General features: G+C 40.9%; 1 protein-coding gene, 3 long non-coding RNA genes and 1 other non-coding gene across 8 annotated transcripts; 2 read left to right on the top strand and 3 right to left on the bottom strand.

The window, feature by feature from the left end:
• Positions 1–43,574: 43,574 nt before the first annotated feature.
• SCN11A (sodium voltage-gated channel alpha subunit 11) lies at positions 43,575–159,608 on the bottom strand. Its single transcript, XM_003894659.5, has 26 exons — positions 159,329–159,608; positions 156,049–156,167; positions 154,673–154,774; positions 142,882–143,010; positions 141,484–141,578; positions 136,965–137,144; positions 135,847–135,913; positions 125,747–125,888; positions 124,640–124,837; positions 123,589–123,762; positions 120,862–120,991; positions 119,510–119,748; positions 115,483–115,653; positions 112,080–112,460; positions 109,769–110,200; positions 91,568–91,681; positions 90,748–90,862; positions 88,691–88,845; positions 85,442–85,615; positions 78,094–78,195; positions 77,347–77,610; positions 76,601–76,654; positions 73,166–73,303; positions 68,752–68,856; positions 53,328–53,598; positions 43,575–50,295 (listed from the first exon to the last, which is right to left on the bottom strand). Exons 1-26 carry the CDS (start codon positions 159,593–159,595, stop codon positions 49,247–49,249), a joined length of 5,367 nt encoding a protein of 1,788 aa, XP_003894708.2. The 5' UTR covers positions 159,596–159,608; the 3' UTR covers positions 43,575–49,246.
• LOC103882127 lies at positions 76,551–91,512 on the top strand. 2 transcript variants are annotated; one of them, XR_643836.3, is made up of 5 exons: positions 76,551–77,364; positions 77,505–77,579; positions 78,087–78,291; positions 86,386–86,494; positions 90,647–91,512. It is a non-coding gene; the product is annotated as an uncharacterized LOC103882127 (long non-coding RNA). The 2 variants fall into 2 exon arrangements; XR_643835.3 differs by having other exon boundaries at positions 76,552–77,364; positions 90,781–91,512.
• A 24,042-nt stretch (positions 159,609–183,650) lies between the features above and the next one.
• Positions 183,651–203,648, bottom strand: LOC103882126. 3 transcript variants are annotated; one of them, XR_002520447.2, is made up of 6 exons: positions 201,609–203,646; positions 199,131–199,496; positions 197,954–198,126; positions 191,971–192,110; positions 187,792–188,397; positions 183,651–185,973 (listed from the first exon to the last, which is right to left on the bottom strand). It is a non-coding gene; the product is annotated as an uncharacterized LOC103882126 (long non-coding RNA). The 3 variants fall into 3 exon arrangements; XR_002520446.2 differs by having other exon boundaries at positions 197,954–199,496; positions 201,609–201,793; positions 202,901–202,919; XR_002520445.2 differs by having other exon boundaries at positions 197,954–199,496; positions 201,609–203,648.
• A 33,673-nt stretch (positions 203,649–237,321) lies between these two features.
• On the bottom strand, positions 237,322–244,561 carry LOC110742599. The gene is made up of 3 exons (XR_002520444.1): positions 244,124–244,561; positions 240,203–240,362; positions 237,322–238,182 (listed from the first exon to the last, which is right to left on the bottom strand). It is a non-coding gene; the product is annotated as an uncharacterized LOC110742599 (long non-coding RNA).
• LOC116273927 lies at positions 237,644–237,747 on the top strand. The gene has a single exon (XR_004182430.1). It is a non-coding gene; the product is annotated as a U6 spliceosomal RNA (small nuclear RNA).
• Positions 244,562–248,613: the final 4,052 nt, after the last annotated feature.

The raw sequence follows: 248,613 nt of genomic DNA, 5'->3' as shown, positions 1-248,613 counted from the left end.
AAATACTGTCTCTCTTTGGCTACCATGACACTCTCTTGGTTTTCCTAACTTTCTGTCTTCTTCTCAGTCTCTCCTTTCTCAGCTTCTCCCATACATGATTGTGAATATTGGCACTCTATCTTTTGTTTTCAGAATAATAACAACAGTAACAACTTCAACAGCACTAGCATTTACTGAGACTCCACTGTAGTTCAGACTCTGGATTAAGCAATTTTCATGCATTATTACATTAACTATCACTGTACCTGTGAAGTATTATATCTAATATATAAATAAGATACCAGAGCATCAAAGTTAAATTTTCCAAGATCACATTACTAATGAGTGGTAGAATGGTACTTAAACTCACGTATGTTTGCCACAATCTCTTGGGAACATCTCATCATTCCCATGTCTTCACTTCTCATTTATATGCAGATGACTGAGTCTTAATCTGTAGCTCTCAGAAGTCCATGGGGCTCAGATCTTCATTTGACCTCTCCACTTGAGTGTCTCCTGAGCACCTCAAACTCAGCATGCCCCAAACTACTCATTGTTATCTCCTCACTTCTTTTGAATACATGCCTCTCCTCCATGTCTTTTTGCTGCCATTAGCCCCAGATAACCTGTTTCTGTGTCTGCCCACAACCTGGGTACCATAATTATGCCCTTTCTATTTCATTCCCACATACAATCAGACATCTAGTGCTGTTGCTTCTGCGTCCTTAGTATCTTCTCTTCATGTCTCTCTAACCTCTCCATCATACTGTTGGTCCAATCACTGCCATCCCAATGGCCTCATAGGTGTCATTTTGATTACCCTTTAGTCCTTTCTAACCTATTCACCAACAGTGGCCAAATGATATTTCCAAAATGCAAATCTGGTTATATGATATCTTTATTTAAAATCATTCTAAAGCTCTCCATAGCACTCAAGATAACCCAAACTGTGTGCTGACCTCTCCAGCATGGTAGTTCCCAGCCACACTACTTTTATAAGTTTCTCCTTGAATTTGATGCTTTCTTTTTTATGTTAAGGCTTTTCCATATTCCACTTACTTTGCCTAAAATTATCTTTCCACTTTGTTTTGCCTGGTTAGTCCTCTCTCATTCTTGTACTCTTGGCTTTGAGACAATTTCTTCCATTTCTGATCTATATGAAGTCTATGTTAGGATTCCTGTTTCATGTTTCCATAACTCTCTGCTCTTTCTCTATAAACCTCTGATTTGTAATTTTTGTTTGCCTTTCTATTGTTTCCACCAAATTATAAGCTCAGTGAGGGCTGGACTCACATCTATTTTGTTCAGCATAGATTTTCCAGAACCTAGTATAGTGTCTGGTACTTAGTAGATACAGAATAGATAGTTGTTGCATGAATAGAGGTAATGACAAAGCATAATAGCTGAAAAACTAAAGAACATTTTGTTCAGAAAAATACAGCAAAAATCACAGATCCAATAATAGGAATATAAGGAACCAAAGAGATGATTGAGTCTATTGACATTTTAAAGCTCACACACCCCAAAGTCAAGCAGATGGTGGCAGAGGCACTGCTTAAATCAAATACCCCTATGATGGCTATCCTGCTTGCTCCCACCATACCTACAGGTGTCTCTTGAATCCAACACCCGTGTGATACAGACACTACTTATTGTCACCAGCCCTAGAGGCAGCTCTGGTACCCAATACCCATATGTGGGAGGCTCCGTTGGTTGTCACCAGTCCTTCCATGCATTGAAATCCTGGGAGGAGCTCTCACTGCTCTGACACCATTCCTCTTCCTTAATGTCCTCCATTACTTTCTTCTGAGAACTTTCCCTCACCCCCTTCCTCTCCTCCTGCCTATTTGTAGTTGATCTGTCTCTTAGGCAACTTTTCAAAGTCAACCTACATTACATAATTGAACATCTGTCTTCTATTTTCTTCTAACCTAGAAATTCTGTGCATTGTGTTCCCAAATTCTGATTAACATGGTGTATTTATGCAATGACCATTCAAACACTGTTGACTTCAGTGTCTTTAATTCTTCCCTTCTGAGAAACAAGGATTAAGTTAACTTTCTCTTCCTCATCTAGGGGAGAAGAGATACTTATAGTTTGGAACCAAATTTGAATCACAGGACTCAGTTGTTTAGTAACAATGCAGGAGTTCTCTCAGTAACACTGGAATGCAATGTTGAGGATTGAGAACAGGACTAAGCCATAATTCCAGGTCCTGGAGCTGGGGCTTGAGGTCAAAGCAGACGCAGTCATGAGACTGACTTGATGCCACATGTCCGTAGTTCTTCTGGGCTACCATAAATCCCTCTGACTAAGGATAAAGTTGTTTTCAACATTGGGGTGGGAATTTGTAGTGATGTGATGTGGGTATGAGGGACCAGTCCTTCTTTTAAGACTTTCCCATTAGAGGTGATAGCTCTGGACCTGGGATCTCTTGATTGAAGTGGTTCTCTATATTCCCATCTATTACCCAGTGTCTTTACATGACATCCTGAGAAAAATATTGGAGTGCAAGTAGTTTATCTGAGAGCTATTTCTAGGAATGTCATAGAAGAGTGGAAAAGTAAGATAAGAAGAAGAAAGCAGAATTTTTATGAGCCATTTACTCTTATGGGCAAACTGGGCTCAGAATGGTTTCACTTAGGGGTAAGGATACTAGGGTTTTATCTACCGGTCCTGTCCCTTACTGGTTGAGGGTCGCCCTGGGATCTTAACTCTACAGAACTTACTTCAGTGGCCAGAGAAAGTCCTGGGCAGAGAGAGGCAGGAAGTCACATGTAGGAAGTGTCTGCTGATGACCTCTGGGCTAGATCCATGGGAAATGAGCAAGATGCAGATAGTGACTGCTACAGTCCTTGCAACCTTAATTGGGAATCTCTATTTTAGGGTCCAGTTGAATGCAGTGGGGAAGGCACATCCTTTGTGAGGTAGCAATATCAAATGTATGTGTTATAGAGTTAGTCTGGGCCCGATAATTCACTTCTTGAATTGGTAGTTGAGGAGGGGACAATCCAAGAAATCAAGAAATATCTATTCTAGTTTGGCTCCAAGCTCAGCCCTAGCTTTCAAATAGTCCGCATAAGTTTTTGCAGTTATATTCCCCTAAGTTTAATAGCTGTTCCTGCTAAGCGAGCCTCTCTATTTGGTGGGCATTCAGCTCTCCCAAGATGAACCAACAGTGATATTTGGTTCCCCTTGCCTCCTTTTTTTTTTTTTTTTTTTTTGAGACAAGGTCTCACTCTGTTGTCCAGGCTGGAGTGCAGTGGCACAATCATAGCTCACTGCAGCCTTGACTTCCCAGGTTTGAGTGATCCTTCCACCTCAGCCTCCCAAGTAGCTGGGACTCCAGGTATGTGCCACCATGCCTGGCTACTTTTTGTATTTTTGACAGAGTTTTTCCATGTTGCCCAGGCTGGTCTCGAACTCCTGGGCTCAAGCAATCTTCCCACCTCAGCCTCCCAAAGTGCTAGGATTACAGGCATGAGCCACTGTACCCAGCCCCTTTTGCCTTCTTAATATCAGGTGGGAGAGGTTCTTTCTCTATGGCCCTTCTCTAAAGCTCCATGTCTCCCGGAACCCGTAGGATCTCCGGGGGAAGGTTGAGTTTCCTGACACTAACCTGAGTGATGGCAGAACAGATTAGGTATAGGGCCAATACTTTCCTTTATGCAGTGGTGACCCTCTCTGCCCCAGATCCTGAGGGCCAGATCCAGGCCTACAGAAATTCCTTTCACAGGCAGTCCCCCATTACTCACATCGACTAATCAATTATAAGGGTATTGACTCAGAGCCTTCAGAGAGGACTGTCTAACCTTGCATTTTCCCCAATGTGTTCTGCAGAATTTGTAAATAAGAGTCCTATAGGGAAAACAATGTGGGTAAAATTTTCCCCTTTATAATGCATTTGTTGAAAAGTATAGAAGACACTAACATGTTTTATTGTTCTTTTTATTATGTAATGGTATGCTTTTAAGAAGTGACAGCCAATCTCGAACGTGGCAGGGATATAGAGGAGAAGGCCCAGCTCCTTGAATACATGGATGTACTTGCTAATTGAGAATGTGCTTCTGCCTGACACTCTCCAGTTTGGCAGCATAATTGCAGTTTTTTATTCTTAATAAAACAAATTATTTAATTTCCCTAATTGGTTACTTTTCCTTCTCATATAAAGTTTTTCTTTAAAAAAATCATTTGATTAAGGTTTTGATAATTTCTTCAGGTGATTTATTCATGAAACCATGTTTGCTGTGTTATTTTACTTCAAGTATATCTTGCATCTCCTGAGGGCCAACTGATGACTTAACAGTGCATGATGATTTTAAAGTTGTTCGCTGGTCCTATAAGCTTGTGAAATCTTGTCCTAAGGTATGTTCTCTAATGCTTCCAGAAAGGGTCTCTGGGATCCCTGGTCCATCATGGTCCAGGCAGTTCACTGACTTTCTAAATTCTTTATGCATTACAATATTCTCAGAAAGCTCATCAGCCCTAGGGCTAGTCTGGAGGTAAACAGGATGGTTTGCCATCACAGATGGGTAAAGCAGTATCTATGTGGAATTTTTTGTTGCTTGCTTTAGGGAAGCTAGAACCAAAGCTCCTACAACAGGCATTGATCGTCTTAGTTCTCTGCAGTAACCACTAGTGTTGTGGAAAACAGCTCTTCCACCTTCTCTAGTACAGTGAACTTCACATGCCAGTCCGCAGTCTGGTGCTGAGCTAGCTGTATCCCCATCACAGCGGAGAAGTGGGCTAAGATGCAGATTCCTGGACTCCACCTGCAAAGATTCTCATTCAGTAAGTCTGAGGTGAGGCCCAGGGAGCCCAATTTTTAACAGACTCATAACTGAAGCTGCCAAAGGTGTTGTCGCTTTGAGAAGCACTGAAGTTCTTTGCAACTGTGAGATGAAACAGGACAAGGTTATAGAATCTGATGAAGCCACGATCTACTCCCACAGTCTTAGGGCCTGGATGAAAATCTTTCTGGATTTTGGAGGTAGGTCAGAAGCCAGTATTAGAGAGTTTTGGAAAAAGAGACCTGGCACCAAGTGGCAGGCATTCCTATTCGTTCTAGGAAACTCTGACTCCCCAGAGGTTTTGTTGGGGCAGTCCTCAGGACTTCCTTCTGTTGTCAGAATCAGGGCAACTCCTGGCCAGGAACTTCAGGAAACTTACACCCAGGGAATGAGAACAGAGTGGAATTTGGTTATTTCTGAGGATCAAGTTTATATAGATATTTACCCTGTTTTGGGGATTTCTGGGATACAAGAGGACCCACTGGGTCTCTTCTTCATGGGCCATAGTAGCATCTTGACTTGCATTTCTGAGATCTGATGAATGAGCAGTTTCTAAGAAGGAGACTAAATGTGACTGAACAGATAACAGGTGTTTCACATTTGCCATTTCGATGGTGATTAAAATAGCTGTGGTTGGTCTTTGATTAAGACCTATGGTTTGGGAGAGCTAGCTGACTCAGAGCTTCTTGGCAGAGGCTGGTGCGAATAAGGGTGACAATGAGGGTCTCCCTGAGATTACAGTGGGCAGGGAAGGAGAGAAGGTTCTTCCGACCAGATTTTGTAGATCTTATCAGGATGTTTCTCTGATTACACAGCAATCATAAATTCTCTATCTCCTGAGTGTTTACTAATTGAGTCTGATCACAGAAATGACTAAGCCTCATGAGGTGAACTACTCAAATCCTTGATCCACAGCAATATCAACAGCACCTCATTTATGTACAGTGAGTTTACAAAGTGCTTCTGCATAATTATCCCTTTTCGTTTCCAGAGAAATCCTGTAGAGTAGGTCAAAGGTATTTTCTTAAGAGAAAACTAAGAACCAATGAGGGTCTGTGCTTACTGTGATATAAAGATGTTAATTGGACTGAACAAGCTTATCTCTGAGTCTTTTGATTCCAGACTCAGAGCTTTACCATCTCTGGGGCAGGTCTGGAATCCTACTGATTGGGGCACCATTGGAGAGTTCTGGGACTTGAGAGAGGCAGCAACTGATCTGAATGTGTTCAGATTTGGTGAGATTTCAAGGGGCCTCTGAGAACAGCCTTTTTTTCCTGTAACTCACTGAGGTCTTAAGAACCCAGTAGAGGACTTTCTCTACTAATGTAACATATGACTCTGTATAGCAGATATGATATGGATAAACAGGTAATTATAGTTTTTCCAGAACTTAATTAGTAAGCAAAATTGTAAGATTTTACCTGTGTAGGATTGTACCTTCTCATACTTCCCATGGTTGCTCTCATCTACTTATATACAACTACAGTTAACATTTTCATGTAGGTGACTCCAAACTCTTGACCTTTTCTTCTGAGTTCCAGTCACGCTAACCCACTGCCTTTGGACATATCCCCTTTAATGCTCCATAAACACCTCAAAATCATTGTCTTCCATGATCTCATCATCTTCCTCCACCAAAATCAAGCTTCTCTCCCCTCTGTGTTCCCTATCTCAATAAACTGCATAGCCATTTTTCCAAGATGGAAACTTAGGAGTCTTCCTTTATGCTTCCTCAAATCTTCCTCCCTTATGCCAGACACTTTTTTACATTCTGGGGATACAGCAGTACACAAACTATAGGTCCATAACCTTTGGGAGCTTAAATGTAGCTCTGGGCCTCAGTCAACTAATCTGGCCAGCTTCCCAGACCCTTACTGTTCAAAGGAGAAAAAGGCTGAAGTTATGATGACAACTTAAGTAGTCCGTGGCCACATTTGAAACATTAAATTTATATCTCTAGCCCAAGTCTTTCACTTACATTCCAAATCCTTGTATTCAGCCATCTATTCATCACCACCCACCCAGATGTCTGACAGAAGTATAAAGTGAAATTATAATATTTTACTCCCAATATACTGTTTCCTTAGCCTTCCCCCATTTTAACACATTGTAACTTCATTATTCTGGTAACTTAGGTCCAAAGCCTTAAAACTTTTTTAATTACCCATTATTTCTCTCTCTCAAATCTCATATCCGGTCTCAGAAAACTCTGATTCTGAAGTACAGCTGTCTAATTCTCATCACAGCCACTGCTAACCATGTAGTCCAAGCTACTATCACCCACTTCCATTGCTGCTGCCACAGTCCAATCCTCCATCAGCTCTTGATTGGACTGCGATTATATCTTCTTAACTTTTCTCACTGCTAGCATTCACCCAACCACTTGAAGACTATACTTTCTGTAGCAATCAGAATGGCACTTTTGAAATATACCCTATAGTGTGTTCACATAAACTTCATCTCTGAACTCACTTCATATCATTCTCCTGCTTGTTCATTGGAACTGAGTCCCACAGACTTCCTGGCTGTTTCTTGAACACACCAAGCACAATATTGCCTGTGTTTTTCAACTTGCCCTTCTCTCTGCCCATATTCTCTTCATGTTTATAATTACATACCTCATTCAACTATTACCTTACTAAAGAAGACTCCCCGACCATCCTTTCCCAAACAGCAGCCTCTGGCCACTTTGTACTCCTTTAGCTCTCTCTTCATTTTTCTTCATAACACTTTTTTCCACCAATAGTTTACATTCTTTTTCGTTATTTATCTCCTTCAGCTAGAATGTTTGCCCCATGAAAGTATAGATTTTGTCTATTTGCTTAACTGTTGAACCCCAAACACTGAGGATAATGTTTAGTACATTGTAGGTAATCAACAAATATTTGTTGAATAAATAAATAAATAAATAAATATTCAAGAGATCTGGATGGGCATGTATCAGATATTTATAAAAAGAGCCTTTCACCTGACACCAAAATTGAGTTTAGGGAACACAGGGAAGAGGAAGCACCTGTAGCTGAACTGCGAGTCCAGTGTGGATAGAAACTGACCATATTCCATGTTACTGAAAAGACAAGTATCTTATGTTCAATAACGACTAACTAAAATCCATCAAGATCTGGATAAAAGTTATTCTCCAAAATGAGAGAGGAACAATAAAGGCTGAAACCAGGAGGGTTGTGGGGGCGGAATGGCATTGAATATTACAAAGATGCGGTAGCCAAAAATGAAAGAGAAGAAAAAGGATATGTCAGTGTCATAAAAACAGCAGGAAGAAAAGTTTCAAGAACTGCTGAGTCTTGTTCTAGTTGTGGGAATGATTTTAGTCATGAAGACTCAGAGGCAGTGTGAATAAGTACCGTGGAGTGGAGAGGATGTGACTAGATTTCTCGAGTTGCTGGAAGAGGGTGTTTGAGATATTGGTGTGACTGCAAACATGACTAAGCTAATTATAAGAGATACCAAAAGAGCAGGCCATGATAATGAACTGTTTCAGGTTCATTATCTGCCCGGTATGACTTAGCTGCTTGGTGGAATAAGGAGTGTGCTGTAAGAATGTTATTAGGACTGAGAATGTGGTTGGACCTTTCATAGCACTGGGTGAAAGTGTGACTGAGCTGGTGCTAAGAAATACTAACTGAACTATTGTTGTGTCTGAGTGAAACTGTGTTATGCACGGTGCTGAGAGTGATTAGGTTCTCTAATACATGGAACAAATAACCACACTAGCTTTAGCACTGAAGATATTGCTGGGCTCTCCATGGCAACGCGAGCATGAGATTAAATGTCCCTGGTTTTGCAGATGTGGCCAGACTGGTCAATACTTTAAAAAGATTGTCTCCAAGATGTAAGCATTTCATATAGCCAGTGACACTGATATGTGCCAAGCTAAGCAGTCCACTGCCTCGAAAAATTTTAATCTTTAGACATCTGATGGGAGCAACAGGACACTGAACATACGAGTAAGCTGTCCAGGAAAGAGATAGGATTTGAAATAGATAAGCCACTGAGAAGGTGTAATAAGCTGTTTGTGGTGACGAAAGTAAGACCACACTCTACGTGATCCTGCCCAGTCGTTCGAGACCGAGTCTCAATAATCTGTGACACTGGAAAAATAGCACTTAGCTGTCTTTGAAGTTGAATAATCCTAAGTTGCCTCTGATATCAAAAAATGGGGTTAGGGAAATCCTTACTTAACTGAATCACCTCTGAATGATCTCAGAGATAATAGCTAGGTAACCTGTTGTTGGAGCAGGACCAAAGTAATTTGCAGGGCGGAGAAAAGTGCGTGCGCTATCCATGGTCCTGAAATAGCTAGTGGGTGCCTAGTCTGGATTTGAGCTGACCGTGGTACTGAACAAGAGAGGAAGGAATGGGTGAGAGCTGGAAGGGACTGGCTTTTTGTGGGGCTTGATAAATGACTGATATGGTGGTATTGCTGAATGAGTGTGTCAGGCTGAAGTGCTGAGAATAGGTGCATTTATATGGGTGCTAAAGGGGAAGAAGAGCATAATTCAAAAAAGAAAGCTGGAGTTTAGAGAAGAAACTGCCTAATAAGCCACTTTAAACAGATCTGCCCACCAGAATGGAGATCCAAACGAAGTTGAAGAGGAGAAATGTTAACTTCTCATGAGTCTTTACCTCTGTATCATCTCTTCCAACCCATTGAGAATGGGATCAGAAAGAAGAAAGAGATTTTTGTGTCTAAGGAAGAAAAGAAGTTCCTCATCACGTGATCTGAAAGTGTTGTGAACCAAAAAACTCAGGACGGTGGATTCAGTCAGCTATAGAAACCTTGAGTTATAATCATTCAAAAAAAAAAACCCAGAGAGATAGTGTGGTTTTGTTGAACTAGCCATTGGACTCAAAGACAGGAAGCATGAGTTCTGACATTGACTGGGTCTTTTGAATTATTTGACCCTCATTTCTGTGATTTGTAAACTGGAGATGATTGCCTCTGCCCTACTCATCTGACACTGTTGCTGGGAAAATCAAATAACATATATGAAAGCACTGTGTAAGATAAATTATAGACAAATGCATAATATAGACCTTAATGTTTCCATTACGTATGTGATTTAATAGCCAATAGCCACTTAGCTTATTTCAATTCCACACCACTAGCTCTCAGTGTATAAACAAAACAAACATGTGGGATCATTTGCAATTATATTAAATATAAAGAATTTACAATGTTCCACTTTATTTCTCCGTATCCCACCTTTAGTTTGCAAATGCTTTTGAATATGGCTCAGCTGACCGAAAAAAAAGTTTTCTCATTTGTACAATGAGGGAAGTGGTCTAGGTGTATAATGAGACTCCTCTATCTTGACAAGAAGCCGTGTTCCTTTCTCCTATTTCTAATTCCCCCTCTCCCCCAAATTTTCATCCTATGATATCCTTAACAGATATCATAGGATTCCTTCATAATTCTTGGAGGAGGAGGCCTGGAAAATAGTGTGAGTTCTTACAATTTTTAAAACTGTGGCTTAACATTACCAGTTACATTTAAGTAAGCCAAAGATTTTGTAAGGATGAAGTATAGGCTTAATTCAAGAAGAATATTAAAATCACTAATGTAGATAATTATTTGCCATTTATAAAGTTTTGGTGGACAGTAGAATTTGTGTAATCAATTTTTTCTAGGGATGCTGAGGTCACAGGTTTAATTAAGTGATATAATATCACAAAGCTCATACATGAAAAGTACATCAATGCGTGCTTTTGCACCTCAAAGCACTACAATATGTCTCTCCCAGCTTCCTTTACCAAAGCTTTTGCTAAGATGCAAATGGCCTCCAGGATGACAATTCCAGATAAACTTTTATACTTCTACTGACTTGATTTCCCAGCAGAATTTGACATGACTGACCACTCTATTTTTCTTGAAATCCTCTCTCTGTTCCATATGAGGCTTCACTGAAGTCTTCTGCATACTGGAGGTCATTAAATATCAGAGCTTCTTGGCATTCTGTCCTAGTCCTCTTTTATATCCCCTTGCATCAAAATCTAATCTCCTCTCATGGTTTTAACTCCCACTCAAACCTCTTTTCTGTTCCAGACCTGACTATCCACCTGTTCTTTTTTGATATCTCCCCCCTATAAATTGGTTGCTTCTTTCATATTCACTATTTGGTTAAACAGCACTATAAAGCACCCAGTTTCTCACATCATAAGCACGTAGACTCTCCTCTCACCACTTCTTCACGTGTGACCCAACCACTAAGTCATAACCATCTCTTATCTGGTCTGTTACCAGAGACTTGCTTATTAACTGGTCTCTCCCCATATTCTTTTTTGCCTACTTTCATAGCAACCAACATAATCTTTTAAAACTGCATATCTGATCATATCACTTCTCTGATGATACTTTTCAAAGACTTCTCAACCTCTTTGGGTTTAGACATTCACATTCAACCCTTGTGAATGTCTGAATTCATTCACATGGCACTTAAGGCCTGGCATGATCTGGTCCCTGCCCATCACCTGCTTGTACATCACCTTTTTCCTTGTTTTTCCCCTGGTAGTTACCCTGGTCTTCTTTCACTTACTAAATTTCACCAGCTTGCTTTCTGCTGGTGAAATTTATCTTTTCACACATACTTTTCTCTCTTTCTCGGCAACGTTTTTGTTCTTCTTTCCCCAAGGCGACCTCTTTCTTCTTTCAATTTAGTTAAGAGTCACTTTTTCAGAACAACCATTCTTGACTCTGAACTAGACACGTTTTCTTTGTTATTCAGTTGCATAGCAGTCAGTATTTCCTGGTGGCCATTTATTTTGATGATTATCTGTTCAATGTCTCTGTTCCTATGTTAGAAAGTAAGCTTCCTGAGCCACAGACAATGTTCATATCTTCCTCTGCTGTATCCTCAGCATCTGAGACAATGTGACACATGTAAGTGTTTGAGAAATATTTGTGAAGTGAAAGAACAAATGAATGAACGACGATGGCTTTCTCAGAGAGACTATTTTAGAGAATCATCATGAATGTGCCCTGTGACTGTTAAGTTTAGAATTTCTGCTGTCAGTGTGCCTAGTTTGACCTTAGAATTAAAGACATTGTTCCTATGTCCCAAAGATGCTAAGCACGGCTGACCTTGTCTTGTGAAGAAAGAGGAGCTTGAAGCTGAAATATCAAGGCAAGAAAACTAAAATGGGGACAATGACTGAAGGGGAGCTCAGTGACATTTTTTAAGAAGGAGTCATTGGAACGCAGTGAAAAGAACTGTGATTCAGAAATGAGGGGTTCTGGGGTTAGGTAGCCCTGGACCTTCTGCTGACTTGCTTTCTGATGTTGGACATGTTTTTGTTGTTGTTGCTTTTGTCTTTGAGAGGCAGTTACTACACAGGAAGATGAAGAAGTGCTCTGAGGTGACCTCTGCAAACTCTGGTGCTTTAGGGACCTGGAAGTAATGTTATGGCTCTGATTCATTCTGATTATGATCTTGTGAGGAAACTAAGGCTTTGTCATATTAGAAGCCAGGCAGGTTCCATGCAGACAGGTTGACTTTGCAGTAGCAAACAACAGAACTGGGTTTGATCACACACCTGGCAGAAGTATTTCTCCCAAATGTGATTGGTTTGTTTAGTTGCTTTCTGAATGCAACTTTTGGAAGAATTAGAAGACTGCTCTTCATAGACACTTTGTTCTTTACTTCCTAGAAAATGAGAAACAACAGATCTGTGTGTTCCTGACTTCAATCAAATGTGGACATGGCCTTGAGTTTTTAAGGTTCAGGGGCTTATCTCTTGAAACTGTCAGAGCCTGAAAGTGCCAGCTGAGCTGCTGGAGGTTATGGGGTGAGCCAGCAAGACAGCTCTTTCTCATTCTGTTGAATATTTTAAAATGCTTTCATTATCAGTAGTAGCACAATTAGGTGCTGTGGAAGATGATGTGGTGTAGTGGGAAAAGCAATGGGCTAGCGGTTAGGAGTCTTGAGTCCCAGCAGGTCTGTAATAAACCATGTTCAGTCTTTGGGCATCTTCTCTCTCTGGATCTGTTTTCTCATTTGTACAATGAGAGGATTGGTCTAGGTGTATAATGAGGCCCTTCTATCTTGACAAGAAGCCGTGTTCCTTATTTTCGAGGCCTCTGAGTCTACTCAGGGAGAAAAGAAGCCTTTATAACGAGGAAATCACAAGAAAAACAAATAAGGGCTATATTATATGGTTCTGACCATGGAATTTTAAGTAATAAAGATAAGTGACTCAAGGTACTAAAGAAGGGATGGATCAATATAGATGAGAGAAGCTGGTGAAGGCTTCCTAGGAAGCTGTTGGTAGAGTGCTTTTATGACTGTGTTTGTCACAATGTGAATGCCACATACACAATGCCACATACACTCTGGGCTTTCGTACACTGAAAAATACACAAATACATGCCCAGACTGAAGCCCCCACTGGGCACTTTCTCTCTGTGCATGGCCTTGGTTGAACACCTGCCAAAAGCATGAGCCCCTGCTCGTTAAGCAACTCCGTGGTTGTTAATCTTCTTAAACATTATTTCAAAGCCAAAGTGTTTCTCATGAACAACAATCCCCCTTTTTCTCTTCTAAGTTTCTAAAGAAAAAATATGCAAATTCTAATAAAAATTGACAGGTAGAAATGGGTTTTGGGCAAGGTTCTAAGACAAAAACACTGTGAACATTATGTAAATGCCAACCAGTATAATGCAGCCCTTCAGTTTATTCCAGGAAAGCAAAGGATACGCAGGAAATCCAGTGTTGCTGTGCAATTCTGACACTGAAGGAATCTGTCTTTTGTTCACAAGTCGCATTTTGATTTGGTTCTCAAATTCTGCTTATAAATGGCAAACTCGGACAAAAATAGTGTATCTCCTTTTAGGCTAAAGCTTAAATGTCACTTCCTCACGGAGGCCTTCCTTGGTCTTGGCTGTCTAAATTAGGTGGCCCCGAGATCTCCCAAAGAATCTAGTTTATTTCTTTCCTGGCACTTACCACACTTAAAAATTATATTTATTTGGGTATTTGTATAATATCTGTCTGCCCCACTAGACTGTAAGTTCTATGAGAGCAGACATAAAAATCATTCTGTCCACAGCTCTGTGCCCCTGGTGCCTGGCAGCAAACAGCACATTAGCACATACCCCAAGTAGGTTTGTTGAATGTTTGCATGAAATAGTCTCATTAGGTAAAAATGAGATCTCAGTGAAATAGTCGCATTTTGCAAACATTGTAGCATATGCTTACTGTTTCAGATTTTTCAAAATGCATTTGATTGCATCTAAAGTTTGAATCCTCTCAACTTTTTTCTACACATTTTTTACACTTGTCATATTTTTTCTTCAACAGAGCAACAACGTATTTTCCCTTGGTTAAGAAACTAATGTTTCAAGAGGATAGGGTAATGATTATAATCTTGGATACCGGAGCCTTACTTTCCCGGCTTAAATCCCCACTCTACAATTACCAGTTGTGGGACTATTAGAAGATTACTTAACTTCTGTGTGCCTTAGTTTTCTCATCTACAAAATAATCATAATAATAGAACTACAGGCCAGGCACGGTGGTTCACGCCTGTAATCCCAGCACTTTGGGAGGCTGAGGCAGCTGGCTCACTTGAGGTCAGAAGTTCAAGACCAGCCTAGCCAACATGGTGAAACCCCATTTCTAATAAAAATACAAAAACTAGCCAGGAGTGGTGGCATGCACCTGTAATTCCAGCTACTCAGGAGGCTGAAGTAGGAGAATTGCTTAATGAGAGGTGAAGGTTGCAGTGAGCCGACATTGTGCCACTGCACTCCAGCCTGGGCAGCAGAGTGAGACTCTGTCTCACAAAAAAAAAAAAAAAAAAAAAAAAAATTGAACTATGAAGTAGTCATGAAAATTAAATTAAATGAGTGTAAAAAAGATATGTACTGCTCAGGAACTAAGGAAGCAATATATTAATCTTGCTATTAATACTATTATCTCCCAAGGTAATATAATTAAGTAGTTGACTCAGAAGTGCTACCCACTTTGTCTGATTTTACATCAAAACATACAGTCTTCCTAACGTGCAACTCTTCCAACCAACAGTTGCAGAATCTGAGACTAGGTAGTGGATCTTGTCTGAGACTCCAGCTAATAAGAGGCAGAGCTGGACAACAACCCAGATTTTCCAGGACTTTCTACTGTCCAGGGCCAAGGCTACCAATTTCCCCAGGATTCCCTTTTTCCTCGTCTCATACTGATTTCTCACAAAGCTAGAACTGGAATATATTGGAGCAGGGGAAACAGTGAGGTGTCTGACCAGCCTCTGGCCAGCCACTGAACCAGCAGGCCAACCAGGATGTCCTGAACCGCCTGCCCCTCACTTGGTTTATGGTGGAGCAATGAGCCAGGCAACCAATCAATACTTCCTGAGCACCTTGATCCATGGTGACTGCCAGCAAGCTCTAGGGCAGCTGGCAGCCTGAGTGCCACTGACCCATGCTTGGCCTATGATCATCTACCAAGGCAGCCAGTGTTTTTAAAAGTGTGACCACAGCTTTATGTGTTTAAAAATTGAACAAAAAAGACGATTGTCTTACTAACAAATGTGTCTTCTTATTTGCTTTCTAAATTTTGGGCATAGTGCTAAGTATTTTATGAATACTCATTTGATCCTCACACAATCATAGGAGAATATCCTATAATTAACCCATTTCTGCAGAAAAGCCACTAAAGCCTTGAGGTTAACTTAGTGAAGGTCATAGCCTATCGGAGATGGGCAATGATCTTATCTCTTCTGCTCAGTAGGTAATGAATACAAATATTAACACATTCTTGGGGAGTGGTAGTACTGGTGATTTTTTTTTTTAATTGAGGAGTATACATACACAAAGTACACCAAGTTCATTCATCTTAAGTTTACAGTTTGATGCTTTTAAAAAAACATATGCAAACATCTGTGTAACTACCCCCAAGACCAAGATGTAGAAAATGAGAAGACTCTCCTGCGCCCCTTCCCAGTGGCTACCCCTCTTCTGCCTGGAGGGAACTACCGTTCCTCTTCTGTTGTCAGAGTCAGCACTTGCTAGATGTTTCTGGTTCTCTTCCTGTCACTGCACTCTGGGCACAGACATCTCCCCTCTCTTCCATTTATCTAAAGTCTACCCATGGCTGGGCATGGTAACTCACACCTATAATCCCATCACTTTGGGAGGCTTCAGCAGGAGGATGACTTGAGCCTAGGAGTTCGAGACCAGTCTGGGCAACATGGCGAGACCCTGTCTCTATCAAAACCATAAAAATTTTCCAAGTGTGGTAGAGGCCACTCAGAAGATGAGGTAGGGGGATCACCTGAGCCCTGGAGATCAAGGCCACAGTGAGTTGAGATTGTACCACTGCACTCCAGCCTGGGTGTTGGAGTGAGACCCTGTCTCAAATAAATAAATAAGTAAATAAATAAATAAATAAGTCTACCTGTTATTCACAACCCCCCTCAATTCCCCTTTTTCTGAAGCATCCTCTGATTTGTGCTGCTGGTCAGCTCTGTGAGTACCTCAAAATAATCACAACAATAAATACCATTCCACCTTATCTCCCAAAGGACTGTGCCTAATGCAAGTCAAGCTCATACCTGCTGATGAATTCATGCGGGGCTTTGAGTGCCTTGGCTCCTGCCTACAGTGTATGAACAAAGTGTGAACAAAGTGTCTCCAACAGGACTCCCCTCTTGTCACCTCACATTGCAGGCAGGGGAGTGGGGTTCCTGTTCCTTGTGCCAGTAACCAGCTACATGGCCTTGAATAAGTCACTAAAACTGAAACTGAGTCTCAGTTTCTTTATCTATAAAATGAGTGTATCAGACTAAATGATAATAGGAATAGGAGATAATAGACTAGGCTAACCTTTTTGTGCATCCCCTGTTTAATATTTACAGTCATCTTGTGACATACGTATTATTATGGCCATGTCACAATTGACGAAACGGACCCTAACCAAGGTCTAGCTGAGTTCACAAGGCCTATGCTCTTAGCCACTGTACTCTATAACTGGCCATGGGCACTCTGACCCCTTCCTACCCTCATGAACTAGTTCATAAAACATGGCTCTAGATATCTTTGGAGAACAGAGAAAAGCGCAATATATAAATACCAAGGTAAGAAGAGTGACCATGGGATCTGATGAGCAAGACGGACCAAAGTGACATTCTAAGGACAAATATTAGTAGTTCTAAGCCTCTCAGAATTGATGCTGGCAGGCAAGGGACAGAACATATTTGCTTGAGTGAGGAGGGTGAGAGAAGGTGCTGTCACATTTGAATCTTATTCCTCTATGATCCAGGACACCAGGCCATGATTTTTATTCAGTAAGCACTTACTGGGCTGCTAATATGTGCAAAGTTTTGATGGGGTATAGAAATCGAGGAGAGGGAGACCCTCATAAACTCACACTCTGGTGGGGAGAGAGACACATACAAGCATCACTCTAAAATGAGACATGCACCATGTAAATAAATGCAAATTAAGAGGTGAGGTGGGAGCAGAGGAAGAGAGAGAAGGCACTATACCTTGTGGGAGAATGAGGTCTATTCAGGAGTTGGAAAGGCAGGTAAGATTTGGGCAGAAAGTGATTGTGCAGAAAGGGAGAGCCCGGCGGATGCTCTCATTCAATTGCCGAATGAGAAAGAATACGGCAATTGAAAAGGGGGCAGGGACAGTGTTTCACTCATGGGCTCAGGAGTTGTGGACCCTAAACTCACAGTATCACTTTGTATCTGGGGACCATAGGGCTGGTCTGTATTCTGAGAGTGGGGGAGCTAAGGGGAATCTTGGGGCTAACACTCACAAAAAAAGCTCAAAATCTTAAGAGTCTTCTTGACTTGATTGGGTGCTGACAGAAGGGAATACATGACTGCACATGCCCAGAGTCAGTAATTAGTGGGTTTCTCCTCCTGGAATAACATTTTCTTGGAAATATTTAGTTGTAAAAGACCCTTTACCACCATTTACCATTACAGACCATTCTCAGGTTTCTTTTTCATTTCCTTCTGATGATTATTATCTCAAAATCATCATTGCAGGTATATGCTCTTTCATATGCTTGGGGCAAAAACATGCTGATGTTTCAATTTATATGCTTGTTTATTATTAATATTATTACTACCATTACTTGACTGAGTGGACAGGGAACTAGGAAATTACTTTTTAAGGCCACTCTAAAACCTTCCTAATGTTTCAAACCAACTTCATGCCATTTCAAACCAAAAATTTCCACCAGTTTAAAAGCAATTCATTTATCTGTGTCATTTCAAACTTCCTCCCACAACATGTGGCTAGAAAGTCCAACCTTTGGCTTCTGTTACTTAAAACATATACATGTGGTTTTTTCTCTCTGCTTTATTTTACAAGTCCAGTAAAGCTGATTCAAACTATGTTTTAAAATCATAGCAAATATTTCTCTTTTCTGGCACAAATCTAATCAGGTAATCTCGAAGAGCAAAATCATGATCAAGAATCAAATTTACACTAAGTGTGCTAGAGGTATGGGGAAAAAAAACCAAACAAAGCCAGAACCACAGAAACTTCTGAATGAGGCATTCTGGATTACAGATTTGGGGTGACAAACAAAGATTAGGTGACTTTGGTCGTGCCTGTTGTCACCTCTCTGAACACGTATAAATGCTACACTGAAGGTTGAATAATACCCTTGGCTACCTGGTCTTGTCTTTTTTCATCACAATATTTGAAAACAAAAGTTCCTCAGTCTTGTTGTCCATCTGAATTTTCTGGAGAGTATTGAAAAAATACAGATTTCTGACTCTCACCCCCTAGACATTCAGAGCCAATAGGCCTGGAGTGGGGTCCAAGAGTCTGTGTTTCTAAAAAGTTCTCCACTTTATTCTGATGTGTACTAAGAATGAAAACCACTGCTCTGACCCTGATTCTTACTTCTCTAACAAGATAACTTGTTGCCTTGAGTTTGAGGCAAAACTTCTTGCTGAAGCTGTGTATCACCACTGACCCGGAGACCATGCATTCTCTGTTTCTGTGCCCCTTTTTGTTTAGTTTTAACAACTTCATCAATACTACCAGGACATTTGAGCTCTGTGATCACAGTTTTTGTTAAATGTCTGAAATCACATCTGCTGATAAACCGTCTTTTTATATCAACACAACTCTTTGAAGAGTATAAACTTGACATTGATGTAGTGTGTAGAAATTGATAGCTTTTGGATTTAGCTATATTTTCACTCTTATCCTTCGGAGGAAGAGATGCAGTGGGAGTCTTTTAGGCATATAGATTAATAGTATTTTTCCAAGAAAATACTATTTGAGGAAGGTCATTTATTAAAACATCCCACCAAACATGTTTTGTTTTTGGTTTATGAATAAAATATGTAATCCCCCTCAAAATACCCCAGGCAAATATCTTTACACTGTTAGCCACAGACTAACAAAGTCGCACAGCCAAACCTTTGCTGCTCAATCTTGCTTGTCTTCTACGTAAGAAATATCTTCCCTTCTATCCCAGATTGCCTCTACTGGAGACCACGAGCTCCTGGAACATACATTCAGCTTAACATCCAGGCATAGCAAGAAGAAGAAACTCCATCTGATGTGTGTTCTCTAGCCAAGAGGCTAGTGTGTGAAGCAAGGTAGGAGAAGCAAGTCTGAAATGCCAAGCTTTGCAAAGACTTGCACTTGTTTGTCCTCCTCAGTGACAGTGGCTCAGCTTGTCTGATGGGAGCCTTGCTGTCATTCACGAAACTACAGGAATCATGCTTTCTTGGGTGTCATTCCCATTTCCCGTCACGAGTTCCACCCTGGTTGCTGGTGCTCCAGAAAGTGCACTCTTTGGATGGAAACAGGGCGGGGGGAGTGTGGGGAGAGGCTTATGTGTGATTAGATGGTAAAATAGCAAATGTGGTTTTAAATGATCTCAGGGGAAATGCTGAAACCTGAGGAAGCAAAGAGGCTGCACTTAGATAACAATGCCTCCAGCATCCACAATAGACTCATAGCCTGCGCAAGGCTGCCTTGACTGTGGGACAGGCTGTTTCCTACCATTGACCCAAGAGAGCACAGGTGCACCCATTCACATGGTACCCTCCTTGTCTCTATATTCCCATTCCAGAATAAACACTCTCATTTATTAAAATGTTTTTGCTCCCCTTCTTCCATTGAAATTTTAAAGTTTCACTTTTTGCATCTTGAAAATTTCATTTAAAAAAGTTCTGGAGTAATTTTCATATTCTGCATGCATACTAAGTAATAGGCCAGGTCTTATAAAATAATAGTTTGAAATGAAATTACAAAAAAAAAAAAAAGATCTGAAGCCTCCAATGAGATTAAACAAAACAAAGAGCAGGAGAAAATAACCTGTCCACAGGGCCACAGGACCAAAAGGAAGGGGGAGGTAGAGGAGGTGCTGCAGCGGGGTCCCAGGCCAAGCCAGCTCCCCTGCAGCTGCTTGATTCATCTTGTCTCTCAGTGCCAGTTAATAGAGGAGGAAACTGGCTCAGTGCTTTATTACATTACAACTCTGTTTACTCAAAACCTCTTAAGTCAAGCAAAAAACAGTTTCTTTGGGCCAGGGTTCCTTTCTTGTGAAGCCTTGGCCTTTTCCTGAAGGGACTGCAATTTGTAAGGGGACCAGCCAAGGACAGCCACATCCCTGCTCCAAGGCACAGATCTACAGAAAGGGTAGAGGTCAGAGGGTATGGGCATCAGAGAGCTCCATGGAGGGTAGAGACGAGGAGGAAGAGGAGGAGGAGGGTGCTTCCTCAACCCCAGCAAGCTTTTTAAGGTGCTTCTGCTGTCGGTCTATCCAGGCAATGAAAACTGAACTGCCTCGAAAGATGGTGGTTCTGAAATATTTATGGGTGGAATGACTTGAGGTCTGGAATTTGCTGCAAAATAATTTATTGACTCTGAGTAGATAATTGTAGAATTGGAGTCGGTAATAATTTTATTATGTTATGTTTTTCTACTTTGGTATATTCTTGAAAATTTCTGTAACAAAATGTTTGTAAATTGTGATGCTCATGCAAAGGCATTAACACTAGGCTGTTACATGAAAACTGAATTGTGACACTGTTGATTCTAACTTTATGAAAACAAAATTCTAGCTATATACAGAGAATACTGTCTGGAACGAAAGACACTCAAAGTTTGAGTGTTTGTATGTGTGTAGTAGAATTATGGGTAATTTTTTTTTCTTCTTCTCCTTTTTTTTAAACTTCTCTCCATATTAAACTTGCTAATTTCAGAAAAATTAAAGAGCATGGTGAGGGCTCTGTCAGGATTTCTGCCCCCCTTTATCTGGTGAGTAAGAAGGAGCAACTGCTGGGAGTGTTGACTGGGAGAAGGGAATCCTTCCTTCAGAGGGTATCCCCTGAGTGCCCCTGGACATACATTAAGCCCTGTCGTCTTCCCTCAAATGAATCTGCACGGCTAGAAAAGGGCTTCTCTTCGGTTTTTGGAACCACCCTTTCCACTTGCTCTCTCTCTCCCTCCCATCCTAGAACCAGGGCTTCCGGGTTCTCAGAAGGGGCATTGTTAGGGGAAATAGCTGTGGAGTTTGTCATGGAGGGTCAGTGCTGCCACTGGTAAGTTTTGTGTCTTAATTTCTCTGGATTTCATTTTCTCCACCTGCAAAATAAACACATTTTTCAAGGAGAACTCTTAGCTGCCTTCTGGTTTTGCAGTTGGGTTTGAACTTAGAAATGTCATAAAAACCATTAACCATCTCTTTCCTCGCAGATGTTCAGAAGTCTTACCACACTATTGGTATGATGTGATCTTTCCCCTCCTGTAACTAATTACCACAATCAGGGTTCATCTCAATATACTTGCAGATTGATGGTTCAGGAGAAGCTGCCAATTTTGTTGTTGGTGTTTTTTGTTTTATTGCTTGTTTGTTTGTTTGTTGTTTTGTTGTTGCTGTTGTTGTTGTTTTGCTCTGTCTCCCAGGCTGGAGTGCAGTGGCATTATCATAGCTCACTGAAGCCTCAAATCCCTGGGCTCAAGCGATACCCCTTCTCAGTCTCCTAAGCAGCTGGGACTACAGGTGTGCACCAACATGCCCAGCTAATTTCTCAAGGTTTTTTTTTTTTTTTTTTTTTTTTTTTTTTTTTGTGTGTGTGTAGAGATAGGGGTCTAGATTTGTTGCCCGGGCTGGACTTGAACTCCTGACTTCGAGTGATCCTCTCACCTCAGTCTCCCAAAGTGTTGGAATTACAAGGGTGAGCCACTGCAATATGGCTGTTTTTATGGTGGTTCCCTTTGGATGGAAATACTTTTGCTCTTTGGTATGCAAGGTCTACGCCAAATGCCTTCACCATTTGAGGCAGAGTGGAAGCTGAGGGCACAGAGAGGGAAGGCCCGTGGGGAAAGTCGCCTACTGGAACTTCATTTCAACCGCCACAACTCCCCTCCTTATTCTTGGACCACTTATGGATGCTGGTCATAGTTGTGTGGGTGCAGCTGAGAGAGTAAAAAGAGCCATTCCAGGGAACTTTAGATGTCTCATTGGAGGTCCTCAGCACTGCGCTGGATACCCATTCAAAAATATGTTGATGGAATATTGTTCAGCCATAAAAAGAAATAATGTACTGGCCGGGGGCCATGGCTCATGCCTGTAATCCTAGCACTTTGGGAGGCTGAGGCAGGTGGATTGCCTGAGGTCGGGAGTTCAAGATCAGCCTGGGCAACATGGTGAAACCCCATCTCTGCTAAAATACAAAAAAATTAGCCGGGCATGGTGCTGTGCCCCTGTAGTCCCAGCTACTCGGGAGGCTGAGGCAGGAGGATTGTTTGAACACTGGAGGTGGAGGCTGCAGTGAGCCGAGATTGGGCCTCTGCACTCCAGCCTGGGCAACAGAGCAAGACTTTGCCTCAAAAAACAAACAAACAAAAAAAAAAAAAACAAAAAAAAACCAAAAAAGAAAAAGAAAAAGAAAAATGAAAAAAGAAATAAAGAAAAAGAAAGAAAGTACTGATAAGTGCTACAACCTGGACAAAGCTTAAAAATAATATGTTAAGTAAGGCACATGTATACATATGTAATAAACCTGCATGTTGTGCACATGTACCCTAGAACTTAAAGAATAATACAAATAAATAAATAAATAAAATTTAAAAAGTAGTATGTTAAGTAAAATAAATCAAACACAAAGGTCACATATTTTATGATTCCATTTATATGAAATGTCCATTCATAGACAGAAAATAGACTAGTGGTTGCCAAGGAAGAGAAGGAAAAGAAGTGAGTGCTAATGAGTATGGGGTTTCTTTTTAGAGTGATAAAAATGTCTGGAATTAGATAGTGGTGATGGTTGCACTACTTTGTGAATATATTAAAAACCACTGAACTGTGCACCTTAAAATGGTAAATTTTGTGGTGTGGGAATTACATCTTAATTACAAAAAAAAACTGTGTTAAAATTATATGGAACTCTAGAACCCCCAAAATAAGAATAAGACTAATAAGAAGAAAGTACATGTAAAAGCTGGTGCACTCCAAATAAAGCTTATACCTGAGTTAAAAATATTGTAGTCACATCAATTTCCTGGTTTATACAATGTACTATGATTATAGAAGATATTATAATTGGGGAAAGTTGGATAAAAGAGTACATGGAAACAATACTATTTTTGCAACCTTTTGAGAGTCTTTCAAGTCTTTCAAGCTATTTCAAAATAAAATGTTATATATTTTTTATATGTATTTATTTAGAGATGGAGTCTCACTCTGTCGCCCAGGCTGGAGTGCAGTGGTGCGATCTCGGCTCACTGCAACCTCCGCCTCCCAGGTTCAAGCGATTCTTGTGCCTCAGCCTCCCGAGTAGTTGGGATTACAGGCACACACCGCCATGCCTGGCTAATTTTTGTATTTTTAGTAGAGATAGGATTTTGCCATGTTGGCCAGGCTGGTCTCAAATTCCTGACCTCAGGTGATCTGCCTGCCTCGGCCTCCCAAAGTGCTGGGATTATAGGCATGAACCACTGTCCCCAGCCTAAAATGTTATATATTTTTTAAAATATTAAAGTAAGCCTGATAGCGGATGGAAGAGTGGTGGCATACACGGAGGGTAGGGAAGCTCTGTATTCATCGAGCACCCATGCAAGTGGCCTAATTCCTTTAGTGCCAGTTATTCATGGTGATATCTAGCGTTCTGTCATAGGTTCCAAGGCTGTATCTGTAAAATGCCATAGGCAGCCCCAATTAAACCTGCTTTCCCAAAGACCTACTGCTGGATAGGAGGCCAAATCTTAAATGATGAATCTCTTTAAGCTATCCAGAAGCGATTCGTTTAAGGTACAAAAGAGCAAAGGAGGTGGGTTTTTAACATTCTGATGATATCTGGGCTGGGGTGTATTTGGTCCACTCTAGTGAGCCTGTCGGAGGTGGAAGGAGTCCCATTTCTGAAAGGCCCAGCTTCCTATTTCAGGAAACAACAGGAAGTGTCTATAGCAGTGATGATGTACGATGGTGAAAATTATTCCAAGGGACCTCTTAGTGCCACAAGCTACTTACTCCTCTCACCCCCTCCAAACTCCAGTTATAGGGGGAAATAGGCTGACTCTTGAATTCCTATCCAGAGAGAGCAAGCTGGAAGAAGGAGAGAAATGGGTATATCCAAGGAAGCAAGAAGCTTTCATGGGGGACCAAGATGAGAGCCCCCCGGAATCCTGGGGGATTTCCATTTTTTATCTGTAGACTTATGAATCTTTTCAGTTGGTCCTTATCATGGGTGTTCAGCATAATTGGCCACATTCACCTTGCAGAAGCAATCCCTTCCCTTGGCTTTTATTGGCAGAGGATCCTCTTCTGCCTCCATAGCTGGTTCTCCATCCTCTAACTATTGAACCATGACATTGCTTAAGGTATTGTCCTAGGCCCTCCTTTTGGTGATTTCATTCTCTCGTATAACTTCAATTACCTCACACCTAAATGGCATCTAAGCCCTTATCTCCAATACAAATCTTTTCCCTACATTCTGGACCCATATATCCGTGAATGTAGCAAAGTCTCAAATCTCCATTTATGAGTATCTCATAAGCATCTCCGGTTGAGTATGTTTAAAACTAAGCTAGATATTTCTGTTCTCATGCCCCACTCCAAAATGGTTCTCCTTCAGAGCTCCTCCTCAGTCACCGTCTACCTGGACACTCAAGCCAGAAGTCTAGAGGTTATGCAGGAATCCCTCCTATTCCTCACCCCTACCTCCATTCCCTACCAAGTCCTTTAACTTGAACTCCTAGAAACTCCCTGATTCTACCTCCCTGGCCACCAACATGATACATCACTATCTTCTCTCCTAGATGACATTGGTGAGCTCCCAGCAGGTTTCCCCACTATCATTTCACTACTCTGCAGCACATTCTCCAGAGATGTTCTTTATGAAAATGAATATCTTGTCAGAAGACACCTCTACTGAGAACCTTTAAGTGCCTGCCCACTGCTGTTACAATGAAGTCCCCAATCCCAGAAGTAGTTTATGAGTTCTCCATGATCTCTCTTTAACAATGCCCCACCCTACCCTCTCTTTCATACCGCAGTGATACTGGGCTGCTCTCAGATGCTTGAACACACTACACTCTTCCAATTCAGAGTCTTTGTAAATGTTCTTGCTTGTTTTCTCACATCCCATTTGTTCCCTTCCCTTCACTTACCAACTTTGAGTCATCCTTCTCTCCTCAAACTAAACATTCCCTGACCCTCCAAACCAAGGTGGAATACTCATGTTCTACTCTCCTATGAATTCACTTATTCATTAATTCAATACATATTTATTGAGTACTGCCCACGTGTGAGGAGCTCACAGTCTAGTGGGGAAACAAAGACAGAACAACTAATTCTGAAAATGACCACGTTAATGTGTCTTGTGGTGACATTTCCTAGAATAACACAAACTCACACAGTCAGCAGTTGGCAATTAGCTCTCATCCTTGGTGGTTGGCACAGCCTAGTCACTCCACGGACCTCATGACAATGCAACACACATTCTCTGCAAATGAACTTTTTGGCCCCCACATAGGGCATCATGGCAGGATTTTACCGTGCTACCAACTGCAATAGGAGTTTTGCAGGAAAAATAAAAGAGAAGTGCTTATGTCACTGTGGATAGAAAGCACTTCCTCAAGCAGCTTGTTGAATGCCTATTGTCCCTACTATGTAATTATTTAAGTAGTGCTTAATGAAAATCTGCTTAATGAAAATCTATGCTCAGGGCTACAGATACCAAAATGAAAATATGAAGTTCTGCACTCATGGAGCTTACATTCTGGAGGGAGGGAGAGACAAAATGTGCAATTAAATGAATTAACAAACGCATATTAAAAGACAATAATTATTCCTCAGAGGGCAACATATTTTGCAAAAATTTTTTCTTCCCTTGCCAACCAGAGAATTTTATAATGCAGACTAGTGTTTGCCCCTTTGACTCAATCTCCTCTTTCCACACTATATCCCAGGAACCTTCCTGTATCTACTGGAGACATGCATTAGAGCTTTCTTCCCAAATAAGTTAATTTCATAATAAGTCTGTTTCACAGGTGTATGTCTTGTGTTCATCTCCCTGAAAAGTTTTATTTGTGCTCCTTAAGAAGGCGGGCGTCTGTAGTCCCAGCTACTCGGGAGGCTGAGGCCGGAGAATGGCGTGAACCCGGGAGGCGGAGCTTGCAGTGAGCTGAGATCCGGCCACTGCACTCTAGCCTGGGCTACAGAGCGAGACTCCGTCTCAAAAAAAAAAAAAAAAAAAAAAAGAAAAGTGTGACCATGTCTATTCTGGCATGCTTCACAGTGCTAGGCACCCAGTAGGTCAACAAACAACACTTCTGTGAGGCCAGGAGTTCCTCCAGAGCAGGGCTCATGGCTTGTTTCTAGATCTCCAGCCCTTAGCACCAGGCCTAGCTAGGTAGAAAGGTTTTGAGCTAAGACTTAGGAGAGAAGTCAAGGAATTGATCCTTTTAATATTTCATCAGCTTTTGTCACATGTGCATTGATCGAATTCTTTTGAATACAAGTTATGTTTTAACCTGGATAGTAACAACCCCTTATACATACAGTCTTTATAGCTTACAATTTATCTTTGAGTAAAAAACCCGATGACAATCTGGTGGATAAAATGGTCCTTATTTTATATGTGGAGAAACTGGGCTTAGAGAGGTTGAGAGGCTTCACCATTGACACCAGGCTATGAAATATCAGAATGAGGTCAGAACAAGATTTCCTGGTCCAAGGTTCCTGACACCAAAATTTCCCAAATGTGACTCTGGACTTCTTTGGTTACTACCCCTCGGGTGAGTCAACTCCTTTCAGGTGGTAACCTGCACCGGGAACTGTGGCAGTGGCCAGATGAGGTGGAAGGGAGAGAATCATGGCCACTTTCTCGGTTCCTCTGTTTTCCCGGCACCTCTCAGCCTCTTGATCCATCTCTGTGTTCATGATGTGCCCTGGACACTGGCTGAGAGGTTGAGGAGGAGTCCAGGAATAAGGATGCGTTGGTGGAGCCTGGCCTCCTTGTCAGAATTCCAGACACCAGGGAGAGATGAGCAGCTTGGTTTCCATGGCAACCTGCCCACCCAGATCCCTGCAGCTGCAGCACCTGTGGGCCCCTGAGGTGGGGGCTGTGGGTGCCCTACTGGGCCCTGGGGCCGCAGTAGGCAGGAAGGAGTGCAGGCCTGAGGCAGGCTGCTCACTCGGATTCGGAGCTTCGCCTGACATGGTTCCTATGGGGACGGCTGTGGGCACATGCTGCCTGTGATCAGATACCCGAATTAAAACTGCTCTGTAATTCTGGTAGCTCCTCTTCGGCTCAGGGCCTTTGGAAGAAAGACTGAGTTTTGGGTGCACTAGCCTCTCAAACCTTCCCCACCCCAACCAAAGGTAGATTTGAGAACTTGGGACTATGGGGCTTTCTATTTCACGAACGGAGCATTCTCTCTGTGCCAGAACCTACAGACACCAAGATGACTGAAGTGCAGTCAGCATCCTTAGGGAGAGGCGAGAAAGACAGGCCATAGAGCTGAAAATTACAACACAGTATGGCCTGGCAACAGTGGAACTCAGGGCAAGAAACAGAGGAGGGATCCTTCAGCTCTGGGAAAGTTCCAGAGTAGGAGGAAGCTTCGCTCCACGCAGAGGAAGGGGCTTCTGCAAACACTGGATGAAAGAACATCCTCTGTGAAGTCACAGAGTATGAGGTGAAGTGGAAAGGGGGGAAGGGGGATGCACGGTTGGGGGATGGGTAGGAGATCCAAACTGCGGAAATTGTGAAGCTGGGGTTCTATCCATAGGGAAAGAGGGGTTCATTCTATGAAGGGAAGGGAGCAGTGGGGCTGGATTCATGATTTAGAAAGGTCTTTGTGGATGCTATCAGAGCATCCACTGATTTAAGGGGGAAGAGGCGTAGTTGCGAACGGACACTCACTGGAGGCACAGTTGCAAAGGGTCCTGAGACCCTTCAGGATCTTGAATCACCATTGTTCTGGAAGAAAGTGTAATACGATATTTGTTTGGAAGGACTAGGGTTCTGTAGGCATGAGATTCATTGAACCACCTCCCACCCCAAACTCCTGAGACAGGAAAGTTTCTAGAATGAAAGAGGGACACTCTGTATATGGGTCATGAAGTCGTTTGGGAGGAAAGAGTTTAACAGAGTAATAACACAGCAAATTGATACCTTGACCCCTGGGGTTCCAAATTACCATCACACGGATGGACCAAGTTCAGCGAATCATCAAGATTTGTGAACTTTGTAGAGCAGGTGGCTCTGGGGAAGAGTGACACCCTTGCAGTGAACAGAACAGAGCTTGAAATTATACTGATCTGAATACTAAAAGATGTGATTTTGTTTTATACCCCAGGCTCCTAGTTCTAATAGGATTGGATGGGGGTGGTGCTGGTGTGAGAGAGGCACTGTTGCTCACATTATCTTCCAAATGGATTCACATTCATTAAAATGACAATTGTTTCACAGTCATAATTGATACTTGTTTTCATAATTTCAAAGTAAGAAAAAAATAGGTAAAAGAACAGACGCTTAAATCAGCAATGGCAGTGAAATCTGTAGGCACCGTTCTTAGACAATAGCATTTCATTTACAGAGAGATGTTCAAAGTAAAATGCCTTGCCTGACGTAGATCAGCGCAAGCTGAACGGAAAGGTTTTTAGAAGAAGAGAAAACATTTGAGATCGCAAACCTCTTAGCCCTCAGCTGGAGGAAAAACTGAGAGATGGGTTGAAAGAAGTGGGGTGTGTTCTAAGAGCTATGCCATGCCCAAGAGAATCAGGAGCTCGGAATTAATCTAAATGGACAGAGGAAATACGGAATGGATGTTAATGGATATTTCAATTCAAGATGAAATACGAGTCCAAGGAGCATTTCAATACAATATATATTTAATTGAAATGAACTACATATCTTAAATCAAAAATGATGTTAGCATTTCCACACAGGGTGAGAATTGCTCTGCGACCTGTATTTTCTCCCTCTCTAATGCTTATTTGGGTAGAGAACGGTTAGCTCAAATATTTGCTGGATGAATGATTCAATGAATGAATGAAGTTGAAATTGGCAGAGGAGGGTTTCAAAAATGTACTTTTAATAATGCAGTTAATTTCCTGTACTTTCCAGGTTTTCTACAGTGAAATATATTACTTTGATAAGTAGAATAAGATGAAAAACTGGGAGGGGGGACTGGTTAGGAGTCTTTTCTCTTGGAGGAGAGTTTCCTGAGGGGAGCCCTGAGGTGCCTATTCCCCTAGGCCAGAGATGGTACTCTCCTGACCCACGAATCAACCACCGGAGAGATGAAGGCAGGTGCTGGCAACAAGGCTAGGGCAGTGAACCGGCTGGGAATGTGTTTCTCCGTATCAGAAGTTGTATGTGGAACTGGCATTCCAGGGGAGGGCAGTCAGATGGCCTCCCTCTCAAATAACTCACAGTTTGGCTGGGAAGGCTCATGCACTTGACACCTGTAACTCCAGAACAATCTGTCTGTGACAGTGGCCAATAAAGGACAGAGTGCTGGAGGGAAGATGGCAGCTATGTGGAAAGGTGTCTTTTGAGAAACCACTGTGGTGGCATGGAAGTGTGCACCTGCCCATGACCCCTGTCACTGTCAGAGATGACTGCACGCAGCAAACATCTCTGCTCTCCCTGGGTGCACTTTCTGGCACTCAGAGCAGAACATCCATCCAGGGATCTTCCTGAAGGAGATCAGGGTGGGCTGGAACTTTCCTGGAAGGGGCAGAGTTGTGTCTGGACTCCTTGGGGTATGGAGGGTGGGGAAGGGAGATAGTGAGACCTAGAAATGAGTGCCTGTCAAACTTCAGAAATTGCCTGGGGTGGTCCTAAAATGCATATTCCAGAGCCCCATTCCTAAGATCTTATTTTTTTTCTTTTTTCTTTTTTGGTAAGTTTGAAGTTGATTCCAAGTTGATTCTATATTTTTTACAAGTACTCTGGGTAATTCTGATAAAGAGGATCGAGCATTGCAGTTTGGGTACTGCCCAAACGAAATACCACAGAGTGTGTAGAAGAGAGATCTCTCTTCCTCTTCTAAGGTAACCAATCCTATCAGGTTAGGACCTCAACCTTAAGACCTCATTTAACCTTACCTACCTCCTGAAGGCCTCATTTCCAAGTCCTGTTACATTGGGGTTTAGGCTTCCATCTGTAAATTTTGACAGGGCACAATTCAGTCCTTAGTGGTACCACTCCTTTAGGGAAGTGGGGCCTGTACAACTGGCTGAAGGTTGTAGGGGATGTTCAGTGACAGGGACCAAAACCCTGGTGAAGGATCTTGTGCAAGGAGATGATTGGATACCATGCTGCCAGCCTACCTCAGATCATCTGAAGATCTGTGTATAGAAAGTAGGGATTTTACTTCACCACAATGCTCTGGTGCTAGAAATGCTACATTACTTTATTTTTATAAAATTAAACTAAATGTTTCTCTGAGCCCTCATTCCTCCAGGGGATGAGAACATCTCAGTCATCCCTGGAGTTCTTCCTCTCTCCACCTCCTCTCAGAAGCAAATGAAGCTTTCCAGGCCGGCCTTACTAGTTCTGAAATACCTGGGGAAGGTGCTCTGGTATCCCAGTCACAGTGGCCATGTCCATTGCCCAAGCCTGCATGGTTTCTTGAAATACTGTTTCAAGGTTACTGCTTGGCACTCTGCTTGGCAAGACATCTTTTTTTTCTGGGCTGGGATACTTGGGACCTGCAACCCAGCTTCCCTTTTATATCAAGAGGCCATGTTGCTCTGGTTCTGCAATTTTCCTTGAACTTTCCCACTACTCCTAGCTCAGAATTTCTCCCCAGCCAAATTTAACAGGATGCACAAAATATTGAGGTCTCTGCCAATCAAGAAGGTCCCCTTTCTTGTTCCAGGCAATGTCCACTTTATCCTTGATCCAAGAAAGTCCAACCTGGCCCACTCCACACCTTCCTGCTCTGGGAGTATCCACACAGTCTGTGTCCAGTAGGCCTGTAATAGAACAACATTGTCCCTCCCTGGGGGTGGGCTTGGGGAAGAACAGAGTATGAAAGCTGGGTGTTTTGATGCCTACTGAAGTTTCAGAACCACTACCCTGTGGAATTTAATGGTTTACCCTTATGAAATTCCTTGCAGTGTTTTGGCCTTAGGGACTCAGTGTGTGATATGTGGCATCACTCAGCCCTGGAAGGCAGGAAAGAGCTACTGAGCATATTTCTTAACCGTCTGCAAAGTAGCACGGCCAAAAGAGATCTAGAGTGTCTCCACAGGGTGAGTAGATCAAAGAATGTCAGCACTCGGCGAGACCACAGAGCTCTTCTCATTGGCTTCCATGTTTCACAGATGAGAATCAGAGGGTCAGAAAGGGGAAAAGACTTGCCTAAGGTCACACAGTAAGTCCATGCCAGGGCAGGAGCAGACTCTGAGACCCAGGCCTCCCATTCTGGCGCTGCTCCTCTCATTCTCATCTGGGGTGGTCTGGTTCCTCTGCTTTAACCAAATCTTGTAATTTATTTGGTTTTGCTAACCTTAAAAATTATCAGATATCAGAAAACTAACATGACATCTGGAACATCTAGAAACCCTAGGAAAACCACACACACACACACACACACACACCACACACAGCCCACTACCACCACCACTCCAAGGTAACTGCTGCTAACATTGTGGGGCATATTCTTCCAGGACATGGAGGGAAAAAAACTCAATTCGGAGCTCTGGCATGCATCTTGGGGAAGCAGCTTTCTCACCTCCCAGCCTAAGCATTCTCCCACCGAGCTTGGAATGGTAATGGGTGTCCACAAAGGGAATGCTGGCAGACCACAGAGTGAAGGGAGAAGATCCAGAGACTACGTCAGAAGCACTAAACCTACTATGCTCTGGGGAGAGTCTATGAACCATTAGAAAAGGCACTTAGTGCATTTCTCTGAGACACGGGAGCTGTGCATCCTGACCTGGGCATGCCGCAGCACAGGCAGAGAGGGCAGGGCATCTGGATGTGGCGCTGGGTTCCTTCATCAGCAATGACCTTCTGCAGTAAGCTGTTCTGGGCTATGGAGGAAGGGTGAGGCCACAAAGGATGGTGAGAGCCAGGGAGAATCACACTAATGGTAAGAATGATGCCAGCTGACACTGGTTCTTGCCAAGGGTAAAGAGCCTTACAGGATCATCTTATTAATTCCCAGAATGAGGATGGCTGGGCTGGGGGTGCACAGGAGGGGCTCAATGTGTGGCATGTTGGGAGCTGGGATTGACAGTGTTTACCCATAGATCAATGGATGGCGCAGGGGGAGGGAGGGGCAATGGTGGCTCCCAGGTTCCTCTGATAAAATTTTCTAAATGAGTTCCAGGCCTTCCCCTGAACCTATCTGTGAACACTTAGGCCATCAGCTGGGAGCCAGTCGGTTTGGTAAAAAGCAAGTATGTCTGTGTCCTCTGGGCCTCAGTTCTGAAGTGAGACGAGAAGGAGAGTGTGAAGGAGTCTGTTGTCAGGACCCCTTTCCTGCCTGACTCTGGCCCCTAAGCCACATTCTCCCCTCCCCACCTTCCTGATCCGGGCTGGTGGCAGAGGGGCAGCTGCCAGGAGTTGAGGGTAGATGAGTCAGCTCTCAAAAGAGAGAGGGGAAGAAAGGTTCATTTCCTCCAGTTCTTTCTCTGAGGCAAGTCCTGGGCTGAGCACCGACAGGCCTCAAACAGGCAGACCTCGGAGGCAGCTGCTGCCCTCCCTGCCTTGCAGAGTCCTGACTAATTTATTTGGATAAGTGGAGGTTTGCTGTAATTATCCATGGGACTCCTCCTCCTCCCACAACTCCACACCCAGCACAAGGAAGGATATTCCAGTTCCACATGAGCAGTCCTCTGCAAAGCAGCACATGGGGCTGGCAGCTGAACTCCTCAGCATAGAGGTGTAGAGAAGGGATCTGAATGAGGATGGGACAGTCACAGACCTGATGGCTGCCAGCACACCTGACCCCTTGACCTGCAAGCCCTCACTGAGTTCTCCCTGAAGCCCTGGGAGATAAGTGGCTTTATCTTTATATTTTAATGCTGAGAAAATTGAGTTAGGGACATACTTTTCAAGAGAAAGATCAAGCAGGATGCTGAGGCAGCCAGTTCTCTGCACACTGTTGAGTGTCCTGGAGAAATCCATTTCGAACTTACTCCTGGTAGAATGTCCGCCTACAGCCTTGCAGAGGCTGAGTCCTAGGATACAACCTCATCTTCGGGATTGTTTCTTTGGTAGCATTTAAACGTCTTCCTGACAAAGGCATGGAACAACTCTCTTCAAGGAATGAAATTGGAAGGTCCTTGAGGGAATAGGGCTACTCTTTTGTCATCTTTGTGTCCCCATCTTGGCTCTTCAAAATTTAGTAAATATACGTACAATAAATATTTAAGTAATAGTAATTAATGCTAATTGAGATGTGTCCCATTTAAGGATCACAGCAACCCTAAGAAGTAAGCATTTTAATTACAGTCTCCTCTTTTTTTTTTTTTTTTGAAATGAGTCTTACTCTGTCACCAGGCTGGAGTACAGTGGCGCAATCTCGGCTCACTGCAACCTCCACCTCCTAGGTTCAAGCAACTCTCCTGCCTCAGCCTCCCGAGTAGTTGGGATTACAGACGTCTACCATTGTGTCCTGCTAATGTTTTATATTTTTAGTAGAGACGGGGTTTCACCATGTTGGCCAGGATGGTCTCAATCTCCTGACTTTGTGATCCGCCTGCCTCGGCCTCCCAAAGTGCTGGGATTACAGGTGTGAGCCACTGAGCCTGACCTCTCCATTTTTTTAGATAACTAGAGCCTCAGAGGGATTGACAACTGGGTCCACGGACACCCTGCTGCTATTTGGTAGAATGGATGTGAGAGCCAAGCAGCCTCTGTCTGCCACAGTTTGCACACAAAGGGGGCAACAAAGAGTCCTTGCAATGAGGATGCTGTAGGCCTGGAAGCAGGCTGCACACACCCACCCATAGACACAGTGGCACTCTCTCTAGCTCATTCCACACAAATTTGTCCACTTTGGGTCATTTTAAATCCAATTTCAATTCCATTATTTCATTCTGGGAATGGAATACATAAATATATTGTTGCACCACTTTTCAGGATTGATGACAGAATCAGAAATTCCCCACAACTGTTTCAAACAGAGACCTCACAGAAGAGTGGCTTAAAGAATATGTGGGTCTCTTTTACTGTAACATAATATGATATGCAGAATTAGTTGGTTCAGGGATAATGCAGAAGATCCATGATTCCATCTGTACTCATGTTGTTTCCATCTTTTGACTCTGCCATCTTTAAGATATAGCTTCTGTTCTTCGGAGTGCCTCATAGACACAAGATGGCTATTGGAGCCCCAACTTCACATCTGCATTCCAGGCAGCAAAAAGGAAGAGATACTGAAGGATAAAAAGGCATGTACGAACTGATTTTTTCTTCTGCTTTTAAGGATCTTTTTGGAAGCCTCATCCAGCAGTGTCTACTTATAATTCATAATTCATTGGCCAGAACTTAGTGAAAGTCTATTCCTAGCTTCAAGGGAGAATAGAAATGGCAGTTTTTAAAAGCTGGGTACTTTGATGCCTCCAGTAAAATCAGATTTCTTTTAATAAGAAAAAGGGGGGAATGTATATTAAGCACACTCACCCCCATCTTTGCTATAGCTCCACTTTACCTTGCTCTAGCTTTGGTCTCTGTAGCTAAAGACAACCCTGGGAAGCATTTCCACAGAAACTAAGCTGTAAGTAACTTCCACCATCAGAAATCTTAAAGTTTGTCACTATTCTAAACTTTTTTCTCTTTTCAACAGCAGCCTTAACAGCACAACTCCTCTCTGGGCTGACCTCAGGTAGGAAACCAGCTAGGTATGGGGGAAATAAATACCTTTGGCTTGGCTGTGCCCCATGGCAGCTGTGAACCTCAGGGAAGTGAATGCATGTAACAGCCAGTCATAAACTATTGATGCTTCCTGATGTCACCAAGTCAATGCTCTTACTGTCTATCTTAATCTGTTTTGTGCTGCTATAACAGAATACCCAAGAATGGGTAATTTATAAAGAACAAATTTATTTCACCACAGCTCTGGAGGCTGGGAAATCCAAGATTAAAATACTGTCATCCGGTGAGGGCTTTCTGTGACATCACATGGTGAGAAGGCAAAGAGAGAGAAAAGCGAAAGGGTGCTGAATTCACCCTTTTGTAAGGGCATTAATCCCACCTATGAGGGAAGATCCCTCAGGGCCTAACCACCTCTCAAAGGTATGCCTTTTAAAACTGTTACAATAGTAACTAAATTTCAACACAAGCTTTGGAGGGGACAAACATTCAAACCATAGCACTGCCATTGTCCGGGACCTTATTACTCAAGTGAGATCCATGTATCAACAGCATTGGCACCACCTGAGAGCTGTGACAAAATTAAGATTCTGGACTCACCACAGATCTACTGAATCAGACTCTGTGTTTTTACAATATCCTGGGTAATTCATGTGCACATTAAAGTTTGAGAAGCACTTCCCTAAATAGCTGGGGGTCTGTATCATAAGTGAGGTGACAGGAGGTAGGTGAGCCTACCTGAAACACTTCCTCCAGCCTGATTTAAGTATCATGAGAAAGCCACTCTCCTGCTCTTGGCTCAGTCTTCCCACCTGTAACATGAGGGGTCTGACTCAGATTCCTGCTCCATAAATTATGGTGTTGGACCAGCAGCATCAGCATCACCTTGTTAGAAATGCACTCAGGCCCCACCCAGAGTGACTGAGTAAGAGTCTGCATTTTTGCAGGCTCCCTGGTGATGCATCTATACATTAAAACTTGAAAAGCCCTGCATTCAATGCTCTGTGTGCCCTGGAGTGAGAGAAATCAAAGTAACTTAGGCGACTGGTTCCAAGTTCCCAGACTATGATGTGGGTGATAGGAAATGACTGATTCTTGCAGCTTCGTGACATGGGTTGAGTGGAGATAAACTCTCTGTAAAGGCACAGTGCCTGGCCGACCACAGGGTCAGGGAGCAGCAAGTGTGGTGAGCCACACCGCTGGTACTGCCCATGCCTGGGCTTGGTCTGGAGAGGGGATCAGGTTTGGGAGATTCCTCCTCTGGCACTTTTCTGGAGCTAGACGGGTACCTGAAGACAGAAGCAGGAGCTGCAGGCAGGGCCCTGGGAATGGCTCTCGATCGTGCCTTCCATCTTCCCTTCTCTCTCTCCAGGGTAGGTGGGCACACCTGAGGTGTATCCGTGAGCGGTGGGCACACCTGCATTTTCAGCAGCAGAAGGAAGTGGAGCCTGCTTCTCCAGTCTACTTGCCACTGAACACTTGGTTGTTAAAAAAGAATCCTTTAAAACCGTTTGATGTTTTGGACTAAATAAAGCTATGCTCCCACTCCAATTGAGCTTATAATGGAGTCTAATTTTATAAAGAAGCCAATTAATGGCTTTGTAAATATAAATGAAAGGATCCCTGCCTTTTCTCTTGACCAAAAGGCCACAGAAGTAAGTCCTGTAAAAATGTCAAATGTTGCTCTAAAGAATGGCAGGACTTCTTCGATGAGAATAACAGGAAATGACTCACAGAGGGCACCCTGAGGCCACACAGCCATACAAAGGGGCCCCCTGCGCAGTAATGCCTGGCTGCTGGCGCCGGCCAACTGCAGAGAGGAAAGTGCCCCGCCTACGATGGAGGATGCTGCCCATCTCCTCCAGGCAGGGGCTTTTCGGTGGGGCCTCAGGGACTGCTGGCATGCTGGCTTGTAGAGATGAACAACACCGTGAGGCTGAGAGCTGAGGAGAGTCAGGATTTGGTGCTTCAAGGAAAACTCATCTAGAAATAATGCTAAATACCCACACAGAACTATCAGTCTGTACTGGACTCTGTCTAGCTCTCATCTCCATTCCACGGGACGAGTTAGGTAGGGTTTATTGCAGAGCAGGTGGAGTTCTGGAAGATGCCTCTCCTAATTTCTTGTGGACTAACTCAGGCCTGAATCTTTTATTCTGCCATCTAGCTCCCTATCTGCCTCTCTTTTACTTCCCTTCTTCCTTTTCTCCTCTAACCCTTTTTTCCTATTCCCTCCTCAACCCCTGGGCTCTGTCCCATCCAAGACTCTCATTGAGCTTGGGGGCTCCACCCTGGACTTCCCTGATCGTCAAGTGATGGGTCAGAAGATATTCAGAGGGAACATACCAGTGCAACCATAGCATTGTTAAAATATAGAACTTTTTCTGTAGTACTGGTTAAGTGGCAGCCACGGTGAGCCTTAGTATTAATCAAAAAGCAGAATCTGTCTCAGATGGTTCAGGAAACTTTAGTCAAGTGAATACTTCCAGAAGTACAGATGGAGTTACATTAATTGTCTACGCTATGTAACAAATCACCCCCAATACATTGCAGCTTAAAGCAACCAATATTTGTTATCTCTTACAGTTTCCAAGAAGTGAGAATTTGAGAGTGACTTAGCTGGGTGGTTCTGACACAGGGTCTCTCACAAGGTTGTCGTCAACTTGTCTGCAGGGGCTACAGTCATCTCACGTCATCTCAAGACTTGCCCAGGGGCTGCAGGAGCTGTTTCCAAGTTCATTTAGGGAATTATTGACAAATTGCAGTTCCTTGCTGGCTATTAGTTAGAATTCTTTTTTTTTTTTTTTTTTGCCATGGGGGCCTCTCCATAGGGCTACTCACAACCTGGTGGCCTGCCTTCCCCACAGTGAATGATCCAAGAGAAAGCAAGTCATAGGGTAGTCAAGACAGAAGTCTCAGTCTGACACCCCCATCACTACTGCTGTCTGCCTCAAACCAAGTCATACAAAACAAACCAGGGACGATGTGGGAAGAGACTATTCAAAGGGATGAATAGCAGGAGGCAAAGACCAGTAGGGGCCATCCCAAAGGCTGGCCACCCAGGAGTTAAGGATGTTAGGCACTCAGAGACTAGCAATAGCAGGAAACCATTTCCATCCTGAGACTGGAAGGGGAAAAGGGAAGACAGCATTGCTGGAGCCCAGGAAAGCTGGAACAATGGAAAAGGAGTGCAGGACAGGATTTGTAGTGTTGGAGGAATATAGCCACTGTTAGAAACACAGCCTGGAGCAGGGAGGAAGCAGGAAAGAAAAACCCTGACTTCTTCTCTTCCTTCCCTCTGTCTCTCGCTGGTGCCTCCCATTGACTTAGCCCAACTGGAAGTCAGTCAGCAAGGGAGTCCAACTGATGCAGCCTGAAAGGATCTGTCTCTCTGGACACAGGTCAAGGAAGAGAAAAACAGATAATGGATCTGAGGTGGGAGTGTAGGTAAATGGATTCTAACCAGCACCCCTAAGTGTTCCCTGGCTGCTGGAGCTGCCCTGGCTCCTCTCCTAATGCCCCCACCCCCAATATGTCCTGGGATCCAACCTCTAAAGGGCCACACCCAGCCACATCTCTAATCCAGCCACCACTGCCTTCCTTTTGGCCAGTCTCAAGGACCCTCTCCAGCACTCAGTGACATTCCATTCTGTTTCGTCAGTGCCCAAGCCTCACCAGAGATTAAGTATTTTTAAATATCACCTCTGGCTAGAACAGACAGCAAAGGAAATAATTTTAACTAAAGCAGAGAAGGATGGCCTAACGAGAGTCAAATGAGGGAGTTCGGTCTTGAAACAGGGAGAACCCATGTTTCACACACTAAAGCACACTAAAGCAGCCTGAACCAGGGCAGAAACAGGCTCTATGTCCCATAGGGAAAGGTTCCCCTGGCTAAAAAGAGCTGCCATTTTGGATTAGGAACAAATCTCTCAGCACCACCAGCATTTTATCTGTGGTTTGGCATGCTTTGTTGGGTCCCAGTGGTGGGGTGGGGGGCAGGGGACAGATTAGCACATGAAGCCCATATTCCCAGACAGAACATCCTCCACACCTTTGTCTGAAAGCTGTTCTCTGCATAGCAAAAAGCTATGGAGAACTTGAGGGATGACAAGAGTGGTACTCAGTCAGCTTGGAATGAAGTTAGGCAGAGAGGCTTCCCCAGATTGAGTCCAGAGCTGCACTGGGATTCAATGAGAAGGAAACAAGAAGCAGAGGACATTCCAGTGGAGGGGATTATTGTGAGGAGGATGTGGAGGCAGGAATCACAGGGATTATGCAAAGAACAGCCTGGGGGCTGGCAGAGCCTGAATGGGAAGTAATGAGTTTGGTGGATTAGAGGGAAAATGTCCATCATGGCCTGCAAAAGAAGACACAAGTGGCCTCTTTCTTTCTCTCCCTGGAGGCTGCCTGAGCCATTTATTCTATGCCCAAGGCCAGCTGTGGCACATCTGGGCCAGCTGATGAAAAGTCCATGATGGCATGTGGAGTTGGATGCCATACAGGAAAGGTGGCCAGATCACTAAACCTGTCCTGTACTTTTGCATAATTATTTGCACATTGATTGTAACATGTTTACTGCCTAAATGAGCATAAACACATCAGGTATTTCTCCATCTTTTCCAATACCTCTGGTTTTTGGCATTTCTGCCCTTAGCCATTCCTTTACAGACCTCCAACCTGGTGCATGTCCCCTCTTCTTGCTCTGCTCACCCAGAGGTACGGGCTCTTGAGGAGGAACAAGCAAAGCACACACCTCAGAGAGCATTTGAGTCAGTCCTTCTGTTTTATTAATTCAAAATCGGGCCCAAAGAGGGGATGGGTCTTGATCAAGGTCACATAGCAAGTTGGTGGGAAAGCACGGACTGTGAGGAAGGCAGGGAGGTTTTCTCAGCATCGAAGGGAGGGAGTAGGAAAGTAGCTTCAGGCCCCAGTGGCTCTGAGAAGAGGCTGCTCTTAGGCTTATCGCAGCATTCTTAAGTGTAATTGACGTTTAGGCATTAAACTTTTACCAGAATGAGCTCACACAAGGTCTGTAGGGAGAGGGAAAGTGCCTGGTGTTTCCTGCCTCGTGGGGCAGTGTCTGTATGGAAAGCCCCTCCTCCTGGCTACAGGATGTGGCCCTCTCCTGGGAGGGAGAAGAGGGGTGAGGTCCCAGGAGATGGTGCAGGCTAGGAAGCAGAGTGTTCAGTGCCCACCTTGTCCTCACCAACACCAGGCGGAAAGAGGACAGGGGTTTAGACCACCCACCCAACAGCCATCAAGCAGTCATGCTCTGTGCAGTGAGAGACTACTGCAGGGGTAGGGAAGAGGAGACAGAGAACTCAGTCCCTGCTCATAGGACATAGCCCTCTCCTCTCCTGACCAATCTCACTCACTGGTTTATCCCTAAATCTGTCCTGCCATCAATCATGAACCTTGCTTCAATCACTACCAATCTCTGGACATCAGTGTTCTCATCTGTGTAATGAGCTGAGCCAGATGATGTCTTGAAGTTTTCTGAGTGTTGCTATTCCCTAATGAGGGCATTATCTTCATTCTTAGGTGGGCAGGTGCCAAGATGCAGCAGCCATCCCTGGAACAGCTGCAGCTCCTCAGTTTGACTTCAGAGCTAAAATGAGGGATGCTGAGGTTTACTGAGACTTCCATTTAAACCCCCCAAACCTCAAGGGCAGGCTTTTTGTTACAAGTTTGTTGAAGCTGACATACTGAGAACTGCACACATTTAAAGAATACAACTTGATAAATTGTGACCTATATTATTCACTTCAGAAACCATTACCATGATCAAGATAGCAAACATATCAACATCCTCAAAAGCTTCTTCCTGCATCTCTATCTTTCTTTCTTATCAATCCAATTCTCATCCCCCAGCTTACCACGGATTTACTTGTCACTACTGTTTAGTTTACATTGTTTAGAATTTTAGATAAATGCAGTTATTCAGTACATAATTGTTTTTGTCTAGTTTCTTTCACTCAGCATCATTCTTTTGAGAATCATTCCTGTCATTGCTATCAACTATCAATAGTCCATTCCTTCATGTTTACTAGGTAGTATAGTATTGGATGGATATATCACCATTTATTTATCCATTCACCTGTTAATGGATATTTGGGTTGTTTGCAGTTTGGGTCATTAAAAACAAAGCTACCGTTGGTGTTTGTGCACAAGTATTTGTGTAGGCATGTTTCATTTCTATTGGGTAAATACTTGGGAGTGGAATGACTGAGTTGTATGGTTGGTAGGTGTACGTTTTACTTCACAAGAAATAAGGAAACTGTTTCCCAAAGTGACTGAACTATTTTATGATTCTACCAGCAATATATGACAGTTCTAGTTACTCAACATCCTTAACAAAACTTGATAGTGTCAAATTTTTTCCTTTCTTTTCACTAAAGTCCACTTTATTGTTTTTCCTCTTCAAAAATTAGTACTTCATATGTTGGACTTAAGAAATCTTTGCCAACCCAAGATCATTCTCCTGTGTTTTCTAATAGAAATTTTTAGTTTAGCTCACATTTATGTCTGTGATCTATTTTGGTTAATTTTTATATATGGCATGCAGTAAGAATCAATGTACTTTTTTGTTGTTGTTGTTTTTGTATATGAGTACCCAGTTATTCTGGAATCATTTTTTGGAAATGGTTTCCTCATTGAACCTCCTTGACATCTTTGTTACATATCAATTGAACATATATGTGTGGTTCTATTTCTTTTCTGGATTCTGTTCTGTTCTCTTCCTTTGAGCTATTTGTCTATATTTATGCCACTAATACACTATCTTGATTACTATAGCTATATAATATTTCTTGAAATCAGGTAGTGTTGACCTCTCCAACTTTTTTCTTCTTTTTCTAAGTTATTTTTGCTATTCTAGGTCTTTTGTATTTTCATATAAATTTTAGAATCAGCTTATTCATTTCTACAAAAAACTTGCAGGGACTTTAGGATTGCTTTGGGGAAAAGTTATGTCTTAACAAATATTGAGTCTTCTGATCCATGACCATAGTATTATTTCCTTTAATTATTTAGATCCGTTTAAATTTCTCACAACAATGTTTTGTAGTTTTCAGTACACAGGTCTTGCATCTTAGTTGTCAAATTTATTTCTAAGTATTTCATATTTCCCCATGCTGTTGTAAATAGTATTTTAAGTTTTAACTTACAGTTGTTCCTTGCTAGCATATAGAAATACAATTGATTTTAAAATAATGATTTTGTATCCTGCTGCCTCCCTAACCTCACCTTTTTTGTAGATTCCATAGGAATGTCTACATAGTCAATTATGTCATTTGCCAACAAAGACAGTCCTACTTATTTTTCAATGTATCTGGATGCCTTTTACTTTTTCTTGCCTTATTTTCCTGGTTAGAATTTTCTATACAATGTTGAGTAGAAGCTTCATGAGCCGCCTTCCTTGCCTTGTTTCAGATCTTCGGGAGAAAGTACATCATTACATAGTTAGCTCTCCTTTATTTTATGCTCTTCGTCAGATTGAGGAAATTCTCTTTTATGCCTAATTTGCTGGAATCTGAGAGCATTTTTTAAAAAAATCAGGAATGAATGTTAAATTTTGATAAATGAGTTTTTTTCATCTTTGAGATAGTCATATGGTTTTTCTTTGTTAGTTTATCAGTATGATGCATTACACTGATTGATTTTCAACATCAGACCATTCATATATTTCTGAGATAAATCCTATTTGTTGTAATGTATTTTTAAAAACATATTTCTGGATTTGATTTGCTAAATTTTGTAAAAGATCTTTGGATCTATGTTCATGAAGCTTATTGGCTTGTAGTTTTCTTTTCTTGATACATCTTTGTCTGGTTTTTATATCAGGGCCTCATAGGGTGAATTGGAAATATTTCTACTTCTTCAATTTTTTGGAAGAGTTTGTGTAGAAATGGAATTACTTTTTGCTTTCTTGGAGTTTTCTTTGTGGAAAGAATTTTAACTAAAAATTCAATTTTTAACCTAGATATAGTACTATTCAAGTTATTTCTTCTTGAATGAGGCTAGTTTATGTCTTTTGTGGAAGTTATTCACTTCATCTAAGTTGTTCAGTTTATCAGAATAAAATTCTTTGTGATAATCCCTTACCGTGTTATTGTCTGTAGAATTTACTGTCTATAGAATCAGTGGGTGATTCTATAGACAATAACACAATAATGAGGGATTCATTCTATTCTCATTCCTGGTATTGGTCATTTATATCTCTTCCCTTTTTAGCTAGAAATTTTTCAGTTTTATTGATCAGCCCAAAGAGCCAGCTTTTGGTTTTATTGACTCTCTCTCTGATTTTTCTGCATTCCATTTCATTAATTTCTCTCTTTATTATTCAATATCTTCTATTTAGGAGCATGTTTTTAGTTTCCAGTTTTCGGGATTTTTCAGGTATCTTTCTGTTATAGATTTATAATTCAATTCCATTGTAATCTGACAGCATATTTTTATGATTTGAATATTTTAAATTTATTGAGACATTTGATGGTCCTATCTTGGTAAATATTCTATAAGTACTTAAAAATAATGTGTATTTTTTATTCTTACTGAGTTCTATAAAAATCAATTAGAGCAAGTTGGCTGATAGTTTTGTTCAAGTCTCCTGTACCTTTTTATATTTTCACCCAGTCCTAGAGTGGTCACTCTCAACTCCAGGCCCGGCATTTCCCTCACTTGATGTCTCCCATGATTGGTGGTCCATCCCTTGAGGCTCTGCTGCCCTCCAATGGAATAGTAGAAACCTCTCTTTTCAAACTTCAATGTGAAAATGGATGATCCAGAACCTTACTGAGACCTTCATTTAGATCCAAAGCAATGTTTTTCAAGTATTGCTCTTTAAAACACTAATTTAGGAGAAAAACTCTTTAGAAGTCTAACTAGGACTCATGAATCAATAGAATATGAGCCATCGGTGTGATTTGGCTCCAGGTGTATTTCCTGTAGTCCTATAGCTCCAATATACCTCCTATACTTAAAATATAGGAAGAACTTAGAGTACGGAAATGGGGCAGGGGAACTTGAAGCTGCATTGGCACCACTGACACAGTGTTTTTACTTAGCCTGTATGCTCATTCAGAGTGTCTTAAGTTGGGGGATTGGTGTGGATTAACGGAAGCTAAATTAGTACCCCCGGGATACCTCTTGGTAGAACTACAGTCTGACTAGTATAATTGTAGTCTATATTAATAGAAGTCTATTGGCCAAAAGGAAAAGATGTTCCATTGCCCCCTGGGCACCCGGTTTTAGAAGAGATAGATTAACCATAGTTTGCCTGGAGAAGAAGGAGAGAATGGAAAAAGGATGGAAGCTCTGTCAAAATATTAGGGGACCAAATACATCGACAGAACTGAGTATATTAAATTTGGAGAGGGAGCACAGCATCTCCCCAGTGTGAGTTTCCACATTGTAAAGATAACTTTAAAAACATGCATTATCTTGAGAGAAAAAGAAATAAATGCAAAATGTTCACAGACACTACCAAGAAAACTCCGTACCTTCTGTTTAACATCAAGCACGTTGTCTCTTTTTGTCTGAGAGGCAGTGCAGTATAGCATTGATAGCTTGAGACCTAGAGCCAGAATGCTTGGGTTTGAATCCTGAAAAAACCTCCTACTGGCTCTCAAAGAAGCCTCTTATTTCCTCTACATGCCTCAGTTTCTTCGTCTATATAATGAAGATTACAAATAGTTTCTACCTAATAGAGATGTGAAGAAGTAATGCTGGTAAAGTGACTACCTGGCCCAGAGTAAGCACTCAATAAATGTTAGCTCTTGTTTTCTCAGTGCCACTTTGATTACTCCTTGTGTATCAAGGGACAAGATTGCCCATTCAACGACCCTGGAGGTTCTATCTGGGTTGCCAGGCAACAAGCAATCTGGGATCAGTGGCTTCCCCTCCTTGAGTAGGAGGAGCTATACAGAATTTCAGTTCCCCAAGGGCATTGGGTGTTAGTAACTGACATTCCAAGACTGCTCCCTGGAATAGCTGGCTCCCTGGCCCAGTTGTTTATAAGGCAAGCTCTCATCTTCGCCCTACAAAAAGGTAGAGCAATAAGTGGTGGGATTGTTTCCTGGATCCTGCATGCTGTTTGGTAGAAGGGATGAAAAGGTGGGACTGTGTATCTCACCTTGTTGACTGAATTTCTCCAATGAAGCCTGCTCTCTTCCCCCAATACAAGTCACGGTATTTACTGTCACCTGCTATCCCACATTCTTCTCTGGACTGTCTCACTCCTCTTCACCGTCATTCCCTGAAAACATACCCTCAGGGCAAGTACCCTGCCTGCTTCTAGAGCTGGGTATACTCTCTCTCCCATGATGTCATCTGCTCCTGGGGTTTCAGACATCACCTTTGCACCGAAGACTCTTGTCCACACCTTGTCCTCAAGTTCAAGTCTTGGCTGGGCATTGTCAGTTAGACCTGAGATCTTAAACTTTCAAAATATTTAAAATTGAATTACGTTTTAGATTTTCTTCCTCATTAGCCATTAAAACAAACAAACAAAAAAACTCAAACCCTTGTTCCTCCTATGCTATTAACTTCGTATCCTTTACTGCCATCTATCTTGTCCTCCCTGATGGTCAGGCAGTGGGCACAAGCATCTTGGAATCACATCACATTGCCCTTACCTCCTTCCTGGCTCAGTGCCTCTCCCCCACGAGGATCAGATCTTGTTTTCCTCCATTCCACCTTGCACATTCTATCCAGTTATTTTTCTTCCCTGCTAAAATACCTTTAATGCCTTCTTATTTTCTAAATACGCTAGAATTCCTCACTCTGGCATTTGAGGCTCTCCACAAATGTCTGTGTCTAAGATTCAGTAGCTGCTGCTTCACTCCCTATACTCCATGTCCAGTCAACTGGGTAATTCATACTTCCTCACACTTCCTAATTGCCATCAAGCTGCCTGTGCTGTCTCCCCAACTTTAAATGCCCTCCAAACCCAGGTTTGCCTTTCAAAATCCTACACCCCAGTTAAGTGCATCCATCTCAGATGCTCCTCTCTCAGGAAGACTTTCTGTGAGCTTGCTTCATTCACGTCCTCAGAGCAGAGGCATGTTTCTTGTTTATGGCACTTGTTATGTTGTATTGCATTATTATTGCATGGACACTCATCTAATTCTCCTGCCAAACAGCAAATATGCTCTTGAGATTATAATCCTATAGTCTATTTGGTTAGAAGCAGTTTACACAAAACACTGCATTCATCCTTGGAACATGTCTGCCCATTGAATTGCAGGGGGCTGATCTACCTGGAGAAAAGAAAACTCAGAGAGTAAGGGGACTGGATTTGTGTGCCTGGAGGGCTGCTTGCAGTGGAAAATCAGTATGTCCCAGGGAAACAGAGCTCACACCAACATCTCTGCCTCCTGAGGGTGTCCTGGATCCTCTCACAGTGAGCAATATTTCTAGGGATATTACTATGAGCTTTCTATCACCGTTTAGATAATTCACTATTATCTAAGGTCTATCTAAGGGCTCTTCTCCCTTCAACCCTGTGGCTTTCTAAGTGCCAGGCCTGCGTACAGATGATGTGCAGCCCTCTCTGAAAAGATCATGTTGGACATTTGCTGCCATCTAGTGAAGGTAGAGTGGTCCAACCTCTTGATAAAGCTAAGCAGATCTTGTTCTCTCCCTAGGAGGTGGCTCCAAGAAACCAGCCCTGGTTAAACAGAAGCATGTCAGGGTATACAGGTGTGTATGAAAGGGAGGAGGGTGAAGCTTGTTTTATTATTGTTTTTACTTTGTTCCACATGTTCTGAGGGTGAGGCTTATATACAAAACAGATCACATTCAAGCTCCTGCATGGTAGCCTGGAATGGGCAAGACCATATCCTTCCAGATCCTCTCCCTACCTCTACCCAAAAGGTACCCTTCTTGAAATGATGACCAGCCATCTTTTTTTTTTTTTTTGAAAACTTGATAGGGAATCTATAAAACACCTAAAGTTCATAATCAGAGCTTTTTAAAAAGGACCCATAGGTTATTCCCAGTACCTTAAGGAGAATGTAGCCATGACTTTGTAACTAGTGATTTCCATGAGGCCCTCCCAGTCCTGCACAGGAGCCCTGGTAGCCCATCTCAAACCTTCCCTGGTCCTGAGCCCACCCACTTCCCCTTCCCAGCGTGGCACACAGGCTCAGGCTCCACCAGGTGCATGATTGTATGCAGGTCACTCAACCTCTCTGAGTCTCAGTTTTCTCCTTGTTAAATGGGGTATGTCTTCCTCATTGAGTTGGTATGAGGTACAAATGAGATCATTCATGGCAAATGCTTAGCCAGTGCCTGATGCACAGCAACCACTAAATAAATATTAGATAATGATATTATCACTATTTTTACCAATGCTTCAGAGCACAAGGCTGCCTACAAAACTCAGATCCTTGAAATGAATACATCAAGTCATGGTAAGATCTTACACACTGAAAATAATCACCTCTCAGCCCACCACAGGATCCAGTGCTGCCCTTCCCTTTGCTGGGCAATGTGGGGCAGGTCAGAGGCCCCGACCTCAGACTGCAGGCTGCTGACAGACACATCAGTTCTTCTCACCTGTCTGAGATACAGGATCCCAGGGCTATTTCTATGAGGTTTTCCTCCACTCCTCAATGATCACAATGTAGGTTCTTTGTCCCTCGCCCAGTCTTTTGGGGGACTGAAAGCCTAATGCCTGTTTGACCTCTTGGTATCTCCAGTTTTTAGGGAACTCCCGGGCTCCTCCTGCTCCCAAGCCCTTTTGATAGGTCTGGGTGTTTCTTTGAAACAGACATTCAGCCAAAACTGTATGTAGGGCTCATCAAATGGCTAAGATCACTGGTTAAGCAGAATGTCTATGGATCTCTCACCCTGTGCCCCAGGTGTTGCTAAGAGGGTACTCTCTCTCCCCCAGGTGCCCACTGCAAATATTTTAACCCGTCAAGTGGGGGGCTCTTATCAGTTTCAGCAAGTGATGTGCTGCAGTCAGCTTGAGCCAGCTCTCAAGAACTTATTACGAGCATCTCTTCTCAACTCCACGTCCAGTAACATTATGTTGATAGCTCGAAATCAGTCATAATGGGAGTACTCACACCACAGAGATTAGTGAATGCTACAAAGCATGGCTTTCTTTTTTCCTGAAGAGCCAGTTGTTAAAACACTTGTCGGATACACCACTGGCTCTAGTCTTTAATTGCAAGCAAAGCACCACATTTAAACCACTACTCACACAACCACTGAACAAAAGGGGAATATTAGTGTACTATCTGAAAGAAACACAAACAGAAAATTATATTGAAAAAAATATATATATGTATGACAGTAACTTGTGAAAGGGTAGTAATTGACAAGTCAAGATTGTGCCTCTAGGTCTTAAACAAACCCAAAATAATTAATGTTGGTAAAAAATATCTGCAATAAGCTATTCATTTATTGGCAAGTTTTGAATTTTCATTTAGCATGCAAAAGAGCTACAGGTGATAAACCACATACTTGCATCAGGAAAATATCAAACAAAAATGATGTACCTAGAAACATAGAAAATACAACTTAAAATTTTAATGTGTTTTTTGTGTCTTATTCTTTTTTGTTTAGATATAATTTGAACCATGTTTCAACCATGTTTCTTTTTTTCCCCTTTTTTTTGTTTTTCTTTTGAGACAGAGTCTCACTCTGTCACCAGGCTGGAGTGCAGCAGCACGATCTTGACTCACTGCAACCTCCATCTCCCAGGTCTAAGCGATTCTCCTGCCTCAGCCTCCCGAGTAGCTGGGAGTACAGGTGCACGCCACCATGTCCAGCTAATTTTTGTATTTTTTGGAAGAGATGGGGTTTCATCATGTTGGCCAGGATGGTCTCAATCTCTTGGCCTCATGATCTGCTCGCTTCAGCGTCTCAAAGTGCTGGGATTACAGGTATGAGACACTGCACCCGGCCTGAACTATTCCAATCCTAACATTGGTATGTCCTTTTACAGTCCTTCCTGGTGTCTTCTTCCTTATTAAAATAGTACCAGTGGTTGTCAGGCAGCTTTATCTTATATCTCTGTATCATTTAAAATGAAATTGAAATATCACTTCTTTTAGCCAGAAAAGAAAATGGAATGGCTAATTTGGTGAATCCACTACCTGTTCATACACTAAGTTGCCGACCCCTGGAGCTCAGAGGCTGGAGGCAAGGCTGTGAAGCTGTGAGGTAAGCGTGGAGGTGAGGGCTCAGTCATAGTGGACCTTGCCCTTGACCACCCCAAAGCTAGGTAAGTCTCCATTGCAAAGAGTCTGGAGTGGTGAATGAGGCCTGTTTTCCAAGTCACTTTGGTCACCTTGGTCACCCTTGGTCACCTTCATCATGTACTTTCGAAAGGCCTTTTGAATAACTGCAGCACATCTTTCCTCTTCCTTTCTCTTGGTGGTGGTGACTATGGGTTCATACAACTTCTTGAGAGGATTGGTTTCCATGAACTTCTCTTCCATCATTGCTTTCATGCTATCCAGGCCATCAGACCCACCAAGTACCCTAGCGGTGAAGGCGAAAAGAATATCCATGCAGTGGAGGCGATCTCCACTCACCATGGGCAAGTCCATTACTAGAAATTGATATTTATTTGGCTTTGCCACACGCAAAGGCTCAGGCAAGGCATCAGCAAAGTCAGAAAGGGCAGAATATTCGATAAATTGTGTTGCTTCTGGGTCAAACTTTTCCCACACTTCATAAAATATGTCAAAGTCATCTTCGCCCAAAGGGTCCTCACTTTCTTCAGTGGCTGTATTGAAGTTCTCTAAAATCACAGCAATGTACATGTTGACAACAATGAGAAAGGAGATGATAATGTAACTGACAAAGTAGGATGTGGCTATGCCAGGGAGGTGGCAGTTTTCTGAGGAGGAGTTACATGATTCTTTTGATCGCAGCATGGGGCTGAGCAGGGAATCCCAACCTGCTGATGTGCTTATCTGGAAGAGACACAGCATGCTTCCGGCAAAAGTCTCGAAGTTGAATATATCATCAATTCCAGACTCTGGATTCACTTTGGAAAACCAGTTCATACCCAAAATGGCATAGATAAACATAATCAGAAAGAGTAGAAGACCAATGTTGAACAGAGAAGGGAGCGACATCATCAGAGCAAAGAGGAGAGTCCTGATTCCTCGTGCAGCCCGGACAAGCCTCAGGATTCGGCCAATCCGAGCCAAGCGGACAATTCTGAAGAGCGTCGGAGGGAAAGGAATGTACTCCTGACTTTCCAAGGTAGAAATCATTGTACCTCAGAAGAAGGAGAAAAGTCAATAAGTTTCCAGAAGGCACACTGGTTTCAGCTCCAACCTGTCTCCTGCCTCAGAATCCTACGGGGGCCAACTTTTTATCAACACTTTGTAGCTCATGTACAAAACTAAGAATTTCTTTTACCACTATCAGGGAAAATACTTATCTGTGTCTTAATTCAGAAAATAGTTTCCAAGGGCCATACAATTTTAGATGGGATCAGATGTCTAAAATATTAGAGACAACTAAGGAAAGGAATGCAGTTTATGAAAGCCTATTTTGTGAGTTATGTACTTGAAGTGTATTATCTATGTTGGGTTTTTAAAGCCACTCAGGAAGAATAAATACAACAGGTTTCCATATGTATTGAATATATAGAATATAGAATGTAAAACAGATAAACTACAGCTTGAGTCTTTTAGACTAGAGTGCAAGGAGAGATTTCTGCTACAGAAGGTTGCCTTGAGCCTGAGCTGCCAGTGGAAATTGTAGAATCCCCAATCCCAAAGTTCCTTAAAAGGGACAGGTCCTTATTTGTGTAGAAGAATTTAAATACAGCCCTACTACAGGTGAGGACAGTTTATCTGCTGAAAGAGCCACAGTGTATATAGGGCTCGAGGGAAATGGTAGCATTGGAATGCCCAACTTTAGGCTGAAGCTGCCTATGGATTGTTCTTATTTGTCATCCTCATTCCAAGGACTTCTGAGACCCAAACTCAAAAAGCTCAAGGGAACACAATTTGGAGATACTTTCTCTGTTGCTGCAAACCCCATAAATGTCATTTCAAAGGTTTGATCAAACAGCTGAATATGTGACCTAAAATGTTGCCCTGTTCTTCCATTGTCTGCTCTGCAGGCAAGTGATGCAAGGATTTAAGACAACTCACATTTTGGCCTAAACATTATAGAATGGTTGGAACATACTTGCCTTGTGTAGACATGGCCTCGTTCTTGCTTTGAGAGTCTTCTAGGGTCGTTAGGGGTCATGGGCAGTCTTTGAGTGCCGATGACCCTAATGACCTTGAGTGTCCTCTAAGGTCACTAGGGGTCTATTAGGGGTTATGGGCAGCAGAACGCTCTGCTGTCACCTAATGACTAAAGAGAGCTAGCTGATGATATACTTCACTGACTCCTCAATTGTGCCAAGGAAGTTTAATTCATACCTTAATTGGGAAGTCAACCCGGAAAGATGTAAAATTTATCAAGTGCCAATTCAACAACAACTGGAGGAGGCCTATCATTTAAGATTTACCTCCTCTATGAATATTTCTTGGGCTGATCAAGCTCATAGTAATCTGTTCTTTCTCTGAGCTCATTTCTGCTTTGCACCATGTGATTTGGTGTTCAATTAATTTCCCTATCTTTTTTTGGCACTTTAAGATAAGTAAGCCGCAATACCTCAACTACACTGTTAACTCCTAGAGAGAGATTCATTTCAACTCACATTCATTTTGCATTTCTCCAAAAACTTAGGAAAGAGCTTGGAAAAGTATTGAGGCTAAGCGTTGGACAGCAGAAACATTGGCAAAGGCATATAAAACTCTGTCCACATTAGTGAGTAAGATTAATATATGGATTAATCCTATTGCTGAGTATTATCTGGCTTAATATGTGGATTTTCTCATCCACTGGAGCAAATGCCAGACAGCATGTATAACTGCAATTGCTTAGCAGTTGTTCAAAGGACAAAAGTCAGAAACATTTTAACAAACTGCATGATGCTTGGCATTGCATGGAAGGAACTTTGGAATGAATGAGCTGCTCTTTATTCATCAGAGGAAGGGCTCTCTGAGTTCTTAGAGGGCCTGCCCCAGACATCCGACCACTTTTTTTTTTTTTTTGCTGCTGTCAGTTTCACCAGGACTTGTGATTGGAACTGACTAATAAAAATTAAAGGTCTACTTAACTGTAAACTCATGGAATAATCTATTGCTACGCTTTATCTATATTAACATCATGGCTTAAAAACCAGAAAACACTACGAACTGTAGCATATTTGTTGTTGTTCTCTGAAACATCTGCATTGCTGCAGTAGCATTAGGAACCAAAATATCGTAATCCAATATATCTGTTTGATGCATTCTTTCTGAGATCGCACAAAAGCGTCCACTTGCAAAATCAGTTTTCTTTGTCTTCATTGCGTTTTGAACTATGAGAAGGCCTCCTGGACAGTTTTACATAATTATAAAAAGTTAACAATTTAATTAAAACCAAACTTCAAACACCCAGAGTAAGCACTTATGGTTTAGCCATGAATAATTTAATTTTAAAGATGATGTGTGTATGTGTGTGTTTTATAAGAAGGTGTATGGCAATAACCTTCTTTCTTTTGTATTCTTTTATAAACCTTTTAGTTAACCCTGTCTGTGATTAGGAAAAATATACTGATTAGAGAATGAGGCTGGTTAGTAAATGGGATCAAAGAATCTGAGACAAGCATAGTTCACACTATGGTTTAAGTTAACACGGGATATAGAATAGAAAAAAAAGCTTTGATTGTCTGAATGATATACTCTTGGAAGCCCAATCTAGAGTGGGCCATGGGGCCTTGAATAGGGGTTGAAAGGGGGCACAGCAGTGCCACAGGGGCACAATAATTGTGATCTGGCATCCATGTGGATTTTAAACAAAGGAAAAACATGGGCAGTAAATCCTTAAAACTATAAAATGCTCACAGGGCTTATAGTTGCACAGGAAAGGTGGAACTTTGACTCAATTATCTGAATAAATTAGGTTACCACCCCAAAAACTTCTGAGTCATTTTAATTTTGTCTATTTCCATTGAATACATTATCTGCATAATTATTTAACTCTATCTCAGTTGTGTAGCGAGTTAAGGGAATGGAAATTACTCTCTATCTTCTAGCAACTTCCTAGTAGAGAATGGCATTAGTAACCCTGTCTATTCTTTCAGAAACTACACTAGGCCCAGTTTTCTGCTTTGTGGATAGTTTGAACAAACTTCAAAACATAGTAAGATTTACAAACTTACTTCTGGTTCTTAAAGCCCCTCTGACTGCTGATTTTACTTACTAACAATAGAAATAAGCACGACCACAGAGTCAAATAAATTCCAGCCATTGGTGAAGTAGTATTGCCTCAAAGCGAAGATTTTGATGAGACATTCTAATGTAAAGATGACCACAAAGACCCAGTTGAGATGGTCAAGGGTGGATTTCATGGCTTTGGATTGGTCGTATGATTCAGCCATCATGCTAATCATGTTTAGGATAATGAGACTTATGATGATGATGTCAAAGATCTGGCTTGTGACTACGTCGAACACAAGACCTTGACATTTGTTCTGAGAAAAAAAAGAAATTATAAATAATTTTGAATGCAAGAATAAAATTATGTACAATAAAAAACAACATAGATACAACAGAATTTGTTTTTCCTTACAATTAAAGCACTTCCTTGAAAAATATACAGACCCTTTTCAAAGGGCAAGAAATTCCTATATATCCCCAGTGTTGCCTTATATATTTTCATTCAAATGTAATTAGTAACTGGTTTTAAGTGCTTAGGCTTATAGCTTTAAAACAAAAATATTAAAACATTTAATATTAAAATATTTTTTAAAACAAAAAAATATTAAAAAGTTTTAGTAACAAAATAACTGATGTGATTGATGATGTGCTTTGCTGAAATAAAACAGTGCATGTTGGATTTAATAATAAAAAGATGAATCTTGGTCTATATTTTATCTCTTTCTGTATTCTTACTTCAACAATATTAGTGCACAGAATACCTGCTCACATAAGTATGTTGGAAAAAATGGAATTAATATCTTCAATGCTCCTTTTACCAATTCACAATAACCAGAACTTAACCAAAATTCTGTATTCAAATAATTCTTCAATGCCAATTTAAAAATTCTTGTTCACTTGAAGATAAAGCTAATAGATGAGATTAGAATCCAATAATTACTAAAACTGAAAACAGAAAAAATTATTAATTTATATTACAACGGAGGGTGTATTTACATGTGGTTTGTATATAGATGGCTATACTGCCCAAAAAGTGTGTATATGGTGATTGGTCTGGCACAGGTTCTAACTCAAGTTTGCATGCCAAGTCTACCATATGTGGTGAAATTACTCAATTATTCCATGATTTTCTTTAATACAACTGCTGTGAAGCACTACTTAGTTCTTCACTTAGTGGAAAACTATTCCTAACTACAAACTCAGAAATTGAAATTTTACAGCATTCTTGACTATACGTTGGTACACATACAATCTGTGTACATATTATTTTATATTATATTATCATTTAATCAAAGTGGCTACACTATTATCTTTAGAGAACTCATATACCCCTAAGAATACATCTTTAGACACCCTAGGGATCTGTTATGTAACCCAGGCAAAGATGATGTTGGCTTGTGGTGGTGACAGCAGATAAAAGCATGTATGTTTAAGAGCTAATGTGAGGTAGAAGCAAGAACTGTCAGAGAATTCAAATGTAGTGGGGCTTTGGGAAAGTTAAGATTGAGAATATAGTTTCTGGTTGATGAAACCATTTAACCAGCCAGAGAGCAGAGGATGAGGAATATTAAAAGGAGATGGTGAGATCTGACCTGAGCATGTTGAGTTGAGGTGCCAGTGGGGGATCCAAGGGCAGTGGGCAGGTAGAAGTATGAGTTTGGAAGCTAGAATACAGATGGCATTAATACTGATATGAATTAAAACCACAGGAGTGAATTATATATCACTTTGGGAGAGCAAGGGCAATGAGAGGAAGGAGGGTAGGGACAACACTGGAAGACATTACATTTCCATTGTGACTTTCAAGCCATGTGCTGGGAGCCCCAAAGCTTTTATCAAAGAGCCAGAAGACACTAGAAAGTCAAGTGCCTTTCCTATTTGAGCATGAATTTGGAAGTCAGAAAGGAGCTGGAGAAAAGACACTTTCAAGGATGCACTCCAGGGAAGTGGAATGAAGGCCAAAAAGAAATATGAGGGAGGGTAAGTATTGGTTTTATAGTTAACTCTAACATCAAGACAAATAGAGAAGATTAAGAGCATAAATTACCTAAAGTGTTGGACTACCTAAAGTGTTGGATGATCAAAAAAGCATTCTACATCACTTCAGAATGTATAGTGACTCCTATACCTCAGTATGAATTTTTAACCAAGAAATAAAGTCACCCTGTGAAGATGTTTCAAGAGAAATCAGAAGTGATTCCAAACCCCTTGTTCTATTACTGGAAATGAAATGCATCAATGCTCAGGCTGAAACAGCTATGTTTTCCTTCTATGCAATTGCTATTCATTTGTTTTAAGGGTCAAAAGCTAATATTTGGATTTTAGAGATGGAAAAAAAAAATCTCTGGGCAGATAAAGTTGTGAGTCAATGGCTAACTGTTGAAGTCTAAGCCCAGACTCAGGGACTTCTGGTGATATGATGTTGGATTTATCTCATGCGGCACTACTCTCTGGAACGTAAAAGTCAAGATAAACATGCAGTGTTAAGTGGTGAGATTGTGTTTTATTACCAGAATCATTCATTGAAGGCTTGATTTGTGAGTTGCAGCTACACAGGGAGAGCTGTGACTTTGCACCTACTCCCAGATAAGCCATGTGATAAACATGCTATAAAAGATGGTTAAAGAATGGAGGTGACAGCTTTCCTATGCTAACGTAGTCTGTACCCACTTTCAGTTCATCTTTTGCAGCCTAGCATACTCTGTGCAGTGCATCTATGTTGTTACAACTCCTGTTTGGCTGTGTGCTGTGTTGCTTGAAATAAACTGATAAATATGTGGGAACATATTGTGTCTTGTGACTCTTTTAGTTAATGCCAGACCCAAGACCAACTGGTAATCAGTGGTTGTATAGCATGCATACGTGAACAAAAATTCTCTTTTCTTGTTGTTGGCTCATTAGTACTAGAAAGTGAGATTGGTATTTAAAAACTAGATTCAATTTAGGTAAACTGAAGTCCCATAAACCGTTGGTGGTATTTAAAAACTAGATTCAATTTAGGTAAACTGAAGTCCCATACACCGTTGGCAGGTTAAACCTCCCAAATAAAATTTTATCATTAACCCTGTGGTCAAAAATCTCTCACTACATAAAAGATAAATTCTAAATTCTTGGCCCTGACATTCATTGACATTTTTAGTGCATCACAAATACTTCATTTTAGTGTGATGGACTCTGTTTGTGCCTTAAAGCATATTTTTTATTCAATAAATAATTACTGAGAACACATTTTATGCCAAGTTCTATTCTGAGTGCCGAGAATAACAGTAGGTGAACTGCATTCATTATTTGGGATCTCATGTTCAAATGGGAATCTCCAAATTATCTACATGCTTCAGATTGCAAGCCCCTCTTTCATACTGCTTTCCCTGACTTTTCAGCCTCCACTGACCTGCTCAGGTTTGGAGCTTTCAAATTTACTTGTCAGAGCTACCAACTCTGTTGTGCCTGTTGTACTACTTTATAATCCAATGCTCTCAAGTATGTATACAACATCTCAGCTCCTCAATTAGACTGTAAGCACAGAGCTGCCCTGGATGCTGCTTCTATCTTGTCCCATAGTACCTGACAAAGCAGGATTCATAGAGAGCAGGAATCAGCAAACCACGGCCTATAGGACAAATCCAGTGACCTATGTGTTATTGTACAGCCCATGAGCTCAGAATGGGTTTTACATTTTTAAATGTTTGGTGAAACAAAAATCAAAAGAAGAATAAAATTTTGCGACATATGATAATTATATAAAATCCAAATTTCCATGTACCTACATAAAGTTGTGTTGGAATACTGGCATGTTCATTTCTTCTGTATTGTTTATGGCGGCTTCTGTGCCACAGTGGCAGAGTTGAGTACTATGACAGAGACAAATAGCCAGCAAAGACTAAAATATTTACTATCTGGGTCTTTAAGGAAAAGTCTGTCAATCCCTGATATACAAAGTTTGTCATAAATACTTGTAAAGTGGAAGTAAGTATACATGACCTTAACCTCACACTAACAAAAACTAGTAAAAAGTGTTATAAGAATGATGGTTTCCAGCTGCATCCATGTCCCTACAAAGGACACAAACTCATCCTTTTTTATGGCTGCATAGTATTCCATGGTGTATATGTGCCACATTTTCTTAATCCAGTCTGTCACTGATGGACATTTGGGTTGATTCCAAGTCTTTGCTATTGTGAATAGTGCCGCAATAAACATACGTGTGCATGTGTCTTTATAGCAGCATGATTTATAATCCTTTGGGTATATACCCAGTAATGAGATGGCTGGGTCATATGGTACATCTAGTTCTAGATCCTTGAGGAATCGCCATACTGTTTTCCATAATGGTTGAACTACTTTACAATCCCACCAACAGTGTAAAAGTGTTCCTATTTCTCCACATCCTCTCCAGCACCTGTTGTTTCCTGACTTTTTAATGATTGCCATTCTAACTGGTGTGAGATGATATCTCATTGTGGTTTTGATTTGCATTTCTCTGATGGCCAGTGATGCAAACTATCACAAGAACAGAAAACCAAACACCGCATGTTCTCACTCATAGGTGGGAACTGAACAATGAGATCACTTGGACTTGGGAAGGGGAATATCACACACCGGGGCCTATCATGGGGAGGGGGGAGGGGGGAGTGGGGAGGGATTGCATTGGGAGTTATACCTGATGTAAATGACGAGTTGATGGGTGCTGACGAGTTGATGGGTGCAGCACACCAACATGGCACAGGTGTACATATGTAACAAACCTGCACGTTATGCACATGTACCCTAGAACTTAAAGTATAATAATAATAATAAATAAATTTTTAAAAAAAGTTTATAAGTACATTTTAAACTGGTCAAAATTGAAAAAAGCAAAAACGGGAAGACGGGCAGATAGGCGGCAAGGCTAACGTGCATCTCCCACCTGGATAGACAGAACAGTGTGTGGAGACTCACACTGTGGACTTTTGCTTCAAGAACCACCGCAGGAACGTAACAAGAAAACCAGAAGAATTCACAGATCCTTTGAAAGAAGTGACATGAGACTGCAGACTGCACAAGACAGGTGAAAAGCAGTGAGTTCCCGAAGTGTGAGTGAGAGGGGGGGAAACCTGCCTCTGAACACACATCCCCACTGGGGAATCTGAAAATCCAGATCACGAGAGAAGGATGTAACCTTACCTAGAGCTGAAATGAATTCAGGGAGCTGCATGGAGTGCAAAAGTAGAAGCAGCAGCAGGAACCTTGAAGGGGCTCCCAGTCTCCAGCTTGAGCCCTGGAATGCCATTCCTGACTGTATCTCACAGAGGCCTTCTGAGAAGGCAGACAGACAAATAAAGGAGGGACCATAGGGTGAAAGAAACTTCCAATTAGATTTTGTGATAATTTCGACTGGGCACAAACTTCCTTGAGCAGAATCCGGGGGGCTAACGGGAATTGCTCCAGATACAAGTGCAGCAGCTGCCGACATCGTGGGCAGACAGGGAGGGATGTGGCCTGAAAGCCATGCTTGCTTTGTAAGCAGGGAAACTTATGGCCTGGGGCAGGTCTGAGATCCCTGCATAGGCTGCCTGGATCTAAATTTCATGCAGTTAGTAGGGCACTGCAGGAGCAAGACCAGCCTCACCAACTGTGTGGGAGCTGGGCAAGGCCTTTCACTACTCACTATCCCCCACTTCCCTGGTGAACTATACTGCACAGCAGAGGTAGCCATAATCCCCTCTGGAACATAACCCCATTGACCTGAGGACCACCTCCTCATCCTCCACAGTGGTTATGGCAAGCCCCACTCAAGGACAGTCTGCACTTGGATCTGCCTAACCCTGCCCCCACCTGACGGTTTTTCTCTACCTGTCCTGGTAGCTGCACACAAAAAACATAAACCCTTACGGCTCTGCCCATCACCTGAAAAGTCAGAATACTTCCCCTGGCCAACTTAGGGCAAGCATATATCCCACTGCTAATAGTATGGCTGGTGCTCTCTTGAAAGCACCACCTCCTGGCTGGAGGTCAACCAACTCAGGACGTGACTGCAATTCATGACAGAATAGCCCTGATCCCAGGAAGGAGAAGACGACAGCTAATTCTACCGCCTGCAACATCCTGGCTAACCAGAGGTCCTGAGTCTGTCCATGTGACAACTTCACTGCTAGTATAATCAGCATTCCAGAAAGCCAGCATACTAAATGTATCTACAACCAAGGACTCTCAGAGTCTACTTCACTCTCCTGCCACTTCCACCAGAGCAGGTGCTGGTATCCACAGCTGGGAGACCTGAAAACAGATCATATCACAGGACTCTTTGCAAACACTCCCCAGCACCACCCCAGAGCCTGGTAGCCCTGCCAGGTGGCTAGACCCAAAAGAGCAGGAACAATCACTGCAGTCTGGCTTTCAGGAAGCCCCATCTCTAGGGAAGGGGGAGTGCACCACATCAGGGGATTACCCTGTGGGACAAAAGAATCTGAAGAGCAGGCCTTGAGTTCCAGATATTTCTGCTGGTGAGTAGTTTCTCACAGCAGAAACACAATTGCAGTGCTGGCACAGTAGGGAAAGTCTGCACCCCTACCCCAGTGGGCAGGTATCCTCTGTGATTGTGAAGGGCCTTGGAGAAGAGGTCCTTGTTTTCCCCTGGCACTCCACTGCAGACACAGCTGGGGCTTCCCCCACAGGAACACAGTATGGAGGCATCAATAGACAGCCTGTCTGGAACAATCCAGGGTGAGTGTGGCCCCACAGAAGCAGCGCACTCCAGATTCAGGTCTGTGTGAGAGGCAGAGTCACAATTCCTCCCTATTTGGAACATCAACATTCCTACAGATGAAAAGAGGTGGCTGTCTGATCTGAAGAGCCAAAACACTGGGACAGGAGTGAGGCTATAAGGTGAATAGCTTTCTGGCTGACCTGGCAGAGGAGCTGAGGTAGCTTCTCCTCTTCACCCTGATAAAACAGCACATCTGAGAGCTCTCACAGCCACCTTCATCATGGCTGGGACCTCAGCCCACTGTTGGATACTACATTTACCCACCTGCCTTAGCATAGCCAGTGCCTACCTAGGAATACCTTCCCTATTGGCTTGAATCCTGAATCAACTCAGTAAATAAGACACTGGGAGAAAATTACATAAATAAATAAAAATGTACACCATGAGAGAACCAGATAAGCTGCAAGAGATCCCTGCCATTCCAACCCCATAGGAGACAGTGAACTTGCCAGCACACTAAGACTATTACTACTACAACCAGCATCAGGGAAAGCCAGTGCACAATTGTGTCCGGAATTGGTGGGTTCTTGGTCTCACCGACTTCAAGAATGAAGCTGCAGACCCTCGCGGTGAGTGTTACAGTTCTTAAAGATGGTGTGTCTGGAGTTTGTTCCTTCTGATGTTCGGACATGTTTGGAGTTTCTTCCTTCTGGTGTGTTTGTGGTCTCGCTGGCTTCAGGAGTGAAGCAGCAGACCTTAGTGGTGAGTGTTACAGCTCTTAAGGTGGCATGTCAGGAGTTGTTCATTCCTCCCAGTGGGTTCGTGGTCTCGCTGGCCTTAGGAGTGAAGCTGCAGACCTTCACGATGAGTGTTACAGCTCAAAAAAGCAGTGTGGACCCAAAGAGTGAGCAGCAACAAGATTTACTGCAAAGAGCAAAAGAACAAAGCTTCCACAGCCTGGAAGGGGACCCCAGCAGGTTTCTGCTATTGGCTCAGGCAGCCTGCTTTTATTCCCTTATCTGGCCCCACCCATATCCTGCTGATTGGTCCATTTTACAGAGAGCTGATTGGTCCGTTTTGACAGGGTGTTGATTGGTGCATTTACAATCCCTGAGCTAGACACAGAGTGCTGATTGGTGCATTTACAATACTCTAGCTAGACACAAAAGTTAGCCAAGTCCTCACCAGATTAACTAGACACAGAGCACTGACTGGTGCATTTACAAACTTTGAGCTAGACACAGAGTGCTGATTGGTGCATTTACAATCTTCTAGCTAGACATAAAAGTTCTCCAAGTCCTCACCAAATTAACTAAACACAGAGTATTGATTGGTGTGTTCACAAACCTTGAGCTAGACACAGGGTGCTGACTGGTGTGTTTACAAACCTTGAGCTAGACACAGAGTGCTGACTGGTGCATTTACAATCCTTTAGCCAGACATAAAGGTTCTCCAAGTCCCCACTAGATTAGCTAGATACAGAATACTGATTGGTGTATTTACAAACCTTGAGCTAGACACAGGGTGCTGATTGGTGTGTTTACAATCCCAGAGCTAGACACACAGTGCTGATTGGTGCGTTTACAAACCTTTAGCTAGACACAGTGCTGGACAGAAAAGTTCTCCAAGTCCCCACTAGATTAGCTAGATACAGAGCACTGACTGGTGCATTTGCAAACCTTGAGCTAGACACAGGGTGCTGATTGGTGTGTTTACAAACCTTGAGCTAGACACAGAGTGCTGATTGGTGTATTTACACTCCCTTAGCTAGACATAAAGGTTCTCCAAGTCCCCACTAGACCTAGGAGCCCAGTCAGCTTCACCTAGTGGATCCTGCACCAGGGCCACAGGTGGAGCTGCCTGCTAGTCCTGCGCCATGTGCCCACACTCCTCAGCCCTTGGGCTGTTGATGGGACCTGGCACCATGGAACAGGGGGCGGTGCTCATAGGGGAGGCTCGGGCCACACAGGAGCCCACGGTGGCGGGGAGGCTTGGGCATGGTGGGCTGTGGGTCCTGAGCCCTGCCCCATGGGGAGGCAGCTAAGGCCCGGCGAGAATTCCAGCGCAGTACCAGCGGGCCAGCACTACTTGGGGACCCAGCACACCCTCTGCAGCTGCTGGCCGGGGTGCTAAGCCCCTCACTGCCTGGGGCCGGCAGCGCCAGCCGGCCACTCCAAGTGTGGGGCCCACCAAGCCCATGCCTACCTGGAACTCGCACTGGCCCATAAGCACCTTGCGCAGCCTCGGTTCCCACCCGCACCTCTCCCTCCACACCTCCCTGCAAGCAGAGGGAACTGGCTCCAGCCTTGGCCAGCCCAGAGAGGGGCTCCCACAGTGCAGCAGCAGGCTGAAGGGCTCCTCAAGTGTGACCAGAGTGGGCGCCAAGGCTGAGGAGGTGCCAAGAGCGAGCAAGGGCTGCCAGCACACTGTCACCTCTCACAATGACACTCTATAACTAAGGATCTCATATACAGTCTTTACTCCTACAAGTACCAATAATCAAATTAGGCTAAAATACACACTGATGTTAAAGAGGGAAATATTTTAAATTTAAAAAAAATTTTTTTTAAAGTTCAATTAAAATTAAATTCAAGAACAATTTTAAGTAATAAAATAAGTAACAATTTTTCACCCAAGTGAAAAGGAACCAGAAAAGTAATTCTGGTAATATGACAAGACACGGTTCTATAACACCTCCAAAAGATCATACTAGCTTCCCAGCAATGGATCCAAACCAAGAAGAAATCTCTGAATTTCCAGATAAAGAATTCAGAAGATTGATTATTAAGCTAATCAAGGAGATACCAAAGAAAGGTGAAAACCCACTTAAAGAAATTTAAAAAACAATACAAGAGATGGATAAAAAATTTTTCCAGAGAAATAGATATCATAAAGAAAAAAATAGTCACAACTTCTGGAAGTGAAAGACACACCCAGGGAAATGCAAAATGCCATGCTAAGTTTCAACAATAGACTAGGACAAGTAGAAGAACTTTAGAGCTCAAAGACAAGGCTTTTGAATTAAAAACCAATCAGACAAAGACAAAGAAAAAGTTTAAAAAAAAATGAAGCCTCCAAGACATTTGGGATTATGTTAAATGGCTAAACCTAAGAATAACTGGTCTTCCTGATGAAGAAGAGATATCTAAAGTTCAGAAAACTTACTTGAAGAAATAATTGAGGAAAACTTTCCTGGCCTCATTAGAAATCTAGACAACCAAATAGGAAGCTCAAAAAACTTCTGGGAAGTTCATCAGAAAAAGATTATCACCTAGGAACATAGTCATCAAGTTATCCAAAGTCAAGATGAAGGAAAGAATCAAGAGCTGTGAGACAAAAGAATTAGATAACCTATAAAGGAAAACCTATCAGATTAACAGTTAACTTCTCAGCAGAAACTTTACCAGCTGGAAGGAACTGGGGTCCTATCTTTAGCCTCCATAAACAACATAATTGTCAGCCAAGAATTTTGTATCCAGTGAAACTAAGCTTCATAAATGAGGGAGAGATAAAGTCTTTTTCAGACAAATAAATGCTGAGAGAATTCATCACCACCAAACCAACACTACAAGAAATGCAAAAAGGAATTCTAAATTATGAAATAAAACCTTGAAATACACCAAAACCAAACAAACAAAGCCTCCTTAAAGCATGGGGCCTATAAAACAGCAACATAATTTTTAAAAACTCAACAAAGTATTTAGGCAACAACTAACATGATGAATAGAACAGTAACTCACATCTCAATACTAATGTAGAATGTAAATGGCCTAAATGCTCCCTTTAAAAGATACAGAATTGTAGAATGGATACAAATCCACAAACCAAGCATCTACTGTCTTCAAGAGACTCACCTAACACATAAGGACTCATATACTTAAGGTAAAGGGTGAAAAAAGATACTCCATGCAAATGGAAATGAAAAGTGAGCAAGAGTAGCTATTCTTGTATCAGACAAAACAGACTTTAAAGCAACAACAGTTAAAAAAGACAAAGAGGGACATTATATAATGATAAAATGATTAGTCCAACAGGAAAACATCACAGTCCTAAATATATATGCACCTAACACTGGAGCTCCCAAATTCATAAAACAATCACTATTAGACCTAAGTAATGAGGCAACAGAATAATAGTGGGAGACTTCAGTATTCCACTGACAGCACTAGACAGATAATCAAGACAGAAATTAAACAAAGAAACAATGGACTTAAACTATACCCTAGAACAAACGAAATTAACAGATATTTACAGAATATTCTACCCAACAACTGAAGAATATACTTTCTATTCATCAGCACACGGAGCATTCTCCAAGACACACCATATGATAGATCACAAAACAAGTCATAATAAATTTAAGAAAATCTAAATCATATCAAGTATCTTCCCAGACCACAGTGCAATAAAACTGGAAATTAAATCCAAAAGGAACCTTCAAAACTATACAAATACATGGAAATTAAATAATCTCCTCTTGAATGATCTTTAGGTTAACAATGAAATCAAGATGGAAATTTAAAAATTATTTGAACTGAATGATAATAGTGACACAACTTATGAAAACCACTGAGATACAGCGAAAGTGGTGCTAAGAGGAAAGTGTATAGCATTAAATGTCTACATCACAATGTCTAAAAAAGCACTCACAGACAATCTAAGGTCAGATCTCAAGGAACCAGAGAAAGAAAAACAAGCCAAAGGCAAATCCAAACCCAGCAGAAGAAAATAAATAACAAAGATCAAGCAGAACTAAATGAAACTGAAACAAACAAAAAAATACAAAAGATAAATTAAACAAAAAGCTGGTTATTTGAAAAGACAAAAATGATAGACCTTTAGTGAGATTAACCAAGAAAAGAAGAAAGATCAAAATAAGCTCAATTAAAAATGATACAGGAGATATTACAACTGATACCACAGAAGTACAAAAGATCATTCAAGGCTACTACAAACACATACATGCACAAATTAGAAAATCCAGAGGAAATGGATAAATTCCTGGAAATACACAACCACCCTAGATTAAATCAGGAAGAAGTAGAAACTCTAAACAGACCAATAAAAAGTAGCAAGATTGAAACAGTAATAAAAAAGTTACCAACCTAAAAAAGTCCAGGACCAGATGGATCAACAGCTGAAATCTATCAGACATTTAAAGAAGAATTGGTACCAATCCTACTTATGGAACTGCATTTGCAAAATTATAACTGAGGAAATTATGATAGTGAAAGAGATCACACCTAACGGACTCCATCTGCTTCTAACCTTTAAGCTGTCCTTGTTCATTCCTGGGTATAGGCTGAACTAACTTTGGGAAGGAATTCAATTCATGGCTTGACTTTAAAACAAAATTGATAATAGATATTTCCCAAAAAGACCCCATCCTCTTGCCTGGGGACCAGGCTGCCTTTGCAGGACTAACAAATTAGCTACAAGATTAGAAATTAGGGTTTAGGGGTCGTGCAGCCTCTGGGCTCCAAGAGTCTGAACCTCCTCAAATTGCTCCTGGAGATAACATCAGTATTGTAAAACCTAAGATCAGTGCTTGAGATATTTTGCAGACCCTGCACTGGATGGATCAGCTGACACCACCTAGACCCATAATCTGGCTCAACTGGTTCTGGCATTCCACCCAGGAACAGAAGACAGCAAGAAAACCTCACTTTGACCCCCTATGATTCCATATCAAACCTGACCAATTAGCACTCCCCATTTCCCTAGCCCCTACCCACCAAATTATCTTTAAAAACTCTGATCCCTGAATGCTTGGGGAGACTGATGTGAGTAATAATAAAACTCCCATCTCTCACACAGCCAGCTCTGTGTGAATTACTCTTTCTCCATTGCAATTCCCCCATCTTGATAAACTGGCTCTGACTAGGCAGAGGGCAAGGGTGGTTACACTGACACTAAAAGACAGAGAAAGAGGAACTCCTCCCTAAATCATTCTATGAAGCCAGTATCACCCTAATACCAAAACCAGGAAAGGACACAACAAAAAAGAAAACTACAGACCAATATCCCCGATGACAATAGGTGCAAAATACTCAAAAAATACTAGCTAACTAAATCCAACAGCATATCAAACAGAAAATCCACCATGATCAAGTGGGCTTTATACCAGGAATGCAGGGATGGTTTAACATACGCAAGCCAATAAGTGTGATACATCACATAAACAGAATTAAAAACAAAAATTATACGATCATCTCAATAGACACAGAAAAAACATTTGACAAAATCAGCATCTCTTTATGATAAAAAACCCTCAGCAAAATTGGCATAGAGGGAACACAGCACAAGGTAGTAAAAGCCATCTGTGACAAACCCACAGCCAACATCATACTGAACAGATAATGGTTGAAAGCATTCCCCATGACAACTGGGACAAGATAAGGATGCCCACTTTCACTACTCCTATTCAATATAGCACTGGAAGTCCTAGTCAGAGCAATCAGATAAGAGAAAGAAATAAAGAGCATTCAAATTGGAAAAGAGGAAGTCAAACTATTGCTGTTTGCCAAGGATATGACTGTATATTTAGAACACCCTAAAGACTCATCCAAAAAACTCCTAGATCTGATAAATGAATTCAGTAAAGTTTCAGGATACAAATTCAATGTACATAAATCAATAGCACTGCTATACACCAACAACAACCAAGCTGAGAAACAAATCAAGAATTCAATGTATTTTACAACAGCTGTAGAAAAATATAAAATACTTAGAAATATACCCAACCAAGGAGATGAAATATACCCAACCAAGGAGATGAAAGATCTCTTCAGGGAAAACTACAAAACACTGCTGAAAAAAATCATTAATGACACAAACAAATGGAAACACATTCCCCTGCTCATGGATAGGTAGAATTAACATTGTGAAAATGACCATACTGTTAAAAGCAATCTACAGACTCAATGCAATTCCCAACAAAATACCACCATCATCCTTCACAGGACTAGAAAAAAATTCTTGAAATTCATATGGAACCAAAAAAGAGCCTGCATAGCCAAAGCAAGACAAAGCAAAAACAACAAATATGGAGGAATCACATTACCGGACTTTAAACTATACTATAAGGCCATAGTTACTGAAACAGCATGGTACTGGTATAAAAACAAGCATGTAGACCAGTGGAACAGAATAGAGAACCCCCCAAAAAAGCCAAATAGTTACAGCCAATTGATCTTTGGCAAAGCAAACAAACATAAATTGGGGAAAGGGCACCCTATTCCACAAATTGTGTTGGGATAATTGGCAATTCACATTAGAAGAATTAAGCTAGATCCTCATCTCTCACCTGGTACAAAAACTAACTCAAGATGGATCAGACTTAACTCTAAGACCTGAAACCATACAAATTCTAGAATATAACATCAAGAAAACTCTTCCAGATATTGGCTTAGGCAAATAATTCATGACCGAGAACCCAAATGCAAATGCAACAAAAACAAAAATAAATAAATGAGACCTAATTAAACTAAAAATCTTCTGCACGGCAAAAGAAATAATCAGCAGAGTAAAGAGAAAACTCACCAAGTGGGAGAAAATATTCACACGCTTTGCATCTGACAAAAGACTAATTTTCAGGATCTACAAGGAACTCAAACGAATTATCAAGACAAAAACAATTCTATCCAAAAGTAGGCAAAGGACGTAATCAGACAATTCTCAAAAAAAGATTTACAAATGGCCAGGAAAACATAGAAAAAAAATGCTCAACATCACTAATTCTTAGGCAAATGCAAATTAAAACCACAATGGGATGCCACCTTACTCCTGCAAGAATGATCATAATTTAAAAATAAAAAAAAAATAATAGATGTTGGCATGTATGTGGTGAAAAGGAAACACTTTTACACTGTTGGTGGCAATGTAGACTAGTATAACCATCATAAAAACCAGTATGGAAATTCCTTAAAGATCCAAAAGGAGAACTACTATTCGATTAAGCAATCTCACTACTACGTACTTACCCAAAGGAAAATAAGTTATTATATGAAAAAGACACTTACACACACCACGTTTGTAGCTTCACAATTCTCAATGGCAAAAATGTGAAACCAAGCTAAATGCCTGCCAACCAAAGAATAAATAGAGAAAATGTGGTATATCTACACCATGGAATACTAGTCAGCCATAAAAAGGAATGAAATAATGGCATTTGCAGAAACCTGGATGGAATTGGAGACCATTATTCTAAGTGAAGTAACTCAGGAACTGAAAATCAAGTATTGTATTTTCTAACTTATAAGTGGGACCTAAGCTGTGAGGACATAAAGGCATGAGAATGATATAATGGACTTTGGGGAATCAAGGAGATGGGTGAGAAGAGGGTGAGGAATACAAGACTACACACTGGGTACAGTGTGCACTGTTCGGGTGACATGTGCACCAAAATCTCAGAAATCACCACTGAAGAACTTAATGCATGGAACAAAAAAACCACCTGTTCCCCAAAAACTACTGAAATAAAATAAAATAAAACTGGTCAAAATTAAGTTCAAACAGACCACTAAGTTCATATGGTTGCAATAAGTATTTACTTAAGCACATATTGCCTGGCTCACTAAAAAATAAATTTAAGTTGTTGTCCAGGCTCTTACTTTTGAATCTGAGTATCTAATTTTCCTAAGTGTTTGAATATGTCTTGACTTCTGTTGAGTCCTTAATGTCTGCAAATTTTCAAAATAAAGAAGGATGGCACTGCAGAAATGTGAGTTCCTCACAATAACTCAACGGTTCTACATATTTACAGTAATTCAATTGCTCTCACCAGAGGCCGTGGAATAGGTTTTTGAGGTTTTTTGGATCCTAATTTTTTCATTGCATTATAGTATTTCTTCTGTTCTTCCGTCATAAAAATGTCTTGGCCACCTAAGTATATGGAAAAGATAATAGCTAATTACCTTTAACCCTTTTTTTTTTTTTTTTGAAATCTAGTTCTGAATTTTTTGACACAATTTTAAAGTTACATTTCTATTAACAGTTCCTAAAATTCTAATAGTAAGCTTAAGAGACTGGACTATAGGGAAATGCTGCAAAGAAACAAGATTTAAGTTAAGGTATACAGGAGAAATAAGGTTTCCTTTATCAGTTATTTTTCATTTTTTAGAACAGAAAGGTTATAAATCTTTGCAAATATACACAGAATCTTTACAAAAATTTGATATATTTCAGCTTGCATAAATCAAACCACGATGCAACAAAAATAGAAATTAGTACTAAAATTTGACAAAAATCTCATAAAGGGCAACTGGATTTCTCTTAAATAATGAATACACATAACACTACTAACAAAGCTGCATAAAATCTGTTCAGAGCCACTCTCAGGGAAAGAAAAGTTCTAACTATTTTCACTACTGAGCAAGAAAGAATAGAAAAATGAGCTAGGATTCTCACATCTGGAAATTTGAGGGCAAAATATCTAGAAAGGCTAGATAAACTAGAACAGAATTCTTTTAAAATGTATAGCTGATCTGTTCCAGCTATACATTTCTCACTCATAGGTGGGAATTGATCAATGAGATCCATGTTCTCACTCATAGGTGGGAATTGATCGATGATATCACTTGGACTCTGGAAGGGGAACATCACACACCGGGGCCTATTATGGGGAGGGGGGAGGAGGGAGGGATGGCACTGAGAGTTATACCTGATGTAAATGACGAGTTGATGGGTGCTGATGAGTTGATGGGTGCGACACACCAACATAGCACAAGTATACATATGTAACAAAACTGCACGTTGTGCACATGTACCCTAGAACTTAAAGTATAATTTAAAAAATGTATAGCTGAATTTGCATAAAAGTAAGAAAAAAATTGGGGGTCTGAATTGAGAGATCAAAAAGATAGACAAGTAAATTAGCCCAAAGCCATGGCTGGTCTTAGAACATTTACTAATCTCTGTAAACTAGAATCTCAGTTTTTAGTAAATGTAAGGGGGTAATGGGAAATAAGGCCTATGCAAAGGGAGGGGAGGCACAATGTCCCTGCAAGAATATGGGACTATCCAAAGGCGGCCAACAGAAGGGTAAAGAAAAAAAAACAGAATCTGTCTGTTGGCAATGGAAGACAATCACAAAATTTTCTCAATCCAGACTATGAGTAAAAAGCCAGTCTTCCCTGATTATTTATGACTCCAGGCTTACTTGATGAGGGTTTGGGGTTTGACTTTACTCCACCAGCACAGATAAAAAATATGTAGCCCTAGAAGTCAACCTAAAATTTAATCAAGTTGTTCTGGGATGCTGGGAAGAAATTAGTCTTTTAGTAATCATATATGTCATAATAGTATTAATACCACTATTCTGAGACTGTAGTGTGTGTGTGTTGTCAGATAAAGAAAATGAGTAATTGTGGAAATTTTAAATTCTATCGTCTTTGCCTTTGAGAACAAGGTTTCTCAGTGTGGAAAAGAGGAGATGCAGATGTTAAGTGAAAACTTTGTATCCTGAATTTGAATTATCAGTATGCAATATATAAGTATTCCACTTATATATTTTCTTGTAGTCCTGAATTTAAACAATTCTGTCCACTCGAAAGGCTTAGAAACAATGACAATGAGTATTCCAGATTGCGGTCTTCGAAACCATTTCCCACAAAGAAACAAACAGTTTTTAGAGAAATGGCTGATTACAGATCTAGGGCAGGAAGGGTACAACCTAAATTTGGAACATCTTGGCATTTCAGAGAACAAGAAAGTTGTCAAATGGAAAGACCTCATGTATTTGAATCCTGATTTGAAAACAAACAAACAAAAAGCTTCAACAGAAACAAATAAATGAAACACAGAATTAATAAACAAACATTTTTCTTTTAAATTAAAGGCTCAGACCAATTTGAAAATAGACTGGGTATTTAATGAATTTAAAGAATTCACATTAAATTTTTTGGCGTGCTAATGGAATTGTGGTTATGTTTAAAAAGAGATATGTTCTAAAATATTTATGAATCAAATGATGTGATGTCTGTGGTTTGCTCCATAAAAAAAATCTGGTGGCAGAGTTGAGTAAGGGCATATATGGCTTAGAACAAGCACATTCTTAAGTCAATAAATGTTGTGCTGGGTGATGGGTATTTTAGGTTAGTTCTCGTACACTCTTGTGCATGTTTGAGATTTTCTGTAATAAGTGAAACAAGACAAAACAAAAGGACATAGTGGATTGATGAAAACAATGATTTCTAATGTAAGCTTAAATCTAAAATCACCAAGGCTGACATCCAAATTGCAGGTATTGATTGCAATCAAGATGCATATTACAGAGAGGATGCTACATCACACACTCCTGAGTAGCAGAAGCGATACAGTTGTATAACAACAGGGAACAACTTTCCCAGCAGATGCTAAGAAGGCTAGTTGGTATCAAGATACATTTTGGATGAATTATGAGAGTCCAAAGGAAAAATAAAAGAGAGCCATAAAACAATTAGGAAAACCAAAGGAGAATATTTAGTTACTTGATTTGGGGATTGAGAAATGCCTTTAGTTCATAAGTACAATTTTTTAAAAAGCCAGAAACAAGATTGGGAGTTTGACTCCAAAAAATACTAATGTCTATAAGTTAAATATGTTGTTACAAAAATATAAGAAGCACATCATAAATTGGACTTACTACATAAAAATGCATACAAAAAAGATGGCGATCTCAGCCTTAAAAATAGACAAATGATATAAAGAAAAAGCTCTTAAAGGAGAAATACTTATGGCCATCAACCTGTGAAAAAGTGTGTAACCTCACTAATGATCAAATAAATATAAAACAATGAGAAAACACTTTTCCCCATCAGTCTGAAAAAGATAATAAAAGTATAACAATTAGAATGACGAGATCTCAGTAACCATGCATTTTCATATTCTGCAGAATAAGGGTGCCTAGCACAGCATTTCTGGAAGGTATTTTGACAATATGTCTTCAATGCTTTTAATATTCTAATTCTAGGAATTTATGCTGAAGAAATAATCAGAGATTCACAGAATTTTAAAACTGGTCATAATTGTTTTAGAAGAGCATGAAATTTAAAAACAACCTATAAATGTCCAAAGAGGGGAATGATCAGGATAAATTATGATCTATCCATAATATGCAATGTAATTCAGCCCTGAGAATTCTTTTCTTTTCTTTTCTTTTTTTTTTTTTTGAGATGGAGTCTCGCTCTGTTGCCCAGGCTGGAGTGCAGTGGAGTGATCTCGGCTTACTGCAACCTCCGTCTCCCGGGTTCAAGCAATTCTTCTACCTCAGCCTCCCGGGTAGCTGGGATTACAGGCCTGTACCACCACAGCTGGCTAATTTTTTTGTATTTTTTGTAGAGACTGGGTTTTACCATGTTGGCCAGGCTGGTCTCGAACTCCTGACCTCAAGTGATCTCTGCGCCTCGGCCTCCCAAAGTACTGGGATTACAGGTATGAGCCACCACGCCCTGCCAGCGGCCCTGAGAATTCTTATGGCAAAGATACTTTTACGACATAAGCTTATAACTAATGAGGTCAAAACTACAAAATTAAAATTATAAGGTAATTCTAACTGTGTAAAAGTAATACAAAGTGACTGAAATGGATTATACCAAAATCATAAGAGGCATTGTCTAAAGTGGTTACCATTTGGTGGCCACTTTAGGGTGATTTAAAATTTCTTTTTATCTTCCTTAATTTTCACATTCACTATAAAGCTCCTGTGGATTTTAGAATCAGCAAAATAAATATGTGTTTATTATAGTGTATGGAGAAGGAAACCTCCCTAGCCCTGCCTCTTCCCCAATCATCTTCTTTCCAAGTAGGGTGGATAGACCTGCTGAGGCTTGGGGGCTGGGGGCCAGGATACATTGGCTGAAAAAGGAGAGTATATTATTTTTATTGTGGTAATAAAGTGCATTTGAAAGATTATTAAAATATGACCCTCCTGTCATATTTAATAAATACTAATCCTGGTGGTGGTTGTTCTATTAGGGTTCAATTATTAATGGGTTTCATCTCAATAGTAACAATGTCCATTGATTAAGAAGGTAAAAGAGAATAAAAGCAATGACTTAATTAAACCCAGATGTTTTCAGTCTTCTTTCAGCCTCATCTTTGAGGATCATCTCCAGGCAGACATGGGAGGCTCCCTCCTTGTTATTGTGCAGATCATAAAGGCTACTTTGTATAATATTCCAGGCCAGAATTATGTTTTAATGCATTTGGATACTTATCTTTTTCTGCTGTTGGTTGAAGTTGTCAATAATAACACCAATGAAGAGATTCAGAGTGAAGAATGAGCCAAAGACGATAAAAACTACGAAGTAAATGTAACCGAGTGAATTGCTCTCAAACTCTGGCTGCTGTTCTTTCTGTTAGAAATTTTTTTAATAAGAGAAAAAAACAATTACTGGAGAAAAATATAAGCATCGAACTGCCTTATCTAGAAGACCAAGGTGTTTCTTACAGCAGCATTGACTACATAGCCTCTTCCTAACAGCCATGGACCCTGTTGGGAGCCTGTCTCTCAGTTTTCCCAGCTCAGCTTGAGTGGTGGCACGTGGTGGGGACCTGGGGTGGTGGAAAATTGGGCTTTTTATTCTAAGCAAAGGAGAATCATTGAGGGATTGTAAGGGAGAGGAGTGGTATGATCACATTTGTGTTTTTAAAAAGTCATCCATATGGAATGTCCATATGGATATGTAATTGGAGGGGACCTGACTGGAAGTGAGGCCACCAGAGGAGGGGCACATTCACCTTGGGCAGAGGTGACTAAACTACTAAATGTTGTCGAACTACTATGTCCCCCATATAGAGCCCACTGCTTTATTTAATATGTGGTTATGTCCTTTCACTCTTAACTTCCTTGTGCCTAGCATACCTTCTGATATGTAGATTTTTGACACACATGGAATAAATACCTAAATGAATGAATGAATGATCAAGCTCTAAAATGGATACAAATTGACTTCAACCAAGCTCTCCTAGTTCGAGGTACCGCCCAAATCATCTGAGATCCCTTTCATTCAAGTCCTTCGCATTGTTATTGGCTTCAAGCACTTTTAGGCAGGTGGCAAAAGAATTTCACTTTTTTCCCTTCTATCACATCAAAGACGTAAGTGCTGATAGCTCTGACTAATGTTGAATGTATTTACGGTATTTGTTACTCAACACTCACAATGTAGACTAGTGTAATGAAGTTAATTATTTGAAAATATTATCTCTCTCTTTTGCTACGAAGACTACCTGACCTTAGTCCAGGTTTGCTTGAGGCATCCATTTATTTGAACAAAAGGTAGACATTAGCACAGAAACAATGTAATGGAAAGAATATTCAGCATTGGACATTTAAAATAAAATTGCCAAGTAGGCTAATAGTCTTGCAAGTTAGGTTATTGCTTTGAGATATAGGAATGTCTACACTCCTTCATGTCCCTCTTTGTTAGATCAAGGGTTTGAAGGTGGAGAGTTTTACTGGAGGGAGGTTTAGACAAGAATATGAAATGATCAAAGCTTACTCAATTTGTCCATAGGAAATGTAGGAAAAATAAACAGAGACAGAAAATCAGAGCTACAAGATATGTGTCCTGATTATCCCTCTTTGGGTCTGGAAAGAGGGGTTGGGATCCAGTTAATTGAGGGAAATGGAAGGCAGAGAGGGTATTCTCACTTTACTTCTGCATTTTTCTGGAAGGAATTACTAGTAGGAAGGCCTGAGATACATTAGGCAGGCAGGCTGACTTAAGAGATTAGAGTAACATAATTGAACAGAGAGAAGTCTCTTGAACCTCTCAGTTCTCATGTGGCTTGGACACGGAGTTCATAGCTATGGGCTTGTCATGTTGGGCCTTGTAGCAAGGGATGGGAGTAGACTGCCAAGGACCCTGTGGAGGATATGGCAGAGAACCAGTATTTAAGGCCAGGAGGAAATGATGGGGAGAATGCCCGCAGTTTCAACAATCACAACTTCAATATTTGAGGCCAGCAAGGTGCTGGGTGACTACATAGACAAGAGTCATCAGGCTAGAAGCCAGCATACAACAACCGGTACATATCAGGACCGGCACCAAAACAGGCACCCCTCCACACACTTCCACCCACCTGTCACTCACTCTGAGAGCATTTGCAAGCCACACACCTTGTCTGCTACACATCTGCAAAACCTTTCCTCCCCACTCCCCATCTCCACCTCCACGCAGATGGATGTCAAAGCCAAACTAGAGTGAAAGTCATGTACTCAAAAAGACAAATGAGTACATTAGTATTTTTTAAATATTTCCTTTGCTATAAATTGTAATTATAAAATTATGTTGTGTATATAATTATAAAATTACATTTTAAAATTATGAAATTATAAAAGTACATTTTATAATTATATACACAACATAATTTTATAATTACATATAAAAATTATATGTAATTAATTTGTAATTACATATAAATATATATAAACATTACAATGTAAACTATAATTGTTATAAACAGTTAAGTATCTACTGTTAGCTCCGCCTTTCCAGAAAGTTGATTTTATTAACACACCCACAGAAGTAAGCAAACTCAGATTTGTTGCTATGCATCATCTGTATATTAACTTTATAATGCCAATCTGTGAATTTATAATGACAACTGGAATCACCATAAAGATTCATTCTCATCTCTTGGTGCTGCTATAACACTACTCAAACCACCTCTACTGCTACTACAGGTTGAACATCCTTAATCTGAAAATTCAAAGTCTCAAGTGTTCCAGAATCTTAAACTTTTTGAGTGCTGACATAACATGCAAAGGTCATGCTTAAAGGAAATGTTCACTGTGGCATTTTGGATTTTCAGATCAGGGATGCTCAACTGTAAGTATTATGCAAATATTCCCAAATCTTACAAAATTCAAAATCTGAAACCCTTCTGGTCCCAAGCATTTCAGATAAGGGATACTCAGTCTGTACCAGCTCACAGGTACTGAATACGGTGTTAGGCATCAACTCTGCTGACTCCCAAACAGGTCAAAACACACACATGTGCTGCAATAGAAAACAGTAATTTCTGCCATTGACTCCATTCTTGAGCTAACCATCTGCTCATTCTATGGCTTTGGGAAACTCTTTCTTTTTATCCCTCAAATTTCCAAGCTGGAAAATAGAAGCTAGGCTAGATTACTGAGTACACTTCCAACTTTGGGAGTCCGTGATTATCTTTTTCTTTAACTAAAATTCCAGTTGGCCATCACTAGGGAGTCTGGAGCCATGGAAGGGTCTCCCTTGCAAATTTAGTGCAGTCTTAAGGTTTTCCACAGTCTAAGACAGATACTCTTTGAAATTTGGTTTCTGCTTATACAACCATTTGGAGAAGAGGTAAGAGGAAAATCAAGGCATCCTGTGATTCAGCCACTTTTGGCTCCATCTCCTATATGAGTGGTTTTTCCTTGGCCACCATGGAGAAAGAGGATTGGATTTTAGAAAATACTGGGTGGGTATCAGATACTCACTAGAGGATGCGTAAGAACCCTTTGTATCAGGCAGTGGTATCTCATGGTGTTTTGTTCCAAAGAAAACAAGGCAGAGAACCCTGGCTGCTGGAACTATGATGCCATAAGTTCTGGACTGTCCATGTAGCCATGGTATCTCTGACTTGACTCTAACACTCCAGAACATGGTAGAACACTGACTCACCTCTCTGGAATCAACAGCTGCATATATAATATCCATCCAGCCCTTAAATGTTGCCTGCAACAAAAGCAGAAAAACATGAATAATACAAATGTAGACTTGCCATCAACAGATACATGGCATGGAAAAGCAGGTGAGGTCCAGTGGGCTGAATATATAAGATGATACCCCAACTTTCTAGGACAGGATGCTCAAATAAAAGAACAGTAGAAGAGAACTCAAGGATGTGTGTCTTGGATTTTTTTTCTTCTTCTTCATTTGTACAAGATACAAAGTTTAAAAACAAGAAATTTCCACCTTAAAAGTTACCAGAGAAGCTGAAGCTGTGGCCCAACAGCTGAAAAGAGACTGGCTAAGGGTTCTTTTCTGATGCCATGTTTATTTGCACTGCCTGTTCAAGACCTGGCAACTGTGGTTTAAACAGGGAACTGTTCAAAGTGTCATGACCTACACCCGAGGCTCCACTCCTCTCTGCCTGGAGATGTGGAGAGCCAGCAAAGGTGCCATACAGGACAAGGTGAGATGTACAGATCCTTAAAGGGGCATCACTAGGAAGCTGAGGCTCAGCAGTCAATGAAGTTGCAGATGCTCAGTAGAGGACAATTCCAGTAGACATTGGCTTTCATATGAGGAATCAGGATTTGCTTCTATTATCACAATGGAGTCACTGCATTTTTTAGCTGAGAAACAATTCATGATTATTTGAAGTTTTTTCTCCTCAGAGTGAAAAACATACTAATTGTACTCACCACTTGCAGCAGAGCGAGGTAAGCATTTCCCACATTGTCAAAGTTGACTTTCTGGTTGATCCAAGAGAAATTGCCACTTTCACATTGACTTTTATTTGCAATGATGGTACAATTTATAACTGACTCTGTTCCATTAATGCATTTCCCAAATTTTCCAGAAAAGAAGTGTACTCCCAGAATACAAAATATGAGCCAGAAAATGAGGCAGACAAGCAAAACATTCAGAATGGCAGGTATGGCACCTATGAGAGCATTGACCACCACCTTATGGAAACAAAACCAGAGAAAACCATAACAGACTGGTAGGATGCACCAGGCTCTTCGATTCTCAGGATGGGCCTGATGTGCAGGGCTGGATCTCTTGGAGCTCTGTCTTTAATCTCCACATACATGCGCCCCACCCCCATGACAAGCCCTGCTCTCAGCTACCTACATAATGGGTCCTCTCTGTTGCCACTAAGGATACCTTGAGAAGTGCCCTGTGATGACAGTGTTAGAGACTTATGGACACCTACCCCAGGATTCTGAAGGGAAGCTAGAACTCATCTTGGCTGTCACAGAAGCTTTTAGGGTAGAAAGTACTATCTTAGGCTTTTCCCTACCTCTCAAATTCTAAGCAGTGGGCAGGCTGGGAAATAACCCAGGGAAAGCTTGGCAATTTAAGGAAATCTCAGCCCAGAAAGAACTGTTGGTCTTTCCACCTTTCCCTGTTAACTGAACTTCCACCCACCCCTCTGCAGAATGTACCTTCATTCCTTCAAACTGGGACAGCGCACGAAGAGGCCTCAGTGCTCGCAGAGTTCGGAAGGACTTCAATTCCTTTAAGTTAATGAGGGTGGTCACAGAGACCTGATGGGAAGAGAAGCCACTGGTAATGCACCTGACTTGGTGTCCAGCTCAAAAGTCCATTTTTCTCCTTATCTACCAAAGCTACAGTCCATAAAGGTGGGGACAATGCACTCACATTATTTGTTTAGTGAAAGACAAAGAAAATCTGAGAAAGTGTTGTGAATTAAAGGAAACCAAAGAGATATAACAATCATATGTAATATGGGGTCCTGAATTGAATCCTGGATTGGAGTGGGGGCAGGAGGTGGATGCATAGAGGGAATTAACCATAAAGAATCTTGTTATGGCAGGCAATTGAAATAAATATATTTATTTATTTATTTATTTATTTATTTATTTATTTATTTATATTTTGAGATGGAATCTCGCTCTGTCGCCCAGGCTGGAGCGCAGCTGCGCGATCTCGGCTCACTGCAAGCTCCGCTTCCCGGTTTAACGCCATTCTCCTGCCTCGGCCTGTAGCTGGGACTACAGGAGCCCGCCACCATGCCCAGTTTATTTTTTTGTATTTTTTAGTAGAGACGGGGTTTCACCATGTTAGCCAGGATGGTCTCGATCTCCTGACCTCGTGATCCACCCACCTCGGCCTCCGAAAGTGCTGGGATTACATGTGTGAGCCACCGCGCCCAGCCAGTCAATTGAAATTTATTATGACAGTCAATTGCCCTAAAAAAGCTCTTTATGGTGAATTTGAAAAATTTGAAAATGGACGTGGATTTTAATTCAATCAATGTTAAATTTCCTAACTTTGATCACTGTATTGTAATCATGTGAGACATTGTCCTTGTTAGGAAATATACATTGACATGTTTAGCGGTAATAGGTTTGATGCTTGCAACTTAATCTCAAGCAGTTCAGGGGGAAAAAAAAGAGAAAAAATGACAAAGCAGATGGGTGACAATAATTGGTGAACCTGAAGAAAGAATATGTGGATTTCATTATGCTATTTCTTGCAACATTTTTCTTAGTTTGAAATGATATCAAAATAAAAAGTTACATGGAAAAAATTAATTATTTGCTAATAGTTCCCCTAACCCAAATCACTCCTTATTGGGGAATTAAATGCTATTTTCTCTCCCAATACACTTCTCCTCAATAGGACAGAATTGAGTATTAGAAAGCTCTGTTAAGTATACCAAATTAAATCTTAACAATATTTACAGATGCTCAGTAGAGGACAATTCCAGAAGGCATTGGCTTTCATATGAGGAATTAGGATTTGCTTCTATTATCACAATGGAATCAATGCTGAGCTTGAGTTGAGGCTGCTTGCTGCAGATCTTCAGCCATTCTTATTATGGAGAGTTGTCAGAGGCTCAACTTGGAAGAAGAGTTGCTCAGCTGGATAGAATGTGAATCAGGCTAGTCCTGACTAAGCTGATGTCAGAGTTCACTATTAACTAAAAACATTCCTCACAAATCTTGCCAACCTCATTGTAGCAGTGAAGAGAAATTGAGTTAATATGACAGAATATTAAGATTTTGAAATTTATAATCAATTTATAGTGTATTTATAATGTTTTTAATGGGCTTTTTGTTTACAATGGCACCACTTTTAGAGAGTTATTTAAGTAGCTTTCGCGTAAATACTCCATTTGTTCCTAGCCAGATGAAAACAGATGGCAAAGTTTAGCAATTCTTCTGTTTTACCAAATCATTGTCATAGTTGGTGAGAAGAGATGTTCCTACAGGGACCTTACACACCTCTTTACCTGAAATCTCACCCCAGTTTCTGTTCCATCAGACTTGCAGGTATCAGTGAGACACATAGAAGCACCCATATTCTTTCCCATCCTACTGTACTCACTCTTCAAGTGAGAAGTCATCTACTAGTTTTATCTTACTTTTTAAATCTAACTTGCATTTATCACTCTGCACTGTTTTTGAAATCATCATATTGATTATATTCTCATGGTTTGCTCCTTGTAACTATTGAGGAATAGTACAGCATATAAATCTTCATATTTTATGGATCCACTCCTCCTTGGTGAATACCTAGGTTATTTCCATTTCTTTGCTATTAGGCAAAACAGTACACTGGACAGTATTATGCACAACTGTACACTGGACAGATGTGTGCATTTTTCTTGGGTACATAGGCAAGAGTTCTCCTTGGATCTATAACAAGTGATATTTGTGGATTGTGAGTTGGGTCATTTGTGATTTTTACTTAACAGTGCAAAATGTTCCCTACAGTGGCTGTACCAATTAAATTATTAGCAGTGGTTTGAGATCGCATTTTCCTGTATCCTTCTAAATATCGATGTTATCCAACTTTAAAATTTTTGCCATGGCTGGGCACAGTGGCTCAAGCCTGTAATCCCAGCACTTTGGGAGGCCGAGGCAGGAGGATAGCTTGAGCTCAGGAGTCTGAGACCATCCTGGGCAACATGGTAAAACCCGTCTCCACAAAAATTACAAAAATTAGCTGGGCATGGTGGTAGGCGCCTGCAGTCCCACCTACTTAGGAGGCTGAGGCAAGAGGATCAATTGATCCTGGGAGGCAGAGGTTGCCACTGCACTCCAGCCTGGGTGACAGAGTGAGACCATGTTTCAAAACAATATATTTTGTTTTCCAATCAAATGAGTAAAAAGAGGCCTCTCATTTTAATATGCACTTCTATGCTAACTGGTGATAGAACTAGTGTATATTTCATCATACATTTATTCCTTTTGTGAACTGGCTGTTTGTATACTTATCCCATTCTTACTCTGGGTTGTTTTTTTCCTGTGAATCTGTAGGAAATTTTTATATGTTGTGAATAATAATGATCTGTTGTGGCAAATACTGTCTCTCAGGCTCTAGTTGGTTTTTAACTGTAATTAGAGTATTGTTGAATACAAAAATAAAAGTTTTACTACATTTTGATGTAGTTGAATTGTGTATCTTCTTGTGATTTATGCTTTTCTAATAAAAATTATGATGGCAATTTTATATAATCTTGATTGACAATAAATATTATAGAATTGTTCACATACGTTCTCTCATTTAATCTGTACAACAATATCCCAAGCTAAGCAGCATTTTGCAACCTATACCATATTATAGGTGAGAAAACCTGAAGCTAAATGGATCAGCAACTTGTTTCAGGTCATACAGCTGGTAAGTGGTGAATTTCAGATCCACACCACAGTCTGCATGCTGTCAAGGCTAATAATAATAATAGTAAACCACATGTGTTGAGTTATTTATCTGTGATTTATAAAGATATACAATTGTAATATTATTTTCTTATTTGATTCATTTCTGTTCTATTCATTTTATTATCAATATTATGTTTGTCTCACTAAATAAGTTTGCAAGCTTTCCCTTTTTTTGTCTATTCTTTGTAACAATTTGAATAAGATGAGATTAATTGCTCCTTGTAAGTTTGGTGAAACTTACCTGCAAAACCATCTGGGTCTTGTGATAATATGATTGTATACATAGAAAACCCTAAAGAGTCATTCAAAAAGCTTCTAGAACTGGCAAATGAATTCAGCAAAGTTTCAGGTTACAAAATCAATGTACAAAAATCAGTAGCACTGTGATACACCAACAGTGACCAAGCTCAGAAACAAGTCAAGAACTCAACCCATTTTACAGCAGCTGAAAATAAAACAAAATAAAATAAAATAAAACACTTAAGAATATACCTAACCAAGGAGGTGAAAGACCTCTACAAAGAAAACTACAAAAATACTTAGGAATATACCCAACCAAGGAGGTAAAAGACCTCTACAAAGAAAACTACAAAACACTGCTGAAAGAAATCATGAATGACACAAACAAATGAAAACACATCTCATGTTCATGGATAGGTAGAATCAACATTGTGAAAAATGACCCTACTACCAAAAGCAATCTACAAATTCAATGCAATTCCCATCAAAATACCACTATCATTCTTCCCAGAACTAGAAAAAACAATCTTAAAATTTACATGGAACCAAAAAAGAGCCTGCATACCCAAAGCAAGACTCACCAAAAAGAGCAAGTCTGGAGGTATCACATTATCAGACTTCAAACTATACTATAGGGCCAAAGGTACCAAAACAGCATGGTACTGGTATAAAAATAGGCACACAGACCAATTGAACAGAATAAAGAACCCAGAAATAAAGCTAAATACCTACAGCCAACTGATCTTCAACAAAGCAAACAAAAACATAAATTGGGAAAAGAGCACCCTATTCAATAAATGGTGCTGGGATAACTGGTTAGCTATAGGTAAGAGAATGAAACTGGATCCTCATCTCTCACCTTATAGAAAAATCAACTCAAGATGGATCAGAGATTTAAATCTAAGACCTGAAACCATACAAATTCTAGAAGATAACATGGGAAAAACTCTTCTAGACACTGGCTTAGGCAAAGTCTTCATGACCAAGAACCCAAAAGCAAATGCAACAGAAACAAAGATGAATAGATGGAACTTAGTTAAACTAAAAAGCTCCTGCACAGCAAAAGAAACAATCAGCACAGTAAACAGACATCCACAGAGTGGGTGAAAATCTTTGCAATCTATACATCTGACAAAGGACTAATATCCAGAATCTACAAAGAACTCAATCAAATCAGCAAGTAAAAAAACAAATAATCCTATCCAAAAGTGGGCAAAGGACATGAATAGACAACTCTCAAAAGAAGATTTACAAATGGCCAACAAACATAGGAAAAAATGTTCAACCTCACTGATTATCAGGGAAATACAAATCATAACCACAATGCAAGACCACCTTACTCCTGCAAGGATGGCCCTAATCAAAAATTATAGATGTTGGAGTGGATGTGGTGAAAAAAGAACACTTCTACAATGCTGGTGGGAATGTAAACTAGTACAACCACTATGGAAAACAATGTGGAGATTCCTTAAAGAACTAAAAATAGATCTGTCATTTGATCCAGTAATCCCACTATTGTGTAACTACCCAGAAGAAAACAAATCATTATATGAAAAAGACACTTGCACACTCGTTTATAGCAGGCACGATTCGCAACTGCAAAAATATTGACCAGCCCAAATGCCCATCAATCAAATCGTGGATAAAGAAAATGTGATATATATATATGGTATATATATAGTATATGCCATATATATACACATACACCATGGAATACTACTTAGCCATAAAAAGAACCAAAATAATGGAATTCACAGCAACCTGGATGGAATTGGAGACTATTATTCTAAGTGAAGTAACTCAGGAATGGAAAACCAAACATTGTATGTTCTCACTCATAAGAGGGACCTAAGTTAAGAGGACACAAAGGCGTAAGAATAATACAATGGACTCTGGGGACTCAGGGGAAAGAAGGGTGTGAGGGATAAAAGACTACACTGAGTACAGTGTACACTGATCAGGCGATGGGGCACCAAAATCTCAGAAATCACCACTAAATAAGTTATTCATGTAACCAAACACCAGCTGTTCCCTGAAAACCTATTGAACTATAATAAATAAATAAATAAATAAATAAACAAACAAACCCACCCATCTGGGCCTGGTACCTTTTGACAGTGTGGCTTTGGACTACTGTTTTGATATCGTTAATGGCGATCCTAGATTTCTAGTGAAACTATCACTAGTTTTCTATTTTGTATTCAGTCAGTTTGGGCAATTTATAGTCCACATCCTCATTTTTACCTGTGAGAAAATTACTGTCAAAAGAGGGGAAGTGTTTCGCTTAAGGTTACACAAAAGGAGGGTAGACCAATTAGCTTTAGGACCCAGGCTCCTAAGTGTAGGGCTTGTATCCAGTAAAACACAGGTCCCTATAATTGAGATACCAATCTTCTGTTTATCACAGAGTTTATAGGGCTTTCTTTTTACTATAATCTATTAAGATAATAGGTACAGAATTATTTGTTCTCTAGAAATTAACAGGACTGACAAACGTGGATGTTTTTATTCTCATCTTTGAATCCTGTTGTAGCTTCTATGGCATTGATGCCTTTCTAAAATGCCTGAACCACAATGAGCTTCTCTTTCCTTGCCTCTGAGCTTCTGGTTTTCTTGTTTGCAATGTGGTAGATGTCATGTAATACTGATGAACTCAGGATATTGATGTCCACATTAAATGAACACATAGTCTGTTTGTGCTAACCAGCAACATTATGGTTCTCCAGTGGGGTTTGCTGACCACATGGTTTATGCTCATGCATTTGTCTTATCTACTTCCTTGAATAGCAGGGACAAAGTTTAACTAATTTTATCATGATGGAAAGAAGGTAATGTTAAAATCAAGGGCCCTGGAGTGAGACTTACTAGGTTCCACCACTTTTAATTATATAAAGGTATTACATAATCACATGTATCCTGAAAATGCGTCCATCTACTATATATCAGTAAACATAAAATTAATCTTAAAAAGAGGATGTAATGTTAAATCAAGAGTTTTGGAGTGAGGCTTACTAGGTTTGTATCTCACCACCACTTCTAGCTGGGCAATCTTGAACATGTTTCTTAGCCTCTCTATGACTTACTTTCTTTCTCTGAATATACAAAAATAGTAGTACCTGCCACAGAGTGGCTATGATAACTAAAAGAGAGAAGGCATTTGGAACATATGGAAGAGTACTTGATACAGAGAAAGCACTCAATAAATGTGATCCACTAATACTATTATTAGCTTTTGTGTCATATAGCTAGACATGTGAATTCCAATTTCACCACTTATCAGCTCTATGACCTGAAACAAACTGCTAATCCTCTGAGCTTCAGGTTTCCTTGTATACAGTGTGGGAGGCGTCACACGATGCTGCTTAACTCAGAACATTGTCATGCATATTAAACGAGAGACTGTATGTGAACAATCCTCTTATGTTGCTTGACAATTAAGATGGATATTAGCCTAGTCTATTGGCTGCTGACCAGCTTTGAGAAGTCTTGAAAAGAAATACACAGTTGGAAGAAGAAACAATCGAGGATACTGAAAGTTATTCTAGGTACATATCATACATAAACAGTGCTTATGCAGAGAAGTGAATGAATCATGGGAAAGGAAAAAACCTTTCTCATCATGGGAAAGGTTGGAGTGGTGAGCATATAAAGTGCAGTGTATGAGGAGTGAGACCTAGAAAAGGCTAAACTGCTGATAGACAAATGACAACTACTTCCAAGTACTGCGAAGAGGCAATGATAATAAGAAAAACTATTTTAGACAGACATCCCACATGAGGCACACAGGAAAAGCAGCCCCCATATGATCCCTGCCTTAACCACTACCCCAGCCTGTTGTGGGACACAGAGATGGTAAACTTACAATCACAATGATGAAATCAAGGCAGCACCAGGCACTGGTGAAATACTTTCCAAATCCAAAGGCTACCCATTTTAGTACCATCTCCAGGATAAAAATATGTGTAAAAATAATGTCAGTACAATTTAGTAATTCTTGGATTTTGGGTTGGTCCTTAAGGTGAACATCTTCAAATATCTGAAACGAAAAAGCATAGCCATAGGCCAGACTGAATATTTGCAAAGAACTTCTTGGTAAATTTGCTTTTTGCTTTTCTTCCTTATGTGAATAAAAACGGGTATCTCTCTTGGTAATGAGGTTTTGCTCAAAAGATATTAAGGCTAAACTTTTCCAATGGAATCCATTCCTTGAGTGAGTAAAAATGGAAGAAGGAAAATCCTCTTTCTTCTGTTGTCATAATAGTTTCTCAACTTCTTATTACTGGTCCCCTGAATATTAAAACTTCTTCCTAATGGATCACATTATTTCCTGGGCTTCCTCATACTTTCAACTGCTGCCAAATATGTCTTGTCAGCATTCCCAGGACCACCCAGTGGCACAGACCATCTCCCATCCTCCCAATTGCCTTGGTGAATTAATTCAGTGTCTCTTTATTGCTTATAACATGAAGTCCAAGTGCCTTAGCCCACCCTCTAAATCCTGCCAACCCTGATGCCCCTCATCTCCCCCTACAAACAGCCTCATCCATTTACCTTACCATTCCCTACAAATAGTGTCATTTTGTATGTGTGCCATGACACACAAAATTTGGAACACTCTGGGCTAAAGCTCCCAGTGTAAATTACTTTGAGTATTGAACATTGTTATGTGTAACTATGAAAAAGAAATTCTGGCTTTCAGAGCAACCCTTTTTAATGCTACATCCACACACTTCCCTTACCCAAAGTGTATGTGATTCTACAGGGTCTATATAACTAAGGTATAAGCTGTCCTTTTGGCCTTTACAGAGTTACTGAGAATGAAAGAAAGGAAGAAGGCCTGTTACTAAAGCTACCCATGAAATTTACGCCAACATTGAAGGCAGGAAGGAAATCACCTTTCCTGTTGGGGACTAGGGTAAGTCCACAGCCCCAAAGTCCTGGGGTGAAAAAAAGAATGCAAAAGAGTGAAACAGTCTCACTTCCAATTGCCAAGTGGGTTTTTGGCTGGAGAAGGCCCTCTATCTCATCCTCTGCTCTTTCGGCTCTTCTTTGGCTTTAAGATTTCAGCTTAGCTGATATTTTCTACAGGAAACTGTCCTGTTCCAGCAGGATTGGTTAGGTTCCCATCCTACATGCTCCCATGTCACCCACTGCTTCCCTGAGTAGGCCACTTAATTGCTCTATCTATCTTGATCTATACTTTCTGGTCTATAATCGCTCCAGCTATCTTTCCTACTAGACTTCAAGCCCCTGGAGGTCAGGGACTTTGTTTGTTTGCCTCTTGAGGATAAACAAATCTGAATGGTATTGGGTGCTCATTTCCTCCCTTATTTGGGAAGCTTAACGGTAAGATGGTTCAGCAGACCTGAGTAGTTAGCTCAATGGATGAGCAGGCATATTATATCTGCAACTGTGCTTCAGAGGCTTCCACATTATATCTAGGCCATTTTCTGACACAGGAAGCTCTTATTATTACATAGTTGCCTAGACCAGAGTTTCTCAAACTCTAATGTACCCCGAATCACCTAGGGAACTTGTTATAATGGACTGCTTGTTACAATGTAATACTCTACATTTCTAACAAGCTTTCAGGTGATGCTGATGCTGCTGATAGATACATATAGTGGCAAATGACTTGATGTCTCTTGTTCTTAATTGTCTACAAATACGTACAGGGAAATACGGGCTGGGTCCTTCTCCTGGCACCCTCTGCATCGTGTATTCAGCTTTGTTCTGCCCAGAACTGGGGCTGTGTGCCCTCTGCTACATTTCTGATCATAAATTTTCTTTTTATGGCACCATGGGGCATTTTTGCTGTGGCCTTTTAGCAACATCACTGCTTTCCCACTGCCTATCATAAGTATCATTTGTGGAATAAATACAAAAAACCCTACCACTTGAATAAGAGTAGACAGCCAGTCAAAATGTAGTCACCGGCAAGTCTACAGGTAACACTAGACTCAAGATTAACAATAAAAATTGATCAAGGGAATCCTCTGGGATGGTTTTAGAGATATCTGCTTTTCTGTCTGAAGAATAATTTACACTGTAATAAGTAGACAAATGGAGATGTATGTTGATCACAATCCCCGGTGGCCTCTGGTATGTATTCATCTCTTTTCACCTAGAGATCACACAAGTGTAAAACACTAATCAGAAGCTATGGGGTGTAGGAGCAAGATATTTCCTTGCCTTTTCCACTTGCTAATGACTTGCTGTGAAATGTTCTGTCACTCTTAGTAGGGGAGAACCCAAGACTCCTGGGTTTAGTAATATGGAACCAAACTCTCATAAAAAACTCATAACTGTTTGTTATGTCAAACAGTAAGAGAGTTTGGTTCCGTATTATTTAGCTCCACATTACTGTGTAATCATTTTAAGTGAATATACATGATAGAAAAAAGCAGAAAATAGAAAAGGAGAGGGAGAAATATGCAGATGATAAAAGAAAAGATACTATCCCCCTAGCAGAGAGGGGAAAGGGAGACAAGGACCAGAAGGTGTGGAGACAGAGCATAAAGGAGTGGATGGCTTTATGGCTATGGAAGCTGGTGGGTTCAGAGTTATTTCTAAACTTCATTGGGACTCATACCACACTTTGATCATGCATATAAAGCAACATCTCCTTGTCCTTTCTTTCAAGGGATCATGAATGACAGAAAATACCAAGGCAACTTATTATATCCTAATCTGGTCCCTGTAACTCCCTCCTATAATATTTTACCTTTCAGAAAACAGCACTTTGGTTTACAGTAAGAGGGAGAGTAAAAGCATTGCTGTCTAGAGGAGGAACTATGGAGGATATAGTGAAAATGTCTAGAAATCCCCCAGAATTGAGAGGTAGATGATCAAGGACCAGACTCTAGTGGCCACTTTAAAGTGCTGGTTTTAGTTACTCTTCCACACAGATAAAGCATCTTTGCTTGGGGATATCCCAGTTGAGCATGACTTCAGAAGTTGTGCAAAACCCTGCCCACTGCAGGAACCAGCAGCACCAGAGACCACTTCTGCCTGGTCTCCCATATTCACAGTCCCATGAGAAGCCAAGTAAGAGTGCAGCTTCCCCAGCTGCCCTGATGCCCAATGTCTCCACAAGACCATGATGATTTACCAGTGCCCCACTGCTCAGCAGAATCACAAAGATAATAAAGCTCTCAAACCAGCTGTGTTTCACTATTTGGTAGCAGGTTTTCCTCAGGTTCCACCAAATGACCCAGTGAGGCTTTCTCTTGTCCATGCTACAGCATGGAAAGCAGCAACCAAAGCCTGAAAGAAATTAATGGTAGCACTATCATTAGTGTCTGTAATAAACTGCATTAAAATGCAACTTTTCACCCCCACCCCGTGTTCATACCCCTTGCCACGTGACCTGCAGTTGCTCCCATTAAAGAAGTACAGCATCTTTTTCTAACCGCTTAAATCTGGTCCCAGCCATGTGACTTGCTTTGGCCAATAGAGTGGAATGGAAGTCACACTGTGCCAGTTCTGAGTCCAGGTCTTGAAAAGCCTTGCATGTTTCCATTTGCTCTCTTGTGCCATCTCCATAAAAAAAGGCATATTCAGGATACCTCATTGGGTCTGGAAGGAGGCTGATAGACATGTGGAGCAGAGCCATGTTGCCCTGTTGACCCCAGACTAGATAACACTTGCATGAATGAAGCCAGCCAAGATCAGCAGAATCCTGCAGGCACATGTTTATTATTTTATGCCATTGAGGTTTTGTGGTTGTTTGTTATGCAGTAATTTTTTTGGTAGTCATAAAGAGATCATGTCTGGAGGACTCCAGGGAATTAGGTAGAATGGTCACAGGCTTTGTGAACCTCTCAGGTCATACACGAAAGAATTTGATCAAATGTCGAGATGTTTACAAAGAGCTGAGCATTTGTTCTCAACAGACACAGGCCTTCAGCATAGACCACATTGCCCTTTCCACCTTTTCTCCTCCTCCCCTTGTACAAATTCTGCTGATCCTTACTTCATGATGATTATAAAATTCTGCTCCTTTCCTCATCTTCTTAAACCACTATGGGCTCTCTTCACTCTGCCTCTTTTCTTCTTCCAAGAACGTCAGTAGGTTCATCTTCCTAAAAGACTATACTTTTTTCCTGGCTTTTATCCCACTCCTCCCTTCTTTGATAAAATCACCTTTCTTTCTCATCTCCACTGTTGACATCATATGCACACCTCAAGGGCCAGTGCAAATGTAAATCAGGAGAACTGCAATCTACTGGAAATCCTTAATCCAACTCCTGTCCAGCTTTGGAGCTGTTAAACAACCTGGAATGTGACTTTGAAATCTGTTATCTGTGTTCTTTCTGGACCCAATTTAGTCCTAATCTGATAGATAATTTTTTAGATTCATTCATTAATTTGTTGTCACTTATATATTCATCGACATTTGTTGAACCCATTTCTGGGCCGGCTTCTATTCTTACACTAGAGATACAATGCTGATGAAGTCACTGCCTTTGTTTTTAAGGACCTCATGGGGGAAACCAGTGCAAATAAGTTCACTACAATGAATATAAGAAATAGTAAAAGCCCATAGGAAAAAGCCACTACATCCACTTAAGGAATTAGGAAAGGCTGCATTTATTGATTGCTTATTTTTGTTCCAGATGCTCTTCTAAGTGATTTATACTAACTCATTTAATACTCACAACAGCTCTTTGCTTTGGGTACTATTATTACCCTCATTTTAGAAATAAAGCACAGAGAGGTTAACTAAATTGAACAAGTCACACAGTTCATAAGTGGTGAGGCCAGAATTTGAGCTCAGGCAGTCTTGCTCCTAAGCTAAAGATCCTGACTACAATGTCTGAACTCTTTTCTTGGTCTTTCACCTCAAATATACACTGACATTGAATGCCCTGGGAACCACAAAAAGTGGCAGACATATTGACCCAGTGGGCTTTCTAAGAAAGTTTTCTAGAGTGTTTACCTGGCATGTTGGGCCATGTGAGAGGAGCCCAATTAAAGCAAGAATTTCCTGAAATCTTCTCTGCCTAGACCTGACAATCGCCCCGAGAATCTATGGGTGCCCTCTCATTGCTTTTGTCTCCAATAGAAGTAGAAAGATGCTGTCTACTAAAACCACAGAGCCTCAAAGAAGAACAGAAACCCCATCCAAAGATTATGTGAACTGGATGCAGAAATACTGCCACTTACCTTTGGGCAAACATCTCTCTGGTTGCTTTTCAGGAACCATCTCAGGTAACAATCCAAAGCCATCCTGAAGATCAATGGTGCTACATTCTGATAGTATACTGGTAACATCAGACTTCTGCACATCAGAACAAAAGGAATGGGGAGCCATTTACTAAGACTTTCTTTCACCATGGTAGTATGGAGTTTCTCACTGTCTGATTTTTTAAGGATGAAATGAACTAGACAAAGGTTTCTAGGATGAGAGGTGTCAAGAACCACCCCTCCTGCTGGGTTCTTCTCTAAGTGCTATGACCAGTCTGATTTCAGAAGAGAACTCTCTAGCTCATCTCTATGGCTGAGGAATGGCAAGGCATATGCAGATATAGTACCTCTACTTTTTCTCCCTATGGATCATAACCCTGATATGCTGCCTAAGCGGTAAGAAGACTACTTTACTGAGACTGTAATTTTCCACTGTCTCACCTACTGGAATAATAGGCCTAGACCAGTAGTTCTTATTTCCTTGGCCCTCCAGGAGATATTTTGGCAGTGTCTAGGACATTTTTCATTTTCTTAACTGGGGGATGCTACTGGCACTGAATGCATAGAGGCCAAGGATATGGATAAACATCTTATAATCCACAGAAAAGCTCACCGCAACAAATAATTGTCCTGCTTCAAATGTCATAGAAGTAAAGTTGAGAAACTTGGCCTAGACTTTTGCTCAAAACTCGATTCTTGCAATTTTCTCTGCATTAACTGTGCCATTTTTCCATAATAGCTATCCTGGAGAAGGTGTGTGGATGAGCCACAAGCTCCTCTGACATCCTAGGAAAATTACCTTTCGGGGATCCTGTATGGTCAGATGAGGCTCATCTTCAGGGAACATGTCAATTTCCACATTTTGAACTCCCTGGCTGGTGGGCTTCTTGTTCTCCTGATGGAGCTCATAGGCCTAACACAGAGAGCCCAGGATAGAATTAATATTCCTCCTGGACATGTCACTTAAGATGAAAGAAGTTTGAATGCTATTTGGTTTTCTCTTCGTCATGAGAATAAGCCTTTGACATTATTACTCTTTTTTCTCTTTAAAAACTGCTCCTGGAAAAACTCAACATAATTCTGGGAAAACTACTAGAGGAAACAGATATTGAACTTGTTGCAAAGATACATAATCAAAACAGTATGGTTCTGATACAAAACTCCACAAGTAATTCATAAATAAAACTTATGTGGGGATTTAATATAATTTATATGGGGATTGAATATATTTTAAACATACCCTTTCAATTCAATGACTAAATGATAAATTATTTAATAAATGGTACACAATTCCATAATACAGTAAAAATAAAATATATAATCATATGATATTCTGATGTAAAAATAAATGGGTAAGCATTTTAAAAGGAAAATTTGAAAAATAACTTGCTATCATGTGGGGTACAGAGTTTCCTTAGCAAAATAGGAAACTAAAAGGCATAAAGAAAAATAATATATCACTACATAAAACTGAAAAATAAATTTGGTCTGATGACCTACAGGGATATCTAAGAAGAACGTGTAAAGTCATGTAACCGAGCAGCTTGGCAGCTAAGCCTCAAACCGTGTTTTAAACTTTTTTTTCTTTTTTCCCTCTTCCTGTTCCTCTTTCTCCTTCAAGTCAAAGATACAACTTTGAGACAAACTGCCTACGTGTTACCTCTTATCTTGAAATACAGCCTCGGAATGCGCTGTGAACCTCCACTGCCTTTCCTTTCCCATACTATATTCCCATACCTTATGCACATTTATTTACCTAAATGCTTTCTCACTATACATCATGCTCTTTTATGTGATCATTAATTTTCTTAGAAGCTTCAAGAGTCAGATCCTGATAGGGACCAGATACCCCTAGAATTCCCTAACAAGATTACTTCAAGAATGGAACCTATCCCCGGCTGTAGACTGACTACAAGATTGACTGCAACTAATGTGTAACCTGGCAGGATCCATGATCCATGATGGTGCCAGCCCCTTCACCAAATGGGACAACAATTCAAGAAGTGCCACGGGAGCAAGTCACACCACTGAGCACCCCCTCACCCCTCTTGCCTCTTCTGTATCTCAAATGCTTTCTTTAAAAACCCCCGCACTCCTTCCACAAATTGAAGAGTAGAATGAGTCTCTGCTCTTCCCCTTGCTGGCACAGATAGTAAGGGAATATTGCTCTTATCATAATTTGTTATTATTTCGAATTCTTTTCATAAGCAGCTAGCAGCCAGACCCTTTTGCAGGTTACAGTTACATCTTGGGTGAATGTTTTACACTAACATCTATGTGAAGACTCCTGCAACTGTGACATTATAAGGTAATGATTCAGAAACATTCCTCCACTCATGTAATAGCATACGTAAAAATACACACATATACTAATGTGTCCAGAATTGGTGGGTTCTGGGTTTTAATGCCTTCAAGAATGAAGCCGTAGACCCTCATGGTGAGTGTTACAGTTCTTAAACATGGCATGTCCGGAGTTTGTTCCTTCAGATCTTCAGATACGTGTCCGAAAATGTGTCCAGAATTTCTCTCTTCTGGTGGGTTCGTGGTGTCCCCGGCCTCAGAGGTGAAGGGGCAGACCTTCGCAGTGAGTGTTGCAGCTCTTAAAAACCGTGAGGACCCAAAGAGTGACCATCAACAAGATTTACCACTATGAGCAATAGCACAAAGCTTCAATAGCATGGAAGCGGACCAGCCGGTTGCTGCTGCAAGTTTGGGCAGCCTGCCTTTATTCCCTTATCTGACCCCACCCACATCCTGCTGATTGGTCCATTTTACAGAGAGCTGATTGGTCCATTTTACAGAGAGCTGATTGGTCCATTTTACTGAGAGTTGATTGGTCCATTTTGACAGAGCGCTGATTGGTGCATTTACAAACCTTTAGCTAGACACAGAGCGCATATTGGTGCATTTACAATCCTTTAACTAGACACAAAAGTTCTCCAAGTCCCCTACCCAATTAGCTAGACACAGAGTGCTGATTGGTGCATTTACAAACCTTGAACTAGACACAGAATGCTGATTGGTGCATTAACAATCCTTTAGCTAGACAGAGAAGTTCTCCAAGTCCCCACCCAACCCAGAAGCCCAGCCTGCTTCACCTTTCAATGGCACTCAGGGTGGGACTTTGCGGCACCTAGCCTGGGTACTCCAGCAGCCCAGAGGGAGCTCAGCCCAGAGGGAGCTCATCCCTCCATCAAACCCAGCAGGGGTCCGCAGTGCTGAGATTCAGGCCCCACTGAGCCTGCACCTGCACCCACCCAGAACTCACACTGGCCTGCCAGTGCCAAGCGCATCCTGGGTTCCCGCCCACGACTCTCTCTCCACACCTCCCGGCAAATGGAGGGAGCCAGCTCCAGACTCGGCCAGCCCAGAGAGGGGCTCCCACAGTGCAGCAGCAGACCGTAGGGCTCCTCAAGTGCAGCCAGAGTGGACTCTGAAGCTGAGGAGGTGCTGAGAGTGAGCAAGGGCTACTAGCATTGTCACCTCACTAATATAGCCACAAATATACCTCACAAACATATGCATACAAAAAGGGGTAACCTGTCTATGGACTAGACACAGAAACGAAATATAAAGTAGTAAAAATTTAAATAAGATAGCAGGTAATGGTGTCTAAAAGTACCCTAAGACGAGGAAAGGAACCAGAGCTATATTTAAGACTTGAAACTAGGGGCTGAGGTAAAGTTCTTGCACTTAAGAAAAAAAGCCAAAAAAAAAAAAAATGCTGTAGCAAATGCTTATAATTACAATTGTACAAAGCTGCATACCTAGTGAGACAGGAAGAAGTACAACCTCAGAAATAGGACCTGGGCAAAGGTATCCACTGGTTCAGTGACTTGATCTGCAATATGACTTGTATCACTATTAGACCACAATCCAAAGTTGGCAATATAAGACATGGATCTGAAATGGATGCCACAGAAGGATTTATTACAGACAATCATAGAACTTAGACTGTAAAGAGAATGACAGATCCTCCCACTAAAGATGAGCTTTTAAGCTAACATTCCAAAATGTATGAGGAAACAAACATAAAATCAGTAGACTTCCTAAAATTAACAACTAGGAGGTGAATTCACTTGAGAAAAAGATGAAAGTAACATAATAATCTGAAAATGTCTTTAAATGAATACATTTAGAATTTAATAAAGAAGTCACATAGAGTTTCACTTCCGTGGATGATAGCATGAGAATCTCTGTGAACGTTCTCCCTAGGGAAATAAGTGTAAGTGGTGAAAACTGTTTTAAAAATAATTTGAAGTCTCTGGAAATTATTCTGAGAGTGTACAGCAAATGAAGAAACATTCATTCAAGAAAATCTACTAAAATTCAGTAAGAATGGTAGAAATTGATGACACTGAAGCCATGATCTGATGTCTCCCCCAGGCCCTTCCAGCAAGTTTTATGGAAGCTCCACTTTAGACAGAGGTGGCCAAAAAGATAGAGTTTCCTCTACCCTAGCTCCCAATCAAGGGATGTGGTGATGGGTGCACCAAAATCTCACAAATCGTTGCTAAAGAACATTCAAATCCTAGCACTCCACATCTAAGAAGCTCAATGAAACCCCAAGTAGAAATATCCATGTAACCAAAAACCACTTATTCCCCAAAAACTAATGAAATCAAATTTTTTAATGAAATTGAAAAAGAAGACATTGAGCCTTTTGAATGGAAAGGCACATCAATGATATCTGCATAAAAGGAAAATCTTTTTAAATGCTTTTATTTAAAAAAATACTGCCTACATGTTAAATTACGTATTGCAGGCCAGGCACAGTGGCTCATGCCTGTAATTCTACCACTTTGGGAGGCTGAGGTGGGTGGATCATCTGGGGTCAGGAGTTCAAGACCAGGCTGGCCAACATGGTGAAACCCCATCTCTACTAAAAATACAAAATTAGCCAGGCATGGTGGCACACTCCTGTAATCCCAGCTACTTGGGAGTCTGAGGCAGTAGAATAACTTGAACTCGGCAAGCAGAGGTTGCAGTGAGATGAGATTGTGCCATTGCACTGCAGCCTGGGTGGCAAGAGCAAAACTCTGCCTCAAAAAAAAAATTACTTATTGCATATTTATTTTATCTTAGTGCAAGGCCTGTCACATGGTGGTCATTCAATGCGTTTGAAATAAAGAAATGCTGTTATCATCAAAAATAATCCCATTTTCCAATACATAAATGATTACAACACCACGAAATGTCTACCAATAAAAATGTATGAGTTATGGGGAAAAAAAAAAAAAAAAGCAGCAGCAGCTTCAGGCCACCAGCATTTCTTATCTCTTCCAATTCTGAGTTAAGGCCTCTAAATTTCTGGTGAGTGTGGCCAAAATGTCGGCTCCCTTTTTCCATCTAGCCCTCCACTCATAGGGCAGAGACTTTATCCCAGAAGCGGCAGCCCAAGAATACTAGAATCACCCTCATTCCAGCTTACTTGTAGGGCGAAAGCTCTGGGGGTGGGGAGGATTAAGGAAGAAGGAAACTGAGAAGTTGAGAGGCTACTGCCCCTGCCCGAGTGCCTGGAATTGTGCCTAAGAGATTTTGCCCAGAGTGGGAGGCAATTCATAAGAAAAAAGAGCTTTGAAGTTCTCCATAGAACTGACTTTATTTGAAACAAAGTGGTGTGGGGAAGTAAAAGTCTAAGAGTGCTCTTGAAAACAATGGGTATTTTGTTGGTAAGCAAATAAGAAGAGACTGGTAGCTCTCCTTCAATAAAGGCAACAAACTAAAATATAGGTTAGGAAGCTCACCACAAGGAACTATGAAAAGAAACAGCTAAGGAGAGTCCCCCTGGGGTCAAAGCAAATCTCAAAGACTGCGCTTAAAAGCTATCACTTCCAGAATTTAATTGAATCAGACAGTTGAGCAATTTATGCCCCATGGCATTGTCAAGGAAAATAGAGCAATTATCTAGCAATTAGTTGAGCCTAAAATCAAAGTATAATACCAAAAGAGGCAGACAGCTTAACAGAGAGATCACAGGAGACAGTCAAAGATAGCCTTGCTGAAACAACAGTCATCCTAGACTGACTGTGTGCACATCCAAGGACGTACTGTCCTAGGAGTGACACCAAAGGTTTCACATTGTGTGTGAATGGAGGGGGATGGGTTGGAGAGGGAGTAGACTCCACTAAAATAGTCTAGTGAGATTGCCATTTAATAAAGAAGCCCCAGAGAGGAGAAAAGTGAATCAGTTATAGAGTTTCCACAATATGTTACTTAAAATGTCCAATACAAAAAATTATGAAATGTGCAAAAAACAAGAAAGCATGACCCATACAGGGGAAAACAATCAGTAATAGAAACTGCACTTGAAAGGGTCAAGATGTCAGAGCTAAAAGATAAAGAATGCAAAGAAGCCATTATAAATATATTTAAAGAATTAAAAGGTGCAATGCTTAAGGAAATAAAACATACTATGACAAGGTACAATCAAGTGCAAAATATCAATAGAAATTATATTTTAAACAGAGCCAAATACAAACTGTGGAGTTGAAAAGTATCATAACTGAAATGAAAAAGTCACTAGAGAGACCAACAGTACATTTGAAGAAAGAACCAGTGAATTTAAAGATGAATCAATGGAGACTGTGCAATCTAAAGAGCACAGAGAAAACAAAAGAAAGAAAAATAAAAAGAGCCTCAGAGAAATGTGGTGCACCATTAAGCACACAGACCAGAAAGGAAACAGAGAAAAATGAACAGAAAAAATACTTAAATAAATAATGGCTGAAGACTTCTCAAAATTGATTGAAAACATTAATCTACATGTCTTAGTCCAATTTATGCTGCTATAATAGAATTCCTGAAATTAGTAATTTATAAAGAACAGAGATGTATTTCCTACAGTTCTAGAGGCTAGGAAGACCAAGATCAGCAGGCCAGCATCTTGTGAAGGACTTCTTGCTGCATCATAACATGGCAGAAGGCATCACAAGGCAAGAAAGTGAAAGAAGGGAAGGGGGCCAAACTCAGTCTTTTATTAGGAACCCACTTCCACAGTAACTAAACCACTCCCACAATAACAGCATTAATCCATTCATGAGACCAGAGCCCTCATAATCTAATCACCTATTAAAGGCCTTACCTCTCAACATTGTTACTTTGGGAATTAATTCTCCAACACATAAACTTTAGAGGACACATTGAAATCCTAGCACTCCACATCTAAGAAGCTCAATGAAACCCCAAGTAGAAAAAACACAAAGAGATCCACACCTAGACACATCATAGTAAAAGTGCTGAAAGACAAAGAAAAGAGAAAATCTTAGTAGCAAGAGAAAAGTGGTTCATCATGTACAAGGTGACATTGATAAAATTAACATTGACATTGCATTAGAAATAATGGAAGCCAAAAGGCAGTGATATGATATATTCAAAGTGCTGAAAGAAAAAACAACAGTGAACCAAGATTTTTATGTCCAGTGAGGCTGTCTTTCAAAAATGAAGATGAAATAATCGTGTTTCCAGATAAATACAGAGAATTCTTTGGTAGTTGCCCTACCTTATAAAGAATACTAAAGGATATCTTCCAGACTAAAAACAAGTAACCCTAAATGGTAATACAGCACCCCCCAACACACACACACAAATATAGTAAAAAATATATATTTCTTTTCCTTTCTTCTTTTAGCTGATTTCAAAAGCAATTGTGTAAAACATTATGTTTAAAATTGTGTTGCTGGATATGTAACATAGAAATTAAAAAAACATATTTGCTAATAAGAGCACAAAGGATATGGGTGGGAGCAAAGTTGCATTGGAGTAAGAAAATCACACCTGCAGGTAACTCACATTCACAGGAACAAATGAAGAGAGCCAAAAGTAACTAAGAAGATTATTAAAGTAAATCTTATAAATACACACTTATTTTTTTTAATTTTCTCAGCTCCTTTAGTAGACATCTAGTTATATTAAGCAATAATAAAAAAATGTTGCTTGGGTTTTAACATGTATGAATATAATATGTAGAATTAAAAACAATACAAAAAGAGGAGAGAGGAAATAGAGCTATATATGAGTAATATTTCTATAGCTTACTGGAATTAATATAAATCTGAGACAGATTCTGATGAGTTAGATGTATATGTCAAATTTTAGAGCACCCAAATAAGGAAATAATTCAAAAAGATTTTGAAAAAAAACTAAAGATATTAAAATGTTACACTAGAAAATATTCACTTAATGCAAATGAAGCAGTAGAGAAATAATAAAGGAAAAAACATGGAAGACATATAGAAGACAAAGAGGAAAATACGATAAATAAACTGTGTTAACAATAGCATTAAATATGAATGGGTTAACCAATCCCATCAGAAGGCAGAGACTGCCAGAATAGATAAGAAAACAAGATCCAATTATACACTGTCTGCAGAGTACACATTTTAGATTCAAAGATATAAATAGATTGAAAATGAAAGAATGGAAAAAGACATGTTACGCAAACAGCAACCATAAAAGAAGCTGGGATGACTCTATTAACATCAGATAAAATAGATTTAAAAACAAAAAACTTACTAGAGATGAAGAGGGACATTTTATAATGATAAAAGAGTCAAAATATTGGGAAGATATAGCATTTATAAACATACATACACCTAACAGAAGAGCCCCAAAATATATGAAGCAAAAACTGACATAATTGTTGGGAGAAACAGATAATTCAACAGTAAACATTGGAGACCTCAATACCTCATTTTCAGAAATGAATGAATAACGACTAGATAGAAGATCCACAGGGAAACGGAAGATTTGAACAAAACTATATACCAGTTAAACCTAGCGGACATCTATAGAACGCTTAATTCCAAATGGCAGAGTACACATTCTTCTCAGGTACAAATGGAACATTTCCAGGATAGACAATACACTACACCACAAAAGAAGCCTCAAAAATTTAAAAGGGCTGAAATTGTATGAAGTATGTTCTCTAATCACAATGGAGTGAAATTAGAAATTAATAACAGTTAGAAATTTGAGAAATTTATAAATATTAAACAACACATTTTTTAATAAGCAGTGGGTCAAAGAAGAAATCATAAGAAGAATTAGAAAATAAGATAAAATAAAAACACAATTAAATATATAGAAAATAAAAATGAAAATAAAATGTATTTGATACAGCTAAACACTGATTAGAAATTTATAGCTATAAAAAAACCTACAATAAAAAGGCAAGAAAAATTTCAAATCAATAGCCTAATCTTTCATTTAAGACACAGAAAAAAGAAGAGAAAAGTAAAAATCAAAGGAAGCAGAAGAAAGGATATAATAAATATTTGACAGAAATTAATGAATAGAGGGTACAAAAATATTAGAGGAAAATTAACAAAACTGAAAGTTGGCTATTTGAAAAGATTTTCAAAATTGACAAGATGTGAACTAGACTAACCATGAATCAAAAGATCTAAATTACTAAAAAAAAGGTGGGGAGGGGATTAGTATTAACCTTACAGAAATCAAAAGGATTGTAAGAAAATATTATGAATAATTGTATGTTAACAAATTAAATAACTTCAATGAAATTAACATATTCATAGAAATATATAAAATAACAAGCAGAATTAACAGAAAATCTGAATAGCCCTACAAGTAAAGAGCTTGATTTTGTAATATAAAAACTTTGTGTAGATACTTCTGGTTTCTGGTTCATCAAGTAAGAACCTTGAAAGTCACCACTCTATCCTAACAACAAATAAAAAGATGAACAATGGAAAAATCAACAACTCTTCCTAGATATGTAAGAGAAGTGAAGTTATGGAGCTAACACTGCCTCTAAAACTGGAGATGCAGGCAAATACAGAGAATCACAACTTACGGAGCCAAAACCTTAATGGGAACCAGTGCCGGGTAAAGAAAACCTGAACTGTAACTGACAAATTGCTAAAGGCTCAGTATGTCTAAGAGATTTTTTAAAAAAAACCTCCAAGGGTACCCAGTCATGAGGGAGGCCACCACACTTTTGTGAGGTTTACCTCTTGGAGCTCTCCCAGGTTCTCACTGAGAATACCAGAGAAACATCCCTTCAAGCTTCTGGCTTGAAGGGGGACTGAAAAAGGAACCATTTTAATGTTTGGTACAGGATTACATTCTTTCCAACAAGTTCTGCCTTCAAGAGAAATGATTTAACTAGAGCCTAACCTGCTGGGGTTTATCATAGACTGACTGATTTAGGAGAAGGGAAATACCCAACTCCAGCTGGTTCTAGCCATCCCTGTGAAAGAAGAGAAGTACCTATCGAGCCCACTCTAGTCATCCTATCCCACCTAAGGGAGACTAAGAAGCACTTACAAAGTTCACAGCCCAGAGGCACAGGCTCACCAAGAGACTGAGACCTAATCATAGGACTATAGAACACTTCCCCTTCCCCCATTCCTTTTCACCACATTACTAAAGGTCTGTTCATAGCAGTTTCTTTCATTCTGTGTATCATGTCTGGCTATAATTAAAAAGTATACCAAAAGACAAAACAAAAACAAAACAAAAAACAAAAAAACCACAGTTTGAAGAGCCAGAGCAAGCATCAGAATCCAACTCGGATATAACAGGGATGTTAGAATTATCAGACAGGGAATTTAAAACAACTATGATTAATCTGCTAAGGACCCTAATGGATAAGGCAGACAGTATGCAAGAACAGATTAACAATGTAAACAGAGAAATGGAAATTCTAAAACCAAAAAGAAATGCTAGAGATAAAAAACATTTAACAGAAATAAAGAATGCCTTTGATGGGTTTATCAGTATATTGGACATGCTGAAGGAAAGAATCTCTGAGCTTGAGGATATCTCAATGAAAATATCAAAAACTTTTCAGTAAACAGAAACTTTTCAGTAAACAGAAAAAGATTTCTAAAAACCAGAACAAGATATTCAAGAACTGTGGGACAACTACAAAAGGTATAAGATACATGTAATGGCAATACCAGAAGGAGAAGAAAGAAAGAAATCGAAGAATTATTGGAAACAATAATGACCAAGAGTTTCCCTCTATTTAATATCAGAACCAAACTGCACATCCAGGAAGCTGAGAGACTAAGCAAGATAAAGATCCAAAAAACTACACTTAGACAGACATATCATATTTAAACTACAGAAAATCAAAGATAAAAAATCCTGAAAGAAGATAGAGGAAGAAAACACTTTACCTACACAGGAGCTAAGGTAAAAATTATGTCTGACTTGTCAGAAATCATGCAAGCAAGAAGAGTGAAGCAAGAGAGTTAAATATTTAAAGAACTGAGAGAAAAAATCCACCAACCTAGAACTCTGTACCCTGTGACATTATTCTTTAAAAGTAAAGGAGAAATACTTTCTCAGACAAACAGAAGTTGAGGAAATTTGTTGCCTTACCTATCTTGTAAGAAATGTTAAATGGAGTTGTTTAGAGGTAAGGAAAATGGTATAGGTCAGAAACTCAGATCTACATAAAGAAAGAAAGATAAGGACTAAATAATAAGTGAAGCAAAATAAAAACACATTTTTTTTGAGATGGAGTTTTACTCTTGTCACCCAGGCTGGAGTGCAATGGAGCAATCTCAGCTCACTGCAACCTCCGCCTCCTGGGTTCAAGAGATTCTTATGCCTCAGCCTCCTGAGTAGCTGGGATTACAGGCACCTGCCACCATGCCTGACTAATTTTTGTATTTTTAGTAGAGATGGGGTTTCACAATGTTGGCCAGGCTAGTCTCAAACTCCTGACCTCAGGTGATCCACCTGCCTTGGCCTCCCAGAGTGCTGGGATTATAGGCGTGAGCCACTGCACCCGACAAACACATTTATTTTTCTTATTCTTAATTTATCTAACAGATAACACTTTGTTCAAAATAATAATAACAACAATGTATTTAAATATATATTTCAAATATGTTATTTTACTAATGAATAAATAAAATAAATGACTGCAATTATACAAAGAATGTAAGGGAGGAACTGGGATTACTTTATTATTATAAGCTATGCACACTACCCATGAAGTAATGTTATTTGTAAGTGGACTTGGATCAGTTGAAAATGTATATTGAAAATTCTAGGACAACCACTAAAAAAAGTAAAAAGAAAAAGTAAAACTGATATACTGAGAAAGAAGAGAAAATGGAACCATATGAAATGTTTGATTTAAACCACAAAATGCAGAAAAGAAGTGGAAAACAAAAATAGGAAAAAGTACAAGGGCAACAAAAAGAAATGAATTATCAAGCAATGCACAGACATGGGGGAAACATAAATGCATAATCCTAAGTGAACGAAGCCAATCTGAAAAGACTATATACTATATGATTCCAATAATATCATGTTCTGGAAAAGACAAAACTATGGAGACAATAAAAAGGACAGCGTTTGCCAGAGGTTGGGAGTTGAAGAGATAAATAGGAGGAGCACAGAGGATTTCTGGAGCAGTAAAACCACTCTGTATAATACTATAATGGTGGATATATTTATTATACATTTGTCTAAAACTACACACTGTACAATACCAAAACTAAACCCTGATGTAAACTATGGACTTTGGGTGATAATTACATGTCAAAGTAGGTTTGTCAATTATGACAAATGTACCACTCTGGGGGGAAATGTTGATAATGGGGGATGCTATTCATATGTAGGGTGAAGGTGTATGTAGGAAATTTCTGTACCTTCTGCTCAATTTTTAACTGCTCTAAAAAATAAGTTATATTTGAAAACCAAAATTCCCACAAAGAAAAGCCCAGACCCAAATGCCTTACTGGTCAATTCTACTAAACATTTAAAGAAAAATTAATACCAAATTTTCACTAAGACTTGAAAAAGATAGAAGAAGGAACACTTAACTCATTTGGGCAATATTTGAGGCCAGTATTACCCTGATATAAATACCAGACAATGACATCACAAGAAAAATAAACTATAAACCAATATCTCTTATAAATATAGAAGAAAAAATTCTTAACAAAACACTAGCAAACTGAATTCCCAACAATATATAAAAATGATTATATGCCATGACCAAGTGGGATTTATTCTGGGAATAAAAAGTTGATTTAACATCTGAAAAGTGAATAGAAATAAGGACAAAAGCATTATCATCTAAATACATCTAGAGAAAGCACTTGACAAAAGAAAACACTGTAATAAAAACACTCAGCAAACTACAAATGGAGTGGAATTTCTGTAACTTGCTAAAGGGCATATTCAACACTACATTTAAATGGTTACAGACTGAATGCTTCTTCTCCAAGATCCAGAACAAAACAAGAATTGAGTTGAACTGTTGTACACTCAGTTAGTGTCCAGAGTGTTGGATTGTTGCTTGATGTGGAGAAACCCCACACATTGGTATCTGTTTCTACAGAATAAACCAGTAAGGGAGATAAAATAGTATACTGAAAAAATACTCAATCCAAAATAAGGCAGGGAAAAGTGAGGTAAGGGAACAAATAATAGTTAAAACAAATTCAAATGTATCAAGAATTACATTAAATGTAAATGACCCAGGCATTCAAATTAAAAGGCAGCAACTATCAGACTGGATAAGAAAATAAAATTTCTCTTCATTCATTACGTGTGTGCTAAACATAGTGACTACTTTTCAAAGAGTATGGTGAGGAAAAAGGGGTAAAGAAGAGTAAGTTTACAGAGGATGAGACTGACAAACACTACCTCAGCCAAGTGATCAAGGTTAACATAAATAGTAATAGCATGCACTTTTGATATGATATGATGAGAAGAGCATTTTGTCTCTGTGGTATTTCTCCCTACAACCTGTAATCTCAATCTATGAGAAAAATTACAGCAAATCCAAATTGGGGTACATTCTACAACACACCTGACCAATGTCACTTTAAAATATCAAAGTCATCACAAACAGGGAATGTCTGAAAAACTGAGGAAGCCTAAGAAGATGCGACAACTAAATGTAATGTGGTATCCTGAGTAGACTCCTGGGGTAGGAAAACTGTGTGCTAGATACAAACTAAGGAAATATAAATCAACTATGGACTTTAGTTAACAATTATTCATCTTGGTTCATTAATTGTAAAAAATGTACCATACCAATGTAAAATGTTAATGAGAGGGAAACTGGATGTGGAGTATACGGGAACTCTCTCTACTATACAATATTCATGTAAACCTAAAATTATTCTAAAATAAAAAGATTACCTGCAAGAGAAAAGCAAGATTTAACAATATGATGTGTATACGAAATGCATTTTAAATATAAAAACACCCATAGATTAAAATAAAAGAAGAAAAACGATACCATACAAATACTAAACATAAGAAAGTTGGAGTAGATATATTAATATCAGACAAAGTAGGCTCCAGAATAAAGAATGTTATCAGAGATGAAAAGGAACATTTAATAAGGATAAAGGAAACACCTAACAATCCTAGGTATGTGTTCTCCTTATAACAGAGCTTCAAAATACATGAAGTAAAAAACTTAATGAAACTAAAATTAGAAACAAACAAATTCACAACTACAGTTAAAAATTGCAACACTGGTGTCCTAATATTTGAAGATAAGAGGAAATCAATAAGGACATAGAAGACTTGAACAACACTAACAACCAACTTGATCTAATTGACACAAATATAGCACTTCACCCAATCACTCTTTTAAAGTGCATACTCCTTTCAATTGCATATTGAACATTCACCAAGTCAGACTATATGCTGGAACATAAAAAACAAAAAAATCATAAAACATATCTCAAGAAATTTTAAAAGGTTTAAAGCATATAAAATATATTATTTGGCCACAAAAAAATAAAACTTTAATGAATAACAAGTATATCAGGAGAATCTTTAATTATTTGAAAATTGAACAACACTCATAAATAATTGATGAGCAAAGCAGAAATCACAAGAGAAATTAGAATACATTTTTAAACAAGTTAAGAGGAAAATACAGCGTCGCAAAATTAGTAGAATGCAGCTAAAGCAGTGCTTAAAGAGAAATTTGTAGTTTTAAATGTTTGCAATAATAAAGAAAAAAAGACTTAAATCAATAATCTAAGCCAGGGGTTGAAAAACTTTACCCTTAAAGAGCCCACTAGCAAATATCTTAGGTTTTGCAGGCCATGAAGTCTCTGTTGTGACTATTTAACTCTGTTGTTGTGGCATTAAAGCAGCAGAGATAATAGGTAAACAATTTAGCGTGGCTGTGAGTCAATAAATATTTATTTAAAAAAGAAAACAAGGGGTGAGCCAGAAATGGCCCATAGGTTGTAGTTTGCCAGACCCTAGCTGAAGTGTACACTCTAATAATCCAGACAAAGAAGAGCAAATTAAACCCATACTAAGCAAAAGGAAGAAAAAAAATAAGAAAAAGAGAATCTATCTATAAAATAAAAACATGTAAAAACAATAAGGAAAAATAAAACCAAAAGCTGATTCTTTGAAAATATCAATGAAGTTGATAAACTTCTAACTATATTGAATAGAAAGGAAGATAAAAATTATCAATATGCATGAGGAAAAACATCACTACAGACACTACTAGAAATCTACAGACACTATAAAAATTCTACAAACACTAAAAGAATAAGAAAATACTATAAACAACTTTATACCCATAAATTCCTTTATCTAATTTTTAAAACATACATATTAACCAAATTGGAACAAAAAAAGTAGAAAGCTGGAATAGTCCTATATTTATTAAAGAAATTGAATTCATAATTTAAAAATTCCAAAAAAGACAACTTATGCCCACTTTAATGAATATTTGGTAAATTATATCAAACATTAATAGAAGAAATAATACCAGTTATACACACAGTGTCTCAGAAATAGAAAAGGAGGAAGACTTCTCAACTCATTTAATGAGGCCCATGTTAATCTGATACCAAAGCCAAACACATTACAAAGGAGAAACTCTGCCTGCAAAATGCTTAACAAAATATTAGCAAATTGAATCTAGATACATATAAAGGATAATATGCTGTAACCAAGTAGGGATAATCTAAGGAATGCATAGGTGATTTAACATTCAAAATAAATAAGAAAAAAACACAATGATCATCTTAATACATGCAAAAAATGCATTTCAGAAATTCAACATATTTTTGTAATTAAAAATAAAACTCTCAACAACTAGGAATAAAAGGAACTTCCTCAACTAAAATAGTGATTCCTCAATTTAATAGTGAAAGATTATGCTTTCTATCTAAGATTAAGAGCTAGGCAATATATCCTGTCTCACCAATTCTGTTAAAGATTATACTATAGATCCTAGCCAGTATAATAAAGGAAGAAAAAAAATATAGATTTTTTTTAAAGAAGAAGTAAAACGGTTTTTCTCTTCAGGTAAAAAACTGTATAAACAGAAAATTCTACTCAATTTACACAAAATGATTTAGAATTAATAAGTCAGTTTTCCAAGGTTTGAAGATACAAGGTCAATAGACAAAAGACAATTTCATTATACTAGCTATAAACATATGGAAATTAAAATATCTTAAAATTACATTTACAATAGTATGAAAAACATTAACTACTTCAGTACAAATTTAACAAAATATGTCAAGACTTGTACAATGAAAATCATAAAACATTGCTAAGAGAAATTAAAGGACATCTAAATAAGTAGAGAGGTAGACATGTTCATGAATCAGGACACTCATTTTTGGTAAGATGCCAATTATCTACAAAATGATCCATATATTCAATGCAGTCCCAAACAAAATTCCAGCAATTTTTTTGTGAAAATTTGATAAGTTGATTCTAAAATGCATACAAAAATGCAAAGAACCTACACAAAACAAATTTAATAAAGAACAAAGTTACACACCTTGCTTTCAAAATCTAATATAAATCTACAGCAATCAAGACAGTGTGGTATTCATATAAAGACAGATATATAAATCAATGAAACAGAAGTAATATTTCAGAAATAGACCTATGCATATATGGTCAATTGCTTTTTTTTTTACAAAGATACCAAGTTAATTCAATGGAGAAAGAGTAGTCTTTTCAATATATGGCTGAAATCACTGGATACATATATAGGAAAAACAATACCTCAACTCACACCATACACAAACATTAAATTGAAATGGATCATGGACTTGAACCTGAGAGTTAAACCTATAAAACTCTAAAAGAAAACATGTGAGAAAACCTCTGTGAGTTTAGGTTATGCAAAGATTTCTTAGAATGAAAACAAAACACATGAACCATAGGAGAAATTTTGTTAAATTATATATTATCAAAATTAAAACTTTATACTCATTGAAAAATACCCTTAAGAAAATAAATGCAAGCCACAGACTGGTAGGAAATATGTGAAATGTACATGTCAGAAAAAGGACTTGTGTTCAGAATACACAATTATTCTTTACAACAGGGGTCCCCAACCCCTAGGCCAGAGACCAGTACTTGTCTGTGGCCTGCTAGGAACCAGACCACACAGCAGGAGGTGAGTGACTGGTGAGTGAGCAAAGCTTCATCTGTATTTACAGCCACTCCCCATCGCTCGCATTACTGCCTGACCTTCGCCTCCCATCAGATCAGTGGTGGCATTAGATTCTTATAGGAGCATGAACCCTACTGTGAACTACACATGGAAGGGATCTAGGTTGCATGCTCCATATGAGAATCTAATGGCTGATGATCTGTCACTGTCTGCCATCACCCCCAGATGGGACTATCTAATTGCTGGAAAACAAGCTCCCACGGATTCTACATTATGGTGAGTTGTATAATTATTTCATTGTATATTACAATGTAATAATAATAGAAATAAAGTGCACAATAAATGTAATGCACTTGAATCGTCCCAAAACCATTCCCCCTCCACCCTGATCCATGGAAAAATTGTCTTCTATGAAATTGGTCCCTGGTGCCAAAAAGGGTGGGGAAAGTTGCCTTACAATTCGATAATGGGAAGACAAATCCCTTAATAAAAATGGGTAATAGACACTTCACCAATGAAGTACACAAATGACCAAAATGTAAATAAAAAGCAATACAATATCATTATTTGTTGGTGAAATTAGAATTAAAACCACAGTTAGATACCACTACAAAACCACTAGAATGGTTAAAATTTAAAAGGCTGACAACAAAAACACTGGCCAGGATGCAGAGCCAATGGAATGCCCATAGGTTGCTGGTGGGAATGCAGTATGTCACAACCATGGTAGGAAACAAGTACACAGACAGCCCCTGCTGCATCCAGAACAAGTCCCTTGTTGTTTATTTTATGCATTTTTTAAGGTTGGAATGTTTCTGCCTGCTCCTCACAATTTTTGTATACTGAAATCATAACCCCCCAAGATGATAGCATTAAGATGTGTGGACTTCTATTAATGTGCTCATAAAATAGGCCCAGGGGAAGTTGTTCACTCCTCCATTATATGAGCACAGTGAGAAGGTGCTGTCTATGAGTCAGTAAATGGGCCCTCCCCAGACATCAAATCTGTCGCTGCCTTGATCTGAAACTTCCCAGGCTTCAGAGCTGCAAGAAATAAATTTCTGTTGCTTAGAAGTTACCCAGTCTATGATATTTTGTTATAGCAGCCTGAACAGACTAATACAGTATCCATTGCCCTCACACTCCCTGACAGCCCCCATCTCCCACCACTCCTCACCCACAAGATTGGTCTCTGCAGAAACTGAGGTTGTTCCCAGCACTGCCCTTTTTAAAAAAAGACAAACCAACCAACAAACAAAACATGCGATTCAGTTTACCTCCCAAATCCCTTCTCCTCACTTTTCAGCCAATCCAAATTCTACATTTCTTGTAGAGTTCAACCAAAGGAACTCCCCCTGTCATCCCAGCCCATTCTGATTTTGTTCCCCTCTGAACTCTTCTGACACCTCCTGTCTGTGCCACACTTGCAGGACCACAATAAAGAACCTGTCCTGAGATGTGCACGTGGGTATCAAAGGGCAGCCACATTTTGTACCTTTATTATCCTTGCATAGTGCCTAGAAAAGGGCAGGCAACCAGTGCCCTGTGGTAACTCCAGCTTTGTATGACCTTTAAGTCTATGTGTGAATGTGTGAACCTTCATACCTGTTGTTCTGCCTCAGGTTGTGTGATGGGCTGTGCATTATCTTCACCAGAAAATTCAGCATCATCTTCCTCCTCTGCAAGTGGCGCCAACCAAGTCCAGTCGTGCCTGATGCCCAAGGTCTTTGGTACAGAGGTTAGTATACCAAGCTCCTCCTGGGTCTCTGAGCCCCTTTTCATCTCTGTGACCAGGGGAATGATATCTTTGCTTTGTGCAGCACAGCCTCCTGTCACCTCTTTTTGCTTCGGTAACTTTTGCTTCCTGCACCACTTGTGACAGAAATGCTCAAGAGTGTGTCTCACGAAACAAAAAGCCCGGCGGAATCGATCCAGTGCTAACTGGACTTTAGTTTTCCTGGCCTGTCCTTCTAAGTTTCCATTTCTTTCCTCATTGCTAAAGGAATTGAGCAGTAAGGCAATGAAGAGGTTGAGCACCTGGGAATGGGGTGGGTAGCAAGAAGAAAGGAAAGTTTAGCAAAGGAAAAGATATAGTGGGTTTCCAGGACAACTTTTTCCCAAGACTAAAAACAGAATCAAATGAGAGTTTTATGTCCCACTGTCTCCTAAGAAAGTTCATCTATCCAATAAATAAAAGATTGAGAAAGAAATGGAAACAGTAAGACAGAATAAAAGTTGAAATTAGAGGGTACAAATAGCCAAGTCCACTTTCCCTACATATAAAGAACATGGATGAGTAGACCCTCACCAAGGTAAAGCAGAATGGGATAACCATATGGCAAAATTAAGAGTGTACGTTTCTTGAGGAACAGCTGGATAGTGAGCTTTGATTTTTCCTGGAATTTCCCACAAGGAGATGAATCTGATATTCAAGCCCAATGTACAGTCCTTTCTTATTTGCATATTTGTGAGATGATGTACTTTACAGTTTCTTTAGGTCCTGTTGCCCTAACCTTAGTAATGTATTGAGGCCAAGCCAACGGGGTTGGACCAAATATGCAACTCTTCTGTTGAACCACATATCACTTCAAATTAATGTAATCCCAATAGCTTCCTACCTGGGTTCTTTGCTCATAATTACACACCCTCTAATTCATCGTCTTTACCTCCTCAAATTCCTTTGTTTGTGGCTCTCTTCAACTCGGCAATAGACAGCCTTTGGAGAGAAGTGCCCGGTGGGTGTGAATGGGTCTAGTCACAGTTCCTCAGCTGCACTGTGAGAATTCCCATCTCGGGATCTTTGCTTAAGCTCTCCTCTATCTGTCTAAGTTCTCCTTACCTTGTAAGTGGTCTTTTCAAGTTCTGTAATCTTCCACAAATCCTTTCTCAGTGCTCTCCTCCCACTCCCACTGGTGATGCCCTGTTCTTCTGAGCTTTTGTATGTATCACTTACTGTCTAGGTACACCATTTATTAGGTACTTAGGATAAAGCTATCATGTGTAGAGAGTTAATTATATTGCACTATAGCCCCAACTTGATCCTGAAGATCTTGTGCGGTAAGGCAATGAAGTGCACTTAATTAGCCTCCTCATAAATATCTATGCTTCCAGCTGCAAGTAACACACTCAAGCCAGCTTATATAACAAAAAACTGTAGGATAACAAGAAGTTTGAAAATAGAACAGGGGGCGAATTATGACACGAATACAGGTTTGTTCTCTCTTTTCACTCTACCTGCCTCAGTATTGGCTTTGTTTTAGGCTGGCTCTTCTCATGGTTGCATAATGCTTGCAGGTTTGGTTCAAACCCCTCTGGCTAGGCACCGTTACCTCATTGAAGTTAGGGGAACAGGACCTAAAGAAACTGCACAGAGTACACCGTCTCTCAATTTGTGCAAACAGGAGAGGACTGCACAGCAGTCCTGGATGTCAGATCCAAATTCCTGTGGGCAATTCCACCACAGTTCCAAGCTCATGATCTGGCTTTTCCAGGGGTCACAGTCATTAAAAAGTCCAGAGGAAGTAAAAGGATTATTTTTTTAAACATATATTTCTTAAGAACAAAAGATTGTTCCCAAGTTTCTCCAGTGGACATCTCTTTACATCCTATTGGCCACATGAACTCACAAACTCCTACTTCAGCCAATCACTGGGGAAGAGAATACTATTGTCTTAGAAGAATCATCCGGAATAAAATAAATTTTGGGGCATCAGTCAAATGAGTAGTATGTGTCAAATAGGTTTTTTTCATGCTTATCATACTTTTTTCAAACAAAATTTGAATGAATATTTCAAATATTTATTTGGCATTATATTGAGAATAATAATTTTTACTGGTAAAGTTCTGCAAATGAAGTAATGCATTTGAGAGGCATGTAGGGTCTTTTATTTTTTTGAAAAAAATCTAAGAAACATACCACAAGTTTTCCTATCACCGTGATCAATATGAAGACAATAACACACAATGATGACGATCCATTCACTTCCTGCATACATTCCCACATATTTTCGATCCATTCCCCGCAGAGGATGCGGAACACCACTAGGAAGGAGTGCCAGAAATCCCCCATGTGCCAGTGCCGTAAACATGAGACTGTCGGGCCTGTCGGGTTACAGAGTTTTGCACTCTTTTGAGAATTGAACCTATGGCCAAAAAGCTGCATGCCAACTACTGAGAAAATAAAGATCACAATGACCAGGACCACAGTCAGGCTTCCAAGGGCTCCGACAGAGTTGCCGATTATCTTAATTAGTGTGTTCAAAGTTGGCCAGGATTTGGCTAACTTGAAGACCCTGAGCTGTAGAAAAAGACAACAAACAAAAATGGAAGAAAAGTCAGTTAAGGACAAATTCCATCTGTTCATCTATAAAGCAAATGACATATACCCAAACTTATGACATCCAAAACTCTTCTCAAAGTTAAATCCATCCTGAACATAGCCATCAACTCTCTGTCATAATCTAATGCTCACCTGTATCTACTTTCTTATTTGAAAATGGAAATATTGGCTGGACACAGTGGTTCACACCTGTAATCCCAGCACTTTGGGAGGCCAAGGCGGGTGGATCACAAGGTCAGGAGATTGAGACCATCCTGGCCAACATGGTGAAATCTCATCTCTACTAAAATACAAAAAAATTAGCTGGACATGGTGGTGCATGCCTGTAGTCCCAGCTACTCAGGAGGCTGAGGCAGGGGAATCGCTTGAACCTGGGAGTCAGAGGTTGCAGTGAGCCGAGATTGCACTGTTGCATTCCAGTCTGGAGACTGCGCAAGACTCCATCACACACACACACACACACACACACACACACACACACACACGCACACACACACAAGGAAATATTTTGTCTCAGTTTTTTAATCATAAGAACTTTGGGATCAGCATGGTGACTGGGCTACATAATTGTTATATAAAATGAATGTTTTGGAATTCTATATAATATATCAAGTGTCAGCAAACTCTGGTCTGAGAGCCAAATCCAGTCCATTGCCTATTTTTGTATGACCTCAGAGACAGGAATACTTTTCCACATTTAAATGATTGAAAAATGATCAGGCCAGGCACAGTGGCTCACACCTATAATCCCAGCACTTTGGGAGGTTGAGGTGGGTGATCACTTGAGCACCAGAGAGTTCAAGAACAGCCTGGGCAACATGGTGAAACACCATGTCTACAAAAAATACAAAAATTAGCCAGGCGTGGTGGCATGCATCTGTAGTCCCAGCAACTCGGGAGGCTGAGGAGGGAGGATGGCTTGAGCTTGGGAGGTGGAGGTTGCAGTGAGCTGAGATCACGCCACTGCACTACAGCGTGGGCGACAGAGCCAAATTCTGTCTCAAAAAAGAAAATGACAATAATCAAAAGGATATTTCATGATGCTTTAAAATCATGTGAAGTTCAAGTTTCAGTATCCATAAAGTTTATTGGAACATAGCCATGCTCATTGGTTTTTGAAAGTCTATGGCTTCTTTTATGCTACAATGGCAAAGCTTAATGGTTGCAACACAGACCACATAGCCTGTAAGGCTGAAAACATTTACCATCTGGCCCTTTACAGAGAAAGTTTGCTAACTTCTGCATTATATAATTCAGGCCACGGGTTTGAATCTAAGCCTCATAAGAATGATTACAGTAATATGACATTTGTAGTCAGGAGAGAAAAGGCAACCAGCTATTCAAGACTTGTATACTTTTTCCAAAGATAAATTTTATCCTAGATCTTCACAGACTTTATAGCAAACATTAGAGAAAACATAGCAACTTGTTTTATAGGTTGTTTCTTATATTAACTTTTGATGTAAACTGACGGTTTTACTCCAAAGTACAATTTTGTTAAGCACATCCCCTATTTGGGGATGGAGATATTGCAGGTCAGTAAGGCTTCTGCTTGAAGAGGACTGTCATTGTCTGCTCAAAGGGGAGCTAGGAGCATCCCAGGAAGAAACTGTGGTTCCATTCTCATACAGAGACAATGCCACAGACTTCCGTGCATTAGAGCCTGGCTGTAATAAGCCTAAACAATGATAAAGCAAACGCAATTTTGCTTACCTGAGTGCTAATAAAACATTAGTAGAAAAGCTTAATAACACTTGACTTTGAGCAGTGTAACCTCTTACTATATCCCAAGTATAAAAAAATACAAAATGGCCGGGAGCGGTGACTCAAGCCTGTAATCCCGCACTTTGGGAGGCCGAGACGGGTGGATCACGAGGTCAGATCGAGACCATCCATCCTGGCGAACACGGTGAAACCCCGTCTCTACTAAAAAAATACAAAAAAAAAAAAAACTAGCCGGGCGAGGTGTCGGGCGCCTGTAGTCCCAGCTACTCGGGAGGCTGAGGCAAGAGAATGGCGTGGCCCCGGAGGCGGAGCTTGCAGTGAGCTGAGATCCGGCCACTGCACTCCAGCCTGGGAGTCAGAGCGAGACTCCGTCTCAAAAAAATAAAATAAAATAAAATAAAATAAAGTAAAATAAAATGTACACTTAGGTAACTGAATTAAGTATCTTACTCTATAGGCTTAGAAATCCTATCTAAAAAAGAAAAGGTAAATATCTTTGAAAGGGGACGAAATCCCACCTTGGAGGTTTTCTAGTTTCCCCTCTCAGATTGGATTTATCTGTAGTCCTCTGTCTATACCTTTCCTGGACTCTGTCACACTGTACTGTACATGTAGCCCAGTCTTGTATCACTCCTGTGCTGCAAACTTCTGAAAGACAGTGATTTCCTCATCTTTGTTCCTTCCCTCGTGTCAGTTTATATTAGGCACTCTGTAAAGGTTTCCAGAATGCTTCCAGACTGCATAGAGGGCAAAGACTACAGAACAGGAATGTGGCACTGGCAGCAGTGAGAAGGAAACTTGTGAGATAGCACCTGCCGTCAGCTCCCCTGCATTCCTCCCATGCATTCTACAGTCTTCACCCACCCTCGGTGAGCCCAGTATGACCAGAGAGATAGGAATATTTTCCCTTATTTATTTATTGCCTCAGAGATCCATGGGAAAAAGAGTGTTGGAAGGGTTGTGCACAGAGCAAAGAGCAGAGTCCCCACACTGGGAGACACAATTTTGTACCCAGTTGCCTAAAGGGTCATCTCTGGCAGGAAGGGGCTGAGGGTATAAGGGTTCAGTTAAGCGAAGACCCCCAGGGACTTGCAAGGCTATCAAAGATCTGTGCAGGAAGAGGAGTGCAGTTTTGGTTCTGGGGTTAAAGTAAGATAAATTAAAGTTTAGTCCAAGATAACCATTGAATTCTCTCAAGGCTTTTTTTTCCACTTAGTCGGCTACGTTTATGCAGTAAAATAAGAAAGTGCCTTACCACTCTGAAGGAACGCAAGAATGGCCAGCTTGTATTTTGAAAGATTACATCTGCAAAACTCAGAAGAGCAACAATGCTGTCAAAAATGTTCCAGCCTCGGCGAAAGTAGTGGTAGGGATCGAGAGCAATGATTTTTAGGCACATTTCTGCCATAAAAATGCCAGTGAAAACCTAGAGTGGGACAAAGAAGAATGAGAGAAGGAAGCTGCAGAGACACACTTTTAAGAATGGCCCAAGGGAAGTACAGAGGTTACAAAGAAATGAAAAGTATTCTCATGATTGATACACTATACCCTAAAGTTCATGCAATAGAAACATTTACTGTTGTAGCATGAACCTCACTGTGACTTTGCTCCTCTCTCCATCCCTCTCCATGGTGCCCAGAGCAATGTAACCAAGCTCAAAGACACCAGAATGGAAAATGAATATTACTTCTCATTCTGTTGAAGATAAAGCAAAATGGTATTACTGGTAGATGGCAGGGTGACAGAAACTGTCAGGCAATTTCTCCTATGAATTCTCTTTAGAATACCAATTAAAACAATTAAAATAGGGAGAGAAGGAATGTATACAATAGCCCTGAAAACTAAGGGTAACTCTCCCCCATAAACTAGAATCCAGGAGGAGTCCACCTGACCACCTAATTTCAACACCTTGATCAAAAAAATTAAAAATAAAAACAAAAAAGGGGCACAGATCATAGAATTAGAAAACACTTCCAGGGACAAAAAAACTGTCTTTGAGCAACTCAATATATGGGATTAGCCTTAGATTGGTTATGGTTACTGTTGAAAGAAGAATTAGTGATTTAGAATACAATCCTAAAAACTCATTCAGAATGCAGGGCTCACACTTCCAGAACAAAATATCAAAGAATAAAAAGGAGAGGCAGGAATTACAAAAATTACTGAATTTTGTATTTTCCATGGGCAAAACAGTTTTGTCTTTGTCTTCAATAATCAGATAAATAAGGCTTAAGAAATTTGTAAAAATGTTGAATGTAGTAGCCAATTAAAAACTAAATCTGTCTTCCATATCTTTGCAGAAAATAAAGCAAATCATTTCTTCACAGCAAATAGCACAGTCTTATCACATACAAACACAAATAAATAGAAATGAAAAAAGCAAGAATATAAAAATAATAAGGTAATATTCAAAGGATTAAAGTCTTTACAAAGATTTTTATAAAACTGTCTACTACAATTCTGGGGGAACCTATAAATGACTAAATTCGATTATTAAAAATAATGGATTATCTGTTTTTATAAATGATTCAATGATTTACTATTTATTTTTTAAAATGCCTAAAATAAAATGGCACAAGTTAAAGACAAAAGGATAGCAAAGATAAATCCAGGGTAGAAAAATAAAAATAAATCAAGAGTTACAAAGAAAATTCAAGTTTATTTTCATATTCCTCCTTTAAATACTGCTATCTACTCCTGCTCAATGTCACCATCAGTATCTAAAAGCATTCAGTGATGCCTGTCCTAGATAATTGTGTAGTCATCCCCACCTCTTTTGACTCACTCCTCCTTCTTGTATCTTCTTTAGGCTTTAGGCATCAAGCTCTACAGCATCCCCAGATACCTTGGGACCATTAGTGTTGTCAATTCAATCCAATTTTTCTTTATGTCTTCTTGGCATTCAGTATATCCCTCCGATTAGAGCAATCGCTATCCTAGAGAGTTAATTTTCTAGTCCAGTCCTGCAGAACTCCACAGAGTGACTTAATCCTGGCCCATATATCAGAGGAGGGAAGTTTTGATATGTTCCTTGGAACTCAGGACTCCAAGGCTTCTCACCACCACTACTACCATGGGAGCAATACATAGTGTGGCTGCCATTTTGGTATTGTATATCCAGGGAGTAGGCACATGGAATGGAAACACAAGCTATGTATATGGTTCTACATATTTCCTGCCAGTTTTTAGGAGCTAGGGTGCAGCTGTTGCTTGTGTACTTGAAAAACAACAATGTCCCTGTGGTCCTGTGGCTCCTCCTGCTCTGGAGGAAATGAAGAAGAATGTCAATCACTCAGTTTCCAACTGCAAAATGTAGCTTCACCTCCACACTCAGGATGTCTAGTCAGTGGGAAATCTGAGACGGGGGTATTTCTCGTTTTCTAAATTTGGACCAGCAGATGAAAACAATCACCTCTGCAACTGGGAAGCCCTGTCCACGGAGATGACTCTGGATTTTTGAGTATTCTCTAGAACTTATTCAGTAACTCCATTCCACCAGGAGGTGCTGAAAGGTGGAGTCTGCTGACCATACCCCTGTGGACACAGCTTTCTGCCTTCAACTGAAACAATTTCAGCTTATTTCTGGGATGCCTCAGCAGAGGATAGCTGAATACATGGCCAGGAGACCCTGATCTGTGAAAAGGAACTATGTGTTAGGTGTGTCAAGCACCATAGAATCTAGTCTAACCCATTCACACCCACAAGGCATTTATTCCCAAAGGCAGCATGGAGAAAGGAATTTATGTGTTATGTGCAGACTGCCTGTGAGGAGAACCACCCTGGTTTTATACTACAGTTCCACTGTATCGCTGCTCCTTGTGGAGGGATGTGGAGCTAAAGATGACAGGACCTGCCTCTAGTTCCACACCATCGTAAACTTGATGCATAAAAGTGCTCTGTGAATGAACTCCTGATTCAATAATTCAATAGGTGTAGTGGGTGTTTTTTGTTTTTTTTTTTGAGATGGAATCTCGCTCTGTCACCCAGGCTGGAGTGCAGTGGCAGGATCTCGGCTCACTGCAAGATCCGCCTCCTGGGTTCATGCCATTTTCCTGCCTCAGCCTCCCAAGTAGTTGGGACTACAGGTGCCCACCACCACGCCCGGCTAATTTTTTGTATTTTTAGTAGAGATGGAGTTTCACCATGTTAGCCAGGATGGTCTCGATCTCCTGACCTCATGATCCGCCCGCCTCAGCCTCCCAAAGTGCTGGGATAACAGGCGTGAGCCACTGTGCCTGGCCGCAGTGGGTTCTTAACAATGTAAAACAATTTTTTTAAAGACATGTAAAAAGACATCACAAACAAAAAATATACCAAAAAAGGAGAAAAAAACTAAATAAAAATACATACATACACACATGCTTACATATTGCTTGGAAATATTCTGCAATGCTAAAAATGATCATCTTTGTCAGTAGGTACATGGGACATGAGTTTATTCTATTTCCCTTATTTATATTTTTCTTTATTTTTAAAAAATAAAACAGCATTTATTATTTTTTAAATTAGAAAAATAAAACAAAAGTTTAAGAAGAAAAGGCTAGATATTCTGGTAAGGTTTTTAGCTCATTAACCCATCAGCTAATTAGGGTAGATCATCTGGTGGGCAATTACTTATTGTTTCTGATATTCGAGGGACTAACTTTTCTTTGAGAAAAATGCCCTCCACAAGAACCATAAACTGAAGTGAACAGTCCTTGAAAAGTCTGCTCCCCTTAGTTTTCCCAATTTAACTGAGACTAGATCTATCCAATGAGAAACATATTGAAGCAGGCTCAAGTCTGGAAATTGACCCCACCTCACCCTGACCACCCCCTAAACAACCCCTCCCAGAAAAGTGAACCTCCCACAGCTGCCAGGCCCTGATCCATCTTTCCAGGGAGAATAACACCTAGCAATGGTAGTCACATTATTTTGTGGCAAATGATGGCATGAATATCACTGGGACCACAGCAGTCATTACCATGGTTCTCTGGATATGGTTAACATTTTCTTGATTATCTCAGAGAGCTGACCTTTTCAGATGTCTGCTTGCATCTGGCTTACCACTGAATGACTAAAGAGATACCTGAACATACCAGAGGGTCAACTCAGGACACATGGACAATTTCTGAAATGAACTGGGTAAAAGTAAAACCGCAACAGCCATCTTTTCCCTATACTCCACTGAAGGGGACCAAAAACCTAGGTTAGGTTAGGTCATTCACAAAATGTTTAGACTTTGAAGAGTTATACTTTAAAGTTTGGAATTTGTTTTTTATTTTTAAAAAGCATAATGTTACCAAATTCCCTGTATTCAACATCTTCTCAAAACTGGGCTCCATCTTGTGATGCTCCATGGCCAAGAAGACAGTGTTGATGATGATGCAGATGGTGATGGCCAGCTCAGTAAATGGATCAGTCATCACAGTTCTCAGGACCTTCTTAATGCACAGCCACAGGGGGCAGCAGTTCCACACGAGGTATTTGGATGCCAGGTTTTCCCCGCAAGGGAGACAAGGCTCTTGTGATTTTTCTTGTTCTGGAGGAGAATGAGCGAGAGGTTGAGGAGTTAGCTCTGAAGCAATCCAGATGCCCTTTGCCTGACTGCATTCCTTCCTCCCTCTTCCCCAGGGCCTCCTGATACATGATCAGTTGTGAAAGACTTTGATTTGTATAGCCAGAAAGGTTTTTCCACCAATCATAGTGCAGAAGAGACAATATTCCACATACAACTCGCATGCGGCACAGTCAAATCCATCAAATATTTACACTCTTACTGAGCATCCAGGAACTGGGCTTTGCTGTTAGATATATAGATGTGGAAGTCAATATTGGCTGGCTGTGAATCCAAGAGAGAGATAGATACAGGCCCAAGTTATGTCCACTCAAGACAGACCATAAGGTCAGCTATAACAGAGGCAAAAGGAGCAACCAGGGCTCAAGGGAAGGGGCATCTGTAAGCACTGAAACAGTAAAAGGGGCTCTATCCACTAGTTGAGTTCAGACCACCCCTGATTTCCCTGACACCACTGATTTCCCTGGCACCACTGCAGGGACACATGCAGGGCAAAGGAAATGATGCAGTAGGCTTAAAAGTGCTAGAGGACCTATTTGACACCCACTCCCCTTTCAGGGACTTGATTCTGCTCCTGAACACCAACCTCTGGGGTGGGGTCCTGTTACCTGCTGTTAATCTGGTCCATCAGATGGTTCCAGCCTATCTACACAGGTCTTCAATTGCCCATGTGGGGTTTCTGACTCTAACTTCAATAACAACTGCCACCTCCTGGAGACTCCAAGGTCTTCTGTTCTTTGACTGACTATTGTTGTCACTTGGATCTCTTATGACTCCCTGGCCTGGTTGTGAGGCCCTGTTTACGCATTTGGTCTGAAGTCCCATCCCAAGTCTAGCCAGCTTCCACCACTCTCCAAGTGCCAGTTTAGAGTGAGCCCTCAAGAAAGGTCTGTTTCTTGTGAGTCACTTTGTTTACTTGCTCCAAAGAAGCAAAGAAAGTCACTCTTTGCAGGACAGTAGAGTGGGTTGGTTCCAAAACAGCCTCCTTTGCAGAGGGCTTCTAGGGGATTGGGAAGAAGAAGAATGGAAGGACGTCATTGAAGTAGGCTTTCCCTTGGATTGGAAGGTGGAACTTACCCTTCATGGTGATGGTGAGGATGCTGACAGCACTCAGTGCTCTCTGCCTTTGGAGAGGATCTCTATGCTCATCAAAGTGGTCCAGTGATAGATTCTGGGACAGTCGTTTGGTTTGCTCTAGGAGCTGTGGCTGTAAGAGAAAGCATGGCGCACCTTCTAAAGACAGGGGCTGCCTCTCCTCAAAACTTAACTACTTTGTTCCAATGCTACATATAACAAAAGTGCTCAACATTTTCTATAGGTCTACTCACCTTGTTTTACAGCATGCCAAATATTCAGCTTTCTTATTTCATTTTTAACAGATAAGAGAAATCTGGTTTGATCATTCATATTTCCTATGCATGCACATTTCTAGGGTCCTATCTACAGAGATTTTACTTTCTCTGTGTTTTATTCACTTCCAACAAAGAGCAAACAAAATTTTGCAAAAACTAGTAAGCAATGGTTCAGGGTATGAAAGCAATATAGAATCCAATTTGAAAACAATGTTTAAAGGGGCAGAAGTGGAGTACAAATTTAGAAAGGTGGACTGGAGCCAGATTGTGAAGTGCTGGCTCCAGTTGTGAAGTGAACAACTGCCTACACTGATTTTTAAAACGATCAGTAACTAAAAAGAACAATCCCACTAAATATCACAAAATCTATATCCCAAACCTCAAGCACACTCTCAAGCTGTGCCCAAGGGTTAGCTGACTGTCTCACATTCACCTCCATTCTAAAGTTACTGGAATTAAAGAATGCAAACCTCCAGTTATCCAGAAAATTTGGGTTTTCCTAATGGCTTATTTTCCAAGGGTTCTGACTGACCAGGGCCCCAGAGGGAACTATCCTTTTGTGATAAGTCAATCTAGATAGTCTTTCTATGAGCTCTCTCCCTATTACTACAGCAGAGAATTGATCATAGCAGTGGATGGGATCCTTCTACCTACTTCTGCAAAGGCCCCTCGATTCCTTTTCCCCACCGCATTATCAGGCATACATATCCACCTTCTACCTACTGCATCTCCCTCTATCTCAGGAAAGTGGCTCTTGCCATCTTTACCTATATCTTTAGCATCTTCCTCTCTTCTGACTTTTCTCTGGACAATTAAAATATGTCTGAACATCCCCTACCTTAATGATAAGAATAACCTTTTCTGCGGCCCATCCCTCCCCGCCGCCCCCCAATCGCCCCCGCCAGCTTCATTTCTGCACATCACGCTGCCTAATCAACATCCCTGCTTGGAGGTCCCATAAGCATCTCGAAATTGGCACATTCAAAACTGAACGAGCTATCTTTCCACTCCCAAAATGTGTACCTTTCCTGTCTCCATAAATTACCCTCCATCAAGTTAGCTAATCATGTCAGAAACCAGGCCTTATCTCCACGCTGTCCATCAACTCAACTGCTAAATTTCATCTTCTGCAGATCACGGTCATCTGTTAATTGCTCTTCATCCTCACTTCCCTAACCTTGGTTTAAGCCACAGGTACCTCTTATTTGGTTACCACAACAACCTCTTAACTGGTTGCCTCCAGTCTTGCCCTCCTCCAATCCCCTGTCTTCAATGCATCCAAGATTTCATAAATCCAGTCATATCTCTTTCTTACATAAACCTTTCAATGCTCTTTACCCCTTGCCCTCTTTGCAAAGGGTAAACTCTTTTGTGTTCCCCCAACTGATCACTATAGCCTCGTGCCACCCACCCTCCCCCAGCCTCATCACACATGTGCACACATGAGCACACATGCACACACACACACGCACTTGCAAATTTTCTAATGGGTCATGTTCTCCTGCTTGCCTTCGCTTCTAGGCTTTTGCACATTCTGTTCTCTCTGCAGGTAATGCTTTCTTTTTCCTTTTGCTGGTGAATTCATCCTTTCAACTGATACATCTAGTCAACATCCCTGCATCTTCTGGGGACCCTTTTCTTATCTACTGCTTTTCCCCCAGGCCCCATGAATTCTGGATGCTCTTGGTTTTCCCACCCATATGTCCTTACTTGAGGACTTTCTCTGATGACTCAAATCCCCGCTTCTTTAGTGCACGGCAAGTAGGAAATTAGAGGGAAATTATTGTCTTCAGTTTTCAGCAATCTTTAATCTATGATGGACAAAAGTTGGTATATATACCAACATATATATATACACACACACACACACACATATATATATATATATTACACACTCTGATGCCCTTACTTCAAAAGGATTAAACTCCAACTACCTGGCTTCAGTGGTAACTGGCTTGATAATGCATCTTCACTGGTTACCTTTCATTCCATATAGCGTTTCTTCCCTCCTTTCCCAGTGCTTCCTAGGATCACTTCCCAAATAATCTACTTGCACTGTAATGTCTTTGGGTTTGCTTCCAAGGGAGCCCACACTGACACATAGTTCCTCCTCTGTTCTCCCACAGTGGACAGCACATCAGTCATCACATTGACTCGTAACTGCCTTCTATCAGTATGTCTTCATCATTAGCCGTACACTCTGTGGAGTATAAATCATGTATCCCTAGTAGCTATCCCAGTGCCAAGAAGATAGTACACACTGTAAACACTCTACATTGATGTTTACAAATAAATGGATAATTGAAAAGACACATGGATGCATGAAAGTATGTGCAAATGGATGAATGAATAAATGAGTAAATGAAAAAATGAATTATTTCAATGTGATTGGCAATTAGACCTGTCCCCGGGACAGCACTATGGTATCACTAATGCACTGGATAAGACTTACCTTTTTTTGGGAATCTTCATCAGAATCTGACCCTGGAGGCTGGCCTTTCCCAGACTCTCTCAAAAAGAAGGACTTCCTTTTCTTATTACCAAAGAGCTTTCTCTTTTGGGGGGTAAAATATGATGTTTCGAGGGAAGTAAGTGAACTTCTGTCAATTCCCATGGCAACCAGAGCCTTCAAATTGAACAAAAGCAATTAAAGAATAGATTACACCTCCTCATGAAACATTGCAAATGACCCCGACCTTAGAGTGGTGAAAATCTCTCTTCTGGTAGCTCTGAAACATTTAAATTGCTCATCATCTATCTGGACTATGCTAGCTCTGTTATTATTTATCTGGGGAAACATGTCCTGTTTTTGCACAGAAATTGCAGCCACCAAAAGCAGCATTGACTCTTTCATATCTCTGTGTCACTGCCCCTTACCACAGTGTCCAGTATGTGCTAGGCACTCAATAAATACTTATGCCTGATAATGCAGACGTTAAGCACTTATGATGGGCATCCTTCTGACAAATCTTAGAGAGGATCGGTGCAAGTATAAAACATGGTCCCTGTCCTGCAAATCCTAGACTTGAGCTGGAAGAATCTAAAGATTCCACGGAAACTATTAGAATGGCCTATAAATATGACAAGGATTTCAAACGGGGAGAGGTGATCATTGTTCTAGAGTCCACTTCAAGCAAAGACCCCGAACACAAACATCTCCAGATTTCCACAAGAAAGCCTGGAGCACAGTCTGGATTTACATAAACTTATGTTGTATCATCTAGTCAGTAATTTGGGGCATGTCTTAGAAGGCTTAGGCTTCAGAAGGTCAAAAAGCATCAAGGCCAAGAGTTCCCTGTTTTCAAGGGCCTGGTGCCTGGACAATTTTGTGAAAGATAGCTGCACAGTCATTCTGCAAGGGACTTATATTCTCAGAAAAGCACCAGGAGAGAAAGTGCTGAGACCAGGCCAAGGGTGGCAGCCTTGAGTCTCAGGTCACATTGCCTCTGGGGACCTCTTCCCCTCCCCAAACCAGATCCCACTGTCTGACCCCATGTCCCTACCTCCTTTTCCTCCTTTAACAGCTGCTGGGCTTCCTGAAACATCTTTTCCTTGGCCTCTATCTCTGCAGCTACATTTTTGTTCTGCTCCTCATACGCCATGGTAACAACAGCCAGGGTTAAGTTAATCAGGTAGAAGGAGCCCAGGAAAATGACCACAATGAAGAAGAAGACTGAGTAGAGTCCAGCAGTACGCAGGGTCTGCAAAGGACAGAGCATGCTCTTGCATCTCAAACCTTCTTCCACAGGAGGGTGACCATCACCTCAAGCAAGGACCACACAGTAGCAGAAAATTGATCTTCCCCAGCACTGGTGGGCTCAGTTGACCACAGAATCATCCATAGCTTCCCTAATATCCCAGGGATTCCTGATGTCCTGTCTCTCAGTGGGGAGATACTATCCACACCTTCATATGGAAGTTTCAGTGACTTTACTATCTATAACTCTCTCAAGAGTATCTGCATTTTTAAAATAAAAGTGGCAAGAGAGAGAGTGCTAGTGGCAAAACTTCAGGCAGTAGGGAATCTGGAGGGGACTAATATTTCTAGGAAGAGGAGGGGTTTTTTGGAGTCTTCTTCCAAATATTGCATTTAAATTTTTCTTGAAGTTTCTTTTCTTTCTTTCCTTTTTTTTTTTTTTTTTTTGAGACGGAATTGCACTCTATCACCCAGGCTGGAGTACAGTAGTATGATCTCGGCTCACTGCAACCTCCACCTCCTAGGTTCGAGTGATTCTCCTGCCTCAGCTTTCTGAATAGCAGGGATTACAGGCACTTGCCACCACGCCCTGCTGATTTTTGCATTTTTAGTAGAGATGAGGTTTCACCATATTGGCCAGGCTGGTCTTGAACAGCTGACCTCAAGCCTCAACTTCCCAAAGTGCTGGGATTACAGGCATTGAGTCAGCGTGCCCGGCCAATTTTCTTGAAGTTTCTAACAGAATTAGTAAGGCAGAATTTAACAGTATGACTGTTAAATATGAGACAGATGATAAAAGTGGGGGATGAATGGTAGTTATAAATAAATGGTAGATAAACAGATAAGTGATAGATAGAGGGGGAAGGAAAAGGATGGAGGGAGAGAGGAAAAAGAGAGACTATAAATAGATAACCTGTTGATAAAGCTTCTCCCAGGAATCTTGGGTCATAAGCCGGAACATGGCAAGAAAAGACCAGCCAAAGTTGTCAAAATTCGTATAATTATAGTCAGGATTAATTTTGGTGTGGTTACATTCATATTGTTTGGAACAGGAACTAGATATTGGAAAGAAACAGAGAAATAATTATATATGCCACAGCCAAGCTTCCCTTTCCTTCCAACAACACTGGTTTTTCTGATGGGCTCACACCAGGAGCCCTAGAGGCAGTATTTTTAAAGTGGCCATTGCCCTGTCTGACAAGACTCTTTTGCTAATGAACTGATCAATAAATTCATATAAGATAGTTTTTCATTGAAAAATTGAGTACAGTAACACGTGAACAATGAACAGTAAAAAAGCACATATAATGAATATTAAGTCTTCCTCTCTTCCCTGTCTCCTGATCCCACTTCCTAGAGGCAATAGTTAACAGGTACTTTTGTAAATTTCCAGAAGTTTGCTATGGCTGTACAGCACATCTATATCTATACACAACTTTTATAATACACAAAAATGGAAACATGCTTTGCACACTCTCCTGCACCTTGCTTTTTTTAGTGGAACAATATAGTTTACAGCTCTTTTCATATCACCATACAGGGAGATATCTTATTTCTTTTCATGTCTATAGTTCTATGATTTAACTGCTCTGCTAATGATGAATATTTAGGTTTCAGTAATTGACAGTCCTTCACTCTTACAAACATTTGGGCAATGAATATCTTTGAACATAGGTCTTTTCCCATATTACCAAAACACACATTATTGAGTGTATCTATAAAATGTACTAAGGGTATATATTTCTTAGTTTTTTTATGAATAGTATTTTAATCAAAGTAATACATGCACATGGCTTAAAAATTACATGCACCAAAAAGTTTATAATGAAATCAATTGTATCATTTTTTGACTGTCATTTATATACCCCAAATTCAACCACTGTTAACTCTTCTACCTCTGTATGTCTAAATAGTGCTTATACTGATATTTGATTTATCAATTGTAGTTCGTGTTGATTAACTTCTTGCTATGGTAGACATTTTTTCTTGGCTTTTTCATGTTGCTTTTTCATGTTTTACTCCCTCATTCTTCTGGAGCACCTCTCAATTAGCTTCTTAAGAAGACTGTGTAATCTTTGCATATATGAATATATATTTATTCCATTTTCACAATCAATTGGTAGTTTGGCCAGAAATAGAATTCTGAGTTGCAGATTTTTCCTTAGCAATATGAAAGCACTGCTCAGCTATTATCCTGTGTTGATATTAAGAATTTTTGGCCGGGCGCGGTGGCTCCAGCCTGTAATCCCAGCACTTTGGGAGGCCGAGACGGACGGATCACGAGGTCAGGAGATCGAGACCATCCTGGCTAACACGGTGAAACCCCCTCTCTACTAAAAAAAATACAAAACAAAACAAAAAAAACTAGCCGGGCGAGGTGGAGGGCGCCTGTAGTGCCAGCTACTCGGGAGGCTGAGGCAGGAGAATGGCGTAAACCCGGGAGGCGGAGCTTGCAGTGAGCTGAGATCCGGCCACTGCACTCCAGCCTGGGCGACAGAGCGAGACTCCGTCTCAAAAAAAAAAAAAAAGAATTCTTACGCCAGTTTGATTTTTGTTCCGTTGTGGGTGACCTTCTTTTGCCCTTTAGTTTTAAAATCTTTTTCCAGAAAGTTCTGAAATGCCATGATAATGTCCTCGGCATGATCCTTTCTCATTCACTGTGTTGGGTACTTTCTGGAGCACTGAGGGACTTGCATCTTTAGTCCCAGGTAAATTCTCTGCATCATTTCTTCACTAATTTCCTCCCTTTAGTTTAATCAGTGCTCTAGTTCTAGAATTCCTACTTAGTCAAAAATTGGAACTTTTGGATTGACATTTACTCTCAGATTTTCTGTTCTCTGTCTTTTTCCTACTTTGGAGGCTATTTTGTCAACTTCATCTTTTAGTTCTAATGTTGATTTTTGTATAATAATGTTTAATTTCTAATAAGTTTCTTGTCTTTTTGTTTTTGTTTTTTCACAACAAGCTGCTTTTTGTTTTATGTATGTATTATCTCTTTTAATTTCACCAAGGACACTATTCAAAGTTTTCGGAGCCCTTTCTGGTTCCTTTGTTTTGTTCATGGCCACATTTTCTATGGCTTTATCTTGGCCTCCTTTTTACCCAAGATTTTTTTCAGATGCCTGGTGAGCCTGAGCTGTTCATGTGTTTTAATCAGAGGACCTGACAAGCTGATTGGAATTTGCCTGGTGGGCAGAGTGGGACTTTGTGAGTGGTAAGTTTTGCTTTAGGGTGACTGAGGAGGAGGGCATCCATTGTGCCCTCTTTCTCACCAGACCTGGAGGAAATTCTGTGAAGTCCCAGTGCCCTCTAACTTCTAGGAGTCTGTTGAGGATGGACCTATCGCATTTAATCTCCCTCATTTCTTGGTCACCATTCAAAATATAAGCCTGTTTTGTTCAATCTGCTCCTCTCTGGGGGCACCTTCTCATCAACTTATACAGGTGATTCAGCCTCTCTGCCAGCATCCCTATCTCAGCTAATGACATTATCACTCACTCACACCGATATGAGAAACATTTGTAACAGTTTTCTCTCCTTTGTGCTTCCCACCACTCTCTTACACATGGCTTTGTACACACAAATACACACCAACACCCCCTCTTCAATCTCCACAATTTTTTCTATTTATTTATTTTTACCTACTATTTTAGGTTCTGGGGTACATGTGCAGGTTAGTTACATAGGTTAAACTCATGTCACAGGGGTTTGTTGTACAGATTATTTCATCACCCAGGTACTAAGCCTAATACCCAACAGTTATTTTTTCTGGTCTTCTTGCTGCTCCTACCCTTCATCCTCAAGTCAGCTGCAGTAGCTGTTTTTCTTCTCTATGTCCATGAGTTCTCATCATTTAGCTCCCACTTACAAATGAGAACATGCAGTATTTGGTTTTCTGTTTCCTGCTTTAGTTTGCTAAGGCTAATGGCCTCTAACTCCATCCATGTTCCAGCAAAAGACATAATCTCGTGCTTTTTTATGGCTGCATAGTATTCCATGGTGTATGTGTACCACATTTTCTTTATCCAGTTTGTCACTGATGGGCATTCAGGTTGCTTCCATGTCTTTGCTATTGTGAATAGTGCTGCAATGAACATGCATGTGTGTGTGTCTTTACAGTAGAATGATTTATATTCCTCTGGGTACCTACCCAGTAATGCGATTGCTGGGATGAATCCAGCAACAGTAGTTCTGTTTTAGGTCTTTGAGGAATTGCCACACTGCTTTCCACAATGGTTGAACTAATTTATACTTCTACTACCAGTGTATGTGTTCCCTTTTCTCCACAACATTGCCATCATCTGTTATTTTTTGACTTTCTAATGATAGCCATTCTGACTGGTGTGAAATAGTATCTTATTTTGGTTTTGATTTGCATTTGTCTAATGGTGAGTGATGTTGAGCTTTTTTTCATATGCTTATTGGCTGCATGTAAGTCTTCTTAAAAAAAAAAAAAAGGTCTATTCATGTCCTTTGCCCACTTTTCAATGGCGTTGTTTTCTTATTGTAAATTTGTTTAAGTTCCTTACAGATGCTGAATATCAGACCTTTAACAGATGCATAGTTTGCAAATATTTTCTCCCATTCTGTAGGTTGTCTGTTTACTCTGCTAATAGTTCTTTGTTTTTGTTTTTGTTTTTCTGTGCAGAAGCTCTTAAGTTTAGTTAGATCCCATTTGTCAAATTTTGGCATCTGATTGCTTTTGGCATCTTCATCATGAAATCTTTGCCCATTTCTATATCCAGAATGGTATTGCCTAGGTTGTCTTCCAGAGTTTTTATAGTTTGGGGATTTACATTTAAGTCTTTAATCCATCTTGAGTTGATTTTTTGTATATGGTGTAAGAAAGGAGTCCAGTTTCAATCTTTTGCATATAGCTAGCCAGTTATTCCAGCACCATTTATTGAATAGGGTGTTTTCCCCATTGCTTGTTTTGTCAGCTTTGTTCAAGATCAGGTGGTTGTAGGTGTGCAGCCTTATTTCTGGGCTCTCTATTCTGTACATTGACGTATATGACTGTTTTTGTATCAGTACCATGCTGTTTTGGTTACTGTAGCCTTGTTGTATATTTTGAAATTGGGAAATGTGATGCCTCCAGCTCTGTACTTTTTACTTAGGATTGCCTTGGGTATTTGGGCTCTTTCTTGATTCCATATAAATTTTAAAATAGCATTTTTAAAATTCTGTCAAGAATGTCATTGGTAATTTGATAGGAATAGCATTGAATCTGTAAATTGCTTTAGGCAGTATGCCCATTTTAATGATATTGATTCTTCCTATCCATGAGCATGAGATGTTTTTCCATTTGTTTGTGTCATTTTTAATTTCTTTGAGCAGTGTTTAGCAATTCTCACTGTAGAGATCTTTCACCTCCCTGTTGGCTGTATTCCTATGTATTTTATTCTTTTGTCACAATCATGAATAGGATTGCATTCCTGATTTGGCTCTCGGCTTGGCTGTTGGCATACAGGAATGTTAGTGATTTTTGTACATTGATTTTGTATCTTGAAACTTTGCTGGAGTTGTTTATCAGCTGAAGGAGCTTTTGAGCTGAGACTATGGGGTTTTCTGGATATAGAGTCATGTTACCTGCAAATAGGGATAGTTTGACTTCTTCTTTTCCTATTTGGATGTCCTTTATTTTCCTTTTCTTCCTGATTGCTCTGTCCAGGACGCCCAATACTATGTTGAGTAGGAGTGGTGAGAGAGGGTATCCTGTCTTGTACTACTTTTCAAGGAGAATGCTTCCAGCTTTTCCCCATTCAGTATGATGTTGGCTGTGGGTTTGTCATAGATGGCTCTTATTATTTTGAGGTACGTTCCTTCAATATCTAGTGTTTTGAGAGTTTTGAACGTGAAGGGATGTTGAATTTATCAAAAGCCTTTTCTGCAACTATTGAAATAATCATGTGTTTTTTGACTTTAGTTCTGATGAATCACATTTATTGATTTGCATATGTTGAAATAACTATGCATCCCAAGGATGAAGCCTACTTGATTGTGGTGGATTAGCTTTTTAATGTGCTGCTGGATTAGGTTTGCAAGTATTTTGTTGAGGATTTTTGCATCAATGTTCATCAAGGATATTGACCTAAGGTTTTCTTTTTTTGTTGTGCCTCTGCCAAGTTTTGGTATCAGGATGATGCTGGTCTCATTGAATGATTTGGGGAGGAGTCCCTGCTCCTCAATTTTTGGAATAGTTTCCGTAGGAATGGTACCTGCTCTTCTTTCTACATCTAGTAGAATTCAGGTATGGATCCACCTGGTCTTGGGAGTTTTTTGGTTGGTAGGCTATTTACTATAGATTCAGTTTTGGAGCTTGTTATTGGTCTATTCAGGGAATCAGTTTCTTCCTGGTTCATTCTTGGCAGGGTGTTTGTGTCCAGGTATTCTTAGTTTGTGTGCTTAGAGGTGTTTGTAGTAGTTTTTGATGGTTATTTTTATTTATGTGGGGTCAGTGGTAACATCCCCTTTGTCATTTCTAATTGTGTTTATTTGGATTTCCTTATTTTTTGTCTTCTGCTAGCTTTGCTCTTGCTTATCTAACTCTTTCCATTGTGATGTGACATTGTTAAGTTATTTCTAAGTTTTTGATGTGGGCATTTAGTTCTATGAATTTTCTCTTAACACTGCCTCAGCTGTGTCCCAGAGATTCTGGCATATTGTATCTTTGTTCTCATTAGTTCCAAAAACTTCTTGATTTCTGCTTTAATTTGATTATTTACTCAAAAGTCATTCAGAGGCATGTTGTTTAATTTCCATGTAACTGCATGGTTTTGAGTGATTTTTTTTAGTCTTTTCTTCTATTTTTATTGTGCTGTGGTCTGAGAGTATGTTTGGTATGATTTTGGTTCTTTTGCATTTGCTGAGGCTTGTTTTATGTTCCATTATGTGGTCAGTTTAAGAGTATGTGCCATGTGGTGATGAGAAGAATGTATATTCTGTTGTTTTGGGGTGGAGAGTTCTGTAGAGGTCCAACAGGTTCATTTGGTCCAATGTCGAATTCAGGTCCTGAATATCTTTGTTAATTTTCTGCCCCAGTGATCTGTATAATACTGTCAGTGCTGTGTTGAAGTCTCCCACTATTCTCGTGTGGGAGTCTAAGCCTCTTTGTAGGTCTCTAAGAACTTGCCTTATGAATCTAGGTGCTCCTGTCTTGGGTGCATATACCTTTTGATTAGTTAGGTCTTCTTGTTGAATTGAACCTTTTACCATTTTGTAATGCCCTTCTTTATCTATTTTTTTATCTTTGTTGGTTTAAAGTCTGTTTTGTCTGAAATTAAGATTGCAACTCCTGCTTTTTATCTGATTTCCATTTGCTTGGTATATTTTCCTCCATTTCTTTTATTTTGAGCCTATGGATGTCATTACATGTAAGATGAGTCTTTTGAAGACAGCATACCATTGGGTCTTGCTTTTTTATCCAGCTTTCCACTGTGTGCCTTTCAAGTGGGGCATTTAGCCCATTTCCCTATTCTTTCTACTACAGTCTTGTAATTGGCTTCCTCATCTATTCTATGCATCCATTCTCTACACAGAAGCCATGGTGGCATTTAAAATATGTCTAATCTGCCCAGGTCATCTGCCTGCCCTAAAACCTTTCCATGTCTCCTGCTTCCTTTGTGATCAAGACCAAAATCGTTGGCACTGATGAGCTATCAGGTCCTTCATGGTTGGCCCTTGTCTCTGTTCCTGCCTGCTCTCTTGCCCGTCTGCCCAAAAAGCTACTGGGCTTCTTATCATTCCCTACATGCTCTTGTGCTCCAAGACCTTATGCTCACCTTTGCTGTGCCTACTGTCTGGAATTGTTCACTCTTTCTCTTTATCTACTGGAACCTCCTACTTAGACTTCAGATCTGAGTTGTAGTCACTATGAATTAGTCAGCAGGGGAGGAAGCAGTGACCGGAGGGTGAAGACTAGTCTGGGCCCCGAACAGACCAAAGCCTGCCTGGGAAGATGATCACAGACCTGCCTTCTCAGAGTGCCATTTCCTCAGAAGCGAGCATGTTGTGATCAGTGTGGAATGCTGTGTACTAGGAGTTGGCTTACCATAAAACTCTGGAGCATTTATATTGTACCTAGACTGAGAGAGATGTGCCTGGCCCATAAACTTAGAGACAAGAGCCCTATAAAGACCAGTTGTACATCGTTGATCATTAGAGAAATACAAATCAAAACCACAATGAGATACCATCTCACACCAGTCAGAATGGCTACATTAAAAAGTCAAAAAATAACAGATGCTGGCATGGATGCAGAGAAAAAGGAACATTTATCCACTGTTGTTGGGAGTGCAAATTAGCTCAACCATTGTGGAAAACTGTGGCAATTCCTCAAAGACCTAAAAACAGAACTACCATTTGACCCAGCAAGCCCATTACTGGGTATATACCCAAAGGAATATAAACCATTATATTGTAAAGACACATGCACGTGAGTGTTCATTGCCACACTATTCACAATAGCAAAGACATGGAGGCAACCTGGATGCTCATCAGTGACAGACTGGATAAAGGTAATGTGGTGCATGTATGCTGTGGAATACTATGCAGCCATAAAAAGAAAGAGTTCTATTACTTTGCGAGAACATGGATGTAACTGGAGGCCATTAACCTTAACAAACTAATGCAGGAACAGAAAAACCAAATACTACATGTTCTTACTTGTAAATGGGAGATAAATGGTGAGAACACATGGACACACAGTGGGGAACGATAGATACTGGGACCTACTGGATGGTGGAGGTTGAAAGAAGGAAGAGAATCAGGAAAAATAACTAATGGGTACTAGATTTAATATCTGAGTGATAAAATAATCTGTACACAAATTTACCTATATAACAAACCTGCACATGTAGCCCTGAACTTCAAATAAAAGCTAAAAAGAAGACCAGTTCATGCACCAAAATCTCAGAAATCACCACTAAAGAACTTATTCATGTAACCAAGTACCACCTGTTGCCCCAAAACCTATTGAAATAAAAAAAATAACTCAAGTTTGACTGCTGTTAAGCATGGCATGTGTCCTCTGCCTCTCTACTTTCCCCACCACTCTCTATTGTCATATACATATCACACTTGATTCATTTTGTGCATGATGTTGTTTGAGTTTTCAACAGCTAAAATAGTTTTTTGGACTTTTTATAGCAGTGTAGTATTGTAATAAGAGACTTTGGAGGCAAAAGACTTGGGGGAAAAAAAAGGACTAGTTGGAAACAAGGCTGCTGCTTCTGCATGACTAGGTTATACATCCCACCTTGGATTTTGCCTGTGGTAACCACACCTGTCTGCCTGTGTGAGGGGTAAAAGAAGTGCTATACGCAGCAGCTGTTGGGCTCCCTTTAAGACAGGGGTCCCCAGCCCCGGGCCCCAGACCAATACTGGTTCATGGCCTGTTAGGAACTGGGCTGTACAGCAAGTGGGCAGCAGGCGAGTGAGCATTACCGCCTGAGCTCCACCTCCTGTCACATCAGTGGTGAGCATTAGATTCTCATAAGAGTGTGAACCCTGTTGTGAACTGTGCATGTGAGGGATCTAGGTGGCATGCTCCTTATGAGAATCTAACTAATGCCTGATCATCTGAGGGAGAACAGTTTCATCCCAAAACCACCACCACTTCCTGCCCATGAAAAAATTATCTTCCATGAAATCGGTCCCTGGTGCCAAAATGTTGGGAACATTTCTGGCAACAGGGACCAGTTTCATGGAAGACAGTTTTTCTTTCTAGAATGATCCTCAGCAAGTTCAATGCAGTGAGTTCTGTTGAGAATCATTCTAGAAAACTCAGTAAGTCTCATATTAGATTAAAGCCTATTGTGTCTTGCAAATGGAGAGAAGCCTTCCCTAATTCTCCAGACAAGGTCACACCCCCATCATACCTCTCAGTACCTGCACATCACCCTTATAACACTCATCACACTTTCTAGTAGTCATGCATTGCTTAACAGCAGGAACACATTCTGAGAAATGTGGAGTTAGGCAATTTTGTTGTGTAAACACCATAGAGTGTACACACAAGCCTAGATGGTATAGCCTACTATACACCTAGACTAAGTGGCATAGCCTATTGTTCCTAGGCTACAAACCTGTACAGTGTGTTACTGGACTGAATACTGTAGGCAACTGTAACACAATGGTAGGAATTTGTGTATCTAAACACAGAAAAGGCACTGTAAAAATACAGTATCATAATTCTATAGGGACAGTATCATATGTGTCATCCATTATCAACCTAAATGTCATTATGCAACATATAACTGCATTTTCTGTGCATCTGTCTTCCCTAGAAGACATCAATTCCAAAAGCGTGGAGCTGCCTTGTTCATAATTGCATTCTTTGAGGCTAACTCAGGGCTTGACACTCTGTAGATTCTTTTATCTATTTGTAATTTAGGAATGAATGTCATCTGTTTCATCAGAGTACCTTGCATATTATCTTAATTTGAAATACACTCAATAAATCTTCACTGAATTGAATCTTTCACCACAGAAAGCACTGCTATCCTGAAAGGAAAAAGAGTTTCCCCATAGGACCAGAGGGCCAGTAGCTGTTGGGGCAAGTGTGCATGGATGTATGTTCAACTGTGTTTGTAATTAGAGGCAATAGTTGTCAACAGGTCAACAAAGAGAAGAAGCATGTTCAGATACTCTTGCAGCAGGAGAATGCCACTGAACAGGAAACAAGGGCTTCACAGGGCTCTCAGTCATAACATCCCTTCTCAGCTTTGAAAGTCTTGAATACCTACTCCATAAAGTTGAAATATCACTGTTTCAGTAGGTTTCTTACAAGCTTCCAATTTAACATAACTAGGGAGGAAAGCTGCCTTAAACACCAGGAAATGTTTTTTTAATTTAATAACACAAGTCTAAACCTGTTTAGACACATGAAATAATTATACGAGAACTATCATCACTGTGTCCACCAGTCATTAGATAAAGACTATTTGCCACACCATTCTAAAAGGTCTAGAGGTATTCTTCTTGGGAGGAAAATGAAGATTATAAACCTCTTACCTGTTAACCCTCCAGATGCCACACATTTTGAATTCAGTCGAATTTTCTTTCTTTTCAAAGCAATGGTCTGAGAGAGGAAAAAATCATAAATTCAGATTTGAAAAAAAAAATCAAAAGGAAAGAGAATAGTAAGTATGCAGACTATGCTTGAAAATGGATGTTTCTACATCTTCTAAAATGATTAAAGGGGGTGTGTCCAGAGAGAAACTGGGGCCCAAGACCTCTAGAAGGAGCAAGAAAAAGGGAGGGAAAAGAAGAAGGAAGGAGAAGTTGGAGAAGGAAGCAGTGACATCACCACCACCACTTTGCCTCTCAGTAAATAATACTGAACCGAAAATCCTCCCTGGGGGAAGCTGGACAGAGACCCATCCTGTGACAGACCTCAAGAGAGTGTAGATGGAGTAGGTGTAGGGTCAACCTCAGCATAGAGAGGGTGGGCATTGAAAGAAGTGTTGTTAGCCAGGCATGGTGACTGACACCTGTAATCCCAGAGCTTTGGGAGGCTGAGATGGGCAGATCACGAGGTCAGGAGATAGAGATCATCCTGGCCAACATGGTGAAGCCCCATCTCTACTAAAAATACAAAAATTAGCTGGGTGTGGAGGCACAGGCCTGTAATCCCAGCTACTCGAGAGGCTGAGGCAGGAGAATCACTTGAACCTGGGAGGCAGAGGTTGCAGTGAGGTGAGATCGTGCCACTGCACTCCAGCCTGGTGACAGAGCTAGACTCCATCTTAAAAAAAAAAAAAAAAATGAGTCATTGAAGAAATACTTGAGGAGCGGGGCTGGGAAGCTGTTGATTATCGTTGGCCAAATCCAAGTATTCTGAAAACTTCCACAAATCATTACAAAGAAGTGAGCAGAGATCTAAATGGCAAAGGGATGGGACAGCATAGAATTGCTCTTGTGGATGTAGTTTCAAGACTTTCCTTCTCCATGGCAACCCAAAGAATGAGGCAATTCTCTAGGAAATACATCTGCCCACAGGAACACCCTGGATGGATGAAGTCCTCCCTTGCTCCTAAGAGACTCTGTAAGGGAGGTGTGAAGGCAGGACAAGTGAGGATAAGGAAAAGTTAACCATGCAAAAACTAAGGAGTGAAAGGTTGGGTATTTACCATAAGCTTCCAGGTTACTGATATTTTTACAGTCCCTCGAGATGCATTTCAGGTTCAGGCTTCCCATGAAGAGCTGCTGACCTACCAGGGCAAAGATGCTGAGGCAAAAGAAGGTGAGGATAATCACATTGACCAGCTTCTTCACAGAGCGCAGCAAGGCCCCCACGATGACCTTCAGACCTGAGAAAGAGGACAGGCATGGGGAGAAGCCCATCCCCCTGAGCCAGACACTCACAAAGGCCAAGGAAGGAGCAACTGAGGTCTCAGAAACTGTCAAATTCCAGGCTGGAACTGGACTCCAGCCTAGCCTATGATTCTGATACCTTTAGTGTGTGCTCCAACTCTGTGCCTTGGAAGCTGAGTGTCTTCAAAGTAGTCAACAAGTTTGAGACTCAATCTCTCTATTGCTGCCCTATGCCTGCCTCAGTGCTGCTCTGAGGAGCAAGCAAGGAGGCTTTGAGTAGAAACATGCCACACGGACTCAAGAAGGCATAGGTTGAGGACAGTTGCAAAGACACCACCTAAGCTGGGGCCACACTAGAGAATGAGAAAGACCTGTATTTAACATTTAGTAGATACTGTCTACTGTCAAAGTACATGAGTACCATGAAACACAGCTAAATTGTGGGGTATAGGGGATGAAGAAGGAGTTTTGTCTAAACCCAAATTATAAGAATATCCTGGGAGGGAAAACTCAGATTACCAGTTAGAATAGGGTGTTTTATTTTCATTTATTCATTCATTCAAGAAGTATTTATTAAGCACCTACTATGTCCATGGCACACTGTTAAGCTGCCAAAGTTACAAAATAAATAATCTTGTGGCAGGCTAGTAGATGTTTAAAACTGGCTCTTCAAGTGGGAGGCAGGAGAGCCCTGATCTATGGCATGTATAGGTTTCCTTGTTTTCTGAATTCTGTGGTCTAGATCCTGATCCCCACTCACCACCATGCTAGATTTCAAGCTACCAACATGATGTCACGGAACAGAGCTGGAAAAAGAAGAAGTCAACTTCAGCAATCCACTGAGTCAGGGGCTTTGCTCTCAAGATAGCTGGAGAGATAAACTCCCAGATGTGATTGCAATGCATGGAATGACACTAAGTGACAAAATTTCATTTCATCAGTGTAGAGGTGAGAGCCCATGGCAGCGTACAGTGGGAGGCCAAGCCCTCAGTGGATGAGCTTCCCACAAAGTATGACACCAGATAGCAGGAACCTGGAGGCTAAGCTGGGACACTTACTATATCACCAATTGAAGGTAAACTAGAGGTTACTACAGCATCACCCAAGGCAGATTTTAACCTATAACAAGAGGCTTCTCCAAAGCAAGAAATGTGGATGAGTGATTATTGTGATTCCTGGATCATTTTTTCATAGTCTCATAAAAGATTGTACCTTGCACCCTTACTTCCAAAAAGCATCCAGGCATCTCAGTGCATTTCATGGGCCAAAATAAAGACCATATTCACCTGTGTGGAGATGATGAAGGGGACACGAAAGCTGCTAAATGACTGCCAGAATGTGTATTTACTTATGTGAAAATAAAAGGGGCTTGGCTCATGCAGAAAGCTCCTAAATCTACCTGGGAAAACAAAGCCCTACTTGAAATGAAGAAGAATGAGAAGGAGAAGGAGAAGGAGAAGGAGAAGGAGAAGGAGAAGGAGAAGGAGAAGGAGGAGAAGGAGAAGAAGGAGAAGGAGAAGGAGAAGAAGAAGGAGAAGGAGGAGGAGAAGAAGAAGGAGAAGGAGGAGGAGAAGGAAAAGACATAAATTACACATAAAGTGTCCTCTGACTACCAGTTTCTTTATCACTATTCAGTTGCTTTCATGAAGTTTCAAAAAATAACCTACTGCTTCTGTTTGAAAGGACTTTAATTGCCTGGAGTTTAGGTATTGGGGCCATATGGTATAGTTTATGTCTATATCATCAGCACAACTAAATAGTTCCCATGTCTTTTTATAGTTTGCCAAAGCCACTGATAGAAGAGAAAAGAAGGGAAGGGGAGAAGGTGGGGGGAAAGGAGTCTAGAGAGGGAAGATAACAAACTGTTTTGTTTGTTTGTTTTAGTAAAGAAAAGGGAGGAAAGGGGGAGGAGAGAAAAAAGGTGTGTATAATAACCTTATTTTTCATAAACTGAAATTCATATTCACACCCAACCTTGGCTTCATCCTGATCCGAAGGGCTAAAGTGCCTTCCTCACCTGGTTTCCAGGAGACCACCTTTGGTTTCCCTCCTACTTCACAGGTGCCTGCTGCTCATCTCATTCCCTGTTTTCTCCTCTTCTCCCTTTCATGTTTCAATGCCCTGGGGCTCAGGCCTTGGTCCTCTTCTATTCTCCATCAATGCTCATTTCCTTGGTGATCTCTTCAGATCTCATGGCTTTAAATATCATCTATAGACCCTTGATGCCTGAAATGGTATCTCCGGCTCTGACTCCTCCCTGGGATCCCGGACTCATATACACCTAATTGCTTACTGAATCCTTTCCCTTGGTGGTCTCACAGCCATCTCAAACACAACATGTTCAAAGCTAGCTTGTAATCTGACCCCAAGGCCTGCTCCTCTCACAGCCTTCTCTGTCTCAATCAGTGACATCAGACATAAAAGTCATTTTTGACTCCTCTCTTTTGCTCACACCATGTATACAATTTATCAGTCAGGAAATGCTATTGTTTCTACCTTCAGATTGACACAGAATCAGACCAGTGTCTACCAACTCCACTACCACTACCTGATCAGAGAGCACCGCCATCCCTTGCTTCGATTACGGTCTCTTGTGTCAGTTTGGGTTTTGAGGAGCAGACATTCTGAGATCAGATGTGCAAGAGATTTGTGGGGGTTGGGAGGATGCCTGTGAAAGATGAGTGCGGGGAGCAGGAATGGGCAGGGAGAGACTTCAGACTGCAGCTCAGGTTTGACGTCTGAGAGAGAGACAAGGGAGGAGGACTGGATAGGAAGAACCTCAGACTGCAGTTCAGCTGTCGGAGTCTCAGCCAGGTCACTGGAGAGTCCCTGAGCCAAAGTTTCCTATTAGAAGAATCCCATATACTTCAGGAATAGGCCAGCACTAGAACCCACACACACTGTGCAGGGCAGGCATGATCTTGGCATGTGGATGGATGCAGTGGGGAATCCAGAGAGGTGGAAGCCGGGATCTTTAGTCCACCATGCTCCCTGTAGTAGGAGGTCTTCCTGCTTCTCCCATCTTCTCCCCTACATTCCATTCTCCACACCACAGCTCCCATTTCTTCAGAGTGAAGCCTAGATCCTCCCTGTGCCTACAAAACTCCCCTTCAGTTCTTCTTGTTCTTTTTTTTTTTTTTTTTTTTTTTTTTTACCTTAGGCTGCAGTGCAATGGCACAATCTCAGCTCACTGCAGCCTGCAGCCTGCAGCCTCTCCCTCCCAGGTTCAAGCAATTCTCCTGCCTCAGCCTCTCGAGTAGCTGGGATTAAATGTACCCACCACCACATCTGACTAATTTTTTTTTTTTTTTTCTGAGACGGAGTCTTGCTCTTGTTCCCCAGGCCAGAGTGCAATGGGGCAATCTAGGCTCACCGCAACCTCCCTCTCCCAGGTTCAAATGATTCTCCCGCCTCAGCCTCCTGAGTAGCTGGGATTACAGGCATGCACCACTACACCTGGTTACTTTTGTATTTTTAGTAGAGATGGGGTTTATCCATGTTGATCAGGCTGGTACCAAACTCCCAACCTCAGGTGATCCACCTGCCTCAGCCTTCCAAAGTGTTGGGATTACAGGCGTGAGCCACTGCGCCTGGCCTTAACTTTTGTATTTTTGTAGAGAGAAGGCTTTACCATATTGGCCAGGCTGGTCTCAAACTCCTGGCCTCAAGTTATCTCCCCGCCTTGGCCTCCCAAAGTGCTAGGATTACTGGCATGAGTGACTGCATCCGGCCCCCCTTCACTTCTATGATCTCACCTCTACCTGGCCCCTCACTGTCTCCCCTCCAGTCCCATCCTCATCCTTCCTACTCAATCTCTGTGCTGGCTGTTTCCCCTGCTCAGAATACTCTTTCCCATATATCTGCTTGTGTCACTCCCTTGCCATCTTCAAATCTCTGCCACGTCTCACCTCAATGACAACTATCCTGATCACTCTGTTTAAAACTGCAACCTGCTTCCCCTATACCCTGTGACTTCCCATAGCCTCTATGGTGTCTACTTTTTCTTTATATTTTCTCTGGCACATAGCACTTGCTCACATGCTACATAATGTACTTATTTATTATAGTTGTTGTTTCGTGTCTGTGTCTCCACCCCCTACCCTAGAAGGTAAAACTCCATGAGTCTGCATCCATTTGCTTACTACTAGATCTCAGGCAGTTAGCACAGTGCCTGGACATATTAGGTGCTCAATAATTATCAGTTGGGCCATCAGATAAATTTGTAAAGCAGGGTTTGTTTGTTTTTGGTTTACATGATGACATTTTGAAAAAATTTAAATACAAATTAACATTCTTTCTAGATAGGAGCCAGTGTGGAAAGTGAGAGTGACTTACGTGAAACTACTGAAATTGCTTTTAAAGCTCTGAACACACGGAAGGTACGCAGGGACAACAGTTTGATGGTGCTTCCTGGAATACATGACACAATCCTACAAGAGAAAGCACAAGGAAAGCATGGGCGTGCTCAGTCCTGCAGCTGCACTGCACATCTCCACAAAAGCCACAAGTAAGCTCAGCCTGGGGCTTGTGACCTCCAAGGTGAAATCGACAGCCTCACCTTTCCAGCCTCACCTTTATCTTAGGATCTGGCATACCACTGTTCTTGATATGAACTGCAGAGGAGGCTGTTCTCAGTTCACCTTCATATGTGGACACAGATGAAGACTCCTTGAAATAGTCCATGTAGTTGTGGCTAATGAATAATAGAAGTCCTCTCAAATATTTACTGAGTGGCTGACAAGTTCTATGCCCCAAGGCACTTCACTAAAGTCTCCAGCCACTACATGGTCAAGCCTGAATGTGCAGCCAGGCAGTGTAGCTCCAGAGTCACACTCTAAACCACTGTGCTTCACCGCCTTTCAATAACTAAGAGCACACAACCTTTGAACTTCAAATGTCAAACTCTGAAATTACTAGCACCTACCTCCAAGTACTTTTGTGAATATTAAATAGGAAAAAATATGCAAAGTGCTTAACATAATGCCTGGTACAGATTAAATGATGCTAGGTTTACTATTGTTGTGCTGGCAATGTGTCATTGCATTTCTCGTTTTTTCTTTTGCTTACTCCATTTCATCATTCAGATTCCAAATCAGTGTCTTTCCTGCAGGAAGAGCCTCAACCTTCACCTTACACCTTACACCATACATAATAATTAACTCAAAATGGACCATGGACTGAAACATAAAAGCCAAAACTACAGAACTTCTAGAAGTAAACAGGAGTAAAGCTCTTTGTAACCTTGTAGTAGTCAAAGATTTTTTAGACTGCTTTGCTTTGTTCTTCCTATATCTTCTGACAGCTTAATACATGTACAGCCCCTATCCTGGTACTCATCATACTATATTTTAAGGGTCATTAATTGTCACTCTTCCCCTCTGGACTGTGAGCTTCATAAGATAGAAAAACATGTCTTTTTTTTTTTTTTTTTTTTGTATTTCATTGGCACACTCTGTATCTTGCATAAAGCCTGGCCCATAACTGGCCAGTTTTGGTGAGTAAATGGCTGAAGGAACAAGAACTTGAGTGTTGACCTAGAAATGGGTTTGTGTGTGGAGGCATCTGGTCAATTGGCTGCATGTGCTGTTCAGGGCCAACCAACACAGCACTCAGAGCTCTAGGCATTACTAGGGCATACTCAGCCACTCAAATGAATCCACACAGAGCTCTGATGGAAGCAAAGGGGCTTCTTTCCCACCCAAGTCTCTTCAAAAACATCTTTAACATTCTTACGCTATTCCAATGACAATGGAGTCCAGCCAGTTCCATGGATCTCGAAGGAAAGAAAACTCATCCAGAATGAAACCTCTTGCCAATATTTTAATCAAAGCTTCAAAAATATAAATCCCAGTGAAGACACACCTAAAAAGCAAGCCATTTACAACAGGAAGAAACATGATGAACAATATGAAAAGTAAAGAGCCCTTCTATCTTACTGGCCTTGATTTTTTTTTCCATTTCAATGTGACATTTAACATTCTGGTCTTCAGCAAACCAGAGTTCAAAAACGCAAGCTTTTTAAGCAAGTTCTGGTATTTAGAGTTTCAGAGAAACAGGCCTAGAGATAAATTGTGAAACTACATTTCAAGACCTAGCTTTATGTCCATATTCTTGAGAATAGTTTCAGGTAACATGAGGCCCAAGTACTGGAGGTTGTAGTTTGTCACCACCATTCTAGAGCTGTCACTCTGATGTACAGAAGGAGACAATGGTAACAGGACAATGAAGAGAGTAAATGACAAGCAAATAGCTGAATTTTTTCATACCTGTGTTCAGGGATTGAAAGGTTTAATATTATTAAGATGTCGTACTACCCAGGGTGATCTACAGATTCAGTGCAATCCTTATCACATTCCCAATGACATTTTTTACAAAAATATATAAATCCATTCTAAAATTCAGATGGAATTTCAAGTGACCCCAAATAGCCAAAACAATCTTTAAAAAAAAAAAAAAACAAATTGTGAGGTCTCATACTTCCTGATATTGACATTTATTACAAAGCTACAGTAATCAAAATAGGTGTGTATCAGTCCATTCTCACACTGCTAACAAAGACATACCTGAGACTGGTAATTTATCATGGAAATAGATTTAATTGATTCACAGTTCAGTTCAGCATGGCTGGAGAAGGCCTCAGAAAAATTACCATTATGGTAGAAGGGGAAGCAAACATCTCCTTCTTCATATGGCAGCAGGAAGGAGAAGAATGAGAGTGAAGCGAAGGGGAAAGCCCCTAATGAAACCATCAGATCTCATGAGAACTTACTATTACCAGAACAGCATGGGGGAAACCATCTCCATGACTCAATTATCTCCCACCAGGGCCCTCCCACCACATGTTGGGATTATGGGAACTACAATTCAAGATGAGATTTGGGTGGGACACAGACAAAGCATATCAAGGTGGTACTAGCATAAAGACACATATAGACCAATGGAATAGAATAGAGAGCCCAGAAGTAAACTTTTGCATATATGGCCAAATTATTTTCCACAAGGGTGACAAGACTATGGAATAGTCTTGGCAATGTCCTTGGAAAAGGACAGTCTTTTCAACAAATGGTAATGGGAAAACTAAATCTCCACTTGCAAAAAATGAAGTTAGAATCTTTACTTACACCATATAAAAAATTAACTCAATATGGATTAAAGTCCTAAATGTAAGATCTGAAAAACATAAAACTCATAGAAGAAAAATTTGGAAGTCATATATCTAACACGGGGTTAACATCCAGAATATGTAAGTAACTCCTACAACAGAAAACCAAACACTGCATGTTCTCACTCACTCGTAAGTGCGAGTTGAACAGTAAGAACACATGGACACAGGGAGGGGAACAACACACACTGGGGCCTGTTGTGGGGTGGGGGGCAAGGGGAGTGAGAGGATTAGGACAAATACCTAATGCATGTGGGGCTTAAAACCTAGATAATGGGTTGATGGAGCAGCAAACCACCATGGCACACATACAGCTATGTAACAAACCTGCATGTTCTGTGCATGTATCCCAGAACTTACAAAAAAATAAAATAGAACTCCTACAACTCAATAATAAAAAATTAAATGACCTAATTAAAAAATGACCAAAGGATTTGAGTAGATATTTCTCCAAAGATGAAATATAAATGGCCAATGAGCTATGAAAAGATGCTCAACATCACTTATCATTAGAAAAATGCAAATCAAAACCACAAAGAGATGACCTCACACCCATTAGGACGGCTACTATTTTTTTAAAAAACCTAAAATAACAAGTGTTGATGAAGATGTGGAGAAATTGTAACACTTGTGCACTGTTGATGAGATTGTAAAATGGTGCAATCCCTATGGAAAACAGTATGAAGATTCCTCAAAAATTAACAATAGACCTGCCATATGATCCAACAAAGCCACTTCTAGGTATATGTATAAAAGAATTGAAAGCAGGTTCTCAAGGACATATTTGCCTACCCATGTTCATAGCAGCACTATTCACAACAGCCAAGAGGTGGAAGCAACCCAAATGCCATTTGCCAGATAAGTAGACAATCTCTAAAAAAAAAATAGTTTATATCTTTTTTTATATTCCCACGCTGTCAAAAATACTGGGTCTGTACACACACACACACACACACACACACACACACACACGTTTGGGACTGAAACAAGTAATTGAGTCAAACAACCTGTCAGTTCAGAGTAAAATGTGGTATTTACATGTGATGGAATATTAATCAGCTTTAAAAAGGAAGAAAATTTTGTCATATTCTACAACATGTATAAACCTTGAAGTCATTATGCAAGGTGAAACAATTCAGTCATAAAAAGACAAATACTGTGTGATCCACTTTTATGAGGCAGGGGCTGAGGGGAAGACTGAAATGGGGAGTTCGTATTTCATGGATATAGAGTTTCAGTTTTGCAAGATGAAAAGAGTTCTGGAGATGAATAATGATAATGTTGTGTAACACTGTGAGTATACTTAATTCCACTGAACTTAAAATAGTTAAGATGGTATCTTTTATGTGATATGTACTTTATCACAATTTTAATAAAAACTGGCCCTTCCTTTTTCTTCCCTGAATCTTCCATCATATGCTATCCTTGCTATGGTTTGAATGTTCCCTCCAAAAGTCATGTTGAAATTTAACTGGCATTATCATGGTATTAAGAGGGGGGACCCTTAGGAGGTAATTAAGCCATGAAGATACTGCCTTTGTGAGGTATTAATGCCAATATCTCAGGAGTGGGTTCCTGATAAAAGGTGAGTTCAGGCCTCTTTGTCCTTGCTCTCTCATGTGCACATTTTTGCCCTTCTGCCTTCTGCCATGGGATGATGCAGCAAGAAGACCCTCACCAGATGCAGACCCTTTGATCTTGGACTTCCCAGCCTCCAGAACTGTAAGAAATACATCTGTATTCTTTACAAATTATCCAGTCTGTGGTATTCTGTTATCACAACATAAAATTGGCTAAGACAATTCTCTAATTTATTTACCTTTTTCTCTTCTGCCTCAAAAAAAAAAAATCTTGTATCTTTTGTTATAATCCCAAGCTGCAAAAATACTGGGTCTGCAAGCGCAAACACATAGACACGCTCACTTGGGACAGAAACAAGCAATTCAGTTAAACAACTTGACCTTTAAAAGTAGAAGAAGTGGACCTTTTCTGGTAAACTATCCAGCCGTAGTAGCCCTGAAAACTAAAGAACAAAGGCCTTGAAGACTTGAAAAACCTCAAAGTAGCCAAGTCCAAGAGCAGAAATGGTCATGAGGCTGCTACAGGCAAGAGCTCCTCCTTGCTTCAGGCTTTTTCTGAGCTGCTCACCTTTTGTGTGACAAATGAGCATATCAGATTAAATAATGCCTGTCCTAAACTATGTGTGTGTGAATGTAGGGTTGCAGGAGGCTGTTAAAAATGTCCTCATGTAAACAGGCATTAAAAGAGTTTAAAAAGGCAATATATTTTAATATCAACTTTAAATTATAAAGTTATAGGTGCTTTTATAAAAATCTGTAATTGCATATTTGTGGGATTTTTCAAGTCTTCATACAGATCTCAAGCAAATGAGACAGCAGACTATCGCTGCTATTTCGGCCTGACATTCTAGCCTCCCACCTCTTACTTCCATCATTCTCTCTTTTCCAGCGGAAGCCTGACCAATGATGGGACAGGCAGATCAAAATGACATCTGATATGGAATAAAGCCATGCCCACCAGGAGGAAATTACATGCCTCTTTGTATGAAGACATTTTTAACAGCCTCCTTCCACCCCACATTCATGTATCCACTGTTCAGAACTGCCAGGGGAGAGCAGCAGCTTTCCCCACCCTTGCTTCCTTCCTCTCTGCTTCCCTATGGCCTAAAAAGGGGTTTTCCTCCCTGCCTTAGGGGTATTTTAATAGTGAAAATGGCCTCAGAGCAAATTACCTTCCCCAATAGAGAAAGAAGTCTCCTTGCATCTCACCACAAAGGCTAGGCAGGGCAAACTGCTGCTGTGGAAACAATGCACTCTCCTGATCTGTCTCCTCCATAGGTCCTACCCTCCTGATCACAAAGGCTTCTAGGGAAGCTGCAGTAAGTAATGAGTAGCAGCACCTGCACTCAAGTTAGCACCTCATGCAACAGCCAAATCTCCAAAGGGGAGACCACATTTCCCAGGGACACTGCCAGGATGGCATCTATTCCTGGGGCTACCTGTGCCCTCCTCAAGGCATAGACCCTCCGCTGGCCAGACTTAACCAGGTTCCAGGTTCCACCCAGCAACAGAGACAGATGGTCCCTACAAAGACACCACCTAGGAGGAAGAAGAATTCTCCAGAGACAAATAGACCAAATCAGAACTTAAAGTCAAAGAAACGGCAGTTTTCAAAGTCTGACCTCTAACCAGTGTCCCAGAAACCACTAGAGCCAAGTAAATGAGAATAGATGTGAATATGATTTAGAGAACACTTCCAGGAAAAAAAGTAGGGTGGAAGTGACTGGAGACTGCCTTCCCAAATTCCCATTTAAAATCTGTGAAAACATGTGAAAATAAAAACATGTTCTAAAGAAGCATGACGAGAATGAGCATCACCCAGATTCTGGGAGGAAAGCCTCTCAGGGTCATTAGTCCATCTTTCCCTGGAGCATCCAACCTTGCTCACATAGCCCCTTTCCTGATGATGTTGTATTCCCTAATAAGTGCCTGCAAGGTCTGGAAGTCCCCAGTCCTACTCCCCACCAGAGGCACAAACAGCTGCTAGTCAGCTTTCACCGTCATACCTCTAGCAGGAGTGATTTTTTGCCTGTGTGCCCAAGTCCCTCAAGCCTTAGAAACAGTAAGTCATGGCTCCAGTCATTTTAGAAATATTAGCTAAGCCATTCCATTCACAAGAAGCTTCTTATATTTGCCTGAACCTGAGTGAGTCTCTTTGAATTACTAGAGGATCTGAAAGGAAATGTACAGCTCAAGCGTAACTAATGTGGGAGATGTAGTACAATACTTGCAACTTGCCAAGTCAGATACCACAAATGTTACTACAAACATCCTTAAAGAAGAATCTGCAAGAAACTGAACCAAAGAGGAAGAGAAAATAAGAATACAAAAGACATTTAGAAGATATTAAAAATTGAAATGCCACATATTAAAACCTTTAAGACAGAGACAAACCTGTACCCCAAGCATTGTCCCTATAAACATTTTTATTATTTACAACAAGAAGGAAAATACATGTACTAAACATTCAAATTCATATTTTAGAATACGTTATGTCCTATTGAATGTATAAGGAAGAAAATAAAAGAAGGTAGAGGGGAAAATACACACACACACACACACACACACACACACACACACACACACACACACATATATATATATTTTTGAGATGGAGTTTCACTCTTGTTGCCCAGGCTGGAGCGCAATGGCACAAATTCGGCTCTCCGCAACCTCTGCCTCCCAGGTTCAAGTGATTCTCCTGCCTCAGCCTCCCGAGTAGCTGGGATTACAGGCATGTGCCACCACGTCCGGCTAATTTTGTATTTTTAGTAGAGATAGGGTTTCTCCATGTTGGTCAGGCTGGTCTCGAACACCCAACCTCAGGTTATCTGCCTGCCTCGGCCTCCCAAAGCGCTGGGTTTATAGATGGTGAGCCACGGTGCCCGGCCAAAAATATTATATTTTAAAATAGAATTTAAGGCCAGGTGCCGTGGCTCACACCTGTAATCGCAGCACTTTGGGAGGCTGAGGCGGGCGGATCACCTGAGTCCTGGAGTTCAAGACCTGGGCAACATGGCAAAACCCCGTCTCTACTAAAAATACAAAAATTAGCCAGACATGGCAGTGCATGTCTGTAATCCCAGCTACTCCGGAGGCTGAGTCAGGAGAATTGCTTGAACCCGGGAGGAGAAGGTTGCGGTGAGCCGAGATCACACCATTGCCCTGCACTCCAGCCTGGGTGACAAGAGCAAAACTCCATCTCAAAAAAAAAAAAAAAAAAAAAAAAATTCAGTACATGGAAAGATAGAGCCATTTACCAGTCATCAAGATATAAACAACAAGGATAAATAAATTTTATCAAAGATAACACAAAACAAGAGAGATAAGATTAGATATGTATAATAATTGATGTAATATATATATGAGCATATAGTTTTATATAACAAGCAAGTAACTAGCCATAAGAATTGAAAGAAAGACCATATCTATAATGGCAACAAAAAACAGTAAAATTCACAAACAAATTTAGCAAGAATTGTGGAAGATCTGTATGAAGAAAGTTTTAAAGCAATTAGAGGAACACAAAAGAAGATTTTAACAAATGAAAAATATGTCATGTTCTCAATGAATTCCAACCTCATAAAGATGTCAATTTCCTCCAGGTTCATTTATAAATCCTTTCATCATGTCAGTAAAACCAGCCAAGTTGACTATAAAATTTACATGAAAAAATAAACCAACAAGAACCATAAAAATTCTCAAAAGGAACCTCTAGCACTCCTAAACATTACAATATTAGACAATCTTGATAGTTAAAAAGTGTGGTTCTGGCATATGAAAATGAAGACCAATGGAAGAGAAAAGAAAGTCCAGAAATAGATCTGAATACCTAAGTAACATTTCACATTAGAGGATAGGATGTGGACTATTTAACAAATGGTGTTGGGACAAATGGATAGACATCTGGGATGGAAATATGAAGTCAGATCTATTTATGACACCCTACCCTTGAATGAATTCCAAATTATTCAAGGATTTAAATTTTTAAAAAAGGAAACTATAAAAGCACTATAAGAAAATATGAGAGAATCCTTTTATAACTTAAGGCTAGAGAAAGTATTTCTAACTATAAATCAAAATCCACAGGCATAGAGGAAAGTTTGTTAAATTTAATACAGGAAAAGAAAAAAATAATAAGCAAAATTAAGAGACCATTAATGCCTGCTTCAATTGTGATGAAGACATGAAGTGGTTGGGCAAACCCTCCCACAGATAATGAGTATTAAACTGGAAATATATATATATAAGGACAACTATTTGAAGGACCCGCAAGATGAACAAAAGGAGGCAGAAACTGGGGCAGATGTTCCTCTTAAAAGAAGGTACCTGCAATGCATAAGAATTATGAAAATGTTTAACGTTTTGGTCTGAGAGTATTTTCCAACTTCCCCACTCCCACCCCAACACTAGCAAACAGCTGCAGTCTTGAAGATTTAAGGTGGCTGAGGGTGGAGTTCAGAGCTAGCAGAGCAGCTGGAAATTTAGGGAGTAAATCCTGGAAGCAAGCAAGAGAGAGCTAAGCAACAGGGGCAGAAAACATGGAAATGACATACTTAAAGTGCTAGAAAAACAAATTGTCAAGCACTAAATCTATATACAATGAAACTCTACTTCAAAAATGAGTATGAAATAAGGACATTTTCAGATCAATATAAACTGAGAATGTGTTGCCAACAGAACTGAACCACAAGAAATATTAAAGGAAGTTGTTCAGGCTAAAAAGGAATAATACCAAAAGATAACTTGGATCTACAGGGAAAAAAAAATGTCTTTAAAAGGCATGTGCCCATTTAAAGCAAAAATGATAAACCGTATTGTTGGGTTTATTGTGTACATTAATATAAATATATGACAAAAAAACAAACAGGACTGAACTGTGGCATGGTTTCTATTTTACTTGAAGGAATTCAACATTAACTCTGTTTTGCCCATTTAAAAATGCCTAATTTAATCTCTGAAGAAACCACTAAAAAATGCAAGTAAGTAAAGCTAAAAGGCCAATAGAGGATTAAAATGAAATACTAAATATACTTGATTAACACAAAAGGAAACAGGAATGGGGAAATAATGGAGTAGCAAAGGAATAACAACAATGACAAAAAAAAAAGATGAGATAAATAGAAAACCAATAGAAAAATAGCAGAGCAAAATTCAATTATATAACTATATTAAATGTAAATGAACTTTAGTCCATCAAGAGTCTGCAACTGGATTGATAGACTGCATAAAAAGCAAAAACCAACTATATGTTGTTTACAAGATATATGCTACAAATACAAAGACACAAAAAGGTTGAGAGTAAAAGGATGGAAAAAGATATACCACGCAAACAAAGAGCATAAGAAAGCTGGAGTAGCTATATTAATATTAGACAAAACAAATATTTAAATGAGTATTATTAGAGACAAATAAGACATTCCATAATAATAAAAGAATGAATACATCCAGAGGATAATAATAATCATAAATATGTATGTACCTGATAATAGTGCTTCAAAATACACAAAGCCAAATTTGACAAAAAGAGAGAAAGAATAGACAAATCCACAATAATAGATAGAGATTTCAAGCCTCTCTTTCAGTAATTCACAAAAATGCTAGGTAAAACTCAGTACAGGTACAAAAGATCTAAATGACACTATCAACCACCTTAACTTAACTGACGTTTTAAGGAGTATTTAAGAATGTGGCAGAATCCACATTCTTTCCAAGTGCATGTGAAACATTTCCCAAGACAGACTATAAAAGATGTTTCTCTTTATTTCAAAAGATTGAAATTTTACAGAGTATATTCTCTGACCATAACTGAACTGAAGTTAGATAATAATCAGACAACCAGAAAATAACTAGAAAAGCATAAAATATTTGGAAATATTAAAAAACACACTTTTAAATGGCATACGGGACAAAGAATAAATCATGAGAAAATGTAGGGAATATTTTGAACCAAAAGGTAATGAAAACACAGTGTATTGACATCTGTGGAATGCAGCTAAAGCAGTTCTTGGACAGAAATGTATAGCTTTATACAATTGTATAAGAAGAAAAATCTAAAACCAACTATTTAAACTTCCAACTTAAGAAGCTAGAAATAGAACAGCAAATTAAAATCAAAGCAAATTGAGTGAAAAAATTAATAAAGACTTTGAGACTTTCATATATTGCTGGTATGAATGTAAAATTATGCTGTCAATTTGAAAAAGGTTTAGCAGTTTCTTAGAAAGTTACATATATACTTATCACAGGGACCAGCAATTACACACCTAGGTATTTATCCCAGAGAAACGCAAAAATATATCCACAAAAGATTTTTATACAGAAATGTTCGCAGCAACTTTATTCATAATAGCCCTAAACTGACAACAACACAAATGTGCAGCAATAGATAAATGGGAAAACAAAATGTGGTATACCCATTCAATGGAATCCAATTCAGCAACAAAAACAAGAAAAAATGTAGAAATATACACAACAACATGGATGCATCTCAAAGCATTATGCTAAATGAAAGAAACCAGATACAAAAATATGGTATCATACATACCATATGAAAAGTATATGAAATTCTTTAAAAAGGCAAAACAAGTCTCGAATGACAGAAATGAGATCAATGTTTGCCTGGGGTTGGGAGTGGGGGTTGGGGATAAACTGCAAAGAGGCATGAGACATTTTGGGGGGTAATTGAAATGTTCTATATATTGATTGCAGTGGTTTATATTGCATAATTAAATAGGAGTTAGAAAAAATGGTCTCATTTATTCAATTTGCATTCAGTATGTTACTGAAAGATTAAAGCAGCAAATATGTTAAACTAGAAAAACTGGAATTTTGATAAGAAAATATTTATACAAATATAGAACTTCTAAGTTAAAAAACTAATTTACATGTCTGAAAAGCCAATACAAATGATAAAAAATTAACATTTCAGTTATACAGAGAACTCATTCAAACTGATTAGAAAATAAAAATGATACAGAAACAAAGATGGAAACACACAATTCAGAAATGAAAACATCAAAAGAGTCTAAATCAAATATTTCATATTGTCATTCACATATGGGAACTGAAAAAGTGGATCACATGGAGGTAGAGAGTGGAATGGTGGTTACCAGAGATGGGGAAAGATTGGGCGAGAGGTGGGTAATGAAAAGAAGTTGATTAATGAGTACAAAAAACAGATAAAAGGAATAAATTCTAGTACTCAATAGGACAGTAGGGTGACTATTTAGTTAACAATAATTTATTGCATATATCAAAATAGCTAGAACAGAAGATTTGAAATGTTTCCAATACAAGGAAATAATTAATGTCCAATTGGGATTGATATCCCAGTTACCCTGTGAGCGATCATTACACAGTGTATGCACGTATCAAAATATCACATGTACCCTATAAATGTGTACAATTATTATGTGTCAAGTAAAATTTTCTTAAGTCTGACTCATCTGGAAATTAAAGAAATGCAAATATTTTAACTCCATAAATTAGAGAGGAAAAAATTTAATGCTAGCAAGAATGTGATATATAATTGGTTATTAAAATACACTGCTGATGGCAGAGAAAATTGATACAAACTTTTTGGAAAATATTTTGTCTATATATATTATTAAAAGCATTAAAATGTACCTTTTTATCTAGAAAATCCATTTCTAAGAGAATATCTCAAGAAAATAATAATTTAAGAATAGGGCTGGGTGCAGTGGCTCACGTCTGTAATCCCAACACTTTGCAAGGTTGAGGCGAGCAGATCACCTGAGGTAGGAGTTTGAGGCCAGCCTGGCCAATATGGTGAAATCCTGTCTCTACTAAAAATACAAAAGAATTAGCTGGGTGTGGAGGCAGGCGCCTGTAATCCCAGCTACTTGGGAGGGTGAGGTCGGAGAATCGCTTGAACCTGGGAGGCAGATGTTGCTGTTGCAGTGAGCTGAGATAGCACCATTGCACTCCAGCCTGGGCAACAACAGCGAAACCCTGTCTCAAAAAATTTAAAAAAAAATTAAAATTAAAAAAGAATAGCTTTATTTTTGGCAGAGTGAATTGGCATAAAAATTTTTTACAAACAAAAACAAAGAATAAATAAATACATAAATGTAGCTTTATGCAAAAAAAAAATTTTTTTTTTTTTATTTCAACAGCAACTCACTGTATTGAATTATCTTGAAAGTCTCTATTTATTGAGCCTGATAAGAGTGCTGAGCTACAATTCATCTTTAGGACCTGCTATTCTTTTTTTTTTTTAATTATTTTTTATTATTATACTTTAAGTTCTAGGGTACATGTGCATAACGTGCAGGTTTGTTACATATGTATACTTGTGCCATGTTGCTGTGCTGCACCCATCAACTCGTCAGCACCCATCAACTCGTCATTTACATCAGGTATAACTCCCAATGCAATCCCTCCCCCCTCCCCCCTCCCCATGATAGGCCCCGGTGTGTGATGTTCCCCTTCAAAAATTTTTATGACAATGTTATAATCTACTAAAATGCTAGAGTGGTTGAGTACATTATGGTTTATTCACCTATGAAATATTATATAACCATCAAAATGGACACCTATAAAACTTATGTAAACACAAAGAAAACCACTTAAACTGTGAACATATGTGTGCTGTTTATTACAAATTGTAAAAAAACAAAGGACGAAAATAAAACTGATTCTGCCAACATGTGTGTTAGAATTATCAGCGACTTTTTCTTTCCCTCCAGTGTAATCATTAACTGTCTTAGGTATAGTTGTTTAAAAACTTAGGATAGGTGAGTGAAGGAAAAATACTTACTCTGCGATGTCAGTATTGTTGCTGTTGCTGTTTTTAGCAGGCCCTGTAGCCATGAACACGCAGTTGATGATAACAGTGCCGATTATGAACATGCTGAACAATGTGGCCAGCATCCATTAAGGCAGATATGTTGTAGGATGGCATGAGCCATTAGCTATTGGATAAGACTGGGAGTACCCCTGCTGGTCCCCTTTTCTGCAGGTGCATCTATCTTCTGACTGTGAGTATTGACTGAGAACAACTCACAACTGTCCCCTCCTGTGGAGAATTGTCCCCTGCTGAATGGCAGCCTTCTCACTTGGAGAGCTACGCACCCCCTTCCACATGTCTGACTGACACAGGCCCTTGCTTCAAAGTGGGACAATTCTGTGGTGCAATTCATGCTCCAGAGTTCCTCGTGGGATCAGGATGAAGCTGACTCACCTGAGACCATATCCTTGCTTGGCTCTTTGTTTCCCCCGTTCTGCTTCCCTTTCTCCTTCTCCAGAAAGCACTCCTCTGTTAAATCACTTAAATAAGAATGCCCATATCAGGCTCTGCTTCTAGGGAACCAAACCCAAATAGTTATTCATTGCCATTCTCCTCAACATTTTACTAAATCTATCAACCCATATCTTTTTCTCATTCCCCTGTCTAAAACTTCCTAGTGTCTCCCCCAACCCTTGCATACATCAGAAATGCTTAATAATTCCTACCTGCCTTTACACTTTAAGACTGACATTGCAAACCCTAAGTTTTAAGAGCCTGAAAAGGCATATAAATGGGTAAAATGGGCTGGTGTTCAGCCACAAGAGGGGTGCAGAGGTGATGAGACAGAGCTTACATGCCCCCTCCAAAGAGGCAGCAATTTCTTACTCTACCGATTTTTGCCAGGTATTAACAGAAATGTGAACCTACCCTTGCCAGTTTCCATCTTTCAAGAAAAGCCGGAAATCTGGAGTATTCACATTAGAAAGTGTTTTTTAAAGTTTTAAGTACTGTGTAGGTCCAACACAACACATTATCAACTCAATATGGTGCACAGGTTGCCAGCTTAGAACTCTTTACGTGTCAGCTTAGATGTGCCTTCCTCTAAGAAGCCATCCTTGATGCCTCTAAAGCAGAGCAGTGCCTCTCCCTGCTACCACTTTCACACTACCAATCTCACTAAAGAAATTGCCTGCCTTTTAGTCCATGCCCTTCTGAGGCCATAGCACCCCAGAGAAGGAGATGACGTCTTGCTCACATCCAGCACAGTCCCTGCCTGAGCAGTAGGCATTCAGCCAGTATTTGTAGAAAGAATTAGTTATTTGCTTCCATTCAATAACATGAACATCGTGGGGCACGTGTGCTTTTCAAGTAATCTGGACTTAGTAAAAGGTGCAATGAAAGGATATGAATGGACTGAGACTCTAATGGCTAAACTTCTGATTGAATTGAAAGGCCCAAAAATGAACAAGGCACGCTTGGCACTGAAGCGGTAGATTGTCCTCTTTTTGTTTAACACCATAAATGTCTGCAAAACAAAACAAAACAAGAAAATGCACACATACACAACAGGAATTAAACGCAGTGACAAAGCAATATTTATCATGAATTCATTCAGAGAAAATTATAATGTAACTGTTGGGTTGTGGAATAGTTATCCAATGGGATACTCTAGAGGAATCAGAGATGGAAAACATGGGACTTGAAAATACCAAAATTAGGAGTATAGAGTAATAACCAGGGAAAACAAAATCCTTAATATTGTACTCCATGCTATGTATCAATGGGGAAAGGGACTAGGAGAGAACTTGAAGAGACAGAAATTGAGCTTGGACATTTAGATTCAGCAGATTATTTTAAATTATTTTGATTATTAATGAAAACTTTGTAAAGAATCTTAGAATAGTAAGTGACCTAAAGGGTGCATGTTTGCTACCTCAGGTCTAAGAAGCACTGTGTGAAATAAGCAGTCAATTCTAACCTTGATGATCTTCAAGAAAAAAGTCACCAAGTTTCCTGGATTTGCTCTTTCTTTACCTCTATGGACATAGGGGCAAATCTGCCCAGGGTCCTTAACCAGCAGGAGAGGTGGGCATTGCCCGTACAGAAGGCATTTGGAAATGTGTGTGGGTATTTTTGGTTGTCTGCTGTAATGACTGTGGGCTCTACTGGCCTTTATTGGGAAGACTCAGGGATGCCAAACAGGACAGAGTTGCCAGTGGTACACTATGCCCCGCAAAGGTGTCCAATGGAGTCCCACTGAAGAACACTGAACCTCTGCCCATTTTCTCCTAGCATTGACTCCCTGGGCACTGGGAATGAAGCAGCCCCTGGACAACAACCTGTCACTAACAGGCTTCTAACATCCACCTCCAGACCTCCCTCTTTCCATTTAACTGTTATCTAGCCGTCCCCATATCTGTCCCCATGGCTGTCAGTTACAAAAGCCTTCAGAAAGTAAGTCATTCATTTCTCTCCAACTCGTGACTCCTTTCAGATTTGCAAAAAGTACTACTTGGCCATGTAATACAGCACGTTCTCAGGCAAGAAAAACAGACCTCGGCACCCAGGCCCAATGTCAGCACTGTGAGTGCTACCTTGGCTCAGGTGCCAGAACGTTAGCCACTGCCAACCATCAGCCTTCCTTTAATGAGTTGTTGGGATTGACTGGTCTGATGGTCATCTGGCTGCAGAGAAAACTGTGCTAGGATATTTTTCTTTGCCCCCATAATAATGAGATGAGCCACAGGGTTTTTTTTTTTTTTAAATATGAGCCAGGAGCCCAAGACCTGCTTTGGAAATTCTGTGCCTTTCCTTTGAACAGACAGACAATTTTAGGGCAGAAACAAACCTCTCTTTGAGGTAAGTTACCCCACATTAATAAGTGGTACAATATGGCTCTCCTGTGCCCTTTGATTTTGATGTTTTATTGATGCCTCATCTTACTGCTTTAAATATTTTAACTAATGGTGTATTTAACTCTATGTGCCAGGGTTTTAATGATTAAAATGATAGGTACTAGCTCCTCCTGCCTGCTTGCTGACACTTCTCTACTTCTTTCCCCTGTTGCTCTTCAAAATGGGGCTTCTAAAGAGAAGTAGCCTGTGACGATAAAAAGCACCCTTGGGTTTGCATCCTAGCTCCACCACTCACTGGCTGCTTGACCTGGCTTAAGCCGCTTTCCCAGCTGGGCTCTGGTTTCCTCATCTGTGAGGTAGAGTGCTAATCATGATCACACATACCTCACATGACTGCTGAGGGCACTGGTCATGTGAGATCATGGGTGTGCAGAGCTCTAAACAGATATCATGTCTTCTGATTTAAAGGGAGGACCCAGGCTGAGAAGTGGTGGTCCTAGAATTACCACTCAGGCTGGAATAGTCCTGTTCTCCCAGGACTGTCAGTTGCACACCAAACTGCTGCCTGACTCATGGGTCTCTTCTCCAGCATTGAGGCAGAAGGAGACCTCTACAGTTAACTCACCTCCAACAGCTACACCTCCAAGAAGACCCTGGAATCTTGGGGCATCAGAAAAAGGAGAAATATTGGAGTGTTTTTGCTCCTTCACTTCTTTCCCCTTGCTTGTCCTTCCTACTTATACTCTGCTTTCCTCTGTACATGTGGTCCTCATTTGGCCTGATGACCCTAAGTCTGTCCCAATTGAAGGACATGCAAATCAGGCAATCTTTCTTTGAAAGATCAGTTTCTTATGGATGCCAGCCAAAGATGCTCTCAGCATCCCATATTTTCTTGGGCTTCCCCAAAGCTCCCAGCCTCCTAGGCCTCTAACCTCAGTATGGCAAGGTGGTGTTTCCAACCTCTGCTGGATCACACTGCGAAGTGATGATGGCAAAATCTTCTGAGCCTTTCCTGAAAGGGACAAGTGTGCTCACAGCCTCAGGCTCTAAAACAGTCATGTGGGAGCTAAAAGTTTACATTTCCTCACTCAGGAGCCCCTTCAAGAAACCTTTACTAGACTTTCCCTGCAAGAACTGCATCCAGGCAGATAAAATAGCAAGGCTTTCACATATTTGCATTGAGTTTACACACAATCTGCATGTGCCCACTTGGTTATCATTTTCTTAAGTTTCATTTACTGAGCTCCTACTATGCATCAAGTGTTGGTTTGAACCCTATCAGTCTCATTTAATAGCCTAGAAAGCCTATTATCCAAGAGTTTTTAAGGTACAATCTTGTCACTAAAATGAGCATTTCTGTACCATGATATTAATCCTTTGTATCAGTGTAATGCATTACAGTGATAAAGTGCTTTCCCAGCATGTCTATGCTTTAAGGTAGGAACATCAGGCATTATTTCTGTTACACAGATTTTCAAAGTGAAGATTTGTAAAGTGACTTGCCCAGAGTCATAAAGCCAATCACTTGAAATGGCCTGTACTTAACTTCTGGGACTACTAGTCCAGTCCTCTTTCCAGACTTCATTTTGTGTTTTCTGTTTTCCTTTTATCCTTCTGCAGTCCCTCATCCTCATCTTCTCCTCTAATACATGCATTGCAGAGAAAAAATGAGGACTGAAAGGGGTTTTCAGGACTATCAAGGCAATGCCAGGGGATGACAGCAAAGAAGAGGCACAGCCTGCCTGCTGTAAACTCCAAGAGTGGTGTTTGGAGAACCATAACACCAGTTAAAACTACATGGTTAGAACACCCCCACCTCCTCATGAAGTACCTTATGATTTCTGTAGAATGGGTCCAGGTCTTCCAGGGGCTTTCCTATGAGCTCACGAGGAATGTCGCCATAGAGATTGGGCAACTTCCTGGAGGCCTTTAGGTCAAGCTGAGGCCGAAGATGGGGTACTTCTCCTGTCTTGTCTTTAGACTTATCTTTCTCCTTTTGGATGGCAATCCGCTTCTCAATTGCAGCCAGAGAGTCAGAAGTGAAGGGGCGGAAATTCCGCTCATCTGGAAAGATTACTGGGTAGCATCTGTCATCCATCTTCACCCTCAGGACAGAGACAAGCCACAGATCCTCAGAAAGGCCTCAGGAGGCAGGAATAAAACAGCCTGCCCTAGGACTCCACTCTTAAAGGATGATGTCATAAGGATCTACAAGAGCTGAGCTGAGGTCAGGGGCCTTGCGAGCTGATTGGCTGTGAAGATCAGAAGAGATGACCACCACTGTGGGTATAGCAGAAACTTTTGGCATAGACAAAACCAAAGCAGGGCATCATTCCTGGAGGACCTGGCAAGAGATGGAAAGTTGAGTTAAAGTTGAGTTCAGGAACAAGTGAGCAGAAGAAGCCCCATCTCTAAAACTGAAACCCAGACATTAAGCAAGACAATAAGGCTGAGCCGGCTGAACTGCTGAAGTGGGACCTACAAGTAGCAGGCAAGTGGCCACCATGGCCCAAACAAGAGGAAAAGGAATAGGGGATTGACTGGGCCACAGGTATGGGTTGCAAAAGCAAAGCTGTAAGTGCATGGGTCTTTTCTCACATCCAGTCAGTAAAGTTCTTAAAATGTGATAAAACGGGAACAAAAGAGCCATAAACGTAGGCATGAACTGCGACCCCGTGCCAGCCCTCTCACTTCTAGGACTCTGACCCTAAGAAAGTGGAAAGGGTTTGTTAATAGGGTTACTCTACCACAGGATAATCGCTTCTTTGAGGACTTTCTCTACAGCCCTAAGGTTCAAGCTAAACACTGAAAAGAAGCAGTAGTGTTCAGGTTGAATGCCTATATTCCCCATGCCAGGCATCCTCTTTCTTTCTTATTTACTGAATGCTAATCTAGGGCTGACTCTTACACCCACTCCAGGAAATTGTAGTAAGAAACCCAACATATCACCAGTTTGTTCGTTCAACAATTATGTGCCCTGTGTCTATGTAGGCATGGTGCCAGGCACTAATGGTGAAGAAACACAGTCCCTGGTCCAACAGTTACACTGTCCTGGAGTAGTAGAAAAGACAAAGACAGGAAATTAAAATAGAACAAATGCTACTACAGGGAGAAGTAGTGGGGCTATGTCTATGCATAGGACAGGTATGTCAACATAGGATAGGCATCTCATCAGGGAATCAGGGATTGTTGTCCAAAGCTTTAATGTCTAAATTGAGACCTGAAGGAGATGTAAGACTTAGGACAAGAGAAAAAGGGGGCATTAGGATGCTGCAGGGAGAGCAAATAGTGTGTACAGGAACCCTCAGCTGAGAAAGAACATGATGTCCAGCAACTGGTTCTGTTTGCCAGGAATGGGGATTTCATGGAGTGGAACGGCTAATAGGGCTTTACTCAGCAGAGGGAGAGAGTGGGCAGGCCTATAATCTTTGGTAAAGATCATGGACTTCCCCTGAGGATAATGGGGAATTACTGAAGATTTGGCTTTTCATTACTATTATTATTATTATTATAGAGGAGAAACGCTATCAGATTTGTTTTTTTTTTAAGAAAAAAAAAGAAAGAAAGAAAGAAAGAAAAAAAAAAGCCACTCTATTGGGAATTGCAGGGATATGGATGGAGCCGGAAGGCCCTTAGCAAACTAACTCAGGAACGGAAAACCAAATACCACATGTTCTCACTTATAAGTGGGAGCTAAATGATAGGAACTCATGGACACATAGAGGGGGACAACACACACTGAGGCCTATGGGAAGGTGGAGGGTGGAAGGAAAGGATCAGGAAAAATAAGTAATGGATATGAGGCTTAATACCTGGGTGACGAAATAATCTACCACAAACCTCCATGACACAAGTTTACCTGTGTAACAAACCTGCATGTGTACCCCTGAACTTAAAATACAAGTTAAAAAAAAAAAGTCCCTCTAACTGTTGGGGATTGAAAAGGCCTGAGATGGGAGGATAAAGGGGAGGCTAAAATCAGAGAAGTGAGCTTGGAAACTGTTGCAGCAAATCAAACCACAGGGGATGATCCAATGACATGGACGGATTTGAGAGTTAATAAATAGCCTTGACACGTGATTAATGGGAAGAGAGACTTGAGGGATGGTCCTTACCAAGATTCCTGGCTTGGGCAGCTTGGAGGACAGCATGGTCACACACTGAGACAGAAAGTGCAAGAAAAGGAGGGTGCTGCGAGGGAATAAATTTGATTTACAACACATGAAGCTGAAGCTGCCTGAGGGACCTGCAAGTGGAGAGAACTAAAAGGCTCTCAAATATAGGGAAATCACAGTTCACGCATGCCAGGCTCTGAAAACAGCGTGAAAGCAAAGAAAAGTAGTCAAAATTTCTCTTGAAACTCCCTCAGGAAGGCAGCATACTAAAGAGGCATCCCAACTCACTACTTAAATGAGTTCAATACAACCAGCTTTTCTTCCAGGGCCAGAACCAGGCATTCTTTCTTCAGGTTAGCCCCAAACAAAGTAGTTGGATTGTGTTTCAGGGCCATGATAAAAGCAATGTACGACCCTTCAAGTATACTATGATTAATATACTTGAAGGGCAAGTATGATAATTACTTATCATAGTAATCAAGTATGATTAGATCAAGCATGATTAGGGCAAGCAATGATAATACTGTGAGGGCCATATATCAGCTGAAACTGAATGTAGGACTGTAGATTTATCACATTCTATCTCACACTCATCCAGAGTCAAGTTCATTACTGATAGGTCTGGATGATTGAATTTCCCACACTATTTAATTCCCCCCTCCTCATGAAGATGTATAATTGAATTTGTATGAATGAAGTGGGTATATAATGAGACTCTGCTGCATTTGATTCTAGAGCTCAAGAAATAAATTTTATTCAGAGCATAAGTCTTTTGCAGTGAGCACCATATGGATGCTAGTCAATCCTATAAAACGGACGCTCTGTGAAAGACCCTGGATGGCAAAACCTGGACCCTATGCTCAGTTACAGCAAGGAGTCCAGTGGCGGGTGCTGCCATTCTAATGTGGCGATTAAAGAAGCAACCGGACACTATCGCCCTGCCATTTTGACCCTGGAAGATATTTTGCCTGGGTTCTTAAGAAAGAGAAACTTGTTAAAAATAAATAACACAAAATAAAACTGACAACCCCTGAAAGTGCACACATTAAAATTTGTTATAGATGATTAAAAAACACGCACACACACACACACACACCTGAAAAACCACATCTTAAAAGTAACATTAGCCAGGCGTGGTGGCTCATGCCTGTAATCCTAGCACTTTGGGAGGCCAAGGCGAGTGGATCGCCTGAGGTCAGGAGTTTGAGACCAGCCTGGCCAACATGGTGAAATCCTGTTTCTACTAAAAATACAAAAATTGGCTGGGCACGGTGGCGTGTGCCTGTAATCCTAGCCACTCAGGAGGCTGAGCAAGAGAATCGGTTGAATTCAGGAAGCGGAGGTTGCAGCGAGCCAAGGTCATGCCACTGCACTTTAGCCTGGGTAACCCAGTCAGACTGTGTCTCAAAAAAAAAAAAAAAGGAAAGAAAAAAAGAAAAAAGTAACATTGAGGCCAGGCACAATGGCTTACACCTGTAATCCAAACACTGAGATGCCAAGTCAGACAGATTGCTTGAGACCAGGAGTTCAAGACCAGCCTGGCCAACATGGTGAAACCCCGTCTCTACTAAAAATGCAAAAATTAGTTGGGTGTGGTGGCGTGTGCCTGTCATCCCACCTACTCCGGAGGCTGAGGCACCAGAATCACTTGAACCAGGAGGTAGGGGTTGCAGTGAACTGAGATCACGCTACTGTCCTTGAGCTTGGGCCACAGAATGAGACTCTGTCTCAAAAAAAAGAAAGTAACATTGAAAACTGCAAAAATTGACCCAGGAAAAGGAAAACTGAATAAAAATTATCAACTCAAATTAAGTCTGACAAAATCACATGCAGTATGCAGTAAAATTTCCTTATTTACTAAAAAAAAAAAATTAATGGAAGAATCAAGTATTCTTTAATAAGTAAACTCAAGAAAATTAGACTGTGAAAATCAAGGCTGCATCCACAAAATAGATAAAATAGATAAATTAATAGAAAATCATGAGCTGTAATTGGTAATATTTGAAATGACTCAAATCTTTACGGTGAAATTTGTACAGAAATACTTAATTCTGAAAGTTTTCTGTACAGAAAATAGATTGCGTTACTAGAAAATTGATCAAAGAATTAAATTAGGTAGGTGCAATTATTTTCCAAGTCCTGCTAACAAATTTGAAGGTAAAATTTTCGGATATTGAATGACTCTTTACGAAAAAAAGTTACTTTAGTATATGCTTTCAAACAATGAAAAGAGAATTCAGAAAACAGGATGCATGGAATCCAAGACATTGTGTCCTTAATCCAAGAGTGCAATAAAATATTTCCGGTCAACCACACATCAATAGGCTTAAGAAGTAATTGCTCAACCACCATGGCACATGTATACCTATGTAACAAACCTGCACGTTCTGCACATGTATCCCAGAGCTTAAAGTTAATTTAAAAAAAAAAAAAAAAAAAGCTGTAAGTTGGGGATCTTGGCCAGGCATGGTGGCTCACGCCTGTAATCCCAGCACTTTGGGAGGCCGAGGAGGACAGATCAAGAGGTCAGGAGTTCGAGACCAGCCTGGCCAACATGGTGAAACCCCATCTTTACTAAAAATACAAAAATTAGCCGGGTGTGGTAGTGTGTGCCTGTAATCCCAGCTACTCAGGAGGCTGAGGAGAATCACTTGAACCCTGGAGGTGGAGGTTTCCATGAGCCAAGATTGTGCCATTGCACTCCAGCCTGGGTGACAGAGGGAGACTGTCTCAAAAAAAAAAGAAGAAGAAGAGGAAGAAGAAGAAGAACAAGCAATTGCTCCAACTGCATAGAAAAGTCAGAGAATCCTGGGAAAAATCTTTAAACTATAAAGAAAATTTTAAGTAACAAAGAATATGTTTAAGAAAATGATTTTTCCACATGTTAAAAGAAAGGCAATGAGAAATTCCATAAAAATAAGACATACTTCAAAAGTCATAGTTTACAGATAAAGCCAACTAAATGATTTGAACCGTTATACCCTGCCATTTTGACAGGAACCTTAGTAAGGACCATCCTTCAGTATAATAGGAAAAATGAGAGCATTCATTTGACCTTGACATTGAATGTGCAGCAGACAGTCAGTAACACCAGAGTCCATCCTTTTACCTTTATTACGGGTCCAAATACAGTACAGTTCTTGCTTTTGGAGAATAGTAACTACAAAATTATTATATAATTCAGGTTATCTATTAGTTTTTAATTTTCACAATCATCATAAAGATAAAGCAGAATTAATACAATTATAGAGTAGAATACAAATGCTATAAATGTTATAAAAATTTTACTGCAAGCTGAAGTTGGAGAGAAAAAGTGAAGGGAAGATTAAGGATACCAATTTTCTCACCTGAAACATTTAGAGAGTCAAGGCACTCTATGAAAGGTTGGTCAAGCCATACAAAAATAAGTTTATTCCTTAAAATTACACAGATAAGTACAAAACCGGCCGGGTGCGGTGGCTCACGCCTATAATCCCAGCACTTTGGGAGGCCGAGGCGGGTGGATCACCTGAGGTCGGGAGTTCAAGACCAGCCTGACCAACATGGAGAAACCCCGTCTCTACTAAAAATCCAAAGTTAGCCAGGTATGGTGGTGCATGCCTGTAATCCCAGCTACTCGGGAGGCTGAGGCAGGAGAATCACTTGAACGCAGGAGGCAGACGTTGCGGTGAGCCGAGATAGCGCCATTGCACTCCAGCCTGGGCAAAAAGAGTGAAACTCTGTCTCAAAAAAAAAAAACAAAAACAAAAACAAAAGATAAGTACAAAACCAAATTTTAAATACAAATAACAAACACTGGAAGAATCATGGGGAGCCCAGAATAATTACCATCAATAAGCTAAATTCCCCATCTCCTATAGGGACAATTCAAAAACTTTTACTCAAACTTGATAAATCAAGAAATAGCAGTATAAGCTAATTTAAAGTTAGAGAGACCCTCCACAAATATATACGATGATTATTTTGTCAGTTGAAAATAAAATAGTCCCTGGGCATAGTAGTCCAAAGAAAAAAATAAAATAAAACTTTTAAAAAATTAAATAAAGAGAGACAATGACCAGAATTAAAAACTAAAATGGTTAGAAGTGGGACTGAGCATAGAGGTGAAAGTGGAGACATTTTACTTTTCACGTTATATCCTTCTCAACATTTTCTCCTTCTAAGCTATTTGAATTATGTGCTTGTGTTACTTTTATAGGTTGCAAAAGGATTGTGAAAACCCTTCAGGGCATCAAAAAGTCTTCTGATTCAAACTAGAGAGACGAGATATCAAGCACAACGACAGACTCCCAATCCCCTTGGGCCATGAAGGAAACAAGCAGAATCTCAACTTGCATGCAGTCTTAAACTGGGAGGCCGGCTACACGCAGGTTACCACTTGATGTGGGGAATGACAGAGCCTGGGAGAGCAGTGAGGAGCCCCTGCAAGACCTTGATGAGCCAAGGGGCCTGTCTTGCAGGGTGTCCAGGGCTGCCTGTCACAGGGAACTCTGCAACCGCTCTTCTTGAGGACTGGCCTACTCCCGCCGAATAGACAGAAAGCAAACACTTACCTAGGGGAGAAGACTAAGACCTCACTTTCCAAAGCTGCAAGCTTTATAGAAGTATTTAGACCCTGATCCCAGCACTTTGGGAGGCCGAGACGGACGGATCACGAGGTCAGGAGATCGAGACCATCCTGGCTAACACAGTGAAACCCGTCTCTACTAAAAAATACAAAAAACTAGCCGGGCGAGGTGGCGGGCGCCTGTAATCCCAGCTACTCGGGAGGCTGAGGCAGGAGAATGGCGTAAACTCGGGAGGCGGAGCTTGCAGTGAGCTGAGATCCCGCCACTGCATTCCAGCCTGGGGGACAGAGCGAGACTCTGTCTCAAAAAAAAAAAAAAAAAAAAAAAAAACAGAAGTATTTAGACCTGACCTCCCGTGGTTCATTCATTCATGGTGGTGGGGGGATGTAAAACACCAGCCTTCCAGGGTCTTCCAATCTGTGGGGACCAGGTGAAGAAATGACGGAGGATGAAACCACGCCATGTGTACGGCTGCACCAGAGGCAATTGTCTGGGACTGTGGGAGCCCTGAGTGGGGCATGGTGACGAGGAATCAGAAGTCATTTACCTGGGAGGAGAGAGGGAGGTGACCTGGACAACAGGCAACGTAGTGTGAAAACACTGAGGGTTGCACACCGGCTCCTGGCTCTTATTTATGAATTCGCCTGTAGTTATAAAAGTCATGTAGCCTCACTGTGCCCTCCAGCTCACTCTCCATCCTTCCCCACCCTGCTCAGTGATGCAAAGCTGACCCACATGTAGCCCCCCATGGGATCTCTCACACTCTGGCTTACGGCCGGGTTTGCTTGGTGAGAGGCATCCAGCAAGTGACCCAGAATATGATAGGAAAGCGAGGGCAGGGATTTCTCCCCCAGCTTTCCCCTGATGGTGGCCATGGGCCACAACACTGTGAGGTGCCCATCTACAGGACTCATACTTCCCTTCCCTGGCCTCTTCTGATGTGGGGTGTAATGGCACCTCACTCTCACCAACCTGAGAAATGCACCATCACCTGCTTCTGTTACGGTACTCTGCCCACACCTTTGTAAAAAGTCCCTTTAATAAAATATCCTCACAATGTCCAATTTGAACGTGCTGTTTCCTGCTGGGGCTCTGGCTGATAGAGTCATTCACTAAATACAATTTAGAAATCAAGAAAAGGAAATTATTACTCACAAGCCATAGCCATCTAATACATGCAAGTTTTAACATTTTGGTGTATCTCTTTGCAGTAGTCTTTTTGTCCATATATTTCACATGACTGTCATTGTCCTGTATAACAATTTTAAATGGTGACTTTTTCACTAAACCCTATAACAAGAACATTTTCACAAAGAAAGCTACCATTTCATAGTGTCTATGCTGTTCCAGGTGAAATTTGGGGTGTGTTAGCTAACATACATTATCTCATTTAACCCTCAAAACAATTTTATGAGATAAATATTATTCTTGGGGATTTCTGAAAGAAATGTTCATCTAGAATTCAGGCGGATTATTTATGGCCTTCTCTTTAAGGTCAGAGTCTTTAACCTTATACCTTCCTTGCCTGATGTTTCTAGCTTTCTCTTTTAGCAAAGAGCAAACTGACGCCCTGATTCTCATATTTTATCCTAACCAGTAAGGGAAATCGCAAGACGTTTGCAACTGCTTACCTGGAACATTTCAGCATAGATGTGGTCCACACAATCTGGAATGCCAGAGGTCCACACTGAGGTTAATAAGAGCTATTAATTATGGGCTAAACAAAGGGGCAAATGCTTTAAATGGATTATCTTTCAGAATTTCCCCAGATCTACAAGGTGGGCATGATTACATCATCCCCATTTTGCAGAAGACATTAGGTCTTACAGAAATTGAGAAAACTTGCCTATGATCACATAAATAAGTGCTGGAAAATCTCAAGCTGAAACAATCCCATTGCAGGCCTTGTACTCTTAGCCACCATGCAATTCCACCTACGTGCCTAGTTCTTCATACTTAAAACTAAGATATCCCCAAGGAGATAGGAGAAAGGAGGCAAGAGGAGAAAGCCTCACAAGCTTCTAACTGGGCTGGTCTGCGTCTATGGCAGCCTCACTATGTGTGACGTGGCCTCCCAGGACCTCAGCCCGCTGCCACCTCCTCATTCACATGTCAGTCCTACAGGAATTCCACTGGCCCCACCATGACACTCTCACCCACCACCCAAGTCAGACAGCTTAATGGTAGACATGCCCTACAGAAAGCCTCCTCATTCATTTTAGGTGTAACATGAACAAGCTCTTAATTTTGGTGACACATAATCCATATTTATTAACATAGTTACCAAAAAAATTTCTCTCTCCCTTTTCATAGATCCCATAAGAAAATCAGACAGCAAACGAACATGATCAGAGTTTAATGAAATTGATCTCAATTCAAAGTTAATCCCAAGATTAATTTGCTAGCTCTTCAGTAAAGAAATCATGCATGTCAATTTCTGATTAAATAAATTGGCCATGGGGAATTCATAAAATATTTGGAGGATTTTTACCATCGCCTCAGATGGAGACAAGATTTGAGATGACCTTTTCTAGCAAGGTCTAATTGCTGACACAAAGTCCAGGGTTGCCAGCACCTATTAGGCCAGCTGGCCATCTCCTGTCTCTGTGAGCCCATGACCTCTCAGTGCATTTGACAGCAGGAAAAACAACCCGATGGGCTCCACCAGCTGAGCCATATATCTCATACCCGCTCTCTGCTTCTAATTCGATCAGGAAATAATCACAAAAGTCCTGTACTCTATCCTGATGAGAAAAACAACCAAGTTCCAGGTGGCAGGTCCCAGACTTGAAAGAACAGAACAGGCCTGCACCCAGCCCAGAGGACTTACCTGACTTCTTGGTAAGGTGGCTCCAGACAGCAATCCCAGCAATACTTCTTGAAGCTCTCCCCAAAGCAAGTCTCTCAGCAGAGTTCGAGCTCCTGCTCCTGGCAGCTGTCTGGAGCCCTTCTGGGAGGAGCGGCTTGGAAGCTGGGTGGAGAGTGTGGAGGAAGGCAAATGGGAAGAGAGCCAAAGTGATTCTAAAGAATTGTGTAGGAAACCCTGTAACCGGAGAAGTGACTGAGAGGGTACTTACATTTATACTTTGGAAGCATCTGCCTTTAATCAGTGCTTAATCTAACTCTGCAGAAAGCATCATTAATAAAGGAACAGGTTGTTGTTTTTTTTCCTATGGCCTCATCCAAGTGGGTGAGGGAATACAGAAAAGTCTGTGTGAAAAGCCATATTGTGCTTCCGCATTCAACTTAAGCTGCAGGCCTCCTAACCCAGGGTTCTGGGGTCTCACCCCCCACAGGACCCACTGAGGCCCGTACAACATGGAATTGCTCACAGGGTGTCCGTTCGGCATCTCCTCCTTTCTCTTCTCTTGTGCCATCAACCTTAGGGTTCAGAACTAGCAAAATACAAATAACATGCATGCTTATGTGGTGGCCACTGGGGTACCAAGAAGAACTTTTGGTCATCCAGGCAACTCCACAGCAGACCTGTCACCAACCCAAAACTCCCCCAAGTAAGCTCTTAGTGTTTTTTTTTTTCCTGGGGAAAATTTAACTCTCCCTGGAAAGTATCACACCATAAGCTATTATCAGCCATTGTCACCTTCAGGAGACTAGCTGACAATCAGCTGAGATAAAGGGTACAGGGTGAGTGTTCACAAGGAAGTAGGTGCTTATGGGATGGAAAAGTAGTGCAGGATGGGAAATAGGAAATTTTGGTGCCGCCACAAGGGGCGCTGAATACTAGTTTCAGCTCCACCACTTCTCAGCTGCATGATAATGGACAGATCACTGAGTTTCCTGAGCCTTAGTTTTCTCCGTGTTAAATATGATAATTCTTTCAAATCTTTTTACTGTTAAGAAGCAAATGCGATAATAGCTCTAAAAACACTCAGCAAACACTACATTGAAGTATCTGTGGATTTTTAAGAGGAAAAATGCCTGGTTGCTTTTCTCCCCCTACTAAGCCAACACCCAGGTCCTCTGGAGAGGAATTGAAACCACAGACATGGGATCAGCATCTGGCCTGGCATGGAGCATATGGCTTGGCTTTTTGAAGCAGGGATCAGAAATTCTAAGCCCTTGTCTGGTTTCACAGTGACTCTCAGAATAAGAGAAGACCAAAGAATAAGAGAGGTACTTAGAGTTAATAAGCACTGTTTACATAAATGCAAGGTGTGTGTTTAAAAAGGTAAGAGGCCTCTAAATCCATTATCTTAAAGAGCCCTGGCCTTTTAAAATGTAGACTCTTTAAAAATATTATTTTTCCAATGGGATTGTTTGGGTTTTTTTGTTACTGATTTGTTTGAGTTCGTTGTAGATTCTGGATATTAGTCCTTTGTCAAATGTATAGATGGTGAAGATTTTCTCCCACTCTGTTTACTCTGTTTGTCTGTTTACTCTGCTGACTGTTCCTTTTGCTGTGAAAAAGCTCTTTAGTTCAATTCGGTCCTAGATATTTATCTTTGTTTTTATTGCATTTGTTTTTGGGTTCTTGGTCATGAAATCCTTGCCTAAGCCAACGTCTAGAAGGGATTTTCCAATGTTATCTTCTAGAATTTTTATAGTTTCAGGCCTTAGGTTTAAGTCTTTAATCCATCTTGAGTTGATTTTTGCATAAGGCAAGAGATGAGGATGAAGTTTCACTCTTCTACATGTGGCTTGCCAATTATTCCCGCACCATTTGTTGAAAAGGGTGTCCTTTCCCCACTTTATGTTTTTGTTTGCTTTGTTGAAGATCAGTTGGCTGTAAGTATTTGGGTTTATTTCTGAGCTCCCTATTCTGTTCCATAGGTCTGTGTGCCTATTTTTATAGCACTGTTTTGATGACTATGGCCCTATAGTATAATTCGAAATCAGGTAGTGTGATGCCTCCAGATTTGTTCTTTTTTCTTAGTGTTGCTTTCCCTGTGTGGGCTCTTTTTTGGTTCCATATAAATTTTAGAATTGTTTTTTCTAATTCTGTGAAGAATGATGGTGATATTTTGAAGGGGATTGTGTTGAATTTGTAGATTGCTTTTGGCGGTATGGTCATTTTCACAATATTGATTCCACCCATCCATGAGCATGGGATGTGTTTCCATTTGTTTGTGTCATCTATGATTTCTTTTAATTCCATCAAAAAGTGGGCTAAGGGCTGGATGCAGTGGCTCACACCTGTAATCCTAGCACTTTGGGAGGCTGAGGCCGATGGATCACTTGAGGTCAGGAGTTCGAGACCTTGGCCGAACAACATGACAAACCCCCGTCTCTACTAAAAACACAAAATTAGCTGAGCATGGTGGCAGGCACCTATAATCCCAGCTACTCAGCAGTCTGAGGCAGGAGAATCACTTGAACACAGGGAGTGGAGGTTGCAGTGAGCCGATACCATGCCACTTCACTCCAGCCTGAGCGAAAGAATGAAACTCCATAAAAAAAAGAAAAAAAGTGGGCTAAGGACACGAATAGATAATTCTCAAAAGAAGATATACAAATGGCCAACAAACATATGAAAAATGCTCAACATCACTAATGATCAGAAAAACGCAAATCAAAACACAATGCGATACTACCTTACTCCTGCAAGAATGGCCATAATTAAAAAATCAAAAAACAGTAGATGTTGACGTGGATACAGTGAACAGGGAACACTTTTACACTGCTGGTTGGAATGTAAACTAGTACAGCCACTGTGGAAAACAGTGTGGAGATTCCTTAAAGAACGAAAAATAGAACTACCATTTGATCTAGCAATCCCACTATTGAGTATCTACCCAGAGGAAAAGAAGTCTTTATTCGAAAAAGGTATTTGCACATGCATGTTTGTAGCAGCACAATTCACAACTGCAAAATCATGGAACCAACCTAAATGCCCATCAATCAATGAGTGGATAAAAAAACTGTGATATATATATATGTGTGTATATATATATGTATATATATGAAATACTATGTGATTAAATAAACTGTGGATAAAGAAATTGTGATATATATATATTACTACACAGACATAAAAAGGAATGAATTAACAGTATTTGCAGTGACCTGGATAAGACTGAAGGCTATTATTCAAGTGAAGTAACTCAGGAATGGAAAACCAAACATCATATGTTCTCATTGATATGTGGGAGCTAAGCTATGAGGATGCAAAGGCATAGGAATGATACAATGACTTTGGGGAGTCGGGGCAAAGAGTGGGAGAGAGATGAGGGATTAAAAGACTACAAATATGATACAGTGTATACTGCTCAGGTGATATGTGTACCAAAATCTCACAAATCACCACTTAAGAACTTACTCATGTAACCAAATACCACCTGTACCCCAATAACTTATGAAAAAAAATTGTTTTTAATTTCTAAACAATTAAGTCACATTTAAGTCACATTCAGACTTCCTGAAGTTTCAAAGGATCTTTCTAGCTTCCTCTTTAAGGTAAATGCAAATGATTCCAAGTGTAAAGACTTAAGTGACGAAGAATAATACACACACAGTTTACTTGAATGGGGTTTGCATTCAGGACTTTTCTGTCCTGCAGGAAATTAAAACATGTGTCTGACAAATGGAGCAGAACACCTGTGTTGAGTCCACATTGTAAGAGGATGTCAATATCAGACACGTTCAGGAGGCCCCCTACATTTGCATCCTTGGAGCCACACAGCACATTGCCCTCCCTTGGTGATAGCAGGCAGCAAGACCCTGCCAGTCTCAGTTCTGCCATCTGATGAGGAGTCTGGCTTCAGCATCAGTGGCCAGGTAAGGTGCATCAGCTTTAGTGGCAGCTACACTGCCCATCTGCTCATTTAGCAAAGATAACATTGAGCCCCCACTACTGCAGAGCACCATGCTGTGTCCTGAAAACATCAAAACAAGACCTTAGCTCTTGAGGAGCATGCAGTCTGCTGCATGACAAAGAACAGGTGTGCTGAGAAAGAACCATAAAAAAGCAAGAGAGCATCAAGGAGCTGCAAGTAAGATACAGAGGCTTTCACAACGTGAGACAAGGGGCAACTCATGCTGGGATGGCTTCCAAGAAGAGGTGAGATTTAAACTGAAGCATAGAAGATGACTAAGAACTCAACAGGTGGAGAAAGTGGGGATGGGCTTTCCAAGAAAAGCAGGAGCAAGGGTACACAGGCCTGGAGGTACAAGCATGTGCAGACAACCTCAAGTGGTTTCATGAAGATGTGGTATTGCCAGCAGGAGGACCGTGGAAGAAGAGGAAGCAAAGTTGAAGGAATGCTTTGCATGGCCTTGAATATCTCTTGCATACCACCAAGAAGTTCAAACCTGAACTTGTATTGATTCACACAGCAGGTCTGACACTGGCACCATCTCAAGCTCTTGATTACTTTAGGCATAACCACTAAGTCTTCTGTTTCCCTGATGTGTGCCACTGCTGACATCCGTGCAAATAAACAGATGTCAATGGGCAATGTTCAGTGTAGGATGAGTAACATGCAGAAGAGTGAACAGCCAAAGTGAACAGAGCATTGTGTGGGGAAACTGAGAGTAAGCAAACCAAAAAGAACTGGCTGTGACTGATTCTGCAGAGACAGCTCTGAGGAAGCACAGAATCAGTGGCTAGGAAGCACTTCCTCCAGAGTTCTAATGGAGACTCTTAGCAGATCCTTACAGAAATCATGCTCATTGAGAACAGAGTTTCATGATCTTGTTCACTGCCGTGCCATGATTAAAACAGTGCATATCACTTAACAGGTGCTGAATAATTGTTTGTGAATAAATAAAATAACTGCTAACCTCCTCGTAGTCCTTTCTGAGACCAAGTCCTGGCTCCTCAATCTTATTTATCTGGTCCTGGGAAGGAGGCCCTGCCAGGCCCCTGTAAGACAACATTTGTAAGATCTGGTTTCTTCATTCCCATCTTTTGTTTCCAGCCAGCTTCGCCCAGTGCAAGCCCTTTTCACCTCTCACCTTGACCATCATGAAGGCCTTCACAATTGACAATCTGCTCCAGTTCCCTCCTGGTAGGCTGTCCCTGTCCTGACCACCCCTGTGCCAGCCACATCTCGCTCTTCTCTGTTCTCTGCCCTGGCCAGGCCTTGTGGCCACTGAGTCTTGCTGAAGTTGCAGTGCTCTCCTCTTGCCTTTCTTCTCACTGCATTTCCCAATCTCTGAATTTCTGCTGCTCCTGTGAAGCCTTTCTTTTTCTTTTTCTTTTTTTTTCCCCATATGACAAGGTGTTTATTGGAGTCTTAAGAATTGTAATTTGGAAGACACAGATTCAACTAGAAGTCAACTTGTGTTCCAAAGAGAGGGAGGGGAGTATGGGTTTTTAAAAGGAAGCCGAGGGCTGGATATGGTGGTGCACACCTGCAATCCCAGCACTTTGGGAGGCTAAGGCAGGAGACTTATGGGAGCCCTGGAGGTGAAGACTGCAGTGAGTTAGGACTGTGCCACGTTACACCACTCTGGGTAATAGAACAAGACCCTGTCCCTAAAAAAAAAATTTTTAAAGAAAGGAAGCTGAGGATGACTATGCAAGTTGTTTTGAAAAAAATATATATCATTGGTAGAGGCAGCTGGCTTAGTACCTGAGATCATTGGTTGTTTCTGTTCAGAAGTTGCAGCACTGGTGAAATTCAGCTGCTTTCCAGAATGTTGCTGTCAAGGTTGCAAATTCGAGGCAAGTTTCTGGGGGTTTTTGTTGTTGTTGTTTGCAAGGTTGCAGGTCGTCAGTCCTGCCTAGAATGGCTCCCTGACTTCACTTTAGAGATCTGAACCAGAGGGACACCATTTGTGTATCACTTTCACATAACAAAGGAAATTAACATTTGTTGATGTCATAGTTCATTATTATCATTACAGATCATTCATTAATTACAAAACAAATAAATTACATAATTTGAGGTAGGAGTATTTTACCAAAAAAAAAAAAAAAAAGATGAAGCAAGGTAAGAGGAGAGAGTAGCAAGGATTGTACATTTTTATTGCTATACAATATTTTACCCATTTATGGGGTATATTTGATTTTGTTGCATGCATAGAATGTGTAGCGACCAAGTCAGAGTATCTGGGCCAGTATCCATCACCTTGAATATGTATTATTTGTATGTATTGGAAACATTTCAAATTCTCTCTTCTAGCTACTTTGAAATACACAATACATTGTTGTTAACTATAGTCACCCTGCTCTGCTATTGAACATTAGAACTTATGCCTTCTACCTAACTGTATGTTTGTACCCACTGACCAATCTCTCTTCCTACCACTGCCCTCTACATCCTTCCCAGCCTCTGGTATCTATTATTCTACTTGGCTTCTGTGAAGCCTTTCTTGACCATGTTTGTGCAGTGCATTGCATACTTTCATGTTTCAAAATTATTTTCGATATTGCCTTTGTGTTTTGGTTTGGGTTCCCCCAGAAGCATTAGACAAGCACTTCAGTGTGGAAGTTCATTTGGAAAGTGATCTCAGGAAACAGGAATGAGGGAGTGAGCAATGGAAAGTTAAGAAGGAAAAGCCAATAAGGGGTATGCACTTGAGATGATTACTGATATGGCCACCTGTGGCTCAGCCTCTCTAGAGACTGTCTGGGGAACCACATAGAATGTACTTGAATATTAGGAGGCTGAAACATTTATCCTCTGGCTTACATTCCCTATTGTCAGATATGTCATGGTAACCAGCCTCCAAGGCAGCCCAATGATCCATATCTCCTGAAATTCACTTTCTTGTGTGGTTCTATCCCAAATTGAACAGGGCTGACATGTGTAACCAACAGAATATTGGAGAAGTGACAATGTGTAATTCCTGAGACTCAGTCATAAAGGGCATTGCATGTTTTGTCTCGCTGTCTTGGATTGCTCACTCTGGAGGAAGCTAGTTGCCATGCTGTGAGGACACTCAATCAGCCCTATGGAGATTCCACGTGGGGAGTATCTGAGGCCTCTTGCCAATAGCCAGCACCAACTTACCAGCCATATGAGTAAGTCATCTTGGAAGCAGACCCTCTACTCTCAGGGGTTCATTTCCTTCCCTGGGCTATGCTTGTTTATGGGCTGAGAGAGCTCCCATGGCTTTGGAGAAAGCGCTGAGACAGAAAAGCCAAGTGAAGCAAGGCAGACTCTTGAGGTGATATGCTGTCAGTATGCAAGGGAACTGTCCACCACAGCTTTAGCTGGAATCAGAGGTGGGCTGCTGGAATGTGGCATGGATGCCACAGCACCTGCTAGACTGAGCAACTTCCTAAAAGATGATTCCTGCATATTCTTATTTCCCCTCCCCAGGGCTCACCGAAGGGCTACTCACACATGTCAGTATTCACCAAAGGCATCAACGCCCAACTCATGAGAGCTCCTACAACACAACAGTGAAAACTGCTCCATCCTCTAACTTCCACTATTCATTCATTGTACCTATTCTAAGTATTTAGTTCACTCTGCTTCCAATTCTAATATATAGTATTGAGGATTCTTTTGGAACAGAACACTAACCCTAGCTAGTATAAGCGTAAAAGAAACCTTACTGGCAGAGAACATGGGTGTCACACAGAATTCAAGGGGAGAGAAGCTTCTGACCCTCATGGAGTAGAACCGAAGAATAAAGACCTGTAGGAAGTACAGGGAGCTCTGTGTCTCCTTATGTCTTGCAGTTGTTGCTAGTCTACAGCCTCTTTGCTCTCCTTTCTCAGTGTTCACCGGTTTTCTCTGATCCTAGTACACCTGACAGAAAATGGTCACTCTCAACCACCATGTTTACATGCTGCTCTCTCTCATTCCCAGATACAAAATTCCTAGGGAAGGGACTGAGTGGCCCCACCTGGCTCAGGGGCCTCACTCTGAACCTCAACAGAGGCTAGAGAGATGGAGGTCAGCTGCCCCTGCCGACCTGGTGGACCAGGGAGAAGCAATCCCTAAAGAAACCCCCAATGAGATAGCAACATTATAGCAATGTTTTAAGGATTAAATGAGGCAGTATGTCAAAACTTCCCTTCGTATACTCTAAAATGTTATACAAAGGTACAACTTTATTGTTATTTGGGAACCAGTAATAGTGTAGAGGGAAAATACCCATGCCTCCCCCAACACACACATGCACACACACATGCACACACACACACAAGCACACACACGTGCTTACATATGTGTGCACACACATATATGCAAAAACACCCACACAAACACACACATGCACACACACGTGCACACATGTGCATATACATGTACACACAAGCATATATGCAAACACATGCACACCTGCACACACGTGCACACACGTGCATACACGCACAAACACACAATCACACACATACACACACATGCACACACACACGACAGAATCAAAGACCTGGCCTGAAGCCTACCTTGTTCTGCCACCTAATAGCGGTGTGATCTCCTTTTGAACTTTCTGAGCCTCAGTTTCTTCATCTAGAAAATGGCACTGATAACATCTACTACATAAAGTTTTCATGTATTTAAAGGATCAGGAGATAACACTTTATAAACTGTAAAGTACATGCAAAAATAAATGCATATGGTTGTGGTAATAGTGTTTATATATGTGGTCTCCCACTAGCTACCATGTCCCTACCCCACACACAGATACAAATACATACACACTCCAACTTATTTATGCCCATCCCAGCCCCTACCTACCACATTTAAGCCCCAAGTAGCAGCTGCAGTGGCTTGCTGACTATTTGCGCAGGAGGGTGCAGGGAAGAGGTGGTTGGAGGGAGGAAGAGAAGGAACAAGGCAGGCAGGCACGCTGCCAGACTGAGGCTAGGATAGGTGGCCAAGTCTACATGGAGGCCCAGCGAAGGGACTGGCTGGAAGTCAAAAAGGATATAATTAACTTAAGAATCACCATAAACTTGTTGCCATTCTTAATAGGCTTCAAATATTTTCTCAATTTACCCTGGCTTCATTCTTCCTGGTTTGCCCTTACTGGGGAGGAAGGAGGAGAAAAATCTTAAAGGGGCAGCACCACCAAGCACATAAGAGGGAGGAACAGGTCTAAGCTTTGAACACAATCTCAGCGGCCTGCTGTGACATCAGCTGCCTGCATGACCCCTCCTTAGGGAACACAGGGAGTGAGGGAGTTGAGTTGTAGTGACAGGAAGAAACACACGTCTGACCTGGCTGTGAAGCTGCCATCCCTGGCCCTGTGGTCTGGGGGCTGCAGTTTAGTGTCCTTTGAAGAGTCAAGGGAGGGTTGCCTTGTGATGCTCCCTGTATTTGGTCATTTCAGCTTGCCTTGTTTTTTCCTGACTAGGCAGAAAGTGCATGTTGTTATTTCTGGAAGAAGTTTAAAAGCTTCTGGAAATGAATTCACAATGTGCATAAGAAAAGAGACAGTGTCTGATAACCGAAGTTCAAGTTCAGAAGCAGCATGATTGGATATCACAGGATCAGCTCCTCACTCCACCATAAGGTAACTGCTTAATGCCAAAGCCTAGTCTTAAGAAGGCTCGGTTCTCTCTTTAAAGTGGAGAACACAACCCCGCCCCCGAGTCTACCTCCCACATAAGTGGTCCAATCGAAACCTCCAGGCTTTCCCGCCCGTGTGGCCATCTTTTGATTGCTCCCTTTTATCTGCAGCGCAGATGTTAGCCGCCTGTTTCTCTGCTGTCACCTGTATCCACTCCTGCTGCCCCTGGCTTCTGGCCCCTCAAAGAGCCTGCTCTCAGGAAAGCATTATGAGCACCGTAGATCTCACCAGTGTTTCTGTAGGGGAGAGAGCGGAGGAGGGTAATACTGCACAGCCCATAGCAAGAAGGGGGATCTCTTTTGGCCTTCCCTAACTCTACTGGACCCTCGATTGTATCTATTCACCTCAATTTCCTGCCATCTTTCCTCTCAAGAATGAAACAAATTTCAATACTGTTTCCAATCTTAAAGATGCCACCCCCTGTAATTTTTGCATGCATGCCCTTGGGATCTTACTCTCTATCTCACTCAATTTACCTGAATATTTCTTTCAAATAATATGCCCTCTCCAAAAGAAATTTTAGTAAAGAAATATGTCACCAGCTCATTATATTGTCATAATTTGGAATTAAAGGTATCTTTCTTTTTTAGTTTGCTGTCAATTTTATATTTAATCTTAGAAATTAAAAATAGATACTGGAAATCTTAGTTAACTTTTTGGTTGAGGCCTGGCCTTTCAGACACTATTCAAGAGGCCTTGAGGTGAGTGTGTGTGCCTGCTCATAGATGTCTAGAGAGTCAGACCCTCAGGGTCCCTGCTTAGCTCACTCTTCCTGGATCATCTGTGGTCCATGCTCTGGACAGTCCAGACTGTTAGCCTCTAGGCTCCTTGGACACCAGCAAGACGCCTTCCCTATAGCACTCAGCATGATGCTGCCTTCTGAGAAGAGGTCAGCACCATGGGCCATGAGCACACCTTGAAGGTTTCATTGTGCCCCCAGAGCTTTGGGACCTTGCTCAAAAAGAGGGGCATGTGTGGGTACTCTTTCAGCCCTTTTGAAAACCCAGACTTCCTGATCTCCCAATCCCTAGACCCATCTTCCACCATCAGGGAGCTTAACAGGCTTTGAAGTAGAGGCAGAGCTGCTACCAGAGCCCCAGTGGAGGGTCCAGGGTCTCACAGCCTCAGCAACTCAAAGCTATAGACCCTGCTGCCATGGCTCAAATCCAAAGATGTAAATGTCTGATGTGTGTCCCTGAGAGCTCAGCTGTGCATTCACATTCACCCATACACTTACACACACTTTTTTTCTTTTCTTTTTCTTATTTTTTTTAAGGGACAGGGTCTCTCTCTGCTGCCCAGGTTGGAGCTCAGTGGCACAATCATAGCTCCCTGCAGGGTTGACCTCCTGGGCTTACACACACATACACAGAGCTCAGCAGAAGAGACAAGTGAAAGAAACAGACTCTAAAACCTAAAACGTCACTAAGGACACCACCTAATCTATTCTGGACGGTTGGACTCCCTTTACCCTAGAGGTAAGGAAAGAGAGGCTCACAGGCCAGGTGATCCCAAAGCGGAGACAAAAGAGCAAGCAGGCAGGTAAAGGGCCTTACTAACTGGGCCCTGGCCTGGCTAAGGCTCACCTCTATGTCCTCACTCTCACCTGCCCTCATGCCAGAGGCTTATTTCCACAGCCACATCTGTGCTCCTGCTGGACCCCTATATGAGCTGCCCTCTTCTTTACTTCCTTTCCAAATCCATACCAACATTCAGAATGGGTTCAAGCCCTCTTCTGCCATGGAGTTTTTCTCACAGCAAGATCTGACGTCTCTTGGGCCCCAGTAGCCCAGCCAATGACACTGACAAATACTATGTGCTCCTTCCTCCCCTCCCTGTTTCTTGGTGAATAAGCCTCATCTCCTGGGTGGGCTGAAAGCTGGTTCAGGGCAAAGACTATCCTATTCTCTGTATATCTCAACACCCAGCCTGGAGTTCATGCTCATAAATTAATATTCAATTCCTTATTAACTGGGACAAAAGATGTTGGATGGGAGAAGGCTCAGCTGCTTCCAGAAAGACACTTGTGATTCAAAGCTTAAGGAAGGCAGGAGGCAGGAGGAAGGAGGGAGGCAGAGAGGGAGGGAGGGGAAAGAGGCACTCACTAAAAGCTTATGGAATACACAGAAGAGCTGAGCATCAGAACAAAGACTCATTTAAGAGGGCAAAGGAAACACTAGATGGCTGTTAATGGTGAACTGAATATGATAAATTATTTCTTAAATTACTTGGTTTCACTCCTTGTTGTTATGTACAGTTAATTGGAGGGAACAAAATGCTGCCACAGAGAAGAGCTCAGAGCTGTGCCTGCCTGGATGGTGGAGGGAGCGGGGAGCCTTGGAAGCCCCCTTGCAGTCTCAGATTTTTCACTTCTCCAGGACCACACAGCCACGATGAAGGGCTGACAAACCACCGTTCACTCCCCAGCTTCCTGCGGTGACCCAGGTCCTTTTACCTATGCTGTGGTCCTCTAGCAGGCTTGAGTCATTGGCAGCCCAGGTAGCCCAAGAGAGAGAGAATCAGAGGTGAGCTGAGTGACCAGAGGTCACCTAAAGGATGCCCCAGACTCTGAACACCAACCAGGCCCCAGCTGTGTCTCACCCGAAAGAAAGCTAGATGGCATCAACAGCAGATTTAATCTCAGTTAAGAACTTGGATTGTGACTCTTTTTTCCCTTACGTTTCATATATATGTATACACACACACACATACATATATACACACACATATATATATGTACACACACACACTGAAACACACTGAGGTACACTGAGCGTTTTTACCAAATTATAAAGCACTTAGTGGAGAAAGGGGTCAAAGGAGACATACAGAAATGAGTAAGACACAGTTTCTGCCTTCACTTACTGGGGAAGACAGATACAAGTATATTGAATTTATTGTGGGCTGCATAGGAAAAAAAAAAAAAAGTCTTTCTAACACTTAATTCAACACAAAGAATCTGTTAGAGTTTGGGATTTTATTAATAATCCTGTGGCCAAAGGGAGAAGAGGCAGGCAAAGTGAGCTTGATAACACTGTCAGCAAAGAAAAGAAATTGAGGAACATGTGTTATGGATCAGGATTTCACACAAAATGTTTACATGAAAATTAATTAATGAGGCTCGGAGAGTTTTCATTACATTATATAGGAGACAATATTAAAATGTTGAAGTCCACATGTCTACAAGATACTTTAATAACTACAATCAAAAGGCATTTTTATAATTATAGAAGTAGAAAAAGAAAGTGATAAGACGTAGCACAGGTATAAGTTTGAAGACCATGTCATTTTTTCTAAACAATATTTAAATTTACATTTAATCTTATGTTTAGAAACTATTCTCAACCTTCAGTTTTATCACAAGAAAATGTTTTTAACGGCTATATTCGTTTGAATAAACTTTTGAATAAATAAATGTTATCTCAGGATGAAAAGCTTTTTCACAAGTCTGTTAATTAGAGGCTCACGGTCTCTTCTTGCAGTCAGAAGTCAACAGTAACACCACATAAATGGTGTTGAGATACACACACACACACACACACACACATATATATATAAAATTATATGTAGCAAAATCAAAATGCTAACAAAGAAAGGAATATGAGATAATGGTTTTTATATTAAACAACTGTGATGCTTAAAGAGGAGCCTAGAACGACAGTTCTATCAGTATGGATAGTTAGATACCTTGAATAATTCTTGCTAGTAAAACAACTAAAATATTAGATAAAATATTAAAAGTTTAAAAATTAGAATATTTAAAAAGCTCTGATGATTTAAGGACTCTAGAGATCAATATAAAACAGAAACCTCTGGGTGGAAGAGAGTGTTGGAAGCAGCTTTGACCTGAAGGATCTGTGCCCCACCTGAAGATCTTAGGCTTCCACTTGGATGACTGCACAGGGTTGAGGCAGGACAGAAAGCCTGGGGGCCACCTAAAGTGGAATATTTTAAAGGAGTTCATTGTGTAAAGCTGGAGCACCAAGGGGTCCACTTACAGTGTAAGGTGAACAAGAAATAAAATCTCTCTTTAGAAGGAGGCTGGCAGATGCCAACACGAATTCTTTCTGAAGGAGTTCTACTGTGACCCAGACCTCAAGCAATTCCCACAAATAAGATTTCAGTAAAAATATCACCTTACGATCAAAATCACAAAACATACAAGGAAATAAGTCACCATGAGTGAGAGCCAAAGTAATAGACAACACAAAGACTTAGGAACTGGAATTAATAGATACAAAATGTGAAAACTAATAGAACAGCTGAAAAACATGAGAGTACAAGAGATCATAAAGAATAATCTTAGAAAATTTCAAAATTAAAGAAACAGAATTTCTAGAAATAAAAATAATTAACAACTGGGATTTACAAATGTAATGCACAAGTTAAACAGATTAGACATATATGAAGAGAAAGTTAGTAAACTAAAAGGTAAATATAACAAAATTAAACTGAAGTACAGCACAGGAATACAAAATGACGCAAATAAGTAAGAAGGGTTGGGACATGAAGAATGAATTAAGAAAGCCTAATTCAAGGCCGGACGCGGTGGCTCACACCTGTAATCCCAGCACTTTGGGAGGCTGAGGTGGGTGGATCACAAGGTCAGGAGATCGAGACCATCCTGACTAACACAGTGAAACCCCGTCTCTACTAAAAATACAAAAAAAATTAGCCGGGCATAGTGGCGGGCGCCTGTAGTCCCAGCTACTCAGGAGGCTGAGGCAGGAGAATGGCGTGAACTCGGGAGGCGGAGCTTGCAGTGAGCCGAGATTGCGCCACTGGACTCCAGCCAGGGCGAAAGAACGAGACACCCTATCAGGAATTCACTGACCACCTTGTCAAGACTCACACCAGAGTATCCGTGCAGCGGACCCAGGCTCCAGCTGTGGCTACAACATAGGGTTTTTATACAAGAAAAATAAAGTGAATTAAGCCTGAAAACAAAAAGAGAGCGAGATACCATCTCAAAAAAAAAAAAAAAAAAAAAAAAAAGGCCTAATTCAAGTCAAATTGAATTTCTGAAAGGAAATAATAGAAAAAATAAGAAAAACAATATTCGAAGTGTATTATAACAATGGAGAAATTTCCAGAAGTATTGGGAAATGCCAATCTTCGAATCTAAGAAGTTCAATAAATCCAAAGTGAAATAATTTTTAAAATCAATAACTACATACAAAATAGTGAAATTTTGAAACATCAAAGGCAACTAGATTCTGAAAGCCATATAGAAAATATAGATCATGTACCAATGAATGGCAATTTAATTCTTGGCTGACACCTCAATATCAATAAAAGAATACAGAAATCAGTAGAGTAAAATGTTCAATATATTGAGAGAAGAAAAAACCCAAAACTGTCAACCTAAACTTGTATGCTGATAAAAACTCTTTCAAAAACAACAGTAAAATATAGACAATTTCAGACAACAACTAAGAAAAGTTTATCATTAAAAGATCCTCACTGAAGAAAATCCTAAAAAATATACTTCAAGCAGAAGAAAAATACTTCCAAATGCTAAGTCTGAGACACATGAAGGAATGGTGAGTAAAAACATCAGTGGATATGAATAGGGGGATACAGCTAAGCAAACTCTGACTCTGAAGTTAATAATAACACTAACAATAGTAATAATGTCTAATAGAATAATGTCTAATTCGAGGGATTAGAAGGTAAGCTGGAAATAAAATATGGAATAACAAAAGCATCTAAATTGAGAGAGGCTAACAAGAATTAAAGCATTCTCAGATCCTCGTACTGGTCTAATTCAGCAGGATTAATATATGGGTTGGTTTTGGTTTAGTGCAGGCATATTAAAATAACTTGCTCAACAAATTGTTCAACTTCTTTAGCAAGTTGAGCAAGTTGTTCAAGTGGACATAGAGTGGATAACTTTTTCCAAACAAGTCGAGAAAGAAATTATAGTAAGAAAAGGAAAAGAAGTCAAAAATGAAGATTGTTAAACATTATGTAAGGTGACATAATACAGTCACAAAAAGATAAATATTATATGATTACACTTATATGGGATACCTAGCCATTCATAGAGACAGAAGGTAAAATGGTAGTAGCCAGGGGCCAAGAGGAGGGGAGAAAGAGGAGTTGTTTAATGGATATAGAGTTTCAGTTTGGGAAGATGAAAAAGCTCTGGAGATTGATCTCACAACCATGTGAATGTACGTAACACTATTGAATGGTACACTTTAAAATGGTAGAGATGTTAGGTGTATTTGCCACAATATTTTAAAAGGAAAAAAGAGAGGAAATTGTTTAGAATTTTTTAACCATAAAATGAGGTTTAAAGAGAAAACACATAATAAGCATAAGATAGTGTAAATATATCTTAATATATCAGCAATCACTTTAAAATTCAATAGACTTAACTCTCCAGTTTCAAACAGTGTTTTCATATTGGATTTAAAGTAGCAATCCAGTTACATGCTTGTTATGAGATATAATTAAAATATAAGAAGACAGAAATATTGAAAGTCAAAGAACAGAAATATATATACTGTCACAAACCAAGTTCCCATACTTATGAGGACTGTTTCTTAGTTTTACATACTCAAAACATCTACTCACACCTCCCACAAGACACTTTTGAATGCAGCAGACTTAAGGCCTGGGGAGGTGATGGCAGAAACTGCATACAGAAATAGAAACAATTTCAAATCAAATACAGATAGAGCATTCATAATCTAAAAAATCTGAAGTCAGAAATGCTCCAAAATCTGAAACATTTTGAATACTGATATGACATTCAAAGGCAATGCTCACTAAAACATTTCAGATTTCATATTTTCAGATTAGGAATGCTCAACTGGTCTGCAAATATTCCAAAATCTTTAAAAATCTGAAATTCAAGGTACTTCTTGTCCCAAGTATTTTGGATAAGGGATATTCAACCTGTATTGTACACTTGATCTCAGCAGTTCTTTAGTCACCCCACTCCAAAGCTGCAGGCATCATATAATCTCATTGGCTTCTCCCTTAACCCTTCCCCTCTGTCTCCCACACTTGCACCCAGGATCTCTAATTCTTCTTGCTCATCATGCCCAGGAATTCAGCTTTCTCCAGTCCCCCTACCCAAACCCAGTCAATATCCAAATTCAGGTAGACGCTCAGAATATTGACAGACGTTTTACTTAATAAGAGCCTTCCTTCTCAGAAGGTAGTGATTTATTATTACTTGTAGAATTAGAAGCAATCCGGAGACTATTTTAATATCAAATACTGCGCAGAGTGTGGCTCATTCCAGAGCAGTAGTTTCTAACCAGCAGTGAGCATCCAACTTCTCAAAAGCCTCTCTGCAAATCCTCTTAATCAGACCTCCTACCGTGGATTTGGATCCACAAACATCTCTATTAAGCAAAAGAGAAAACAAAAAGAAATTACTGTTGCTGAGTAGGTTGTGATCACTCAAAAGGAAGAAAGAGTGGGTTTCCACTCCACCCTTGACTTCCTAGTCCAGCCCTCCTAATTTGTCTGAAATTAGGTTTCTTCTCTAGCCAGTTGGCCTGCTGTTCCTCCTCCCCCTCCACTGGCGCTGTACATGCCACATCTGAGACCAGCGTTGCTTAGAAGACTTGGAGGGCTCCCCATTAGTGCTGGATAAGAATTACATCACCTGAACAAGTCACTTTACCCCTCTGTGCCTCAGTTCCTTCATTTGTAAATTGTAGATGGTAATAATTTGTAGGCAGTCATGTGGTTGATACGAGAATGAAGAGTCAATATTTGAAAACCCTTTAGAACATGGCTTGATACATCATAAGTGCTCAACAAAAGCGAGCCATTACCGCTGTTAGTGCTTTGTGTTTTCTCTTGTTTTGATCACAACTCCGCTCTACAAGTAAAGCTGCAGAAAATGGCCCTACCTTCACCTGCCTTTCCAGACTCATTTCCCACTGAGACCCAAACTGGAACATCTCTATCCCCCGACAAGATGCCTTGGAGCTTCCCCTTCTGTGCTTAGCTCACTCTGTAACTTCTACTTGGAGTGGATGTTTTTTTTTCTCTCTACATATTGATTAATCAGCAGATAAGTCATTATTTTAAAGGCATAACTCAAGTTTACCTCCTCCATGGACTTTTCTCTTCTTGCTACCATCCCATATTAAATCTGCATCACCTCTCACCAGGAATAGTTGAATAGTCAGACCACCTTCAGCCTCTCCCCACCAATATTACTATTCTCAGTGCTTCCAGAAAGTTCTTTTCCTTTTAGAAGAACATACATTCACTGATTGCCTATGATATGCCAAGCACTGTTAGAACCTTCTGCAATATTTTATTACTCACTGCAACTACCCACATACAGCAGGTATTATTATCCCCGTTTTACAGACAAGAAAATTCATGCTGAATGCCAAGATCACAGAGCTGGTAGTGGAGAGGCCAGGATCCACGAACACATCTGCTTCCTCCAGAACCCACACTCCTTCCACCGCAGTCATCTCTGCTCCGAGTCTGCCATTTTTGCCACTTCTGCTGACCACCTGTGTAACTATTAACTTACTATTTTTATTTATATAAAGTCCATTTTTATTCTTAAATATATTCTTTTTAAAATCTGTATGTCACTCCTGTTCATTAAAAATGAATAACACTTCCACGGTAGTTCATACCTGTAATCCCAGCACTTTGGAAGGCCCAGGTGGGTGGATCATTTGAGGTCAGGAGTTCAAGACCAGCCTGGCCAACATGGTGAAACCCTGTTTCTACTAAAAATACAAAAATTAGCTGGGTGTGATGGCACACGCCTGTAATCCCAGCTACTCGGGAGGCTGAGGCAGAATTACTTGAGCCTGGGAGGCAGAGGTTGCGGAGAACCGAGATTGCGCCACTGCACTCCAGTCAGGATGACAGAGTAAGACCCTGTCTCGAAAAAAAATTAATAATTCTTTTCATAAACAGAAAGTAATATAAAGTGAAATGAAGATAATTTGATGTTATTAAATTTAAACACGATAAGGAGGATAAAGAAAAGCTCCCTAATGTGGTTTGTGGACCCAGCATACTTTGGCCCTGTCCCCTCCAGCCTCGACCCCTCCACTCTCCCCCTTGCCCTTCCACAGCAGCCTTCTTTCTGTCCTTAGTGCTTGCCATGCTACTGCCACAGGATATTTGCACATGACATTCCTTGACCTAAAACCCTCTTCCCCATCATGTTTACTTACCTCCTTCCAGTCTTTCAAAGGTCAGCCTCAAGAAACTTTTGAAGACCTAATTGGGCCAAATCCTCTCTACCTCAGGCCTCAGGGCACTGTGGGTCTCTCCTTCATAGCACTTTTCCCAGGGATAGTTTTGCATTTGTTTATGAAATTGATTAGCCTCTGTCATGTGAATTCCACCAGGGCTATGACTATTCCTGGTCTTGCTCACCATTGAATTTCCAGAATTTAGCATGGTGCCTGATACACGGTAGGCATTTAATAGTATTTGCTGAATGAATGAAAGAGTGAACGAGTGACTGAATGGTTCCCAGATTTTTGAAATCTGAGTAGTAAAGTGCAATTCCTTGCGGATGTAACTCTTTTCTTCCCTACTCAACACCTGTGTTTCTGACTTGATTATGTGGTGTGAGAGATACTGTAAGCTTTCTCCAGTGAGGTCACCACTGCTTCCTTTGTCCAAGGAGGCACAGCTGAGTGTGGTGCTCACAAGTTTTGAGAGTCAGCGCTTTCTGAATCTTCTGAGTCCTCCAGATACTGCCATCTCCACTGTCCATCCTTTGCAGATCTCTGTCATCCCATTCACACAGGACTGTGACAGACAGGCAGGGGCTTCCACATGGAAAAATAAAGATATAATTAACAAGGTGTAAAACAGCCTTCCATTATTCTTTTAGACTTCACATTTCATAAAACACCAAAAAAAGGTGATCATTTCTCCGCCAAGTCTGCATAGTATTTCTCCAAAATCTCTCTGTCTCCACTGCCAATCTCTAAGTCACACTCTTGTCCCTGGCATCTCAACCATTCTAACAGAGCTCTCCAGCCTTTGTCTTCTCTAATGGATTCTCTAACAGGCACAGTCCTAGATTCATATATGGGCAGGTTGCCTCTTAGCTGAAACACTAGGAAGTCTCCCAACTCCCAATTCCCCACAAATCACATGAAGGCTTCCCCAGCAAACATTTAACACCTCCGTTAGTGCAGACCCCACCCTGCCCATTCAACTTCTTTGCCCAACAGAAGAGAAAGCTGCTTGCTGTTCTGTGGCCACCCTGAGATTCAACCCAGGCCTGCAGCTCATCTATGGCCCATATCACACCCACACTAGTGCCAGGCCCAGGCGACCAGGCAGAAGGAGAACCTGAGCAACTCAGCGTTAGTCCCCACACCTGAGGAAGCTCTCAGAGGTGCAGACAACCCTTGCTGCCGGGTGCTCGTAAATGCTGGAGGAGGCATCAACTTAGGCACAACTCATAATGGGTGTGAATGAAAATCTCTCTTTCTGCTTTCTTTGAGGAAAAAAAAAAAAAAAACAACTCACATTGAAAGAATAGAATCATTTACTTTACATGGATCCTGGGAAAACCATGGAAAACTGCACTCAGGGAGAAGAATGGCAGAAACAAGCGGAATCACCTCCAGAGGCAAATTGGTTTCTAAAACCATCTCTCCAGGAAGGGAAGTTAATGGGGAAGCAATCCAACAAAAGACCCACTGCAGGCAACTGTGATTCAGTGATGTCCATCATGGAGCCGTAGCTACAATATGCTCTTACTGCAGAGCCCAGGCAAATCACAGAACCTCTCTGAGTCTGTGTTACGGAGATGGTAAACTAAACGTCATCAGAAAAGTAGGAGAATATGTGAAGAGGTGTTATAAACTGTAGCCTGGTTTCAAGTGTGTATGAGCTCAAGAGAGACCCGTGGGGGCTTTTTGGGTTTTCTGGAGGTGGTTGCTTCTGGCAGAGAGGGGCTTACAGATAAATCAGGTCAGATCCAGAATTTTGTACCCACCTTTGATGATTCAGAAACATTTCATTTATTTAAGAAAATGGTTCTGACTGGTATCCAGGGCAGCTTTTCCCCAACATCACGCTTTCAAGGAAACCAAATTAATAACCAGAGATTTACTTACTGGAGGTGGAAGCTGAGCCAAGGGGACCAGATAGTCAGAGACACAGTTTTTTTAAACCGCAACTTACACAGAGCCTGAAATTTCTGATGCAGTGGAGAAATGGTCTGTCAAAACCAGGGTGAGATACCCCAGAACACCAGACACAGTATCTCACTCTCTTGTTGGTAGCAGAACAAACCCTGTAATTGGTTTTCTTCAATTTCAGGAGAAATCCTTTGTCTGCCCTTTCTGTAGATGTCTACCCTCCATCTGCATTTTCCACTAGTATGTCACAGTTTCCAAGGCTACAGTTTATGCTGTGGCTCTTGGTTTTCTTCCTTATCTTCCTGATTCAAAAAAACCCTAATCTGATCAACCACATGTTTAACAAGCCTTCTCTGAGTTGAGCTTTCCATATATTATGGAAATTCTTATTATCCAGGAATGTCACTTCCTGACCTGTTGGACAAATTCAAAGAATCCCTTCTTTTATACTTTAATTACATTTCCAAGTGATTCAGAAAAACAGACCTGGAAAATGACTTGAAGTTGGCTCCAATATGAATAGAGCACTGAGAGAAGGCCTGGAAAAGCAGCCACATTGAGCACCAAGGTGGCCAGTGCCTCCAGGGCCCATCTTCCTGGTACCTTTAGGGGTCAGTGTACCTGGGTTTTGTGTGTGTGTGTGTATGTGTGTGTGTGTGTGTGTGTGTTCCTCATCCATGGTCTCAGGAAAGATCAGCAGGCATCTGATTTATGGCAAATTTTATAGACAAAGTGCCATAGTAGCCATCCCAAGGCCAAGCATGAATCTAGCACCAGGGCAATCCACAGAGAGAATTCCAGTTCAAAAAACATAAGGAACAGCCTGGCACAGTGGCTCACTCCTGTAATCCCAGCACTTTGGGAGGCTGAGGCAGGCGGATCACCTGAGGTCAGGAGTTTGAGACCAACCTGGCCAACATGGCAAAATCCTGTTCTACTAAAATTACAAAAATGAGTCGGGCACGGTGGCAGGCACCTGTAGTCCCAACTACTCTGGAGGCTGAGGCATGAGAATCGCTTGAACCCAGGAGGCAGAGCTTGCAGTGAGCCAAGATCCCAAGATTGTGCCACTGTACTCTAGCCTGAGCAACAGAGCATGACTCTGTCTCAAAAAAAAAAAAGAAAGAAAAAAGAAAAAAACAAAAACAAAACCACAAGGGACAGTGTGGCCCCATCCAGCCTCCGGTGCTCCAGTGAGTCGAATGAAGCTGACACGAAGTGCAAGGGGAGATGGCATTAACTTAGAACTGTGGGAATGAGCAAAAGATGAAAGTACCAACTTGGGCCAACCCTGGCCCATTTGGAGCTGTGAGTACTAAGGAGGAAATGGCAGTCCCTGCTGCCTGCTCTGTGGGACCACACCTGGACCACTACAGGATGCGGAATTCCTGGAACTTTTACTGGGTGTAAAGCACATTTGTTTCCACAGAGCAAGAGGAAATTAGCTTCATTCCCAACAAAGTGCACAAGCCTTCCTGGCCCACTAAGGCATCCTTTTTTCTTAATGATTTAATGGGCCCTGGGTAAACAGTGGGTGAGCCCCTGACTTAAATGGAAAGGTCTGAGATTATGTAATACAGCCCTGCCGAGCTAATAAGCCAGGGTGGGGAGCTGCTTTGGAGCTATTGCTTTTACACAAACAACCCAGTGGATTGTTTTACTGGAACAAACTTTGAAATAGGTTTCATTTACTAAGGGAGGAAAATTTCTCTGAAAGTAGGGAATCAGCAGACATAATGCATGAAAGATACAGTGGTGAAGCAGTATATAGTTAGTTAAAATGTGTCATGCTACACAGTGACAATGGTGATGGCTCAAGGATGGCGTAGGGGTCAGGAGAGGAAAACCAGAAAGGAAGAACACTGGACCCAGGGTCAGGATCCTGGGCTGTCATGTAACATCTTCCAATAAATGTGATCTTGGGGGAGACCATTCTGGGCCTTGGTTTCCACATCTGTGAAATGCTATTATGGCCATGAACACTTACTGAAAGCTTACCCCATATGCCAGACACATCTTCCAATCACCTTATGTGAGTTATCTCATTTAATTTTCACAACAATACAAAGTAGGAGGGAAAAATTCTGGCTTCTCTAGAAAACTCAGAAAATCTAACAATGTTGAGTATCCATCCAAAATGTCAGCAAGAAGCCAGAGCTGAATAGGGAGGGCTGTTTTAGATGAGACCATTAGCCACAGACCTCACCACTCTTCTTACTGTGCTACTTATTTCTTTTATAGTACCTGAGAGGTTCCTACTGCATGTGGGTTTGTGGCCCCTGCATTAGATGGTCTTCATGATTCCTCTTCACCCCTGAGCTTTGATGCTTTTTGCTCCATGTCACCTTCCCCAGAGTAGTCAGGTCATTCTTCAATATTCAGACCTAGGCAAAAGGTACATGACTTTCAGCTCCCCTAGTTAAGTTAAGGGCTCCTAGAAAGAAGCAGCATTGGGGGCTGAGGAAGGGTGCTTACCGTGCCCTATAAAATAGAGTTTCAATGGACACTGGGTCCTCTGTGACCTGACATCCCCTGTGTTGGCAACTTGAGTCTCACTTGAATGGGGAAAGAAAGTAATAGAGAAATGAACAAGGAAATTCTGAAACCTGCAAGACAAACAAGGACCCTTCTATCATCAAGGTAAAGCCAAGTGTGACCCTAAGGCAAGTCACTTAACCTCTGTGCCTCAGTTTCCTCATCTATAAGTTAATGACAACCCCTACCTCATAAGGGAGCTTGAAAGAATCTCTTTGAGTTGCTAATAACTCTTAAGTTTCTGGTTCTAGTTCTTTGACCATCATGACAGTCCTGTGGTTTTACGAAAGAACTATCTATCTCTATTTAACAAACAAAAACAAAAACAAAAAACACAAACCTTTTTTCCTTAGCTAACTTGTGTTGAGTTTTATCCACCAGGAAGTTAGAAAGAGAAATTACTTAGAGATAAACTTACACATTACAAATCCTTCTGTTCTGTGTGCTTTTTAAAATGTTATATTTCTAAATGGGCCTCTGGTGAAGATAATAATGATCACCTCATTGATTTGTTCCCAGGAGAACAGGGTAGAATGAAGTCCTGCTGATCACATTTCTAAATCTTTTTAGTCCCATTGCTTTGGGAAAGTTTTTACACCAGTCATCCTCCTACAGGCTCTCTCTTTCTCACTATTCCTTCTCTGCAACCACCAGGAAAGGAGGAATCCCAGAGCAGTCTTGCTCCATGGCCATCAGGTCCTTTTCACTCACAATCCTCTTAGACCACATTCTCTAGGAATGTACTCACTCTTCAGTGGGTCCCTCCACTGAGGAAGGTGCTCTATTCATCTGGAGATCAACATGTTCAGAGCTGCTAGTATCTGCCTCCTTCTGGCTCTTCAGCTTTGCATTCAACCTAAAGAGCTCCTCCTACCTTCCCATAATTGTTATTTTAGTTTAAATAAGAAAGAGCTGGTTTCTGTTGCTTGCAACTCAAGAACCCTAACTCCAATATGCACCTTAGTGGTGAGGACAAAGGGGTAGATGGTAAAAGGGAGATATTTATATTGAATTGTCAAGAAAAGCCTTTCTGAGGAGGTGAAATTTGTGCTGAGCTTTCTTTTTTTTTTTTGAGACAAAGTCTCACTCTTGTCCCCCAGGCTGGAGCGCAATGATGTGATCTCGGCTCACTGCAACTTCTGCCTCCCGGGTTCAAGCAATTCTCCTGCCTCAGCCTCCCAAGTAGCTGGGATTACAGGTGCCTGCCACCACGCCCGGCTAATTTTTGTATTTTTAGTAGATACAGGGTTTCACCATGTTGGCCAGGCTGGTCTCCAACTCCTGACCTCAGGTGATCCATCCACCTCAGCTTTCCAATGTGCTGAGATTACAGGTGTGAGCCACTGCGCCTGGCTGAAATTCGTGTTGAGCTTTCAATGAAGTGTGAGAATAAGGCACGCAGAAGTCTGAGGGAAGGAACATTCCAAGAAAATAAGAGCAAATGCAACGACCTTGACTCAGAAACATATTCAAGGGCAGCGAGGAGGCCAACGTGACTGGAGTTGAGTGAGTGAGCAAGCATGGTAGGAGATGAGGCAGAGATGTAGGCAGGGGCTGGATTAGGTACGGTCACTAGGCTGCAGCAGACTATTTCAGTTTTGTGATACAATGAAAGCCACAGGAGGGCTTGAACAGAGGATGACATATTCCAATTTTTAAAAAATGTCTTTCTGGCTGGCTGTCTTAAGAATCAACTGTTAGGGACAAATGTAAAAATGAAAAGATCAGTGGGGACACTGTTGCAGGAGTGCAGGCTGGAGGTGACCATGGCTTGGGTGTGAGTTATGGCAGTGAGAAAGGCAGACAGATTCGTGATACTATTTCAAGGAAAAGCTGTCTCACATAATTTGCTGATGTGGATTGTGAGGGGAAGAGTATAATCAAGGCTGAGTCTTAGATTTTGGACTGAACAACAGCATAAATGGATTTGCCATTTGCTGGAATGGTGAAAACTAGAGGAGACATGACATTTAAAGTATTAGTCATCTACTGCTGCGTAAGAAATGACCTCAAAACTTAGTGGCTTAAAATAGCCATAAGCATTTACCATCTCACAGTTTCTATGGGTCACGAATTCCAGAATGGCTTAGCTGGGTGCCTCCGGCTCATGATCTCTCCTGCGGTTGCAGTCAAGATGTTGGCTAGTTGGTCTCAGTTGGGGATAAAGCGTCTGCTTTGCAGGTGGCTCACTCATGAGGTGAAGTTGTACTGGCCATTGGTGGGAAGCTGCCATTTCTCCCTACCTGGACCTTTCCACAGTCTGTCTGAGTGTCCTATACAAGTGATGTAAGAAAGCAAGGCAAAAGCCACAATGTCTAGCCTTGGAAGTCACACTCTTTGATTTCCACAATATACTGTTGGTAATACAGATCAGCTGCCTTTATTGTGGGAGGAGACTACACAGGGGCATGAATACTAGGAGCTGAATATTACTAGGGGCCATTTCAATGGACAGTCACCACACCATCCACACTGCTGCCAGAAGGAAGTGCAGACAAAGCCAGCAGGAGTGTCAGGGAGGCCAGTCTAATAAAGAGGAACTGAAGAATAGGCAGGAACGGGAGTAGAGTGATCAGATTCAGAGAGATACAAATGGGTCAAAGTGAATGATTCCAGACACATGGAATGGAGACTTCAGTGGAGCTGGGTGTTCCCCATTAAAGGGTGAGCTGAGCTGGACAGACCCTGATTCTGCCTTACATACTGAGTGGCCCACCAGGCTTTATGAATGGTGATGCAGCGAGGTGACCACAAGAAAGAAGGGGGAACCCGAAACTGAAGATGTAAAAAGAAATCAATCCAGGCAGCTAACCAGGTTGAAGATGCAAGTATCTCTCCCTCCCTCCTTCTCTCTCTCTCTCTCTCTCGCTCTGTGTGTGTGTGTGTGTGTGTGTGTGTGGTAGTGGTGGTGGTGTTGTAGTATTGAGTGGGAGTAGAGTTGTGGAATGAGCCAGAGATCAAGCATGTTGGAGAGGAGCAAACAAGGGACAAGGAGGCATTGAAACATTGGGCAGATCCATACGATAATGATAAAACCAGAGTGGAAGTCTTGCAATTAACTCTGTGATTTTTGCAGCCTGGCCATGCAGAGCACAGCCTTGTGTTTGAGGTTTGTACTGAGTCTCTTGGAGCAAGGATCTATAGAGCCATATGTCATTTTCCAGCTATGAAACCACTTTCCCCTTGACAGGTCAAGGTGGAATTCAGTACCCTGCATTTTTGTACCCCTACCCCTTTCTTTCCGCACCTGGACAACTACAACAAGGCCAGTAGAGATACATCCCATTGGGAAACACAAGCCTCTGCCTACCACACACGCACAAGTGTTTAATGTGAAACCACCCTAAACACAGTACATAGCAACTAATACTCAGTAAAAGACAGAAGCTGAATATCTTTGGAAGGGAGGATGGGAAAATTAATATCACAGACATTCATCCATTCCTCCTCTTTCCTGTCCTGTCCTCTTTTCATCTCTCCTTTCTCCCCTCTTCCCTCCTCTTTCTTCTCCCTCCCTTTCTCTCCTTTCCAGTGCCTCTCTCTCTCTCTCTCTCACACACACACACACACACCTGTCCTGTCCTTTACAGGAGCCACTCATCTTGCAAGGCTGGCTAATGGCACAGGCATGTCTGGGTCTCATATTTCTAACTTACAACTTCTTCCATAGGGACAGGGCTCTCTTTCTCTCTCAGTGCCTGAACCTTCTTAGGGACTCCTCAAGGAATGTGGATCAAGTATTGAGGAAAGTAGTAATCTCCCCAAGACACTCTGAGATCCAAGAGTTTTCTGCTAAGAGCAGGCATCACACAAAAGAGACACCATTTGCCCATGTGACTTGAAGGGTTTTAACTTTATCCCTGAGGCGACCTCACACTCGTTCTGGACACTGGCACTTCAGTGAAGCCTAGTTGATCAAATTTGCTGAATCTTACCTTAAAAATGCAAAGAGCAGGCTCTGTGAAGCCACAGAGCCCAGGGCTGCTCTCTCAGGGAGCCAAGGTGCCCTCTTCCTCTGGGCCCAACCTTGAGGAGAAGTTTTCTTAATAAATGGACCACATCCCAAACCTGTCTGACTTCTCCAGTGGCAGAATATTTTGCTGCCCTGTTTCTGCCTCCAGCCCACATTTGCAGAGCTGGCACATAACTCAACTGTGCCATCCTGGGAAGGATTTGAGCACAAAGTCTAGTTAAGTCTAAGAATCAAGCATGAAGGAAATAGTCATACCGTCCTGCCTCTAGAACTAGCTACATAATTTGTGGCACCCGGTGCAAATGGGAATTTGAGGCTCCTTGTCCATAAATAATTTAGAATTTCAGAATGGTGACAACAGAGCATTAAAGCACTGGGCCTTCTGAGTACAGGGCCCATGTGACTGCACTGGTTACACACCCATAAAGCTCGCCCTGCCTGCCTGTGACTTCCTCTGAGTCCACAGCCTTGATGCCTGCCCTTAACATCCTTCCAGCCAGTCTCCTTGCAGGCCTCTCTAGCCCCGGGCTGAGCCACACAGGGCTCTGAAAGAGAAATACTCTTCCTTCCTTATTTATCACCTATCTCTCATTCTCTGAGCCTAGGCAATTCCATCATTCATCTCCTGGGCAGTACAGACCCTGTGGTCTCCATCCCAAGTCTCTGGGCTCCCCCATCCCTCCTTGTTACAGTTCTTTCCCTGTCTGCAGCTCCTGCCTGCCTTCCACACACCTTGCAGTCTCTTTCTGTCTCAGGTAGTCCTCCCACACATCTTTCCCCTGTCCAGCCCTTACTCCAACTCCCTGCCATTGTTTCTGAAAGCCATTGCCTCATTTATTTGTCTTGTCACCAGGATTCTGCCCAACAAAAGAGTTCTGCCAGCAGCTTGGGAATATTCCCACCCCTCGTAACAACTCTGTTCAGAATTTTATAAGACTGCTAGACTTTAAAGATATTTTATAAGTGACAGGAGATATCTAAAAGTTTATTTTTATTACAACTCTGATTTTATAAATGAGGAAATAGGAATGTGGATGGGGTAAGTGGCTTGTCCAAGGTCACATAACTAATGAGTGGCAAAGCCGAGACGGGATTTCAGCACTTGCTGACTCCTACTACAACTCCTAAAGTTGGGACTGATGGGGTCATAGGAGAATGAAAGAATAAGGACATAAAGGAAAAAGACAGTATGTGGTTTTTTAAAACAATGGCTGCATATTCTTTGGCACCATTGAGAGGTGGGGATCTATGTCCCTTCTCCTGAGTCTGGGCAGGCTTGTGACTGCTGCAACCATTAGAGTAAGGTGGAAGTGATGAAAAGTCAACAAAAGTCTGCCTGGTTCTCCTGTGATGCTCACTCTGGGGGAAAGTCAGCCTCCATATAAGAACTCCAGACATCCTGAGACCGCCATGCTGGGGAGATCACATGTAGCGCTCTGGTCAACAGCCCTAGTTGAGCATCCAGCCAGCAGCCAGCATTAACTCCAGCCATGCAATGAGCAATCTTGGACTTCCAGCCAGTTGGGCCATTAGAAGATTCCAGCCCCTGCCTAAAAGTTTTTTTAACTGAGGCTCCAGACATCATGGAGCAGAGACCCACTGCCCTGACTGAATCCCTAACCCACAGATCTGCCAGTATACTAAAATGGTTGTTCAAAGACAATAAGTTTCGGAGTGAGCTGTTATGCAACAGTAGTAATTGGAATAGCTAGATACAACCTGTGCATCTGTCCACCGATGTTCAAGTCATAAATTTCACATGACTTCCTCTAACTGCTTTTCAGAATTCCTTCAACAGGCAACAAAAAGATGGTGCTTTTGAAGAATGTGCTTAGAAAGAGCAGGGATTCCTCTTCCTCATCCACATGCCTCAGTCCAGCCAGGTCTGCTTTCTGAAAAGAAGTGGATAGGCTAGGGTTCCAACTCCAGTTCCATACTTAACTTCTCTGAACTTCCGTTTTTCCTCTGTAAAATGGGAATTAGTGAGTAATTCCACATTGTGGAACTAGTGGGGGATTTTAGGAAAGCAAATGTGTGAACATGCTCTGGGAACTTTGCAGCACATTATGAAAATAATCATTAAGGCTCCCTACAATCTGTTCTCCCTGTCCACCCCATCCCCTCTCATTTTGCCTTGGTGCCTGGTAGATACAGGGTGACTCTGTCAAAATAATGTTCCCAGTCCAAGCCATTAGCTTTCCAGAGACTCACGCAGCTGTCATCGTTCTCTTCCAGTTTGCACCTTTCCAATAAAAGCATTGCCTCTTTTGATTACAGGAGAATTCACTCTAATTGACTTCCAGGCATTAAAGTTTTACTGAGATGAGCTCAGAGGCTCCCCGGGGAGCAGGGGAAGTGCAGAGCATTGCTGCCCTTAGGGCCCTGGTGCTTGCCGAGAGTTTCTAAAACGGTTGGCTCTAAATTTTGGCAGAGGAACTTCTGGGGAATATAAAGAGCAGCTAAGAGCAAGGGAGGCACTCCATCTCCCCCTTATCCAAGGTGCTGGAGGGGAGAAACTGCTGGGCCCCTGGCTTCCTGCTGCATCTCACTCACCTCTGCAGTAAGGGGCAGAGACGAACACAGACCCGGAGCCCCTCACACCTGCATTCCTGACCCAAATCTGCCCACGCAATGCCTCTGTGCGGGCACAAAGGAGTGAAAGGCATGGTGCCTGCCCTCAGAAAGTCAGCATTATGCTTGCATGTATGATAGGTGGTGAGATAATGTGAGGCAATATAATTAGGTGCCAATTTAGATGGCATAATGAGCATTAAAAGAGGTAAATGGGAGCAGGAGAGAGGAGCAAAGATTAGGGATAATTGAGAATGGTTTCCTGCTAGGAAGGAAACAAGTGCTGGGCCTTTGAGAACAGCAATAATAGTAAACACTTACATACCACATGCTCTGTGCCAAATCCTGTGCAAGCCCTTTATATACTTTACACATTCACTCCTCTCCACAGTCCTTCGAGATAGAGTCTGCTTCCAATCCCTCTTTTACACAGATGAGAAAATCATAGCATGAAAAGGTTGAGAAACTTGGCACAGGTCAGAGCTAGTAACTGGTAGAGGCAGGATGTGGAGCCAGAAAGTCTGACTTGGGGGCATGTGTTCTTCACCACCACACTGTGTGTCTTTCAAGGCAGTAAAGTAGACGAGAAGAAAGGGAAGGACCTTCCAAGCAGGAGACACTGCAGGCACAAATGTACAGAGTGGGGCCTCTGCTCCCCACTCAGCGGCCAATCACATCTTTCTTCCGTCTCCTGGGGGAAAAAATAATCATGTATATGGTTTTTTGTGCTTAGGAAATTTCCGGAATGCTATGGAAAAATAAATGTTATCAGTGATTACTTCTTAGAAATGGATGGAAGTGAAGTGAAAAAAGTATTTTATACTTTCTAAAAGTTAGAAAATTTCACCTTGAATCACTTTTACAACTAAATATTGTTTTATAAAAAACAAAATAAGACTATCCTCCCCATGTCCCACCATTTCTCTAAAGGAAGCACTTGCTCAGAAGGAGTAGCAGACCAAGCCAGGGCCAGTCCTTGACAGCAACTGGGTACAGGGAAGATGAGCCTATGGACTCTTTCCTCCGCCCAGAGGGAGCTGGGGACCTGCCCTCCTGCCAGCTCACAGAATCCATCCTTCAGGCTCTGGACACTACGCTCACCCCCACCCTCTCTTCCTTTCTCTCTGAGCTCCCCAAGCCTTCTACTCACAACCGTGTGTTTGCAGAGATCACAGAGAGATGAAGACCTCTTTGTTTGACCTGATAATGTTGTACAATTTCCTAAAGTTACTTGAGAGCTTACAAAAATTGACAAAATTTGTGTAAAAATTTGGATTTCTGACTTTGGATAAAATAAAAGATCTGACAATCCTAGGCCTGCATTTTCACTGAACAATTTGGAAGCGGAGTTGATGTTAAGGTCAAATGTCATTTACATGGCACCTATGCTGTTGTTTTTCTTATAACTAGCATGCTTGCTTAGCTATATCACCTGCTGGGTCCTGGTAAGCAGTCGAATTGGCAGTCTGTGCTTTATTTTTTGTTTATTTATTTTATTGTATTTTATTTTTGAGACAGAGTCTCACTCTGTCCCCCAGGCTGGAGTCCAGTGGCGTGATCTTGGCTCACTACAACCTCTGCCTCCTGGGTTCAAATGATTCTATGCCTCAGTCTCCTGAGTAGCTGGGATTACAGGAGCACGCCACCATGCCCAGCTAATTTTTATACTTTTAGTAGAGATGGGGTTTTGCCATGTTGGCCAGGCTGGTCTCAAACTCCTGACCTCAGGTAATCTGCCTGCCTCAGCCTTCCAAAGTGCTGGGATTACAGGCGTGAGCCAACACGCCTGGTCACTCTGTGCTTTAGATTGCAAATAACTCCCAGTTGTTTCACACTTCTGTTTTCCCAAAGATCCTTGAGTGCAGAAACAAAGTCCAACACATCCTTTGCATTCCACCTATATTCTAACAGTGAAGCTTTTCGTTGAAGGCCTGATGAACTGATCTGTCATGATTAAGTTACAGAGTAAAGACCTGGATTTCAGTCTATCCAGGATTGGCTATGGCCACATCATCTGTGCAGCTCAACGCTCAATCCTCCTCAAGAATGCTCTGTGCTTTTATGCCTCGGAATGTTGATAGACAACATGCTGCTCTCCCCTAGGCTTATGGTTTTACTAAATATAACTTCTGATTTCTGTTATCTGTCTTTACAAAGAAACTGCATCCCTCTGGCGGATCTGTCTTCCTGCCTTGACAGTCAACTTCCCATTACATCTCTCTTGCTCATGCATATTATATGAATGACTCATGTATCAACAAAAGGAGGAATCCCTTATACCTATTACCTGATTCATTACAAATAGTAAAAGAAAATACCCTTACAGCCTGTGTGTCATGCTAAAGCTCTTTCATACCTTTAGTCTCACCGAATACTTACAGCAACCCCTGGAGGGTGGCATGGTCACCACATTACAGGTTAGGAAATCAATGCACAGATAGGTTAGGTAGCTTGCCAAGCATCATATCTCCCAGCTGGGACCTGCACTAATCTAGTGCTTTTTCTTGATATATCAAGGGCAGGTAGAGTTTTACTGGCTACCTTTCCCTTTTCCATTTTGCTTTTGTTCACTGCTTAGCCTTCAGCTGTGGGCCAGGCTGAGATCTTCCTATGCCACTCTCCTACCTTACCACACACACTTGCCAGCTCAGTCCTAGGTCAGGTACAGACATCCCCGATTCTCAGGAGCAATGGCCAATGCTGCACTCAGCCCACTCAGCCCCAGAGAACTGGTCCCTAATGGGTTGCAATAAGAGGAAAAGAAAATGTGGTTCTCTTGAGGCATTCCTCTTCTTCAGATTACCTGTGACTGTGGTTGTTTGAGATGACTGTGACTCCCAAGTGCTTGAGAATCCACCTGGACTCCTCTGGGGTGGCCATGGGAGAAGAATAGTGTCCTTTTTGAAGGGCCTTTTAAGGGACAACAGACGCCAGACACTGGAGCACCTCTGGGAGTGTTATTCATTGAAGAATCCAGGATGAAGGCTACTGGGATCAGAAAAAAAAGAACCTTAACAGAAGCCAATCTCAAATGCCACTGAGAGGCACTGAACCAAAGCTGGGTCTCACTCTCCTCAGCCAGGTTATGTCGTATAGCAGATGTCTCAAAGTTATGCTAGCCTTGGCTCCCTTCTCCTCCTCTAAAACTTTTAGTTTCCTATCAAATACTTTCATACCAAACAGGAGGGAAATTGGTTTTACTATAATAAACAATACATGTATTGATCATAACATCAGGCCAAGAGAAAGTTCTGGTCACTGAGATTTCATAAAACTACAGGGAGAGACTGCAAATGCAGAAGAAAGGGGTCTGAGATAGGAAAATCTACACATTCAAAGAAAGAAACACCCAAGCAGTCTTTTTTCATCACTTTTCTTCTGGCTTGTGTGCAACGGTATCAGCTGTTGTTTCTGCCCTGACCAATATCCCACCTATCCCAGCCCACCTAAGTTCCACAGCACTGGAGATGGCTTCCAACCCCTAACGTGCCTAGTGTCTCTCTTCTTTTCTGTCTCCTGCATGCAGGGAACTTGGAGTAGGAGGCTGCAATTAACACCACTGGGGGCAAGTTCGCCACAAATTACGTGGGAAGCAGCCTCGCCTTCCTCCGGTGAGAAGATTGTGCAGCATCTTCCACGCAGTCTCTTAGAGGGCCCCAGTGCAGTGCAGCCCTAGCTGTCCATGCAGTAACCATTCAATAGCATACTCTACGTGGACTTTCCTCCTTTCCCTGCCTCATTCTCCTCTGTCCTCTACTGGTCTTCCTGGGATCACTTCCCAAATAAATTATGTGCATCCAAGTCGTTGTTTCAGGGTCTGAAAGAATCAAACTAGACACAAGATAAGACTGAAAACTAACTCAATGATATACTTTGATTGCAATTAATCTTATTTTTCTTAATGCTAATTATAAAGTATTCCTATATATTGTCATGGCAGAACGATGGACCAGCTAAGCTCCTGGATCCCTCTATAGGAACCTGTAACAGGATGGTAAAATGAGCACCCAGGATACTGCGTGTCACATTTAAGGTGAAGTGCTAGACTAGCATAGGAAATGTTCAGAACATGTTTAGGACATATCTAGGACTTACATAAAACTGGTTCCAAGACTCTTGGCCACTTTCCCGTTTATTGTTGATGTTAAGGGGCCACAAACTAGAAAAGAGAAAGAGGATTTCTTTGGAGAGAACTGTTGTTGTATTATGATTCCTCCCTACTTATCCATCAGAGATAAGCATGTAGGTTTACAAACCCCTGCATCAAACCTAGTGAGAGAACATCAAGGGGCACTCCTGAGGAAGTTGGCCTAAGTCCCTTGGAGTCTGCAGACTCTGTGGAGCATGGAGGGGTTTGTCAAGCCAAAGCATGGGGAGTGTTTCTATGGACCACGTGGGAGGCAAAGGGGAGAGGCAATTTAACTAGACTTGGCCCACAAGATCCACCTGGAGACAGATGGAAGCTGGAGGGACCTACACTCACAGGGCTCTAGGGGAGAGACTCACATGGCCAGCAGAGGAGCTATTTGTCTGCAGCTGAGAGGCTGCCAGAAATGTGAGGCCAGTCTCTGAAGACCCACAGAAGCACCACATAGTCGTCAAGGGAAACACCCCTACCTCTCATTCTACCTCCCCACCTCCTGGCATCCACATTCACCCACCCTCCACCCTCAAAGAGATAGACACACTCCCTGGGAAGCTAACAAGCTGGCAGGAAAGGGTAGAGAAGACATAGTGTGACTTCTAGGCCCCAAATAAGCCATATTGGCATACAAGAGAAGCTTTAATTTAAGAACTTTTTTTATTTTTTGAGACAGAGTCTCCCTCTGTTGCCCAGGCTGGAGTGCAGTGGCACGATCTCGGCTCACTGAAAGCTCCGCCTCCCGGGTTCACGCCATTCTCCTGCCTCAGCCTCCTGAGTAGCTGAGACTACAGGTGCCTGCCACCACGCCCGGCTAATTTTTTGTATTTTTAGTAGAGACAGGGTTTCACCATGTTAACCAGGATGGTCTCGATCTCCTGACCTTGTGATCTGCCCGACTCGGCCTCCCAAAGTGCTGTGATTACAGGCGTGAGCCACGGCGCCCGGCCAATTTAAGAAGTTTAAGAGGAAATGTGAATGAAACTTCCTGGATGAAATTAGTGTTTGAATTGTGGATTCAGTGGACCACCTTCCTCCATGTCGGGAGATGGGGGATATCATTTAATCTGTTGGGAGTCTGAATAGAACAGAAAGGAAGAGGAAGGAGAAATTCCTCCCTTTTCCTTCCCACCTGCCTGTTTGAGCTGGGACCTCAATATTCTCCTGCTCTTGGACTAGAATTTACAGCCCTGGCTCCCCTGGTTCTCAGGCCTTTGGGTTTGGACTAGAATTACACCACAGTTTTTCCTGGTTCTCCAGCCTGCAAATGGCAGAATGTGGAACTTCTCAGCCTCCATATGATGTGAGCCAATTTCTCACAATAAATTGTCTGTTTGTCTATCTGTCTGTCTATCTATCTATCTATCTATCTATCTATCTATCTATCTATCTATCTATCTTTTGTTTCTCTGGAGAACCCTGACTAATACAAAGCCATAACCTCCCAATGTAGAGATAAGGATGTATGTAGAGATAAGGACTGTAAATAAGGTCATAAGAATGTGGCTCTAATCTGATAGAGCTGGTACCCTTGCAAAAGATGAAGAGACACCAGAGCATAAGCGCTCGCTCTCTCTCTCTCTCTTTCTCTCTCTCTTTCTGTCTACTAAGACAGAGCCCAGCAGCACGTATGTAGCATTATCCAGGACAGGGAGTGCCTAGCAGATAGGTATTTCAATCTGCTTGAAAAGTCTGTGCTTTTCAAGGATGAGTGCATCTTGCTGTCAAGATTCATGACATCAGCCATCATTTATCCAATTAGCCTCATTTGCAGGAATCCCAGACTTCATGATAAGGTGGCTTCCAGGAAGCATTTTTCTGAAGACTCTAGGAAGCTGCCATAAGGCCCCAGTTTTCTTGGCAGTGTTGTCTCTTATTGTAAATGAATAAATCAACAGCAGCCTTGTGTGGACTTTGAACTTGAGACCCTACTTTTGAGAAGATCAAAGTGCTGAGAAGAGAATGTTCCCATAATACTACAACTGTATTGACCCACCTATTAGCATCTGCATCCATAATCACTGTCTTCCCTCCTGTGGTATACTGCAAAGATGGCAACAAATTCTTCCATGCCCTATAGTTGTGTAAATTTGCAGTTTCTCTCTTCAAGAAGGAGAGTCAACCAGGCATGGTGGTGTATGCCTGTAGTCCTGGCTACCAAGAGGCTGAGATGGAAGGATCACTTGAACTCAGGAGTTCAAGGCTGCAGTGAGCAGCCACTGGATCATACCACTGTACAGGATAAATGTTAATTCTTCCTTCACCGCCAATCACATCTTACTGCTTTCTTTGCCTCCTCCTGGGTTTACATGACCATCAGTTCCCCCCTCAGTTACCACAAATGGCCTCCTAACTGATCCCCTGCTTCCACCCTTGCCCCCGGTAATCTATCCTCAACATAGCAGTCCAGTGATCTTTTAATAAAGTCATGTCATGTCACCGCACTGCTCAAAACCTTCCCACGGTTCTCTATTTCTCTCAAAGTCTTCGCAGTGACCTCAATGACCTCCAAAGCCCTGTTCTATCTGCTTCACTCCCATTACATCTCTGACCTTGCTTTTGGTCTTTCTTACCTACACTTACTCCACTCCAACCATGTTAGTCTTCCCTAATGTTTCTGGGACAAACCAGGCTGCTCTCCTCTCAGGGTTTTGGCCCTGGTCATTCCCCCTGCTGGAGTGCTCATCCCCAGATGTGAAAATACCTAGCTCCCTCATCTCCTTTAAGTCGCTGCTCAACTGTCACCTTCTCCATACATCTATACCAGTCACCCTATTTAAATTATAGTTCACAAAGAAATCCCAGTCCCCATGCTATGCTTTATTTTTATTTTTTGTTTCCATAGTACTTATTCTTTTTTAACATCCTATACAACATACTAGGTTTGATATGTATTCCCCCACCCCCACTAGAATGTTAGCTACACAAGGGCAGGGATCTGTATCTGTTTTGTTCACTGACAATCTCGTGTGCCTACAACACTGTATAGAACACAAATGAGACATTTAGTAAATGTTTGTTGAATGAGTAAGTTAGTGCTTGAATAATGGAGATAAATGAATGTGGGATCTCCATGTTCATCTCTAATTTTCTATCTCCAAAGATTCAGAAAGGAGTGTAGGCCTTAGACAATGGGGCTTTCCCCACCGTCTGCAGTATCACATAATACCTGTAAGTATTTATCATGAATACCAACCAATGCCTGTTAGGGTACATGTTATAGATTAATACTTTTAATTCAAGATATCCTCACTTGGAACAATGAAGACATATGCTGGTAGGAGAGAATCCGATTTTTAAAATAAATGTATTAAACATCTATAACTTAAGGATGAAAAGAAAAGGATTTTCATAATCCCCTTCCAAAAACAGAGGGATTCTTTGCTTTAACAACTCCCTCCCGTAAAAAAGAAGTCTTGCTTTTTAAACATGGAACTTCTTCCAGAACTGATTAGAATTAGACTCACTTTATAAATACTTTATTTGCATGTACTGTTTTTCAGAAATATGACTACTACATTAAGGGAAGGAAGAACAAACAGTTATCTCCGCAGCTGAATTTCTCACAACATCCAGAGGGCAGCTTTTATGAGCCAGCCCAGCATTTCTATGATTTAAGTTTGAAGCAAGCAGATGTAGCCATCATAGGAAAACCTCATTCCTCTTGGAGGAAGAAGCTGGATGAGTGAGTCTGGAATCGGGTTTGTAATCTCCACTAACCAAACACATAGTAGCACCTCTATGACGCTTTTATGCCTAGTGGGCTCTGTAAGCTCTTATAAGGTAGAATTAAGGAGTTCCTTAGAAAAAGCCTATTTAAGGATAATTACTGCTGGGAAAAGTCCACTTAACATGAATCCACTTAAATGAGAAGCAACATTTAACAGCAAATGATGCAGGTAAGGGAGAGTGTGGATTGAAGCTTTAGCTTTAAAAGAACTAAAAATTATAATACTACATTTGTTTTCTTTTATATTTAACCACTTTTGATTATAATTGCAACTATAGACGAATTCTTAGGACAGGAGGTTGAATCGAGACTCATTTTGGTGTGCTTTTTTTCTAACAAAAAAATTGTAAGATAGCAAAATATGGCATCCATCATTTCTCATTTGACCTTCACAGCAAGATTTTAAAGAAGGTAAATTTTGCAAAATAATCAAGGACTTCACTTTTCTCCAGGACCTCTCCTAACCCTTTGAATTTCTAATTATCCCCTTTTGAAGACTATTGTGTCACCATCTTTGTTAATTTTCTCGTCTTAAATTATAATCAGACAAACTCTGCCAGACCCGCATTTCTTGGAGGCATTCTAATAATTATTCCATCAGTCCTCCTCCATTGCTTTCATTATCTTAGTGAAATCCTTCACGTTTGTGAGATTGGCAGTTTCACCTTGCAATTTGTCAGCATAGTAATCACAGTAAAAACACCTGACAATAGTATTGGGTGGGAGTAGATGCCAGTGTTAAGCCGGAGGGAGGTGTGAGTGGGGACTAGCTTTATAAGGTTCTGTTAGTGAACATTTCGTGTTGGGATGACCTTTGCGTCCCAACTTATAATTATGGGTACTCCAGTAGAAAATACTCTGAAAATGAGGTTCCCCTGCACTCAAAAACAGGAATTAGCATTGCAGGTTCTTGGTGAAAGGACTAATAGGAAGAAGTATGATGATGGATATAGCACCTGTAAAGGTGATCAGCTGTAACCTATGCATGCTGGCTGAGGAACAGACCAAGACCCCTTCAGGCTTGGCTCCCAACTCCTCTGGGTTTGAGCCCTAAGATGTGGTCAACACCTAAAGCTAGAATACTGAAAAGATAAAGTAACACAAATATCTGCTTTGTAGCTACTGCCATCTAGTGAAATTGAAGCTTCATTTCCAATTTTATTGTTGTTGACATCATAACCAACTCTAGGGGGCAATACATTGCATGTAGTCTGTCACTTGGATGGCTTAGTTTAGCTCTGTAAGAGCTGACAAGACTTAAAATCCTTTCCCTCTGCTGGGAGTCTGTTTGGAGGTCTTAGATTTGTGTCTGGGTTGGTGTGGACTGGGTAGAGCTTGGTTCTACAAGTCCTCAAGGTATGTATGATGATTCACTCTTGAAATAAGGCTTGTTCTTTCATCTCCTGACTTTGCACGTGTTCTTTATACTGTTGACCTACTCTCCAGCTTCTCCTCCACTCAATCAGCAAACTGTTCTCCTTAAAAATCAAATTCAAATATCCCCTCTAGAAGGGCATTCTTAACTCCCGCCTCCCCAAACTTGTTCTCACTTTCTTCTGTGCTTTTAGATCAAGTTTTACTCAGTTCTGTTACATTTACCACATGCAACTTAGTTATTTAATAGTCCATTTCTTCCTCTAAACTCAAGATTTTGGGGTGCAACTGTTATGGTTTGATCTTATTAGCATGTATTCCATTCACTACCTAGCACATTGAAGATAATCACTAAACATTTATTAAATTAATTTTTTAAAATACCATGATTGCCTGGGTGCAGCGGCTCACTGCTGTAATTTCAGCACTTTGCAGGCCAAGGTGGGCGGATCACTTGAGGCCAGGAGTTTGAGACCAGCCTGGGTAACATGGCGAAACCTTGTCTCTACTGAAAATACAAAAAAATAGCTGGGCATGGTGGCGTGTGCCTACAATCCCAGCTACTCAGGTGGCTGAGGCATGAGAATTGCTTGAACCTGGGAGGCAGAGGTGGCAGTGAGCCAAGATCATGCTACTGCACTCCAGCCTGGGTGACAGAGCAAGACTCTGTCTCAAAAAACAAAAACAAAAACAAAACCACGATTATGCCAAATGGTCCTTAGTTTCACCAAGGTTACATCAACCTCCTAAACTCATTTTTTTAGTAAGGTAAAATTCACCTTTTTAACCATCTGAAAGTGTACAATTTAGTGGCTTTTGATATATTCACAATATTGGGCAACCATCACCACTGTGTAATTCCAGAACACTGTCGTCACCCCTCAAAAAAAACTCCATACCCATTACAAAGCTGATCTCCATTCTCCCCAGTACCCAGCCCTTGGCAATCACTAAACTACTTTCTGTCTCTATGAATTTGCCTACTCTGGGCAAATAAATGTGATTATATAATATATGGTCTTTTGTGACTGGCTTCTTTCACTCAGCAAAACGTTTCCTTTCCAAGATTTATTCATGTTGTAGCATGTATCAGTATGTCATTCTTTTTTATGGCCAAATAATATTCTATTGGATGTATATAACACATTTCGTTTATCTATTCATCAGTTGATGGACATTTGAGTTGTTTCTACTTTTACATCTATGCTTTCTTCTAAGAGTTTTATGGTTTTACTTCTTACATTTACGTTTTTCATCATTTTGAATTAATTTTTGTGTACAGCATGAAGTAGGGGCTCAACTTTATTCTTTTGTATGTAGCTATCTAGTTGTTCCCAGTAGCATTTGTTAAAAAAAACAAACAAACAACAACAACAAAAAACTATTATTATTTCCCGACTGAAGGTCTTGGCATACTTGTCAGAAATCAATTGACCATAGATGCATGAGTTTATTTGTGAACTCTCAATTTTATTCCATTCAGCTTTACATCTATCTTTATGCCAGTACCAAACTGTTTGATTACTGTAATTTATAATAAGTTTCGAAATTCTGTCAGTGATTCCTAACCTGAAAAGTAAAAAAAAAGTCTAAATGAGAAACAAACATTGTGATTCATTTTGTCTATAGTATGACCCACAACCGGTGCTTTAATAAATTCTCCTTACTCACATGAGCTTTGTGTAAATGGACTATGTTTGCGAAGTAAAAAGTGCTGAGTTTCACCATCTTGAATGAGTTATACAAGCAGAAGGCCAAAGGCAAAAAGGAACAGGAAAACATATACAGTCCAGGAATTTGCTGTCTTTTAAGAAGGGATTTGTATTTCTACAAGTTTTGTAACTGAAGGTTCAAAGCCATTTTACCCAGATCACACAAACCATGGAGGCTCCAACTGACATCGGGGTATATAAGATGTAAGGAGACAGAGGTAGTACAATTCTTCACCCTTCCCTGTATCCATACCTTTTGCCATGTGGCTTTGCAGTTTCTCACACTCCTTGATTTTGGATTTGGCTTTGTGACTTGCTTTGGCCAATGGAACAAAGCAGAAGTCATAGTATGTCGGTTGCAAACCTTAAATGCTCTTCTGTAATTTTGTTTGCTTTCTTGAACCTCTGCCTCTGTCAAAGAGAAACATGCTTGAGTTAGCCTGCTTGGCCAGGAGAAGGATAGGAGACCCATGGAGTCAAGCTGAACTGCACCAACTAAGCTCAGTCTAAATCAGTCAACAGGATCATGTTCTCGTTCTTTTTTAGGAACTTAATTTAGAAAATTAAAAGTTGTTTATTATAGTGTTTTGCCTACCCAAATAGTATGGAGTAAACTTATTTAGTCTTTGTAGAAAAGTATTTCTTTTTTAACTTTTATTTTAGGTTCAGAGGTGCATGTGAAGGTTTGTTACATAGATAAACCCATGTCATGGGAATTTGTTGTACAGATTATTCAATCACCCAGATATGAAGTCCAGTACCCAATAGTTATCTTTTCTGCTCCTCTCCCTCTTCCTACCCTCTATCCTCAAGTAGACCGCAGTGTTTTTCTTCTTTGTGTTCATAAGTTCTCATCATTTAGCTTCCACTTATAAGTGAGAACATGCAATATTTAGTTTTCTGTTTCTGCATTAGTTTCCTAGGGATAATGGCCTCCAGCTCCATCCACATTTCTGCAAAAGACATGATCTCATTCTTTTTTAGGACTGCATAGTATTCCATGATGTACATGTACCAGATTTTCTTTATCCAATCTGTCATTGATGGGCATTCGGTTCCATATGCCCATCAGATATGTCATTGATTCCGTATCTTTGCTCTTGTGAACAGTGCTGCAATGAACATCCACGTATGTGTCTTTATGGTCGAACGATTTATATTCCTCTAGGTCTATACCCACTAATGGGATTGCTGGGTTGAATAGTAGTTCTACTTGTAGCTCTTTGAGGAATCACCACATGAATTTCCACGGTGGTTGAACTAATTTACACTCCCACCGACAGTATATGTGTTCCCTTCTCTCCACAACTTCCCCAGCATCTGTTCATTTTTACCTTTTAGTGATAGCCATTCTGACTGGTGTGAGATGGTATCTCATTGTGGTTTTTATTTGCATTTCTTTAATGATCTGTGATGTTAAACTTTTCTTCATATACCTGTTGGCTGCATGTATGTCTTCTTTTGAAAACTGTCTGTTCATGTCCTTTGTCCACTTTTTAATAAGTTTTTATTTCTTGTAAGTTTGTTTAAGTTCCTTATAGATGCTGGATATTAGACCTTTGTCAGATGCATAGTTTGCAAATATTTTCTCCTATTCTGTAGGTTGTTTACTCTGTTGATGGTTTGTCTTGCTGTGATGAAGCTCTTAAGCTTAATTAGATTCCAGTTGTCAAATTTTGCTTTTGTTGCAATTGCTTTTGGTGTCTTTGTCATGAAATCTTTGCCTATTCCTATGTCCAGGGTGGTATTGCCTAGGTTGTCTGTCAGGGTTTTTAGAGTTTTGGGTTTTACATTTAAGTCTTTAATCCATCTTGAGTTGATTTTTGTATATGGTGTAAGGAAGGGTCCAGCGTCAATCTTCTGCATATGGCTCGCCAGTTATCCCAGCATCATTTATTAAATAGGGAGTCTTTCTCTCAATCCTTGCTTTTGTCAGCTTTGTCAAAGAACAGATTGTTGTAGGTGTGTGACCTTAATTCTGGGCTCTCTATTCTGTTCCACTGGTCTGTGTGCCTGTTTTTGTACTGGTACCATGCTATTTTGGTTACTGTAGCCCTGTAGTGTAGTTTGAAGTTGGGTAATGTGACACCTCCAGCTTTGTTCCTTTTACTTAGGATTGTCTTGAGTATTTGTGCTCTTTTTTTATTCCATATGAATTTTAAAATAGTTTTTTCTAGTTCTGTGAAGAATGTAATTGGTAGTTTGACAGGAATAGCATTGAATCTGTAAATTGCTTTGGGCAGTATGGCCATTTTAATGATATTGATTCTTCTTGTCCATGAGCAGGGAATGTTTCTTTCCATTTGTTTGTGTCTCCTCTGATTTCTTTGTGCAGTGTTTTGTAATTTTCATTGTACAGAATATGAAAATACCTTTATTTTGCCCTCACGCTTTAATTATATGTAGAATTCCAGGTGGACAATTGTTTGCTTTCCACTCTTCGTACATATGATTCTATGTCTTCTGCTTCAGTCTCACATGATACAGGGCTCTGAGCAAAATCTGCCATTCTGTACTAGGATCTCCCCAGACACTGGCAAGCGACTGCAACCCCTGGGAGGGGTAACAAAGCTATCTCAGGGACAAACCTCTTTCCTTTCCTACCTCTGGCTTTGCATAATGAGCCTAATTCTAGTCTCCTACCGTGTGTGAAAGTGTTTGTGGCTCCCATTCCTGCAAAGGCATTAAGTTCTGGCTCAAAGTGCCCATTTACAGTCCTGGTTTCCCAAGGACCATGTGGCTTCAGCCCCTGTTTGCCATGTGGGCTGTCTTTTGCTTCACATAAACTTTCCATTAACTTCTAGATCAACTATCCATATTTTTTTATTTTAAAATATTGTCGTATCCATTTTTACATATTTCGAGCAAAGGAGAAAGCATTTGGCGTGTGTTCACTCTGAGGCATTGAACAAAATCCTCAATCAGTACTTAAAGTAATAATAAGCTCTACTAATTTTTTCCCCCATTTTGCTTCCTGCCTCGCACTACCTCTTGGATTTGTTTTTTGATTTTGTTTTGTTTTTCTTATCTGAGTACATACTTTAATAATTCTTTCAGAGAAAATCCAGAGTACTGAGATTTCTAAATCATTATTTTAAAGAAAATAGTTCTCTTTCATCTTCAATGTTGAATGACAGTTTTGCTTGGTATATGTTTCTAAATATAAAGTAATTTTCCCTCAGTACTTTGAAAATTCTGCTCCATTGTCTTTTTTGTTCAATGTTTTTGATAAGAAGCCTTATAACAATCTGATTATCATTCCTTATTATGTAATACGTGTTTCGTCTCTAAAAGATTTTAGGATTTTTCCCTTTATCCTTTACATTCTGATATTCACTATGAAGTCTACACATGGCCTTTGCTTAGTTTTGCATTGTGCATTGTGTTTATCAACATATTTGATCTTTCAGTGCTTCAAGTGACAACCTAAACAACTAATCAGTATCTGGGAATGAAAGAACCTTCTCTTGAGAATCTGACCAGCCCAAGAAGTCCCAATGATACCAACATAAAGGATTCCTTGAAAATAGCCTAGCCAGATCATTCTATAGTAAAGCCCCCATCTGATGTTCAATCAGGGTTTGCATGCCCCACCACTATATAACCAATCAGGAATCAACAGACATCTGAGAGCTTTTTATGAAAGATGGAGACAAACCAACCAATAGATAAAAGCAATCTTGAGGAAACAGATTCTGAAAGGAGGGGGGAAAAAAAACCATAGTATCGAAGTCTTCAGGGTACTTAGAGAAAATGTTGCAGCCATGAAACTACTTTAGCACAGTGACTTTTGCCTGTAATCCCTAGCACTTTGGGAGGCCAAGGTGGAAGGATTGCTTGAGCCCAGGGGTTCAAGTTTACAGCAAGCTATGATTGCACCACTGCACTCCATCCTGGGTGACAGAGGGAGACCCTATCTCAAAAAAGCCAAAACCAAACCAAACCTAAATAAACAAACAGGAACATTCAGAGGACTTTAATGTCACTAAAAGAAAAAGTTTTTAATTCAATAGAAGAATTGAAAAATAAAATTGAGAAAATTGTACGAAACTAGAACAAAAATAAACAAGACATAGAAAAAAGGTGGTGGTGGAGAGAGGATCTGAATAGTAGTTTCAGAGAGAGAGAAAAAAAGAAGAATTTAAGTGAAATTATTATCAAAGGAAAAATTCAAGAAATTTTCCCAGAATGGAAAGACATGAGTTTCCAGATTAAAAAGACCTAGGAAATGCAAAGTACAGTGGACTCATGCCTAGACATATCACTGGGAGATTTTAGAACGCTGGGAAGAAAGAGAAAATACTAGTGATATTGTGATGGAATAAGAAATATACATAAAAGAGCAACTCAAAGCACTCTAAAAAATTTTTTAAACAATTTTTTAAAGAAATGTCTATTTTGTCTTCATCCCCTATTCCTGGCACAAAGCTCCTAAAACCCTTGTAATTTCCTGAGTGAGAGGAGCACCTTTTGTTATAACATTGGGTGTTAGTCCCCGGTTCCTGACATAAAAGCCTCTATGACCCTTGGAATCTCCACAGTAATAGGAGAGTCTTTTTTCATGTTAATAAGATGACTGGTGGCTGGGTCCCCTGGATAGCCTGAGAATAGGGTCTGGTTGCCAGAAAGACTGAGGCATTTAAGGAGGGGAAAGGGGCTGGAGATTGAGCTATTCACCAATGGCAATAATTTATCAGTTATGCCTACATAAAGAACCTCCATTAAAAACCCTAAATAACACTGAAAAAAGTTTCCAGGTTAGGAAATACATCAATGTGCCAGAAGGCACATCGCAACTCCATGGGGAAAGGAGCTCCTGCAGGCAGGACCCTTTCAGACCTTGCCCTATGTACCTCTTCATCTGGCCGTGTTCTTTATAATAAACAAGTAAGTGTAGGTAAAGTGTTTCCCTGAGTTCTGAAAGCCATTATAGCAAATTATCAAACCTGAGGAGAAGGTCGTGGAAACCCTAGATTTGTAGCAAAGTTGGAGAGAAATGTGGATGCCCTAAACACCCAATACTTGCAACTGGCATCTGAAATTGGGGGCAGTCTTATGGGACTGAGCCCTTAATCTGTGGCATCTGCATTAACTCTGGACAGTTAGTGTCGAAAGTGAATTAAATTGTAGGACACCCAGTTGGTGTCCAGAGAGAACTGGAGAATTACTCAGTGTGGGAAACCTATACATTTGGTGTCAGAAGTGTTTTGAGTAGAGGAACCAGTTTTTATTTTAATACTAAAAGTTCTCTGAGGGTAGAATAACAGGATTAGTAATCACAATGGCTTTTGACTTCTCAACAGCAACATTGGAATCTAAAAGATAATGGAGTAATGCATTCAAAATAATAATGGGAAATCATTTCCAAATTATTATATTAATTCAGCCAAACTCTCAATCAAGTATGAGAGTAGAATAAAGTCATTTTCAGACATGCAAGGTCTGAAAAAATGTGTCCCCATGCATCATTTCACAGAAAGTTACTGCAGGATATATTCCACCAGAACAAGAAAGAGGAAGCTTTAGGATATGGGAAGAGTATATAGCATAGAAGAGAAATCAAGAGAATCCTCTGGATTTTGGTGAAAGGAGACACCCGGATAACTGCTGAGCACCAGATATAGAGGGAAACTATTCCAAATGAAGCAGTCAGAAAGATCCAGAAGGAAGTCCTTTTTAAAAGATTAAATGATTAGAACATCAAATGCATCTAAATATATTTGGAGCTGGGCACTGTGGCTCATGCCAGTAATCCCAGCACTTTGGGAGGCCGAGGTGGGTGGATCACCTGAGGTCAGAAGTTTGAGACCTGCCTGGCCAACATAGTGAAACCCCATCTCTACTAAAATACAAAAATTAGCCGGGTGTGGTGGCATGTGCCTGTAGTCCCAGCTACTCAGAAGGCTGAGGCAGGAGAATAGCTTGAACCCAGGAGGCGGAGGTTGCAGTGAGCTGAGATTGTGCCATTGCACTCCAACATGGGCAACAGAGCAAGACTCCATCTCCAAAAAAAAAAGTATATATATATATATATTTGGACCAGTAATTCCCAAAGTGAGGTCCAGTGGCCCTAGGGGTCCCTGAAACCTTATTAGATAATTTGCAAGGTCAAAGCTATTTATGTAATAATACTAGATATTATTGTTCTTTTTCAATCTCCTTCTCTCATAAGCATACAAAAAAGTTTTCCAGAGGCTACATGGCACGTGGTATCACAATAGATTGAATGAAAAAGCAGATATGAGAAGTCAGCTGTCTTCCAAGAAGCCAAACATTAAAGAGATTTCAAAATGTGTAAAATAATATCATTCTTATTATATTTGTTTTGTTTTAGAAAACATAGTTATATTTCATGAAAAATGTTATTTATATTAACATAAAATAGGTTTGGTATTTTTTTGTTGTTGTTGAGACAGAGTCTCGCTTTGTCGCCCAGACTGGAGTGCAGTGGCCAGATCTCAGCTCACTGCAAGCTCCGCCTCCCAGGTTCACGCCATTCTCCTGCCTCAGCCCCCCGATTAGCTGGGACTACAGACGCCCACCACCTCACCTGGCTAGGTTTTTGTATTTTTTAGTAGAGACGGGGTTTCACCATGTTAGCCAGGATGGTCTCGATCTCCTGACCTCGTGATCTGCCTGTCTCGGCCTCCCAAAGTGCTGGGATTACAGGCTTGAGCCACCGTGCCCGGCCAGGTTTGGTATTTTAATGTATTAATAAACAGATTTTTTTATTTGTAAGCTTTAATTTCAAATATGAAAAATGTAGTGGATATGACCCATATAATCAAAAGCTCTTTGGTCCTCTGACCCTGCTCATGCAAAAATAAAAAGTACATATATATATATATATACACACACACACACACACACACACACACACACACACATATATATAAGCTCTTTAGGATTCCCCATCATATTAAGAGTGGAAAGGGCTCTTGAGACCAGAAAGTTTGAGAATTGCTGATTTAGACAACTAATGGAGAGTTTAGGTTGAATTTTTGTTAGGTAGACCAAGGCAAACAAACAATTACAAATTCCAGAGAAAATAGAAAGTTGAACAGAAAAGGAAACTAAGCATAGCATACTAGATGACTCAGCTAAGAAGAGCATCTACACAGTCTTTTAAAAATATTTTTTATTTTTATTTTTTGAGACAGGGTCTTATTTTGTCACCCAGGCTGGAGTGTAGTAGCATGATTATAGCTCACTGCAGTCTTGACCTCTAGAACTCAAGTGATCCTCCCACCTCAGTCTCCTGAGTAGCTGAGACTACAGGTTGGCACCATCATGCTCAACTAATTTTTTTTTTTTTTTTGTAAAGATAGGTGTCTCATTATGTTGCCCAGGCTGATCTCAAACTCCTGGGCTCAAGCTATCCTCCTACCTCAGCATCTCAAAGTGCTGGAATTACAGGTATGAGTCACTGTGCCCAGCCAGGGCATGTACATAACCATATTAATGTAAAATGATATTGTCTAATCAAAGGTATGACATAACTATGTTAGATACTAGGGGCAAGTCTAGTTAAAGGGAAGTTGTCAAAAAAGAGCTAAATTCTCATCTTTCATAGTGAGAACTCAACAGGTAATAACTAATTCTAAAAAGATTTTAAAAATAAGCATGTCATTTAGAGATATGAAAATAAATACTAAAAAACCCACAAATAAAAGTAGAAGTAGGGGCCTCTAGAAGGGGGAAATGAAGAGGGGGATGGCATTTTCCCAACAAGTCCTATGGAATTATTTGACTCTAATTATGTATAATTTTATTAAAGATAAAAGCTGAAAATAGAAAAAATTTAGTACAAACTGAAGTTTTAGTATTTCTTTTTTTTTTTTTTTTTTGAGACAGAGTCTTGCTTTGTTCCCCAGGCTGGAGTGCAGTGGCGCGATCTCTGCTCACTGCAAGCTCTGCCCCCCGGGTTCATGCCATTCTCCTGCCCCAGCCTCCAGAGTAGCTGGGACTATAGGCGCCCATCACCACGCCCAGCTAATTTTTTGTATTTTTAGGAGAGACGGGGTTTCACTGTGTTAGCCAGGATGGTCTCGATCTCCTGACCTCGTGATCCACCCGCCTCGGCCTCCCAAAGTGCTGGGATTACGGGTGTAAGCCACCGCGCCCAGCCCAGGAGCCACCCTGCCCAGCCTAGTATTTCTTTTCTCTTGACTTTGCAATAGATAAATTCATGAGATAGCAGCTAAATTTTTTGATTCAGAGACCACCGCAGTAAATTTGGGATTTTAAATTTTGATTTGCGAAATAGAAGATTGTAATACATGTTTCCCAACTGGAGAATGAAACATAAGAGAATCACAAGGGTGGGATTGCTGAGGAGGGGTGTGTGTGGTTTGAAGAAAAACTGCTGTTCATTGAAGAACCATTAATATTTATAAGAAACAGTGAATTCAGAGTCAAGAGAGCAGACTGTGGTTCCAGCTCTGCCACTTACTCCCCTTGTTTCCGAACCAAACCTAGGTCTGCTTGCCTGGCGCAGCATAGTTGAGCATTCACACTGAGGTTTTGCAGCAAGAGAAAGGAGGGCATTTATTTGCAGGGTGCCAAGCAAGGAGACTCAGGCAGCTCTGCTTAAGACCTGACCTCCCTGATGGTTTACAGGAAGGGTTTTTAAAGGCAGGGGAGGGGTAAATTTCAGGAAAGTAGAAGTTACAGGCAAAATTATAAATTGATACATGAAGGTTATACACTGGTTTGGCCTAAAAAGGTGGGATATCTTTAAGCGAGGGTTAAAGGCCATAGGTGGATTCAAAGACTCTCTGATTTGCAATTGGTTAAGGAAGTAAAGCTTTGCCTAACAACTTGGGGTTAGTAGAAAGGCATGTTAAATTCTGGCCTGTAGGCATGACCCTCTCCAGGGCCCTCAGGAAGAAATTTAGAACAAAGAACAGTGGTCAGAGTTTGGTCCTCAGTTCCCTTTTATCTGAGGTCTACGTGCCAGCAGATGGCATTTTCCATTTGGTGGGGGTCCAGGTTTTTGAAAAGCAACTGTAGGACATATGATATCATCTTTAGTTTCTATAGGGAACCAAATATCTTGTGGCTCTAACTTCTTTGGCTACTGTTTTAAGCTACCTTTTTGCTTATCAGGTTGCTCATTTATTTCTCAAGGCTAGCTAGGTGTTTGGAATTCCCCTTGAAGGAGCTCAAGATTTTCCTTTATTTCCATGCTTGGGGGCGGGAGGTTCCTAAAAATGGTCCCTGCTCTGTCTCATCCTAACCAAGTCAGTTGGTCTCAATTTCTTGTTAAATAAGAGGAATGCACTTGATAGTCACTCGGATTATAATTAAGTCCAAAAGTTATTGAATGTTCTACCAATAATATTCTGAATTACAAAAAACAGGTCAGACTGATCTGGACAAGGAATCTCTCTTATCTTTAAAATAGAGATAAAAACATTTTAGAAAAGAAAAATAATATTTGATTTGGGCTTTGAGATTTACAAATTAAATAATATGAAATTCTGGGTCCGGGAGCAGTGGCTTATGCCTGTAATCCCAGCACTTTGGGAGGCCAAGGCGAGTGGATCACCTGAGGTTGGAAGTTCGAGACCAGCCTGACCAACAAGGAGAAACCCTGTCTCTACTAAAAATACAAAATTAGCTGGGCATGGTGGCTCATGCCTGTAATCCCAGCTACTCGGGAGGCTGAGGCAGGAGAATCACTTGAACCTGGGAGGCAAAGGTTGCAGTGAGTCGTGATTGCGCCATTGCACTCCAGCCTAGGCAACAAGAGTGAAACTCCGTCTCAAAAAGAAAAAAAACAAAGAAAAGAAAGAAATTCTGTTGATTGAATAAACTTAGTGTACTGGATTAGCCCCCTCCCTCCCTCCCTTCCTTCCTTCCTCTTTCTTCTCTCTCTCTCTCTTTCTTCTCTTTCTCTCTCTCTCTCTTTCTTTCTTTCTTTCTCTCTTTTTTCTCTTTTTTTTTTTTTTTTTGACAGAATCTTGCTCTGTTGCCCAGGCTGGAGAGCAGTGATGCTATCTTGGCTATGAAGCCTCCACCTCCCAGGTTCAAGCAATTCTCCTGCCTCAGCCTCCCAAGCAGCTGGGACTACAGGCACGTGCCACCACACCCAGCTAATTTTTGTATTAGAGACAGGGTTTCACCATGTTGGCCAGGCTGGTCTCAAACTCCTGACTTCAAGTGATCCACCTGCCCTGGCCTCCCAAAGTGCTGAGATTACAGGCGTGAACTACTATGCTCAGCCTGGATCATTTTCTTTACATGAAAACTCCATAGCAGTTTTTCTTTGCGCTCCTTTCCAATAACTTCCTTGCTTCATAAATTCTACTTAAGATGTTGTTTTCTCTTCCTGATCTCTATGTGGGCAGAAAAAAGGTAGCAATGCTTCAGTGATAAGTGATTATGCTCATCTTTTACTTTTTCTTATGTTCATTTCTACAGCTTCTACTGCAATTATTTTTTTTAACTGAGGATGGCTAAAAATGTACCTCCAACTAGAGCTTGTAAATGCAAGATAAATGCTTGATGAGCTGCTATTAGAGGTTCCTGAAAATAAATACCAGGCGACAGTTTGCACTATTCATCAAAGAGCATTAAGAGAGGTGAGAGGGTGGCATACTTTTTTATTTTAAAAACTACCAAATGAAAAAAAAGTCATCAATAATGCTACCACTTAGAGATAACAATATTTAGCAGATTGCGTCATTAATAGTGTCTTCCAATCCTTTTTCTTGGCAGATATAACAAACTAAGTGATCCTGAGACACACTTTACAGGCTTAGTTTACACAAACTTTCACATACATAAAATTTGTGTATGCTGTAGTTGGAGCTATGCAGGAGATTCGGTCCCTGCTGGAGATGATGCTAGGACAGAAAAAAAGAGGAAGAAATTCCCTGGCTTCTTCCATTCTTTTTTTTCCAGTCTCCCAGTAATGCCTCCCATTGGCTGAACCCAGCCAGAAGTCAGCTGACAAAAGATCCTGGAAAAAGCAGGCCACAGCAGGGAAGCCCCAGGAAGTCACAGGAAGAAGGGGAGAGGCACAAACAAGCACAGGATCAGCATAGCCCACCCTTTTTGCTACTCAGCATCCATTCTAATCTTTCTGCCCACACTTAACTCTCATAAAACAACTTCACACTTCTACCTAACATAAAATGTTAGGCAGAAGATCTGTCCTACAAATAAGGATGTTCTTGCTCTCTCCCCAACAAGGCGAAACACAAAATCTCATCTGTCATGTTGTCCACATCAAATCTAAGATCTCCAAGGGATATGCAGCACCAGCAGGTCTGGTTGTATCTTCTCATACCTTGTTGCCATTGAATTAAAGTTGAGCACCATTGAAAGTCTTTGTGCAAAACCACAGGGGAAAGGTGAAGGGCAGTGTTAGACAGGAATCTAGACCCAACATGGCAGTGTTACCCGGCATAGCAGGCCTTTTGTTAAAGACTCCCTTCACCCTTGTACACACCCGCAGACTTACATGCGTCAGAGTTCTGGTTAGGCAACCACACTCCCCCATGACCTGCAGCTCACCTGCATTCCACAAGTTCGTAAACAGCAGTTTCGGTTGACAGTTTCCAAAGACCCCTTCCTCACGACCCTTACTCGACTCCTGCCCTAGTAGTTTCAAGACCCCCCAGGCCCTGTTTGTACAACCAGCTTCCCTACCTCTTGGGCTATAAAAAGCCCCTACCCTCCTCCCTCAGCGCGACTTCCTCGGCCCACACCTTTGGACCAAGGAACCTCGCCTGCAAGCCCTAATAAAAGGCTATTCTCACTGCCATTTGCCTTGTGTCTTCATTCCCGGTTCAGCTCCAGCCTCAGTTTACCTTTACATTTGGTGCCAAAACCCGGGAGGAGATCCCCTCCCCGAACCCCTGCTGGGTCGGGTGGGCTCTTCTCTCCCCAAGCCAGGATCCCCTCCTCAAGCCTGGAGCTGTCTCACCAAATCTGACTCAATTCAATCACTGCTGGGTAAGTCTCCCCCCGTCCTGAAGGCTCCCTCTGGGAGTCCCTGTCCGAAACGCGCGGCCACGTCAGGGGCTCTCTCCGGTCAACTATGACCTCGGCACCAGGGACTAGGAGACTTCCAGCCTCCCCGGAAGCCACCGTACCCCGAACTCCACGTGGCAGTGGGAGGACGCTCCTATTGCCTGCAGACTGCCCGCCTTGAGACCATGGGAACTACCCAGTCCAAACCAAACCGAAAATCTCCTCTGGGGTGCCTCTTGGCGAATCTCCAGACTTTAAGTCTCAGCCAAGACATAAAACGAAAGCGGCTCATTTTCTTCTGCACAATAGCATGGCCGCAATATAAATTGGATAATCAGTCTCAGTGGCCTGCAGAAGACACTCTAGACTTTAACATTCTCACAGATCTGACCAACTTCTGCAAGAGACTAAGCAAATGGTCCGAGATACCCTATGTTCAGGCCTTTTGGGACTTGCATTCTCACCCAGATCTCTGCGCCCAGTGCTCATTAACTCAAGTTCTGCTTGCAAAGTCTCTTCCCTCGAGCAAGGAAAGGGATGATTCCTTCTCTTTTTCTGAGCCTCCTGACACCCTATCCCGGCCACCCCTCCAGTCTCCTGCCCAACCTCCTCCTTACCCTGACTCACCGTTATCCCCGTCCTCGTCAACGCCTCCCCACCCTTCCCCCCCTCCTGTGCCCTTACCAAACCCAACAGATTCTGTCTCCCCTACCTCCACCTCCTCCCCTTCCTCGCCTGTCTCAGCCCATACTCAGTCCAGGACCGACCTCCTGTGTCCCTTACGAGAGGTGGCAGGTGCCGAAGGAGTAGTCCGAGTCCATGTGCCATTTTCATTGGCAGACTTGTCTAAGGTTGAGGAGCGTGCAGGCTCCTTTTCGGCCAATCCTACTCATTATATCAAAGAGTTTAGGTATCTATGCCAGGCATGTGATCTCACCTGGCATGACCTTCATGTCATTATGACCTCAACTCTGTCTCCTGAGGAGCAGGAACGCATCCTAGCGGCAGCCAGGCAGCATGGTAACCAGGTTCATTTAACTGACCCTGTCATGCCAGTTGGCACCGAGGCAGTGCCCTCGGCTGAGCCCGACTGGGACTACCAGGTGGGGCAGGCAGGCCGCCACCGAGACACGATGGTTCAGTGCCTTCTTGCCGGCATGCAGGCAGCCTCTAACAAATCAGTCAACTTTAACAAACTAAAGGAGGTAGTCCAAGGCGCAGATGAAAATCCAGCTGTTTTTCTTAACCGGCTGACTGAGGCACTTATTCAGTACATCCGCCTTGACCCTGCCTCCCCTGCATGGGGGACCATCTTGGCCTCATATTTCATTTCTCAGTCAACCCCCAATAGCCAAAAAAAGTTTAAAAAGGCAGAGGAAGGCCCTCAAACTCCCATTCAGGGTATAGTCAAACTGGCCTTCAAGGTCTACAACTCCAGGGAGGAAGCAGCTGAGGCCCAACGACAGGCCAGGCTAAAACAGAAGGTACAACTCCAAATCCAGGCCTTGGTAGTCAGCCCTGAGGCCGGCTGGCTCCAGGAGCTCCCAGAAAGGAGGTACTCCCTAAGCACCATCTGGTGCCTGCTTCAAGCGCAACAATGACGGCCACTGGGCCAGGCAGTGCCCTAACCCAAAGAAGCCAACTCGCCCCTGTCTGAACTGTCGGCAGATGGGCCACTGGAGGTCAGACTGCCCCAACCTAAGGACAGTTGCTGTGCCTCCACGTGACGACCCTCCTCCAGGTATTGGAGGCGCCTTCCAGCTCCTCGATACTGATGAAGATTGAAGAGGCCCAGACTCGGGGACCCCTCTCACTCTCACCGAGCCCAGGATCACTCTCCAGGTAGCGGGTAAGTCCATATCCTTCCTTATCGACACGGAGGCTACCTACTCTGTTTTGCCTTCCTTCACTGGCCCCAGCCACCCCTCCACTGTCACAGTCATGGGAATTGACGGCACTCCCTCCACCTACTGCCAGACTCCTCTTCTGTCTTGCCACCTGGATGGCTCCCTCTTCTCACACTCATTTCTTATCATTCCTTCGTGCCCAGTCCCCTTGTTAGGACGAGACCTCCTCTCCAAGCTAGGGGCCTCAGTTCACTTCCGACCCAACCCCTCCCCACACCTCACGTTCCTCTTCCCCCTTCTCTCACCTGACAAACCCCACCAGGCTGACCTCCCACTCCGGTTTCCAGTCCCCATTAACCCTAAGGTGTGGGACACCTCCACCCCGATCATTGCCCAGCACCACACTCCGATCCGCATCCGGCTAAAAGACCCTTCCAAGTTCCCCTCTAGACCCCAGTTCCCTATCTCCCTTGAACACCAACAAGGACTAAAACCCATCATTACACGCCTGCTCCGGCAGCACATTCTAGTTCCAGCCAACTCACTATGCAATACTCCTATCCTGCCTGTACAGAAAAGCTCTGGGGCCTATCGCCTCGTGCAGGACCTACACCTCGTCAATGAGGCAGTAGTCCCTAACTTTCCAGTTGTTCCTAATCCATACACACTCCTCTCGCACGTTCCCCCTGACACCACTCATTTCACTGTCCTTGACCTGAAAGATGCCTTCTTTACCATCCCTCTACACCCAGACTGCCACTTTCTGTTTGCTTTTACATTGGAAGATCCAGACACTCATATTTCTTCCCAGCTGACTTGGACTGTCTTGCCTCAAGGGTTCCGAGATAGCCCCCATTTTTTCGGACAGGCACTGGCACGGGACATCCTCCTCTGCCCCCTAACCCATAGCACCCTTCTACAATACGTAGATGATCTATTACTATGTAGTCCTTCCTGGGAGTGCTCCCTTGCAGACACTGCCACGCTTTTAAATTTTCTAGGTGACCGAGGTTATCAGGTTACCCCAGCTAAGGCTCAACTTTGCAGCCCTTCTGTCACCTACCTAGGCATACTCCTCACACCCACTATAAAAAGCCTCACAGCAGATAGAATAAGCCTCATTGAAACTCTCCAGCCTCCTCAGGATGCAGAAGAGATCTTGTCCTTCCTAAGGCTGGTGGGCACAGTGAGTCTTATCCCATGGCCTGACTCAGGATCTTTAAGGCCCACATCAAGTTCGTAAGCAGCCTTGTCAGCCTGGCCTCTGACATCAGACAACAGGAGGAAGCCATCTCAGCTCTAGCCCAGGCAGTAAGCCCCAGGACAGCAGCAACCCTTTTTCCTGGCTAACCTTAGTCAGGGAAGGGGCTCAAGTGGTACACATGGCTGAGGTACACAACATCTCTCGTTGTTTCTTGTGTGCAGCCTTGAATAAGCCCCCACTGGTTGCGGTACCCTTACCCAGCCCTTTTAACTCCTCTAACCTAACCCCCTCCTTTCCCCTTCCCAGCCGCACACTACATTAATGAGTCAGGACTAGTAGAAACCAATCTCCTCACTCTAGAAAAGATTCAGGAAAGACTCCACCAGAAAAACCTCGGATCAAGGCCCTCACTTAGGTGGTGGCAGTCGTCTGTGGCCGGTTAAGTCGTACCCTTTCTAAGCCCCTTACTAATCATTGGCTTCTTGCTACTCATAGCTCCCTGTGTCCTCCGCTTCATCCAGGACCGCATGAAAGAAGTCTCCCAGGTCACTTTCAATCAGATGCTGCTCCACCCCTATACCCGAGTTCCAACCTCCGAAAAACCCCACGACGACCCATACCAGCAGGAAGCAGCCAGATGAACATGTCGCCCCATTTTCTTATTAGAAAGAGGTCAGAATGTTAGGCAGGAATCTAGACCCAACATGGTGGCGTTACCCGGCATAGCAGGCCTTTTGTTAAAGACTCCCTTCACCCTTGTACATACCTGCAGACTTACATGCGTCAGAGTTCTGGTTAGGCAACCACACTTCCCCGTGACCTGCAGCTCACCTGCATTCCACAAGTTCGTAAACAGCAGTTTCGGTTGATAGTTTCCAAAGACCCCTTCCTCATGACCCTTACTCGACTCCTGCCCTAGTAGTTTCAAGACCCACCAGGCCCTGTTTGTACAACCAGCTTCCCTACCTCTTGGGCTATAAAAAGCCCCTACCCTCCTCCCTCAGCGCGACTTCCTCAGCCCACGCCTTTGGACTGAGGAACCTCACCCGCAAGCCCTAATAAAAGGCTATTCTCACTGCCATTTGCCTTGTGTCTTCGATCCTGGTTTGGCTCCAGCCTCAGTTTACCTTTACAGACAGAGGCTTGGAATTACTGGTTTAAATACACATAACACTGCAGCCTCAGTCCTCAGCTTCGTATCTGATCATGAAGCCACAGTTGATATTTATCATATCCTTTTTCCATTACCCATTCCATAATACTCCTGTCTTGGATCAGAACCTTGGCCGGTTAGAATTCTTTACACAGTGAGGTGACCCACACCTTCATTCTTTATGGGTTTTAGTCCTTAATTGTCCTGAATTTTTGTGGTCACTCTTACCCTCCTCTTCCACACTGACCTTTTCTATTGAATATGCTAGTATTAAGAGGTGCCCCAGGGAATTCCTGATTCCAGACATGGTCTTCTCAGTCTTCATTGAGTAGAAATGCCTCCAATTGAACGGAACTATTGTGTCTCCTGATGTAAGCATTCTTCTCTGGGGAATTAGGACTTCTAGACCAGAAGTCAAAGTTACAGACAAAGTCAACAAACTCTTGCAAACAGATTATTAATTGTAAAAAGGAGGCCCTCCCATTTCCGTCACTTGGTTTCCAAACTGTGTGCTCTTGCCAGTAGAGAAAATGAAACATATATAAATTATTGGCTCAAAACACATCCTATAAGACAATATTCCAACTTAGTAAAGTATTGTCTCCCAATTATGTCTGCCATAATTGAGTCCTTAGCAGACCATTCTACCATTTTATCGGGCCAGCTGCTTCTAGATGGTGGGACACATAGTAAGACCAGTTGAATCCCTTGCTGTACTTATTTATGGTAAAATGACTTCTTTGGTTGGAAGTGATGTTGTGTGGGATACCTTGGGGGTGAATAGGAATCTCATAAATCCATGGATTGTGCTGTTAGTTAAAGCAAATTGAACAGAAGCAATTTTTCATATTCAGAAAAAAAATTCAGTGAGATAAAAATGCTGCCCACTTAATGATGGAAGGGCTTCTATGTAATTGATCTACCATCAGGTGGCTGGCTGGTCTCCCAAGGAAATGATATAATATGAGGGGCTCATCATCGGCCTTTGTTGTTGGCATATTATGCATTCAACAGCAGCAGCAGCCAAATCAGTCTTGGTGTGGGGAAGTCCATGCTGTTGAACTGAGACATGGCCTGCATTTCTCATGTCATGGCCACTGCTATGGTTTGAACATTTGTTACTCTCCACAACTCATGTTAAAATTTAATTGCCATTGTAACAATATAAAGAGGTGGAGCCTTTAAGAAGAGAGAGACTTTAAGAATTAGGACACTAGGCCTCCACCCTCATGGGTGTGATTGGTACTGTTATAAAAGGGCAAATTTAGCCTCTTCTAGGTCTTTGCTTGCCGTTCTACCTTCTGCCATGTGATAGCATAGTAAGAAAGCCCTTGACAGGTGCCAGCTTCTTGATCTTGGACTTTCAGCCTCCAGAACAGTGAGCCAAACTTCCACTCATTATAAATTACTCAGTCTGAGGTATTCTATTATAGGAGCACAAATGGACTAAGACAACCACGTTGGGTTTCTATACACAAGCCCACTAAGTAAGCAAGAGAACAACTGAAAAAAGAGACTGACTTACATCCACAGGATGATCATCTTGTAGCTCGGTTATTGTGAGGCTCTACTGATGTTAATGCCGTCTGCTCAGTATTTACATTGGATACATTTTTATACTCTGTGCCTCTCCTAATTCAGGTTTTCCAGAAGCTGAGCCTGAAACAGAGGTTCATATATATGCAAAATTTTTTTCCAGTGGTTTAAACAAATAGATGTTTATTTATTTCTCAGAGACAGTGACTACACTGAAAAGGGTTACTAAGCGCTGGATTGTTCTGGTCATCATGGGAAAGATGTAACATATATATTTTTTGAGACAGTCTTGCTCTGTCGCCCAGGCTGGAGTGCAGTAGCATGATCTTGGGTCACTGCAAACTCCACCTCCAGGGCTTAAGTGATTCTCCTGCCTCAGCCTCGCAAGTAGCTGGGATTACAGGCGCTCACCACCACGCCTGGCTAATTTTTGTATTTTTAGTAGAGACAGGGTTTTGCCATTTTGGCCAGGCTGGTCTTGAACTTCTGACCTCAAGTGATCAGCCCAACTCAGCCTCCCAAACTGCTGGGATTACAGGCATGAGCCACCAAATGTGATGTATTTTTAAGGCAGTCTCAGGAGAAACTGATAAAGGAATGAGAGAGGCAGGGTAGGGAAGGAAAAGGAGCTATGTAAGAATGTGGATTAAGGTGAAGTCTAGCTTCACCTGATCCCACAGAGAACTTTGAAGTACAAATTGTGCCACAGAAACTGTCCCACTTTGAGGCTAGGAAAGGGGCTTTAGCACCCCTATCGCAGGTGGTCATTGGCCATAGGCTGCCAGGGTAGGGAAGGCAGTAAGATTCTCAGGTATCTGGGGTAAGATGGCTTCAGTTGTTCAGGGGTAATCCCCCAGAGAAAGTTGCAAGTATGAGGTATTGCCTGAAACACCCTGTCGGCTCAAGCATGTGTATACAAACTAAGGCACTGAAATTCAATTTCTGATGTTTATTCCTTTGTGTAGATCCATATTTCCATCTGGCATCATTTTCCTGTGGCCTGAAAGACATCCTTTAATAGTTCTTATAGTGCATCATGTAGTAGTGATAAATGTTTTCAGCCTTTGCTAAGTTTGGAGCATATTTATTTTGCTTTCATTTTTATTTATTTAACTTTATTTCTTTATTTTTTGAGATGGAGTCTCACTCTGTCACCCAGGCTGGAGTGCAGTGGTGTGATCTTAGCTCACAGCAACTTCCGCCTCCTGGGTTCAAACAATTCTTCTGCCTCAGCCTCCTGAGTAGCTGGGATTACAGGAGCCCACCAACATGCCAGGCTAATTTTTGTATTTTTTGGTAGAGACAGGGTTTCACCATGTTGGCCAGGCTGGTCTCAAACTCCTGACCTCAGGTGATCTGCCCATTTCAGCCTTTCAAAGTGCTGGGATTACAGGTGTGAGCCACTGCGCCCAGCCAGCCTTCATTTTTAAAAGATATTTTTATTGGTTATAAAATTATAGGTTGATAGTATTTTTATTTTAGCACTTTAAAAATGTTGCTTCACTAGTGCTATGAACTATGTTCCCCTCACATTCATATGTTGAAATCCTAACACCCAGTGTTGATGATATTGGAACGTGGGACTTTTGGGAGGTAATTATATCATGAGAGTGGAGCCCTCAGGAATGAAATTAGTGTTCTTATAAAAATACACAAGAGAGCTTGCCTTTTCTCTCTCTGCTCTCTGCCATGTGAGAACACAATTAAAAAGATGGCCTTCTGCAAACCAGAAAGTGAGCTCTCATCAGACGTCAAGTCTGCCTGCATCTTGCTCTTGAACTTTCCAATCTCTAGAACTGTGAAAAATGAATGTTTGTTGTTTATATCACCTAGTCTATGGTAATTTGTTATAGCAGCCCAAGCTGACCAAGATAACTATTTTCTCACTCACATTGTGTTAAACAAGAAATCTAAAGTCATCCTCATCCTTGCTTTTCTGTCATGCCTTTTATTCTCTCTGGCTGCTTTTAAGAGCTTCTCTGTATCACCAGTTTTATGATGCGCCTTAGAGTGGTTTTCTTTATGTTTATGTACTTGAGTATTTTCTGAGGTTCTTGGATCTATAGATTTATAGTTCCATCAAATTTGGGAAAATTTCAACCATTATTTTTTCAAGTATTTTTTCTGTCTTTCTCTCTCTCTCTCTCTCTCTCCTCTGTTTTGGAAGCTCCAACTGTATTGTTTGACGTTGTCCTACAGTTCACTTTTATTATAGTTTTCATTTAAAAGTTTTATGTCTTTTTTCTTTTACATCTTGTATATCTCTACTCAACTTTGTGAACATATGCATATAGTTACAACTGTTTTAATGTCCTACTAATTATAATATCTGTGTCAGTTCGGCATGGTTTCGATTGAACAATTTATCTCCTTAATATGGGTCGTATTTTCTTACTTCTTTGCATGCCTGGCAATTTTTGTTGGATGGCAGATATAGTGAAATTTACTTGTTAGGTGTGGGTATTTTTGTATTCCTATAAATATTCTTAAACTTTGTTTTGGAACACTATTAAGTTGTTTGGAAAGAGTTTGTTTCTTTTAGGTCTTAAAGATTTGTTAGGTAGAACTGCAACAGGATTCATTCATACTTTCCCATTATTAAGGCAAGACAGGTGCCCTGGCTGGTGAGATTGGGCCACTATTCCTGGCTTTTTGTGAACCCTGGGCACTGCTACTTCTAATCTTTTTGGAAAACTTATTTTCCTGACCTCAGGTTGGCTCCTCACACACACGTGCATGTGCACTGTGTGTACTCTGCCAAATACTAGAAAAGAACTCTCTACAGATCTCTGGGTTTCTTTCTGTGTGCAATTCTTTGCTTGTTGGTAGTCTGTCCTGAAAACTCCAGATGCTTTTATTCTCCTTCAGACTCTCAGCTCCTTCTCCTCAACCCAAGAAAAGTACTGTACTCTGCTGGGTTCCCCTTCCTGTTCCAAGAACTGGAAACTCTCTCAAGATAGGGTTCACCTCCTTTGTTTCCTGTGAAGGAATCTGTCTTTTGTTGTTTGATGTCGAGTGTCTTAAAAAAAAAAAATCATTGTTTTGAAACTGTGTTTACAAAAATTATGTAACAGTGATAAAATTATGGCAGTAGGGGAGATCTGATCTAGCCAACTTCTCTTGCCTTTAGCCTTCAAGCTGCCCTCCTAGGTTTAAGTAAGCTAACTTTGGGAGAAATATAGTTTATAGTTTACATGATAATAGCCCTTCCCCCAAACTCAACCACCTTTGTAACGCTAATGAGAGACCACCAGGCTAGGAGGATAGAGGAGCCTAAATTCTGCTAAGGTGTAGACATAGACAATTGACAGCCATTATTCTGGAGGTCACAAGATATGCAACTTCCCCAATTATTCCTGCAGATAACATTAATATTATAGAACCTAAGACTGGCCTTTTGAGATATCTTCTCAGTTTTTTTGCATGTCCAATAATGGATGGCTCTGCCTGGACCCACCAACCACTCCTGTGACCCCACCCAGAAGTGACTCAGTGCTCAGGAGAATCATTTCCCACACCCTTTTGATTGCACCTCCAACCAATCACCAATGAGCATCCTACTCCTTTCCCCAAACTACCTTTGAAAAACCCCGAACCTGTGAGCCTTCAGCAACACTGACTTGAGTAATAACTCTGTCTCCTGTGTGATGTGGCCAGCCTTACATCAATTAAACTCTTTCTTTGCTGCAATGCCATGGTCTCCAGGAATTGATTTTGTTTGTGCAGTGGGCAGGAAGAGTCCATTGAGCAGTTACAGTTTCACATGTTTTGTCTACTTTTTCGTTGTTTCAGCAGGAGGATCAATCCAGTTTCTGTTATTCCATCTTTACCTGAAATGAAAATCCACTCTGCTGTCATTTTTATGAATCCCTCACTTCCATTTCCAAAGCTTTATTCTTTTCATAACCTTTTGAGTAGAATGTTTAATTCATATGTCACTCTTTCATATTTATAGTGATATTCCCTTTTATCACAATTTTAACCATAACCCATACGTTTTACTTTATAGGGTTTTTCTTATCATTGCTTTCATTGTCTCATCAGATAAATTTTTTAAATCTCCAAATGGTTGGCATATTGTTTGATCATTTTGTATCATTGTTATTATAAACTTCTTGTTTTTCCACATTATGAGTAAAGGCTTTGGTGAAGCATACCTCATAGTGGTTAACAGTTTGAATGCTTGAGTCAGAAGGCTGGGGTTTACATCCCTGCTCTGTCTTTTTCTGACTATATGTTCTTGGGCAAATTATTTAACCTAAGGCTGAATTTCTTCATTTGTACAATGGAGATGACAACAATACCGATCTCAAATGGTTGCCCCAAGAGTTAAATAAAGATAATAAATACCTGGGAAGCCTTAGCGCATAGTAAGCATTCAACAAATCTTAGTTAAAGTTTCTGTTTGGGAAAATGTAGAGACTTCTTTGTGGTCAAATTTTGATACTCACTGATAATTGAAAGAATTAAAAAGGATATTCTCAATAGGTGTGAAGTTCAGTGTTACAACAGATGTTACTGACCTCCAACTCCATATTCCTTTGGCCCCCCTCAGAGTTTGCCTGAAGCTGCACTGGACAATGTGCCGACAGGACAGTTCCCCTCAAGAACCTGTACATTTCTCTGCTTGTCTACCTAAAGTTGCTCCAGGGACAGTCCAGCAGTGTTTGAGATTTGAAACTGTCAGAGACAATTCTCAATCAGTGAGGAACAGGAAAAACAGGATACAAACCCCAGCTTTGCTGTCCCTTGAGAGAGAAAATCTAAGGTGTGTTCTATATATTCTTCCTAGAATCCCCAGAAAGATTGAGCTTCAGTCACCCACAGAAGAAACCCACTCATTTTTTATGCACCCTGGATGGGCTTTTTCCCCTTCCTGTCTCACAGTTCCTGCTCTTTCTCTTGAGCTTCTTGAGATTACCTCCTAAATCTCCTTTCTGGAGGAACACACACTAACACAGATATGTGTATGTATTAGGTTGTCCTAGTAAATGTATTGTTCACATCCTCTAAGCAGTGGCTCTCAATTCTCATTTCATATTATAATCAACTGGAGAATGCATCAAAATTTCTGGGAATTGTGAAATAAAAAACAAATCCAGACTTAGTGATGAAAGACTTTATTAAAAAAAATATATTGCAAAGGGGAGTGGGAGGAACTATTGCAATAGTGAAAGAAGAGCTATTACAACAGGGAGAAACTTCTGACCATAAGATCTGTTAAAAAAAAAAAAAAAAGCTTATGCACATTAAAATTTTAATAAGTTTATTTGAGTATTCAGCTATTTATGCATGGGGCAGTACCAGACCACAAGCGGTTTAGCGCAGCACCAAGAAGGTAAGGGGAAACTTTTTAAAGGTGTTCATAGAAGTAAGGCAAATTAAATATTTGCTTGGTTAAAAAGGAAAATCCCTAGTTAGAGGTTAGTTGGTCATTTCTGATTGGTAAATTCTCTAGTTAGAGGTTAGTTGGCAGTTTCTGATTGGTTAAGCTTAAGTTTTGCTTTATTGTTTACATTGAGTTGGGTTTTAGTTTGCTTAGGAACTCAAGGTGCTGGAGCTGTATTAGCCTAATGGCCTCCCTATTAATGATTTTGACAGTTCTCAAGGCCAAAAAGGGATTTCTTTTATGGAGAGAAGTAAACAAGACAAGAAAGACCCTGGTGTGACGACCTGGGATGAAAAGGTGGCCTGATGGAATAACAGATCAGAGAATGGTTTGCTCTGAGGCCAGCCTATTCTTGAGGGGCTGCTAAGAAGATGTTGTGAGGACCTGAGTGAAGGAGAGAATCTTAACCAAAGTTTGGTTAACAGGCATTTGTTCTGAGTCCCACCTAAGTCATATGGGAAAACATGGTCCTTCGCAATGGGCCTTTTCCAGAACACAAAATGGGTGGGCATAGGAAGGATTCTTCGCTGTTTCTTTTTTCCGCAACTATAGGACTCAGGTAAAATTCTATGTTGTCTGGATGGAGCCTGAACAACAAAATTTTCTAGAAGCTTCTGTAAACTAAAAATAAAATTTTAAGCCCCTCAACTGACCGCTTGGCCAAGGAGCCCCCAGCATAACCTTGAAAACTGAGTTCTTGGCTATGATGGGATGGGGGGTCAGACATACCTTGTTATACCCCCTCCCTGACTAACCATGATTAGGCTTTCTTCCCTCAGGGCTTAGCAGAAACCAGCCCTTTCAAAAGACTCCACCACAGATATCAATCAACCAAGTGCCTAAGGCAGTCCCTCCTTTTTTGCCTGATAAGAGATCACCACTGAAGTAGTTCTGGCCAGTCTAAGGAGAAGGCACAATAAGGGTTTGTGTGTCCTCTGCTTCACCTTTTGATATCAGAGGGCCAAAAACTTTGCCCTCAGATCATGCTAACTTTGCTATGTTTTGTCCCTGGGACTCATGGAGAGGCATGAAGCTCAATTGTGCATGCACATGTTTCTCCTTTCATAAATATTCATGACTCTTCCTATAGCTTAATAAATATGTATATTTGGCCACTGTGCTCTGCATAAATTTCTGCTCCCTTTGCCCCTACCTTGAAGTGTCTGTTTCTGGCTTCTTACTGGAGGCTGTGCTTCCCAGTCTGTCAGAATGGCCATTCTGCAGGCTGCAACCCTTTATGAGACATAAAGCTTTCCTTCCCACATTTATGAACTTTGTCTTTCTTCAGTTGACACTTCCTAGGTATAGATTACAATAAGAGACTTGTGAGACACATCAACTAATCAAAATGTATAGACCTTACTCAGATCCTGAGTTAAACACAGCTTTTCTCGCCAGGGGCAGTGGTTCACATGTGTAATCCCAGCACTTTGGGAAACAAGGCTGGTGGATTGCTTGATTCCAGGAGTTTGAGACCAGCCTGGGCAATATGGCAAAACCCTGTCCCTACAAGAAAAACACAACAATAGGCCAGGCACGGTGGTGCTTGCCTGTAGTCCCAGCTACTTGGGAGGCTGAGGCAAAAAGATTTTGAGCCCAGGATGCAGAGGTTGCAGTGAGCCCTGATCATGCCAATGCACTCCAGCCTGGGTGACAGAGCAAAACCTTGTCTCAAAAAACTAAAATGAAATAAACTAAAATAAAATAAACATAGCTTTTTAATAATGGCATTTGTGCAACAATTGGAAACTTTAACACTAAATTTTTGATGAAGTTAAGGAATTACTGTTATTTTTAAGTGTGATAATGATACTACACTTACACATTTTTAATTTTTAAAAAGTGATAAATGTATTGTGGTTATGCTTTTTAAAACGAGTCTTTACATGTTAGAGATACTGACTGGAAGAAATATTTATAGATTAAGCAATATGATTTCTGCGATTTGCTTCAGTATAATTTGGAAAGGGGGAAAGTGGATGGGGATACAGTTGGCCATGAATTGATAATGGTTGATGTTGGGTGGTGGACCATGTGGGCTCATTTGGTTAGTCTATTACTTTTGCATATGTTTGAAGTTTCCATAACAAAAAAGCATTTAAAAAGAAACTTCTAAATTGTTCTTCATATACAGCCTATATTGAGAACTGCTATTCATACCCTTACTTATTTGTTGTCTGCTCAATTGTTAAAACTTGAAAGGGGTTTTTTGAGGGTTCTCCTCCCATGACTTTTATATTTCTATTCATTTCTCCTTGTATTTTCTGCAATGCTTCCTTTATATCTTTTATTGCTTTATTATTTGTCACAGTAGGTTTATAAAAGATACCCTTTTTTCTTTAAAAATAATATATGCTTATGGCAAAAGCAAAGAAAAAAATCAAGCAGAATATGAAGGTAGATGATGAAAAATAGACTTGCCTTTCACCTCAGATCCCCAACTTTCCTTTTTTTTTTTTTTTTTTTTTTTTGAGATGGAGTCTTGCTGTGTCATCCAGGCTGGAGTGCAGTGGCAGGATCTCAGCTCACTGCAACCTCTGCCTCCCGGGTTCAAGCAATTCTCCTGCCTCAGCGTCTCGAGTAGCTGGGACTACAGGCATCTACCACCATGCCTGGGTAATTTTTGTATTTTTAGTAGAGGCAGGGTTTTACCATGTTGGCCAGGCTGGTCTCAGACTCCTGACCTCAGGTGATCCGCCCACCTCAGTCTCCCAGAGTTCTGGGATTACAGGCATGAGCCACCATGCCTGGCCAAGATCCCCAACTTTCAGTCCCCCTTCCCAATCACCAGTTTTTTCTGTCTCCATGGAGGAGTATTGACTATGTATATAAACTGTAGGGACAGAAAGGTGTGATACCTTTCCTCCCCATCACAAGTGTCACTGCAGAAACTCTTATAACAAAAGACAGGTTAACAAGAGAAGAGCATACAGATTCATTTAATCACAGTTTTACATGACCCAGAATGCTTCAGAAATGAAGACCCAAGGATCCAGGGAAAATAGTTTGTTTTTATGCTTAGGTTCGATGAAACATGGATAGCCATGTAGAAATGTGATTAGACAAAAGGGTATGACCTAATAGTAATAGATAGAGTGGGGAAGCCCAGAAAGGCCTGTCTGCTCAGAATCTTCTTGGCCTCTCTGTTGTAGCATTTATTCCTCCTGGGTATGGGGCAGGACCCTTTGGAATGAGGTAAGGTCTTATGACCTACTATCAGGCAAGGGCAGATCAGAGAACATCTTTATGACCAGTGTTGGGGCTCAGAAAACAGTACCCCAAAATGAAGGCCTCAGAAGCAGCCTTAGGAACAAAAGTTTCTCCCCTGAGACTAGTCATACAAACTAGAATCCCTCTTCCCCAAGGCAGGTCACAGAAACCAGAACCCCTTTCCCCTAAAGCCAGCCATGAAACCTGAACATAATACTCCAACTTTTCCTCTACCTTTCTGTGTAAAACTGGCCATAAAAAAAAAAGTTAACTGATCTTCCTTGTTTGACTGTAAGTCATAAGACTCCCATTTCAGAAAGCATCCTGCCCCATACCCAGAAGGAAGGAATGCAGGCTCAGAGAGGGACAGACAGGCCTTGCTGGATTTCCCCATTTAGTCTATTAGCATTAGATCACACCCTTCTGTCTAATCACATTTCTACATGGCTGTCCATACTTTTTTGAACCTAATCATGAAAATGGACAATTTCCCCTGTATCTTTGAGTCTTCCTTCTGAAGGCTCCTGTATATACACATTACATAAATGTATATGCCTTTTCTCCAGTTAGTCTACCTTTTCCAAGTTGGTTTTTCAGCAAACCCTCAAAGTGCCAAGTGGAACTCCCTGGCCTCTGCATGAGCTCTTAGACAGAAAGGTTGGAGGAACTTTGGAGTAATAGCTTGCTTTGGGTAAAGGGAGTTCTAGCTTCTAAGAGCCCCCCTTCACCCTTGGGGAAGAGGAATTCTTGTTCCTGACTTATTTCAGGAGAGAAGGAGGGGTGGGAGACAGGAGGGCAGGAGGGCAGAGAGACCTTGGTTCTGAGGCTGCTTCTGAGACCTTCCAGTGTCCTTTAGTTCAAAGTACTCAGCATGTCATAGCGCCCTCAGAGAGGGTTCTTGATCTCACACAAGAAAGGATTTGGAGTGAGTCCATAGAGTGAAGTGAAAGCAAGTTTATTAAGAAAGTAAAGGAATAAAAGAATGGCTACTCCATAGACAGAGGAGCAGCACAGGATGCTCAGCTGGCTATAAGTATTGTTACTTCTTGATTATATGCTAAACAAGGGGTGGATTATTCATGAGTTTTCCTGGAAAGGGATGGGAAATTCCTGGAATTAAGGGTTCCTCCCCTTTTTAGACCATATAGGGTAACTTCCTGGCATTGCCATGGCATTTGTAAACTGTCGTGGCGCTGGTGGGAGTGTCTTCTAGCATGCTAATGCATTATAATTAGTGTGTAATGAGCAGTGAGGACAACCAGAGGTCACTTTCATCGCCACCTTAGTTTTGGTGGGTTTTGGCTGGCTTCATTACCACAGCCTGTTTTATCAGCATGGACTTTATGACCTGTCTGATGTGCCAACCTCCTCTCTCATCCTGTGACACAGAATGCTTAACCTCCTGGGAGTGCAGCCTAGTAGGTCTCAGCCTTATTTTACCCCTCCCCAATTCAAGATGAAGTTGCTGTGGTTCAAACGCCTCTGATAGTTCTATTGCTATTATTTCTTCTTTTATACCTAAAGCTCTAAAAAACCTTGTTGACAAAAGTACACAGAAGAGTACTTGCTTCAGCAGCACATATATTAAAATTAGAATAATACAGAGAAGATTAACATGGCCCCCACACAATAACATGCAAATTCATGAAGTGTTCCATATTTTTATTACATTATGTGTCAATTAAAACTAAAATAAAACTTTAAAAAAACACATAGAAGAAAATCCTTTCAACCTTAAATATCACATTCTGATCTGTCATTAGAGATTGTCTGCAATGATTTCTCAGCTGACAAGTCATTATACAAGGCAGATATTGATCTTTAAAATAATCCTGTGTTCTTTTTTATGTGTGAAGGTTCACTTTCTGAAAGTTCATTAAGCTCTATACTTAAGACGTGTTCACTGTTCTCTACTTGGGATATAACTTAAAAGTGTCTTCTAAACAACTCACTTGCTCACCACGAATTACCTGAACTACAACCCCGCTGGGTCGTGGGGGCTCTCCCTTCTCCCATCATGATGAGTACCTTTAAGTCCAACTTCCCATGATACCAATGGTTTCCTCCCAGGTGAGGGGCCTTTAACATCCTGCAGACCCCTGTCAAAGAAAACCAGAGCCAGACAGAAGTTAAAGCAGTGAAGATAAATTTTATTCAGGAGCTATTGCAGTAGGGAAAGAGAGACCTCAGTTTATAATGGGCTCCCTTCTGAATACAAAGACAAGTGGGAAATTATGGCCAAGGTGCAGGGTGGGGTCAGTGGATGGAAATTACTAAAAGGGAACATCAGCAATAAGATGGATTCTAAACTGTCTCAGCTTCTAGCTGAAGGCAGCCAGGATAATAAGATACTGAGGGAGAGGGGTTGAGGAATTTCATCAGATATCAAGGGTGGTCAGATACCAAGGGTGGGGGATTCTAATGACACTAACTCACCAGGATTCTTTCTGAAAGCAGAATAAGCAAGCCAAGGACGGAGCCCAAGGTCTGGGTCTTCAGGGCTTAAAAGAACCTGATTAGTGTTAGGTCAAAGAGAGAGTCTGTTGCTCCAGATGTCCCTAAAGCCCCCAGGGGTCAGAGAGCTAACTTTCCTAGGCAACTTCTGAAAACAGCTGGCACTCCAAATCAAGACTGCCTGATGCCACTTCCTCCCATGGAGGCCACTTCTAGGAATGGGTCACTTTGCTAGAAAAAAAAAAACAAAAAACAAAAAAACGTGTCCAGCAGAAGCCCTGGCCCTAGAAACAACTCACATGGAAAGATGGGTAGAATGAGGGACACTGAAGATCCTTGTCTTGTTTAAAACCCCCCTTGGCCTGGGGGGTTTTCCTTTACTCAATAAAGTCTATTCCTTAAGTCATGCTTGCAAAGCCAGTGGCAACCATAAAGGGCCTCATCTGGCAGGATAGATCCTCCTTCAATTTTATTAAACCATGAGATTTGCAAAAGGATTGTTACTGGGTTTTGGGGGTCATTCATTTACTCAAGGTTGACACCAGTTTTTCAAAAATCCCTGCTTGTTGCCCAGGGGTCAGTGCATGATAGTGAGATTCAGAACACATGGCTTTCTTTTGTTAATTGGAAGCTGAGCTCGAAAGGGTAGGTAAGAAAAGAAGGACCAGCATTGGCACTCAGCTGTGGGCAAATTTCTCAAACAAATGAACTTTAGGAATAAACACTCGGCTTCTGAAAGTTTAGCCCCTTAAAACTATCACTGCCCCTATCCCTTAAAACATCTCACAAACCCAACTGGGGAGGCTGTTTACCCCCATTGACAGCTGCTATTTCAGACCTTGCTACCAAGGTTGAAGCAAGGGTTTGAGAAATAAGGAGGTAGGACAGTTCTTCCTTAGCTGGTGGCTTCTCTGGAACTAGCAGATGATTGAAGCTGGCATTTTACCTTCTAGAGCTTTCTTGGGCACTTCTGGGAGACCCAGCTCTGTGACCCAGCTTCAAGTCTCCTGAAGAGGTGACATATTCTGCTCCTTGGCCTAGCTGCATCCCTCTCGGCCCTGGGTCATGGTGATGCACCCACACATTTTTCATAGTTGAAGACTTCTTTCTCATCTCCCAGGTGGTCCTCTTGAGTTAGACTTAATACAGTTCAGCCTAGATTTTTCTCCCATCTGCCATACATCCATCTAGTCTACAGAAAACCCTCATCAAACGCTTACCCCCTCCCAAATAAAAAACTGTGGGAGTACAGTCTGTTAACTAGCACTCTTGTGGCTCTACCAGCAAAGCAACTAGTTGGCCCATCTCTAGCCCTCTAGATTTAGGAGGGTTACACCCCAGACCACCTAACTGGTCACTTACCAAGCTCTCAGATGCTCTCACTGAAGATCTACCTCATTATATTTGGGATCACAGGATACATCCCCTTGGGGTAGAAGGGATGGAGTTCACAGCACAGATTTTTTCCAAAGAAATCTTTTAATCCCTCTTCCCATGCTCTGACACTATTAATATCCTTATACCTTCTAGATGCTTGTAACCAGTTCTCAAGGATATTTCATTTGTCAATTGGCACATAGGATCCATCTTAAACCGATTTGAGATTTCATATTAATTATATTTCTACCTCAGGTCAAACCGAGACAATAAACACTCATGACATACCATTCTTTAACTGCTGTCTTGGCCTGTTTTCTGTTGTTATAACACAATGCCTGGGACTGGGTAATTCATAAAGGAAGTTGATTTGGTTCACAGTTCTGAAGACTAGGAAGTCCAAGGGCATGATGACAGCTTCTGGTAAGGGCTTTGTAGTGCATCATAACTTGGCAAAGGGCATCACATGGCAAGAAAGCAAGAGTGTGCAAAAAAGACAAAACATGAGGGGTGGCCTTGCTTTATAGCAATCCACTCTCGTGGTAACTAATTCAGTCCCGTTAGAGCAAGAACTCACTGACCCCCTGGAGAACTAACCCAGTCCCATGAGAGCAGCATTAATCCCTTCATGAAGGCAAAGCCCTCATGACCCAAACACTTCATAAAGGTCCCGTGACTTTTCAACATCATTACATTGGGAATCAAATTGCAACATGAGTTTTATAGGGGACAAGTCATATTCAAATCATTAGTAACTGCCTATGTGTGGCAGTATCAGTAACTGTCTGGATGCATCTTTATGGATGTATCAATTAATTCATTTCATCTGTCATGGTCATTTGCTTCAACAATGCTTTAATAAATGTCCCTTTACCTGTGTTTTTAAGTCAACTGTTAGTATACTGGTAGGATAAATTTCTAGAAAAGGAGCTAAGTCACTCTCTAAAGAGGTTATACCAATTTACCCTCCCAATCTAAGTGTAAAAAAAGATGGTTTTCCACATCCTCTGAACACAGTACCTTATTAAACTTTTAAATCTTTTCCAATGTAATAGGTAAAAAATTATATCCTATTTGAATATGTATTTTCTTGATTACAAATGAGGTTAAATATATTTTTATGCAATTTAAAACCACGTATTTTATTTTACTATGAGATGCCTGTGCATATCCTTTGCCCATTTTTTCCTACTGTGTTTTTGGTATTTTTTCATATTAACTTGTAAACACTTCTTGTAATATTAAGGAAATTGGCCCACTGTCATGTGTGTTCCAAACAGATTTTCCCATAGTGGGAAAGGGCATAGTGGGCAGGGGCACCCATGAAGAGGTGGTTCAAGGCAAACATAGTACAACTCAGTGCTTTTAGAATGTAGCTACATTTGGAACAGCATCTCTCACATCTTCTCCTGTCTTCCAGATGTTACTGAGTTGTTACCTTCTCATTCATAGCAGTTCAGTAATGAAGATCTAATTGAAGTATAAGAAAAAGGGTCCATTGGACAGTCACCATGGCAACTGCCCCTCCCACAGTATTTACCATTCAAAGGCTTCTGCAGGCATTCATGTACAACAAATTAGCAAAGAAAGATTTCCAGATTCACAACCCTAATTTTGAATGCAGTTTGAAGATGCTTAGAGACATAAAGAATGCCTGTGGTTTCTACAAGATTACTAGGAAAAGAATTGTCTTCAGTTCCAGCTTCTGTGGCAGGATGATTTGTTCAGACATTAGAGTATATTTTGTTTTTGGTGTAATTTTTCTTCCATTTTCACCATCTGCTGAGGGTTGCCAGCCCACAGTGCTTGCTGGTCTCAGGAGTGGTTTATATTCCTGGGCACAAAGCAGAAGCTGCTTAAAGATCATCTCTGATCTTGCCCTTAGTGAAAGCTCAAGCTTACTGAAGAGGTAAAACTATAAATCTAGATGGGGAGGGGCACGGTGGGGATAAACCAATTCTCTTTGGAGGCAGGAAGAGGACTGGGCGAAAGCAGGAGAAGCTCTGCAAAGAGGGCAGACCTGTGACCACTGCTGAAAACATCTAAGCTGGTGACAGAACCTGGTCATGATGGCTAGAGGTCTCAGGGAAGTGGAGCCCTAGGCACTGGGATTCCTGGTCCTAACAAAAAATTCCAGTCCCAATGGCAGAAAAGATCAGTGGCCCACCCACTTCCAAGGGACCATATTTCTGATACTCCAAAGCATCTCAGCCCTAACCACTGTGGCCTGAGGATTGTTGGTGCTTCCAGGCATATAACCCCTGGGATATATGAGTGACTTTATGGTCAATTAGAGTGTCAGAAGAATCTTAACAGCAACTGAAGTTACATTTTCCATCATTTTAGCTGGCCAAGAGCTTGAAATTATTTTTATTTTTAATAATGCGACATCAATTTGACACATCAGTTTATGGAGTAAAATTTACATCCAGTGCACTTTTTTAGACTAGTATTGTAAGAAGCCTCAGCCAGTTCAGCTTCTGACAAAAATCCTACCACAAAAAAAAAAAAAAAAGCACATTTGTGACATGGTTTTTATATTGTTTTTATTTTGCCCACTTAATACTTTACAAACACTTACATTTTGCTTTATTTCTTTTAACGTATTTTCATGATCAATTATAGCACTTTTATGGGAGAAAATAGGTTTCCTGAAAAGATACTTTGGTTATGACTTTTCATCAGTGGGGAGTGTTAAGTATTTTGAAGTCTGACTTGTCACATTAGCCAGTTAGTTCAGATTAGGGATGGCCTGGATGGTTCTCTACTGCCCTCCAGTGGGAAAGCTAGATGGAGGTCAAAGCATTTTTGAAATGGAAAATGGATTGGTTTATGTGTCTCTAATATTGGGATGTAAAATATATGGACAGAAGGAGATAAAAGAACTGAAGGATGTTTTCTTCTCAGTGTGTTCAGAAATAAGTGAACTGTTGAACAGTGAGCCATTCAGCACCATGACTTCTTACAACTTGAAAACGATATTGTAAAGACTGTATTTAAAACTGAGGTCTTGGCCAGGCACGGGGGTTCTTGCTCACCGATAATCCCAACACTTTGGCGGGCCAAAGCAAGAGGATCACTTGAGGTCAGAAGTTGGATACCAGCCTGGTCAACATGGTGAAACCCCATCTCTACTAAAAATACAAAAATTAGCTGGGCGTGGTGGTGTGTGACTGTAATCCCAGCTACCTGGGAGGCTTAGGCAGAAGAATAGCTTGAACCTGGGAGGCAGAGGTTGCAGTGAGCCAAGATTGCACCACTGTATTCCAGCCTGGGTGACAGAGCGAGATTTTGTCTTAAAAAAAAAAGGAAGGAAAAAGAAAAAGAAAGATAAAACGGAGGTCTTTCTGCCAGGACAAAAATAGTACACAACTTTGGACATGAACATTTTAAACATTCTGAGTCTCTATGTATACTTATATAATCTTGCTTTACTTCTGCATAATTATTAAATTATGATCTTGTAGTCTATTATATATCATAACACCCTTATTTCTTCAAAGAAGATTATTAAAGGGCTATGAAGAAATTATGTAGCTTCTCAGTTTCTCCATGAATCTGATTAATATCTGTGACAGCCTTGCATTAAAAACTTTATTTAGTTTACAAAAAAAGTTTGCCAATCCCTCCTAAGTCACAATTCCCACCACATTTGCATCCTGCTTTAACCAACTGATAGATATTTTTATAGTGAAGGAAAAACTTAGAAAAAGTACATTTTACTAACATAAAAACAAAAAAAGTACAACAAACCAAACAAAAATGGTTATACAAAAGGAGTGTATTAATCTCTGAATACTGACTGACTCTTACATGCTCATTTCCTCCTATACTTCTAAAGACACTTCTAGAACTGATGTGTTTAAAACAGATTGATGTCTGTGTCCGGAGCAGGGCAATAAAATAAACTCAGTTGCTCAAAAAAAAAAAAAAAAAAGTTTATTTAGCATTTCTGCATTATTTAAATGAGTCTTATTCTATTCTTTTAAAAGTCTGTCTTTAAAATATCCAAATTAATATATTAATCACTAACACACAGTGGTGGTTATAAATAAAGGCTCTAATTATGTTGTGTTTTTAAATATATCTTCAAAATATATTAATTCCTCTTGAACAAACAAACAAAAAACATGAAAACATTCACCTCTCCCCTCTGGTAAACAAGATGCCAACTGTGGGGTATGGTGGAAAGACATACTGGATACTTACATGGTGTTCAGCAAATGGATTGAACATGGAACCAGAAACAGAAACACCAGGACAATCTGAAAACAACAACAACAACAAAAAAGAAAAAACAAGCTTTATCATTCCCCAAGACCTTTTCCAGGTTATAAAAGCAAGAGAGGAGGCAAGAAAAACTTCCAAACTGACTTGAAAATTTTTAAGAAGTGATAGAGCCTGTATTACATAAAACTTATGAGACAGTTGACCCTAGGAAATTATAACACTTTGCCAATGTTTCCTGGGCAAGCTGATCATTAAAATTAATATCTAAAATATACTGACTATTTCCTGCATACTAAGTGCTATGCTAAGATCATCTCATTTGAATTCAGAAGACCCATATGAGATGAGTACCATTTTCATTCCCATTTTACAGATAAAGAAACTGAAGATGAGAGAAACTGGCCAGGCACGGTGGCTCATGCCTGCAATCCCAACACTTTGGGAGGCCGAGGTGGGCAGATCACTTGAGGTCAGGAGTTCGAGACCAGCCTGGCCCACATGACAAAACCCTGACTCTACTAAAAATACAAAAATTAGGCAAGCCAAGGTGGCGGGCGCCTGTAATCCCAGCTACTGGAGAGGCTGAGGCAGGAGAATTGCTTGAACCTGGTAGGTGGAAGTTGCAGTGAGCTGAGACTGCGCCACTGCACTCCAGCCTGGGTAACAGAAGGAGACTGCATCTTGGAAAAAAAAGAAAAGAGAGAGAGAAAAAAAAACTAAATTAACTTGCTCAGGTAATTGGCAGAAGAAAGATCAAACTTCAGAGAATGATTTAACAATAACAAGTCTGGTTTATTTGGAAGCAGAAGCCTTCCAAAACTCTTATTTACTTTTTATATTTACTACATTTTTGTTTATTATACATGTGAGGTTTCTTTCCGGATGTCAAACTTTTTTCATGTACAATCTATATTTTATTGTACAAAAATGCTTAAAACGAAGATTTGAGACTCAAAGAGAACAGAACTACAATATACCTCAGAAGTACCTTGTGAGAAAAGCATTGTTATTACTATTTTACAGATTAGTTAAGACCTTAGGGGCTTGGAGAAATAATGTGAATTCTCAAAGGGCAAAGGTTGACCTAGGACTTGACCCGTATCATGTGAATAACTTCAGGTGTGTAAGATTGACTTGAGAATATTCCTGAGGCCATGGCACATTGCTATCATTAGGCATTCACAGGGAATCTGAGAGATTATATGAACACATCACAGTGCAATTGGCCCTCAATATCCATGGGTTCCACATCTGTGGATTCAAGCAACTGCAAATAAAAAATATTTGAAAAAAATCGCATCTGTACTGAACATGCAGAGTTTTTTCTTGTTATTGCCTAAACAATATAGCAGAACTACTATTTACATAGCATTTACATTGTATTGGGTATAAGTAATCTAGAGATAATTAAAAAAAAAAGGCCGGGCATGGTGGCTCACACCTGTAATCCCAGCACTTTGGGAGGCCAAGGTGGGCAGATCACAAGGTCAGGAGTTGAGACCAGCCTGGCCAACATAGTGAAACACCATTTCTACTAAAAATACAAAAATTAGCGGGCATGGTGGTGTGCACCTGCAATCCCAGCTACTTGAGAGGCTGAAGCAGGAGAATAGCTTGAACCCAGGAAGCGAAGGTTGCAGTGAGCTGAGATTGCACCAGTGCATTCCAGCCTGGGTGACAGAACGAGACTCCATCTCAAAAACAAAACAAAACAAAACAAACAAAACACAAAACAAACAAAAAAAACTATACAGGAGGCAACAAAATACCAGCAAATAGAATTCATCAACACATTAAAAAGATCATGCATTACGACCAAGTGGAATTCAGCCCAGAGATGCAAGGACGGTCCAATATATACAAATTAATTTAAGTGATACAACATAATAACAGAATAAAGGACAAAAATCATATGATCATTTCAATTGATGCTGAGAAAGCATTTGATAAAATCCAACATTCCTTCATGATTAAAAAAAAAAAATCCTCAAAGAACTGGGCATAGAAGGAACATATCTCAACAAAAGCCATATACAACAGACCCATGGCAGTATCAGACTAATGCAGAGGAACTGAAAGTCTTTCCTCTAAGATCTGGAACACAACAAAGATGTCCACTTTCATCACTGTTACTGAACATTTTAATAGTAGTCAGTGTCCTAGCTAGAGCAACTCAGTAAGAGAAATAAATAAAAGGCATACAAATTGGAAAGGAATAAGTCAAATTATCCTTGTTTGCAGATATGATCTCATATTGGGAAAAACTTAAAGACTCTATCAAAAAACTATTAGAACTGATAAACAAATTCAGTAGAGTTGCAGGATATAAAATCAACATAAAAAATCAGTAGTATTCCTGTATGTCAATAGTGAACAATCTGAAAACGAAATCAGGAAGGTAATTCCATTTACAATAACAACAAATCAAATAAAAACCAAGGAATAAACTTAACCAAAAAAGTAAAATATCTCTACAATAAAAAGTATAAAATGTTGATAAAAGAAATTGAAGCGGACACACAAAAAATAGAAAGATATTCCATGTTCATGGATTGGAAGAATTAATATTGTTAAAATGTCCATATCACCCAAAGCAATCTACAGACTCAATGCAATCCCTACCAAAATAATAATAACATTCTTCACAGAAATAAAAAAAAATCCTAAAATTTATATGGAACCATGAAAGGCCCAGAATAGCCAAAGCCATCCTAAGCAGAAAGAACAAAACTGAAGGAATCACATTACCTGACTTCAAATTATATTACAGAGCCATAGTAACCAAAATAGCATGGTACTGGCACAAAAACAGATACACTGACCAAGGGAACGGAATAGAGAACCCAGAAATAAATCCATACATCTACAATGAACTCACTTTTGACAAAGGCACCAATTACATACACTGGGGAAAGGACAGTCTCTTCAGTAAATGGTACTGGGAAAATTGGATATCCATATGCAAAAGAATGAAACTAGGCCCCTATCTCTTGCTGTATATAAAAATCAAATCAAAATGGATTAAAGCCTTAAATCTAAGCCCTCAAACTATGAAACAACTAAAGGAAAACATTGAGGAAACTCTCCAGCACATTAGTCTGGGCAAAATTTTTTCTTTTTACTTTTTTTAGAGATGGGATCTCACTATGTTGCTCCAGCTGAAGTGCAGTGGCTATTCACAGGTGTGATCCTGGTACTGATCAACATGGAAGTTTTGGCTTGCTACATTTCTGACCTGGGCCAGTCCACTCCTCCTTAGGCAACCAAGTGGTCTGGTCCCCTGCTCCTAGGAGGTCACCACATTGATGCCAAATTTAGTGCAGATGCCTGATTGGCATAGTGCGTTATAGCTCAGAACTCCTGGACTTAAGCAATCCTCCTGCGTCAGCTTTCTGAATTCTTTTTTTTTTTTTTAAAGAGACACAGTCTCACTCCGTAGCCCAGGCTAGAGTGCAACGGCACAATATCGGCTCACTGCAACCTCTGCCTCCCAGGTTCAAGAGATTCTCATGCCTCAGGCCCCCCAAGTAGCTGGGATTATAGGCATGCCCCACCACATCTGGCTAATTTATGTATTTTTAGAAGAGATAGGGTTTTGCCATGTTGGCCAGGCTGATCTTAAACTCCTGGCCTCAAGTGATCCGCCTGCCTCAGCTTCCCAAAGTGCTGAGATTACAGGCATGAGCCACTACGCCTGGCCAAGCAGATTTCTTAAGTAATACCCCAAAAGCACAGACAATCAAAGAAAATGGATAAGTGGGATCATCAGTTAAAAAGCTTCTGCACAGCAAAGGAAATAATCAACAAAGTGAAGAGACAACACATAGAATGGGAAAAAATATTTGTAAACTGTAAAAATATCTGTCAAGTGGTTAATAACCAGAATATATAAGAAGCACAAACAACTCTGTAAGAAAATATCTAATAATACAATTAAAAATGGGCAAAATATCTGAATAGATATTTCTCAAAAGAAGACATACGAATGGCAAACAGGTATACGAAAAGGTGTCCAACATTACTGATCATCAAAGAAATGCATATCAAAACTATATTATCTCACCCCAGTTTAAATGGCTTTTATCCAAAAGACAGGCAATAACAAATGCTAGTGGGGATGTGGAGAAAAGGGAACCCTCATATACTGTTGGTGGGAATGTGAATTAGTACAGCCACTCTGGAGAACAGTATAGAAGTTCCCTCAAGAAACTGAAAACAGAACTACTATATGATCCAGCAATCCCACTGCTAGGTATATACCCAAAAGAAAGGAAATCAGTATATTGAAGAGAAATCCGCACTCTCGTGTTTATTGCAGCTCTACTCAACAATAGCCAAGATTTGGAATAAACTTAAGTGTTCATCAACAGACAAATGGATAAAGTAAATGTGGCACGTGTATATGATGGAGTACTACTCAACTACAAAAAGGAATGAGATAGTGTCATTTGCAACAACATGGATGGAAC

The sequence above is a fragment of the Papio anubis genome, chromosome 2 (genome assembly GCF_008728515.1).
Source record: "Papio anubis isolate 15944 chromosome 2, Panubis1.0, whole genome shotgun sequence".
Taxonomy (NCBI): domain Eukaryota; kingdom Metazoa; phylum Chordata; class Mammalia; order Primates; family Cercopithecidae; genus Papio; species Papio anubis.
This window is presented reverse-complemented; position numbering and strand designations above follow the sequence as displayed.

Coding starts and splice junctions, on each gene's coding strand:
- SCN11A (XM_003894659.5), bottom strand. CDS start 159,595: ATGGATGACAGATGCTACCCAGTAATCTTTCCAGATGAGCGGAATTTC. Junction 124,838..125,746: donor GGGAGAAGCTTTATCAACAG/GTTATCTATTTA, acceptor TGTCCTTTGCAG/ACCCTGCGTACTGCTGGACT. Junction 115,654..119,509: donor TGTTGAATACAGGGAATTTG/GTAACATTATGC, acceptor GTCCCACTCTAG/GTTTTCACTGGCATTTTTAT.